The sequence below is a fragment of the Copidosoma floridanum genome, unplaced genomic scaffold (assembly GCF_036245765.1).
Source record: "Copidosoma floridanum isolate Cflo_tuat_1 unplaced genomic scaffold, Cflo_Japanese_pri ptg000024l, whole genome shotgun sequence".
Taxonomy (NCBI): Eukaryota; Metazoa; Arthropoda; class Insecta; order Hymenoptera; family Encyrtidae; genus Copidosoma; species Copidosoma floridanum.
Genome location: NW_028321901.1, coordinates 4993811 through 5214018, shown reverse-complemented (window position 1 = coordinate 5214018; position 220208 = coordinate 4993811). Strand labels below are relative to the sequence as shown.

The 220208-nt window shown below is 34.6% G+C and overlaps 7 protein-coding genes and 1 long non-coding RNA gene across 8 annotated transcripts; 2 read left to right on the top strand and 6 right to left on the bottom strand.

Annotated features, from left to right (window-relative positions):
• Positions 1-21343: 21343 nt before the first annotated feature.
• Positions 21344-21685, bottom strand: LOC149374003 (uncharacterized). The gene has a single exon (XM_089595101.1). It carries the CDS (start codon positions 21683-21685, stop codon positions 21344-21346), a length of 342 nt encoding a protein of 113 aa, XP_089451227.1.
• Positions 21686-26841: 5156 nt separating this feature from the next.
• LOC149374002 (uncharacterized) lies at positions 26842-27879 on the bottom strand. Its single transcript, XM_089595100.1, has one exon. The coding sequence runs from the start codon at positions 27877-27879 to the stop codon at positions 26842-26844; it is 1038 nt and encodes a 345-aa protein (XP_089451226.1).
• A 419-nt stretch (positions 27880-28298) lies between these two features.
• Positions 28299-31033, bottom strand: LOC111643953 (uncharacterized). The gene is made up of 3 exons (XM_089595099.1): positions 30452-31033; positions 28639-30153; positions 28299-28547 (listed from the first exon to the last, which is right to left on the bottom strand). The coding sequence occupies exons 1-3, from the start codon at positions 31031-31033 to the stop codon at positions 28299-28301; spliced, it is 2346 nt and encodes a 781-aa protein (XP_089451225.1).
• A 3653-nt stretch (positions 31034-34686) lies between these two features.
• On the bottom strand, positions 34687-35580 carry LOC149374001 (uncharacterized). Its single transcript, XM_089595098.1, has one exon. The coding sequence runs from the start codon at positions 35578-35580 to the stop codon at positions 34687-34689; it is 894 nt and encodes a 297-aa protein (XP_089451224.1).
• A 3046-nt stretch (positions 35581-38626) lies between these two features.
• ksh (transmembrane protein 167A-like protein ksh) lies at positions 38627-174454 on the top strand. The gene is made up of 3 exons (XM_014354513.2): positions 38627-38863; positions 86869-86978; positions 174217-174454. Exons 1-3 carry the CDS (start codon positions 38861-38863, stop codon positions 174320-174322), a joined length of 219 nt encoding a protein of 72 aa, XP_014209999.2. The 5' UTR covers positions 38627-38860; the 3' UTR covers positions 174323-174454.
• On the bottom strand, positions 40194-40705 carry LOC149374000 (uncharacterized). The gene is made up of 3 exons (XM_089595077.1): positions 40690-40705; positions 40374-40615; positions 40194-40253 (listed from the first exon to the last, which is right to left on the bottom strand). Exons 1-3 carry the CDS (start codon positions 40697-40699, stop codon positions 40194-40196), a joined length of 312 nt encoding a protein of 103 aa, XP_089451203.1. The 5' UTR covers positions 40700-40705.
• LOC149373999 (uncharacterized) lies at positions 40810-41695 on the bottom strand. Its single transcript, XR_016293220.1, has 4 exons — positions 41562-41695; positions 41214-41448; positions 40936-41141; positions 40810-40854 (listed from the first exon to the last, which is right to left on the bottom strand). It is a non-coding gene; the product is annotated as an uncharacterized LOC149373999 (long non-coding RNA).
• Positions 174455-184528: 10074 nt separating the features above from the next.
• LOC149373998 (uncharacterized) lies at positions 184529-194998 on the top strand. Its single transcript, XM_089595097.1, has 2 exons — positions 184529-186076; positions 194762-194998. Exons 1-2 carry the CDS (start codon positions 184529-184531, stop codon positions 194996-194998), a joined length of 1785 nt encoding a protein of 594 aa, XP_089451223.1.
• The last annotated feature ends 25210 nt before the right edge of the window (positions 194999-220208 follow it).

The following is a 220208-nucleotide window of genomic DNA, read 5'->3' as shown; positions in this document are numbered from 1 at the left end:
GAGGAATCGTTTAAGCCTTGAATGGGTGCAAAATATTAATATTTAATATTTACGGGCGCCAACTTCACAAGTCTATTATATTATCTCTATGGGCAAAACTGGAAGAAACAGGAGTCTGACTCAGCGATGGGATATAGTTCCGGCCAGATTTGGGAATTCTCTAGGACCCAACCTCTCTGACGTGGGAAATCACTAGATCAAAAAAAAAATTGGACCGAACGTGACGCGCAAGATTCAAATAAGGTCCAATAACACAAGCATCCATAACCTGATGACCCAGGGCGCTTACTGGCCACTCTTTTAAATAAACAATTATTAATAAATAACACAAGCGCCTATCACCTATTGACCCGGGGCGCCTACTGGCCACTCTTTTAAACAAATAATTATTAATAACACAAGCGCCTATCACCTAATGACCCGGGGCGCTTACTGGCCACTCTTTTAAACAAATAATTATCAATAACACAAGCGCCTATCACCTAATGACCTGGGGCGCTTACTGGCCACTCTGTTAAATAAATAATTATTAATAACACAAGCACCTATCACCTATTGACCCAGGGCGCTTACTGGCAACTCTGTTAAATAAATAATTATTAATAACACAAGCGCCTATCACCTAACAACCCGGGGCGCTTACTGGCCACTCTTTTAAATAAATAATTGTTAGTAACACAAGCGCCTATCACCTGATGACCCGAAGCGCTTACTGGCCACTCTTTTAAATAAACAATTATTACTAAATAACACAAGCGCCTATCACCTGATGACCCGGGGCGCTTACTGGCCACTCTTTTAAATAAATAATTATTAGTAAATAACACAAGCGCCTATCACCCAATGACCCGGGGCGCTTACTGGCCACTCTGTTAAATAAATAATTAATAATAACACAAGCGCTTATCACCTAATGACCCGGGGCGCTTACTGGCCACTCCGTTAAATAAATAATTATTAATAACACAAGCACCTATCACCTATTGACCCGGGGCGCTTACTGGCAACTCTGTTAAATAACTAATTATTAGTAAATAACACAAGCGCCTATCACCTGATGACCCACGGCGCTTACTGGCCACTCTTTTAAATAAATAATTATTAATAACACAAGCGCCTATCACCTAATAACCCGGGGCGCTTACTGGCAACACTGTTAAATAAATAATTATTAATAAATAACACAAGCGCCTATCACCCAATGACCCAGGGCACTTACTGGCCACTCTTTTAAATAAATAATTATTAATAACACAAGCGCCTATCACCTAATGATCTGGGGTACTTACTGGCTACTATTAAATAATAAGTTATCAAGTAATTACAAGAGCGCCAATTAAAAAGATCTTTGTTGTACTAGATAGGCAATCAAAATAAATTGTGATATGTTTAATATGTTATCGATCAACTTTTTATCATTTAATAGTGTTGCAAACAAGTGCCCGGATCATCAGGAAAAAGGTGCTTGACATACTTATGAATAATTATTTATTTACTAGATTTGCAATTAGCGCCCCAGGTAATACGGTGATAGGCGCTTGTGTTATTTATTAATAATTATTTATTTAACAGTGTTGCCAGTAAGCGCCCCGGGTCATCAGGTGATAGGCGCTTGTGTTATTTATTAATAATTATTTATTTAAAAGAGTGGCCAGTAAGCGCCGTGGGTCATCAGGTGATAGGCGCTTGTGTTATTTACTAATAATTATTTATTTAACAGAGTTGCCAGTAAGCGCCCCTGGTCAATAGGTGATAGGCGCTTGTGTTATTAATAATTATTTATTTAACAGAGTGGCCAGTAAGCGCCCCGAGTCATTAGGTGATAGGCGCTTGTGTTATTTATTAATAATTATTTTTTTAACAGAGTGGCCAGTAAGCGCCCCGGGTTATTGGGTGATAGGCGCTTGTGTTATTAATAATTATTTATTTAACAGAGTTGCCAGTAAGCGCCCTGGGTCATCAGGTTATGGATGCTTGTGTTATTGGACCTTATTTGAATCTCGCGCGTCACCTTAGGTACTATTTTTTTTTTGATCTAGTGATTTCCCACGTCAGAGAGGTTGGGTCCTAGAGAATTCCCAAATCTGGCCGGAACTATACAACTATATCCCATCGCTGGTCTGACTCTGACCGAATCCGGCAAATCCCTAAACTACGCATGCGCATTATTTTTTTGGTTTTATATAAAGATTATCGAAAAAAATGCTAACTTGAGCGAGATGTCAAATGCCTCCGTCAGGGTCCATACCATATAACTATTTTTGTATACATCGGCCTATGTTATAACATAGGCCTATGAAGCAAGAAAAAGTTATATGGTACGGCCCCAGCCAGACCCCAGTATCCCGATTCTCGATCATAGAGATATAAATAGAGAAGGCAAGTCAGCTCTCATAGCGTCCGCTCGGCAGAGAGAGAAAAAAAACCGGACAGGTCTTGTATCTCGATCTCTCGTACCTCCCTTTTGATTGGCTCTCATGCACAGTCCGCACTTACACTATTGTGTATACGGCAGCGTTGGGTCAGACGGATTCAATATCGGAACTTTTTATCTAGATCGTATATATAGCTATACGATCTCGAAAGAATGTTCCGTCGAGCAGACAGCACAGTAGTGAAAGGGCATTGCCAAAGACACACGGGAATTCAAAATTGTAATATTAATAACTCAAGTGCCTATCACCCAATGACCCGGGGCGCTAACTGGCCAATCTGTTAAATAAATAATTTTTAATAACACAAGCGCCTATCACTCAGTGACTTGAAGCGCTTACTGGGCACTCTGTTAAATAAATAATTATTAATATTACAAGCGCCTATCTCCCAATGACCCGGGGCGCTTACTGGCCTATCTACTAAATGATAAAGTATTAATTATAAACACAAGCGCCTATCACCCGATGACCTAGGGCGCTTACTGGCAACTCTGTTAAATAAATAATTATAAATAACACAAGCGCCTATCATCTCATGACCCCGGGCGCTTACTGGCAACTCTGTTAAGTAAATAATTATTAATAAATAACACAAGCGCCTATCACTCAGTGACTTGGGGCGCTTACTGGCCACTCTGTTAAATAAATAATTATTAATAACACAAGCGCCTATCACCTAATGACCTGTTATACGCATTTAAAATCAAAGAATTATAATCCAAAGAAGGGCGGCAATAGTCAGCGTGTGTATGCGTGTGTGTGTGTTGTGTGATGCGTGGCCTAGGAAAGAGAGAGGCGCGCGGGCGCTTGCAGCGCCGCGTTACTGATGTGTTCGCGTGGAGAAGCGGGATCGGGAGAGATACTTCGAGACGCGAAGGTGGCAGGACGTTCCGTGTGGCCTGCGACCTGCGAGCGAGTGTATGAGAGCGCGTGTTCGTGCGAGACGTTGTCTGTGCCCACAACTCATTGTCATCTAATATTTAATAAATATTTTAATTAAAGTACCCCTTGAGCATCTCGCTGAGTTAATCACCCTGAATCCCGTTCCTTACAATTCAGAAGTGGGATAACTGTGAATTAAGGAGTAAATGACGGTCCGTAAGCGAGAATAGTGGTGGATTTTCGTTGTTCAGCAGCTAGATAAAAGGTGTGGTGCGCGGGTGCATGAAAAGAAGTTCGTTGGGGAGCTTGACGCCACAGTTGGCCAGGAGAGGACATAAGGCACCTCGAAAGCAAGCCGAGAAAGTTCCGAGTTGTTCAAGCGAATTTTTGTGTCTCGAACGAGCAATGCCGCTGCTAAATGATGAAGCTGCGAATGCGTTGTTGCTGTTGCAACAATAGCAAGGCGATCAGGCGGCGGGAAATCAAGATCAACCGCAAAACGATATGGCGACTCTCCTACAAGCATTGACGCTTGTAGCTCAGCAAAATGCGCAGATCATCAACAACGTTCAAGCCAACCATGGACAACCGCATTATAGTGTGTTACCAGATCTATCTCAGAAAATTGCCGAATTTGATGGTCTGAGTGGGCCGTGTCATGCACGCGCGTGGCTGAAGCAGCTAGAATTGACGGCAACCCTGCATCGATGGACAGAAGCTGTGGCATTCGAGACGGCACGTAGCAACTTAAAAAAGGCGGCGAGAAACTGGTAAGGGAGACCGGGGTTGTCTGGCCACCCTAACTTTATCACGTTATTATGAACGACTACTTGATTGTAGAATAATTTAAAAAACGCAAATAAAAGGGGCCGGATGTGTAGAAATAGTATCTCATTTGTTGAGTTATTTATTTATAATAAATGTAGTTTAAATATGAAAAAGTGAATGTGTCTCAAACTGGCCATTTTACCCAGGGCCGGGGTAGAGGTGGCCATACCCCGGGGTACAGTGGCCATCGATTTAAAAGGTTGTTATTTTACATGTTGCTACTATACTAAACTTACGTCTAAAAATTGAAAATTTATGTAAATTAATAATTACTTTCATAACAGATCGATAAATAAATATGTATATCGACATAAATATTTTTCTGTCAGTATACACATAGAATAAAGAGAAATATATATTTTTCGGTACATCGTAATTGCAATTGGAATTCATTCTAGCCGTTATCCACAGTTTTTCTCTTATACTTACGCACTATGACTTATTTTTATTGCACCTTTAATACCGAATGGACTTAAAATATGACTAATTACTTAAGTACTACATAACTTTCACCTGACACTGTTTGTTTTGTTTTGGCTATAAGTACGATTAAAAAGTTTAGGTTAGGATTCGCAGATTAGCAGACTGACTCAGTATTGACGTAAACAACAAACTCGATGGCCACTGTACCCCGGAGAGATGGCCAACACACCCCAAAATAGGACTATTTTAAATTACTTATAATTATATTTCTAAGTAATGTTTGGTAAAATAAAAAAAAGCAGATTGTAGATTGAGGTTCAAACTTTCAATTTGTGTCAATTTTGAATCGATTTGATGTATTTTCCGCTTCAGGAAAGTTTAATAATGTAGCTGTTCCTCCAAATTTTTTAACTACCAAATTTAATTATTTAAAAATTTAACAAAAAGTCATTCTATGGTTTTATTTTATTGACGGCATGAAAGTAGAGATATATTTCAAAAAAAAAAATATATTACATTTTTATCTCAATTAAATGGTTGAATATATCCAGTGGCCTGTTTACCCAGGTGGTCACGATTACCCCGGTCTCCCTTATCTGGCTAACATAGACGCTATTACTGACTGGCAACAATTCAGGCAAGCATTTAAGGGTACGTTTATGGTGCAGAAGTCCATAACTGAACGGTATCAAGAAATGATGAATCGCGTGCAGGGCCTAAATGAAAACGTGGCTGAATACTTCTTCGACAAGCTACATCTATGCAAGGCATTAGACCTCACGTTTAATGAGACAAAGACGCAAATAGCGATTGGGCTAAGGTCAAAGACGACGGCGACCAACATCTTAAGTCGCACACATGCTAATGCAGATGAGCTATTGCGCAATATCCAGGAGCTTGAAGGCTTAGAAAATGCCCGAAAGCTACGCATCGGCGCAAAAACACAAGGGGCGCAGCGAACGTATGACGGACAACTACCAGCTGGCAACAAGACTTCAACGCAGCGATCCAGCGACACGGCGTAGGCAGGCGGGACATCAGCCACTGTTGCTGTCAAGGAGGAGCCTAGCGAGAAAAATTCAGGTGATGTTGCGAATAAAAAGTGTTTCCGGTGCCATGAAAATGGTCACGTCGCAAAAAGTTGTCCGATAAAACGCGAAATCGTATGTTTTAATTGCAATCAGGCTGGACACGTGTCTAGGCACTGTCAAAAACCGAAAAAAATACCGAACGCGGAAACGTTAGTTGTAATATCATCCCATGCTGCGGGCGCGGATAAATACAAAAAAATTGCCGAGTTAAATGGTAAAAATGTTGAAGTTCTAATCGACGCGGGCAGCTCAGATTGTACAATAAAAGCTTCTCTTGTGTTGTTGCATGGTTATAAATTCATTCCTGTTGTTAGCACGCTTATTGGATTCGGGAAATCAGGCAATGAGGTTATTTCTCCGGGCATCGTGAAAGCATGTGTGCGTGTAGACGAATGCGAAGCGAGCGACGTTTGCTGTCGAGTCGTCCCGGACGATGTACAGCCATATGATGTAATCATCGGTCGGAACTTTACCGAATTGCCTCATATTGTGTATGTCAAGATAGGCGAAAAGTTAATATTTAAGAATCGCGTGGAGTTTGCTTACGATTTCGACGACACGGTATTCAAAAAAGGTAAATCGGGAGATGAGGTAAGGGCGAGTGTGACCTCCGCGATTCCAAGCGCGAGCGTTAATTTTGTAGAAGTGAAGGTAAATAACGATTAATTAGTGTTGCCCTTGCAAAACACGCGAGACTCGAATCTCCTCGTAAGGAAAGGCGACGCTTTAGGTGGAATTGTTATGTCAATACTCGGTAACGCACCCGAATTATCCCCCCGTCGCGAGCCCATAGTCGAGGCCGACGTATCTGTTTCTGACACGATGAATACCGAGCAAAAGGAACGATTGTTGAATTTACTTAATAGGTATCGCGAGTGCTCAGCGATGAACGATCTGGAAATTGGCTGTTGTCATGAGCAATATATGGACATTGACGAATTGCCTGGTAGTGCACCCGTGTACTCAAAACCGTACAAAGCAAACGTGGAACAGCGCGAAATAATAAAAAAGATAGTAAGCGAATGGAAGCAAGCCGGTATTGCACGTGAAACTGATTCAGCTTACGCGAGTCCCCGTCTGTTGGTTAAGGAGCCTGACGGCTCGCACAGGTTAGTGGTCGATTATCGGTGATTTAATAAACAAACAGTTAGGATGAATTTCCCGATGCCGAGTATTGATGAAGGTTTAGAGGAATTGCATGGGGCAAAAATTTTCGCGACCCTAGATTTAGCACACGGGTATTTGCAAATGCCCCTGACCGAGCGAGCAAAGGCAAAAACCGCTTTTATTACTCCGGATGAAACAGGTGAGTTTGAAAGAGCCATGTTTGGTCTTATGAATGCTCCACTTTATTTTGTGAAATTAATAAAGAAAATTTTTGGGAAATATGGCAATAAACTTGCCTTAAAATATATAGATAATTTTCTGGTTCATGCCAAAACTTGGGATTCCTTCTTTGAGAAACTCGAACTCGTGTTGAAATTGCTCAAAAAATTGGGACTTACCTTAAACTTGAGGAAATGCAAATTCGGTCTGAGCGATATTGTGTATTTGGGTTTCGTTATTAACGGTTATGGTATAGGGCCAAATGAGCAGAAGGTCAGAGCGATTATTGATTTTCCGAGACCGCAAAATATTCATGAGATACGTAGATTTCTGGGCATGGCCAGTTACTTTCGGAGATTTGTGCCGGACTTTGCAAAAATAACCGAGCCGATTGTCGAATTATTAAAAAAGGACATGCCTTATGTATGGGAACAGCGACACGAAAATGCCTTCGTTGCGGTCAAAAATAAGCTGTGTACCAAGCCGGTGTTGGCCCATTACAATCCCAACGCGAGGAGCACGGAACTACATACCGACGCATCGAGTGACGGGCTCGTAGAGCAATACTCATGCAAAGCGACGATAAAAATTGTCTGCACCCTGTGTATGCAATCAGTCGGCGAACGTCGGATGTAGAACGTACGTATCATTCTAGTTGGTTAGAGCTCTTGGCGGTTGTCTGGGCAATGGAAAGATAAAGACCGTGGCTAATTAGCTTACATTTTATAATTGTCACCGATTGTCAAGCACTAGTTTACGTCAATTCTTAAAAAACAAAAAATCCTCAAATTGTTCGCTGGCTCGCTGCGATCGCAGAGTTTGATTACGTGATTGTTCATCGTAAAGGCGAGCGTATAAGGCATGTGGACGCGCTGTCCCGAGCACCAATAGAACCAGCGGAAGAATTGAAGCGAGCGTTCGTATACAATATTAGCGTACACGAGGGCGAGATCTTAATGTACCAGCGTTCGAACGAAACACTGTCAATAAAATTTAAAATTTTGGAAAAACCCGAACGTGAAAGGTTGCGACGAGAAAAGGACGAAGTGTCCAGGTATGTGTTGAGGGATGGAATTCTGTATAAAACGGACTCTGAAAATAGAGAGTGCTATGTCGTTCCTCTTCACATGCGGAAAGCGATCGTTATTAAAAATCATGACTTGACGAGTCATTTCGGTGTAGATCGTACATTAGCGCGGATCAAAAGGTATTATTATTTTCCCCGAATGAAAGCCTACGTCAGGCGGCATACAGCATCGTGTATTGAATGCTTACTCGCAAAGAATAAATCTGGGGAAAGAGAGGGCGAATTGCATCCGATACCGCCAGGCGAGAGACCTTTCGCGATCGTGCACTTAGACCCTTTGGGCACATTCGTAAGTTCTTGAAAGCAGAATAAATACGTTTTAGCAGCAGTTTGCAATTTGACTAAATTCGCGCTGCTCTATGCTGTAAAGGATGTTAAGGTGGCTACGACCGTAAGATGTTTGGAAAAACTTGTAAACCGTTTCGGGGCGCCGATTCGCTTCGTCACCGAACGGGGGACTGCGCCCTCCTGACAAATCTTACCTGAGATCTCATCTGATATCTCATGTGATTTCTCACCTGAGATCTCATGTCAAATTCTCATCTGAGATCTCAGGTAAGATTTTGGAAAGAAAAATAAATAAAAAAATTTTTTGCAACAATTATAATTTATACATCAATAGAATGATAACCTAAAATATCAACAGTTATAGGAAAAAAAAAAAAAAAATTCGGCTTATATCGGTCACGATCTCGAGCCTCCACTTTATCAGGCAAGCATCTTACCGCTTGGCCAGAGAGGATGAGATACCAGTACGACAATTTCCGTCTATATAAAGTGCAAGTACCACGTGTTATTGTTTTTCTTATTTACAACTGAATCATACGATTATGAATAGATATAATTTTTCCCAATCTTAATTCTGATGGTTAACCAACTAGATAATATTCAGGAACATTATTTTCTTTACAAACAATATTTTTCTCTCTTAAAGTTACTCTTGAGGGGGCTTTATATCCAAGTAAGGCATACGTTTTTAATAATTATTGTAAATGTTTATTTAAATGTAATTATTAAGAAAAACTACAATATAAAACAGGGAGACTTGATGTGTTGTGAATAAATTATTTTTAAAAAATCCAAATTACTTGCGTGTATATTATTTTTTTTTGAAAAAACACTTATAAAAGTTGGAAATCCTTAAAGCTATTCATGTTATTCCAACTTATCAAACTTATTTTACTCCTTAAAGAATTTCGTATAGAGTAATTACTGTAAATTTTATGATACAACACATGTGTAAGGAGTTAGGTACCATTGTTTATACCAAACTGTAGGTTTTCACTCTTTTTTTGCGTTTTCGGAAAACAATTACAGTTAACTTACTAAACATGAATTGTATCAACAAATTTCCAGTGATGACTTTATCTGTTATTATTTACGGAGTATAATAAGCTTTGAAAAGTTGGAATAACATGAATAGCTTTAAGGATTTCCAACCTTTATAAGTGTTTTTTTTTCAAATGAAATAATATACACGCAAGCAATTTGGATTTTTTTTAAATAATTTATTCACAACACATCAAGTCCCCCTGTTTTTTATTGTAGTTTTTCTTTATTATTACATTTAAATAAATATTTATAATTGTTATTGAAAACTTATGCCCTACTTTAATGTAAAGCTTCCTTAAGAGTAACTTTAAGAGAGAAAATTTTTTTGTGAAGAAAATAATGTTCCTGAATATTTTCTAGTTGGTTAACTATCGGAATTAGGGTTGGGAAAAATTAAATTTATTAATAATTGCATAATTCAGTTGTGAATAAGAAAAACAATAACACATGGTACTTACACTTTATATGGACGTAAATTGTCAGACTGGTAACTTATCCTCTCTGGCCAAGCGGTAAGATGCTTGCCTGTCCATTTGGGGGCTCGAAATCGTGTCCTATATAAGCCGAATTTTTATTTTTTCCTATGACTGTTGATATTTTAGGTAATCATTTTATTGATGTATAAATTATAATTGTTGCAAAAAAATGTTTTATTTATTTTTCTGTCCAAAATCTCACCTGAGATCTCAGATAAGAATTTGGCATGAGATCTCAGGTGAGAAATCACATGAGATATCAGATGAGATCTCAGGTGAGAAATCACATGAGATATGAGATGAGATCTCAGGTGAGATTTGTCAGGAGGGCGTTCACGTCCAGAAAATTTAAAGAACTATGCGATAAAAATGGCATAAGTCATACGTTAAATTCTAGTCGTCACGCTCAGGCGAACGGTCAAGTAGAGCGTCTAAATCAAACTATGATTCCCGCTCTTCAAGCTAACTTAGCTAGTGACGATCCGTCGGGGTGGGACAAACATATCGAACTACTCGAACGCGACTTAAATGTCTCGATAAGCAAAACGACTGGTCGTACTCCCTTTAAAATGTTATATGGCTATCTACCGCGTTATCGTGAAGGGCTAAGTCGTGTACTTACTGTGAACAACAAACCGTATCGTATACCCGAAGAAATAAGACGCAAGGCTGTACAAAAAATCGAGCTTGAACAAGAACAGTCTAAAGAAAGGTATGATAAAGCGAGGGTAAAGAATGTTGAATACTCCGAGGGTGATATTGTCTTAATAAAAATCAACCCCGTCGCAACGGGCGAATCGACTAAATTACAATCGCGTTACAAGGGACCATTCGTTGTCGAAAGAGTTATACCGTCGGACACGTACTGCGTTAATAACTTGCATGCAAAAGGATCAGCGAAGGGTAACACGATCTCTCATGTAAGCCAAATGAAAATCTGGCGAGGGTGTAATGAAAAAGACGAGGACTCAGAAGATGACGAGCATGCAAGCGACAGTTCTATTTGTAACAAATCGGACGGCGAAAAACTTGATATAAGCGACGATTCGAATATAGATTGTGGAACAGACAATTCCTGTGTATCTATAAATAATGATGCGAAAAACACAAAAGACAATCAGCCGTTAAATGGTAAACGAAAGCGTCGACCTCCAAAGAGACTCAAAGATTACTACCTGAAAACGCTTGGAGTCCAAGCGTCGTGTGAAATGGCCGATTGTTATACGCATTTAAAATCAAAGAATTATGATCCAAAGAAGGGCGGCAATAGTCAGCGTGTGTATGCGTGTGTGTGTGTGTGTTGTGTGATGCGTGGCCTAGGAAAGAGAAAGGCGCAGGGGCGCTTGCAGCGCCGCGTCACTGATGTGTTCACGTGGAGAAGCGGGATCGGGAGAGATACCTCGAGACGCGAAGGTGTCAAGACGTGCCGTGTGGCTTGCGAGCGAGTGTATGAGAGCACATGTACGTGCGTGACGTTAACTGTGCCCACAACTCATTGTCATCTAATATTTGATAAATATTTTAATTAAAGTACCCCTTGAGCATCTCAATGAGTTAATCACCCTGAATCCCGTTCCTTACGGACCCAAGGCGCTAACTTAACACTCTTTTAAATAAATAACTATTATTAAATAACACGAGTGCCTATCAACTCATGAACCGGGGCGCTTACTGGCTATTATATTAAATGAATAATAATTAAAATAACACAAGCGCCTATCACCACATAACCAAGGGCGCTTACTAGCAACTTTGTTAAATAAATAATTATTAATAAATAACACAAGCGCCTATCACTCAGTGACTTAAAACACTTACTGGCAACTCTGTTAAATAAATAATTATTGATAACACAAGCGCCTATCACCTCATGACCGGGGCGCTTACTGGCAACTCTGTTAAATAATTAATTATAAATAAATAACACAAGCACCTATCACTCAATGACTTGGGGCACTTACTGGCCACTCTGTTAAATAAATAGTTATTAAACGAACACAAGCGCCGATCACCCTATGACCCGAATCGCTTACTAGCAACTCAGTTAAATGAATAATTATTAATAAATAACACAAGCGGCTATCACTTAGTGCCGTGGAGCGCTTACTAGACACTCTGTTAGATGAATAATTATTAATAACGAAAGCGCATATCACCCGATGACCTGAAGCGCTTACTGGCCACTCTGTTGACTAAATAATTATTAAAATACCACAAGCACCTATCACCTCATGACCCGGGGCCCTTACTAACAACTCTGTTAAATAAATAATTATCAATAACATAAGCGCCTACCATTACCTCGTGACCCAAAACGCTTACTGGCCACTCTGTTAAACAAATAATTATAAAAATGACACAAGCGCCTATCACCTCATAACCTGTGGTGCATACTGGCCCCTCTGTTAGAAAAATAACGATAAATAACACAAGCGCTTATCACCTGATGACACAAAGGGCTTAATGGCCACTCCTCTAAATAAATAATTATCAATAAATAACACAAGCGCCTATTTACTGGCAACTCTGTTAAATAAAGAATTATTAATAACACAAGCGCCTATCACACAGTGACTTAGAACACTTACTGGCAACTTTGTTAAATAAATAATTATTCATAACACAAGCGCCTATATCCCCTCATGACCCATTGCGCTTACCAGCCACTCTGTTAAATAAATAATTATCGTAATAACACAATCGCCTATCACGTTATAACTCAAGGCAATTACTAGCAACTCAGATCAATGAATAATTATAAATAAATAACACAAGCTCCAGCTATCACTCAGCGACTTTAAGCGCATACTGGCAATTCAGTTAAATAAATAATTATTCATAAATAACACAAGCGCCTATCACCCAATGACCCCAGAGGGGCTTAATGGCCACTCTTTTGAATGAAATATTATTAACAAATAACACAAACGCCTATCACCTCATAACCTGGGGCGCATACTGGCCCATCTGTTAAATAAATAATTATTAAAATGCCTTAAGCACCTATTACCTCATGACCCGGGGCGCTAACTGGTAACTCTTTTAATTAAATAATTATAAATAACACAAGTGCTTTTTACCTTATAACCTGGGGCGCTTACTGGCGATGCTTTTAAATAAATAATTATCAATAACACAAGCACCTACTATCACCTAACGACCCAAAACGCTTACTGGCCACTCTGTTAAATAAATAATTATTAAAATAACACAAGCGCCTATCACCTCATGACCTAGCGTGCTTACTGGTAATTATGTTAAATAAATAATTATTAATAAATAACACAAGTGCCTATCACCTCATAACCTGAGGCGCATACTTGCCCCTCTGCTAGATAAATAATTATAAATAACACAAGCGCTTATCACCATATGACCCAAGGGGCTTAATGGCAACTCTGTTAAATAAACAATTATTAATAACACAAGCGCCTAGTACCTCATAACCCGGGGCGCTTACTGGCAATTCTATTCAATAAATAATTATAAATAAATAACACAAGCGCCAGCTATCACTCAGTCCTTTAGAACCCTTACTGGCCACTCTGATACATAAATAATTAATAATAACACAAGAGCCTATCACCCAATGACTTGAGTATCTCACTGGCCTTTCTATTAAAAAATAAAGTATTCGTTACAATCACAAGCGCCTATCCTCCGATGACCTAGGGCGCTTACTGGCCACTCTGTTAAATTAGTAATTATGAAAATAACACCATCACCTATGACCTTATGACCAGGACACTTTTTGGCCACTCTGTTAGAAAAATAATTATTAATAACACAAGCGCTCATTAATTTAGGACCCAAAGTTCTTAATGGCCACTCTTTTAAATAAATATTTATTAATAATTAACACAAGCCCCTATCACCTGATGTCCCAGGGCGCTCACTGGCCACTCTGTTAAATAAATAATTATTAAAAAAACCACAAGCGCCTATCACCTTATGTTCCAAAGCGCTTACTAGCAACTCAGTTAAATGAATAATCATTAATAAATAACACAAGCGGGTATCACTCAGTGGCTTGAAGCGCTTACTGGACACTCTGATGGATGAATAATTATTAATAACACAAGCGCCTATCACCCCATTGGGTGCCTATGACCCGGGTTGCCTACTGGTCTTTCTATTAAATAATAAAGTAATAATTATAAACACAAGCACCTATTACCCAATAACCTGAAGCGCTTACTAGCTACTCTGTTGAATGAATAATTATTAGAATACCACAAGCACCTATCACCTCATGACCCGGGGCACTTACTGACAACTCTGTTAAATAAATAATTATTAAAATAACACAAGCGCCTATCACCTTATTACCTAGGGTGTTTACTGGCAATTCTGTTAAATAAAAAATTATTAATAAATAATTCAAGTGCCTATCACCTCATAACCTGGGGCGCATACCTGCCCCTCTGTTAGGAAAATAATTATACATAACACAAGTGCTTTTCGTCTAATGACCCAAGGGGCTTAATAATCACTTTTCTAAATAAATAATTATTAATAAATAACACAAGTGCCTACTAACTCATGACTTGGGCACTTACAGGCAACTTTGTTCAATAAATAATTATTAATAACCCAAGCGTCTATCGCACAGTGACTTAGAACTATAACAGGCAACACTGTTAAATAAATAATTATTGATAACACAAGCGCCTATTACCTCATAACCCGGAGCGCTTACTGGCAACTCTGATTAATAAATGATTATAAATAAATAACACAAGCGCCAGCTATCACTTAGCGACTTAAAGCGGATACTGACAACTCAGTTAAATAAATAATTATTAATAAATAACACAAGCGCCTATTACTTAGTGCCTTGAAGCGCTTGCTGGCCACTCTGTTATATAAATTATTATTAATAACACAAGTGCCTATCAAGGCTCCCAAATTTTCGGGAGTTCGCCGCATGCGCAGTGCGCAATCACCCTCTCTTCATAGAGCGAGCTGGAGCGGGAGAGCCCCCCTACCCAGAACTTTAACCTAAGCCCTGCCCACTTCTCACAACTTAAATATGACACCTTGTCTAATACGAGTATAATCGACGATAGCCGAGCGGGCTAAGTCTTTTGCCCCAGACAAACTTGCCAGATTTCGAATCTCACTGATAATTTTTTTTTTTATTTATTTTTTTTTTTTTTCATCAGCACAATTTTTATACGTTAGGTTTTTGTATTAAAAAAATATTTTGTTGGTTTGTTGCCTTTTGTACTCTTGGTACATGCGACGAGTCGTCACTTTAGACAATTTCAACAAAGCAAAATGATAAATTTTTTTTTTTTTTTTTAAATATGCTTGTAGTTTTCTTTTTTTTTTTTTTTTACGTATGTTATACATCAAGTGTCATGACACGTTTATGTAATTACGTAAGCTCATGTATATCGTTTCAATACTTAGATATAATTTAAAAAAATAATATGTACAAGAGAAAGTAATTAAAATTATAAAACAAATTATTCGTCACTTATTAGGGAAATTAAAACATTAATATTAAGTGAGTTAAGCGTCGAGTAATGATGATTAAAGTATTATTTAGTATTTAAAAATTACTAAACGACACGTCTTGATCATTGTTAATGTAATTCGATATTATATTATTGTGGTCGGTAAGCAACACTGTTTAATACATTTATCTGTCCCGAATTGCACGAACTTTATTTTGATTGGAGTATTATTAATAACTTAATTTGCTACAAGTATTTGTTCTTGGAAATACGTCTCGTCAAAAAATATGGATTGCCATAAAAGCTCATGCTGCAATTTCTCAATATTTTTCTATATGTACCCTAAAAACAATCGACACAAAATAGTAAAAAAATTCATGCTGATTTCAGATAGTATAATTAATGAAATCTATGAATTTTTAGTTGTTGTCAAATAAATAAATAACTTTTTTTTCGCTCAGAGTATGATTATTACAGTACGATCTCTCTGTAGTTTCTCCGATTTTTTTTTAATTTCGAACGTGAATGTCAAGAAATTACCGCGCGCGTAATGTGGCTACAGTAAATGTGCCAGTCTCAAGCCCGGAGAAACTACAGAGAGAGCGTTCTGAAATAAACATACTCTGAGCGAAAAAAAAGTTGTTTATTTATGTAACAACAACTAAAAATTCATAGATTTTATGAATTACACTGTCTGAAATCAGCATGAATTCTTTTACTATTTTTTGGCGAGTGTTTTTAGGGTACATATAGAAAAATATTGAGAAATTGCAGCATGAGCTTTTATGGCAATCCATATTTTTCGACGAGACGTATTTCCAAAAACAAATACTTGTAGCAAAGTAAGTTATTAATGATACACCAATCAAAAAAAAGTTCGTGTAGTTCGGGATAGATTAATGTATTAAACCGTGTTGCTTACCGACCATAATAATGTAATAGTAAATTACATTAACAATGATCAAGACGTGTCGTTTAGTAATTTTTAAATACTAAATAATACTTTAATCATTATTACTTGACGGTTAACTCACTTAATATTAATGTTTTAATTTTCCTAATAAGTGACGAATAATTTGTTTTATAATTTTAATTACCTTGTCTTGTACATATTATTTTTTTTAATTATGTCTAAGTAATGAAACGTTATACATGAGCTTACATAATTACATAAAGATGTCATGACACTTGATGTATAACGTACATAAAAAAAAAAAAAAAACTACAAGGATTTTTTTAATAAAAAAAAAAAATTTGTTAATTTGCTTGTCCATAGTTACGAATCGTCACATGTACCAAGAGTACAAAAAGCAACAAACCAACAAAAAATTTTTTTTATACAAAAACCTATCGTATAAAAATTGTGCTGATGAAAAAAAAAAAAAATAAATAAAAAAAAAAATTATCAGTGAGATTCGAAATCTGGCAAGTTTGTCTGGGGCAAAAGACTGAGCCCCCTCGGCTATCGTCGATTATACTCGTACTTGACAAGGTGTCATATTTAAGTTGTAAGAAGTGGGCAGGGCTTAGGTTAAAGGTCTGGGTAGGGGGGCTCTCCCGCTCCAGCTCGCTCTATGAAGAGAGGGTGATTGCGCACTGCGCATGCAGCGAACTACCGAAAATCTGGGAGCCTTGATAGGCACTTGTGTTATTAATAATAATTTATATAACAGAGTGGCCAGCAAGCGCTTCAAGGCACTAATTAAGTAATAGGCGCTTGTGTTATTTATTAATAATTATTTATTTAACTGAGTTGTCAGTATGCGCTTTAAGTCACTAAGTGGTAGCTGGCGCTTGTGTTATTTATTTATAATCATTTATTAATCAGAGTTGCCAGTAAGCGCTCCGGGTTACGAGGTAATAGGCGCTTGTGTTATTTCAATAATTATTTATTTAACAGAGTGGCCATCAGTATGCGCCCCAAGTCACTGAGTGATCAGCGCTTGTGTTATTCATTAATAGTTATTTATGAAACAAAGTTGCCAGTAAGCGCCCCGGGTCATGGGGTGATAGGTGCTTGTGTTATTAATAATTGTTTATTTAACAGAGTTGCCATTAAGCCCCTTGGGTCATATGGTGATAAGCGCTTGTGTTATTTCAATAATTATTTATTTAACAGAGTGGCCATCAGTATGCGCCCCAAGTCACTGAGTGATCAGCGCTTGTGTTATTCATTATTAATTATTTATGAAACAAAGTTGCCAGTAAGCGCCCCGGGTCATGAGGTAATAGGCGCTTGTGTTATCAATAATTATCTATTTAACAGTGTTGCCTGTTAGTGTTCTAAGTCACTGTGTGATAGGCGCTTGGGTTATTAATAATTATTTACTTAAAAGAGTGGCCATTAAGCGCCCCGGCTCATAAGGTGATAGGCGCTTGTGTTATTTATTAATAATTATTTATCTAGAAAAGTGGTTATTAAGCCCCTTTGGTCATTAGACGATAAGCACTTGTGTTATGTATAATTATTTTTCTAACAGAGGGGCCAGTATGCGCCCCAGGTTATGAGGTGAAAGGCACTTGTGTTATTTATTAATAATTCTTTATTTAACAGAATCGCCAGTAAGAACACTAGGTCATAAGGTGGTAGGCGCTTGAGTTATTTATTAATATAATTTATTTAAAAGGGTGGCCATGGAGCGCCTTGGGGCATTAGGTGATGAGCGCTTGTGTTATCAATAATATTTTTCCAACAGAGTGGCCAGTAAGCGCCCCAAGTCACTAAGTGATAGGTGCTTAAATTATTTATAATTATTTATCAATTTAACAGAGTTGCCAGTAAGCACCCCGGGTCATAAGGTGATAGGCGCTTGTGTTATTGATTATTATTCATTAAACAGAGTGGCCAGTAAGCGTCCTTGGTCATCAGGTGATAGGCGCTCGTTTTTTTAACGAATACTTTCTTTTACAATAGAAAGGCCAGTGAGCAACTCAAAGCATTGGGTGATAGGCGCTTGTGTTACTAATAATTATTTATGAAACAGAGTGGCCAGTAAGCGCTTTAAGGCACTGAGTGATAAGCGCTCTTGTTATTTGTTAATAATTATTCATTTTACTGAGTTGCCAGTAAGCACTTTAAGTCGCTAAGTGATAGCTGGTGCTTGTGTTACTTATTTATAGTTATTTATTGATCAGAGTTGCCAGTAAGCGCCCCGGGTTATGAGGTGATAGGCCCTTGTGTTATTCATTAATAATTATTGATTTAGGAACTATCCATCAAGCCCCTTGAGTCATTGGGTGATAAGCGCTTGTGTTATTTATAATTATTTTTCTAACAGAGGGGCCAGTATGCGCCCCAGGTTATGAGGTGATAGGCGCTTGTGTTATTTATTAATAATTATTTATTCAACAGAATTGCCAGTCAGCACCCTAGGTTATTAGGTGATAGCCGCTTATGTTATTCATTAATAATTATTCATTTCACTGAGTTGCTAGTAAGTGTTTTGGGTCATAAGGCACTTGTGTTATTTTAATAATTACTTTTTCTAACAGAGTGGTCAGTAAGCGCCCCAAGTTACTGAGTGATAAGCGCTTGTGTTATTTATTAATAATTATTTATTTAAAAGAGTGGCCATTACGCGCCTTGGGTCAAGAGGTCATAAGCGCTTGTGTTATTAATAATTACTTTTTCTAACAGAGTGGCCAGTAAGTGCCCCAAGTTACTGAGTGATAGGCGCTTGTGTTATTTATTAATATTTATGAATTTAACAGTGTTTCCATCAAGCACCCCAGGTCATAAGGTAATAGGTGCTTGTGTTATTTATGATAGTTTATTCAACAGATTTGCCAGTAAAACCCCTGGTCGTAAGGTGATAGATGCTTGTGTTATTTTTATAATTATTCATTCAACATAGTGTCCAGTAAGCACCATAGGTCATCGGGTCATAGACGCTTGTATTTATAATTAATATTTTATTATTTCATAGAGAGGCCAGTAAGCACCTCGGGTCATTGGGTGATAGGCGCTTGTGTTAGTAATAATTGTTTATTTATCAGGGTGAACAGTAAGCCCTCTAAGTCACTAAGTGATTGGCGCTTGTGTTATTTCAATAATTACTTTTTCTAACAGAGTGGTCAGTAAGCGCCCCAAGTTACTGAGTGATAAGCGCTTGTGTTATTTATTAATATTTATTAATTTAACAGTGTTTCCATCAAGCACCCCGGGTCGCACGGTGATAGGTGCTTGTGTTATTTATGATAATTCATTTAACAGAGTTGCCAGTAAGTGCCCTGGTCATAAGGTTATAGGTGCTTTTGTGTTATTTTCATAATTATTCATTTAAGAGAGTGGCCAGTAAGCACCTTAGTTCATCGGGTGATAGACGCTTGTGTTTATAATTAATACTTTATTATTTAATAGAGAGGCCAGTAAGCACCTCATAGGGTCATTGGGTGATAGGCGCTTGTGTTATTTATTATTAATTATTTTGTATATTTATATATATATATGCTGGGCTTTTCTCGAGACTCGAGAAGCTTTGAAAGCCTCGAATGGAAAAACTTAGGGCAAATTCGGACTGCTGCCGAATTGAAGACAGTGAAAATTTGGTGTCTAATTTTCTGGAATAAATTTGAGCTTATGCCAGGGGTAGTAAAAGGATTTACAAAATGGTTTCACTTTAAACAATCAACAAATAAATTTACCAAAGAGACAGAGATTAACAATAATTTTTGAGATAATGGAATATCGTGATGCTATCAAAGAATACTCAAAATTTAGAGTAGATCAGCTTTACAAAGCAAGCTGTCTACGCTTCAAATTTGTCTGCCTATTCGACGAATAGTGAGTTGATCGTGCAGATAAAATTTACAACGCTTTAACAAGATCACGGCCTCGACACGACGATTAGTTGCCGTTCGTGCAGTTCTTATCTTTTTGAATGCTGCCTCTATTGCTTAGTAGTAGGCTAATAGGCCTTTAAGCGATAAAGATACTAAAAATTACAAATCCAGTGTGGAGTAGTAAATCTCTGCGGTGTTGCTGCTGCTTGGGCACATCTTTAGCCCGGAAAACGACTTTGCTGCGTTATACTGCTTGCTTGAGTATAATTGCTGTTGCGTAGGTACGTCTACTTCGCTCGAAGTCTGGACAGGGAGAGTTCCGCCAGCGTGCTGCTCGAGCCAGACCTACTCGTGGCAAGCCTCATCAAATGTTTTATACAATACGCGGGAAGGGAGAACAGACACACTCGCACAAGTGTATTAAATACGCACTTCTTGCGGGAGTGTGACCCTCTCCCTCTCGCACAGCAAAATCCGCGAGTTAAATTAAAAGAAATCTCGCAGCAACAGCGCAAAGACACTCGCCAGCGATACTTAAATTTATAAATGAACATATCGCCCGCCTTGACGCAACGAGCATAAAAAAAAAATCAAAATAAATTGAAAAAGGAAAAAAAAAAAGAAGCTTTTAATTCTAACGGGACAGGAAATCTTATGTGTGGATTAGAAGCTATCCCTATGTTACTTATCGAGATTGAGCAGCATTACAATGCATGGAGGCTAAACAAACAAAAACATTATAGTAAATAAGAAAGAAAAAAAAAAAAAAAAAAAAAATAGAGAAATAACAAAATTACAGAAGATTCAAGTAACTACACTAGCCACGAAAGCTACCTAACTTCTTTGGATTTTTTACAATCATTTTTATTTTTCTTTTTTTTTCTGTAGCCGAAGCGGATTTTGTTGGCAGTTGGTGGTAAAAGTTGACAAGCTCTGGCCCAGTAGGTTGTTTCACAAGCTTTACTACTGAACGAGTGAACGTGGATGTGGCCGTCTTGACAGTGACAACTCGCACAAGCCCGTCAGCCCCTGAATGTGCTTCGATGACCAAGCCAAGGCGCCACTGAGTTGGAGGCGAGAGCTCGTCCGTCAACAGAACGACGTCCCCCTTTTGCAAGTTTGGCTCTGGGTCCAACCATTTATTTCGACGCTGCAAAAGATGTAGGACCTCCTTTCTCCAACGTGACCAAAAGGAGTCTCTAAGGTTGCCCAGCAACCATCACCGGTCGTTGAGTGAAATGGGCTGAGTTGCTTCGTCGTACGGCTCTGGAGATGACAGCAAAGATGAGCCCGTCAAAAAATGCGCCGGAGTGAGAGCGACTGCGTTTTTGGGATCTGTGCTGAGGGGGCACAGCGGCCTAGAATTAAGGCATGCCTCGATTTTCGCAGCCAACGTCGACAGCTCCTCGAAGGTAAGCGAGTGATCTCCGATGACTCTGCGGAAATGGTGCTTGAAAATACGCACCGCCGCTTCCCAGAGTCCGCCGAAATGTGGGGAACGTGGCGGAATGAACGACCATTGGGTGCATTGGGTAGCCAAAGTTGATACCACGCTGTCCATAAAGGGTGACGTGATGTTAAGGAATGACAGTGGTAAAGGCAATAAATATATGTGTGTTGTAAAAGACTTTTATTGATAACGGCTTGGATGTTGAGAGCTACATACAGCGGTGTGCTCTGCTTGTAAGCTATACTCGGACTGACTGTCACACCCACTTTAGCAGTACAACGACAGAGAAGCAAAGTACGTTTACACTCCCACTTATAGCTCCCAAAGCACACACACACACATGGTGACATACATTATCACGCTCTCATACAACATAAAATTAATTGCCAATTATAACACGCCCCTTCAATTAATTTTTTTTTTGAATAAACTACAACATGAGGAATATATGAACATAACAGTTATAAAAACGTTCTTTCAACAACTATAAATATAAAATTTTTAACTTGAATATAAAAGTCCTTTAAAAAAAAAACTTAATGCAAAAGTTATTCGTACACTTAAATTAGTCTACTGGCACTACACTTGAATTAAATTTATTTCACTGTTGAATTTCTTGAGTCTATCACCATTCACAGGTTTAGTGAGAGGATCTGCTAACATTTGAGTTGATGGTAAGAATTCGATTGAGATCTCCTTGGAGTCCAGCTTCTCCTTCAAAAAATGATGACGGGTATTGATATGCTTTGTCCTAGGACTGAATTTAACATTTGTAGCCAAATCAATCGCCCCTTTGTTATCGCACTTGATTACTACAGGTACATTTGATTGAATACACAGCTCACCGCATAGGTTTCTTAACCATATGGCTTCTTGTGCGGCTGATGACATTGCTAGGTACTCCGCTTCGGTGCTCGATAAAGCGACAGTTTGTTGCCTGCGCGAATTCCAGCTTATTGCGCCTCCTTGCATTTTAAAGATGTAACCAGATGTGGATCTCGGGTCTGCGGGCTCAGAAGCCCAGCTTGCATCACAATATCCTACTAAAGTTAAGTCCGCATCCCTAGAAAACAGCAAGGAATAATTCAAAGTACCTCGCAGATACCTAAGCACTCTTTTGACAGCATTCCAATGGTTTTGGTCATTGGATAAATTGAATCTGCTCAAGGAACCAACAGCATAGGCCAAATCTGGTCTTGTGCCCTGAACAAGATACTATAATGATCCCATAATACTTTGATAATGACTATTACTATTTGATCCATCAGCAGCAGATTCAAGGGAACAAGAGGCATCCATGGGGCTCGTGCACAGGTTACAGTCATCCATGCCATACTGTTGTAAAACTTTCTTTGCATAATTTGATTGACTTAAAGAGAGTTGTCCATTGACTCTGTCTCGTGTAACTGCGATGCCCAAAAATCTTTGCACTGGTCCTAAATTTCTGACAGGAAACACCCCTGACATTTCAGTATCAACCATTTGCAGATACCTTGGTGTATTGCTGAAGGCAAGGATATCATCCACAAAAACAGCTAGAATGATAATTTTTCTTTCTGAAAAATGGTAATAGATGCAGCGATCATATTGCGATTGTTCTAAGTTCATCGAAAGAAGGAAGCGATTTAATCTAGAGTTCCAATTCCGACTGCCTTGCTTGAGTCCGTAAATAGCCTTTTGGAGTCTACAAACCATATCACTTTGATCCCGTGGCAGTAGTCCCTCCGGCGCTTTCATGTAAATCTCTTCATCGAGGTGTCCATGCAAAAAGGCGGTTTCGACGTCGAAATGAATAATATCTAAATCAAGTCGAGCCGCATGGGCAAACAAGAGTCGAAGACTCGTAAAACGAACTACTGGTGAGTATGTGTCGTCGTAATTTACACCACGTATCTGAGAAAAACCTTGAGCTACCAACCTGGCTTTGTATGATACAGCATTATCCGGTCCAATTTTTTTTTTATAGACCCATTTTGAACCTATAAGCTGCTTGTCGGCCGGAAGCTTGCATAAATCCCATGTGTGGTTCTTAGTAAGTGACGTGATTTCTCGCTTCATAGCATCAATCCATTGATTGCTCTCGGTTGAATGTACAGCTTCAGAGAAGTTCCGTGGTTCGTTTTTTGCAGATATGCTACTATATACTACATAGTCATCCAGCCTTTTCGGGGTCTTGCGTTGTCGTTGAGATCTTCTGGTCGTTTCTTCAACAGCTTCATCAGAACTCTCCTGATCTTCTTCACGCGACATGCTTGCTGGCAAATTTCTAGGACCTATAGGAGCTGTATGAGTCGAAGCAGTTGGATGCTGAGATGGCACATTGAATTTGCTCAGTGAATCCAGAGGTATAAAAGTATACTCCTGTGACGAGCCATGATGTTCATCAAATACAACATCTCTGACGGTGATAACTTTCTTCGAAGTCTCATCCCACACACGATAGCCCTTGGTGGTAAGACTATAGCCTAAAAATATACACGGCTTAGATTTGGGGTCTAATTTACTTCTTTGTTGCTCCGGTACTAATGCCATAGCTTTGCATCCAAAAACTCTAATATGAGACAGATCAGGCTTCTGATTTGACCAGACCTCCTCTGGTGTTTTACCATTGAGTACTATCCGAGGCGATCGATTTATGATGTATGCTGCAGTTGCAGCAGCTTCTGCCCAAAACTTCTTCGGCAGTTGAGACTCGGACAGCATACATCTAATCTTTTCAAGGAGTGAACGGTTGACACGTTCAGCTCTGCCATTCTGCTGTGGGTTGTGTGGCACAGTTGTTTGATGACAAATTCCATGTTCGTCAAATAAATCCCTCAGCTCCTTGTTGACATACTCGGTGCCATTATCTGTACGAAGGGTTTTTACAGAAATATTGAACTGATTTGACATAAATTTCAAAAAATGTTTGATGCATGACACAGTCTTGTCCTTAGATGGTAAAAAATAAATGAACAATTTACGTGAGTAGTCATCCAGTAGTGTCAAAATATATTTGCATCCTCCAATTGATACCGTATCCATTTGACAAAGATCAGAGTGTACTAATTCCAGCCTGGATGAAGCACGTTTTGTACTTGACTGAAAATGAGCTTTTATATGCTTACCAGACACACACGATGGACAGTAGTTAATAGTCTGAGAAACATCAAAATCAATTCCTGTAGCAGCACCCTTGAGCAATTGTTTAAGGTATTGGGTGTTCAAATGTCCCATACGTCTGTGCCACAGTAAAATATCTTGTGAGGACGAGGCAGCGAGAGCACCTACTGTATTTGCTGATGCCTTAGAACCATCACTAATAGAATTTAGTTCTACTTGATATATATTATTATGATTAATCGAACCTTGAAATATAACACAATTTTGTGGATTCAAAATATCACACTCTGTGTCTCTGAAATGCACTTTGTAACCGTTCTTCGTCATCAAACCAATAGACAGCAAATTACAATTAAGTTCGGGCACATATAATACACCAGACAAGTTCACATTACACTGAGTTTGTTTGTATTTACACTTGAGCGCGAGGTCTCCTTCAGCCTCTACGCTCGCTCTTCTCTTATCGGCAACTATAACATCTTTGACTTTCGAATTTCGGAGTGCCTTGAATATCGCTTTGTTGCCACTCATGTGCTTAGAAGCACCCGAGTCGAGAATCCAATTGTTGTTTTCTATTCGGCTCTCTTGTGTTGACAAACTTTGAGACAGGAACGCACACGTAGCTTCAGCGTCTTCTTTGTCTTCTAACTGCTCCGACTCAACTGTATTTACATTGGCGCGTTTTCTTTTCGCGCGACAATTCTTAGAAACGTGGCCCATTTTATTACAATTAAAGCAGCGTATTTTCTTAACTTGAAAATTTTCGTTGCCTTTATTTTGAGAATTTACTCCTGGCTTATAATTCGGCTGAGTATAAAAACCTTCCACGGCTTCTGCCGATACATCCTGTGATTTTACGTGCTGTAGTAACTTGATCTTGACTAGATCGGAAGTCACCGGCTGTCCCGAACCTTCTAGCGACAAGGTCAACGGCTCATATTGGGGCGGCAAACCAGCTAACATTAAAGCGCCGACTAATTCGGTATTTAAATTCATGCCGATGCATGCTAATTGATCCGCAGTGTCCAGTATTTGACAAACGTAATCCTCAAGAGACGCACAATTTTCCAAACGCGTAGTAGCGACTTTGCGCAATAATGTTACCTTACGCATAATGCCGGAGTCGTTGTACGCTTTATCTAAGGCCTCCCATGCTTGCTTTGCCGAACAGTTGCTAGGTAGATGAGAATACAACTTTGGGTCGATGGTGAGTATGATGCGCGCTCTTGCTTTAGCTAATTTTGATGGATCCTGCGTGATTGTTCCACTTGTCGGTGCTTCGATAGCATCCCAAAGGTCCTCGGATTGGAGCCAAGCCTGTAGCGAAATGGCCCAATGTTTATAGTTGTCTCTTCCTGTGAGTCGAGTTACTCCCATCCACGGAGATTGCTGGAGTGCGGCCATTATATACGGAGCTCGCGATTTTATACTTTTACTTGAAACGGCACACTAACGGTATTGCACTTTAACTAGGGTCTGGGCCCATAACCTGATGTTAAGGAATGACAGTGGTAAAGGCAATAAATATATGTGTGTTGTAAAAGACTTTTATTGATAACGGCTTGGATGTTGAGAGCTACATACAGCGGTGTGCTCTGCTTGTAAGCTATACTCGGACTGACTGTCACACCCACTTTAGCAGTACAACGACAGAGAAGCAAAGTACGTTTACACTCCCACTTATAGCTCCCAAAGCACACACACACACATGGTGACATACATTATCACGCTCTCATACAACATAAAATTAATTGCCAATTATAACATGACGACTTGGCGAAGAGCGCTTGCAGCTCCTTATCAGCTTTTTTAAAGGTTGTTGCGTTATCCGAATAAAGTTTCTTGCTTACCCCTCTACGAGCGCAGAACCGTGCATAGGCTGCAAGAAAAGCATCTGTGGATTAATCCGAAACAATTTCAATGTGTACAGCTCGCGTAAATAGGCAAATAAATATTGCGACGTAGCCTTTTGTAGATTTTGCCCCTCGGCCTCTGAAAAACAGCACAGGGATGGGCCCTGCGTAATCCAGTCCGGTAACGGCAAATGCACGAGACGGCGTCGTTCGGTCAGCAGGCAAGGGGCCCATCTGCTGGGCAGAGCATCTGCCATCAAATCTTGTGCAGTGGACGCATCGCCTGTAGACTCCTGCTGCTACGGCCGGGCCTCAAGTGATCCAGAGCGAGCGGTAGATATGGGACAACATAAGTTGCGTGCCACCATGAAGCGTTAACTTGTGCACTTCTTTGACGAGTCGTTTGACCAGAATGCATCCCCATGGTAGCACAACTGGATGCTTCTCGTTGTAAGGTATCGGCGAATAATGTAGTCGACCTTCCACTCGGATCAAACCCCGTTCGCAGATAAAAGAACTGAGACGAGCCAGTGGACTACGCTTGGAAAGCGGCTTATTCGCTAGCAATTGCTTTCGCTCCTCCTTATAATGTTGTTGCTGGATGGCTCTGTAACAAAAATTTTGGGCAAAAGCCCTCTCCCGTAGTGAGATGAATTTGTTACTTTCTCGTGGCTTATCATCTGGTTTCTGAAGCCAGCGCCCACAGTAGCCCAAGATGCGCAGTATTTTCTCAAAATCAGAAAACTTTTGCAGCGACGGCAAACAGCTGCAACCTGCGACCAAACTGGCTTCCTCGTCATTCCTCTCCTTGGCTGCAAGAGCATGCGTCTCCTCAATGGCTTGAGCGCTCAAAGGGACGGATGACGGCCAGGTTGCTTCTAGTAGCGGAAGCCAAGCGGGTCCGTGCCACCAGAGCCGAAATGTAGCAAGGTCTGCGGGACTAAGGCCTCGCGTTGCACAGTCCGCAGCGTTGTCAGCAGATCTCACATGCCTCCAAATAGCTGATGGAATTCGAGTGATGATCTCGCTTGTACGGTTGGCAATGAAGGTTTGCCACCTGGACGGGTGATCTTTCAACCACTCCAGTACAACTCGTGAGTCTGACCAGCAGTGGATCGCTGTCAGTGGACGATGCAACGAATTGAGGAGATACGAAGTCAGTCGAGATAGCAGTGTAGCAGCACAGAGCTCTAGCCTTGGCAGCGACTGCACCTTCGTAGGCGCGACCTTGGTTTTCGCTACAAGCAGCATAGGCGTAGACCCAGGCACCACTAAGTAAACTGCTGCAGCATAAGCCCTTTGCGAGGCATCGGCGAATCTGTGCAGCTGCCAGTCGTCATTCTCCTTCATGTTTATCCACCTTGGAATTCGGATCCTTGGTACGTCTGAAAGATTGGCTCGGAATTGCAACCATCGAGCTTGCAGAGACTGCGTTGTAGTAGCGTCCCAGTCCACCTTATCGATTCACAAATCTTGCATAATGATTTTGGCAATGACAATCATTGGTGCTAGCCATCCTATAGGGTCAAACAAACGAGCAATATCAGACAAGATTAAGCGTTTAGTTACTTCGCATGGTGAGTGCGTTTTGGTGACCGAAAACATGAATTTATCTTCTTGGGGGAGCCACTTAAGGCTAAGAGTAGATATTACCTCGTCTGCTTTTACATTCACCACACCCGTAGACGTTTAAATCAAACCTGATAGCAGCTGTGGTTCATTCACTGCCCATTTGCTAAGGGCCATACCAGCAGTCCCTAACAGAGCAATCAGTGGGCACGTCGTCGCAGCGCCTCTTCAACCGTGCCTGCTCCGGCGAAGAGATCATCAACATAGAGCGTATGTTGCAGGATTGCAGCGGCATCTGGATAGTCGGCAGCTCCATCGATGGCCAGCTGCTTCATCACGCGAAGAGCTAAAAATGGAGCAGACGCAGTGCCGCACGTCACCGTGGTGCATCTGTGGTCCTTCGACGGCTGATTGCTATCCTTGCCAGAGAATTCGCTGCCAATCCGCATCTTTGGGATGTGCCAGTATTTGCCTAAACATCTGGATAACGTCAGTAGTAAACGCATATCTTAATTGCCTCCAAAGTGTTAACACTATTGCGATATCGGTCTGCAACTTTGGGCCAGGCAAGAGCAAATCATTAAGGGCGATCCCATTGCGAGATTTTTGCGACGCGTTGAAGACTACGCGGATTTTTTCTATATTGTCGGACTTTACTACTGCATGATGAGGAATATAAAAACTGGGCCTGTTGATTTGCGATACCGAAACAGACTCCATGTGCTGCAGCTCAATATACTCGCACATGAAAGCCTTGTAGCGCTCAGCAAGTTGAGAATTGTGCTGCAGTCGCCACTCAGAGCGAGCCAGACACGCTGCAGCAATATCACGAGAGCCAAGAAAATTGGGTCTCTTAGCGAAAGGTAGACGAACTACAAAACGACCGTTTTCATTACGAGAATACGAATTTGCGAAAAGCTCCTCACACTTTTCTTCGTCAGCGGTCAACAAGGACTTACGAGGAACTTCTTCTATCTCCCAAAATCTTGAGACAAGTTGAGATAGCGAAGGTTCCGTGTGCGTGTGAAACGCGCGAATCGACGAGCTTTGCGGGTTACCAGAATCGATAGCTCCAGTTAGCAACCAACCGAATACCGATTGCTGAGCTAGTGTAGTACCTGCCAGACCCCTGACCAAACCTTCCATAATTAAAGCTGGATAAACATCAGCCCCTAAAATTACATCGATTTTTGCAGGATCAGTATAGTCTGGATCTGCTAGATCTAGGCCCTCGAGATGCGGCCAATTCCCTCGCGTGAGCTTTTGCTTTGGCAAGCACCTAGTAAGCTCATTAAGAACTAAAGCCGAAAAACCCATTGCAAAATTTTGTTTTTTGTTTGTCTTTAGAATACCGTGAGCAATAGAATAGCATCTAGAAGAAGTCTCTGCTCCGACACCGATTACCGAAAGCGAGGTTTTCTCGGAATCAAGCTTGAGAAAATTCACCGTGCCCTTTGAAATAAAGCATTTTTCTGCACAGGGATCGATTAATGCGCGAACTTCTAGAGATTTACCGGCCAAATTGGCAACTATAACGCGGGCTGTTGCCAGAAGTACCGTTGCTCCTACAGAGGCACTATGTGATGCGATTTCACCGCCCGAATCAGCAGAAGTAGCAGCAGCGCCAGTGACCTGTGTGGCATTATTATTGTTATTCGTTTTTGGAAAGCCACGATTGCTTGAATCCTGAATTTGAAAATTAGCCGGATGAAGCTTAGTATGATGCGCTGCCCGGCATGTAAAACACCGATGCTTTGAGGTGCATTTGTCAGCGAAATGCTCTTTCTTAAAACAATTAAGACAAAGTTTAGCTTTTTTGCAGAACTCTAAACGTTGAGAAGGCGTTTTAGCATTGAACTGACTACAATGATGCAGCCAGTGATTGTTTCTACAAAGATCGCATGAAGGGCCGGACTTCGAGTCTGTTGACTCAACAGTCTGGGCATTATTGGCTGTCACACGATTGGAGAAACGAAAAGCCGAATTATTCGCTTTCTTGCCACTCGATTCACAGGTCTCAGTTGTAGCGCGTGCTTGCTCTAACGTTTGAATATGCTTCTCAAAAAAACGTAATAACACGTCATAATTTGAGAAACCGTCAACCGCACTCTGCGAAACCTCCCACGCTTCTCAAGAGTTTAAATCGAGCTTTCGAATAATGCAATGCACGAACCAGTTATCATAGTGCTCAATGGGGCAAGTCAGATCACGAAGCGCTCGAACAGCTTCCTCGACTTGGTCCATATCATATACCATTCAAGTCCTGAATATTGCGAGCTTTGACTAACGGTAGCTGTATTAAGTTCTCGAGAGTATTAAAAAGGCGAATTCGCGGATTGTCATAACGCCGTACTAGCTTGTCCCACGCTACATCAAAATTCGTTTCAATCACGTCAAGACCCTTTAAACGTTCCGCCGGTTGGCCTTGAACTGCGTTAAGCAAATGTTGTAGTTTTTCTACTCGCGGGATATCGACCTTATCCTTAATTAGCGAGCAAAATCGCTGTTTTAAGCTCTCCCATTCTCCTAGGCTGCCGGAGAACGTGGGTAACGAAATGCTTGGGAGTGTTAATCGAGAAGAAGACGCGTTAGAATTTTGTACAAAATGCTGTGAAGCTGGTGGGTTCTGTTGAGGGGGTTGCGGATTTAGCTCTGCTAGCTTACCACGTGATCTAGCACGCGCGCTCGAATACTCAACTTCGACCGAAGTACAGAGATCGTCGCGAAAATACTCTCTATCTTTCAATTGATCCTCGAACTTGAGAAAATCATCGTGTCCTTCCTCAAACCTTGACCAATATCTCTCGAGCAACTCTAGACGCGTATTGAAATGATCTGCAATTTGTGCCCCTGCACCTGCCTTTTCCGTTGAATTTACAAAAAAATTCACGATATGTTTGTACCCGCTGAGCTGAGATTTTAAAATCTCTTCCATAATGACTAATTCAAGAGAATAGGACGGTACTCAATACTATGTAGTATAGCAATGTAGCGTTAGCAATCGCTGATTTGTTTTGAAAAAATCGATATATACACAGGCTTACCGTCCCTATCACCTCTCTCCCTTTACTTGGTCTCGTCCAACGCCGAAGAATACAAGCCTGCGAGAATCAAGCTTGACTTGGGGCTGTGAAGGTTGCTAAGAAGGGGAAAAGCCTGGTCACCGGAACGAAGTTCCTCACAAAGAGGAAACGGTGATAGCTTTCCTTGTGCGCTCCAAATGCCTCTCTCTCTTTCTCTCTCTCTCCGATGGTGGCGATTTGTTTTGGACGATTGCGTGCTCGATAACGTTACGGTGGCCTGTTGACGGCCGCGTCCAACGATAGATCTGTTTTCCAGAAAAACAACCACGCTCTGCTACCAAAATGTATGTTTATATATATATGTGCTGGGCTTTTCTCGAGACTCGAAAAGCTTCGAAAGCCTCGAATGGAAAAACCCAGGGCAAATTTGGACTACTGCCAAATTAATGACAGTGAAAATTTGTTGTCTAATTTTCTCGAATAAATTTGAGCTTCTGCGAGGGGTAGTGAAAGGATTTACAAAATGGTTTTACTTTAAACAATCAACAAATACACTTACCAAAGAAAAAGAGATTAACAATAATTTCTGAGATAATGGAATATCGCGACGCTATCAAAGAATACTCGAAATTCAGACTAGATTAGCTTTACAAAGCAAGCTGTCTACGCTTTAAATTTATCTGCTGATTCGACAAATAGCGAGTCGATCGTGCAGATAAAATTTACAGCGCTTCAACAAGATCACTGCCTCGACACGACGATTAGCTAGCCGTTCGTGCAGTTCTTATCTAGTTGAATGCTGCCTCTATTGCTTAGGCCTTTAAGAGATAAAGATACTAAAAATTACAAATCCAGCGTGGAGTAGTAAATCTCTGCAGTGTTGCTGCTGCTCGGGCACATCTTTAGCCCGGAAAACGACTTTGCTGCGTTATACTGCTTGCTTGAGTATAATTGCTGTTGCGTAGGTACGTCTACTTCGCTCGAAGTCTGGACAGGGAGAGTTCCGCCAGCGTGCTGCTCGAGCCAGACCTACTCGTGGCAAGCCTCATCAAATGTTTTATACAATACGCGGGAAGGGAGAACAGACACACTCGCACAAGTGTATTAAATACGCACTTCTTGCGGGAGTGTGACCCTCTCCCTCTCGCACAGCAAAATCCGCGAGTTAAATTAGAAAAAAACTCGCAGCAACAGCGCAAAGACACTCGCCAGTAATACTTAAAGTCATAAATGAACATATTCATTTGAGGTGGCTCCAGCGCCTAGTGGCGTATTAAAATGGGGAGACTAAAAACTTATCATTATTTTCTTAAAAATATGGTATAAAATTATCGTACAGACTGTTGTAAGCCATATTCTACATTTTATCTGTTACTTTGGTGAGTTAATTTAAAAAAACAAAAAAGTTTTATGGTGCCCTAATTGATGAACTGTTACGGTACGCTCCTAAGTTCAAGAGTAGTTATACCTATATATATGTACTCTGCAGAATGCAGACAGCTGTGAGCTGACCAATTGCACTCGAAACTGTATACTTAGTCTCCGAATATTTAAAGATTTTGTTCGATAACAAGACACTTTTCTCATGTCATCTAAAACTGCGTAATAATATATACAAGATAGTATGTTTTTTACACCGTACGGGTTATTTATATAAGTGCAGCCGTAGGTTGTATATCGCGTAAGCTTGCATTTCCTATCTAACCCGTCTTAAAACTACGATTTTGTAAGCATGATTTCTTACAATTTTCATCGTCAACCTTAATTTTTTTTCATACGAATAGAAAGATGGGAATTCAAAGAATATAATTCAATATTATTAACCTTGGTTGGGTTATTTATAATTTTAACATTGAGGCCACTGGAGCCACCTTAACTACTTTGCCAGTAAGCGCCCCGAGTCTTGAGGTGATAGTCGCTTGTGTTATTTGAATAATTAATTATTAGCAGAGTGGCCAGTAAGCGCTCTAGGTCATCAGGTGATAGGCGCTTGTGTTATTTATTAATAATTATTTATTTAGAAGAGTGGCCATTAACCGCCTTGGGTCATTAGGTGATGAACGCTTGTTTTATTAATAATTATTTTCTTAAGAGAGTTGCCAGTATGCGAACCAAGTCACTGAGTGATAGGCGCTTGTGTTATTAATTATTAATTATCTATTTAACAGAGTTGCCAGTAAGCACCCTGATTCATGAGGTGATAGGCGCTTGTGTTATTTATTAATAATTATTTATTAAACAGAGTTGCCCGTAAGCGCCCCAAGTCACTGAGTGAAAGGCGCTTGTAATATTTATTAATATTTATTAATTTAACAGAGTTGCCAGTAAGCGCCCCGGGTCATAAGGTGATAGGCGCTTGTGCTATTTATAATTATATATTTTACAGAGTTGTCAGTAAGCACAACAAGTCACTGAGTGATAGGCGCTTGTGTTATTTATTAATATTTATTAATTTAACAGAGTTGCCAGTAAGCGCCCCGGGTCATCAGGTGATAGGCGCTTGTGTTATTGATAAATAATTATCTATTTAGCAGAGTTGCCCGTAAGCGCCCCGGGTCATGAGGTGATAGGCGCTTGTGTTATCAATAATCATTTATTTAACAGAGTTGCCAGTAAGTGTTCTAAGTCACTGAGTGATAGGAGCTTGTTTTATTTATAATTTTTTATTTAACGTAGTTGCCAGTAAGCACCTCGGGTCATAAAGTCATAGGCGCATGGGTTATGATTAATCATTTATTTAACAGAATTGCCAGTCAGTGCCCCAGGTCATGAGGTGATAGGCCATTGTGTTATGGATAAATATTTATTCAACAGAGTGGCCAGTAAGCGCACTAGGTCATCGGGTGATAGGTGCTTGTGTTTGTAACGAATATTTGATTTTTTAAGGGAGAGGCCAGTAAGCAACTTGATATGAGTCATTGGGTGATAGGTGCTTGTGTCATTTATTGATAATTATTTATTTAACAGAGTAGCCAGTAAGCGCCCTAGCGCCCTAGGTCATCGGTTGATAGGCGCTTGTGTTTGTAACGAATATTTTATTTTTTAAGAGAGAGGCCAGTAAGCAACTCGAGTCATTGGGTGATAGGCACCGAGGCTTTTAGATTTTCGGGAGTACGCCGCATGCGCAGTGCGCAATCACCCTCTCATCATAGAGCAAGCCGGAGCGGAAGACCCTGCTTATACAGAAATCGCTCTGAAAACTGTTTGTAAAAGTATTTAATACGATAATATATAACAAGACAAGAAAAAAATTTATAAATAGAACTAGGAAGAAAAAGGTAATATTTATGAAAACTATTGAGCTTCTTGGTGAAAAAACCACGTGGTATTACAAAACCACCTGGTTGTAAAAACTATGTGGCATTTTGAGACAAAAACTACGTGGTAAACCACGTGGTAAAACTATGTGGTTTACCACGTGGTAAAACCACGTGGTTATTTTCAATAGAGTCAGCACCAGTGTCAATAAGAAAAATTTTACCTAAGTTTAAGTCCCGGATATGGTGGCGCTTAGAAGCAATTGATGAGTTACCCTCTCTCAAAGCCTCTACTTGAGGAGAGTGATTTAGTTTCCCGAGTCAGAAGGCTTGGGCCAAGAGCAGTTGCCCTTGCAGTAGTGTGCCTTATCTCCATATTTATTGTGGAGGGCACACAAACCATTAGAAGGTACTGAAGAATCACCGTATGACTTGGCATCCGGCCCAGCCGTTGTACTTTTTGAACGACCACGAGATTTACGATTAGAGTTTTTCTCTAGCTTGTCAAGTTTTGAACTCATTTGAGTTAACATTTCTTGAATTTTGCTAAGCGAAAAACTAACAGCATTGACACTGGGAGATGAAACCTCAGCACCAAGGGTTGAGATCTGGTTGACAGATCCAGCTGAATCCATGTATCTGTCTGCAGCCGCGGCCAACTCCGACAACGAATCAATATTGTGGATTGACAGTGCGGACCGACAAGGCTCGGTAAGCTGCTCAAGAAAGACAGATCTGAGGACTGCTTCCGAAGCACCCGACTGCAAGGACTTCATCCTGTCTAAAACTGTTGAAGGTTTCCCATCGAGAGAGACCTGGCCCCGAAGCAGCTGTCTGAGACGTTGCTCAGGTGAGCCACCATACCTATTGATCACTTTCCTCTTAACCTGTTCATAAAGGTCAGCCGGGCGAGGATCTTCATTCAGGAGGTCCATGACACAAGCGACAGTGTCCATGTCAAATTTCTCTGCCCCAAAGTCTGCCTTCGTAGAGGAAACTGTGATTTTGGCATTGCGAAAGGCAATTTCTGCCAAGGAAAACCACGCAAGAGGATTGGCACGATCAAAAGTAGAAATCTTGGGAGACTTATATGCAGCTATCTGTGGAGTACCCTGAGTTGCAGGCACCTGCTGCTGAACTTCAGGCAGCTGAGCCATGAGATCTTCCATCTTAACCTCCATTTCTTCCAATGATAAAGCCATGGTTACGAAAATCAGAGGAATATTTAGCCCTCAGAATGCCAGCGAGAAGAAAACACTGTGAAAGAATGCACACCGAAGGTCCAAGTTCTACTCTGGGAGTCTGAGGGATTCGCAAAAGCTAAACTACGCAACAGTTCCACATGTATAAAATTCGCGCTTGGTCTGTCCACGCAGAAGCAGCAAAAATTGTAAAAATAAAAAAATGTTGACCTGTAAAAGCTAGATAAAGGACACCTATGCGCTGTTAATAGGCTTGCCACAGGTTTTTGATCTAGCTGGAATCAGTGCTAATGTAACAAATAATTAAATGTACTCGCAGGTACCAATGTCAAAATTAATGAGCCACTGATTCGAATTTTAAGTAGTGTAGTGTGCTTGCGAGCTGTAAGGAGGCTACGGCAAACACAAAGATTACAATAAAAAGAAAATGTTACTGTGACGAAAACAATGAGCAGTAAATAATATTACTCTAATGATTATACAGGTCACAAAGCACAAACCACTACTATCTAACTAAAGTAATTGGTTACAAAAATTAGCGGCTAAGGAAAGGGGTAAGAGGACACCTGTCTCTGCACCACGTCTTAACCCACGTAAACACTTAAATCTAGTCACTTAATGTCACTACAAAAGTTATTAATTTAAAACTTATTCACTTTTATGTAAAACGTTATACTTGCTTGAACTGTCCACACACTATACCACTGTTGAAAGGGCGTGGAAGAGGACGTAGCAGGAACGGCGACGATGGCAGGGCGTGCAGAAGCACGCGGCAGCGACAGCGACGAAGAAGGCGTGTTTAACACGCAGCACCCCGGAGAACAGGCGTATAGTACGTATGAGGCTCTTTTACAGTCAAGCTTGAATCAGATGGCGCCAGGGTACGTCGCAGCTGTCATGGCCGTCTCACTCACACAACATTACTTTTTAGTATTGTATGTATACAGGAAATTAAAGTGTAGTGGTAAAGCGCAATATTTGAAATTTTTAAATGAATAAGGAAGACAAGAAAGAATATCATGGGAGCTTAAAAGTTTCAGAATTGAAAAAGCTTTTAAAAGGGAAAGGAGCAAGAGTCAGTGGAAGAAAAGCAGAACTCGTGGACAGGTAAGTTTACATTTTAGGTTATATTTACAAGGCTATTTATGTATTTGTTTACTAATGATTGGTCTCCCAATTGCTTCGAGCCACTTTTTTTTATCATACTATCAGAAGGAAATTTAAATTTCATTTTCTTATAGCAGGATATTACACTGCTCTTCATTTTTCCTACTATCTTTAAACATAAATGCAAACAAAAATTGTCTGCAAACAACAGCAATCATTTACGAAGGTTATGTCTTCTGCTTTGCTCATCACACAGATATGCTCACGGACACAATACACAACTGTAAATTTGACGGTGTGTAAGTGCGACGGCCACGACAGCCGCGACGTGCCCTGGCGCCATCTGATTCAAGCTTGACTGTAAAAGAGCCTCATACCAACACGCAACAGTTCCAGGAAAAGCTGCACCTTCTCTCCTTGCTGTGCCGATGGTTGGAGACAAAGGGAGCTTCCAAGATGGCCACCTTCTGCCAGCAAAAATCTCACCTCTCGAACGTCGGGGTCACCAATATGGGATTATGTCCGTAATGCCGAGGTAGACTCTGGGATCAGGACGGGCTCATAAGCCCAGGAGTTCAGTCGAGAAGGAGAAATCAAGGAGCCAATTCGTAACTGCTGTTACGGGGTGCAGCCGATGTGGAGTAGCGAGGCGGAACTGACAACCTCGACCGGGCCTGTGTTGCCCGGGTACCCCCGGCGACACCTCCAATAAACTTTATACGCGGGTCTCATGCACTCTCCGAGACACCGCATGGGTCAAATATCGTGGCGACCTTGTACGTCGTCGCCTCTCGCGACGACTTTACTTTAACACGACACAAAGGGGGATCGGGCACATACAGAAGGACTCACTCACGATCAAGTTTAAAACAAGAAGTATATTCAACTAAATAATATGAAAAGAAATACAAAATATTACTCGCTGGTGTGTGTGTAATTCTCGCACGTCGAGCGCGCTTGCTCGACGTGCTCGTGGCGCGAAAACGGAAACCGGGCAGACCTACGCGGGCTAATCTAGGGCCGCTGCCCTTTACAACAGACTGCCTGTTGGCAGGTACTTACGCGGGGCGGGGAGGTCACTTCTCGTAGCTGCCTTGGATAGGCCGAGCTAGGCGCAGTTAGTGTGATCTCGCAGAGGCTAGTAGGCGTTCCTACTGGCTGTGTGTGGAGATCAAGGTCGTCAGACATGTACTTGGTCTGACCTTGTCGTCGGGTTCCAGAGCCGGATCACGGCACCAACACTTTCCGTGGCGTCAACTTCACACCACAACTTCACACACCAAAAAACGAAAAGAACAACAGGAGACGGCAACACGGAAAAACTCGCTTTACGCGCGTTCGCTGGCCCAAGCTAATATGCCGCTCTCTCGGCCCTTTTTCCCGTTCCCCTACTTTTCCTTCCCACTTTCCCACTTCAGCCCTTTAATGCTCCTTCCCCCTTTCCCTGCTTCCTTACCTGCCCTAGCCTACTAATGTGGCCTAACGGTGGGGTACCGTAACACTGCAACAATAGTGAATTTATTGACTGAGTGACTCGTGAGGCGACTGCCCTGACTCGCAGTCGTTCAAAAAAGAAGGAAAACATAGTGAGCGGGTAGACCGCTACAATGAAGAAGTGCTGCAATCGCAAGCAAGGCAACAAGCGCGGAGGACGGAGTCGGTACTGCAGAGCTCTGAGTCCCTACAGGGCTCTAAACACGTCTGAAGAAGGTTGCGGTTGGCAGCAAACTTTTGACGTCGTGGCCAAGTGGCCAACGCTGAACGTAACTTGTTATTAATAATAGATATCGCAAAAATACTTCGGATCTCCACGAATCATGAAGTCATGAGTCATTTTTTCATAGAGATAATATAAAGATTATATTAAGATAATATATTAAGTACATTATATTAAAATTATTTAATGATTAATTGTATTAAGATAATGTAAAGATTATATTATCTCTATGGTTATTTCAATATTTGACAAATTGGCGACGACTTCGCAATTTACCCTCTCAGTCGACCCAAGCTCTTAGTCTAAAAGCGTTGACACACTTTGTATATAAATAATATATGCAGCTGTGCAGTTATCGTTCATCTGCATTGAATATATCAAGTTTACAGATTATCTATTGAATATATCAAATTTACAGATTATTTATTCTCATTGTTGTTATTGTAAGGCCATCGAATGGTGAGTACTAAAATATGTTCTATAAAGTTTATAAAAATTATGTTCACTCTTGCAGCTGAGTATGGTATACAAATTGATATAAACAGAGGCTGTAGTGATATCAGAATTAAAAGCGACTGTGCCATCATTTAAAGTTGAGGGGCCTTGGGGGAGTTGATACACATACTTTTTTTAGAATTAGTGACTTGTAGAAGTACAATAAATTTTTTTTTACATAAAAATAGTAGTCAGCCTGAAATTCACCTTTCTCATTTTTCGGCATGACTGCTCCACAGCAGTACCTAACATTTTTGCTAGAGCAAAAAGTATAACTGTGCCTTCATGGTTTATTTTTATTGTGAAACAAATTTCATTCACACTAGAAGAAAGATATATCTATTGCTCAAATGTAAGTTAAAGCCATAGAGACATTAGGGTTTCTAATACCTATGGTTAAAGCTAAGGCCTTGGTGTGGTCAAAAATCAATACCAGCCATCACTGGCCGAATATAATGTATCCTCAGTGTAGGATCCATTCCGGACCCAGATGTACTAGATCTGGGCTGGGTGTCTAATGGATCCAGTCTGGATCTATTTTGTGCACAGTTTCGGATCCGTAATGGATTTATTTACTTGACCTCCAGGTAATGGATCTTATACTCATCCAGTTCGGATCAGGCACACTATGATTGAGGTTAAAGTTTATGTCAATTGTTGCGTGTGCTAATTAGGTCTTCTATAATTATGTATGTTTTAAAAATAAATTTCAGTTTAAAAAACAAACGAGTCAGCAATATTTTATGAACATACACACATATAGTTTATTTAATGTGTAACTTAGAAATAAACGCTATAATTATACTGACTTATTTATAAATTGTCATTACTCAAAAATTTTTATACAAACATAATTGTTATTAGGTATTTGATTTCAATTATTAGGTATTATAAGTAGTCAAGCCCCAAACAACACATAGTCGTAATCAGTCATGTAGCAACACTTTACAATGTAATACTTGATCATTTTAAAATTATTCTTGCTCCTGGTTTTCAACCATTTCGTTAATTTCATCAAATTTTTGCTTCTTCCATCCGTCACTTCAATATCCATCATTGTTGATGAGAGAAGTTATAACTGATCTGAGGATCACGTTATCAGGAGCCTCTTTCATCACAGAAAAAATTTAATAGTCAAACATTACCAAAGTATAAATATTCACATCAGTGTGTAGGAAAATTGTGTAATGTAAAATGATAAATACCTTCAAAAACATTGTAGAACTCAGTTTCAATAAAAATGGGCTTTTTTTTTTCTTTAGTGCTGTGTGAGCCCTGAGTACTGTCTTGGTAATCAAATGTTTAAAAATTTTAGTTGTAAGTGTAAGAACATCTCTATGATGTACCACTTTGTCTGAAATTACAATACTAGCTTTGAAATGAGATGACGGTAGAGAAGTTTCTTGTTAGAAAACTATATGCAAGCACATGAAACAAATATCAGATCTTGAGAATACATTTAACGAGTACTAACCAGATCAGCTCTAAGAGCGTTATCTTCCTCAAGTCTATTGTTAAAAGCTTCAAATTCATTCAGTGGCTCCACTGGTAATCGATATCCGTGCTTTTCAGAAAAAAATGTTACTGTTACAATATCCTCGACGTGAACATTGTTTTGTTGATGTAAAGCTGTTTGAAGATTCTCAACAATTAGTATAAGATCGTTTATTTTTGTGTCAAGTGAATTAACTTTGATGCTGATTTTGTCCAATTTATCTGAAACAGGGAATTTTTATAAATGATCAATTAAAGAGTATTTAATAAAATTCAATAAACAAACGTCTTGGTACCGTTCTGCATGTTAATAGCTTTTTCTGAGATTATTGGATATCTGCTATGTTATAAAAAATAATTAATAAAGCAGTCAAACACAGATAAATATAACTTAAATTTAAAAAAAAGTTACGTACTCACTATAACTTTTATCAAATCATCAAGTTTTTGAATAATCCCATCTTATTAAAAGTTTTATTATTATTAATATTAGTATACAGTTCAAGGCAGTGATGATCTTATAATTAGAAATCAATATTTACTATAAGTTATCTTGTACATCATGGGACTGAGCAACCGGCTCTTGAGCATCGGGTTCATGCCTTATTGTTTGATCCTTTCTGGGACTGTTTATACAAGGAATCTCTTCAAACCTAGGAAATTTGAATAAGTCAGACAGAACCCTTCTGTTTTTAATTTGTAGGCCCATGGATGGCTTGGAAAGCAAGTTTTGCTTTTTCATTTGTATCTAAAATAAAACGAATCATTTGTATTTTTCCATAATTTGAATAGAAAATTTGTATAACAAAGAATTACTTACCATATTCAGCTGAGAATTCAAAACGATGATACTTCCATTGTTCTGGAGGCGAGGCCTGCATTTTTGCCAAATCATTTATAAGTTGTATATCCTCGTTTGTTAAAGGTGGATCATCAAAAGCCACAATCAATTTCGAGTTAATAATTTTACAGAATGTCGATGGAACCACACCGAACTGATTATTTAACCCTTCATTAGTACTTTTTATTTTTCCACTGAAGTACTTGGCAGTCATCTGAAATCACATTTTTATGAACATTAGTGATAACATGTGTTTATAATCTATAAATCCTTTTGTAAGCAACAATGTGTCAAAAAAATTTAGAGGCATATTACTATTGTATTTACCTTAGCAGAATTACACCAACAAAGCTGCAAAAACGTAGATTATGCCGTTGATTAGACAGGATAATAGGTGATCTATATAAGTATGTAGAACAAACAACTCTTCAATGAGTTTTTCAACAACTGGACTAGTCTGCTCAACGTCGTTTCACGTATGTAACTGCTGACTAATATCTTGTTTCAAGTGACCAAAAATCAATTTTTTTTTTAAAAAGCAAGTAGAAGAGGCATGATATATATATTTCGTTATCATCCGTAGGCAGCTCGCAAATAGAAGGCTTGACCATCTTACATCTTACATTGCTTAGTACGATTGTTTTAAATTCTGTGGATGCACTTTCGTCCAATTTATACATGTCTAGTTCTGATGAGTCTGACGGATAAGTAAAAGCACTTTCACGCACTCTTAATATTTTACCAAAAGTTTTAACATTTGACATTTTTAAATCGCATGTTGAATAAATTATTTAATCTGCAATATTTCATTTTCATGTATCAATAATGTGTTGTTTGGAGATTTATTCGAGAATGAACAACCGTTGTATTTTACACTTAAAATAAGTAATTCACTAGCGATTTTTTGGTGACATAAAACTTGAACTCTGTCTTTTCACAAAATTTTATTGTCTTAATATTGCAGTCGGCTGCACACTTGTTCAAGTGGGCGATTGCCCCTATGGACCATACTTTTTATTTCTCCCAGTAGACTTTCAAAACAGTATGCAGATATGTCATCTAATAGACAATTCATTTTTTCTACATCATCAGCCAAGTGAATGAGGCAGTGTATATTGTGAACAAGAGCGTCTGATCCATATAATTTAACAATATTTGTTAAATACCTTCGACTGTGAGCTAGCTATTTTTAAAACAATACCTTAGAATTTAAAATTCTGCAAGCAACACACAGTAACAAGATAAGTTTGAGTAAGTTAGGGGGTAAAATTCCCTTCAAAACAAAAATTCCAGCAGAGAGTGAAAAAAACCTATACTCCGTAGCCTTCTATAGACCCAGTTCACTAAGAGAGTACGGGTAGTTCTTTGAAATCCATCTGGAATTTGACTACTTAAATTAGCCAGTTTAGCAGAGATGCGTAATATATCATTTCTATTAAATTTAACGTTTTTTCCAGAGATCCAATAATTGAGCAGTTTCTTCGTGACTCCAAGGCATCCTAAGTGCATAAAATCCAAAACGAAATCTTCAATCATATATACATTTGGATTGTTTCTAAAGGTAAAACACCTAGATGATGTTCACTATTTACTTTGTGGATGAATGATTGGTGAGTTCTTCCCGGTTCGTCCAACTTTGGATAAATTGTTTGTCCATTTAGTCTCTGACTTTTTACCTTACATTGCTCACATCTGTAATATCCCCCATGGCCCTATATACGTTTTATAAAAGAACGAGCTGGGGATCACATACAAAGCACATTATTAAAACATCAAATAGCCTTTTATAAATTTCAATGCCTTTGATCAACATATTTTTCAACTTGTTTACAAATTTTTCAAGAAATTTTTGAACGCTACTTGGCTTTCCCTTGCCTACATATATAGCAATGAGAACCAGTTTGTATAAAATTGGTTCAGTATACACTCTTAATAATATAGGCCAGAATTCTGTACAACTCGAGCGAAACAAGGGCAATCCATCTACTTTGAATTGCAACCTCAAGGTTTTTTATTCATGTAAATCAAGATTTAAGAGTTGCTACAATTAATTCTCAATCCCAAGTAAGCCCAACTTTTGTACATTCTTTTTTAAAATATTTCCTATTTTGTTACTTTCATACTTTTGTTTATCAATACTTGTCATGCTGCAGTTAGAACTTTGATTCAAACATGTAACATCCAAGTAAGATTTTTCTTCATTGCTGGTAATTTCATCTTCATCCTCGGTATCAATACACTCATTCATATTGTATTTAAATTTAGCTGCATCTTCACCATCATCATCATAGTCACTACAAACTATACTATCATTTTCGACATTATCCGTACTACTATGACGTACTAAATTGGATGCACACTTTTCAAATTCCATGTTTGCTTGATCAAATTGAGATTTACGCTGAAAATCTCGGAGGCATAGAAACAGAATATTATTTACACAAACATCAGGTATTTTTTCCTGATTTTCTGTATTTTTTATTTCAGTATCAACTGCGTGATTTTTTGGAGCAGATATAACCTTTTCGTCGTTTGCGACAGAGGTTAGATTTTTATCGATTCTCTTGTTTAAGTGCCTTACTTTTCTACTATATCTCATTCGTATGGTGTTACAGCTCGTCGTTTATTTGTAGGAACCATTGTTAAATACAAAAGTAGAAATAAAAAACGTTTTCAGAACATATTTACAATCATAAACAGAGCAAAGGCTGTGGTTACTCAAGCAGACTATACACACATGTCATGACGTCACCTCGTCTGGAACGGGTCCTACACTGCGCACAGAACGGATCTGGGCCGAATTAGATTTCACACCATTGAAAAAAAAATTAATTCCTATAAGCAAATAAAAAATTGGATTAGCGAGATAAAAGTAGTAGAAATTGCTGCAACCAAAAACGAACCTCTGAATTTGTCAGCAAAGGGCTCAAAAAAAATGGTAAAAGTGCCAAAATCACCTAAATCGCAAATAAATCGAATACAGTAATAGATGGAAAAAAAAGTTAAATACAAAAAAGATGCGTCTTTCCAAGCCGCACAAAAGTAGCCTTGTTAAAATTAATTTTATTAAATAGTTTTTTTGCAAATTGCAAAAAACCGTAAATTTTGCCGTTTTTTGAAAAATTCATAACTCAGTCCCATTTGGATATGAAGAGCTGAAAATTTTATACAATGTTCCTTTCGTAGTCCTTAATATATGCTCCAAATTTCAAGATGATAAAATTAATAGTTTTTGCAAACCGTCGTGTTGAAGATAAAATGGTCCCTTCGAAAAATGGCTCTAAAAAAGTTTTGAGATCACTTACGGCCATTTTTCAAACGCGCTGCTCTTCGTCAAAAGTTAGTGTTCAACATGCTAAAATTTCATAATCCCATCTTGTTTAGAAGTACTGTTAAAATTGCATCGAAAAACAGTGATTTTCGCAGGAGGCCGTCGGCGGCGCGTGGTGAGGCGAGCCGCCGAATTAGGCCACGCCCACTTTCTCGCTGAGCGCTCGGCGCACTTTCGAGCGTGTAGGTTTAAAATGACTACGCGTTGTAAAACCAACGATATCTCCGAAACTAAGCATTAGAAATTGATGTTTTTTTTTTTTTTTTAATCTGGGGTAGCTTTCAATAATATTGAGATTACGCGTATCGACATATTAATAAAAATAATAATAGTCATGGAAAAACGCTACTTCTGAAAATTATTCTACTAGTTGTTGCAAATTTTAGTACTTTTGTAATAGATATTACATATTTTCATTTCATGACTATATGTATGTATTGCAATGCTGACAATAATTATGACATACATATAATAATTATTTTTAATAATTTTTTCTAACAACAATAATTTTTCCATCTATTACTGTTTTCGATTTATTCGCGATTTAGGTGATTTTGGCACTTTAACCATTTTTTTTAGCACTTTGCTGACAAATTCAGAGGTTCGTTTTTGGTTGTGTTAAGGATTTACTATATCTATGAATTTTATAAGGGTAACTAATATAAGTACAAGCGTAAAGTGTAATAGATAAGAGTAGGGAGAGAATGAATGCGGTACTGCGATCAGTGTATACAGTCAGTCGCTAGTTGATAACAGTAACGTGTGGTTCTGTTTTAGTAGTCCGACTCCAGCTGGCGTATGCCAGTTGTTTGTGTGAGTCAGGCAGTTAGCTGTGTGAGCGTGAATCGCTGTAAAGATACCTTACGCGTACTTACCTTATGAAGTATACTATTATAAAGTTACAAATTTAATAAATATTAAATATTAATTTAATAAAATTCTAAAACTAACGTGCAGTTCTTTATACCTTTTTTTGTCTGATTTTATTATTCTATATTATAAAAATAATTATTAAATTAAAAAGCTTAATTTAACAAATCAGAAGTGGGATCAATATATAAGATAAAACAGACAAAGACGATACACGGTGTAGATTGAAATTTAAATCAAGAGAAAAGGAACGCTGTAGATTTTAATGAGTGATATCGATGAGTTTGAGGACTTTATTGAAAATCGATTGACAGACGTTATAAAAAAAGGCGGCAAAATGAACGAGATAGAAGCAGAGTTAGCGATAGCAGAAATTGAGAGGCAGAAAAGAAAACGAGAAGAAGAAAGACAGCAACACGAAATTGACATAGGAAGACTTATGTCGAAAGTGCAAGATTTAGAAAATGCTTTGAGTTTAGTCAGTACAGCTAAAAATACAGCAGACCCAGAAGAAGCATCAGGTATAAAAACAATTTTGGTTTCGTTGGGAGAAATTATGAAAAGGCAAACTAATGTAATTGAACAAGTGCAACGAGAAAATGGTGGTAATCAACAGGGACAAGCATTGTCTTTATCAAACGCACAAGACGCCATAAGTGAATTTTTTGGAACGGAAGGGCCCGAGCAATCTAGAGCTTGGATAACCGAATTATTGAATTTAAAAATTTTGCACGGTTGGTCAGATGCTATAGCTTTTAGCATTGCAAAAGCACGCTTAAAAGATGGAGCAAGGAAATGGTTAATGGCTAAAGTTGACACTATTTTAACTTTCCAAGAATTTGAACGAAGTTTCATTTCTACCTTTACGTATGCGCGTACACATAGTGAAAAATTAAAGGACATGGTTAAACGTGTGCAAAATCCACGTGAAAATTTACAAAGTTATTTGTTGGATAAAGTCTGGCGGTGTAACGGACTAAATTTTTCAGTAAAGGAAATCGGAAAAGAAATCGCCACGGGAATTTACTCGAGGGAGTTGTCTCAATATTTACTTGGGAGAAATTATACTACTACCGACGAAATGATTCAAGATTTGATAAAGGTAGAAAAGATTTATGAAAGTCGTCGAGAACAAGCTTTTGAACGTCGTAATATAAACAAGAAAGAAAATCAAGCAGCTCTACCTTGGCATGGAAAAACACCGAATTCCGAGAAATCATCAACAGAGGCAGAAAAGTCTACTAAGGCACAGGGTGCGAAGAGGACATCGGAGCATCGAGGTGATATAACATGTTATAATTGCGGTCAAGCGGGACATCTAAAGCGTGATTGTCAACAACCGAAACGAGAGGTAATTTGTTATAAGTGTAAACAAAGCGGACACGTTGCGTCTCGTTGTTCTAAGAATAATGGTGTAAAAATCGAGGAAATCAATATGGTTTTAAATAAAGGCAATGATCAAACAGAGGAAAAATTTATTCGCGAAATACAAGTTGGCTCCCACGTGTATACCGCTTTATTAGATTCTGGGGCATCGGTCTGTACAATTAAAAATTATATCGTTGAATTGGAGCAATTTCAAGTAAATAATAATAAAATTATTTTAACCGGTTTTGGGGATTATAATGTAGAATCTCGTGGTGCTATATACGAATTTATAAAATTAAAAGATTTAAAAGAACGTAAATTGCAATTATTAATTGTACCTGATTTTGCGCAAAAATACGATATCATTTTAGGTCGACCGTTAACTGAAGCATTAGATTTAGGGTATATTCGAAGGGGTTATGACTTAACATTTTTCGAAGTTGAACCAAATGAGTATCAAGATAAGTCGCGTGGTACAAAAGTACAATCAGTAAATGATATCACCATTAATTCGGGAGAAATAAATTGTATTGAAATTAATTATAATAATCAAGAGTTGAGTATGCCTGTAATAAATGAAGGAAATAAAAATTGTATAATTAAAGCAGGTCAAAATATAGGAGAATCTATATTAGGTATTGAGACAATAGAAAATACGGAAAAACGTGAAAATCAAATTTTGTTAGATGAAATCATTGTTGACGAAAGTATAAATAATGAACAAAAAAACGAATTATTGCAAATATTAAATGATAATCGTGAATGTATAGCTAATAATATATGCGAAATTGGAAAGACAGACAAAATAACGATGAAAATTGAATTAGAAAAAGAAATAACAATAAATTCAAAACCTTACAAATTAAATGCTCGTGATCGAGATGATTTGGACAAAATAGTTAACGAATACAAAAGAGAAGGTATTGTTACTGATACTGATTCCGCATATATTAGTCCGGCATTTGTAGTGCGAAAAAAGGATGGGACGGCTCGCATGGTGGTTGACTATAGGAGATTGAATAAAGCTACCAAGCCAGTTCCTCATCCAATACCTAATTTTGATGATCTTTTAGAAGAATTAAATAACGCCAATATATTCATTACATTAGATTTAGCGTGTGGTTATCTCCAAATGCCACTGGAGAACGAGTCAAAGAAATATACGGGGTTTTCCACTGAAACACAAACAGGGCAGTTTGAACGAGCAATGTTTGGACTCGCAAACGCACCTCGTTATTTTGCAAAATTGATGCAGCGAGTTTTGGGTGATGCTCGTCGCGAAGGCATAGTGTTTCATTTCTTTGATGATATATTTATTTATGCTAACAATTGGAAAGCGCTGATGAATAATTTGATTAAAATTTTGGAATTGTTAAAGGATGCCAAATTAACATTAAATTTACCCAAATGTCGTTTCGGAATGTGTCAGATAGAGTATTTAGGGTATATTATAGGAGAAGGTAAAATTTTACCGGGAGAAAGGAAAATTGTTGCGATTGGGAATTTTCCGACACCAACAAATAAACACGAGCTGAGACGATTTATTGGATTGGGAAGCTTCTTTCGCCGGTTTATTGTGAATTTCGCAGCTATTATAAAGCCTTTGACTATTCTATTGAAGAATGGTAATGAATTTAAATGGGAAAATGCCCAAGAAAAAGCTTTCCAAGAAATAAAGTCAAAACTTGTGTCGAAACCGATTTTGAAATTGTATAACGCGAAAGCTCACCAGACTGAACTACACACAGACGCTTCTGCTATGGGGTTAGGTGTCATGTTGTTACAAGCAGATGAAAATAAAGATCTACAATTGGTTTATGCTGTTAGTAAAACAACTTCAGAAGTTGAATCAAAATATCATTCAAGTAAGTTGGAATTAATGGCAGTAGCATGGGCGTTGAAGCGTCTACGACCCTTTTTAATCGGTCTAAAATTTACAATTTATACTGATTGTCAAAGCCTAATACATTTAAATGCTTGGAAAACAAACAATGCTCAAGTGGCCAGGTGGATCAGTGAAATATCGGAATTCGATTTTGAATTAAAGCATAAAAGTGGAGAGAAAATGAAACATGTTGATGCTTTATCACGTGCTCCAGTGATCAGTAAAAATAAAGAAATTAATATTATAACAAATGAACAATTACAAGAAGACGAATTGATGATATTTCAAAGATCTGATCTAAAAATTAAACAAATCATTCAAATTTTGCAAAAAAAAGAAGGTTGTGAAAAAGAGGAGAAATCGGAGGCTAAAAATTATTTACTACGAAACGGTCTATTATACAAAAAAATAAAGCGAAATGACAAACAACTTGAACTTTATGTAGTACCCGACGCTATGAGAAAATCTTTAGTTATAAAGTATCATGATTTAAAAAGTCATTTTGGTTTAGATAAAACTGTAGAGCGAATTAATAAATATTTTTATTTTCCGGGTATGCGAAACTATGTAAGATATCATATAAACAATTGTCTTGAATGTATCTTAACGAAACATAAAACAGGCAGACAGGAAGGTGAATTACATCCAATACCTCCAGGGCGTAAGCCATTTGAATTGATTCATATTGATCATCTAGGACCTTTTCCTACCACTCCGCGTAAAAATACTTATGTACTAGGCATCATTGATACGTTAACAAAGTTTGTTATATTAAAACCTGTAAAGACTGTTCAGTCTAGTGCAACGATCAAACAGCTTGAAAATGTGATTGAAAATTTTGGAGCACCAACACGAATTGTTTCCGACAGAGGAACTTCGTTTACGTCTCACAGTTTTCAAGAATTTTGCGATAAAAATGCTATTAAACATACATTGACCTCTAGCAGACATCCACAAGCAAATGGTTTAATTGAGCGCGTTAATCAAACAATTCTACCTGCTATGAAAATTGCAGCAATAGAACAAGGAGATAATAATTGGGATAAGAATTTAATTAAACTCGAACAAGACCTAAATTCAAGTGTATGTGCTGCTACAGGAACAACGCCTTATGAAGCGCTAATGGGTTATCTACCACGTTTCGATGATGTTAATTTTCGAAAAATTACTTTAAAGAGCGAGTTATATACACCGGCGAACGAAATTCAAAAACATATACGCGAAAAGATTGAAATTGAACAGGCTAGGTATAAGGAAAGGTTTGATGTTAACAGACGTAAAAATGTAAAATATAAATTGGGAGATATCGTATTCATGAAGAAGAATTCAATAGCGACTGGATACTCAACAAAACTTCAGCCGGCATACACAGGTCCTTTAGTTATAACTGGCATTGAGCCAAGTGATGTTTATAGAGTAAAAAAATTAAATGAAATTGGCGATCGTGGGTTTAAGACGACTGCTTGCGTTAGTCAGCTGAAGATTTGGAAGGGTTCTAATTCTGATATACAAAAAAATAATTACAATTCAGAGAGCGAAAGTGAAAACTGCAATAATTTATGTAACACTAAACTCGATGAAAAAGAAAATAAAACCATTACGCTCAAGAAAAATATTATTAAAGATAGTGTACATCGAAATGAGCGACCTAAAAGAATTATACGTCCGCCCGTACGGTATGGTGATAATGTTTAAAATTTTTTTTTCTTTTCTTAACAATAATTATTTTTTATACTATGTATTCAATTGCAAAAATTTGATAGTTAAACGTTTGGGGACCAAACGTATATAGGATGGCCGAGTGTTAAGGATTTACTATATCTATGAATTTTATAAGGGTAACTAATATAAGTACAAGCGTAAAGTGTAATAGATAAGAGTAGGGAGAGAATGAATGTGGTACTGCGATCAGTGTATACAGTCAGTCGCTAGTTGATAACAGTAACGTGTGGTTCTGTTTTAGTAGTCCGACTCCAGCTGGCGTATGCCAGTTGTTTGTGTGAGTCAGGCAGTTAGCTGTGTGAGCGTGAATCGCTGTAAAGATACCTTACGCGTACTTACCTTATGAAGTATACTATTATAAAGTTACAAATTTAATAAATATTAAATATTAATTTAATATAATTCTAAAACTAACGTGCAGTTCTTTATACCTTTTTTTGTCTGATTTTATTATTCTATATTATAAAAATAATTATTAAATTAAAAAGCTTAATTTAACAGTTGCAGCAATTTCTACCACTTTTATCTCACTAATCTAATTTTTATTTGCTTATAGGAATTAATTTTTTGAAAATACTAATTCTATTAGTCTACGGATCCATTCCACGGATTCGGGCTGGATTTAATCATACCGAGTGTGTGAGGTTCTTTCTATTCGGGTGGCCACGTGGCCACTCTCACCAGACTTATGAAACTTTATGATTTATGGAGATCCGGAATATTTTTATCATATTTAATCCTGCATGGTAAAGAGTCATATGGTATTTAAAGTATTGTCTTGTGGTCGACTTTATAAACCAGTCGCAACTTAGACCAACTGATAAAAAATTAAAAGTCGCTCACTACACGTGCTATTAACGGTAAGATATGAATTTATCTTCTTTCCAAAAATCGACCTTTATAAAAATGGATTCGTTACACAAAAGCAAAACCATTTAAACCAAGCCACAACTTGGTCAGTTGGTTTTTTTACAATGATTTACATCCAGAATCAAAGTTGCGACAATCTTCGGATTTAATAGTGGGGGAAAAATGATATTTCCACGACGCTCATCCAATACTAATCTTATCTATAATTCTCATCTGAGACAATAGACAAGATAATGTACATAAGATTATAAATAAATTTAATGTACCCATATTTTTGGAGGTCGACTTTAGGGTAGAAGATAAATTCCAATCTTGACGCAAATGGCACTCGTGGTCAATAATTTTTCATTTTCTGTGCGTTCAATAAGGCTGCGGCTGGTTAATAAAATAAACCACTTGGTACTACTTCAAATACCACACAACTGTTCATCAAAATGAAATATGACAAAAATTTTGCGGATTTCCATGAATCAGGAGGTATTTCAATCCTGGATAGAGTGGTGGCTAGTTCAGATTTTCGACCACTCTCGGACCTCAGCTGTTGGTCTATTCGTTGTGTGCAAGTGTATTGGCGCTTTCTGATAGTAAAACGGTGCGTAATTTCAGGACTTTAGGGGATCCAATTCATTTTTAAACAGCAAATATTACAAGTTTGCAAATTTATTACGACAGTAAACGTGAAAGCAACAATAATTTCAACAATTCTGAACATTCTAGTTGTCTGTTATGTACAATGTTAAAGCAAAAAGTTACACCGACTTCGAATTATTGAAACAAAAATGCCACTGAAGCCAGTTACATAACCCTAAATTGTAGTATCGAGGCAAAACAAACTCATCTCGACCGTAAAGTTACGCGGTTCTGACGTAAATGACGCTAAGTGACATCTCCAATTGCTTTATTTTAATAATTACCATTTGTATTATTGAAGATTAAATTCAATATCTTTTTAATTAAAAAGCTGTGAACCATGAATTTATCATGATAATAATTATATTTACCTTCGGTGAATCGAAATATTGAAAAACTCAATAACGCGCAATTAACAATGTTGTGAGTTTTTAAAAGTCCTAAAATTTTGCACATTTCTCTCACCATGGGCTCTTAGATTGCTTTTTTTACCTCCTCTTAGGACTTGCACATAGCGAATAAGAAGACATTAGAATGGACTATAACCACAACATTGCACAGTCTGAACTCAGACTTGGTTTGTAGCTTCATTTTTCCTATACTTCTTGATAATGTGAAATTCAGCCAATGTCATAAAAGGATAACCAATTTCCAGCTACAAGATGGCTGAACTGTAATTTAAATACATGACCAGTATGGCTAAAATTTTTTTATTCATCATTATAGGTCCCTATACAGTCGTGAAAAAAATGTAGATTAAAACAAGATACAACACTAGAGCACTTATGTAAATTTAAAAACCAACTTCTTAATGTCTTAATGGGAAAGAAGCAAATATTCAACATTTAAAAAAGTTAGTTCTTTAGGCACATTTTGTAATGGTGCCTCACCGTTAGGTCATCTCAAATAGTGTCGGAGAGTTATTGTAAAGAAGTAAAGGGAATAGGCAGAAAAAAGATAAGGAAAAAGAGGAAAAGCCGAGAGCAGAGCCTTCGAATATTTTCTTTTTTACGTTGAATGTTAATAATTTCTTGGGAGTTTTAAAATGTAAAAACCATACTCATATCCTAAAAAATTATTTTTTTATTATGAAATTACGAAGTGGCCTTGCCAATGATAAGTATCAACTTACCAAAGTATTTAATGGAATTAGAATTAAAAATATATTTATTTCGATGTATGGAAAAAAAAATTGTTGTAACATTATTTATAAATGAAAATAAAACATAAATAAAAAGCAAATAAACCGAAATGATGAATCGCATAAAAAAAAAAAAAAAAATCTGCCTACAGTTGGAATCAAGCCTTAGATAGCAAAATACGAGTAGCGACATAAGCCGTAACCATCTTAGCTATCGGAAGTTCGGGTATGATAGATCTTAGAGTCGCATATTTTCATTGACAACCTCCGGAGCTTGTTCTATAGTTTATAACAATTATGATAAGGAAAAATAATAAATTAGTGGTTATAGCTGAACTGCCATTCTTAAAAAAGACGCTTAAAATTTTTTCAAAACAATACTGGATTTGAAAATACGTATGAACTTACGGCGAAAAAAAAATGTTTTGAAATCAATTTCTGTGCATGTAATTAAGAGCATTTATTTCCACGATTTAATTGTATCAGATTGATAGATAACATTGAAGTAAGAGCGAGAGAGAAAGAGTCAGTTAAATACATAAAGCATATACTCGGTTGCAGTCCAAAGAGAAATACTCGTATCGTCACTTGCTTTGGTTGTGCGCTCATCTATAAGTAAAGCTATAGTCGACATTTCCGCTTTTCTCCTCGTAGGCACACATTCGGTATACCCCTTCCACGTGTCTCCAAAATATGCGCCTATATGCTCATTTCCACGCGAATCCACTCCTCCTCTCGTAAGTGCACGATGTTCGATACGAGTCTTGCACTCTCGTAAAATGTGCGCCCGGTTCGACGGCTGGCTGCGGTGGGTCACCCCGATTAGTGCCAAAAAGTTGTCTCACCTCGTAGCATTCGCGTTAGCAATCTCTTTACTCACTTCTGCCGAGAAAGCATTAGATTAGTTTGGGCTTACGAGCACGCGTTATCTCTGCCATTGCTGTTTTGAATTGCCACGTCTTGCTGAGTAACTATATTTACCTTGGTAGTGTGTGACGACCCGAAGTGTCTTCCATCTTGATCTTGGTGGTGCTATGAGAGAAAGTGCTCCAAGATCTGGCAGCCTACTACCCTAGTATGTGAACTGGAGAGTGCGACTCCAACAATCGACTGATGAAGGTTAGTGCTGATGACGAGTGGCTTCAATCGGCTCTCAAACTTTGCCAGCAGGGACGACTGCCTCCGCTTAGCCCTAGTAGGTCTGCCCGTGTCACGTTTTTGTGTCACGCTCTCGTGGAGCTCATAGACATATAAGAAATAGACGTCTCGTTCTTATGTACAGCGCTGAAGCACAAGTAGAAAGAGACAACATCGAACATGTATATCTGTCTCTCTTGCACGTTGCCAACGGAGGGGAGGTTGCATCAGATAGACTTAGTTTACTGACCCCCACCGTTGGCAACGAACGAGTGAAACAAATATACACGTTCGATGTTGTGTCTCTTTCCACTTGTGCTTCCGCGCCGTGCATATAAGAACGAGCAGTCTATTTTTTATATGTCTATGGTCAAGCTTCCGTGCTCGACAGGTACGAACCCATACACACGCGCGCGCGCACACACTCTTACACCCTCATTAATCCTTGTGTTATTTTATTCGAAGTGTTAAGCGACTAGTAGCGCCGCCCTGAGGGTTTGATTTGGAACTATATGTTTCCCCAAAGTATGCGTTCAAATCGTCGCGGTAGTACGGATGAGTTTCCTAACAAGTCAGTGGACTTCAAACACAAACATACTAATTTTTCTTCTTTGGACGATTGTGCCTCGATAGCACCGTATAAAATGTGGTTGGTGTTGGTCACATTTTCACCTTCCACGTGTTTGCGTGAACCTTCACCCACATAATCCATTAAATCGGTTAAGGAAATGAAAAAACTTATTTTCTACGTCGTTGCTACCGCGACGATTTGAACGCACACTTTGGGGAAACATATAGTTCCAAATCTAACCCTCAGGGCGGCGCTACTAGTCGCTTAACACTTCGAACTGCATTTAATACATTTCTTTGATTTAAACTATTACTCGTGAGTACTGATTTTACATGTACCCTACCCCTACTTCCCCTCGTGCTGTAATTGTCACAAGAGGCGACAACGAAAGCGGCCAGTGATCCCTAGCCTTGGTAATGTCTCAACGGAGGAAATTCGCTCGAATAATATTACAGGGAGTGTCGGCGAGGGAATCTACAGGCAACACAAGCCTGGTCAAGCTCGAAACTTACGCCTCGTCCATCCGCTTTGCGTGCACCCCATAACAATCTTAAATAAAAAAAAAATTGCGCAATTTTGTTTCCAAGAAAAAGTTGTAGATTTTGTAAAATTATAACTGTTTTGTGTTTTTCTTTATTTTTCCAAGACCAGATTCATGCTTTAAGAAAAAAAAAAAAAAAACAGAGAAATTTCTTTAATCTCAATATTTTGAGTATACTTTAACAGCTTGCATTTTATACCTGTAAGTGGTCAAGCAAAATTTGTAATTCGCTTCGAAACAAAACTTTTTTGCATTTTAGTTTACAATAAAATTCTGATAGTTATAAAGGCAAAAATTAAAAAAAAATACCTGTAACAATTTTTTTTTCAACAATGCAAAGTTAATTTTCTGTAATAAATTATAACATAAAAGTATAGTAAATTTGAAGAAAATTTATTTGAAACAGACATTAAGAGTGATAGCAGTAATTCGAATAGTATTTTACTGGTATACTTTATGACTGTATAAGTATGCAAAAATATGTTATTTAAAAAGTTGACATAGGATTTACCTCAAATTTTGTTTAAATTTATCTCAATTTTGGTATTAAATAATAAAATGTTAATTGATAACATATGTAAACAATTCACAATTTTCATTGATTGTCTTGTACGACAAAGATCTTTTTTATTGGCGCTCTTGTAATTGATTGATAATTTATTATTTAATAGTAGCCAGTAAGTGCCCTGAATCATTGGTTGGTAGGCGCTTGTGTTATTTATTAATAATTATTTATTAAATAGAGTGGCCAGTAAGTACCCTGGGTCATTGGGTGATAGGCGCTTGTGTTATTTATTATTAATTATTTATTTATTTGAGTGGCCAGTAAGCGCCCCAGATCTTTGAGTAGTAGGCGCTTGTGTTATTAATAATTATTTATTTAACAGAGTTGCTAGTAAGCACCCTGGGTCATCGGGTGATAGGTGCTTGTGTTATTGGATCTTACTTGAACTTCGCGCCTCACGTTCGGTACGATTTTTTTTTTTCGATCTAGTGATTTCCCACGTCAGAGAGGTCGGGTCCTAGAGAATTCCCAAGTCTGGCTGGAACTAAGTATATCCCATCACTGATTCGCATGTATATCGGTTATACCCATGCACCTTACTTGCTTCGCTCGCTTAGAAAAGAAAATAAACTTATACCCTAAAAGTACCAACAGTACAGCTGCTGACCACGCATGCGTATATCCACGTAATTACGTGTATACACGTGCGAATAGACACTGCGGTTATTTTTAAATTACAATCTGAAAATCTTGGTACCCATCAGTCACACAGTCTGGTGTGCTAGGGCCAACGTAGCCATATGTTAGGCTGCGTATACATGGAATCTTGAACTTCCAGGGTTCCAGGACCATTAATTTTCGGATTAATAATAGCTGTAATGAAAAAAGTGACGTGTTAACTTTCAGATTTTTAAATTGTACTAAAAATGATTGTGAACAACATAAGTAACTCGACGAGAGGAAACAAGTACAAAAAAACTTAAATATTCAATAAACTTTTCTGATAAAATAGATTAGTTATAGTTGTGTCTGTTTTGCCATTTAGTCGTTTATTTACATTAATAAAACTAATTATTTCATTTCACTGATAGAAATTTTCTTTTTGTATTCTGCAAAAATCCTGCAAACTGTATGAAAAAATAGTCGTTAAACACACACAACTACGATTTATATATGTATAGACAAGTCACGATGCTATGGTAGGGCCACGCTATCCCCGCGTAATATCACGCCATCTAATGCAATGTATGTGTTATACGAGAACCCATGTAAGTTAGGTATATAGGATACTAATGTAGGACCGAGTTACTACCAAGTTTTGATTTCCGATCGGGTTATTGTCAGTTTTATGGTTATAGTCCAAAATTTGCAGTGTTACATATTCAAGAACTCTTGGCTTGTGATGATAGCTGGATGATTAAACTCCAGGGTTCAAAGGTAATGAACAACATTTTTTACATAGCCAATATTATACTTACTTGTCAAGTCAAGGAAGCAGTAAAAAGTTGTCACTAATGTTAGGAGTGGACTCCGCATCACCTCTGTAACATCGATCCAAATAATATAATTAATGTATATATCGACGCCTCGTAAGAAGTCTATCCTTATTTATAATTTCCAATGTTAATTCAAATGAGAAAATGTGAATAAGGCTAGACTTCGTATGAGGCGTCGATATGTATACCACTATTTTACGGTGCCTACCTTGATGCCGCTGACAGTTTTGGAAGAGACTACACTACCTTATTTAAAGACAAAGTAACGGCACTCGCGAAGTACGTAATACCTTGTGATAATTGAATGTCATAATTATTGTGATGATATTACTATTAAATAACAATAAATACTAATATTAATAAATTTTAAATAACAATACCAGTAAAAGAGACTCCAGAATTATGACAGTGTTATCAATATCAAGAAACATAAAAAGACATCTCTGGACTGCCTTATAATTATGCAAAATAATGTAAAAAAACAAGGCGTGGGGTTGCGCATCCATAATCAGGAACGCTTCTGTCGCGTATTCCATGTTTGTCTGCAAATTGTAAAAGTTTTAAAAGTACAGAGCACATTATCATCGACAAAAGATTTTTTCTTTTTTCTTTTTGTTTTTCAACCGTTTTAACTCATTCCGGTTGTTGCAGGTTACAGCGACTAAACGTACATTTTGGCAGTGTTTATATAGAAAACCAGTGATTAGGGGGTCCTTGGGTACCCAAATTCTCAAATATGAAGTACTACTTCTACAGCAGGCAATACAATGCATGAATGGAAATATACTTTGGAGCGTGTGGTGGCTTAGTCGGCTGGCTTGCTGGTTGACCCGTGGGAGACCGCGGTTCGATTCTCGGCTAGTGCAACTCTCCCGAGTGGTAAAAAGTACTCAGCATCATAGAGGCGTAACGCTACACAGTCATCAGTGGACTGTACTCCTTCACTGCCTCACAGGATGCGTCCCGTAAGTACTGGCCGTTTAATCTGAGAACTTAGATAATGTGTAGATAACTTACTAGTGTGAGAAAGATAACATGTCGTACTTTTCCCTTTGCACTTGAATGTCATCTAGGATACCGAGATACTTGAAGATTAACTGACGGAGCTTACGGAACGCACCCCATCTAGGATCCCAAGATACTTGAAGATTAACTGCTGGAGCTTACGGAACGCACCCACTGTATGTATAGCAACACTGTACCTGGCCGTGTACGTGTACACGTTTATATATTTACGTTTACGCCGTATAAGGCGTGTAAACGAGCCGCGCCGTCCCAAATTGTCCCAGACAGAGAACGATAGTTGACTATATACATATCAGTATTTCTTGTCAACATCGCCACACGTGGAAAGACTTTTTTCATTGAAAATTCCCTACCATAAGCAGTTATGAGTGTTTTGATACGTAGTAAGGATATTACTCGTACTACGACCACGAGTCAAAATTATGTCAATGCCTTATAGGTGTTTTCGCCTATCAATTTACTTGCAGCAATGCAAATTAGTGCATGCGCAAAAGAGTCTTTCAGCTCTTGTGCTACATTAGTGTATATATATATATATATATATACACTTTCTTGCTTTGTTGATACACTTTTGTAGTTTAGAACGTTATATATATATACTTTTTAGTACACCGAATTTTGTTGACTATATTCACTTATTACAATGACTTATAATTGAAATTTAGTAAATGAAGAAGAAGATTCAAGTTTGCTCATAATCAACTAGCCCTCACGCAATTAAAGAAAGGAATAACGCACGATGATATACTGTCACGTGTGTATATATGTATACTATGTATAATAGTTGGTGAGTTTGACGTACTGCTCACTCTCTGCGCATGCCACTGTTTTTTCGAAGCCACCGTACCGTTGGTGGGCGAAAAACACCTACCACAGCCACTAAATACGCATACTGAGTATGAATTTCGTCGTAACTAACGTGGGGCTAGAATTTTCCATTACTAGACTAGCGTAAAAGATTACTTGTCTAACATTATACAATCTAGTTAGTTAATTACTTGATGTTAAAAATTGTGGTAGGGAATTTTCAATGATAAAGGTCTTTCCATGCAGTTTACACAGTTGCGACACTCAAATACGTCCTGTGTCTTAAATTTCTTAGTGCGCATGTTCCATTTTGTACTACCAAGAACATGGCGGAAAGGTGCGCAGCGCAAAATCGCAGGAAGCAGAATTAGTGGTTATAAATATTTCTGTTTGCTTATATTTTCCTTGACTGATGAATGAGTGTATGCAGCTGATTTCGTTATAAACGTGTTATATACTAAATATTTAGCTTAAAAAGTACTCATAATCTCTGTTACAATTTCGTATAAAAATGTATGTTAGCATTCAAGTTTTCGTGGACTGTACTACCAGAAACATGGCGCCTCGCGGACACTTTTTAGCACGGAGTGTCGTACCTGTGTGAACTGTGATACCGCTGCATCCATTTTGAGTATTTTGGCCGCTGTCAAATGTTATTATTGTGAAGTAAACATTATTTGCGTTAATTTTGATGCTAATAGTATTCCTCTCTTGTGATAATTGCTACTTCGTGCTAACTGATGCAGTATTAGAGTGTAATATATTATTTTATTTATTTTTTCATTTATTTCATACTCCGTCCCTTTCGGGTTTGGAGGGCTCTCGTTAGAATTCTTACAACTTTGCATCTTTTATATTATTAATACCATTCAATGTTCATCTTTTCTATTTTATCTTTCTGTGAATAAAAAAAATGTTACCAAATTATAATGACATACAAAATTAAACTAAATCAAACAACTAAAATTTGTAGAGTATCATAAACTAAGAAATACATATTTTTTTTTTTTTAAGCCAGACTATATTTAATACCACTATTTATATTGTCCAGTTCAGTCATCTTTTCACCACCTTTTCCCACTTTTCTTTCATCTTGGCTTAGAACTTCTTCTATCTATTCCACTTCTGGTTTTTCCACATATCCTCAGTATGTGTCTATAGTCCTCATCTTCCACCTGACACAGTCTACACATCTTTTCTTTCTCTTCTTTTCAGTGTTCTTTTCTTTTACATTCATTTCCGCATCTAAATCTTGCCATCAGCCTCCTATCTTTCCTTGTCACATCCTTTTTAGGTACTCTGGTTCTTCCTCTGTTTTGATGTATCTGTATACCTTGTTGAATCTTGAGTTTTCTATCTTCTCCATTCTTTTTTCTTTTTCTTTCTGTTTTTTGCTGGCCATTATTTTTTCTCTTATTTCCTCCTTAAATTCTACTCCTTTCATGCATCTTGTTTTTTTTTACCTTTTCTTCTTTCAAAATTTTTTTTCTCTTCTTTGATCCTGTTCCTATATTAATTCCTACTTTGTCTTTGTCTTTTTCTCTTATACCTTCTTTCACTAATTTTATACTTGAGTCCCTGTGTTTTCTTCAAACTTTAGCGCTCTTAATGCTTTTATTTTTAGCTTTTCCATTTCACACTCTTCTTTCACTATGTAATTTGAGGTGTTACTATCTTATCCTAGTATCCACTTCAGGTATCTTCTTTGCACACTTTCTAGCTTCTTAGATTCTTCCCACCTCTATATCTCTGCTCCAAATAGTGCTACATTTTTCACAAGTGCTGTAAAAAGTTTCTTTCTCCTGTTATAATTGTTCTTAAATATTCTCTCACCTATACTCCATGCACTCTTCATAGCAATATATCCAAGATATTTTATTCCATCCACTTCTTCTAAATCTTTTTCTCCCCACTTCCATACTCTGTTTTTCTTCTTTCTTTATTCAAATACTATGATTTTTATTTTTGTATCACTCAAGATCATTTTCTTCTTTCTGATATACTTTTTAAATCTTTCTAACATATCCTTTAATTCTTCTTCCCTGTCCGCTATTAGAACAATGTCATCTGCATACGAGAGGCACCACGCTTTTTCATTTTCTATACTACATGCTCCTACTTGCCCTATTCTCAGCTTTTCCTCCAGGTCTGCCAAATATAAATTAAACAAAGTTGGGCTCAAGGGACATCCCTGCCTCACTCCTTCACTCCAAAATCCCTCTGACACTCCTTCATCAACTTGAATTACATTCCTTGTTTCTTTATAAACATTCATAATTCTATTTCTTAATCTTTCACTCACCTCCATCTCTACTAGTCTTTCTTTTAGTACATCCCTATCCACCCGATCAAAAGCTTCTTTAAGATCTATAAAGCAAGCAAAAACCTTTCCTTTTGGTTTGCTCAATCTTTTCTCTACCATATAATTTAACGTGTAAATTGCTTCTATTGCTTCTCTCCTTTCTCTAAATCCGAACTGACTTTCTGGTAACTTCTTTTCAATTTCTTTCTTTAACAATCCGATTAGCATACTAGCGTATATCTTATATGTCGTGCAAGTTAGTGTTACTCCTCTGTAATTATCCTGCTTACTCTTATCTCCTTTCTTAAATATTGGACAAATTACTCCAGTTTTTTATTGATGCGGCATTTCTCCTCTTCCCATACTTTTTTCATCACCTCCCATACGGCTGTTTCTAGCTCTTGTGGCATATATTTCCAGACCTCATTTTCCAGCTTATCTTCTCGTGGTGCTTTCCTCAGTTTCAACTTGTTGATCTGTGTTCTAAATTCTTCTTGGCTAAATTCCTCTTGCTCTTCTGTGCTTTCACTTGAAATTTCTTTTTCTTTTCTTGATTCTTCTAGTACCATTACTACTTCATTCTTACCATCCAACTTTTCTATAAAATGTGATCTACAAACCTGCATTTTTATGTTCTTATTTATTCCTTCTTTCCTTTTCCTGAATCAGTTTATATACTTCCACACTTCTCTTTTCGATGTTGCTTTCCTCAATTTTTCCTCTTTATTTCTTTTCAGCCTTATCCTTTTTGCTTCGCACCAATTTCATGTATTCTCTTTTTTTGCTTATGAAGTATGATCTTTCCACTTTCTGTTTCCTCCATAGTTTCATTGTCTTCCGTAATTTTTTTTTCTTAGCTTTTCATTTCTTGTCATACTATCTCCTTACTCCCAATTTCCATGTTTTTCTCTGTTTTTTAACCTTAAGCACTGATCTTTCCACCATTTCTTTTATTTCGCTCCATTTTTCATTTACTTTTTTTCCGTTTATCTTCCAATCCTTGCATCTTTCTTGGAACTGGTCAATCATTTCTTGAGACCATTTTCTAGGTGCATCTCTTTCCTCATCCTCTTGCTTTTCTGTCGTTTCTATTTCTTCCTCTAAATACACTTCCATCGGTAGGTGGTCTGACACCGTTCTTCGTCCGATTTTTAGTTTAATTTGATCAAAAGCCTCTTGATTTCCTATAACATAATCAATTACCGTTTAGCCTCTACTGCTAACATACGTGAAATCTCCTTCTTCCCCTTTTTTTCCCTTCACTATTCCCCATCCTTCTTCTGTAATTTTTTTAATCAAATTTTTTCCTCCCTCATTTATTGCTTTATCCTTGGATTTCCTTATTTCTACTTCTTTACTTTCCCAGTCTGTTTCGTAAATCCATCCTCTTTTTCTTTCTGTTCTCGCGTTCCAATCTCCTACTGAAAATACACTTCCAGCAACTTGCTCTCCAATATTGTCTTCTATAATTTATATTGTTTTTGTTACATTTTGACTGTACACTCTAATAATTTTCCACTCCTGTTCTCCAGTAAATTCAATAACTCGAATTTAATACTTACCCATCGATAAATTAAAGTGAATTTTAATATTTTTACATAGCACATGTGAGTAGCGTCAGACTGAAAGAATCAACGAAAAAGTATAAAGTGTAGCAATTGGAATGAGGAGTCGCTGAAACCTTGATGGCGAAATTGGTAACGCATTTTCCCGGCAAGAAAAAAGTTCCAGGTTTAAGTCCTGATCGAGGTGGCACTATTTTTCAATTGCTACGTATGACAATGTCTCTGCAAACTGTAGGTTTAACTGAAAAATTCGAGTTGCCTTGGCAATCGTGCGTTGGATGGGAATTATCGATAAATTCAATTACTCGCAATTAATACTTACTCATAGATAAATTAGAGTAAATTCTAATATTCTTACGTACCAAATCTTCTTATTTTTTACTGCCTTGCTGCACGCGTTTTCACACACTTCTGTTCTAACTTTCAATTACTAATCTCACTCCATCCATTTACTTTATTTTAATTTCTCTTCAATTTGTCACTTACACTATTCTTGTTTACTGTCTACAACTCTATGCACCTTTATTTTATTACTTAATAAATTGTGACACAGGGATCTTATGCCACCCTAATGACTGCGTCTTAGCGACGAAGCCATTTGATTCGTTACTGTGATATTAAATAGGGAAATCGAGAAGCAAATATAAAATACAAAATATAAAACGCGGAAAAGGTAACACTATTATGCGGAAGCACAGGACAAACTTCTAAATTTAAGGGCAATAATTAGATAGCTAAAATATGAAACTACTTTACTAAAATCGGTGCCACGAAAAACTTCTCAAAAAGTCAAACGAGCAAAAATTACCCAAGACAAGCTACGTACGTAATTTCTCAGAAAACAATTGGAGACCGCTCTGTCCAGAGGAAAGTATCGGACTGGACGAGGCCTACCGATTTTTTCCAGTGGCGCTACCTTTTCTCTCTCTCTCAACCCCCCCTTTCTAAAGATGTGCGTCAATTAGCGAAGGAATTATTCATCTCAAGTGTCAATCGGGCGTCGGGACGTGAACAAACAACGTTCTATCAATGATTTCTAAAGCTTTTTTCGGAATCATAGAAGCCTCGTCCCATATTATTAAATCAACTTCCCTTCATTTTTTTTTTCAGTTTCAAATTCTAAAAATACACTTTTAATATAATCTAAGTCTAGAGGTAAACGAAAAGTTCTATGACTGGTCATACCTTTTGGTAGTAATACAGATGCAATTACTGTCCAAGCCATTGACAAAATATGTTTACCTCTAGAAATAAAGTAATAAATGAGTGTCTTATATAAGTAGGTTTTTCCGGATCCACCAGGACCATCTATGAAATATACTTTTTCATCTTGTTCACAAATAGTTTTAAAAATTTTTCTTTGATCTTCATTTAAATTTGTCTACATTATATCAAACATTTTTTTACTAAAAGATATTTCCTCAATATTGCAATTATTTATATAGTTGCCAATGGTTGGTGTCGGTAAACTAACAGACTCACATGATTTACCTTCCGATACCAAAATTTGATTAATATGTAGAAGAGCACAATTATTATTATCATTATCGAAGTCTTCCGTAAAATATTTTTCATATTCATTCCATATTTTATCTCCTTGAATGTTTTCTGAAATCAAAAACCAAGCAAAAAATTATCTTAACTGGTATGGAAACATAATTGTTATGGCTTCTTTAAAAATATTGTCGATTTCAGAATCATGTTCTATTAAACCCATTGCAATTGCAGTATCCCTGAAATTTTTATATGTTATTCCATTATGTTTTTTAACGTATTCAAACGATGTAGCCCCATGTAATTTATTTAAAATAAGTTTTAAAAAAAAGCGTTCATGATCTTTTGGAGATACTATGTTTAATCTACCTATAGCAATATTTTTCAGTGTAACTTTCCTTTTTTTCCAAATTTTAAGTTTATTGTCAAAAATGTAATGTTCTGGAATGTTAACATATTTTAGCGATTTTGCAAAATCATCAACTTTATTTAATTTAAACCAAGCTGTAAGGGGTGTTTGATAATTTTTTATTACATTTTTGATATTATTTTCTTCAACTATGAGTTTTTGTTTATTTTCAAGATGAACAGCTAGATTTACAACTGTATGACTTCTACCACAAATTGGATATTCTTGAAGTCTCCAAGCTGCTTCCATTGGACTTACATATCTAGCATCTAGGTAACTACTAATTGTACTTTGTATTGATACTGCTTTGTATTGATGCACAATATTTGGAAGTTGGGGGGTTGGCGCGCAGTGCACGCCAGGGGGCGTGAGCCCCACTAGTATATATATATATATATAGTCAACTATCATTCTCTCTCTCGCACAATTGGGGACAACGCAGCTCGCTTATACGCCGTATAGAAGTGTACACGTGCACGGCCAGGCACGGTGTTGCTATACATCGTGTAAGGCAGTGAAGGGGTATACCACTGTTGACTGTGTAGCGTTACCCCCTTTATGTAGCTACGTACTTCTTACCGTGTACCTCTGTTAATTTTCACATGTGCTTTTTCACCACACAATGCTCCTCGTAAAGGCTATGGGTGACCTTCCCGCAGCAAAATGACCTACCACGTAGATCCTTCGCTCTCGAGGTGGTCTACGTGACATCATCACCGCACCCATGAATTGAAATCTGTATCCTATAATGTATTATGTATTACTATACATAGAAATATGCTCTCTATAAAACGAAATTTTAAATAACCAACTGCAATGTATCGAAAGTAGTGCAATTACCGTTTGAATAAGGATACTTGGAAAATGGATGTAGTGTCAATAATTCTTTTAATGACAAATAAATAAACAATTACAAACGATGCATTATGCAGATGAAAAAAAACTCAAAGTGTAAAAAGTGTTATAAAAGTAATACTCAAGATATCAACACAACACCCATATTTGTAAATACAATGGAATTATTTGAAAACAATACGAAAAATCGAATAATCACTATCAGCTTTCTCTAGTATACTAATAATTATTATATCTTTTATTTGATAAAAATATAATAAAATATTTGAATGCAGCACAAGAAGTATCGTATTTGTTACAATCGATCAAAAAAATATTTATTACCATGATTTGGATTTTTTAAATTCACAAATCAGAAATATGAGTCATTCTTTGACAAACCAAACGAATTTTGCTAAAAATTAATCGTCACCTTCCCGATGTGGCTAAAAAATTCTTCCAGGTTCTATATTGGAAAATAAAAGATACGTGTCCAAGGAATTTTTTTTTATCGCCTATTTTCGATTTTATAAGTTACAACAAATTTCATAATAGTGGTTGGAGACTCATTCTAAACAATGTATAGCTCCGAATCTTTAAGAGCAACAAATTTTCACCAACGGCACTTTCGTGGCTAAAGAACATAACTTTTAGGAAAAAAAATAAAAAATAAAAGTTATCTACAAATTATTATTGTTATTAATAATTTATTTGTTTTCATCGATTTTTAATAATTGCCCTCGAAATAAATCGAGTTTTTATTATTACTATCGTATTTTGCGTCATATTTACAAAAAAATCACGTTTCTAAGATATGGAGACTTTTCAATTGTTATTGTTGAAATATTAATTTACGTAGCGCGTAATGGTAAAAAAAACTGTTTTTTAAGTATAAAATGAAATCCGTACCTCGTATCAAAAAAAGTTGAACGTAAAGTTGTAAATAATTAAAAGATCTACAACTTCTGTATTTACTATTTGTCAGTATAACCTCCAAATTTTCTATTATCATGCAAAAAAGCCATAAACCGCCATTTTATCATTTATCAATCGTAATTTCTTACTTGTTAAACAGAGTTGAGCAATAATAACTAAAAAATGTATATTTTATTGAATTAATAAAAATGTGTAATAAAAAATGAAGTAAACATTATGATTGCTTAATATTTATTTATACATGAAACAAAATTATCATGTACAAGTAAAACTTTTTTTACAGTTTCGTAACAAAATTATGTCATTTGAAAACATTCACAATATTTGTTTTTCCGTGCGAAGAAAACAGCCTAATTCTTGACGAGATAGTGGAACCATGCTATGTTATTTTAGCGTTCCCTTAATCGTTGTTGCTCTCAAAAATCTCTCTGGCACTAATTTTTTTTTTTTTTCGTAATCATCATTTGTAGAACAACGACAAGTGATATTTGGCAGTGATTCTGTGACCCAATCAAAAAGTCGTGGCGTTCGAATGGGGTTGTTAACCATCTGAAGACTTGCTCTGGCAGATAGTCGTTTTACAGTCCTGCCTATTCCGACGCATGGACCCTTTCCATGTGAAGTGGGAAAGAAATGCTACTCTGCTGCTATTTTAAAGTCTTCAAAGTGATGAGAAAGATTAATGAAGTTCTTTTTATTTTCATACTGTCTACTAGCACCGTCAGACATGTATATTATTTTTTTAACACACGGTAAATTTATTTTTATAAATTCAATCAACTGTTTTTAATATAGATGTACGGCAATAGTGTCGTGTTGTAAGCATTCAGAAATGCAAACAAAACTTGGAATTTTTCATTCATCCAAGTCATTCCTATAATAAATTGATAATCGGTGTACGGTTGCCTGATCGTTGTTTCAATGTATGAATAAACCGAATTTTGAATTATGAAAGCATAATTTGCTGAGAAGTCGCGAATTACGATACACTCGTTTTCTCTCAGTTTATTTTTCATCTCATTTGAAAAAATCCCTTTGATAGTTAACCAAGAATGAATAAATCAATAGTTTTTGCATACCTTCTCCTAACTTCTGTAAAAATTCATCAACTGGAGATATTAGGGTCTGCAATGAGGTTCTTTCAACCGTAACCCATTGTTTGTAGGTAACAATTTCAATACATTTTTCTTCAAAAATTTCCTCCAGTTGCTCAATAAAATTTGTCACGCCTGGGTACTTCTTACAAGAATTTAAATAACAATCAGTCGTTTTGTTTTTGCATACCATACGATCCAATCAATCCTTATGATTGATCAAAGGTAGTTCAGAACCGGAAGTAAGTGATTTAAAATCGGCACCACTCACTAACAAACTAACATTTTCATGTATAGGACATACACAAACAGATTGAGTCCCAGAAGCACCTGCCAAAACACAATATTTCGGCCTTAAGCTAGCAAACTTCGAGAAACTACATTTTATAGTTACGTTCTAGTATGGGATACGTACTAGTACTAGTAAAAATTTAATACAATTCTTTTAAATTATTTAATACTAGTCTTTTTCGAGTAGGTACTGATTTTCCGTCCACTTTTATCAAAACGTAATCTTTTTTTTCGGGCATATATTGAGTAAAGTCGTCAGACTGGTACAAGCTAACAATTGTTTCGATAACATTATCATCGAGAGATGAATGTTGTTTTGGGTTTGGACCCCTAAATAATCCGTTATCTGGAGCAACATTTTTTGCTATGCCTATAATGTGACGAGTTGCAGAAGGAAATATGTCTTCAATTTTTTTATAAGACCACGATCGAAAAACAGTCAAAATTTAAATTTTATAAACGCAGTCGGCCGAGGTATTGAAACTTCCTTGCAAAGCACTTATTATCGAGGACTCGTCATCATCTGCTTCAAGATCATCTGGATCATCTTGGCTCAAATTAAAATTTTTTTTATTAATTACGGACGATATTTGTTTTGTTTTTTCTTCATAGTACCTTTTCGACGATAGTTTTTGTTTTTTGATGGGCGAAGATCATAAGAAGCTTAATCCTTGGTTGAAAAAATTCACTCGTTCACTTTGCCTAGATGGATTATCTCCCGAAAATCGAGATGTACCGTCACTGCTCCCAACTTATATATCACATTCTTCACTTGAAGAATTTTCCTTTTGTAGCGTCTAAAAAGAAAATTAGACTAAAACATCGACATAAAATTCTACGAGAGGTTAGGTATGTCTGAACTCAATATAATAATCAAAATATTGTAAATACCAATTCTAGTCGTTCATTTTCACTCTCTTTTGTATCTTCTTTTTTAAATTTTGATAACTTAAAGCGGCAAGTAGAACAAATTTTTTGTTGTAATGCATCTGACAGAATTTCCAAGTCAAGTTTCAAAAGTTGATTTTCATTTACTGTTCCCAAATCAGAAGTGTTTGTTGTTGGATGTTTGAGATTAAAAGGATTAAAACATATGTCTGATCGATAACTAGTATTTTGCATTTTACGTGCCTCTTTTCGTGGCATTGTTACAAAGTAGAAATTATTTAACTTTAAATTACAACGAGTGAGAATATGTCTTGGTAGTGGACCAAAATAAACGCCCAGCCAATCCAAAAGCCAACGAACTTTTAGTACGGAGAATGTACGCGAGTAGCGTGTGTAACACTTTAAATCATAGATCGTATTGTAGGGAGGGTTCCCCACGAAATTTCAAAATTCCAAAAAATCCAAGAGATGAAAAATCTATTTTTTATTTAAAAGCAGACAATTAATAAAACAATAAAAACAAAATAGCAATAAAAAAATTCGAAGAACAAAAAACTGTTTATGTGTTGATGTTACGTCGAGTATTGTTATTATTATTTTGTTGTCTAGTGGTTAATCATCTTTTTTTTTCTTTTATGAAAATTCGTTTTTCATCATTTAGGAGATTAGATTGGAAAACTAATTTCTCATGATTTAATTTCAATGAAAATTTTTACTAAATAAATAATAAAATGGTGATTTCTCGCTTTTTTGCATGATAATACAAAATTTTGAAGTTATACTGACAAATGGTAAATACAAAAGTTGTAGATCTATTAATTATTTACAACTTTAACGTATCATTTTTTTTGTTACGAGGTACAGATGTCATTTCATACTCAAAATACAGTTTTTTTTACCATAACGCGCTACATAAATGAATATTTTATCAATAACAATTGAAAAGTCTCCATATCTTAGAAACATGATTTTTTCGTAAAATTTGACACAAAATACGATAGCTATAATGAAAACTCAATTTATTTTGGGGGCAATTATTAAAAATCGATTAAAACAAACAAATTGTTAATAACAATAACAATTTGTAAATAACTTTTATTTTTCAATTTTTTTCCTTAAAGTTATGTTCCTTAGCTACAAAAGTGCCGTTGGTGAAAATTTGTTGCTCTTAAGGATTCGGAGCTATACATTGTTTAAAATGAGTCTTTAACTACTATTATGAAATTTGTTGTAACTTATAAAATCGAAAATAGGCGATAAAAAAAATTCCTTGGACACGTATCTCTTATTTTCCAATATAGAAACTGGAAGAATTTTTCAGCCAAATTGGGGAGGTGACGATTAGATTTTAGCGAAATTCGTTTGGTTTGTAAAAGAATGACTTTAATAACTTTTTTTAGCGTTTTCTTAATATTTTTATAAATGACACAATTTCATTATTACAATAATGTCGAAATTAGTAAAATGATTGGTAAATGTTAAAACCATTGTCTAACGATGTACGTGCTAAACGATTTGTAACGTCGTACTACACAATCTTATTCACATTGTATTGTAGCTATACGTGTGTACGATCCTATAGTATACCCTTTTACTTTTACTTTTTGGAGGGAAGCAGTAAAGCAGTTACCGTCGGCTACTAGTTCAGTGCAGTTCAGAATAGACGAAAAGAACAATTACGTGGAGCACATGCGTAACACATTATTTTTCTTTAGTGTGTCCAATTGTTTACAATTATATTTATCGTTGTCTGCTTCATCTAATCAAAATGAAGCGCTTCCTGTGCGGTAACAGTGCAAACATTAAACAGTTCAACAAAGACACATTTGCAAGGTGTGTTCAAATCGCACGATACAAAAGTTTCAAAGCATTTAAATACAGTAACATCATCTTGCTTGTCTAGAAATAGCTGGGTATCACTCGAAATGTAAAAACAACTTTTCCGATACCAAACAACGATACCAACAAGTATCTCTTCAGTCAAGTATAAAGGGGATTATAATATTCCAGAGCTGCTTTTCAATTTTATATCTAATCTGATTGAAGGTCCTGATACTCGTAGGAAAAATTCAACTGATGACTTCGTTAGAATAAGATCAATATGCAATGACATTTTTTTCCGTGCTTCAAAAGGTCGACTACGAACATCGAAGCATAAAATGCTAGGTCTAGTGATTAAATCATTAATTTGTAGCCAAAAAATATTAACTATATTGAATAGATGTGACCACACAATTAGTTACACATCAGTCGAAGAACTAGAAACTGAAATGACAATAACAGCTATGAAAAACAAAAACAAAAACAAAACCTCGCTAGCGCTTGTGTGCGAACTGACACGCTTGCATTAATCGCCTTCCTTGTGCACTAGTATCGTAATGTACTATTATCACTTCTGAAGTAACACCTGATTACAAAAGATCTCGCGCTCAAACCACACTCATCTTTTTGGATTCTTTAATGAACCATGTAAAAACGTCTGATGTAAAAACTACATCGCTTAAAAAAATATTATACGGTCATTAGCTGTGACACTGCTACCTGACACTCCAATGTAGACAGAGTATAACAGGAAGACAACAGCAGACAACACGCTACAACAACGACTGGAGTATTTGCCTCAAATAGATAAGTCACTAACTTTACCAGCCGTAGTGCAGAAAACGCTAATTAGATCCCAACAGATATCTGTCAGTTACAGTCAAGAATCTATTATAGTATCTTGTGATTTGGGTATTGCTAAAACTGCAATGCAGATTCAAACAAAAGAGAAATCTGCATTCGATAATGTTTTCATTATTTTGGGAGCATTTCACGTTGAGTTGGCTTACTTTAAAGCAATTGGCAAGTACATAGATGGCTGTGGTATAATTGATGTACTGTCTGAGGCGGATCACACGATGTTGTCGGCAGCCTTGCAATCACTGCACATTTAATTAATTTTTGAAAAAATTGGCGTGACGAAGGAAGACTATGTTGCTGATCTAAAAAAACTATAAACATACGAGATGTTCACCAGTAAATTGCATTTGACACTGAAACTTAGTTCTCTGTTGGATAGTTTCTTTCGTCTTCGTTAATAATGCATTACAGGGTTTATGCGGAAAAATATCGCAATTTTACATGCAATATATTTTCTTGGTTGATGATTTTCTATCTTTCTCGCGAGCTATGCAGTGCAGTGATGTCAATTCGTACATTTCTACTTTGTTTAATTTATGTAATATGTTTTCTTAGTCTAAATCAACAAAATTATGCTAGATATACGTTGCTGTATATCAGTAATTTGATTGACCTCGAAAAAAGCAATCCTAATCTATACGCAGAGTTTCAAAAAGGGTCTTTCGATATTAAAAGAACTGATGGGCCATTTTCTCGTTCTCCAACCGACTTAGGATTAGAGCAATCTATAAATTTACATTCTTCAAGCACAATGAAAGGCACGATCCACTTGACGAATTTTATATCAGCCAGACAGCGATGGGCCCTCAGTCACAGCTTGCGGACCCAAATCATTTTGACTTTGTTAAAAGAGTTAATGATAGCGAAAGATGATGATACTATCCAAGAACTGCAAGCGCACTGAGTCACGAAAGATCAAAACGCTATTGGTAGGATCAAAGAGTATTTACTAAAAAATTTAAACCCATTTGATGAACAAATAGATAAAGAATATTTATTCAATATTGATAATGTAAAAGCAGCGTCTGAGGATATGATGGTATTCTTTCTTAATGTTAGCAATATCGATCGCGAGAAAAAAATAAAATTTATTACAGATTGTAATAATGACATTAATAGATTTGAAAAATCTATAAAAAGGAACAAAATACAAAATTTTGCTAGTGAATGTTTTAAAAAGCTCGCTAAAGAAGGGAAAAAAATCGTACATATTAAAATGGAAAGAGATGTGTCCAGACGGCTTCTTGTTATTTTTTTGGGTAACAAAATTGATATGGCAGAATTTTTATCCTTTCCTATGGCCCCAGCGCCTCCAGCGTTATGTGATTTAGGGGGTGCCATGCATGAAACAGATAAATCTACCTTAACTAAAAAACTACGTGCTCTGACAGACCCGTGTATACCAACAGAAATTAATGTAGAACTTATAGACGGATATTACTTTTTGTATCACATTGGGCCTTTACCCATAACTTTTGCCGGAGTAGCACAAACGATTATAAGAAAGTTGTGTTATTCAAAAGCAGGAACACTTCACATAATTTTCGATCGTTATTTTGATGCGTCATTGAAACACAAAGAAAGAGAAAGTATATAGTATTGCTGGCCCATCGCAAAACGACCAACAGATTTTTTTTAAAGTATGTGAAATATTACATTTAAAGAGGCTTTGATTTCATTTCAAGTGCAATACATACCGAACGATGCGTTTGATCCCCTAATTGGCAGTGAATAGATTTTCATAACACATAACAAAAAGTGTTATTCTTACTTTATCGAAAATGATAAAATTGTTTAGTCTTATGAGTGCTTCCATGAAGAAGCTGACTCGAATCATTTACCATGTAAGTAAACAAGAACAAAATTGTATTGCAAATATCAAAGCATCCGATACTGATATGTTAGTTATTACTCTAGAAAATATTAATAAGTTACGATGCAAAAATATTTATTTTACTTCGATTGGTTCCAAACTACAACCAATTTATAGTATTAATTGTATAAAGTTAGCGGCAACATTTGGTGCAAATGTATGTCTTTAATAGGATTTCATGCATTTACTAGTTCTGATTATACTCCCAGCTTCTTTAGGATAGGTAAAGCCAAACCTTTTACATTGTTACAAAAGAACATCGATGTGCAAGGTGTTTCGCTGCTTTCACAAGCCCATTAGATGTAAATTATAAGCGAAAAATGGAAGACCTACAAGCGTATATTTGCGAAATGTATGGTGTTAAAAAATGTAGTGATAAAAATTTTGCACGGCTTTTACTGTTTCAGGAAGCCTATTTGGAGAACGCAAACACAGAAGAATTTTGGAATAATGTAAAATCATTCGACTCGTCATCTATTCCTCCTTGTTTTGCATCGTAGAAACAACATGTACTCAGAACAATCTATGTTAACTGTGTGTGGATGAGAAATATTTTTCAGACTCACAAAAGTATATTTGGTAATTTCATTACGTTTATTAATATGCACATTTAATATTCGGTCATACAGTGTGCAAAACTATGTTCATCAAAGTGTTCACTCACCAAAGGCCTCATGAGTAAAAATTTATCTTCAATTCTTATATACATATATATATCTCTATATTATATAGTTGTATTGACGAAAGTGAGTCTCAGCCCCCCCGCTCCCCCACGCCCCACTATGGGTCAAATGGTTTTGTTTTCGTTTAAAACCTAATAACTTGAGAAGGAAAAAAGATTAATCAAAAATTTTTTTTGGAGCTTCAAGCTGAGATAATAGAGAATAGAGAAAAACTGTAGAGAATGTCTCGTCGTTGAAACCTAACCTCAAAATTAATGAGAAAACTCGAAAAAACAGTATTTTTAGCCGAAAAATCACCCAAATCACTTTATAACAACACTGTCACTTTTATTCTTCAAACAATTCTAACTTTTATCACTAGAGTTTGAGTTTTATACTTCCAACATAACCTTAAAATTCGAGATTGCAGGTAACAGTGTCAGAAACCTGATATTATGTTAAGAATAAGGAATACTTCGAAAATTCTATTTAGAGCTTTTAAATAAAGTAATAGAGAATAGAGAAGTAGTATGAAAAAATATCATATTGTTAAATCCTAACCTCTTATTTGATTAAAATACAAAAAAAATATTCTGAGCCAAAAAATCGTAAAAATGACTCAATTTTAACTTTATAACATTACTATTTTGAATGATCGTAACTACTATCATGAGATTTTAATTTTTGTACTTTTAATATAACTTTAATATTAGAGATTACAGGCTTGTAGTGTCAGAAATCTGACGTTATGAGGAGGAAAAAGAACAATTGGAGAATTATTTTTTGAGCTCCGAGATGAGACGATAAAGAATAGAGAAGAAATATTGAGAATCTCAGATCGTTAAGTACTAACCTGAAAAAAAAATCTAAATAACGTTCTTACACGGAGAGAACTCTGACACTACGATAGTATAGAACTCTGTGTACTACGTGAGTATGCAGCAGCGCGCACTGTAGTAGACTCGTACTGTACTACTGTAGCATCTTGCCGTGCTATGTTTGCTCGGGAGTCATACCAAATTGGTATACATTGGCAATTGGTATTTTTTTTATATACAATTCCAAGGCATCAAAACTCTGTCCTTGTGTTTTGTTGATGGTCATGAAAAATGCTAATACAAAGGAATAATGTTTTCTATATAAGACGAAAGATAATGATAATAAAGTGCCAGTATTCAATGTTATTCTTGGAATTTAAACTTTGTTCCTTTTTTTTCTCCCGTTATTATTTCTGCTTCTATGTTATACTTAAACAGTTTTGTTATTGTTAATCTTGTGCCATTACAAAGACCGTCTGATATACTTAAATTTCCTATTAACATTACTATATCATTAATTTTTAATTTTAATTCGTGTGGTGGAAGAGCTTCTCTGATATTATTTAAAAATTCTATTGGAAAGTTGATATTTATGTTATCATTTGTTTTATCAACTCCTTTGTGAGTCGCGTATTCTGCTGTTGTGAACTCATTCTCAGCCTGTATTGATAATTACATAAGTAATGTTATTTTGTCCACTCAGTCTTCTTATATATACTAGAGGGGCTTCGCTCCCCTGCGCGCTCCGCGCGCCAACCCCCCACTAACAGATTGAGTAGACAAAATAACGACATTACTCGTGTATTTATTAATGCAGGCTAAAAATTAGTTCACAACAGCAGACTACGTGACTCTCAAAGGAGTTGATAAAACATATGATTAACTTAACATATTAATATTAACATAAATATTAATTTTCCAATAGTATTTTTAAATAATATTAGAAAGGGTCTTCCATTACACGAATCAAAATTAAAAATAAATGCTATAGTAGTGTTAATAAGAACTTTAAGTATATCAGACGGTCTCTGTCGAGGCACAAGATTAAAAATAAAAAAATTATTGAAGTATAATATAGAAGCAGAAATGATTATGGGAGAAAAAAAAGCAAAGTTCATATTCCTAGAATAACATTGAATACTGGCACCTTATTATCGTTACCTTTTGTCTGCTATATAAAACAGTTTTTCTTTGTATTAGCATGTTCTACATTTATCAAAAAATTAAAAAAACAGAGCTTTGATTCTTTAGGATTGTATATTAAAAAACCTTCATTCTCTTACGGACAATTATACGTGGCTTTATAAGGATGTAAGAATGCAAAAAGAATTTTTATTCAAGTTGCATCCGAGAATAAATCAGATATTAAAAATATTGTTTAGCTAGAAATTTTTCAGTAATTCAAAAATATGTAACTTTAAAGATCGTCACATTCAAACAGACGTATGTTAATTCATAAAAACCATGAAAAACAAATATATGAAAATGTGGAAAAGGTTTTAAATGAACAGATGGGTTAAAATGACACATAAAATGTCACAACATTAAGCTAACAGAATGAATTATTGTTTGAAAAGCTTAATTGTGTTTGTGTATTTAATTATACCTCTTTCTGAATTCTGTCTTTTACTTAATAAAGTCCTCAAGTAATTAAGAATTTTATGATTGGGTAAAGTAGACATGGACCAGAAAGAGATTTGAAATGTAAAAGTTCAATCAAGTTAAACAAATAATGGTACTTCAGAGATGCATAGTAAGTAAGAAGAAGCGAATAGACAGAGGGAGACCTATGATCAGTGATTTAAAAAAACCCTAAAAACGAGGTATGACTTAAGTACTAAATTGCGTATATTTTTTAACATTTATGATGGTAAAACATTAGATAAATACGTATTTTATTGGGGGGCAGGTGGTGAGGGAGCTGAGAGGGTGCGGGGGGGGGAGCTTACTCGAATAGAATTGTATTAAAAATGACGTTATAACAAGCAAATAACTACGTAAATCGAGGGGGAGCTGAGGTGGGTGGGGTGGAGCGGGGGGGGCTGAGACTCACTTTCGTCAAAACAACTATATAATATAGGGAGATTTATACATATTGATACATGTAATCATTGCTTCAGTATCAAAATGAATGAGTGTCGATGTATTCGGTCGAAAATCGGGTAGGACCAACGGCGGTAGTCGAGGTCCTCCCGGTATTGGATATAAACTTACCGTAGATGGACAGTATGACTTAGATAATAAAAGGCTGTGCAACATTGGAACACCAAAACAGCCTCAAGATGCTTTAAATTATGCTTACTTGATTGAAGTAATTGAAAGACTTGGAAAAGAAGTAGATAGCTCTTGAGTTTTTATGTATAACTTGCAAACAAAATTCCCATTTATTCAAGCTGATTAAAAAAACTTAAACCTTTTGGAAATAAAATAATAATTTTAGGTGGAGACTTTCGTCAAATTCTCCCAGTAGTAAAAAACGAAAGCAAAATTACTATTGTTCAAGAAACCATAAAATTTTCCAATTTTTGGCCTTTATTTATTATTTCTTAGTCAAAAAATAATATACGTTTAATTAATAATAAATTTTCTTCATTGCTACTGGACATAGAAGAAGACAAAATTAAAACTTTTATAATTCCTCAGACATGGAAAACAAATGATGTATGTTCTAAAATTTTTAACAATGATGATGATTCTTTTATAAGTAAAGCTACATTAACAAAATTAATTACAAAATTATTTAAGTACAACATCAAAGCTGAAATAATCACAGGTGAAAAAAAAGGAAATAATGTCTTTATTCCAAGAATAACACTACAATCAAACAATTCTTCTTCGCTACCATTTATATTGTACAGAAAACAATTTTCATTTACCTTAGCTTTATGACTATCAATAAATCTAAAGGTCAAAGTTTTGATGCCTTAGGAGTATACCTTTGAAAACCATTATTTTCTCATGGGCAATTATATGTTGCATTGTCTAGATGTAGAAACCCAAAAAAAAATTTCATCTAAATTGAATCAGAAAACTGATTTGAAATTGAAAATATTGTCTGGAATGAAATTTTAGAGTAACAAAAAAACTATTTTATAGTTCAGTACTATTTTTATACTTTCTTGCAAATTTTCTCTTTTTCAAAAAAAGCAAATTTCAGCACCGTCTAGTACTCAGATTTATGTAATCATAAACAATATGTTTTTTGTAATATGTTTTTAAATACACCATCATGGATGCAAAATTTTATCAGTGTGACAAATGTATTTCAAAATTTTCAAATCAAGAGTGTCTTTCATCGCACGAAAAAATTCACGAAAAAAAATTTTTCGTATGTGATCTGTGTAGCATTATGATATTAGACAAGAAAAACTGTTTGCCTTACACAAAGGAATGTCAAAACATTGAAAAAAATTTTAAGTGTATTAAATGGGAAAAAAGTTTCAAAAGAAATTATCACTTCCAGAGACATTTAAAAAGTCATGAAAAAAACGTTCAAAAAAATATTTGTCAAAACTGTGAAAAAAGTTATGTAAGAGCAGAGGACCTAAAAAGACATTTCAGAGTATGTAGTCAAAATAAACATCGTAAGTAAGATAATTGTAACAAAATTCTTTGTTATGGTCAAATAAATTTATACGTGAAAATCAGACCACTAGTAACAGTTAATATATAAGGCTTCACGAATATATTTACGTTATATCTGGGGATGCTAGAGGGAGCAGGGGGGGGAGCGAGGGGTAGCTAGCAAAAAAGTAGGATTACTCGAAAAATGCAAGAAAATGAAAAAATAACTACCTTATTTGGGGGAGGAGCTGGGGGGGGGAGCGGGGGGAGCAAAACTTCGCTGTAACTCTTACGACTATATAATATAGAAAGATATATATATATATATTAATCCCATAAAAATACTTTTAAACAACACAAAAAGGTTAGATGAGTTTGATGTGTTAAATTAATAGTTGAATAGTATTCTTCCTAAAAAATCTGGAGCCTTTAAATGTTCTGAAATCAAAATATGAAATTGGTCAAGTGTTTTTTTTTTTTTTTCAGGTGCAACATACAAATGTGTCACATGACACGTGTAGTATAATACTGTTTAGTACTTGTACTTTAACACAATCAAACTTAGTAGTATTGACTTTTGACTGACAATTCATGCAAACCTCACATTAAATACAGCAATGCCTTGCTATGTCAAAAGTATATGAAAATATTATAGCAAATATCAATATTGTTGAGTCTGATTTTGTTAGAGTCTCTGTTTAAGCGCGTAGCGGCTAAGACGTTATCTCTATTGTTCCGTCTTTCTGTGATAATCTCATTGACTCATACCTCCGTTAGAGGTTTTTTTACGATGATGATCCTGCTCTCCGGCCCAGGAAGGCCCCACCTAGTATTCTGGTGCTTTTACCCCCTGGAGTTTAGAGACGAAGCTTTTTGGTTCACCGCTGGCACTCTAACCTACAAAGGTAGCTGGACTTGATAACTGGTACAATTGACTGCTACTGCTTGCACCAGCTTTGGGTCTTGCTAGATGGTATTCCTGGGAGCGGACACTGCTAGGAAGGTGTAGCTGTTCAGCTGCTCTACTGATTTCACCGCCCTTAGCCAAACCCTAATCTTCAAGGTTAGCATCTTTACTATGTCGCAAGCTGGCTGTGCTCAGCAGTGACTGTTTTGTTAGCGGAAGCACGGTACATCAAGGATCAGAAAACGGAAAGCGAGGTGTTTCCTGGCTATCTAACGTGGTGAGCAGTAACTCCTTTTCTTTCACCAGCACAAGAAAAGTCATCTTCTGAAAGAGCCCCTTCTAACATAAACCGCATTAATAGCACCATCTGACGGTGTTGATGCCCACTATCAAACGCTTACCAAATCAATACCCTGATTGACTGACTGTCAATTTTCTGGCTGTTTTGCAAATCACTAATTTTGCTGCTACGAAAAATTGCCATTATGCTTATCAATACCAGATCGAAAATTAAGACTAATATAGGCGCAATAAGTGCTGGCTCCAACTCTAGCAGTAATACAGCTAACGGCACATGAAAAGAGAAGAAAATTACTGATCTCTTCTTACAGCAGAACGATAAATTAAATAAGGCATCGTCGGTAAGTGACTCATTTATGCTGATGGAAGTCCTAAGCAAAATTACCTTGCTGTCTGGAAATGTTCAACAAATAAAAAGTGAATTAATGGATGTTAAATCCTCCATAAAGACTAATGTGCAGGATGAGCTCAAAGAGAGAGGCAAATAATGGAAGTCTGACATTTCAGCACTAAATAGACAAGTGGCACAATTAGAGTGAGCCGAAACTGGTGGTTCAGTCGACTTGGACAAAAAACTGTCCCCTCAGGTAAATTTCGTTGAATTGAACAAAAAAACTAGAGTTGGACAAAAAAAACTCTCAGGAACGACTGACTTCTATGCATAAACGACTGCACGCCATACAACAAATTGAAGATGAGAAGGACAGGCAGTCAAGGAAAAAAAATATTGAAATAAACGGTTTTTCGCGCGAGACTCCTTGAACTATGGATACCATAAGCCAGTTAATTGAGCAGAAACTTAATTTGAAAGTATCACTCACATACTTGAAAGTATCACAAAGCACACGTGCGCATATCATCAAAAACAAAAACAATCCGATGGTTATTGTAGAGTTATCCACAACCGATAAAAAGTATCTCGTATTGTCAAAGAAAAGAAACTTAAGAGGGTCAAATATATACATCCACAGTGATCTCACTAGATCTTAAAGAGAGGTACAAAATAAACTACTCAAACTCACAACTGAAGAAAGGGAAAAGAGTAAAACAGCCAAGGTGGCCTACAAGAAGATTATAACTGATGGCGCCCCAAAACCTGGAGGGATAAAGACGGATTAGTCGTTCAAAAGACTCGCAACAGTCGCTTCCCTTCTACCTATCGTGTCAGCCCTCAGTAATCAAGACGTGACAGATCTAGCATCTGAAGGCCTAGCTATTGACCAGATCAACACCTATGGCGATACTGGAACCTTAACTTTGCCACCATAATTCAACCACGCTACTGTTTTTTACATCTACTGGAACATCAAGGGCTCCACCAATTTAATGGACTTACCACTGGAGGAATCGACTGCTTTTTTCAGAATTGTTCTATTCTAGGTATCTCAGATACTTGGCTTACTGGAAAACTGACAAAACTGCCTCCCTTTTTCTCTGATTTTGTTATCTTTGATAGCCCAGCCATTAAATTCAGCTTTAAGGGAAGAGCAAGTGATGGTATAGCTCTTTTATACAACGAGAAACTGTTTAGTTCTCCACGGCGTATCATGGATAATAAACTCTTCATCGCAATAGCTGGTATAATCGATCAAACTGAATTTATTATTGTCATTGTCTACATTAAACCTAACAAACCGGATAACTTTTAAGAGGATCTTGAAACCTTATTAACATTCTTAAAAAGCAAACTTGACAACTTTGGAGGGGTTATATTCGTGGATGAGAACTTTAACGCACGTATCGGAGCCAGCAATCAACTGCCTAAAGAACTAACTAAAACTTTTGAAACCTCCTTCAGAGACCTTCGCGATACCCAAGATACTGTATTAAACAAACAAGATGAAATATTACTACAGGGGATGAGCACTCTGGGTCTAGTTGTTTTAAACGGAAGAAGTCAATCTAATCCGCAGAAAGACTTTACTTTTCTTAGTGGAACAGGTTCAAGCACCGTGGATTAAATATGGGTAAATTGGAATGGCTTACATATACTTGAGGATTTTGCAGTTTTGAATATTCGTTCCTCTGATCACTTCCCTATAAGAGCCACAATGAATGCAAACCAGGTTACTCTAACGCTCTTTTCGACGTTAAATGCCGACCGAATTTGTACTGAGATAATACTCAAATGGAACCAAGCTATGTTAGAGAAATATAGAGATGTCCTTATGAATCACAATCTATCTCCACTGGGGCAGGTAAATGACATGAATAATTTTCTTGTAAGAGCCATTAATTACGCTGCAAATAGCTCATGTATGGTGCAACTAAAAGAGTGAAGCACTCCGTTCAAGGGGCCAAACGCAAAAAACAAACCATGGTATGATAAGCACTGTAGAGAGGCCAAAAAATACAAAAAAAAAATTTATTATCGGTGGATACGCTCTAGAAAACCAGATCTGCTGACAGAATTCTTAACAGCTATGAAAAACTACATAGATCTATATAAAGAGAAAAAGAAAGCTCACATTAGCCAACAACAGGCGGAATCGGCTGCTGCACGTTACCCTCAGGTATTTTGGGGAGTTGTAAAGAGACTCAGGCCTCGTAAAACTCTCTCCTGCCCAATTCCTAAACAGGAAATCGAATACTTTTACAAAAAGTTGTTTTCTCCTCATGAAAGTCCAACCGCTATTCTTCTATTGGAATGTAGACACCCTACTCTAGATACTGAAACCACTCTGGACGAAGTGCATAGAGCAATTTCAAGTATGAACAACGGCAAATCGCTTTATTAAACATAATATTAAAAATATTTACAACCGTGGTAGCAAATCGCCTCAGTAGCTGGTTCGAGGATAATACAATTATTCCCGAGTGTGAAGCTGGATTTAGACAAGGCGAATCATGTGAAGACAACGTCTTCTCATTGCAAGCTTGCATAGCCGTGGAGCTTTCCAAGCCCAAAGAAAGGCTGTTTGCCTCGTTTGTAGATTTTGAACGTGCTTTTGACTCAGTCAATTACAACGTTGTATGGCACTAACTCTTCAATGCAGGAGTCAGCACCAATTTTATAAAGATACTCCAAAACTTATACGACTGAGCCCACATGAGAGTTCGCCTACCTGATGGTAAATTCACGAAATATATTCAGATAACCCAAGGTGTCTTCCAAGGAGACTTATTGAGCCCACTTCTCTTTTCCATTCTGCTACATGATATTGATAAGTTTTTTTATCAGCGAAAGGCATATCAATATCTCAAATTGCGTAGATATACTCCTCTTTGTAGATTACCTCACTCTTCTGGCCAACAACCCAGTAGATCTCCAATCAAAACTTAACACACTGTCTAAATACACCCAAGTTAAGAAATCAGTAGTAAACACTAAAAAAACAGCAATCATGGACTTAAAAAAAAGTTTCAAAACAAAACTAACACTGGCCGTAAAATTCAGCAACGCTCACCTTCTAAAAGTGAAAGAGTATACATATCTCGGTGTACTATTTTCCTCCTCAGGCACCTTCAAACTTAACCTTAACAGTATGCTATCCAAAAAAAAAACTGCACTTTGACGTGAGGTAGGGTCGGAATGGAAAAGTTCGGAATGAAATTTTCAAAGTTTGTAGTGCTTGTGCGACTCATAGACGTATTACAGTGACTTGTCCACTCATAATTTATTTACTATACTCAAATGCAATAAGAAACTGTAGTTTGCGTACCTGCACACGCACACCGAGTAGTTATTCCATGGGGGTCGGAACGGAATCAAATGTTTGTATGCAAAAAAACAGCTTCGCTATTCGAGAGGTAACAACTTCAGGTACTGCTATCGTAAGAATTTATTCATTTTAGTCCTATACTTTGAAAAGTGACCATGGGTTAGCATTTCCAATCCAAAAAGTTACTATTTTGAACTGATTTTTGTTAAAACAGCTATTATGGTGCAAATATGCGGTCAAAATGTATGCAGTGAAAACTCACTCGTCTTTGTCGATTTTGATGGGACTAAGGTACAAATCTTATCACCAATAGCTAGAGTACATAATGCTTACACGCCCAAGTAGCATATAAGCCTTATTGTTTACCGGTGAAAGCTTTCATGAGTGAAATTGAGTTAAGTACATAGGTCGGAATGGTAAATTTGACTCTAAATGATCGATTAACTCAATGAAGGGACCAATATATGAGTATAAGATAATATGTCAAGTAAAGTCGATAACATTTAACACAATTGGACGTTTTTAAAGTTTTGGATCTCATTCCAGCGCGTGAATATGAGTATTGGACACGATCTGAGCAAGTTACAGCAGAATCACCCATACATCTTACATTCGTATAGTTACATTTGCCGCACTCCTGCTTTGAAATTAAATTCAGTGACGGGTCAAGCCTTGACTTAGCTGTGCTGAAGCCAACATTGGCCCTAGCTGAGCTCTGAAACGGAGCGCTGGTCAAGGTACGACTTGGCTCTGGCGTAGCCGGAATTGGCTTGATTAGTGCCAAGCCACAGACGGATTACGTCTGCACTATACTCAGTTAACGAATTATATATGTTATCGTACAAGTAAACAATTAGTGAAACTTACGATAATTTTTTTAACTGTTGATTTATATTCCATTTATTTTTCTTAAAATGTTATTTAGTTAATAATCATACAATTTAAAGTAATAAAATAGTGAAATTTATGTAATTGCAGTTGAAAACTTTTTGTACGTAATGTAAACAAACCAATTGAACTTAATTACTCTTAACGAAAAGCTATAAATATTTTTACGCGTGATAATACCTAATAGAATTATCTTTATCAAGTTGTATGAATCAACATTTAAGAATTCCACACAAAAATATAATAACACTAATCACACATCTATGTGTATTGTATTCAATATATTACATACATACATAGTAGTACTAGTAAGTTTTTATTGGTTTAGAGAGAACATACAGCTATTAAAGAATATACGTAGTTGTGGGGGTTTATTGCCACACCTTTTTCCAACCCTTTTTACTGATATCTTACCTGATTCCAACCCATTAACCATCTGTGTATGGCAGTGTATTGCCGCACTCATTTACCAATCTCTTAACCGATATCGTACTTATTATACCATGGGCACAGTGTGAGTATCACCTGTGGAACACCTTCCCAGTTAAGCCGACACTCTCTGCACTATTGGTGCATCAGGTACACTCGCCACTGTGTAGGCTTTCCCCAGAGAGAACTCCATATTTCAGGACGCCAACTCCTCGCCGATCAAGTCGGTGCTCTCTGCCGAAGCATTGGATCCAGGCTAATTAGCATCCCCGGAGAAGCCCCATGTTTCAGGGACCATTCCTCGCCGGTAAGGCCGGCGATCCCTCCCCGACGCCTGGCATCGGATCCGCTAATCCCTACCTATAGCCCTAACACTGTTTTGCATCCACCTAGGCCCGAAGACCTGTGGGGCAAGGAATAAACCCTGGAATTACTTTGAAAGAACATTCCACGAAAAAATCCGCCCCGAAACAGCCGAGGTTACATAGGAACTTTTCTCGATGAAAACAGTTTTTGAAAAAATCTGCATTCACCGGGAATTGAACCCACGACCCCTAGAACCACGTTGTATCAGTAACGAGCACGCTCACCACTGAGCCAACGCCGCTCCCACTTATTTCTTATTGACATTGAATTCAAGACATTTGTCTTAGTAACTATTATCACAAAATGTTTTATTTTCTTTCCACTAAAAATTGTATTGACATCGTTAAATTGTTATCTGTAAAAATAGATCATATTATCTTGTAAAATTACATTTACTAATTATTTATTGTATCGCTATAGTATGGAAATAGTTTTGTTTAAACGTCATGACTAGAATACATTATATTATTGTTGTTATTATTATTAATATTTTTTTTTTCCAAAGTATGTGTACCATAATCCATAAATATTTACATTATACATATATACGTAAATATACGCATACATATAATGTATGTTTACTAAATATCACTTTATTTCAATGTTAGTTTTAATGTATAAAATAAAAAAAATAGTATTGACAAAAAGGTGACTCTTTGGTCTTTGAATAAATCACATTGCCAGAATATGGGGTTAACAGTTTTTGGACTTTGTTCTCATTCTCATTCTTCGCTTGCAACTATGTTGTGTCTAAACAGACCCACTTTTAGATTGGAATTTTATGATTGGACATTATTCTGTTTATACTGACCAACGTTTTTCTTGGGATGCTGGAATTAAGACCAGCGAACCAGGGTTTGTTAGTTTTTTGAAAGAACGTTTAGAAACATTTAGATTCCTTGCCCTTGACTTTATATTCTTGTAGAGTTATAGACTCGTTTTTCTTTTTAATTTCTTATTTAAATGAGATGTCAGCGTTGGAGTAAGGGTAGGTAAAATAAGAGTGCGTCCGCTCTCAGCTGCTCCTCTGGCCTTTTTATCATCTTCCTCGTAGCTTTGAATTTCCACATGGAATGGGACCCAAATAAGTTGAATGTTTTTTCTTTCTAGGGAACATTTTATTTATAGATTTTTGGTATCTAAGATGAGAGCTGAGAAGCTACATTGGAGGGCCGAAAGAACGCCCAATGAATTAGAGAAAATTGTGAAGTCTGACTTGGCATTTTGTCTAATACGACTAAGGGTCTAATAAATGGCTGTGCATTCTGCTGTAAATATGGATGCCATGTTAGGTAACTAATATGAAAAGTTAAAGTGTTTATCTAGGCTATAACTAGCAAAGCCAACTTATTTTGGTTGCCTACTTTAATTATTGAACCATCTGTGAATATGTCTGTGTAGTAATGCGTATTATTTTTGTTGAACGAGTCTTTAAAAGCCACATTAGATGGAGAACTAAGCAGTTTGTGGCCTGTAGCACTTAGCACTTGGCAGGCTAGAGAGAGAACGACGATCCTCTCCTGCTGTCTTATTCAGCCAATCACAAGCAGCTATACGCATGTATATATGTTCTAAACCGTTTGTTTACATGCAAGAAATTTTGCCTGATTTTGGCTAGAGGGGGCGCAACCTCTGTATCGGCTCGGAGCGAATACCTCAATTATTATATAAATATTTTTCTTCGTCGAAATTTTTATGGAAATAACAACAATTAAAATAGTCAAATGTATTTTTTGTAATTTTAGTCATACGATTTTATTTTATTTACAGTTTGCCTTATTCAACTTTCATAGTTTATTAGTTATCTTATTACTTGTAATATGTACAAGTGTTTACGTACGTCTAATGATACCAAACTTACTGGATAAGAATAAAAAAGGGTAAGATTAAACAATATAAATAGTTCTCTAGTTATAACTATTTTACAAATGTTATTAGTTTTGTCAATTCAGCGTATTTTTTTATGTGTAAGATAGTTTTGTTAAGTGTAATACATTATCAGTATGGTTCTTGCTCAGAATTTGAAAAAAAAGATTATGCTGTGCCTTATTTGTGTAACAGTTACCATTATTAAGTTATGTTGAAGTTTTTAGCATGTTTTATTTCTCATTTTTACATAATGAGTTTTTTATGCTGGTAGTTTTATTGTTTACATACATAAAAGAACTTTTATCTAAGATTAAAAAGTCTTATTTCTACCTAAACAAGTAAAATGAAAACTCATCAGATGTTAAGTACAGTATATCAAAAAGTATCAACAAAAATTATAAATATTTATTTATCTATTCCAGCCATAATAGTCCAGGAGTGAACTTTGCTTTCAGTAAGGTATTTGACCCAGTAGCCGCTAGCGTAAGAGAAAATTTGTTTAAAACCATGTCGTATGGATAAAAATCAATATTTCTTAATTCTTTGAAAAAAGACAAGAAAATAAAAAATGTGGGGCCCAGTAGCCGCTTGTAGCATCACAGTTTGTGATAAGAGATAGACCCAGTAGTCGCTAGATGTAAAAGAGAGCTTAAAAAAGTGCTTTAAATTATAAGTATACTTACATGTGTCTTAAAGGCATTTAAGTACTTATTTTGTTGACTTTTCTCATTATTTTTATTAATACGATCGATCAGTATTTATATTACATACCTCTTTAATAGGGCAAAATAAAAATTATTTGGATACTTTCATACTTCAAACTTTATTAAGAAAATATGATAAATTTTTATATTATATGAATAGCGTAATAAAATTAGGAATTATAAATTATTAGCTTGAAACTTATGACATCCCTATACTCTTGAACGTGAGGTGTTGTAAAGAACTATGTATTTTTTACGAGCTGTTAGAACAGGGCAACCCTTTTTTACAGTGTCAACAGCATTTTGTACATCTATTTTGAAAAAGCTTGGTTTGACTAGATGAAATATTTTACCTATAATATTCTAATGTCTATTGATCTGGCACTTTAAATATTACTTTATTTCATGATTACATTATACCACAATACTTCACATTTGTAATTTAACATTAAAAAACGAATAATGCTTTTACACATTTTTTTAAGATTAGCGACTATACTGCTTCTCAACTAAATAATTGGACCTAGTACCTCATAGTGGTATTAAACTAAATGTACGTAATTATTTACTATCTTACGTATATCACCCCCATTTGAGAAATTATCACGAGAATAATAATGATTAAGAATCAAAGTAATAAGGCAACTCTTTGACTTCACTTTGAAACGAAAGGCTACTGCTCAGCAGTATTGCTAACAAAAATCAGATTAATGCGCTGTACTCACAGACCTCTACTTATTACTATTTCTTTCAGAACATTTCACGGCTACAAACGTTATTCTACAAAATTGTTGGTGCTAAATAAAATCTCTTGTAAAAAAAATTTTTTTCTTTAGTAAATTTTTATTATGTCCCCTGGTTTGTTTCTTTTAATTCGTCTTTTTTTTTCATTTCTTGTTTTAATTTTTTTTTTTCTATTTCTTGTTTTATTTTTTTTTATATTTCATTTCATTTCTTTTTTTTCATTTTTTGTAGTTGTTTTATTTCATTTCTTTTTTTATTTTTCTATTTCATCTTTTTTTTTTATTCCCTTTTTTATTTCATTTTTTTCGGTTGGCGACTCTGATGAGAGACTTGGCATCCTTATAGACCTTAACAACCATGCCTAAAGGCCATTTACCAGGTGGAGAAGACTCGTTTTTTATGAGCACGAGATAACCAGGCTTAACCGAGCGTTAAGGATTCAACCACTTGCAACGACTTTGTAAAGTGGAAAGGTATATAAGTGACCACCTTTTCCAGAAGACTTGGAGAGATTGTGTCATTAGCTTCCAGCGTTTAAGTGGCGCTACCTTTTCAGAAGAAATATCGGGCTCTGGCACAAGAAATGAAGACCTCATGATCAAGAAATAAGCAGGAGTAAGAGGATCAAGCTCAGAGGAATCATCATTAAGGCGAGCCAAGGGCCGATAGTTAAGGCATGCTTCTATCCTACACAATAAAGTAGAAAATTCAACTACTGTCAAAATCTGATCGCCAACTACACGCTTCAAACGATGTTTAGCGGATCTGACTGCTGATTCCCATAAACCCCCAAAATGTGTAGCAGAAGCAGGAATAAAGTGCCACTGTGTACCTGATTTACCTAATTCATAGGCAAAATTAGGGTCACGACTACGTTCTATCAACATTCTTTTCAACTCAGTATCAGCACCGATGAAATTCGTGCCATGATCACTGAATAAATCTGTGCAGTGGCGACGTCTAGGAATAAATCTGTGAAAGGCAGCTATAAAGGCCTCCTTTGTATGATCCTCCACAACTTCAAGATGTACTGCACGAGTTGACATGCAGATGAAAACTGCAATGTAACCCTTGAAAGTTCCTTTACCCTTGTGTTTTGACAAGCGCATTGGATAGGGGCCAGCATAATCGATTCCTGATTTTTGAAAAGGAGGACTCAGAGTAACACGAGAACAAGGCAAGTCTCCCATTAACTGAGTTGGTGATTTAGACTTATATCTTTTACAAGTGATGCAACGAGTAAGCTCAGCTCTTACAGTCCGTCTACCACTTACAATCCAGTACGTTTGACAGAGTGTAACAATCGTCAACTGCACTCCACTGTGTAAAGTTAATCTGTGATAATAGTCAATGAGCATAAATGTCAACTGATCTCTATCTGCTAGTATCAAGGGATGTTTGGCATCATCATCAAGTAAGGCTCTACTCAATCTACCCCCAACTCTTATCAATCCGCAGTTTATAAACGGCGTAAGATTAAGCAAACGGCTAGATCGAAGTAGTGGTAAGCTATCTTCGAAACTAAGATCTTGATTTTGAGTTAGTACCTTAAACTCAGCAAAAAAGTGACATTGTTGATGCTGATAAACTAGACACAGTCTAGCACAATCAATTTCTGATGTTGAAAGGTGAATCGAGCCAACTTTAATAAAAGAATACAAGTCAATAAACTGCAAACTAGCCTGTAAAGGGGGCTTAAGATTTCCAGCTATGGGTAAATATGAATTCTTTTGTTTAACTTTATGTAAACAACGGTATGTAAAACGAAGGCAATATGCTGTTACTCTTAGCAACCGTTCCCACTTGGAACAACGAGTTAATAGAGTCATATAAAAAGACTCAGAATTATTTACAAGACTATTTACAGAAGGCATTGAACTATTTACATTTATAGAGGTTGGGGCAATCATTTCTACTCCAAACTCTGGATAGTTAGGGTGCAATTCATGAAGAATCTTAGGGCCCTGAAACCATAATATTTGATTCAGCAATTGGCCCGAAAGAACACCTCTAGAAGCTACATCAGCTGGATTTTGCTTTGACGTGATATAATGCCACTTAGCATATGGAGTCAAATCATGAATTTTTGAACACCTATTAGCTATGAAAACTAGCCATTTGGAAGGAAGTCCGTTAAGCCAATATAGTACATTCCTAGAATCGGACCACATGTGAACTGGTACTTCTTTCAATAAATTAACATCAACGAAATGACTAACTACTGTGGATAACAATTCTGCAGCACATAGCTCTAGTCTTGGAATACTTAGCGTTTTAATCGGAGCTACTTTGGTTTTTGCTAATTGAAGATGTACAAAAATTTCACTCTCTTGTACAACGCCTAAATGAACAGCCGCTGCATAGGCGTTTTTAGAAGCGTCGGCAAAACCATGAAGTTCGAGAGATTCACAATCTAGTGAAAAATGATTCAATCTAGGTATTCGAACTTCGTTCAACAAAGCTGTTTCATTTAACCAATGAGTCCAGGTTTTAACTAAATCAGGTGACAGAGAATCATCCCAAGACACTTGCAACAACCAAAGAGATTGAAATAGTATTTTAGCAAAAATTATCGTTGGAGCCAACCATCCTAAAGGGTTAAAAAATTTCGACAACTACGCTAATAAAGTACGTTTGGTCCAGTGAACGGGTGTGTCAACGTTTACTGTAACGCAAAATTAAAACTCGTCACTACTGGGATTCCAAGGTAAGCCTAAAACAGAAACAATTGGTTCATTATCGCTAAGGATCTTTGGCTTACTAGATAAGTGGCTTACTGGTAACTCAGCTATTAACTCAGACGAATTGGCTGACCATTTTCTCAGTGGAAATTGACCTAACTCACACAATTCAATTAGTTGCCGACATTCAATCTTAGCATCTTCTAACGTATGGCCACCAGACAAACAATCATCTACATAGAAGTCTTCACAAAAAACTTAAGCAGCTATAGAATGAGATTCAGTGTAATCCTTAGCAAGTTGCCTTAAAACACGTGTGGCCAAGTAAGGTGAACTTGTAAAACCATATGTAACAGTGTTTAAGACGTAAGATCGAATAGGTACAGATGCAATAGGTCTCCATAAAATGGCCTGATACTCATGATCTTCAGGAGCTACCAAAACTTGTCGGAACTTTTTCTCAATGTCAGTAGTAAAGACGAATTGGTAAAATCTCCATCTAATAATAATATCAAATAATCTAAGCAGCAAATTCTCTCGAGAGTGTAAAATGGAATTTAGCGAGAAACTAGAATTACAAGAAGCTGATCCATTAAAAACTACTCGCAACTTGGTGTTTTTAAAAACTTCTTGATGAGGTAGATAACAAGCTGCTAATTTGTCAACCGGTAATTTCTTCATATGGCTTAAACATATATAATCGGACATGAATGCTGAATAAGCATCATGTAGAGACTTATCTCTCACAAACCTCCGTTCTAAATGGTGAAAAACTGCCAACGCTGATTGGTACAATTGTCTCTGTAGTTAAGGAAGAGTTTTAGGATTAACCTTGAAAGGAAGCCGTACAACATACCTGCCGGTTGAATCTCGAGAGTGTGAATTAATGAAAATCTCATCACAGGCTATCTCGTCTTCACTCAAAATTTTTCGAGGCTTGAGAGGTTCCTCAATAATTCAAAACCGCTGAACTAACTCATTAAGCTGAGTTTCCTCCACATTAACCATAACTAGTGATTTTTGTGACAAGTTGGATCTTGAACCAAAGGGCATCTGACCCGATAACAACCAACCAATTTGCGAAGCAGAGGCAATTGGGTAGTCAGGGGCTAATTTGCGAACTTCCTGATCGATAATAATTGCATGGACAGATGCATCTAACAAAATATCAATTTTATCTAAACTGTAAAATTCTGGATCTGCTAGAATTACATCCTTCCCATAATCTAAATTTGCCAAACGACTACCTAGAGGTGGTTCGTAGGAAGAAATTTTTGGCACGACTAACGCATCAACAAAGTGCTCAGAACCAGACTCAAAATGAGGCACAAATTTGAAAGCAACTGATTTACTAGCGTCCATGGAAATCAGTCCACCCACTCCTGACAAAGTCGTACTAACTGATCTCGGTTTTAAATGCAGCATATCACAGAGAGATTAGTGATAAGACAACTCTGTGAGCACTGATCAATGAGAGCTCGTACCAATATGCAAGATCCATCAGTGGCATACACGAAAACACGAGCAGTAGCTAGAAGCACTTTGGGTGAGACGATTTTATTACTACTACATGACTGTACATTCTCACTAGACTCTGAAGAAATCTGAGTTTGGTTTTGTACAGTAAAAGAGTTCGTCAAGTTATTTACAGATTTTGTTTGCTTATTATTAGTAGAGACAGATGTAGAACTGGACTTATCTCCTCTCTGCATAATGGTGTGATGCTTTTGGTTGCGGTCTGAACACTTGTTATTAACAGAGCACTTCTGACTAAGGTGAGGACCAAAACAATTAACACAGAGACGATGGGACTTCAGAAATTTCCATTTATCGCTCCAATCCTGTGATTTAAATGAATCACAAGAGACAAGATGGTGTTTTTGATTACAGAATTGGCAAACAATGGAATCTGAAACAACTGTCTGATGTGCAGTAACACCAGATATAGGCTTACCACTATAGAAGATCCCATATTTTTGAAAGGAGTAGTTGCGCAAATATTTACAATCTTATTTATAGGTTTACAAGGAAACGATTCCATTCCATTGTAATGTGATCTACCTATTTTTTAGGCAATATCATGTGATTATCTGCTTGATCATTTACTTGGATTTTCCAGCCTATTTTATTAAGGGCTCTTATGAGACACTCAACTAATATACACTAATTATTTGAACTTCTCTTGTTATGCTATTTGACAATAGCATACTTCCATATATTTCTACTAGAAATATAAGAAAACAGTCTTGATTTGAGTTCTTTACTAGTAAAATTCTCTGTTGCTTTGCACATAGCATTGACGTCCGACCACTACCAAAACGTAATCAATTTTTCGAAATTGTTACGTCTAGTGATGTTGACCCACAGTCGGTAACAAATACCATATGGTGTTTGTCACCTAGTAGCTACACCCACAAATCGATACCAGCACGCTCGGTCGGGCAAGTGCTCACCAGCCATTCCTGCTCCCTAAACTCCACCTGTGCCAAATTCAACATCTGGCCTACGCCTGCAGCTGCACCTTTTTTCCAAGAATATGTTAATCAAATTTACCTCCACTCCTTGACTCACCACTGGTCCTACTCCCGATTACTGATCCAATTTGGGGTTTGAATAGAACCGCGCCCTGCGAGCTCGTTCTCTTTCCGGGAGAAACTGCTGACCAACAAGCAAGTAGCCGGTATTAATTAAAACGAGTTGTATTGTTGAACGTCCGTCTGATTGTTTAAATTATCGTTATGATTTTTGTAAACCAATAAAGCAAGTTTTACTAATTATTCTATTGAGCTTTTCATTTCTTATAATATATTACTGGCTTAACACGCAATATACTTCATGGGCTAACCTAAGAGAGCTATCAGCTTCTAATCGTCCATTACTCGTGAAGGTACTGGTAAATTACTTTAAATATTTTAATAACATTGCGAACACTGCTGAATACAAACGCATTTGCTGTCCGCGCGCTGCACACTGCATTCAAATACTTGCGCGCTAAAGTAACGTTGAAGAGCCAGGACGTAACAAGTAGGGGCTCGTCTTCAAAAAAAAAATACCACTACCTTTTACATATTTACAATGGACAACCGCAACGCTGACGAACTCAAAATTCTACTAACTCACATTAGCAGAGTTGAACCTACTTTTACAGCAAAAAGACAACCGACTTTATTAGATTGTTTGTCTTACTTAAAAATGAGACAAAAAGACTAACCTGACACTATAAATCTCGCAAGAAATTAGTCACATCCTTATCGGGCATAATAGACACGGAAATCGTCGCAAGTGTTTGTCAAGACGAATGAATGATTGAAATCTTAAAAGATTTCTTTACTTGAAGCATTAATCCCTTGGAAATACTAACCACCATTCAGCAAAAAAAAGCCATCGCCGAGTTCAATAAAGAAATTAGTAAACTTCTAAAAAATGACATAGAAATAACTGAAGATTTTTCAAAATGAGATCTCAACACCCTACTTAATCCATACATAAAAACATCGAAGTTTACCAACCCTAGTAGAACGAATTACGAATCTTGATTTTCACTAGGCAATAACACAACCAAATTGCCTAAAAATAAAATCACTAACACTTTCAGCACCGGCAAACTTCCCAAAATTATCGAATCACCTAAAGATCATAACTCCTACAATTTTACTTATAATAATCACTTGAGTTTTTTTAATAAGCCCACATCCAGCACCCCCTTCTAAACTCTTAATAGCTTGTATAACATAAATAATTTAACTCTAGCACCCATTTGCAATCTTTCTACAAAAGACGCAATCAAAATGATACTTAAATATAATGGATCAAACATCCCACTCTTAACCTATTTAGATAGCTGCATGCCACGTAGTTCCAAAAATAAACAAACCCGATTAAGCAAAATTAATTGAAATGCGACTTTCGGAAGAACCGTTACTCTCCACTAAAATAAAGTTTTTGACACCATTAAAAAACCAACAATATTTTATATCGACATTTTCCGATCCGCAAAAACATGGCTTCAAATAATGGGTGAACTAGCGGCGTTATAAAAAAAAAAAAAAAAAAGAGAGCGTTATCTCCTTTTCTAACAGAGTAAAAGGCACCACCCAAGAATTAATTAAAGCGACTCTCTGTGACGGTCGAATTCATCAGGAATTCTATACACAGCTAGAACAGAATAAAGTTGAATATTTCATGAGAGGGCTACACTGGGTAATAATAGCACGTATGGGCCACGGAAAAATCCTCGAAACTACCACAACTCAAACTATATAAATCAAAAGAAACTTCGCGTGTTATGAACCCAAACATCTATAAGAAACAGTCAAAATCAAAACTAATAGACAAGGTCAAGATGCACGAATAAACTTAATCCAAACTCCAGAAAAATGCCTAATTTGTAAAAGACGAGAGCACACAGCAGGCAATTGCTGATATCACTATAGTACTAGCAAAGCCGACACATACTAAGCCACATCCATGTACAACGGTGTAGCATCCAACACCGAACGTCATCCTAGCCACTTTTCTATACCGTTATACACTCAGTCCCAAAAAAAGGCGTGTCATAAAGTCTACAATCACATAATAATCTTGCACCTATATATCAATTTAACAGTTATCTACAAAACAAATACACCCAGCAACAAACTTCAAACTCAATTAATAATGATCTGAACTATCGAAAAACGTGCAATTACTGCAAAAAATTAGGTCACTAGAAAAGTGAATGTAAAAAAAAGGCCTACAACGATTAAATTAAACAAGAGGCATCAGGATTTTCCGGCGACTCAGGTTTCTTCCAGAGGGGAAGCTCGGGAGAAACCAGCAATGTAACACTAACGTCTTCCCAAAATAGACAATAATCAACAAAAACATTTTACTAAATATCTTAACCCAAATACCTTTGATGAAAATTAAATTCAGTAAAATCAATCGACCCTTTAGTAGGATAGAATTAGCTTTTTGAAAAATTAAATTGCTATTAGTGCAGAAAAAATCATAGTGGTAGTTATTTGGTTTCTAAATAAATATAAATAGTTTTAGACTTCTAATTGTGTCAGCTAATGGCCGAAAAAAATAGTAAATGTGGTCAAAAATGGTTTTTCGCGTCTAGAAAAAAACTGGATTATTAGACAAAAAAGTTATTGTTAAAAAAATTGCGCAATTTCAAAACGAAGGAATTGAGCTTCAGGGAAACAAAATTGGCCCAGCCGTTTTTCTACAATTAGCCAAAAAGTGCTCTTTTGGGCCGTTGTTAAAAAAATCTATAACTCACGTTCATTTGAATATTAAAACTTGAAAGTTAAATACAAGGTAGATCTTGTGCCCCTTAACATCTGCACTAATTTTCAAGAAGATCGGTTGTAAAATTTTTGCGAACCGCTGGAAGAAGCAAAAAATAGTCCCTCCGCAAGCAAGTTATATGCGAACCGCCGTGGTAGGCCTTACACCCTCTAGTCATCATAGCTCCGGAGTTTGTAAGTGGCTGTCCGCCCCGCTGCATAGTTGGATAAACTGATATTTTTCGTTTCAAAACTATGTAAACTTCCTTAGAAGATATATTTTTTCATAAAAGTTTTTGGATCTTATAGGTATGATGACAGGGAATAACAGAAAATTAAGGAGAAATGTAAAAAATAAAATCCTAACCTACAATTTTTTGATTATTTAAAAAATTTTTCAATTAAAATTTTTTTTTTTCTGTTAAAAAATAAATTTTTAAGAGCTGGTATTATACCTTTATATTTATTTTACATATATTCTTCATTTTTTAAAATAAGGTATCAAAATTGCGTATAAAAAGTGACTTTTTTGTCAAAATCAAGCATATCATCTAGTTCGAGTCCAATTCCTTCGATAATACTTGTGCCAGCTTTCACTTCAATCTTCAGAGAAAATGTGCTAAAGGTAAAGGAAACTTTTTCGCGATCTCACAACTATGAGCAAGCAATTTGTGAAATGTGGGGCTCATTTTCGTCCACGGATAACATTCGTAATACGTTAAATAAGTTTCAATACACAGTGTACTCATTTTGCTTAAAACTAGTGCGTGCTTGCTTTTAAATAATGATATTACGAGAAAAATATTTTTCACCAGCATAACATCTAGTTCAAGAACTTGAGCAAATTTTTCTGGTTCTGCGAAGCATTTTCGAGCAACGTTACCGTTTGTAGTGGTACCATGCCCTTGAAAGACTTGGTCAACTCAAACCTTGAACTTTTCGTTAATTCTATTTCGTACTATTTAAGGTCGCTCATCTGTCTTTTCTAAAATAATATGAATATGACTATGCAAACTAATATAGTTAGGTTACTAATTTGACACTTCATTTTCCTTGACAATTAAAAACATAAACTTTTTTGCAAGACGTAATAGCTATATTTGACAAAAGCCAACTTCGTTCATGATCAATAATATTCATATTTAAGAATACTTTAGATATACAATTATATTTCTAAAGAAACATTGTAAATTTGAGTTTTCAAACACAGTTATTCATTAAAATATCCAATAGCAATAAATTTCGGACTTCGTGTGGTAAACCCAATTGTAGGTGCATGCTTACTCAATTACTTAAAACGATGGTATGTGTGTTTTTAAATGTATATCTACGAGTAAATGATAGTTATTTACATGTAAACGATTGGTCAAACTTGGAAGGTACAACCTTAAGGACACATTAAATGCAAATCAGTGACAAACTCGTCCAATTGTTTTGATTTTTATTTGAAATTAAAAATTGTATTGCGTCCCTTAAAAAAAGTAATAAACTCTGCTGTGTAAGGTCTGAAAAAAGTTTAATTTTTTTTTTTAATTTCCAGTGCGATAACGTGGCCTAATTATAACAATTACGTCTTAGAATTTTTATTAGAAAGTAATATCTCGTATCCTTTATTTAGTTACACACAAAAGATGCACATTAACTACAGTCACTGCATGTGCTACGGACTAGCGAAAAGAAGAGTTTTTCAATTTATAATACACCTTTAATATTAGCATTAATCGTCTATGTTTGCAAAGAAACTCTGTATGATATGTGAGTAAGATTTTCAAAAGCTTTTATTTCAGCATGTAAAAGACCAAGGCCAAGCTCCATAAATGATTCATCAATGGAATGAAAATCGGTTAATACATCTTTATCGAATTAAGAATTAGTACAAAAGCAAATATTGCATCTACATGTAGCTTTGTTTCCTACGATTGCGTTTACACATTTTCCGTCTAGTAATGAAACAAAAACTTTGAATGACACTTCTGCTTCTTGTCCATTATTTAACTGAAGTGCATATGATGTAAGTGTGGATATTTCACGGGATACTTTGTAAGTATAGACTCCAGCGTTTCCTTCTCTAATACAATTCGTACTGGTCTACAGAATCTATCACTCTGTGGGCTCGGATTCTTCCATGTGCAATGAGCTGTAACAAAATAATTTAGTATTTATATTACCAAAATAATCTCTACGATGATTCCTAAATTTTGTGCTGGGACAGCGGTTTTTATTGACCAAGCATCATAATGTATTAAGGAGGCCCGATGATTAGACGTTGCCCTCACTTAGAATAGTATAAAATATATACTCGAAGAGATCAAATGACAAAGTGATAAGGTAGATCTTAAGGTACGAGTATAGTTTTAAAGACCCAAGAAATTTTTCTCGTATAAAATTTTTTGCATTGTTCACGCAGATATTATCGATTACATAAAATTTACTACTTGTGTAGAAATATTTATATTCCCAACTAAAATTACTCTAAATAAGATCTTCTTTAAATCATGAAATTTTTTATGACACATTTTTCACTGTGCAAACGATACAAACGATAAGCAGTCAATATGCTTACCATTTGATCTACTTTGTAGATGAACAATGAGCATACTAAAAACAAACAAAGATTGCAGAGGATCTTGATTAACTATATTTGAATCGGTATAGCCGTGCTGTGGGTTACAATGACCAGCAGAGCTATCAAACCCAAGTGTCACAGTTAGCTGCAAGTGTTGTAAGTCGTGTTTGCTCCAAGAAGTTGCTACTGCAGGATATAGTTGTTGCGCTGTTTGATTTAAAATATTCTGGAGAGAAACGCCAATTTTAACTTCTGTATGTACATCATAGGGTTATACGAGGCATTCTTGATCTTTCTTTCTACTATAGAGTAAGAAGGGTAAATATTACATTATCTGATACGCAAATCTCCGACTAGAGCTACATACGACTTCTTACTAAAATTATGTTCGCACTAAAACGCAAGAGCCTATTTAAGAGAATTCCTGTATTCAGCAATTCTAGTACTCGGCTGTACAGTATGATCTTCAACTTCCATCTCTTCTATATAGTGATCTGTTCTACTCATTTCTTCATGAGTATCATTTTTAGCAAGATGAATTTGGCATAACTTCACTGCTAATTTCAACAATTCGATATTATATTTGACATAATCTAACACTTCGTAGGCTCGCCTATATTAGGTGCTCGAACTGGCCTTTTTTGTTTCGTCCTCCTTTACCAGTACCCTTCTTCGCTGTAGAGGGATGTCCTTTTAAAACTTTTTTCTGTCTACTTTTTGGGTTATTTGGGTAACTTGGCATTCTATTTGTAAGATAAATTTGAAAGTTACTATACAATTATTGACGTCTACGAAATCAAAGACAGTGATTTCGTACAGGTAAAAAAAACAGCAAATGTGAACGCCCATTCAGTATATCATATAAAGTTAATAAACCAACTAAATAACAGACTATTTCACTTCGGTATATTTTAATTAATAATCAATTTTCATGTTATTTACGTTTATAACAATATTACTTAAATGCAAGTTAAGAGAACACAGTTATAACTAAAAATCTTGATCGTAATATTATCTAATTTTTACATTTATTTTTCCCTTACTATACGCATGTCATCGAAATCAAGTTGTGCTTGCTTAGTTTTTCTAATTACCAGCTTTGTTTATAAACTCATTTCATCAGGTGAAAATAGCTGTTCGATAAATCATTGGAACGAATTAGTCGGTGGATTAAAAAATGTTTATGGTATACTGAATTTTCTCAAACTATTTATGAACATTTAAGTTTTATTTCATAGGCACCAGATGTTTCCTTCCGTTAAATAATTAAAAGTGATTGCAATAAATTTTGTCCTAATTCATGTTATTTCTAAAAGCATTTTTATTGAGCGTTTGCAAATTTTTTTGTTAAAACACATATCAAACTGTTGAATAATAGAATTATTTATTGATCATTTAAGTTTTAAAAAAATACAATTTTTCTACAAGGGCTTAACATCGATATAAGGAGTCTTAAGGTATTTCGATGAGATGCAGCTTTGACTTAAATCAACAAAAGTAAAAATTTCTTACGTACAAATAGTACATACTGCAGCTAATATCAACGTAAGCTCAAACATTTTTAGTGCGAAGTCACACAAAGTACAAATCGTAATTACTGAAATAAAAATCTATTAACACATTCAATCGCGATTCTCTTTAGCTCATATTTTTTCTTATTCACAAAATATCGATGAGTAAGCAATACAAATGGAATCGAATATGATATCGTAATTTAGTCGTTAAACTGCAAATATTTAAAGTATACTTATATTTATTTAAGTTATATACGTTTCCGTAAGCCCAAATGTGCACAAGTAAGGTTATGACGAGACTAATTGTCATTACAATTAATTTTTTATCAGGATAACGTCACGGTAACGGTTCTTTTTTACTTGTTATTGTAGCTCTATAACTTTTGGCATTAGGAAAAGCAAAGAATAAATGTACTTATTTGAATTTAATAGACTGATAAAAACGTTCATTCTCTATGCAATAAATGTTAATTGTCAAGTTTCCTACGATATTTTTAATAATCGTTGAACCTATCGGCAGCAACTGTATGATACGAGCACCAAGAAAATACACATTACTTACTTGCCGATATTCACTAATCACTTACATCCACGATAAAAACTTTTCTACTTAGCACACACATTACATGACTGCCCTACGGGATTACTTCTTTCTTCTTCCATTTAATGAAACAAAACCTTTTAAGAGTTCTCAAAATCTATATAGCACGTATCCTAAAATTCTGCCATAAGTATGTGTAAAACAGACAGTAGACTAGAGTTCACAACGGTAAGTCCCGAACACGTAAGTTATGAGAATCAATAGAATAAGTTTGTTTGGAATGCGTGGACCAGATAAAGCAAGGATGGTAATGCACTTTGCTTGAGTTTAATACACTCACCTATTTTGGCTCCCGGTGTAATACGCAAATAAGTGTACCTCCGTGTCAAGGCTCAGTAACTTAAGCTATGAGCCATGTTACTGTGCCCTGTTTCATTTATCGCTGCATATAACAATAATATTAAAACAAAAAGAGAAAAGAATTTTCAAAACATGAAAATAACTTCCAAATACCACATGAGTATATAGGTTAATTTTTTTTTTATATCATTGAGTAGTTATTTATCACTTCCAGCCACAACACTTACACTTTTGAAAACTTTCTACAGAAGATAATTTTTTTTGCTTTGGAATTATGCTTGATTTCAACAGAAAAGTCACTTTTAGACGCAATTTTAATACCTTATTTAAAAAAATGAAGAATATATGTCAAATAAATATGGAGGTATAATACCACCTCTTTAAAACTCATTTTCCAACAGAAAAAAAAAAAAAAATTAATTTGAAAAATGTATAAAACAATCAAAAATTTGTAGGTTAGGACTTTATTTTTTACATTTCTCCTTAACTTTCTGTTATTACTTGTCATCATACCCATAAGATCCAAAAATTTTCATGAAAAAATATTTCTTTTAAGGAAGTTTACATACTTTTGAAACGAAAAATATTAGTTTATCCTACTGGGCCGCGCATATACGCACCTGGAACCACCTAATATAACTGTGATGTGCTGTGCGCATGTGCGTATGTATAATACTTTCCAATTTTTCGTGCGTGCACTACGCCAGGAACTTCTACATACACACACATACACACACATACACTAACACATGTACCCTATGTAGAGTTGCAATAACATAAAAGATAAGAAGTGCCTTGTGTTTGAAACGAATTCACTGTAAGTATTCATTGTCAATATTTCATGTCAAAGTTTTGTTTGTTTTTTTAGGATCCAGTACTACAACGGAAGATGAAATAACAAGATAAAAACTGTTTAATATAATAAATAAAGAAATTAAAAAAGACATATAAATATATATACATATATAATAAGAAAGCGCGCGGTGGCTCGGTCGGCTAGGTCGTGGAATGGCACTCGGGAAACCGTGGTTCGATTCCCGGCCAATGCGACTTTCGGGCAAGTACCTCTGTGATTCTCACATGTGCTTTTTCACCACGCAATGCTCCTCGAGGAGGGTTTAGGCGACCTCCTCGCAGCAAAATTGCCTAATTTCCCCCTACCCCTCTCCCAGTAATGTGAGGCCTCCTATCCCTCTTCCCTTCCTTCTCCCAAGTGCTAAGTGCCCATAGTAGTGCCCTTATTAAAAGAAGCCGGACGTAGAGCACTATAATATAAAAAAAAAAAATATATGTATATAATAGAAAATTTCATGTCCAAAACGCATAAATGTCAGTACATATTGTCAAATGACGAGCAAATGAAGTCAGCATAATTGATATCCGAGATGAAAAAGAGGTGGAACGATAGTAATTGAACAGAAGAAAATTTTCAAAGGAAAAATCAAGATTGGCTATTAAAACGAGTAGACTTACACAAACCAGAGAAAGAAAAATCTGTTACAAAGCAATCTACCCCAAGTCGTCCAGGAGTGAGTTTTTCAGAGTCTTCTAACCGTATTAAACGAAGAAAAACTGAAAATTTACGAGCAACAGTATCGACAGACAAACTTTTGTATTCTGCAAAAAGTAAATTGCAGGCTGAAGGTAAAACAGATTTTGCTATGGTAGTATATGATATTACAAGAAGTAGTCCTATGAAAGCTTAAAAAATATCGAAAAAGTTTGGAATTAGTGGGTAATACAAATATTCCTTCTACAAGTGACAAAGCTTTATCTCTATTTATTGAGCTTGGGTTATCACAAAGTAAATACCAACAGTTGCGTAACGCTCATTTGGAAAATAAATCAAACATGATACCTTCATACAAAAAGCTACAAAAGTCGAAATTGCAATGCTACCCAACTTCGGGACTCTCTTTTACTGTAGATAAAGCTGAAGTAAAATTACAACCTAAAATTACCTTTAAAACCACTCAAATCTTTATTTAAAGATTGTAGTAATTTGCTAGCACCTCCAAATGTGAATAATAGAATAGAAGATAAACAATCTTATGACAGTTCTTCCACTTCTGAAATAGACATGGATGAAAATGACTGTGACCGATATGAGATAGGCAATGAAAATTTTTTCATGTAGTATTTAATTAATTATACAGAGAGCGCGCGGTGGCTCGGTCGGCTGGTTTGTGGAACGGCACGCGGGAGACTGCGGGTTCGTTTCCCGGCCAGTTCGACTCTCCCGAGCAAGTAGTTCTGTGAATTTTCACATGTGCTTTTTCACCACGCAATGCTCCTCGTGAAGGGTTTGGGCGACCTTCTCGCAGCAAAAATTGCCTACCACATAGATCCTTCGCCCTCGAGGTGGTCTATGTGACATCATCAACGTGCCAACGAAATACAACTGTATCAATGCCTACCACATACATAGATCCTTCGCTCTCGAGGTGGTCTATGTGACATCATCACCGAACCTCATAATCAGCGACCCCTAAAACCTATTAATTGATATGCATCTTGATTATGTTGAATAATATACCCTATTTCACGCGAGGGGGTAGTCAATAGGGGAGGAAGGGGGTGGCTTTTCAAATGTTTAATACCAAATTCGTAATCAACGACCCCGGAAACCACCGAGTAAGAAATTGCCTGCAAGTACTATAAACATAAAATAAAAGAACAAAATAAATTATCAGTAAAATTAAGTAACAAAAGGATAGAAAAGAGTTAAGAAATAATAGCATTAAAAAATGCAGATCACTAAGTAATTCTAAAAAAATTGATGGAAAGGAATTGGTTTAAAGTAAGGGTTAGTCGTTTAGGTGGAAAAAATGATTGAACAAAGGTTTTCTTTAAATCGATGAATGCTATTTGTAATTGGTACGTGTTGAACTATGGAGTTAAAAAGCCATCTCAGCTGTGGTATAGATGAGTGATATAGATAATTGCTAGTGCGTGGAAATTTGGTCATAATTTGGGGATTTTTCAGGCTGTAATGTAGATGTCTAGGTAAGAAAAGGGCATAGATTTTTGTATTATTAACGAGATTATGTATTATTTTACAGATTAACAGGCAATCTTAATATTTGTGTACGTTTTCCATAGGTTGTAGTAAAAATTTTCTTAAAAGGGGTTTGTAGTCATGATCAAAGTATGATATGTTGTCTGTTTTATAAGACGCTAGGAGCAAAGCTCTACAGAGGACTCTATTAAGTTGCAGAATGCTGGTTTGTGTGTGGGTACACTAAATAAAAGATCTATATGCCAGTTGGGACATAACAAGGGACTTACACAAATGTGTAATAATTACCAAATTAAGGTTTGGTAAGCTCAAGGATTAATTTTTTAATTAATCTGAAAGTTTTAAGCGATATGAGTGTTGAAGTTTCAGGATAAGTCGTGTTCATGTTCCGAGAGTGACACCCAGATTAGACAGTGTTTCAACTCTTTGAATGGGTATACCGAAGATATTGTAATGAAACAGTGTAATAGATCTAGATTTAGTAATCAAAAGAATTTTTCACTTTTTATCATGGATGGTAGAACCACTATCAAAGCACCAAGTAACCCTGAAATCAAGTTCAGATTGTAAAATAGAGGAGTCTGCTGTGTTAACTTTACGGTAAAGCTTAATTTAATCGCCATAAAGTAAAAATGGGTATCTCAAGATTGCTGTTGGGAGACAATTCATGGCAAGTGAAAATAATAACGGATCAATGTGTGATCCTTGTGATACAGTGGAAGAGTCAATAAACCCCTTAGAAATTGATCCAGAGAGTGCGACCGTTGATGTTTTGTCAGCTAGTAAAGAGGCTAATCATCGGAGAGTGGTGCAGTCGACCAAGTTCATAGTCCCTAGTTATTGTGTCATGAGTGACGATGTTAAATGCTTTAGCGTGGTCTAAAAATGTGACATCGACTTGCGACCCTTCCTCCAAAGTAAAAATGACGAAATGACAATTGCAAAACAAAATTCTGGTGATAGATAAATAGGAAAACTATTTCAGACAGTTGTTGATGTACTAGATATTTAAATATCTTATTTATGGTTCTAGGTCAAACAATTGGTCTATAGTTAGTTGTAAGAGTTGGATTACCTGATGTATGAATTGAGTGGACATAGAAAGATTTCCAGAAATTAGGAAAAGTGCCATTATTAAACGACTTGGAAAAAGGAAATGGGAAGAGCTAAGATACGTGAAAACTGCAGGTTATGATGAAACATGCTAGGATGAGATCAGGACCAAGAAGTTTAAAAGATTTAAGACATGAAACAGTGAAGGGGATTAGATAAGAAAAGAAGCAAACGGTAGTACATGATATATTATGTGATCGAATTGTAAGCGAAGTGGGTGAGCTTTTTAAGAAGAAAAGTGTTGAGCGAATAATTGACACTTCTCTTGTGGGGCCGAAGGATAATTTGAGTCGGGTCTGTGTGGACACTAAGCTCTGACTTATTGATAAATTTACGGTGTGATGTCCTGGACAACCTCATACATTCTGCTCAGAATCTTTTAAAGGCAATGTAGTTCGATAATAAATTTGTTGATTTCCAAAAGAGGTGGGCTTCAGGCTGTTTTTTATAAATGGACATGTTTAAGCAATTCATGAGAGAATCGTATAGGAGATTTAAAGCTTGAAACATGACCTACTGGTATAAATCTATTCATGATTTCGTACATAGCATCATAGAAACAATGAACACACTCATGAATAGTTTTGTCACAGAAGAAATTAGGCCAGTAAATGTTTTCTAGAGCACGAGATTTTGAGGTAATTTGCCTTTTTAAAGTCTCTGTAACACGAGGCTGTATTGATATAAGGAGATGTATTGAAGTCTAATATAAAGAAAGCCCCATGTGTGTGGTACAACCCGGAGGAAGAATTTCATCTGGTGTATGAACAATATTTATTGACTGAGTGGGGGCGAAGAGAAGGTTCAATGTGTAAGTATATCCCAGCGTACAGCTGCTGAAAATCAAGAGTATTGCTGCTATGAAGAAAACGAGTAACATAAGACAATGATCTGGTTTAATAACGTCTACAATTTAAAATTATAATGGGTAATTTATCCAGGAGACGTGAGCTAGATTGAAGTCACCACAAATAATAAATTTGCAAGAAGAATGTATGATATAGATTTCCTCAATCGGATTACAGAAGGCAACGTAGACTGAAAACAAGGACGTCGGTGATATATAGGCAGTTACCAGGATATAATTAAAAGAGGCTTTCATTATCTTTAAAATGATACATTCAACTTTAACGTTGATGGCTAACCCGTTTGATGTAATGCGATTACTGACAACAACAATAACACCACCACCACGGCCACGCCTGTCAGACGATTCCGCTTCTTGTCTATCTTGCCTGTAAATAAAGTAATTATTAAGTGAAAGTTGAGAGGCAAGGGTATGTGATTTTAGCCAGATTTCAGTGAATATAATTATATCTTTAACTATTGTTAGAGAAGGTAACGTAATTTCAAGTAAAGAAAGTTTATTGTAGAGGGATCACATATTCTGGAAGTAAATATGGGTTTTACCAGAGTTTACTTTGCTATGAACGAGAAGGCTGAGGCAATTGGTTATTAGTTATGATAGAGACACCATTAACACATTTGATCCGTTTTTTCTGTGATGGGTTTACAGGATTATGTCTCTTTATTTGGTCGGCCAGTAATTATAGGTGTACACGTTGCTTCTTAGTTTTAACAGTAGAGACTAGAACACCAGGTGGTAATCTAGCTATTTGTTAAATAAAGTACCTTAATTCATGTTTACTACCCAAGGAGACTAAAGGAGTTTTAGGTTTACCTGGGGTCACAATCTTGTCTAGAAATAAGATGTTGTTGACTGTAGTGATGCTCAAATTATCAAAAAAAAGCTTGACAGAGGCAGCATCCGGTTCCATGCCTGGTGAAGCTTCAACATTAAATAAAATGGCATTGGATGATCCTCGGATTTTATCCTAAATTTAATGAGTTAGAGCATCAGTGGAAGAATCAGAAGAGAAAGATTTTTCTAAACTAGTAAGCTTATTGTGGAGCTTATAAAAGCATTGAGCTGTGGGCAGAGATTTTTTTAAAATCACACGTCTACTGTCTATGACCTGTACCTACACGTTACACGTCTGTGCTTCATTGCAGTCGACAATCTTATTTTTTAGTGTCGCAATCTTCGAGGATATGGAGGTAGTAATATCTTCAACAAGCTTTCTTAGATTATCTAGTGTAGTAGATTCAGTCATTGCAAAAGAACGTTCTATACAAAAAAGTATTGCGTGACCTTGTTCAGGTTAAGCGTGTGACAACAACTTGCAACCAGCAACAGATGGTTCGCTCAAGCACACTTTTTTGTAGAATTACTGGCAGAAGGCGAAAATTGATCTAGTAAGTAGTAACGGTAAATGCCAAAGGTTGTAACTCTGCATGCTGCACAAGAGCTGTGATAAGCTTGACCGCATTCACTGCAATGCATACTAGTAGACACAGCCTTTTTTAATGACATATACACTGAAAATAAAATAGTGTACCTGCTCAACTAGAGGTAGGGCAGTTGTTACCTCGCTCACACTAAAGCAGAAGCGGCCCAAGACTTGTGCTGTTGCTGCGCGAGACTTGGGCAGCAGCTGCACAAGTCGTATGGTGTACGTGTTGAGCAAACTGCATGGGGCAGCAGCAACGCTAGTCATGGGGTATTTCAAGAAAGCTACATAACAATATAAGGTAAAGTACCCTCTATTCGGACACATAGTATTAGGTAATCCACTATTTCTAAATTCACAAAGAAATTAGCTGTTTTTGCGAAAAAGACGGTTGACATATAGATAATAAAGTAATTTTTCTGTCACTTGAAAAAAAAAAGTTCTGTGTGACCGTGTGATCATTGTTTAAAATAGTTGAATTTAAAATAAAGATTCAGTCTCAAAACCCATATATTCAGACAATGCATTTCTAAATAGTCCAAATATAGGTCCCGTTACGACGTAGGGACCATAACCCGGACAGTCGTGAACATTGAGAAAATGAGGTTATGGCAGATCTTTATATACAGTTATATTTTACTTTAATGGCTTTTATTTGTTAAAAAACTGCAAAAAACAAATTATTATTGTATTATACTACATTGTATACCAGTTCTTTGCACTTGTAAGTTAGTGAATTGCTGGATTATGTGTGTCCGAATATGGGGTACAGTTTGAACCGTAGTATCTAATTTTCGGACAGCAGCCAAACACAAAAAACCTCGATTTGCAAGAAAAAACATTTCTTTTAATGAGTTATCAAATTAATTCGACATATGTTGTAACTATCTTAAATCAATTCGATGCTGTAGATTACAAATAAATTTTTTCATTCAGAAATTGTAAAAAAATTATGTAATTATCGCTGCTGTCCGGATATAGGTCCGAACAACACTTTTGTCCGAATATAGGGTACTTTACCTTACGCATTAAGAAAAATCGGTATAAATTCATAACACGCTTACGCATAAAAGTATAGTGCGTGGTGTAACGCACAATTTAACAGATAATTGATTGGTCAGCCTAGAAAAATAACAAGGTTTACGCTCTGATTGCACTGCACACAAGAGATAAGAAGCATCTGATGCATAGAAGGCATGAGTAGCAGACACCTTAAGATGCGAGTGCAACTGACGTACAAATCTGGAATATGAGCTCCCCTGACTTGTACGACTGCTGCACAAGTGACTGAGATAAAAAGTATTAGGGTATTTTGTGTGATTTTTGCACGTGCTGTGGCGGAGGATGCACAATTTTATTTTCAGTGTACATAAGCCACAAAAAAGCGGAGCAAAATGTGATGGCAAGCAGAAACAGAGGTCAGAAGCAAAATCACCATACACATTAGCAAAAGAAGCACTGCTGGCACAAATTAATAAACTAGGAGGCACAAAGCACAAAAACAAATCTTTAAAGCAACTCGAGTACTTCAAACAATTTATTCACGTTAACAACTTTAAAAATAAGTATAATAACTTTTTGTACGAACGAAAGCATGTGCTGCATCCAGCGCGCCACCTACTGCATATAAAACAATCACATACTCTTAGGCAAAGGCTTAGTCATTCATTTATGTTGTAAAATAAATTAAATGTCTTAAGATACAATAATATTTGATCTTTTACGTTTGAACTGATACAAACATGTCTCTTCTTTAGAAGACTTATACGAAGTTGCCATATTAAGCACAGGCACTATTTGGGATAATCACTAATTTATAATTAATAATATGTATAAAAATACATATACTGTGAGCGCATACAATAAGCAACATAAAGCAACGAGAAAAAATTCAGTCTTTTGTTTTTTTCACTTATATTATTTTTTATCAAGCCACCTCACCGCACTTCACCGATTTCATACATACTAAAATATTTACTTTTAGTGGTCATTTTCGTACCTGGTGGCACATATCACCAGAGGAAGCACCAGGCTTGAGGGACTCCTTATGCTAGCCATGGTCGGATGCACACCAGATACGAACTCTATTTTTCCTACTGAGGGTGCAGTAAAGTTTCAAATGTTAAAAAAAACGCCTAAATTAGGACAATACTTCTTTTGATCTATTATTTTACACTACCTAGAAGGCAACATCGATGAACTTTATACATACGAACAATTTATAGTTATTGCATTGACATAACTAAGAGTAAGATCGTAAATCGATGTCAATTACTTTTACTTCAATTCATACTTAGGTATAAATGTCTAAAGTTCTTAGTGCGCTGAGCTTTTATTAATGCTCCAAGTTAATAGGAGTGATAAAATATGAGAAAAAAATTGAAAATTTTTGTGTCTTTGTATGACATAAGACAAATTCGTACAACAATTTAAATAACACTTAGTTATGCAATATCACTAACTGGAAAAGTATCACCCTATAGAAACGGCACATGATTATAAGTCAACTTACAGAACCAATAAAGTAATTTAGGAAATATTTATTGATCTGTGTCATGCATATATATTACAGAAATTTTTTTTAACTATTCGTATTTCAAGCAGAGTATAATGCAATTTAAATAAGTTTGTCTTTTGTAGGTTAAAAAATTGAAAAATTTATACAAAGCAGTATATTTATTTTGAATCTGTGCTTTAATTCTTACGAAGAAGAAATATCACTGAAGGGGAAAAAAGATCTTTATACGGGGTATATTATTAAATGGAGGAGAATGTCTTATAGTAATGCATAAATTAATATGATATTATATTTACAAATAAATGTAATTGAAGAAATATCAGGATCTGGAAAAATTATAAAAATAGAGTGTACCTGCAAACAGTTTTTTCTCATTCAACATTTTTGAAGCGAGGACGTTCTCATATTCCACAAATACGTTTTTCATGCAAATATATTTTTTATTGCCCGAAAAAGCATGGAATAACAAATAATTGTGGGGGTAAACACACAAAGCGTGAAGTGGGTGGAGCTTCACTGGTGTATAAATAAACTAAAAAAAATTACTATTTCCAAGTAATATTACTAGATTCAAAAAAATTTTATGCTAGAATAATTCTAAGAAAATATTTTCTAGAATCGAAAATAAATAATTACTTGTAATACACAAATAATGTTTGAATGATGATAAATATTTATTTGAAATGAAAATACGTTTACTAGATTTAAAAACAAATGTGATTTTTTCAAGGTTTTGTTTCCTTGTTACAAAAAAAATACCAATACTAAGTAAACATTATATCAAATGTAACCAGTGCACGTTACATTTAAGACTATATTATCGGTCAACTCGAAATTATTTACTAATTATAACCAAATTTACGAATGAATACAAAATTTGTTTTCTTGTTTTACAAAATATTTGGTAATGGTTAGTAAATAGTTTTCAAAATCTAAAGAATGTTTTATATTAACAACACTGCATTTTTTTGAATTAAAAGAACATTTACTTGTTATTAGAAATGTATGAATTAATAAAGAACGTCTTTTTTTACTCTAAAAAAATATTTTTTTATTTCAAGTTAAGATTTTTTAAAGTTTAAAAGTCATGTACATGATTAAAAAAAATTTTTTATTTTCTCCTAGAATATATATTTACTAGAAGACAGACAGTGTTACAATGAATCCCAAATTTATTGTTGCCCTGTTAATAAATTTTAAGTAGTATCTGTTTTATAAGAGACAAAATTCCTCAAATGGACCACATAAAAATATTTGGTAAAAAATGTACAAAACAAGTTTTACTTTCCGATAGTACTTTAAAAAAAAAATGCATTTGTTCGTTTTTCTAAATTTTGATTATTTTATGAATTAATAATAATAATTTTTTTTAATAGTTTTTTACAAAATATATAATTACTCTTGATTGGCTTAACGAATCTTTATAAAAATTGATAAGTTGACTTAGGACTAGTAGTATTTTTGAAATAAATTTTAGAAATTTTCCAGTGCATAATTCGTTAAAAAAAATTAACCATTTTTATAAACAAATAAAAATTACTGATACTTGTTAATCATTTTGAGACACTAACTTTGCGGATTTTAATTCTTCAAGCTTGTGTTTGACGCGTGCCGGCGAGTTGACTCGCATCCGGCGCGTCCAAACTTGCACGGCACCAGCACCAAGCTCTAGCACAAAACACGATAATTTTTAGTACATTAAAAAGTGATCATTTCTCCATAAGGCCTATAATAAATTAGTGGTTAAAGATGCCCAGAGCGAGTTCTTGCCGTAACCCATGAAACAAAAAAAACCATAATTGTGTTTATAAAAACGTCAGTACAATTAATAAGACGTGGAATTACGAATTCAAAAATTTACTTGGATTTTTTATTTGTCAATCTTGTAAAGTACAAGTACTCAAGCAGCAAAATATCATTACATTTCCACAAGTGTCAAAAAACAGTGTTACGAAGGAGAGTTCTTCAATTCGTGACATCGACAGTTTTAGTAATAGAGATGACTCCAATGACATTAGTCAACATCGTGAGGCTGATGACAAGGTACTTATAATATTTTGCAGTTAATATTTTCTCCTTTGCTATTATTTTATTAACTAATTGGAAACAGTTAGTTTTTAATTTTCATCACTTATGAAAATAAGTTAATATTGTTACAATTTAGTTAAAATAATTCAGTAAATTATATGTACTTCATTCATTAGGCTGAAATTCATGTTTTTAAATTCAATGATAAAATTATGACTGTTACAGGATTTTAAAGTATCAACTCCAAAAAAGTCGCGACACGAGACACCAGCAAACAAACACTAATCTACTAGGAATATTTCTATAGATGAAAATTGGGTCAGTGATTTAAGTAGTGCAATATCAAATGAAAAAACTCGAGCAGGTAAAATAAGCCTAATAAGTACAGTACCTTTGACTTGGAGCATTCGTCAAATGAAAAAAGTATTTAATGTATCTCGTCAAATGGATTGACGAGTAAAAAAATTACACACATCTACTAGATATGGAGCTCGACCTTAACAGAAAAGTGGTAAGTGCTTAGATGATTCGATGGTCGAAAAAGTCTCCAAAAAGTCAAAGCGTATTTCGTGAGGGACAAAGTTAGTAGGATTATGCAGGGTGCCAAAGATTATAAATCAGTTGTGTAAAATGGTCACCGGAAACACAGGCACAAAGATTACTCTTAAACAATCTTGATATTTTGCACGAACAATTTTTAGAAAAACATTAAGAAATAAAAATTCCACTGTCTATATTTTAAAAATTAAGACCAGAAGAATGTATTTTAACTCGACAAAAAGGAACACACAATGTCTACATGCGTGAAATACATCAAAATATTAAACTAAAATTTGAAGGTGTAAAAAAATAACTCGTGCAAAAAGGAAAAGATTTTAGTTGTACGCATCAAGATGCACTAAAAGATACGCTCTGCGAAAATTCAATGCCAGATTGCTATTTTAACAAATGCGAGAAATGCCCAGGTACAAATGTCATCATAGAAACGTTAAAAGTTTTACTTGAACAATCGGAAATTTCATCAGTAATGTTTAATCAGCGGACAAGCACACATAGATGCGAACTTTTATCAAAATCGGAACCAATAGAAGAATTTTCAAATAATATGAAAAAAGAGATTCGTGATTTGGAAAGGCACGATTTTTTATCAAAATCTCTAGCAAGTTTCTTTCGAAAAATGAAAACTTCATTAAAAAAAAAAGGAAGTAGTTGTTACTTTCGACTTTGCTGAAAATTATACTTTTCAAGTACAAAATGCCGTACAATCACAGCACTGAGCCAACGTTCAAGCGACTCTGCATCTATAATTAAAATATTTTAAGAAATACAATGTTGTTTAACATGAAAATTTCGTCATCGTTTCAGAACATCTTCAGCACGACACCAATTCAGTATTTTTGTTCAACTCAAAATTAATAGCTCATTTAAAAAAAAATTGCGGTCTTAATAACATTAAAAGAATTTTTTACTTTTCCGACGGTTCTAATAAAAGAATAAATTCAATTTGATTAATTTAATTAATCACAAAAAATATTTCTGTATAGAGGCAGAATGGAATTTTTTGGCCACTTCTCATAGCAAAAGAGCTTGTGATGGAATCGGATGTACAGTAAAAAGACATGCATACCAATCGAGTTTGCAATGTGTTAATGACAGACACATTACATCGACAAAACTTCTTTACATATGGGCAAAACGAATACTAGTTTATTAGTTTTGAGAATTTTTTTTCATAAATAAACAATGACTTGATCGTAGTATTTTTTACTTTTTCTTAGTATAACTTAATATCTCTTCAAGACTAGTAAAATTTTCTTGAATCAAGAAATTAATTATTGTTTGTTTTTTTTTTAAATGAAATTCAAGTAAACGGATTTTTTTGTATCTAGTAGTTTTTTTTTTATCATATATATATATATATATATATATATATATATGAAATCAGGAAATATTGAACAATATAATATTTGTAATAACTTTTTTCGGGAAAATATGGGTCGACTCCGGTGCATCGGTATTCTTAGAAGAAAAATTCATCTATATATATTTATATTGTTGAAAGGAAAACAAATTCATGTACATATCTTTTCATAATCGCATCTGTACTTATCTATGCGTAAGTGCCTACTTTTCTCCTTTATTTATTAATGAAGGTATTACGTACAACGTATTACTATCACGTTGGTTAACAAATCAATTCCTTATTCATTAAAAATGAGTTATTACACCCAACTTGTATACTACAATAATCATTTGTTAATAAACAGATATTTGTAGAGACGAAATTTGTTCCTGTTAATAAATAATATGTATTTCTTAAAATATTCATTTATGGTATTATTAGATTATAAACGGCCTTCATTCTATTCATATGTTATACTCGGTTTACCCTTCCTTTTAAACCCCATGTCTCATGCGTTGTAAAACAAAAGACAATCCGCCATTTTGTGTCAGCCACCATATTGTATCTTGAATACTATTTAGTAACCTTACATTTATTGTCTTTCGATACTAAACACTTACTTAGAAGTTCAGCCTACCGGGATATCTGAAACTAGTTTAAAATTTGATCCGAACGTCGAAATTTCACAAATTACTGAAATTTTCCCTGTACATACGCATGTATTTCTTAACATTACTTCTCCAAGGGAATGGAATCATTGTAGGTTTCGATGTAAGAAGTAACGTAAGCCAAAAAAACCTTAATCCAGAAGTATTTTCTGGCAATTTTTCTGAAGTTTAGTACACCATCTTGGATCCACCATCTTCGAATATGAAAATGTGACTTCAGATTCGTAATCAGAAAACTCCAAAATATTTACATCTCAAAATTAGCAGAAGACGGGTAATTTTCATAAATTTGTCTGCCACCTTGGGTCCACCATCTTGAAATTGTAAATTCTGACCTTCGATTTGTAATCAGTGACCCCAAAAACCCCCATGTACCAATTGTTGTACAAATCGGTTAACTTTAACAACGCATTATTTATCCAAAGTATTTTGATTATCGAAAATTGCTGTACATGTACCTGAAATACACACACATAAAAAATAGTTAAAAGTCCGAGGGACTCGGATCCTTGTATTTTAAGTTCTAAGGAACAAAATAAGCCTAAAAACGTTAAATTTGAGTAAAAATTCATTGGAAGCACGAATTTTAAGAATTTTTCGGGCTTCCTGGACCACCTTTGTAAAGTGTTTTCGTCAAAGATGTGTAAGAGTGAAAGTTGCTGTGCAAGTCTTGGTTTTCCTGTTATTCTTGCTGCTACTTGAATAAGTACCGTTGAGCGTTCGGAAAAAAACATGACGTAAATTTTTAATTTTTCTATGTCGTTGTGAGAATTAACAACGTTATTTGCTAAGTCGAGGAGACTGGAGTACTTTGAAGTTTGTTTGGTGTCTGGCCTTAGTAACTGTGGAATATCTTGGGTTGTAACTTGCGGAACATATTGTACCATCGTAATCCAAAATTAAACATTACGGGGAGTACTGTATCGCATCTTATTTTTGTACCGTAGTCTTTTAGTACGTGAGTGCGTGGTGCCAAAAAAAAGGTATTTCGTTCCAGAAAACTAGTAGTTCTTGATAGCATGCGTCAGTTTCTCTTATGCGTAATTCTACTTGTACACACTTAATAATATAGGCTACCTCCCTGGGCAAAAAGGTGGTGTAACCTGGTCCAGACGTAAGTTGATAAGCTAAATTATCTGGTGAAATGGCGGCAATATTGAGTGCGTTTCCGATTAATTTTTTCTCTAATTAGCATTGTTTCAACAGTACGTCTCTGTAATGTCGGTCAGTCAGTCTGTTTTACTAAGTGAGAAAGAGCATGTGTTTACAGTGCTTATGTATTTGAATGCGTACGACACATGGTCTGATTCAAGTACATACAAAGGTTTAAACTTATTTCCTCTTTGGAGTACCCTGTTTTCGTATCTTGTAAAAAGATTTGTGTGGCGATTACGGTCGCATGAGTTAATTGGGATTACATTCCAAAATGTGTATCCATAAACGCTGCCAATGCAGTGATCGTTCGCAAAGGTACATGATGTTTCAGATTTAAGTATTATTTTATTATTGTTTAAATCTATGGCATTGTAACGTTCTTCTAAAGTGATAGTGGCGCAACCCTGTACGAGTACCTTTTCATACTCTCCGAATGCGTCTATATATGATCCTGCATTTTCACAGAAGCCATTAGAGCCTAGGAAACCTGCTAATTTTACGGAAAAGGTCTTCGTATTGTTGATAGAGGTGTCTTGTATTGTGTTGTTATACAGAGTTAAACTTAAATACTGAATTATGCGACTACATGCCACAATGTTGTATTGTTCTCTTGAGCTTAATTTTGCAGTAAATGACACATGTAAAAGCGTAGTCGTTTAATTGGATGAGCGACACGTGTACTCTAGTTGAATTTATGATCGGTTCTGAAATTGCGCATTCTCCTATACTAACTAGAGAGAATATTGTAAGATTAGCAAAAGATTAGCCGCAGTCTTTTAGGCCGCAAAAAAAAGGGTATACTTATCTACAGCTGACGCATGCGTGTGCAAGTGTGTGCATGTTGTTGTTGTTGTTGTTTTTTTTTCTTCATTATGTATATGTTTATTTATTTAAGGGTTGTGAAAAATGTATAAGTGGCGTAAGTGGTTGCTGTGTACTGTTTTGCTGTGTGTTTCTCTCAATTGATCTTAATTACCACGTTTCCGTTTTTCCATGTGTCGAGTACCAGGGTCCTGAATACTGATCGTTAAGTTTATGACTTTTGGGGCCCTGTACAAGCCATACATTGTCTCCTATTCTAATTAATTTTGAATCTGATTTTTTATCGTACTTTTTTTTGCTCTGTTTTTAACCATAATTAATTTTTCTTGAGCAATCTCCTGTAGGATGTTTAGTTGAGTGTCATGTATTGTAAGTATGTGGCTAATGAATCATCTTCTTCTAGGGATTCGCTACTAGGTAGCCGTGTTATTTTCCCTAAAACTAATTCGAAAGGTGTGTGCTGTGTGCTTTCGTGTTTGTTAGTATTGAAATTAAATGTCGACAACTCTACCCATTCATCCCACTCTTGTTCTCTTGTAATAAATATTTTAAGGTATTTAGCAAGAGTGCGATGTTATCTTTCAAGGGAACCGTTTGATTTGGGGTGAAACGCTGTTGTTTCAAATTGCTTGGTTTTGAATTAACTAGCTACTCTTTTAATTAATTTACTTAGAAAGTTAGCGCCTTGATCCATCAGTATAGCTGTTGGAGCTTCGTAAATACAAATTAATTTCTTAACAAAAGTGTCTGCCATTGATATAGCAATTTAATCTTTTAATGGTACTGCTATAGCGAATTTTGAGAATAAGCACTAAATTGTCAAAATATACTTATTATTTTGTTGAGTTGCTGGTAACAAATCCACTATGTCTAGCGCGAGTTTGGCAAAAGGTTTGGTAGGTGTGTCAGTGATAATTAATTTTTGTTTAGTTTTTACGCGCACTAATCTTTTTAGTTGGCATTGGAGGAATTTTTGTATGTATTAGTGGATGTCTTCTGATATTTCCAAAAATATTTGAGTTTTAGTTGATTGTAAGTTTTATTTACACCTTCATGTCCTTCTAAAGCAGAGTTATGCATTTCCTTAATAATGTTATATCTTATCTGTGTCAGTGGATGTTATAATATTCCCAAACAAATTATTACTTTGGTTTGTGTAATATGTTTCTGTCACATCTGTAATATTTTTTTAAAACTCGACATTTTCTAATTTGACGGCTTTCGCAATGCTGATAATTAATATACTTTTTTTTAGAACGACGTTCTTTATGTCGCGTGCTTGGGGAGCCGGAATTTCAAAAACGACAGATTTTCATGAAACGGAAGTCACTTACTGGAAGTCTCTTCCTCCTAAAAAAAAAAAAAAAAAAAGCGACCGGGATTTGAACACACGACCTTTTGATTGATAGCCCAGCATTTAAACCGCAGGGCTATCGAGATGCAACGACTACTGTAATTTTTATAGTCTACATAAAGTATGCTACTAAAAACACAGTTTTGAATTATTAAATTGTTTGATCAACCTTACAAATAATAAATATATTTTCTAAATAATAAATTAAAAAAAAAATTAATTAACATAAATAACGCGCGTTATAAGGCATTAAATATTAGTGTTTTATGCATTTGATGCATAAAATACCGACCGAGTTTTTTTTAACCTAAACTTTTTTTGCAACAAAATAATGCTAATAATTACTGTTATAGATAAATAACATTATAAATGAATAAATTATTAAAATAAACATATACTTACAAAAGAGTTGCAGAACGTATCAATAGTTTTTAAGGGCGCTCATATCAAATGGGTAAATAAACAAATGATTTTGAAATGTCTCATAATTATATAAATGTTATCATTTATCAAATTAATAATAAATAAACTACGTAAGATGATTATACATGTACATATCGAGTTACATATCGTTTTAATGGTTTTTAAGGGCGCTTATTTTCAATTTGATAAGCAAATTATGTCGAAATGTTAAATAATTATATAAGTAATTTAACAAATTTATCAATAAATTACATAGGATCATTTCATATGTACATATCGAGTTACAAATGATTTTAATGGTTTTTTGAGGGTGCTTATTTCGAATTTGATAAGCAAATTATGGCAAAATGTCATTAAATACTTATATAAACAATTTCTTTATGTGTGTATATATATATATAATGTTTTATATTTATAACAATAGATACGAGAAAAATAAACTAATATTTGTTACTCTGAAAAAAGTAGAGTTTATTTAATAATTATTATACAATATTTACAATATTTACAGCGTAATTTTACCTGAAAAAAGTAGAGGAACGAAAATATAAGTCTATTATCTCTATTGTATTTTATATTTTACACTGAAGACTGTAATTTTATATTTCACTTGCTTCTTGATCCTTATTTGTTCGCACTACCTTTCTCTCTGAGTTTATATCTGTTACTACTCCTTTTCCTCTCTCTTCTCTATTGTTTCACTTCTTACCTTCAATATCCTTACCCCCTCTATCAATCACCTATCAAAGGACACGCTTTATTTGTATTTAAAGAGAGTATACTTTCTTTACATCTCCCCCCCTCCGTATTAGCCGAAAATTGGAACATCTCATTGCATTTTGTTTTATTTACATTTCTTTCTCACTAAAATCGTCGTCATTTAGTTCCATATTCATTGGAACCAATTTTGTTATGTGAAATAAATCTGGTTTTCTATTTTTTTCTGTTTTTATTTGATATATAGACTCTGAAATTTTATTTATTATTTCATAAGGTCCAATTCGTAATCTATCCATTTTTCTCCTATTTAGTCTGTTTCCATTTTCTATATATACTAGATCTCCAATTTCAAATATATGATTTTTTCTGTTTTTATCAAATATTTTCTTGTTATAATTGTGCGATTTAATGGTATTTTCTATTGCTGTTTGTCTATTCTTTAGCCAGATGTCTTTGTTATCTATTGTTATTAATTCTTGAGGTGTTATGCTTACATCAGTCCCATCTAGTAAATATTGCGGTGTGAATCCTGTAACAAAATGTTCTGTCTCATTATACTTTTTTATACATTCATGAGCTATTGATGTCCAAGCTTTTTTATTTTGGTTTTCGTTTAATTTGCACCTAATTTTATTAACTATTGTTTGATTGAGTCTTTTATTTAATCCGTTAGAAAATGGCGCATTAACAGCTGTAAAAACTATTTTGATATTATTGTGTTCCAAAAAATCTTTGAAATCTTTTGAGTTTATTCCTGGGTACTGATCTGACAAAATCATTTCTATTTGTTCAGTATCTATTATTTTTCTTACTAGTTTAATAAAGTCACTTGCCGTTTGTGTCTTAGATGTTATTATATAAGCATACCTGGTAAAGTGATCTACTAGGAGGTGTAAATATTTTTTTGTTGATCTATTTCCTCCAAATCCACCAATGGTATCTATTGAGACAATTTTAAAAGGTTTTTTTGCTGGGCCTAAATGTGACATTTGGCCGTATTTAAGTTGACCTCTTGATTTATTTTCTATACATATTTTACATTCTCTACATGTTTTGATTATATTTTTTGTTAAATTCTTCGCTGTGTAGTTTGTGCTTATTCTAGCCATCATTTGTTTTATTCCAATATGAAACCATTCTTTGTGTATTTTTTTAATCAATTTTTTACTAAACTCTTCTGATAGTATTATTTTTTCTTTTTTTCTACTCTTTTTATAAAAAATTTCATTTCTTTTTATTAACATTTTATTTGATTTTTGTATTTCTTTGTTTTTTTCTTGATCTATTTTGATTTCATCTATTTCTATTAAATTTATTATTCTTAAAAATTCTTCGTTATTTATTTCTGGTTCTAATACCGGATTTCGGCTAAGACAGTCTGCTTCTATATTTTCTTTTCCTGGGATATATTTTATTGTAAAATCATATTGCGATAAATAGTAAGTTAAATCACCTAGTTCTTCGTCTGTTCTTACCTTAATATTTAGATTTTCTAATGGTTTATGGTCTGAATATACTATAAATTTTTTTCCAATAAGCCACTGCTGCCAATATTTTATTGCTTCTTTTATAGCCAAACATTCCAAATATATTGCTTTTTTTTTCTTTTGTGTTTCTGTTAGTTTTTTTGAAAAATATGCTATCGGTTTATCTTTTCCATCAAATTGTGTTTGTTTAAACACTGCTGCTATTCCTTCTATTGATGCATCTGTGTACAGTTTTATTTCTAAGTTTGGGTCAAATATCTCTATAATTGGTTTTGAGCACAGTAACTTTTTTGTTTGTTGAAATGATTTTTCACATTCCTCTGTCCATATAAATTTTTCATTTTTCCTAAGTAATTTGTGGAGTGGGTCTAATAATATCGCACTTTTCGGAATATATTCATGATAAAAGTTTATTTTGCCTAAAAATTGTCTAATATTTTTTTGGGTTCTTGGTTGTGGAAAGTTTTCTATTGCTATTAAATTATCTTTTATTGGACGAACGGTATTATTTTCTATTATGTGTCCGAGATACTTTGCAGAATTTGAACCAAATGTACATTTTTTAAATTTTAATCGAAATCCTTCTTTTAATATTGCGTTTAAAACTTGTTTGATGTGTTCTATATGTTTTTCAAAAGTTGGTGAAAATATAAGTATATCATCTATGTAATTTTCTGCAAAATTTTTTAAATTATTTTTTTTTAAAATGTTGGTTAGTATTCTTTGGAATATTGCTGGTGCTGTTTTTAAGCCAAACGGAAGGCAAGTCCATTGGTAGTGTCCATCTTGTGTAATAAAACCAGTTTTATTTCTATCTTCAATTCTAAGAGGTATTGACCAAAAAGCCGAATTTATATCTAGGGTGGTGAAAAATTTACAGTTTCTTGTTTTTGTTATTAAATCTTCGATTAGTGGGAAAGGTTGTGCTTGCGGTACAATTAATTTATTTAGGTCTCTAAAGTCTATGCATAGTCTTGATTTCTTATTTTCTTCTTTTTTAAATGCTAGAGTAATAGGTGCTGCAAAAGGGCTGTACGATTTTTCTATTAATTTTTTTTCAAGTAATTTTGCTACTTGTTGTTCTATCTCTTTTTTATCTTCTATTGTACATCTATATGGTCTTTTGCTACAGTATTTTTCTTCTATTAAATCTATTCTTGCTTCATAATCTTTAACTGTCCCTATGTCATATTTGTTTTTTGCAAAGACTGAATTGTATTTCTTAATTATATTTTTTATCTCTTTCTTTTTACTATTTTCTAAATGTTCTAATCGTAAATCGCTTTCCTCTTCTGTCACATGCTCATTAAAGTTTATTTTTACTTCCGTAACCTTTTCTGTTGAATTCTGTTTTATATGTTGATCTTTTTCTTTGATTATTTTTTTCTTTTGGGAAATATTTAAATTCTCATCTTGTATGAGTCTAAATTTTTTTATCATATCTAAACCTATTATAATATCCTCAAAGTCTTCTCTTTCCACTATATCTAAGTCTATTTCTTCTTCTATTTCGAATATTTTTACTTTCACTTTTATTAAGCCTTTTGTTTCGCTGACACCATTGACTGACTTCAAATATATTTTGTTTACATTTTTTTCTTCTTCTTGTATTTTAACTATTCTTTTATTTATTAATGATATCTGAGCCCCGGAATCATATGTTCCTATAACCCTCAATTTATTATTTAACAATATTGGTATTTTAATCAATGGTGTCTCTATTCGTTTTTTTCTTCTGTATATAAATCTGCATTTATTCTTTCATTTGCCCCAACTACTCTTGTTTTATCTTTATTCTTAAACCAACATTTTTCTTCAGGATGGAATCTGTTGGATTTTCCTATTTTCTCACATATTTGACACGGTTTTTTTTCTTCATTTTTATGTTTATAATTGTATCTATTATCATTTTTCTTGCTTATAATTTTTTTGTTCAAACTTTCATGTTTTCTTATTTCATTTATTAATATTGTTGAATCTACACATTCTTCTTTATCTAATTTATTTCTTATCCATTCTGGCAGACCCATTACTATCAACGCTATTATTGTCTTTTTTCCCATGTTTGGGTCCACATTTATTAATAATCTTTCTTTTTTTATCGCATATTCTGTTAATGAACCTTCATAATATTTATAGGACAATGCATATATAGATGAATTCCAACTTCTATCTGCAAAAGTTTTTAGAAATTTTTCTTTCCATTCTTGCCAGTTATTATTTATTTTTAATTCTGTTTGTGCTGTATAATGCCAGTCCATGCAGGCTTTATCTAAAAATAATCTTAAAATTTCAATTTTTGTATTATCTTCAATAATTTCAAATCTTTCACATTCTTTTTCAAATGTATTCATCTATTGAGTTATATTCGTCTGTTTTTCATTAAATTTTTCTAAAATAAATTTTTCTGATATATTTTTTAAGTTAAGCTTGCTATTATCTTTTTGTTTGTTTGTTAATAATTGTTTTATCAAGTTGTTTATATCTACAGGATTTTCTATTATTTTTTTTTCTTTTTCAATTTCGTTTAAATATACATTCTTAAATTGAAAATTTCCTATTTCATCTATATATACTTTTGCTAACTCATCATCTAATCCTATCCATAACTTCTGTTGTGTACCCCTTTTAGCGTTACTTTTAAATTTAATAAATACCTCTGTTTTCTTGACTTCTGTGTGATTGTCTATATTTTGATATTGCCGTGGTATAGCATACTGTATTCCTTTTTCCGTTTCGATGAAGGTTATATTTGTTATGTTTGTTTTGCTATCACTCAGTGAGGAAACAACTTCAAAATTAAATCTTAATTTTGGCATTTTTGTTATCTTGAGACAATATTTTCGTTCTATAATGTTTTATATTTATAACAATAGATACGAGAAAAATAAACTAATATTTGTTACTCTGAAAAAAGTAGAGTTTATTTAATAATTATTATACAATATTTACAATATTTACAGCGTAATTTTACCTGAAAAAAGTAGAGGAACGAAAATATAAGTCTATTATCTCTATTGTATTTTATATTTTACACTGAAGACTGTAATTTTATATTTCACTTGCTTCTTGATCCTTATTTGTTCGCACTACCTTTCTCTCTGAGTTTATATCTGTTACTACTCCTTTTCCTCTCTCTTCTCTATTGTTTTACTTCTTACCTTCAATATCCTTACCCCCTCTATCAATCACCTATCAAAGGACACGCTTTATTTGTATTTAAAGAGAGTATACTTTCTTTACATATATATTTAAAATTGTATGTGAAATATATTACAAATACTTTTTGAATGCCCACTTACAGTTTTTTTTGGCTCTCACATGGTGGCGGTGGCTGTCATAAATTTGTAGGGACTCAGAGCTCTGCAGTACCGACTCCGTCCTCCACGCTTGCTTGCAATTGCAGCGCTTCTTCATTGTAGCGGTCTACCGGCTCACTATGTTTTCCTTCTTCTTTGTACGACTGCGAGTCAGGGCAGTCGCCTAACGAGTCACTCAGTCAATAAATTCACTATTGTTGCAGTTACGAATTAGCTCCTTAATTTCTCTTTCTCGACTAAACTCCTGGGCTTATGAGAGCCCGTCCTGATCCCAGAGTCTACCTCGGCATTACGGACATAATCCCATATTGGTGACCCCGACGTTCGACAGGTGAGATTTTTGCTGTACGGTGGCCATCTTGGAAGCTCCCTTTGTCTCCAACCATCGGCACAGCAACGAGAGACGGTGCAGCTTTTCCTGGAACTGTTGCGTGTTGGTATACGCACTATACGCCTGATCTCCGGGGTGCTGCGTGTTAAACACGCCTTCTCCGTCGCTGTCGCTGCCGCGTGCTTTTGCACGCTTTGCCATCGTCGCTGTCGCTGCCACGTGCTTTTGCACGCTTTGCCAACGTTGCCGTTCCTGCTGCGTGCTTTTGCACGCCCTGCCATCGTCGCCGTTCTTGCTGCGTCCTCTTCCACGCCCTTTCAACAGAGGTATAGTGTGTGGACAGTGCAAGCAAGTATAACGTTTTACATAAAAGTGAATATGTTTTAAATTAAAAACTTTTGTAGTGACATTAAGTGAATAGGTTTAAGTGCTTACGTAGGTTAAGACGTGATGGAGGGACAGGTGTCCTCTTACCCATTTCCTTAGCCGCTAATTTTTGTAACCAATTACTTTAGTTAGATAGTAGTGGTTTGTGCTTTGTGACCTGTATAATCATTAGAGTAATATTATTTACTGCTCATTGTTTTCGTCGCAGTAACATTTTCTTTTTATTGTAATCTTTGTGTTTGCCGTAGCCTCCTTACAGCTCGCAAGCACACTACACTACTCAAAATTCGAATCAGTGGCTCATTAATTTTGAGATTTGTACCTGCGAGTACATTTAATTATTTGTTACATTCGCACTGATTCCAGCTAGGTCAAAAACCTGTGGCCAGCCTATTTACAGTGCACAGGTGTCCTTTATCTAGCTTTTACAGGTTAACATTTTTGTATTTTTACAATTTTTGCTGCTCCTGCGTGGACAGACCAGGCGCGAATTTTATACATGTAGAACTGTTGCGTAGTTTAGCTTTTGCGAATCCCTCAGACACCCAGAGTAGAACTTGGACCTTCAGTGTGCATTCTTTCACAGTGTTTTCTTCTCGCTGGCATTCTGAGGGCTGAATATTCCTCTGATTTTCGTAACCATGGCTTTATCATTGGAAGAAATGAAGGTTGGGATGGAAGATCTCAGGGCTCAGCTGGCTGAAGTTCAGCAGCAGGTGCCTGCAATTCAGGGTACTTCACAGGTAGCTGCATATAAGTCTCTCAAGCTTTCTACTTTTGATCTTGCCAATCCTCTTGCGTGGTTTTCCTTGGCAGAAATTGCCTTTCCCAATGCTAAAATCACAGTTTCCTCTACGAAGGCAGACTTTGTGGCAGAGAAATTCGACATGGACACTGTCGCTTGTGTCATGGACCTTCTGAATGAAGATCTTTGCCCGGCTGACCTTTATGAACAGGTTAAGAGGAAAGTGATCAATAGGTATGGTGGCTCACCTGAGCAACGTCTCAGACAGCTGCTTCGGGGCCAGGTCTCTCTCGATGGGAAACCTTCAACAGTTTTAGACAGGATGAAGTCCTTGCAGTCGGGTGCTTCGGAAGCAGTCCTCAGATCTGTCTTTCTTGAGCAGCTTACCGAGCCTTTTCGGTCCGCACTGTCAATCTAGAACATTGATTCGTTGTCGGAGTTGGCCGCGGCTGCAGACAGATACATGGATTCAGCTGGATCTTTTAACCAGATCTCAACCCTTGGTGCTGAGGTTTCATCTCCCAGTGTCAATGCTGTTAGTCCTTCGCTTAGCAAAATTCAAGAAATGTTAACTCAAATGAGTTCAAGACTTGACAAGCTAGAGAAAAACTGTAATCGTAAATCTCGTGGTCGCTCAAAAAGTACAGGGAAGTCTGGGCAGGATGCCAAGTCTTCCGGTGATTCTTAAGTACCTTCTAATGGTTTGTGTGCCCTCCACAATAAATATGGAGATAAGGCACACTACTGCAAGGGCAACTGCTTTTGGCCCAAGCCTTCTGACTCGGGAAACTAAATCACTCTTCTCAAGTGGAGGCTTTGAGAGAGGGTAACTCATCAATTGCTTCTAAACACCTCCATATCCAGGACTTAAACTCGGGTAAACTTTTTCTTATTGACACTGGTGCTGACGTTTCAGTAGTCCTAAAGGCTGACTCAGACACTAGTCCCTCTGCTTTTAAACTCCACGCAGCAAACAATACTTTTATCAACACCTATGGTAAAATCAAGCTGACTCTTAGCCTCAGACTTAAGCGCCAAGTTTCCTGGAACTTTATAGTTGCTGATGTACCCTACCCTATCATAGGAGCTGACCTCTTGCACTACTATGGCTTGATTGTGGATGTTCGCAGGCGTAGAATTATAGACCCGTTCTCTAACACTTTTGTTGTTGGGGGAATTACCAGTTGCTCCTACTCCAAAGTCAGTCTTCTTGATCCATCTTCTTCTTGGTCGAAAATTCTCTCTGATTTTCCAGAGATTACGGGTAGCAAGCCTGCCGAACCTATATTGGCTAAAGATATTTTTTACTACATTGAAACGACTGGTCCTCTGGTTCACGAGCGTTTACAACGCTTGGACCCAGTTAAGTTTAAAGCAGCTCAGGTTGAACTCGAGACCTTGGTCAAGCAAGGTGTTTGCAGAGTTTCAAAGAGCCCCTGGGCTAGCCCTATACACATGGTCAAAAAAAAGGATGGGACTTGGCGCATTTGTGGCGATTATCGCCGTTTAAACGCCCAAACGGTCCCCGACAGATTTCCCATTCCTTACATGCTTGACTATTCGCTTCGTCTGTCTGGAAAAAGTATCTTCTCTAAGTTAGACTTATTTAAAGCTTATTATGAAATACCAGTTGCACCAATGGACGTGATTAAGACAGCTGTTACCACTCCGTTCAGACTGTACGAATATGTTTTCATGCCTTTTGGGCTCCGTAATGCATCTCAGTCCTTTCAGAGATACATTTTCCAGGCTTTAGGCGATCTTAACGTCGCTTTTGTTTACCTTGATGACGTGCTCATCTTCTCTTCTTCCATCAAAGAGCATGAAGAGCACCTTCGCACAATCTTTGGAAGATTAAAACAGTTCGGCCTCAGACTGAATGTTCCTAAATTTGAGTTTGGTAAAACTGAGCTTATTTTCCTTGGTCATCTGGTCTCTTCCAAGGGTCCTCAGCCCTGCTCAGAGAAGGTAGATGCCATCCTCGACTTTCCTTTGCCGGTCACAGTTGCAGATCTTCGCAGATTTCTAGGGCTGGTCAATTTTTATCGTCGTTTGCTTCCTCAGGCAGCCTCCGCACAGGCCCCTCTTTTTGATTACACGGCTGATTTAAAGAAAAACGATCAGAGAGTCATTGACTGGTCTCCAGAAGCCAAGCAAGCCTTTGAAACCACCAAGAGTCACTGGGCTAAGGCTACCCTCCTGGTCCATCCATCTCCTGACGCAGAAACACGTCTCGTTACAGACGCTTCTGATTTTGCCATAGGTGCTACCCTTGAGCAACTCTTTGAGGGAGACTGGAAGCTCCTGGCATTTTTTTCCAGAAAATTTAGCCAAGCTCAACGAAACTACAGTGCGTACGATCGTGAGCTCACGGGGATTTATGAAGCTATTAAATATTTTAAGCACTTCTTAGAGGGTCGTAATTTCAAGGTCGTTTCTGACCACAAGCCCCTAATCTACGCGTTTATTCAAAAGTCTGACAAGGCCTCTCCTCGCCAGTGGAGACAGCTCTGCTTTATTTCACAGTTTACTACTGCCATTGAATACTTGCCAAGTTTGTCAAATGTGGTGGCTGATGCACTCTCTAGAGTAGAAGTCATTCGTCTTCCTCTTGAGTTAGAGCTCCTGGAATTGGCCAAGGAGCTACAACAGGACTCTGAGCTCTCAGAGCTGCTGAAATCTCCTGCCCATTCTCTCAATCTAAAACCCATTGAATTGGGTCACAGCCACACTAGTCTTTATTGCAATCTCACCGGTAAGATAATTCGTCCTTTTATTCCTCAATCTCTTTGTAAAAGAATCTTTGATTTAACTCACTCCGCATCTCACCCGGATACTAAAGTTACTGATCAGCTCATTAGACAAAAGTACGTGTGGCCGAATATGCATAGAGACATTGCCACTTGGTGTAAAGGTTGTCTCGATTGCCAGCAATCAAAAATCTCCAGACATGTCAAAAACGAGCCTTTACAATTCATCGCTCCAGATGATCGGTTTCGCCATGTCCACATGGACTTGGTTGGCCCTCTTAACACTTCCCAAGGCTACTCTTACATTCTCACAATGATTGACAGATTCTCTAGGTGGGTGGAGGCAGTGCCTCTCAAAGACATATCCACTGCGTCAGTTCTTCGAGCGTTTCAGGAATCCTGGGTTGCTTGCTTTGGGGCACCCAGATTTTTGACCACCGACCAGGGATCACAGTTCGAATCACAGCTCTTTCAAGCCTATCTTTCTTTTCTCGGTTGTCAGAAAATAAGAACGGTGGCCTATCATCCTGCTGCTAATGGCATGATTGAGCGGTGGCATCGTAGCTTTAAGGTGGCCGTGATGTGTCACAATAATGCAAATTGGGTCAAACTTTTGCCTACAGTGCTTCTTGGTCTGCGTACAGCAGTAAGAAATGACACAGGTGCTTCCCCTGCGGATTTTCTCTATGGTACAAACATTAGGGTACCTGGTGAATTTTTTCTTCCCAGTGATTTCACTGCTGATCCTCAGATCTTCATCGAGGACTACAGAGAGCATATGAAAAAACTCAGACCTGTACCCGTCACACACAGATATAAACCTCGCGCTTTCTTTTTTAAAGATTTATACACCTGTTCACATGTTTTTCTGCGAACAGCCGCTGTCAGGAAACCTCTGGAAAGGCCTTACACTGGTCCTTACAAGGTTTTGGAGAGGATCTTAGATCAAGATTACAAAATTGATTATAGGGTCACCCCTCGGGTTGTGTCGACCGAGCTTTTAAAGCCAGCACATTTTGTCCCTGATGACTTGGTTACTCCGGCGCTTACTAAGAGCCCTCAGAAGGTTCAAGTTTCGACTCCTCCTATCCCTATCCTTAAAACCTATAGTAATAAGAAAAAAGTGATCTTCGACACTTCTGTTAAGTAGATTAAGCGCAAAATTTTGTAATTAGTATTAAGCCTCTTTTATACACCTTTGTACTTGTCATACGGTATTAAATTCAGTACGTATACATTTTTTCTCGTATCCATTCTTGGCTGTAAATACCGTTTAAAAATTTTTTTTTGTTTTGTTTAATTAAATAGATAGTTAAAATAAGACTATAAATCTAGTCTTCCGACAATCGGTATAATTACAGTCGTTATACTATTGTCTAGTGAAAGATTGTATTTTTTTATTTTGTATTAAAATACGCAAACATTTATGTAAGACTAAAATTCTAGTCTATCGACCACCAGTCGACTCTAATTATAATTGCGTAACCTTTTGTGTATGATAGCATTATTGCTTCTATTGATTTTGTACTAGGAGGGGAGTATGTAGGGACTCAGAGCTCTGCAGTACCGACTCCGTCCTCCACGCTTGCTTGCGATTGCAGCGCTTCTTCATTGCAGCGGTCTACCCACTCACTATGTTTTCCTTCTTCTTTGTACGACTGTGAGTCAGGGTAGTCGCCTCACGAGTCACTCAGTCAATAAATTCACTATTGTTGCAGTTACGAATTGGCTCCTTGATTTCTCCTTCTCGACTGAACTCCTGGGCTCATGGGAGCCCGTCCTAATCCCAGAGTCTACCTCGGCATTACGGAAATAATCCCATAAATTATGAACTACGGCCGCAACAGGCTTCTTAAGATATTCCTCCCTTATCTGACAGTCGTCTTTGTGAGGAGAAGAGGTTTGAGTGCTACGTAGAAAGCCCGTGTATTTTATTTTCATGTTAATTTTCCTCGTGTTGCAACGTCTCGATGACTTGAGTGTTAATATTTTGTGATAGTGATTTTCTGTAGGTGCAAAAAGCGTTTTAATGTTTAGTTTGCACGTGTAAGCAATAACTACATCAATAGCTTAAGAATCTGTTTGTTCCTTCAATTCTGTTAAAATAGGTTTAAGTCCTCCAAAATCAAAATCGCAAAAGTGAAAGGAACTGACGAAACAGGATGAAAAATAACTAAAAAATGTAATCAAAAAAAGGGAATGAAATCAGAAAAGACTTAAAAAAATGTAATGAAATGAAAAAAAATGAAAAAGGAAATAAAATAAAAATAAAGTAAATGAAATTTTTAAGAAATGAAAAAAATTAAAAAAAAAAAATTAAAAAATGTAATGAATTTTTAAAAAAATTAAAGAAAATGAAATAATAAAATAAAAAATGGAAAAAAAGGGAAATAAAATAAAAGAAATTAAAAAAATAATTAAAAGAAATAAACCAGGCGGCACAAACGGATCATGGGATCCACGGTAATAACGAAGTTCTTTAAACATCAGATGAGTGCCGAATAATAATTAAACACTAGATGTCTGTCAAAAAACATTATGAAATAAAGAAACATAGTTCCTTAAGTAACAAGAGAGTCCCATGACCGATTGATATCCCTTGGTTTGTTTCTTTTAATTTTTTTTATTTTTTTTAGTTTTTTTATTTTATTTCTTTCTTTACTTTTTTATTTAATCTTCTTTTTTTTTTTTTATATCATTTTATTTTTCATTCCATTGTATTTTTTCATGTCTTTTCTTATTTCATTTCATTTTTTTATTGATACTTTGTTTAAGTTAATAAGTGACTTATTTAGCACTGTTGTTGTCTTTATTATGCTTTCTTCGTCTTAACCTCTTATGAGTAGAACTATGTGAAAATTGGTGTTGTGTTTAATTAATTTAGGTGTGCCGATTGTTAATTTTTCCAAGCGGGGTAATTTGTTTATCGTACGGATATCTTGTACTTCGTCATCTAATGGTTGACCGATGATGTCGGTGAAGTTAACATAATTGTCTTATCTCATATAGATCTTTTCTCTTGAAAAAATTATTTTATTTTTGTGCGTTATTTGGGTGGGTGAGCTATTATTATTATTATTATTATTATTATTATTATTATTATTATTATTATTATTGTTATTATTATTGTTATTATTATTATTATTATTGTTATTATTATTATTATTACTATTCTATGGATTGATTTCTTCGTGTTCTCCAAAAATGGATGCTCTGCATAAGGGTAGAGTATGGACAAAATTGTCTTCGCCGTTCTGAGCGTCTCGCTGCTGACTTTTATTAGTTTTGTGATGGGTTCTTGGCAAGTTTTTTTCGTTTTGCCTTACTTCTATGGAAGAGACCCCCTGCTCTTGCTCAAAAATAGCTGGGATGGGTGCATCGTCTTCATTGTTATTGTTGTTAAGTTCTCATTTTTTGGGATATTGTGCTGATAGGGCTTCTTTGTAGCGGAAGCTGGCTTTCAGCCCTTTTCTACTAACTATGTGACCAAGATAACTTATTTCTTGTCTTAAAAATTCGCACTTTTATAGCTGCAAGACTACATTTGCTTCTTTGAGCTCTAAAAATTAAATCATAATTTCAGATTTTTTATCGAATTTTTGGGTGTAAATGCATGTATGGTCAAAAAAAGAAAACTGCTCCTTGAATATTTTTTCCTTATATTTGTAATTTGAGGTTTTTGATGCAAATGTTAGCGCGTTCTTTTACTTGTATGATTTTCTGAGGATATTCATTTTTTTTAAATATGTTTCTCTCTGTTTTTGCAATATTTGGAGCCCTTCTAGATACTTAGTGTTGAAATATTTTTGAGATAGGTTAAAAGATATAATGAAGTCGTGGTCTTCATTTTCGAATATAAATGATTTTACTAAGCTTTTGAGGCTTTTGAGGAGTTCGTTTTCCATGTCACTTTCATTCGTATCACGATGCTGTGCGTATAGATTGTCGTTATAATTTTCAACTTCGGTGCTTTTGCAATTATCGTCAGTTTCGCAATATTTTTTTACGGGGTTTAAACTTTTTTGATTTTTCAATATGGATACCTGATTATTATAGTTGAGTTTAAAGTTTTGGATTTTTGTGTCATGGTTTTTTGTGTTCTGATTTTTCGATTTCGGAGTTTTTTACAGAAGTCTTTTGTATCTTGATTTTTGATTCCGGCGTTTGTAGAATAATTTTTTACTTCTTGATTTTGGCTTTCGGCGTTTGTAATGTTAGCTTTTAATTCATGATCTCGGATTTTGGCTTTTGGAGTATCGTTTTTTATATCATAATTAAGATTTCGGCTTTTGGAATATTACTTTTTATTTTATGATTTTGGATCTCAGAGATTTTTTATAACTTGGCATGTCTTGTTTGTTGATTACTAGTGGGTTTGGATTGTGCAGTTTTCGGAGGTTCTAAATGAAAGTGCTATGTTTTTTTAACGCGTAAGAAATTGTATAGAACGCTTGTGCATGCGATGGATCTTTCACGCTATTTATGAAAATGCTTTGTGTTGTTTATTCTGGTTTCGATAGGTAATACGTAATTTCGTATTTTTAAGTAATTTTCATAGTAATTAATTTGTACTTGTTAAGTACAAAATATCTCGTTTTTTATGAGGCCGTATGTTTCTATGAAATAATTATCCGTTATGATGTGAAATTCGAAGAAGAATTCGTGAGAGCTTGAAATGATGTACCCTTAGATTTGAATTTCACTGTTCGTTATGCTTTTTAGGTGCAGAATGGTATTTTGAAAAATTATGATGTTATGTAGGATGACGAATTCTTTAATGAGTAATGCCTCCGCATCAGTGTCGAGAATGAAGGCTATAGTAGGATGCAATAAGCAGTAAATCATGGTTAATTTTGAAAAATTGCGATTAGCGCGAAAAAAATCACGGTGGTAGTTATTCGATTTCTCAACAAATCTCAATAGTTTCAGACTGCAAATTGTGTCAGCTAATGGCCCAAAAAATAGTAAGTGTAGTCAAAAATGGTTTTTCGCGTCTAGAAAAAACTGGAGAGTCGGACAAAAAAGTTGCTTTGTTGAAAAAGATGCGCAATTTTAAGATGAAGAAAATGAGCTCCAGGGAAATAAAATTGGCCCAAACGTTTTCCGCAATTTGCCATAAAGTGCTCTTTTGGAACGTTGACTTTAAAATCTACATCTCACATTTATTTAAATATAAGACTCAAAAGATAAATACAAGGTAGATCTTGTGCATCTTAATATTCACACTAAATTTCAAAAAGATCGGTTGTAAACTTTTTGCAAACCGCTGCAAGAAGCAAAAATGGTCCCCCCGCAAGCAAGTTAGACGTAGCGTGGCTGGTTTTTCAACATATTGCCATTTTTTAAATGGCATTGTACTCGTCGCGAGTAATTCTATAACCTACTAAAACATCGTTTCGTTCAACATTCCAGAAGTACGCGAAAAATCAATGTCAAAAACCAGCTATTTTTCATAAATACGGCGCACCGTGAGATAAACTGATATTTTTCGTTTCAAAACTATGTAAACTTCCTTAGAAGAAATATTTTTTCATGAAAATTTTTGGATCTTATGGGTATGATGACAAGTAATAAAAGAAAGTTAAGGAGAAATGTAAAAAATGAAATCATAACCTACAAATTTTTGATTGTTTTATACATTTTTCAATTTAATTTTTTTTCTTTTTCTGTTGGAAAATGAGTTTTAAAGAGGTGGTATTATACCTCCATATTTATTTGACATATATTCTTCATTTTTTTAAATAAGGTATTAAAATTGCGTCTAAAAGTGACTTTTCTGTTGAAATCAAGCATAATTCCAAAGAAAAAAAAATTATCTTCTTCAGAAAGTTTTCAAAAGTGTAAGTGTTGTGGCTGGAAGTGATAAATAACTACTCAATGATATAAAAAAAAATTAACCTATATACTCATGTGGTATTTGGAAGTTATTTTCATGTTTTGAAAATTCTTTTCTCTTCTTGTTTTAATATTATTGTTATATGCAGCGATAAATAAAACAGGGCACAGTAACATGGCTCATAGCTTAAGTTACTGAGCCTTGACACGGAGGTACACTTATTTGCGTATTACACCGGGAGCCAAAATAGGTGAGTGTATTAAACTCAAGCAAAGTGCATTACCATCCTTGCTTTATCTGGTCCACGCATTCCAAACAAACTTATTCTATTGATTCTCATAACTTACGTGTTCGGGACTTACCGTTGTGAACTCTAGTCTACTGTCTGTTTTACACATACTTATGGCAGAATTTTAGAATACGTGCTATATAGATTTTGAGAACTCTTAAAAGGTTTTGTTTCATTAAATGGAAGAAGAAAGAAGTAATCCCGTAGGGCAGTCATGTAATGTGTGTGCTAAGTAGAAAAGTTTTTATCGTGGATGTAAGTGATTAGTGAATATCGGCAAGTAAGTAATGTGTATTTTCTTGGTGCTCGTATCATACAGTTGCTGCCGATAGGTTCAACGATTATTAAAAATATCGTAGGAAACTTGACAATTAACATTTATTGCATAGAGAATGAACGTTTTTATCAGTCTATTAAATTCAAATAAGTACATTTATTCTTTGCTTTTCCTAATGCCAAAAGTTATAGAGCTACAATAACAAGTAAAAAAGAACCGTTACCGTGACGTTATCCTGATAAAAAATTAATTGTAATGACAATTAGTCTCGTCATAACCTTACTTGTGCACATTTGGGCTTACGGAAACGTATATAACTTAAATAAATATAAGTATACTTTAAATATTTGCAGTTTAACGACTAAATTACGATATCATATTCGATTCCATTTGTATTGCTTACTCATCGATATTTTGTGAATAAGAAAAAATATGAGCTAAAGAGAATCGCGATTGAATGTGTTAATAGATTTTTATTTCAGTAATTACGATTTGTACTTTGTGTGACTTCGCACTGAAAATGTTTGAGCTTACGTTGATATTAGCTGCAGTATGTACTATTTGTACGTAAGAAATTTTTACTTTTGTTGATTTAAGTCAAAGCTGCATCTCATCGAAATACCTTAAGACTCCTTATATCGATGTTAAGCCCTTGTAGAAAAATTGTATTTTTTTAAAACTTAAATGATCAATAAATAATTCTATTATTCAACAGTTTGATATGTGTTTTAACAAAAAAATTTGCAAACGCTCAATAAAAATGCTTTTAGAAATAACATGAATTAGGACAAAATTTATTGCAATCACTTTTAATTATTTAACGGAAGGAAACATCTGGTGCCTATGAAATAAAACTTAAATGTTCATAAATAGTTTGAGAAAATTCAGTATACCATAAACATTTTTTAATCCACCGACTAATTCGTTCCAATGATTTATCGAACAGCTATTTTCACCTGATGAAATGAGTTTATAAACAAAGCTGGTAATTAGAAAAACTAAGCAAGCACAACTTGATTTCGATGACATGCGTATAGTAAGGGAAAAATAAATGTAAAAATTAGATAATATTACGATCAAGATTTTTAGTTATAACTGTGTTCTCTTAACTTGCATTTAAGTAATATTGTTATAAACGTAAATAACATGAAAATTGATTATTAATTAAAATATACCGAAGTGAAATAGTCTGTTATTTAGTTGGTTTATTAACTTTATATGATATACTGAATGGGCGTTCACATTTGCTGTTTTTTTTACCTGTACGAAATCACTGTCTTTGATTTCGTAGACGTCAATAATTGTATAGTAACTTTCAAATTTATCTTACAAATAGAATGCCAAGTTACCCAAATAACCCAAAAAGTAGACAGAAAAAAGTTTTAAAAGGACATCCCTCTACAGCGAAGAAGGGTACTGGTAAAGGAGGACGAAACAAAAAAGGCCAGTTCGAGCACCTAATATAGGCGAGCCTACGAAGTGTTAGATTATGTCAAATATAATATCGAATTGTTGAAATTAGCAGTGAAGTTATGCCAAATTCATCTTGCTAAAAATGATACTCATGAAGAAATGAGTAGAACAGATCACTATATAGAAGAGATGGAAGTTGAAGATCATACTGTACAGCCGAGTACTAGAATTGCTGAATACAGGAATTCTCTTAAATAGGCTCTTGCGTTTTAGTGCGAACATAATTTTAGTAAGAAGTCGTATGTAGCTCTAGTCGGAGATTTGCGTATCAGATAATGTAATATTTACCCTTCTTACTCTATAGTAGAAAGAAAGATCAAGAATGCCTCGTATAACCCTATGATGTACATACAGAAGTTAAAATTGGCGTTTCTCTCCAGAATATTTTAAATCAAACAGCGCAACAACTATATCCTGCAGTAGCAACTTCTTGGAGCAAACACGACTTACAACACTTGCAGCTAACTGTGACACTTGGGTTTGATAGCTCTGCTGGTCATTGTAACCCACAGCACGGCTATACCGATTCAAATATAGTTAATCAAGATCCTCTGCAATCTTTGTTTGTTTTTAGTATGCTCATTGTTCATCTACAAAGTAGATCAAATGGTAAGCATATTGACTGCTTATCGTTTGTATCGTTTGCACAGTGAAAAATGTGTCATAAAAAATTTCATGATTTAAAGAAGATCTTATTTAGAGTAATTTTAGTTGGGAATATAAATATTTCTACACAAGTAGTAAATTTTATGTAATCGATAATATCTGCGTGAACAATGCAAAAAATTTTATACGAGAAAAATTTCTTGGGTCTTTAAAACTATACTCGTACCTTAAGATCTACCTTATCACTTTGTCATTTGATCTCTTCGAGTATATATTTTATACTATTCTAAGTGAGGGCAACGTCTAATCATCGGGCCTCCTTAATACATTATGATGCTTGGTCAATAAAAACCGCTGTCCCAGCACAAAATTTAGGAATCATCGTAGAGATTATTTTGGTAATATAAATACTAAATTATTTTGTTACAGCTCATTGCACATGGAAGAATCCGAGCCCACAGAGTGATAGATTCTGTAGACCAGTACGAATTGTATTAGAGAAGGAAACGCTGGAGTCTATACTTACAAAGTATCCCGTGAAATATCCACACTTACATCATATGCACTTCAGTTAAATAATGGACAAGAAGCAGAAGTGTCATTCAAAGTTTTTGTTTCATTACTAGACGGAAAATGTGTAAACGCAATCGTAGGAAACAAAGCTACATGTAGATGCAATATTTGCTTTTGTACTAATTCTTAATTCGATAAAGATGTATTAACCGATTTTCATTCCATTGATGAATCATTTATGGAGCTTGGCCTTGGTCTTTTACATGCTGAAATAAAAGCTTTTGAAAATCTTACTCACATATCATACAGAGTTTCTTTGCAAACATAGACGATTAATGCTAATATTAAAGGTGTATTATAAATTGAAAAACTCTTCTTTTCGCTAGTCCGTAGCACATGCAGTGACTGTAGTTAATGTGCATCTTTTGTGTGTAACTAAATAAAGGATACGAGATATTACTTTCTAATAAAAATTCTAAGACGTAATTGTTATAATTAGGCCACGTTATCGCACTGGAAATTAAAAAAAAAAATTAAACTTTTTTCAGACCTTACACAGCAGAGTTTATTACTTTTTTTAAGGGACGCAATACAATTTTTAATTTCAAATAAAAATCAAAACAATTGGACGAGTTTGTCACTGATTTGCATTTAATGTGTCCTTAAGGTTGTACCTTCCAAGTTTGACCAATCGTTTACATGTAAATAACTATCATTTACTCGTAGATATACATTTAAAAACACACATACCATCGTTTTAAGTAATTGAGTAAGCATGCACCTACAATTGGGTTTACCACACGAAGTCCGAAATTTATTGCTATTGGATATTTTAATGAATAACTGTGTTTGAAAACTCAAATTTACAATGTTTCTTTAGAAATATAATTGTATATCTAAAGTATTCTTAAATATGAATATTATTGATCATGAACGAAGTTGGCTTTTGTCAAATATAGCTATTACGTCTTGCAAAAAAGTTTATGTTTTTAATTGTCAAGGAAAATGAAGTGTCAAATTAGTAACCTAACTATATTAGTTTGCAAAGTCATATTCATATTATTTTAGAAAAGACAGATGAGCGACCTTAAATAGTACGAAATAGAATTAACGAAAAGTTTAAGGTTTGAGTTGACCAAGTCTTTCAAGGGCATGGTACCACTACAAACGGTAACGTTGCTCGAAAATGCTTCGCAGAACCAGAAAAATTTGCTCAAGTTCTTGAACTAGATGTAGTGCTGGTGAAAAATATTTTTCTCGTAATATTATTATTTAAAAGCAAGCACGCACTAGTTTTAAGCAAAATGAGTACACTGTGTATTGAAACTTATTTAACGTATTACGAATGTTATCCGTGGACGAAAATGAGCCCCACATTTCACAAATTGCTTGCTCATAGTTGTGAGATCGCGAAAAAGTTTCCTTTACCTTTAGCATATTTTTTCTGAAGATTGAAGTGAAAGTTGGCACAAGTATTATCACAGAAATTGGACTGCACACGCACGACAAATAAGCAGGAAGCTTAGAATTCTGGACGTTTTTAATAGGGCAGCTTACATGACAGACCTTATCATTTTATTAGAGTACATTGAACAAAGACAACGGCTTAAGGTGAATCATAAAAAAGTTTAAGTTTTAAGTGGATTCACGCGATTACAGTAAGTGAAAGCACTTAAATAGTCTCTACATAGTTTTTTTTAAACTTGTGAATTTCAGTGTAATATTAAATAAAATTAGAGACTGTGACATTGTATTTTTTACCCCGGGACACGTAAAGCGTCCCGGCCAGGGTGTTCCCGAACAACGTCTAAAGACATGAAAATTTTTCCCTGATTCAGCACTGGAACTCACACAACTGGCACGGGATCTGAAACGCCAAAACACTGCTGCTCTACGACGCGGACGCTCCCGGCTCGGCCACCTTAGCTCGGCTTCCGAAGACTTTCACCTAGAGGAAGTCCTGCCGGGGGTAGCCCGTTGGGGAGCGAGCTACTCTTCTTGGGAGAAGCGATTCCCACGCCCTAAAAGAAAACGCTTTCCGGCACTGGCTTACAAAATAAGGACACGAAATGCGGGTTTCTTGAGTTGTCCACTTCACTTTATTTTGTTATTTACACTTACGCGGGCGTCTAGGCCCGGAAAATTTCGTCGCGATCCGTCGCAAGGTCGTGACACGAATTCCGCAATCACGCTCTTTCTCACCCACGCTGCTCGACGATCCCTGTCTCAGGGGCCGGCTCTCGTTGCTTGCCCTGGCTACACGCGGCCAATACACGCACACACACTTGATTTCACGCACTACTTCTCGCAACGGCACTACGCTACTTTACCTCGGGGTTCACTATCGCACTCTTCTTCCGCGGCTACTCCGCTGGTGACCTTAACTTCGCCGGCGCTCTAGTTCGCTTGATGGCTACTGCAAGAGTGTTGCGTCAGGCCCACCAATTAGTGCAGCCTCGCGCACTACCGCACTATATCTACATACATACTTCTGAATCTTACCGCCAGGACATCATTCACACACACTCGAACGTGACTCAATTTATAGTACATACACTTAATACAAATACATAGGTATACATACACTCTTTTTGTCGATGAAGCAACACTGGATTAGCACAATGTCGCGGTAATTACAAATATTTTATAATACGCAATCACACAGGTAGGCCCTTATATACTAGAACTACACATTCTTGGGCTTTTCTTCGGCGCTATGTCTTCTCTTCTCTCCTTGACGCTACTTCTTGTATCCGATTACTCTCACGTAGAACATAAAACACACAGACCTGGACCTTTATTAGCTTCTTGTAAATAAAAATAGATTCCACCTTGATGATGCGTTTCGGCGCTTAATGCTATAGGGTCAGAGAAAAATGACTCTGTCATAAGACAGTCAACAAGTAATAGATTTTAAAAATCAATACAGGCATAATATTATATATTACTATTGTTAAAAGATCACAATATCCTATTTCTCCATGTAAATGTAAAAATCACATCGGAAACTCTAATTATAGTTGTATTATACGCTGGGGGAAAAAAAGATTGCATAATGAATTTGTCATTTTATGTGCAGTATCTTAAACTTGTTATATTCATTAAGCAAATCAATTATTTTATTCTTTAATCAAAAGTTGGATCTAATTGTTATAATTATTGAATTTAAACTAAACAATTTTATCTTGTTTTAAACTGAGAATACAGTTGCAATTCATTTACCGGCTTCTTAAAAATACTTTTAAACATTTGTGTACATCATCACGAAACTTAAATGATATCTTACATTTGATTAAAATTACGTCTTGAATTGTAGAGTAGTAAATTATATGATACTTTCTTGATCACTTTAATTACAAAAGCGATGAATACTTTTTAATAAAATTTTGCCACTTAGTATATCTTCTATGGCTATTATTTTGAATACCTAATGTAAAGTAAAAAATGGACTGTTTTGTCTCTTTACTATGGTATTAAAGCAATATTTTAGAATTTAGTATAACTCTGTTTAATGAATTTCAATACTCGTAATGGTGAGATAGACTGATTATTATGCGAATATAATAAAAATAAATAAAAAAATTAATTTTTGCTAGGTCATTCAAGAATGAAATTATGTTAGAAATAAACGAAAATAGTCATGAAAAGTATCTTTATGTAAAAGTATTATTCATGATAATTAGCAATCAATGTCAATCATGAAATTATAAACATTTACAGGAAGAACGACGATGATATAAGTGACACGGAAACGGAAACCGATCAAGAGTGAAACAAGCACGTAATAATTTAAAAGCATCCATGACATCATCGCAATTCATCGTTTTTCTATTATTATATGATTATAGTTATCAAAGGTCAATTTGATCTAGCTATTTTATATTCCTAAGAAATCTAGTATTAGGAGAACAAATAAAGAGAACAATAAAGAATTTTTAAAACACGAAAAAAATTTCCAAATACCACATGAGTATATAGGTTAATTTTTTTTACATCATTGAGTAGTTATTTATTACTCCCAGCCACAACACTTACACTTCTGAAAACTTTCTGAAGAAAATAATTTTTTTTTGGAATTATGCTTGATTTTGACAAAAAAGTGACTTTTCAGACGCAATTTGATACCTTATTTCAAGAAATGAAGAATATATGTAAAATAAATATTAAGGTATAATACCAGCTCTTTAAAACTTATTTTCCAACAGAAAAAAAAAAATTGAATTGAAAAATTTCTGAAATAATCCAAAATTTGTAGGTTAGGATTTCATTTTCTTTATTTCTCCTTAATTTTTTGTTATTCCTTGTCATCATACCTATTAAATCCAAAAACTTTCATGAAAAAATATTTCTTCTAAGGAAGTTTACATAGTTTTGAAATGAGAAATATCAGTTTATCCCACTGTGCGCCGTTTCACTTGCTCATTCTTGTAAATAAATATACAAAAAAACTCAACGGGCAGCTACGGGCAGCTTATTTTTTTTTTTTTTGTACTTAATTATATTATTAACAACTTTTAATATTTTAGAGAGCAGGATCTATCAAGATAAAAAAGTTTTTATTCGACTAAGTAGATATTAAAAAAAATAATAATAATAAAACACAGTCTGGGCATATCTCTTTTTAACAATTCACTACTTAGTATTTTATAAGCAGAAATTTGTTTAAGTATTTTACCAACCCTCAGACGTAGAATCCATTTTTTTGTTTACGGTTTACTTGGCTGTAAAAACTTTCACACGTGTTTAATGCAAGCGTTTATTAATCTATTTTCCCTATGCGTGGCTATACGTGCCGTAATGGCCACATTCAGACTAAGATTATGGAAGGAATTCGAGGCAAGGGACCTCACTCCGAACATTTTTTGTTTCTTATGGGACTCCTTTAGCTAACTTGATGACAAAAAAACCCTAACCAAAAACTTTTATTTTGGAGTTTTGGCCGCAGAAAGCGGCTTTCGGCCGCACTGTGGTTACGCTCTAGCGACCATAATTATATATAGTCTATACAGCGTTGCACCCACTGGTTTATTTACCTTTTTCTTGTTTACTATTGTAATTGGGTCATTAGGCACGTTCGACTTATAAATAAACAAATGAATTAAAAAGATCAATTTTTTGCAAATGATTTTATTTATTTATTTATGACTTTTATATTATGTTCATTCGTACAACATCCGTATACTTCCACCATATTATTAAGAAATATGCCACAAGTGAGTTATGTCCACTTATCCACATACATATATGTGTTAATTTATAATTAACGTTTGTACGTAAGTTGATTGAAATAAATTTTATTGGAAATAACAATAAAAAAGTTCTGTCTCACTGTAGTCTAATAATAAAATAAACTTAAAAATAAAATAAAATGTTACATGTGTGTATGTCTGTGTGTGTGTAGTTTATTAAGGTTAGTAGGATCTTGATGAGATTTCCAGCGTTGGCCGCGATAATAAAAAGTTGGATGCCTGTTGCTAACTTGAGTGCGAATTTGGGTGGATGTACTATATAGTGATACCTGTTGTAACATTAGTTTACGCCTTGATCGTTGCTTGCTCTAAAATCAGAAGCTTTATCATTATGCTCACTGAAGTTTGCAAGTCTTTTATCGCTTAGCCCATCTCACTACGCTCGTCAACCCCCCTGAGTGCAATCATACATAAGTTCTTATTAGACCCTTAATAATGCCTTTTTAAGGATTTATGAAGTACGTTTCACAGACTTCACATGCCTTTATACTATTATATAAAATCTACGTAACAGCATTTGTTTTTTGCAAATTTTTCTTTAAAGTATCCTTTTGTATTTAGTATGGTTGGTTTCGGTGGGCTCGCGTTTGCATTTTTTAAATTTTAATGAAAAGTACAGGAGAGTGCAAGAAGATTCATTTAGTTATTAGCAAGAATTGGAAATTTTTGAAACTGGAGGGGGTAAAAAAGTGGCGCGAGAGGGGGTACATATGAAAACATATAAAATTATTTTGTCCCGTCACTGCTACGTAAAAAATAGGCATAGTAACATAGAAATTAATATAATAATAAGGGTTGCTTTGTACGAACAATGTAGCAATTGTTTCTAGCAAAATTTTTGCTAAATTTTGTTATGTATTTGGTACGGTTGGTTATCGATTGTTGGCGTTTGAATTTGTTAAATTTTAATAAAAAGTTTTAGTAGTTTCGTTTTAAGAGTATTACACCAGAAAAGAGGAGTAAACTTTTTTGAAAAAATTACGAAAGTTTTAAAAGGATGTTTTAAATTACGTAAGATCATTCAAAACTATTTGCAAAAGATCGGTTGGACGTGAGTGATGAATCGCTGATTGAGAGGATTCGGGATTATTTACTAAAAGTCGGTTGGATGCGAATTAAAAATGGATTCAGGTGTTGACCGCAAGATAATATGAAAAAGACACTATAATGTAAAAAGAAAGATATCAGAATAAATGTTTACTGTGAAAAATATGTTTTATCTTTAAACTACTTTAATTCTTATTTTCTTCTTTGAATTATAGTTTGATAATAATTAGTATAAAATATTTCTCAGTAAGGGCCTCATATGGGTGCAATAAAGCATTCATACAATCTTCATAAAGGGTTCATAATAACATTATAAAGAATTCATGACTATATTATAAGAGCACGTTGAGAGTTTGCCAAGACTTTGAAACATCCTTTATGAGGCCTTGAAAAGATATTATTGAAGTTCTAATAAAAACCAACTTGGGGTTGCACACAGGAGAGTTGGCAAGTTTATCGAATAGTGGGACGAAGCCTTCCTAGTATACATACAAATGTACGTATGCACACTTATTTTTGTGTACGTACATGTACACATACAAATTTACGGATGTTTAAATTAAATCAAATACGTTTACACAAACAAATATGTACACATAACTGTATACTTACATATATACATACATGACTATTTTCATACATACATGAGTTTATATATACGTACATACGAGTATGTGCATTCCTACACACACGCGTGCGTACACACACACGTACGTAAGTAAGTACAATAAACAGATTTACATGCATAATTACCTCTACAAATAAATACGTTAATGCAAACATACACATATTTATACGTATAAATGTATTCATATAGACTCATACATATACTAACGTACATCCGTACGATGTTGCTTTAAAAAATAGCAGTATATGTGGTTGTGTGGTTGAAAGCTTCTGTATAACAGTGTTATAGAGTTAAAGGAGTTTTAATATAAAGACTTTACTGCACATCCACACATTGTACGTTTGTATATCATACATTGTGATGTGTCGTGCCTTGCTCACCTTGCAGTCAGCAGCAAGACACGGCACATAGTTATGTTTTTCTTTATATAAGGCTAAATGGATGGAATGGGTAGTTGGCATGTAAACACGTATGTATGGAAGACACCTTTATTTTCTACATATAAATATTGCTTTTATTTAGCATCGGTCTCTGCATTCAATACACAAAAAAAACCATACTGCCAAACTATCTGACATGACCTAACTAACACCAATTCAGCCCTGTGGGTGCAGGTTCGGCAGTTGCTTCTCAGCACAGTGCTCCTCGCGATAGGGATAGGATGTACAGGAATAGACGTACCACGTTGTTATAGAGGTCGAACGTCAGCTGGTATACTAGGCGTGGGCACGGGGAGATCCGTTTAGCAGGCGACGGCTCTTGGACAACACAACCCTTGAAAACGTGCGTGTAAAGGTGGATGTGATAGTTCAGGTTGGCAACCGGCAGCCGTGGCAGCGCCTCCCGCTGTCGCCCGATTCGTTATTTCACAAAGCACTTGACACTCATGGGACTCCGCTCTCGGCGGGCGAGTCGGGTAGACATGTGAGCTTGCTCGGCGGAGCAGTGCTCTGTCTCCCCCACCTTGACTGGACGGCTACAGACCAGAATTCATTTGTTAATTTTTGCAAGAGTGAAAATCGATGATTTGAAACATTTGTTTTGTGTAAAGGTGATTCTGCGATTCATCATATGAAACGACAGTTTGAGTGTACAGTGTAGTTTTGTACTTCGAGTAATATGGAAGGGAGGAATTTAGGTAATCTAGTTGGACATTTTCAATAGCCAAATGGCTACGTATGACAAGGACGTTTTATAGACTGCTGCTGATTGAAAATCGATGGTTTGAGACATTTGTTTCGTGTAAAAGTGATTCTTCGACTTATCATGTGAAACGACAGTTCGAGTTTACACCAAATGGCTACGTAGGACAAAAACTTTTTATAGTCTGCAGCTGAAAGATATCAGTTTTGAATGGAAGGTTTAGATCTGATACCGAGAAAAGCTTGTGTATTGAATTTGAATAAGCATACCAATGGGCCTGCAGTGACTTTAGGGGCGACTGTCGTAGTTTTGTTTTGGGCTTGACATCGATGACCTCTTGTGTTTATACTCTGCCTGCCGTTGTGATGGTGGCTCGAGGGACACCGCAAGGTCTAACTATTGAGGTGGGGGCACGAGGGGGGGTTGACTGTTTTGATCTGGGGGATTCAACGGATGTCGTTCCTAGGTTGCCGGTTCGGTTGATAGATGCCTGAGAAGAATATGGATGTACGTCGTGATGAGGATACGGGAATTCAAAGATCTAAATGACCCCGTGCCTTTGGCGCTTAGTTATAACTACACTCGCCAGACTGCGCTACACTGCGGAGAAAATTTTGACCAGCGTTGGCAGCAGTATTTAGTACCAGACTTGACGGCCGTACCACTATGCAACTATCTTACCTATAACCGTCTGAATAAGGAGAGAGATAATTATTGGAGAATATAACACGGAGCCTGCAAGATTGGGAATTGGCCAAACTCAGCTGTATAGCTGGGATAGTCATCACCTTGAAAAAAAAAAAAAAAAAACGGACACTCGCACACACGACCGACGCCAAGTTCTGGACTCAGAGTCAACGAAAACGCTCGTCTCAACGACAAGCAAACAGGAGCGAGAGTGTCTCTCCTGCTGGCCGGCCGATTCGCGCTGCTCTCGTGTCCCAACAACCTGCATGTGTGCGTACACACACACACACACACACACACCAACCGCTGTGCACAGTCAAGAGCCAGCCTTGCTGCCCACAGTAAGGATAGGTGTATGTTCACGGGCCTTAGATCAGGTAGGGATCGCACGCACTGTACCGCCTCTCCTCCTGTCTGCTGTCGCTACACGTCTGCTTTTACTGTGACGTCGACTTGCCACGTCACAACATATATGTATACGTTCATAAGTACATTTTTACATACGTAGATGTGTCCATGTATACATACATGTACATACGTAAATATTGATTTTTATCTTAAGTCCTGTTCATACATTCTTGAGCAAGTTGTGAAGCTCTTTCAGCTGAATCATTTACCACACAAAGATTTTTTCTTATCTCTAAACCATTCAAGTAATCATTATTATAAGACCAAATCTTACAATCAAAGCAAAAAAGTTTTTGTTCATAAATCTGTCAAGAAACGAGTGATATAGGTCTTATTAAATTATCTTATCCTACAACTTTGAAATTCTGCAAATCGGTATTATTATTAATTATAATTATTTTGAGATTCGAGTGATAGCTAAAAATAAATGTCGAAAGTAATGCCTCGAGTGGTAGTGCTGTTGAGCATTTATTGAAATAAATAACTTTCGACATTTTGGTCCATACAATTATAAGGATAACAAGGCCCTCATAACGTATAAATTTTCTATAAACACAAAAAAACATAAACCGCAACGTAATAAATTTTTGAAGAACAAAAAATTACATTTAAAATTTGTGCTGTAAGTAATACTTACAATCATCATATAGGTGACTATGTGTAGCACGCAAGATGATGAGGTGGTGAATATAACACTTAAATATTTTGCAAATACTTATATAGGTGCCACTCATACATGTATGCTACGTCTATGTACGCGTCGGTTAACACTTGAGTAAAAATAATAACAATACCACAACTCGCCTTTAAATTTAAAACTTATAATATAAAATCACACAATAAAAATCCAAACATCTTAAGCAATTTAGTTGATTAGGTCTTAATGACAAATTTTAAAATTATTCTTATTTAGCATTCTGTTGATGTTGTTAAAGTTAGCATGGATATGTAACATTTCAGAGAAAAGTCGTTTAAATCTATTACTTTCTGTATCTAATATTTTTACTCTATCAAAATTGGATGAGTGGTTGGTTATTTTAGTATGATCTGCTCATACTGATATTTCTCTCAGATATTTACAATAACTTTTATGTTCGCTAATTTGAGTTTTCAGATGTCTGGAAGTTTGTGCCGTGTAACAAATCCTACAATCATTACATTTTATTTGGTACATAATATTGCATTTGTCATTATTGACTACTCAATCTATTCCCAGCTTAACAAACGCAGAGAATTTGTCCATACATTTAAAAGCTATCTCAAAATTACTTTTGTACGCAATTCTTTTAACAACATGACAAATCTTTTGAAGTACAGCAAAACGATCAAATTATGATTCATAGTTACTTGACTTGAGGCTTGGTTATTGTTAATTTTATGTAGTCTCTTATTAATGTATTACTAATAAAGTTTGATGGATAGTTATTATCTAATAAAAATTTTTTTGTGGCTTCTAACTTTTCATAATGAAATTTATTGTGAGATAGTTTAATACTGTAATTTTCTAAGATGTATATTATGGCTTTTTTTTGACGTAAAAGGTGGTGTGAATTGAAATTAAAATACCTTGCAGAATGGGTGGATTTTCTGAACCAGCTAGTTATCATGGAACTGTTATGTTAAATCATGAGTCTCTAATCAAGAAAACTAATTTGTTTGTTATTTGGTTTTTCAATCCTAAATTTCAAACTTTTGTCATAACTATTGAAAATTCTCATGTATATCGCACACATAAAGGAATGTTAAACATTAGTTTTGAAGGCAAGACTCTTATAAAAGTCTCATGAGTTACACAAAACAGGGCTTACAGGACTACCCATTGGTAAATTGAAAGTTTGTTTAAAAAATTGTTCATTAAATTGAAAAAAGTGGAATCAAGTACAATTTTTATGCCGTTGCAAAACTCATTACAAGACAAATTAATTTTATTACATAAGTATTTCCAGTTGTTCTCTATGGACTTGACAATTAACTCTTCACTCGTATTTGTAAACAAACTAACTGCATCTAAGCTTATTAAGGTGAAACCGGATGGTATAATAAATAAATCGATTTTTTCTTTTAAATGAAAACTATTCTTAACAAATGATTTTTGTTAAAAAATTTTTTGATTAGGAATGATTTTTTGTTAAAAATTTAAAAAAATTATATGGTGGAGAATTTACAGCGGAAACTTTAATTCGTAACGGGTGTCCTTCCTTTTGTGTTTTAACCAAGCCGTAACATCGTGTTAGGTTCGTTCTGCCCACGTCCGAAGGTTTGAAATTGAGTTTACAATCGTCGAAAATTCTCAAATCATACTTACGCTTTAAAAATGTTTTAATAATTTTAATCAGTTCTTTTGGCGGATTTTTTTTATGAGTATGTAATATTTATCATTATTTAGTTGTTTTTCACCACTGTCAATGTATTCTGATTTGTTGATGATGATTGTGGCATTGCCTTTGTCTGCTTTTGTCACTACTACATTTCTATTCTGTTTAAGAAATTAAGTAGTTAGTACGATCTTGTTTGTCCTTTTTAAGTTATCAAACTTTTGTTTGAAAGTAGACTTGAACATTTTTTTAAACGTTTTGAACATGCTATTTTTGATTTCATCAGCGTTGGAACCAAAAAAATAAAAGCCTAGTGCTAGTAGTTTAAGAACTTAAACTTTGATTTGGTTTCAATGTTACTTGTAACATTAAACAGTTCGCCTAGTTCTGAGGTATCGATGACTGGTTCTGGAATATTTACACTAGTAAGATTATAGAGCCACTTTGTATTTAAGCCGTTATGTACGGTGGGAGTAGGCGATAATATAATATTAAACTTTTGGTGCGTTGACCTGTCAGCTGATCACTAATTAGTGCCTTATTGTATATGATGGATTTATTGTTATCAACGCTGTAGTTATATTTCCGATGAAGTGAGTTGTTGAATTTTCTTCTCGATTTAAGATCGACAGTGGTCAAACCTATTGTTATTTTAGAAAAAATGTAATTTTCAAACACAGTAATTGTGTTGTTATCAACATAATTTTCAATAAGTAAATTTTTTGTTTTTGGGATTGTATTAATTAAATAACGTACATGGGCATTTACATCAGCGATTTCATTATCAAGAATGGCTTTCATGGTAATAAGTTTGATTTTGGAATTTTTGGTTATTGTTGATTTGCTTTTGAATTGTCAATTATTTATAAATTTTAATCCGTGCTCAATACATTTTGGGAATATGTTGTAATTGCTTCATTTAACGAGAAACTTACACTGTGATCTGGTTTCTTTAAGCTTAAGTTTACGTTGTACGTAAGTCAATGTAAAGCTTTTACTTTGTATTTTAGATCCCAATCTTCTAAGGCCTCGAAAATCGTATTAGCTTGCGTGATACCTTTTCCATCAGAACTTTCAGATGTATTAAAAATGTTTCTACTTCACCTTCGCTAACGAGAATAGATTATGGATTAACTTTGTTCAAAAGTCCCCAACATCTGGTTTTTATATGCTAATGGATAATAGTTGCTATTAAATTTGAATCAAATGTATCTTTAAAATTTTCAAATATCCTTACCCAAAGTATGATCGATGATACCAATTAATAGTACAGAATTTTTGAACTAAATCTTAAAAGAATCTCAAATTGCCACTATATCTTCTGTAATGATATTTATGTTGCCTTTGGTTGGTAATAACAACCTTATAAGCTAAATTATGATACAGAGTTTACATCATTTAATTTAATGACTCTTAAAGTTAGTTTTCATGTATCGTTAATATTGTTGATACTGTAATTAATTACCAAATATCAACAGATACTAGTGAAACTGTCAATATTATGAATTGAAGAAAAATTTGTCTATTTATTTTAAGCAGTTATCTCATTTTTTATTATAAAACGGCTTATGAGTTCAGATTTCAATTAATATACTTTTAGAAACCGAAATATTACAAAATTATAATACTGAGAAAAAGTTATCAAAGAATACTTTACCACGTTTATAAACCATCTCATAAAAAATCAACCTTTCTAGCACTATCTAAGAATTTACCGTAAGGACTTCTAAACCTAAAGGTATTCTACCTGAAGAAATTTTAGTGTTTGTTTCATTTACAAAGTCATTTACTTTAAAATGAAATTTCTGTTGCAAATCTTTATTAAATTTATTTCAAAATTTAACTATACCTTAAGTTTAAATTTAGATTTAGATTTCTTTATTTGAATCCTATAGACTCAAGGTCCAAAGTAGCCATAGCAAAGTAGATTGTACATTATACTTAAATAGAAATGTACATTAATAATCAGAGTGGAGTGTGATCGCATTAATAATACAGTTACAAAGGGAAAAACTGCTTAATAAAAGTAGTTAAAAACCTTGGCTTAAAAAAAATAATACAATAATATGACTACATGAATCCATTGTTCACTGCGAAATAAAAAGAAAGAGACTATAACATCAAAAATATTTTGAAATATATCTATTCCAGAGTTTCAATGCTCCAACTTTAAAACTAGCGATGAGAAAATCAATTCTTGCTGGAAGAATTTCTTAGTCAAGGTGATTCTTTCTAATGGCTAGTCTAGTAGTTTTTACAAATAGTAAAAAATTTTCTTAAGTATTGAGGCATCCTTAATTTGAAAACTAATGCTAAAAAGCATAATGTGAGGGATTTTACTCGCACTTTGAATACCATGAGCCCATATTTACGATGTATTGAGGATATGTATTTGGACTTATTCATGCCTTCAACAAGTCTAAGTCCAGCATTCATGAACCTGTACAGTTACGCTTTTGCGTAGACATGCGAGACCTATAAAGCACTTGTTTGTCATCTCAGTGGTTTGCTGTCAAAAAGTCAGATTTGAGTTGAGTATCACTCTGAACATCTTTAAAGATTTACAAGGTGTTAGCGCTTTATTTTTGAGCACAATGTTAAGTAAATCAAGTTTTTTAAATTTTGCCTGGAAGCCTCGAGTACCAAACCATATGGCCCTGATTTTACTGTCATTAATTAATAGCCGACTTGCAATAGCCCATTCGTAGATTTTGCAAAAATAGGCATTTGCTTTACCAATTATATCAGGAGCCTTTTTGATTAATCCATGCATACAGAAGCAATAATCAAGTGCATGTAACTGGTGGGACCGTTTACTGTTATCAGATAAATTATTGATAAATAATAAGAAGAGCAGTGGATTTAGTTCGGATACCTGAGGTACTCTACTTGTTCTTTTTACTGGATCAGAAGAAATATTACCATCAACTACGATCTGCAATCTATCAGTCCAATACGATCTAACCCAAGAGCAGGCAGAATCAGATAAGCCAGAAGTTGGTACCTCCTCACAAAGAAGATTAAGATGGATGTTGATAACATCGACTGCTCGAAACATGTCCGTTTGGATTAAAAGAGTAATTTTTTTTGTGCCAGCTTAAGTACGAATGTCATCAAAAATACTAAGAAGAGCAGACAAGGTACTATGTCCAGTTTTAAAACCAGGCTGGAAAGGAGATAAAAGATTTTGATCATTAATAAAATCTATTAGTTGTTTATAAGCTTAGCTGTCTTCCACGAATTAGAAAATTTTTAAGACTGAAAAGAAGTATCGTAGGTATCCAGTAGGACAGGCATTAAAATGTGGATGTGATCCATTAAGTAGTTTAGGGGTATTTTATCACAGCCATGGGCATTGGAGCGTGCACCAGTACAGCCCAAAATACATCTGTTGGTGTAACATGCCTGCAATAAAATTAATCATCAAAACTAATTCTAACAGTTTATTCTTCAGGCCCATACCTTAAAGAGTATTAAACGTAATTTTATACACAAAATCTGCCACATAGAATTTTGGTTCTATCGATCTTTAGTCTATAGAAAAATCTTTTTAATTATCAGTTATATTAAAAATATCACAATGTGCCACATCAAATGAATGCTTAATTGAGCAGTAAAAATTTTTTAAAGTTAAACTTTTCGAGGCGCGTTCTGCCCTACAGAGTAAATCAACGATTTTGAGATTGGTGACCTTGAGGAAAAGTGTAACGGAAGTGGATTTTGCTTGATTCTCTCCTTTCGCCCCGCCCCTTTTGACGTACTTTCGGTTCCCTTACACCACCCAAAATCATCACTCCACATCACACAACAACGTCATCTCAACACACTACGCCTCACAACATTATCGCACCACACACTTTGAAATTTACTTATTTTTTCGTTTTACCAATTTAAAAAAAAAAAAAAACGGTTTTCAATAAGACTTGAACTCCCGACCTCTTGCATACTGGCCGAGACTCTCGCCTATTCTACTACGAGCGAGCCCGGTATGAGAAATTTAATTTCTTTTATCTTATCGTACAATTCATTGCTTATTTTTAATGTCAATTGTTATTTACTGTGTATTAATTCATTCAGTTTGATTATGAATTGAATGAATAGATATTTTATTCTATAAAATAAATTTTTTAAGTACATGTTTCGATTTACTACTACTACTTCGATTTAATACTACTTTCGAAATTTTCGAAATTAGTAGAGCAACTTTTATATTATGTAATCATTAATATTTCTTTACTTATCATTTGCTACTTTTAAAATAAATAAGTAATTGGTTGTATAATTTTTTCACAGCTTTTCAAAATTTTTATAATTAAAAAAATATTTTGTACTGCATTAATACAGTAATTGATTTGTATTGCGTTTTCTTCTTTCACAATTTTTCCTTTGTCATTAAGATAATTTTTTTACTTAAGGACGTTTATCACATAGTTAATAAGGGGAACAGTTTAACTCAAAATTCAAAGAGGTAGGAGGAGCGAAAATTTATGCTGCAACGGTGGAAATCATTTTTCTCAAATAGATGTACTTACATACACACTTTGACGCGTACTTAACCCCTTTTTTTTGTGTTATTAAGAAAAAAGAAAAATCATACATCTATTTGAAAATGAAACAGGTTTATTTAATAGTAATCTTTCATACAAACAAAAATTGGGAGGTTCATACAGATCTTTTAAATGCAATTTTAAGTGATTTTTCTGTAAGGTTACACGTTACATTGCAAATTTTTTAAATTAAACGTACGAAAAAAGGTACAGTTTAACGATCTGCCATTTTTTAAGGGTATTTCTTATTTTCTGAGGTAGTTGTTTTGAAACCATCGGAAGATTCTATGAAAGTGCACTGTCTTATACTGGCCAGCCTCCATATTGTTTATATTGTATTGTGCCATAATATATTGTTTATAATGATTCAGTGATTGAATATTATGATATTTATTGAAACCATACCCAACTAACGTACGTACACTCATTCCAAGGATGATTGCACCACCTTTGTACACAATATCGTTTCATGGGGGGTATATTTATATTTATAATTATATTACCTACCATATAATTTAACAGAAGTAAAACTTTTTACTTAGGTACCCAAGCACCCACTGTCCACTGGTTTATGATTCAGATGACTGGGTACACCCATATTGTTTCTTATCCTTCTGTACTCTGCATGTAAATTGGCTAACTTTTTACATCTGTCAAACTTCTGAGTGGGTATATTGGCGTTTTCTAAGAATATAAAAGCTTCTTCGATCACTAATACTGGAGGTCTGATCGGGGCATTCGATATCTCGCAAAAGTAAGCATTTTTGTCGATGATCCCTAAACTGCGCATGCGCATTATCGTTATTTTTGGTTATTTTATAGGGATTATGATTATCCCTATAAAATAACCAAAAATGACGATAATGCGCATCCGTAGTTTCGGAATTATCGCCGATAATCGACAAAAATGCTTACTTTTGCGAGATATCGAATGCCCCGATCAGACCCCTGTAGTATCTTAACAGTTAAATTTATGTTCCTGGAATTAAAAAAAATTACTTTCAGAAACTGTTTGTTGATGTAATTATCCGTAATATCCTTTAAATACAATTTTCTTACGTTTCTACATAAATAAATAAATAAATAAATACTTATCACTATTACCACTTTACACCTGTAGTATACTAGTCTTTTAAAACATAATTAAATTACAATTAAGTATTTATTATTTAACTAAATGAATGAACAATCATAAACTGTTAAATAATTTTGACTACATTTCACTGAATTTTAATTTAAACTTTAGCACCCAATAATTGCACCTTATAGTACTTTAGATTAGAAAATTTATCAAAAAACTATTGAGTAAACATTAAAAGATAAGTAGACGTAATATAAAGTTTGAAAAAAAGTAAGCCAAACGTTACAGTGAGATTGTTTGACTTAAGGTGTGATCATGAAAAGAAAACAAACGACAGTCATTCACAAGGAGCAGAAATATGAGGGAGAAGCAGAAGATTTTCATTACGATGCACGCAGTGTGTCTTGTTATTTAATTTTTTTTTTAGTCATAGCTCCACAAAGAAAAAAAGATATACAGTTAAAACTTTGCTGGCAGCTATAATTTAATTTAAAAAAATTTGTGCTCACATACAATTGATAAGTTTGTACTAAAATGTATGAGTTTATACTCATAACAGTCCTACGACTTTAATTAAAGTTTATTTAGGCAAACACAACCCCTATAAAAAGAAATTCTAGTAATTTTTGTGTTATTTTTAGCAAACTTCCATAAAAATTACTTGATTCTCGTTTGTTTAGCTGTCTGTTGATAAAAAATTATATACATCTCCCAATACTATGTAGTTATTTGATTATTATTTAACATTTGAAATCGTAATTCAATGATTATAAGTTTGTTTTAATGCATTATTAGTACCAAATTTTCGGAACGTTTAACTTTTTTTTGTTACTATATTTGTGTTACTATTATTAAATAACAACGCAATATTCATTCTTTATCAATTACACATACACACACACACACAAACGTTACATAATTATTGAATAATATTAACCGCAAAGGTATCGCCTAATTTAAAAAGGTTCAGTAAAGAACCAGTAAAGAACCTTATAAATCAACCTATACATAACAACAAAGAGAGAAAATTAAAAAAATTGTAATTATCTTATTCTGAAAAATTCAAGATCGAATTTTTTTAACCAAGAAATATAGTACAAGTAATTATGTACTAATTTTTTTCTAAACTATATTTTTTTGTTTCTGTGTTTTTTCATTTTCTTTTTAAATAAATAAATTACTTTTATTTTTGCATCTTGATAAAGCCACGTATGATTATCCATGAGATAATAAAGGCTTTTTCAAATAGAAACCTTTATTATCGAAACTTTGAACTTAGAATTTGTTTATTGTCAGAGCAAATTCCACAACGATTGAAAATTACTTACGAAACAAAATAAAAGGTGATGTTAAAATTTTTCCTGTGTATGTAGTTATTTTCGAAATGAGTACTCTATTTTCAGTTCTTTCTCCAGTTATTATTTCTCCTTATAAATTGTACTTCAATAATTTCGTGATTCTTCTACACAGTCGTGTTCTACTACACAGTCCACCTGATGTACTGAAATTTCTGAGTAACATTACTATTGTACCAATTTTTAGGTTTAGATGATGAGGTGGTAATGCTTCACTAATATTGTACAATATTTCCACTATAAAATTAATATAAATATTATCGACCGATGTGTCAACTCCTTTACAAATAACGTTATCCGTACTATATTAAATTTTAGTATCATCAGCTAATTTTTTAAGAATCTTATGATTTAAATAACAAGCGTACTCGTTATACGATGTTAGTATAACATCATTCATCGAACATTTATAAATATCAGAAAATGATTAAGAACATACATGATTTTATATCTAATTTTGAGGAATCTAAAGAGTTTCTACATCTCCTTCCTCAATTTTAAATAATAATTTTGGAAATCTTTTATTGATAGAATGAATATTAATTTTTAATTTTAAAATTTTGAATAAGTTCCATAAAAAGGAAGATTTAGTGATTTATTTCATCATTCTCCTGTTACTATTTTTTATCACTGGGAGAATATGACAAAAATCACCTCCTAAAACAATTAATTTCTTTCAAATATACTTTTAAGTATTATACAAATCTTTGTATGTTCTGTCTATTATTTCCAATGCCTATTTTGAATGAGTTAAAGCCTCATTCTCAGTAATTAAATCAACTTCTCTTAATTTTTTTTATCTGACTTGAATTTTAGAAAGGCACTCTCTACATAATTAAAATCCAAAGGAAGTCTAAAAGTTCTATGTCTTGTTATTCACTTTGGAAGCAAAATTAATTTTATGCAATTCTATGCCATTGACAGAATTTTTCTATTTCAAGAAATAAATGTATAAGTGTATAGTGTATATTCAATAGTACCAATTACCCATGCACTGACAAAGATTTGGTGCTGCAGTTTTCCCTCCCCCTACAGCAGCTATACTAAATCACGATTAGTCTGATGTCTCTGACTACTGGGATAACAGGTATTCCAGTCGAAACAGCGTACGTATAAGCCCAAGTATAGTAGCGTTACCTATAGTGTGGTTCGACGTATGTACCATAGGTTAGGTGCACCGCATATACAGGTCTTGTGGAGCTCTCATCTCAACTAGTATCGCTGACGCACTAAACTTCCGAACTAGCACTATACTACCGGTGGTACTCTGATGGCGCCAAATCTTTCTCAGTGTGCAAGCTCAGCTGCGTAGTTGCACACGTACGCGGTGATTTGTGGTATAGGTATATACGTGACTAGTATATCACTAGTAGTGACCAAGCTTCTATAAGCTGTATTACTGTACACATACGCACACACACATATATATATATTTTTGCAATTAACTGTCATCACGTCGAAACTTTTCGTTATTCATCAAATTATGCTTTATAATATCTTACATCATACTAAAATTATTTTAACTTACAAAGATATAATTTAATATTTAGTTGCAAGTTTAATTATCTTACTCTCTTCCCTAAACAAATTTATTAGTAGTGATTAACAGTTATTCTACAAATTGTTTCATAGCCTTCTCAGAAAACTTAATTATTAAAAAAAAAAAAAAATTGAAATAATACTTTTTTTACGTTAGTATTTAGGGTTCCTGCTAGAAAATCAATTCGATTATTTACAAATTAGTATGGTAGAATTAGTTTTTCGGTTCAGAAAATTCTGACTATCTCAAAAAAAATAGGATAGTAGTTTCAATGTATTACAACAATTTTAAACAGAATTTAACAAGTAAAAATCTCAGCAAAAGCCCTCCAAAAAATGGCAAAACTAGCCGAAACATGTTTTTCGCGTCTAGAACAAAACTGACGTATCGTAAATAAAAAAATGTTTTGAAAAAAAGGTGTGCAATTTTAAGACGAATAAAATGAGCCGTACTGGGTTCAGATCGGTTCAGCCATTTTTTTCACAAATCGCAAAAAACTGCCGTTTGGATCCATTTTTTCGAAATTCAATCACACGCATTCTATACAATATTTAGAGCTGAAATTTTAACACAAGACGAAAACCATAGCCCTTATCATACGCACTAAATTTCAGCTTAATTGGTTATGAACTTTCCGCGAACCGCAACAAAAACCAAAAAAAGGTCCTTCCTAAAACTTGACATGAAAAATTTGTTAGTCAACATAGGTTCATTTTTCAAACGCCTTTCGCTTTGTCTATATTTACTCAACAACTACTTTAAACGCCATTCAATTAAATTAATTAAAAGTATCGTAAAAATTGATTTAAAAAAATGGCTTTTTGCTCTCCGGTCAGTGGAATCGGTTGCTCGATGAGCCGCCGCTGGAGGTCTCGCTCACTTTCCGCATGCATGTTTTCCTCAAGCGCGTTTAAAACGAAATGTGCTTTTTGCAATCAATTTTTAAGATACTTCTTATTAGTAAAAATCAATGTCATTTTAGGCATTTGTAGAGTAAAACATGGACAAAGCGAAAGACGTTTGAAAAATGTACCTATGTTGACTAACAACTTTTTATGGCCATTTTTTGGAACGACCTTTCTTGGTTTTTGCTGCGGTTCACGAAAAGTTTAAGACCCATTAAGCTAAAATTTAGTGTGTATGGTCAGGGCTATAGTATTTGTCTTGTGTTATAATTTCAGCTCTAAATATTGTATAGAGTGCAAGTTATTGAATTTCGAAAAAATGGCTCAAAATGGCAGTTTTTTGCGATGTGAAAAAAAAGGGCTGTACCGATCTGAACCCAACAAGGCTTATTTTGTTCATCTTAAAATTTCACATCTTTTTTTGAGACACTTTTTTATTTACGATTCGTTGGTTTTGTTCTAGACGCGAAAAACATATTTTGGCCATTTTTGCCATTTTTTGGGGGGCTCTTGCTGACATTTCTACTTCTTAAATTGTGTTTCAATTTGTTGACTTTAATTTGTTGAACTATTACCCTTTTTTTTCGAGATGGTCAGACTTTTGGGGATATCGTTATGATTTTTAGCTAATTCTACCATACTAAATTGCAAATCGAGGACTCCAAATAAATTTACTAAGAAATGATAACAAACCTACATCGGACGTAAATTGTCTAAGTTCTTTAATGAATTTTTTTTCATTCCTCAGCATCTGTTGTAGTATAATTTAAAACGAACATTTTCATGACAAATCGCATAATTTTTAGAATTTCCAGCTTAAGGAATACCTGTATTACCGTGTAATAAACTTTAAATTTCATTTTTCAAAGTATGTATAATGAAGAGATATGCATGTTATTATATGCATTATCACGACCCACATAGTTATATAAATGCCATAATTTTAGATTACTTATTTCAAAAACATTAAATAATTTGGATAGCTACTAATGTATTCCAGAACTTAGGTAAAAATATAATTCATAGTTTTAAGTTTTGACTTCTGTCGGCAGTTCCATGACTGATCACTGGTTTTATTCTGCCTGTCATCAACTACTTATTTTTTATGATATATTTCGCGTCGAAAATATTTTAGTGATGAAAATACGTTTATTATTATATTTGAGTTACAAAAAATCCGTCATTTCGCTTGCTTTTTGTGTGTTTATTTTATTGCGATAGTAACGATATAAGTATTTATGACTGATCAGTCTTTCATGATTGTTGTTGAGGATGCGCTAGTCAAGGTCTACTGTGTTCAGTAAAATTTATTATCATTATTACTATTATTATTATTATTATTATTATTATTATTATTATTATTATTATTATTATTATCATTATGACTATTATGGTTATGATTAATACATAATTATGCTACTTTGAGTATAATTTTATTATTATTATAGCTATCTCCCCTTTTTTTATTATTTCTATTGATATTCTAATTTAACCCATTAGCCGCAGAGCGATGTTGTTCTCCGATATTGTCTCTGTTACCGTTCATTGTCTGTTGTGCTGGTTGTTACCTGTAAAACAATTAATAACACATTAGTCTAAGGGGCCCTCCCATTTTTAAAAACCCGAACTATCCTGCAGCAGCTCCTAATAATATTTCCGCCGCCATATACGCGTAATCCTTCCAGTCTGACAGCTCTCCTTTTATTTGCGCTACCTCGTATTTGTATGTTTGGTGATACGTGCCACCGTGATGATTTATCATTTCGTATATCCTACTTTATTCCTACGGGTATATATTTGTTTTTAAAATATTTTAAGAACTGCAATAGATAGAGTGAGGGGCGATAAAAGAAAGCGGTTGGCCGTCTGGCTTAGCGTTGTTTTCGTTTACGTTTTATCTACGTTTCTTTTTTTTATATCCACGCTCATGCACATATATGTACGTGGAAGGTAGTGTACTCAAATGTGATGCGACCCAATGAATTGTACCCTTCAAGAACCGTGTCTTTATTTTCAGCTGCGAGTGTGGCACTCTCTTTTCAGATGTCTATTTCCTATCTTACGTTGCGGCATATGCTATGCGATATACATTTATTTACTCCTCTTTATCCTACTATGACTACGCTTGCTTGTTACCGCATGCGTATTATTTTCTTACTTTGTCGTTATTGTTTTTTTTTAATTTATTGTTTATTTTTCTCATGTGCTTATTTTATTTGTTTATTTTATATTTTCTCATTCTCTTTAGTAATTGAATAAGTACGCTTTTCTCAAAATATTTGATTATTATTACGTTCCAGCAGAGGTGAGTCTGGAAAGATGATCAATCTTGTGCTAGAGGCTCAGTTGGCTTATAATGGTCTAGTCCAATTTTCTGTTCGTAAAATTCTCCCGCTCCCTTCCTGTTGTTCTTGTGTGTCATGCATGGAAAGGAAATTATGATGGAGCCTTATTGATTTTGATCATCTGACGGCGCTGGCGTCCTTTTACTGCTATTATTGTTTTCCACTTTCTTCTCTTCCCTTTGCTAGCTTGTATTTCGGTTTTTTTTGCTGCATTATCATCGTGGTTTGCCGCCACCGTGATTTCCCTGAGTCCGAGGGCCGCGAACTAAAGAAAAATAAAAATCCTATATATTTATACACGAATGTTTTTTTGTATCCTGTGTTCCTATACAGTACTATGTTAGTATACTAGCTTTATTATTCTTATATTCTGCATTACTACTGTTATTATTATTATTAACATTATTATTAATAACATTCATATTATTATTATTATTATTATTATTATAATTATCGCTATTATCGTATTGTCGTCACTTAATTGCTTGCAGTCACCTTACAGGTCTGGTGGTGGTGGTTTAGGTGGGGGCCTTATGTGCTTTTCGTTAGCCTTATTACTCTCTTGCTCTCTCTCAATCTTTTTTTCGCCTTCTATATTTTGTATGAGGTCTTATGTGAAATTTCTCTCCTTTATAAGCGATGTGTTCGTTGTTTCCACCTCTTTCTCCATATTTTTTTCTCTGCGCATGTACTCTAGTTTACTATCCATTGGTCCTTGTGACGAAATTTCCTCTTCATCGTTTACTGCTGTAAGGGTATCTTTTTCCGTCTTATCTTTCAGATTTTCGTTACCCCCCATTTTGGTCATGTATCTTTATCACTGAAGCTGCTGGTACTTGATATGTGTTCGCTTGCTCTGAGTTTTCTGCGTTTCTTTTTAATCACTTTTTTGTCTGACTCGTCTGAGTCAGATGTTTCTACTTTGTCTTTCTTATTCTTTTGTATTGAATTCCTCTGTCTCCTTGTACGCATCTTATGCACGGGTGCTGGTGGCGTGTTTACGTCTTCGTGATTATCCCTTTCCTGTTTTTCAGCAAGCTCATACAGCTCCCAGTGTTGTAGTTCTGGATTTTCCTCCCCTTTTTTAGAACTGGATTACGAGAAAGAGTATCCGATGATTTATTTTTTTGTACAGGTCTGTAAACAACATCCAACTTACATCCCCGGATTTCTGCTTTCAGTTTTGTAAATTTTAAGTCCGGTTTCTTTGATGTGTGAAAGTACATAAACGGTTCGTGGTCCGTTACGACTGTAAATTTACGACCGAACAAATATGGTCTAAATTGCTCTTTGGCGTACACTATCGCCAACAATTCCTTATCGAAAGTTGGATATCGTGATTCAGTGCTTTTCAAACATTTGGACGTGTCTTCATAGGGGTAATGTTTACCTATGTCTCCTTGGCTTAGAGTTTCTACAATGGCGTAGTCAGATGCGTCGGTTATTACAATGAAGGTTTCGTTTATATCCGAAGCTTTAAGGACTGTTTCGCTGCACAGAGCGTCTTTTAGTTCCATAAGCGCATGTTCTTATTTTTCTTCCCATTGATGTTCAGCTGTTTTTCTTGTTAGTTTTGAGAGTGGTTTGACTATTTTTACATAATCTTTAATAAAGCATCGATAGTATCCCGCTAACCCGAGGAATCGTTTCATTTTCTTTGCACTTCTTACTGCTTCTATTTTTTCTGGATTTGTTTTGATATGGCCCATACCTATAAAATGCCCGAGAACTTTTGCTTCCTTTCTAAGAAATTAGTATTTTCTTGGTTCTATTGTGAGGTTTGTGTCGGCTAACTGTTTTAAGAGCCTTTTGGACCTTATCCCATGTTGCTCTAAATTTTCTGCAAATATCATGATCTCGTCTATCTATACTTCTCACGTCCTTGTAGGCCTGCTAGTGACAATGTTATCACTCGCATAAATGTGCTTGGGAAGTCTATGCATCCCATCGGCACTCGCTTATATTGGTAATGTCCATTTGGTCCTGAGGATGCTGTTGTATAAGCATCCCCCTCTTGAACTTCCATTGAGAAAAATCCGCTCTTCGAATCTTCCACGGTGATATATTTTGCACCTACCAAGTTTTCCGAAATTTCATTCTGGAATAGCAACGGATAGCACGTACCGACTGTTATCTCGTTTAATAGCAGGAAGTCTGTTACGACCCTCCAGCGTTTTTTCTCGTTTGGTCCCACATTTTTTGGGACAAACCACTTATTTGAGTTGTCGATGGTTTTATTGTTTGTTGCTGTAATAGCTTGTCTATTTCTACCCACATCTGTTCCCTTACTTTTATTGGATACCGTACTTTTTTTGCAACAATTGGTTTCTCTGTATTCTATGCTTCAGTAATTTTGTAGCCTTTAGTGGCTCGCCGTCGAGGCCAACTACGGAAAAATTGTATTCTATGAGATCTCCGATGTGGTCTAATTCTTTCATGTTGCAGCCCGATGTATCGATGATTTCCATTATTTTTTTTGCTCGTGCTACAATATTCGATTTCTTATTATCTCCGGAATTTTTAACGTTGTTATTAAAATTTTTCCTATCTTAACTGCTTATTACCCTTTTTCATCTTGTATCTTTATTATCTTTTATACTTTTGTCCGAATTTTTAATATTGAACAGCCCAATCATGGCTTAGCTTAAACCTTTACGCATCGTCCCCAGCGACGCCAAGTGGTTCCGCGCTTTGTCTGATTTCGCATTCAAAAACATTTACCTCTGGTATTGGTACCTCAATTTGTTCATCTGTTATATTTATTATCTCCGCAAATATTTTAGAGTCTTCATTTTCTCCTATAAAATTACCGAATGAGATTCCCTCTTTTATGTTTTGGAGAGGGACCCAACCGACTTGTACGTGGCTGTTTTTATCTTTTATGCGCGTGAATATTATTTTGAGCCTCGATTCGTGCTGGCATTAATTCGCGTAGGCTTAGATCGCTTGTCATTTTCGAAGCGGTTACAATGGCCTCCCTCAATATTTTTGGATTAAGGCATGTTACCTTGTAGTTATTAGGCATTGTATCCCGTATGCATATTATTTTATGGCTTTTTTTCAGCGCTCTCTTTCAACGCCTGTCGTTGACCAGGAAGTAATGTTATGTCCGAGTCATGTAAGGTTATTATTCTATCTTACATTTTCTGCACGCGGCTGCTGTAATCTTCTACTAGTTTGCTTCTGTATTGTTGAATTACTTTTAATTTCGCCAATAATGTATCGACGCTACCGATGCTGCTGTATCTATTTTTCAGTTCTATTGAAAATTCGTCTATAGAAGAAGAACTGTGCGTGGCGTGGTATGAATTCGACTGCCTTGTCTTTAAATTTATTTGCTAGCGAACCTATAAAAAATTTTTCATATAAAGGGCCTACGGTTCATGACATCATTTTTACCATCTGTTCGAATAGAGATAACTTAACAGGATCGTCGTCAAATATTGGCACTTTTATTGCTAAGTGACTAAGTGACGATAACGTGTTCTAAATTGGGCGTTCGTAATAAAAATTTGCTGTGTAATGTGGGGGTTCTGGAAATTGGTCTTGGGCATTTAAGTAATTTTTATTTGCTCAACCTGACTCGAACTCTTTTGCAGAATGAGGTTGTGCCGTAGTCTTTTGTTTATAATTATTATTGTCGTGACTTGCATTGCGAATAACGCTATCGTTCCCGATTACTTGTTCACCTTAAACTACGAGGATTCGCGTTTGTGTTCGACGCAGTGTAGCCCCTCCGTAAATTTTTCGTAATGGTGGATGTCTCAATTGTGTGAATGTAGGTGTTGTTTGATTTGTATAGTGTTGTTCCGCCTATGTAGCTGCTTCTTTCATGATATCGTGTAGGTCTGCGTAATGTTTTACTTGCGCTTTGTCGCTAGGTTTATTAGTGAATGGTTGGTTCCTGTTAGTCGTAGTATTTTCGTGCTCGGTGTGGAGAGTTGACTTTTTAAATAAGGGGGTCTATGTATTTATGTATGGGGGAGCGCATCAGCTTTGTTGTTGCTTACGTCTTGCCTATGGGATAACTGTCCGCGTCTTATGTTTGGAGTTAATTTTCTTAGCATTTTCATCATAAAAAGTTTCTGTTTTTTGCTGGCTTCCTGCCACTCTGCCCATGATTCTGGGTCATTTTCTAGATTTATTTGTATTCCTTCGTCATCTGTGTTAATCGGTCCCGTTTCATGTACACCCGTGCACCTCTCGACTTCCTGTACTCCTTCTCCCAGTGTATCGTTTATTTCTACGTCACTCATAGTGTTGACCTTTAATTTTTTTCTTCTTCTGTAGTTTGTCGTGTGCGTTCGTATATTTTTTTGTTTAATCGTAAGATGCTTTCGTTATTGTGTATTTTGGGTTAGCTTGATAAATATGCGCACTCTTAATTTGTGTTAGTCACTAGCCTTTTTCCCGTTTTTTCTTTCGACCAACTACTCCTTTTATTTATTAATTAATTTAAAAAAATTTTGTATCCGGTATTTGTCGCTTATATATCAGGTATATGTTTGTGCATGCAGTTATGTGTTACAACCAATATCCTTAAATTTTCCAATTTAGTAATAATATCGATACATAGAAATTATCTCTCTGGGCGCGTATTTCCCTCGGGGGTTATGAGTATAGTATATAAGAAAAATGAAATTTTACTTACCAGATTTCTATCAAAATGGTCAGTATAATGATTATCCTGTGGATATCCATTAGTTGGCCTTTGATCCTGCTATAATTTGACCTGCCTTCGCTTTTCCTTGTTGTTTCCTTCTTTTAAGTGATGTATCCCGTGTCCCGTCTGTGGTTGCTGTCTAGGCTCGGCGTACTTTATTCGCTTTTTGTCCGTATTTCCCTGGTTTCAGTAATTAGTAGTTGCCTCTAGTATTCTGGTAATTTAGTCCGCTGGCTTGATATGCAATTTCTTCTCTTATTGCTGTACTGGTCTGGTAGCAGTGTTGATAAATTTTTTCTATTATTTCTCCCTCTTTTCCTCCGCTTTCTCTAGATTCCTTCTGTTGTGACAGTTGGACCACTGAATTAAGAGTCTGGCACTTTTGCCTTTTTTTTCACTTTGCATTGAGCGATATTTTCTCTTTTTTTTGTAATGTTCATTGATAGAAAAAAAATTTTTTGTTTCGCGAGGCTAAGTGATTTCCGCGCACGAGACAGGCCGTCAAAAAAAATTTGTCTGTATCCCACTTCTGACACCAGATGTTACGTGGGTTTCTCGGTGCGAGAATAAATAAAAGCGTGACTTGTGGTTAGCTTATACTTTATTAGAACTCTTTGTATTTGAGGGAACTTGCGCATGTATCCTCGTCCTGCGGGCCTGGACCTTTCGCTCTAGCGTCTCCAGCTCATCTCCGCTTACTCTCTTGCTTCACTCTTCCTTTCCTATCACTTCTCTTTTCTATTACCCTACCTTTTAGGCCCAGGTCAGCAGGGGCGCACGCATGTATGGCTACATGCTATCGTACGTACCATAACTTATACAAAACAATGTTATCTGTACATTAATAAAATATTAATGATCCAATGAGCTGACCAAGGTGGTAAATGTTATACACGAAATAAAAAAATTAACATTAGTTTTGGATGTACCTTATAAGGATGTAAATTCTTTCCCGTGTCTAAAAGCCACTCTGGAAAAGTGGGTAATACACTTGACTAGGGATCGTCTGGACGAGGTTTAAATTACCTTACTGAAGGTAAGGGATTTTTTTTTGTTTTGTGCAGAAGACTTTGTATGCAGAAAAATTTTTTAATGTAAAGGATCAAAAGTTATACGTATTTATTTTTCAGTTGACAAAAATTTTGCCTGACATCTTGCAGGATGTCTTGCACGATGTGGAACAGAAATTTTGTCACGGGATTTCAAGCGTTGCTGTATATTTGTGCTTCTCTCACCTCTGTATACATTCACCCTGCCAGCTGTAATTAACGTCCTTAAATAAAACAGTTATGTTGTTCCTGAATGAAAGATTGTGTTAAAAGAAAACAAAATGAAAATCAATTAATATGTTTATAAAATCTTGTAGAAATAAACCATTATTAGAAAAAAAGCTACAAAAAATTGTTAACTGCTTAAAATTTTTTTTAAATCATCAAAGAAATGAAGCAACTGTATGTACAACCATTTATTTGTTTGTTACAAAAGTAACAAATGAATAAAAATTAAGAAAATATTCATTATCGTACAGAAAAGCAGCTTCTAAAAAAATATGAATTTCTAAGTTTTTAAGAGAATCATTGATTTATACAGAGAAAAAAATTTTTATTTGAATGAATAATTTTTAATTATTATAATGTATAATCGAACCTCATTCATCAATAAACAGTAAATGGATCTCAAAATTGGGGATAAATTGCGAACCACACTATAGCAAGGAAAAACAAGTTAATCTATTATAGGAACCGCTTGTGTCAGAGTGAATAAGGTACTCAAGCAGTGTGCTTCTTTCTTTGCATGTGCGCTTTGGTGGTGTGGTGTAGCGTGGCCTTAAGTATTCTATTTAAAAATATTTATATCAAAATTAATTTTGTTTCTTTTAAACGCACACAACTTTATACCATGCGAATAAAATACAAAATTTCAAAGTATATGATTAAAACACATTAACGCGCGTGGTGTCCGTTCCAGTGTGTGATTGTTTGTAAAAAAAAACAAATTCAATACCATATAAGGGATATTTAACTTTAAAATATAGAGTTTTCATATTTTCTGAACAGTATTTTAAGTGGTTACGAATCATTGCAACTTTTTTCAATCTCTTTTTTCAATAAGCGTTATTTTATTTACTTGTTAAAAAATTGTGCGCGTTTGAAAATAACAAGAAAAATTGGTTTGTGCTCTGTCGAACTAAATTTTTTAGGCACCCAGGTATAGAGCTACCATGCAGATAGTAACGTCTAATTTTCTTGAATTATTAATTAAATGTACTGAAGGTCGAAACACAATACATTCTATATGAAAATTTTTGTTTAACAAATTAGGTCTAGCCAATTGATATCTGTGCAGTAAGTGTTCATAAATAGTATTTCATCAATCGTAATACCAAGCATGGTTGTAGCCAAGCTTGGTGTATCAAAAGTGCACATAAATGTGAGAGATGAGATGAGACATCAAGATGAAGATTAAGTTCATTTAGATGTCGGGGATAACCTAGGAAACCAAATCAAATAGTCATTATATTGGTCCCATTCATTATCGAACCATTTTCAGTTAACTATGATATTATGTCACTGAAAGCAATAGGTATTCGTTAAGAACTTTAATGAGCTTCTTAAATAGGTCCTGAAGCATAAATAAAAAAATTATTAACATACTAATGCGTGCTTACGTTGAAATAGGTAACAGACAGGTCTGAAGAGCTGAATGCTTGTAAAGTCAAACACCTTTAAAAATTAATTAATACAAGTAAAGTTACTTTCGTTTGTCTATACCTAGTATTCTGTCATTAGCTATACTATTCTGGTAAGTGTAGTAACGGTTACATGCAGCTTCCTTTACTTAAAGTAACTTTTATGATATACACAGTCATCTGCCTACCTGCCAAAGAGAATACTGATTAGTCTAAAACATTCTGCAGTAATTGCTGGGTACTGTTGGGTATTGAAATTACCGTTACCCTTCCCCATGGGAAGACCCCAGCCACCAAATAAATATTTCGATGAGTATTGGGTAAATGACAGGTAAGCATTGTTCGATTGCTCAATTAACTGCAAGGCTAACATCATTTGAGTAGGCAGATCCAATCATCTTCAGAATTTCTTGTGTGTCAATTAGTGTAGAAAATACCATATATGAAATAAACTACGCAGTATACAACTCATATCATGCAGTGGTACACTGCCATCTTTTCTCAGAAAGTATTTATTGATCAATGCTGAATATTCTGGTAACTGTTGTATACCTTTGTTTCCTCCCCCCCCCTCCAATAGACAAAGACTATTTACGCCCACATCACCGTGCTCATCGCGCTTTGATAGCTTCGTTTCAAGACTGCAAAATTTTCATCCCGGTACTTGCGTCTCTAACGGCAGCAAATCGATTTAAACGACAAGAGCATCGTTTTTTTCTTTCTCCTCAAGTATTGCTTTTGTTTCTTCGCCTTAGTTACTTTCCCGCTCAACCGACGCCATGTTTGTACTTGTTTTGACAGAGGCGCGACTTTTTTTTTTGGTGACGTCATTGATTTAGTTTCATCTTTATCAAGAAAACTCCCACTATTGGACGTAGATTTTGGAATCTTATTTGTTTCATCGTTGTTGTCGTCCTCAATCAGCAATTTTCATATTTCGGCGTTTCCGATATCCTCTTGTGAGATGTTTGTTATATGAACCGCCATTGCAAACTGATCACACCCCACTGGTGGGCATTTTATCCTGTTCTTCAAGGCATTTGTCACTAGATTGACTGTAGTATGCAAACGCTACGTATAATAACGTAGACTCAGTTATAATAAGCGCTTACATGCCTAAGAATATAACAATTAATTATTTTTTACTAAATAATAATTAACCTTTTAATCAGACACACTTATTTTCCGAAAAAATAATTAAGCTATTATTAGTAAATCGTTTAGAGTTGAACTAGTCTTTCATGGTGCTTGCTGGCCTAAGCTTTAATTTATCTATTACTTTTAATAAAAAAAAGTTTATTTTCTCATTACCAGCTCTGACTGGCCTAAAAATAAATTTAATTAATATTTATAACTAAAAACAGTTAGGCTTCCAACGCCTGCTCTTTTTTCCCAAACAATTATTTTGCAATCATTTATTACCAAGAGATAGTTTGGTTCTTCGTCTGGGGTTGTTAATCACCCAAGCATAAATTAATTTATTATTCAGGATAAAAAAAAAATTTATGTACAAGTGGTGCAAGTGCAAACTTGCCTAAAAATTAAATTAAATATCAGTTACACGTGAAAAACTGTTAAGTTTCTTATCGCCTACGCATGTTTTACAAAAATAAAATGTATTTATTATTTATCACCAAATTAGAGTTGAGTTCTTCGTCTAGGGCACTAAGTCGCTTCAGCATACATTTATTCATAATTTTAAATAAAAAGAAGTTGATGTGTAACTAGTGCAAGTGCCTGCATGCCTAATAATTTAATTCTCATTTATACCTAAGAAACAGTTAAGATTCTTATTACCTGCGTTGGTTCTCTGAAAAATTAATTTAATTTATGTTTACAACTAAACGAGAGTTAAGTTTCTTATCTACGGCACTTGCTTGCCCTAGCATTAGTTAATTTATTATTTGTAATGAAAACGAAATTTATACAGTAGTCCAAACGCTTACTTGCCTAGAAATTAAATTAATTATCATTTCCAGCTAAAAAACAGTAAAGCTTCTTATTGCGTGTGCTTATTTTTTAAAAAAGTAATTGAGCTTAAATTTATAGCTAAAAGTTATTTATTTATTATTTATAATAAAAAAGTATTATCTAGCTATGCCAAGTACTGACATCCCTTAACTGATTATTAGTTAAAAATAATAATTAATGTAAATTTAAGTTTCTAGTTGCATGTGCTTGTTCTCTGAAAAATAATTTATCTATTATTTATTACAAATAAAATAGTTTATTCAGTCACCACCAGCCCTCACTTGCCTAAAAATTAATAAAATTATCATTTGCAACTGAAAAAAAGTTAAGCCTCTTGTCCCCTGTTTTTTTCTGAAAAATTATTTTAGTTTATATTTATAACTAAAAAAGAATTGAGCTCCTCATCTACGGAACTAGCTAGCTTAAGCATTTAATAATTCATTATTTATCATATAAAAAGGTTTTTTCATTCATGACAAGTACTTGCATGCCTTGAAGTTAAATGAAGTATTTTTTTTAAATGAAAAATAGTTAAGTTCTTAATCGCTTGCTTCCAAAAAAATTAATTTAGTTATTATTTGTAACTTAAACCTAATCTACGGTGCATTTGCTTGCCAAAGCATCAATTTTTTAATTGTTAAACTCACTCTTACTGTCACACACAATTGTTTATGCTTATAAAGTGTCAGTGCCGTAAGGATTTGAATTGAAGGAATTAGTCATGGTATTTGAGAACGACCGATCGATCATTGCTTTCGATGATCTGCTGTGTCTTCGATCAGAGTTGACCATGCCGGCATATATTGCACAGCAAATAGTGATTTAGAGCTTGAGTCCTAAAAATAACTACAAACTAAGGTTAAGTAAAGTGAGTGATACATACTTGACGTGCACATGATGCGTGTGGTCTACTCAAACGTTCGAGTAAGACTAGCTAAAACATCTAGTTAATTTATAGAGAGTTAGTAATAAAGTAAGTACAACACTATTCATAAACAAAAATTAACTTATAAAACTTTCATATGTATCCTTTTTTTCACCTATAATCGGATAATGACCTGTCAACATAGGCATATTACACGTATTTTTGTGAGTATGAGTACTATTTGTTGAAGACAGAACATAATTGTTTTTAAAAAATAATGTATCTTTGCTAGTTTGCGACGAATAAGACTTTTTATTAACTCGATTACTTAATTTAACATTAGTAAACAATTAAAAAATAGCAGCTAAGAGAAATCATAATGCTCTATTTATATTATCGTACAGACAATGGTTAACTAAACTTATACTACTATCATACTACAATAGAACCTCTAACCTTTTTTAAGTGGAACTTCTTTAGTTTAGTCGTGCCTTACATGGGGAGTTCACCCGTTAAACCAGCGAGTGAGTGAGCGAGCGAGCTAACGCTGCCGTATACATACCTATATATAAATATATTATCTACTCGTGTCAGCCAGCGCTGGTAGTAGCGCAGAGGATCTGTTTGTCTGTCTCTCTTTCTCTCCCTCTCGCATGCGCACAATTGTGCGCTACAGTTACTCAATCTTATTATATAGTATAGCCTCTCTCTACAGTACTCTATACTTACTGCTGCATGGTGAAAATCGTAACGTGGCTTTAATACGGGCTAAGCTGAGTCTGTGTTACAGCTAAGGTACTATAAAGTAAATAATGTCTAACACGAACACCGCTTTATCTCTTCGAAGTCTTAAAAAAATTGTAGAATTCATTTCTATATTTATCCTTTTATATGTATATATGTGTATGTAGAAAAACGTGCATGAAGTATTACATATGTATCATATGACCACCTAACTTTAAAAAACAAAAAAAAATGCCGTAACTCAAAAGGGAAGCAGGGTGGGCTAAAAATAACAATTTTTTCGGGGTTCTACAAGGGGAACTACGATATCGAGGCGCAAAAATGTAGAGAGGTTGGAGTGTGCCCTAACATAACCTCAGTTATCTCTTATTTAAACTGTATCTTTAAAAAAACGAGTAAAAGGAAATTTTTCTTTCGTACGCCATGATTTTAGATATGATAGAATTAATATGGGTAATAAGATTTAATATGGATATTTACAATATCTTCGAAAAATTTTTGTCAACATATTCTCTCAAAATTCTAAGAACAGTCATATCTCGAAAAGGAAGCTAGATAAACCCAAAATAACCATTTTTGTGGATTCACTAAAAGAGAACTGCAAGATCGACGTAAAAAAACAGAGAATGGTTGGACTATGCACAAACATAACTCCAATTTTCTCGTTTTTCGACTGTATGTTGAAAAGAACAAGTTAGAAAAAATTTGTATTTAGTATAGCGTGCTTGAAAAATCAATACGGACGTTTACCTAACGATTTTTTTTGTAAAATAACGTCTCAAAGTTAGACAAACAGTCGTATTTAAAAAGAAAAGTTAGATAGGCGAAAAATAATTCCACGTATAGAAATTAAGTATTAAGATGGAAAAATATGCATTACATGGATTCATACAAACAATCGTAATATTTCTACACTGAGAGGGAATTGGTGAGGATGCTCCTCGATACAGAAGTGACGCCCCACCATAGCTCTAATGGCGCCTCTCTCCTACCTAGTAGAGCTGCTTTCCCAATCTAGGCGAGCAGCTACTCGAAAGTGTCAAGGGACAGCTCTCCTAACCTATTAAAAGGAAGTAGCCTCCTCTGTGGTGGCTCTGTTGCTTGGGCCAGTGGCTCAGCGCTCCTGACTGGGGGAAAATAGCTTCCAGTCCAGCAGGAAGGCAGTCCTGTTGCAATGAGAGCAGAGCTACCGCTTATAGTGACGAGTCATCTCCAGTCAGTAAAGAGGCTCCCCCAGTTCCCTCTCAGTGTAAAAATAATATAAATTAGATCTCAAAGAGAAAGTTACATTCTACCTATCCTATCTATAAATTGATTTGTTTTTTATTCTCTATCATATGTTATAAGAATAATTCTTAAGTTACCGAAACCTATATTCTCATTAACAATTTTAAGATAAGTAGAAACTAGTAAAGCACGGGTAAAGTTCAAAATTAAATTATAAGTAATTATGTGAAACTAATAAAATGAAAAATTACAACTAATTATGTGAAACTAATTAAATGAAAAATTACAACTTCACATTGAAAAATAGCTATGTCTATTACTTTCCTCAATATCAATCAGATAAAGTAAAAGTAAGTGTATTCTTGTTTTCTTAGTTTCTATTATACTGAGTTTAATAACTTATGAGTTGGAAGTTTTACTTCTAACAGAGGTTCCGAGACCCACACCTTTTTTTATTTACCGGGTCATGGGCATGGGGACAGCCTATTGGCCTAGTCACTGGGGCCACCCATTAACCATCCATGTATGGCAGTGTATTGCCGCACTCATTTACCAATCTCTTAACCGATACCGTACCTATTATACCATGGGCAAAGTGGTAATATCTCTCGTGAAACACATTTTCATTTAACCTGGCATTTTTTGCACCAATGGTGCATTGGACCCACTTATCACTGTCTAGCCTTTCCCCGAAAAAAACTCCATATTTCAGGCTATCCACTTCTCGCCGGTTAAGCCGGCGCTCTCTATCGTAACATCAGATCCAGATTACTAAGTATCCCTGAAGAAGCTTTATTTTTCAGGGACCACTCCTCGCTGGTAAGATGCCGGCAATCCCTGCCTGGTGCGTAACATCAGATCCTCTTATCCCTACCTATAGCCTTGACACTGTTTCAAATTCAACCAGGCCTAAAGAATCGTGTCTTCTTAAATTAAATTTTCAGGAGTTTTTAGAAGTATTTGTTATGACAGGATCACTACATACCAAATAATGATTAATGATTTTTCCAGAGCAATTGAATCAGAAAATAAGATAAATTTTTGTTGTTTTACTGTTTTTTGTGTCATCTGGTTACGCTATGATCGTCAATTTAATTACAGTGATTAAAATTAAGGAGCAGAAACGATTATGTATTATCTTTTTATCACTGAGCATACAACGCACTGTCAGAATCACGTCTTCATATAGTAGAAGTTTTGACTAAGTCATCATCCAGCGCATAAATAATAAATTTATTGAATCGCATTGTATAATTTTTTACATGTTCTTAAGTATCTTAGTTCTTCTAAAAATTTTTATTAATCACTAAGTATGGATCAACTAGATTTTTTAGTAACAGCTTAACATTAAGTTTTATATCTCTAACCTAGTAATTTGTTTTCTTGATACTCAATTGTACATTCATTAAAACATTTATTTTGTTTTCAGGATTTTAGGAATGTTTTGGAAATTTTCTAGAATCGGTGAGAGAAAAAGTCCTTACGTAGCTGCATGTTGTCTACTAATGTCCCTCAGCATCCTATTATGGACATAAAATAGTATACATCTGACTATTAGAAGCAAAAATACGTTGGAGTTTTTGGAAACATAGACATAATTATTTTTGATTAAAATACACTTGTTTTTGTGAATGAACAAAAACAATTTTATGAAAGACAATCTTGTTAACAATGTATTTATTTAACTAATAATATTTTTGCAATATAATCATTATCAATTTCTGTTGTTTAAATTTATATGCGGTCATTCAGATTTGTTTGTCTGCATTCGCAAAAAGCTGAAGTACAATCTCGTAATGAAAAGTTTCATCTATTAATAAATGTTTCTCAAAACTTAGTATAAAGTTTCTTAGACGGTAGATTAGCACGTTTTCATGTATATAAAGCTTTGTAGAAGAACACCGATAATTGACAGCCACACCTGCTATTGGTGAATTGGCAGTCATTATTATTGGAGGCACTAGAGAGTACTATACCTAATAGTACTATACTTAAGTCAGTAACTTAGGTATAGCGCATAAGTGGCAAAAATGTATACCTTTCCATTTTATAGTATTGTATTGTACAATACACACATTAACACAATACAAATTGTACACTTAATACGTATTATACACAATAAACAAATAATTAAAATAATTATGACAGTCATATTATTATTGTATCAATCTGTTAGTGTAGAACATGCAAGTCAGTTAAAGCAATAAATAACACAGATACACACAGGTTCATTAATAAATAGTGTTTATATAGTCAAATAATTTGACTAATTAGAATGTGAACATAAATGAGTAATTAAAATAGTAATGATGAATACAGAATTAGTGTTTACAGTATAATCGATATACTACAGAACTCTATTTTACAAGTAATATTTGTAAGCTCCATATCCTAATTATACAAACTAAAAAGCATGACATAAAAAAAAAAAGTTCTAACGTCAATTCAAAAAGTTTACGGTATTCCAAACATCAGGTTCAATTTTAGATAGTCATAGAATAGTTCAGAAGTAGTAGTAGCATTAAAATTCCATGTATATCCAATGCAGAGTTTTTACGTTTTCTATGTCCCTATTCTCTATCTTCCGTGTTCATTATTTCATAATTAACTTTTTTTCCCAAGTATGCGAGTCTTTCATACCCGCCCCTTGCAAAGTACCCCTCAAATGACTCGGCCATCCATTCTACCGGATATTATTTGCAGGGCGCAGTGATTGTCTCAAGCACATCCCAACTATTATCAAGTTTAATCGGAGGATATTTTCCAATAAACTATCTAAACTCGCTGTACCGACCTTTTTACGGAGGTTCCTCAGCTGTATAGAAAGTTAGAAGAGAGTTAGACTAATTAATACCTAAAGCACTCCTGTAGCAGTAGCTTTTATACTCGTAGCAACGTTGCCTACTGATTATAAGTATATAGAATACATACATACCATACTCAATATATCCATTTGTGCAGTCTGCTTATCAACAAATGCCTTTTTTCTTAACGGAAAAATGTCCAACAAAGCATCAGGAAAAAAATTCTTTTAGGAAGAAAAGTGTGGATTTGAAAAAATTTAAGAAATGTTTAAATATGGTTGTAGGACCAGCAGAAAATCAGAGCAGTCTAGCCTAAAGCCTGAAAAGAGTGACACCGAACGAAAGTACTACGTCGAACGACAAAAAGTTGTTCACATCAAAACCCTGGGAAAGCAACTGATTTGCAAGAAATGTAATTACATAGCGTCTGTACAGAATATTGTTGATGAAGTGTGATTTAAGTTTGCGTCTGTATTTGAAGTTGAATGTGAGGATTATCAGACTACAACGAAGATTGCTACCGACATAAGTCGGTAAGTGAACACCTCAGTAGTAGTAGTTAAATTATAATTGTTTTTACTCATACATATAGATACGTTTACAACCTATTTCACATGTTGAGTGCCCTTAGTTACTGCCATTATATCCGAATATATTAACTGCTGTCTAAAATAGTTAGTTTCAGGGACATTAACACTGGCTTGGGCTGTAATCATCTGAATAAAGTGCTGGCTTTAGTGGATGTACCAATTTTACATTGTAATGCATACAAGTTACATGAGAAAGAATTAGATACAGCAGCAGAAAAAATGGCTCGAGATAGATGTATGCAAGCAACTCTTCTAAAACGAGAACGGACAATTAAAAATGTTCAAGAAATACAAAAACTTCTGTAAGTGTATCAAGTAATACGTTAAATTTTTACTAACTATTACGCCATTCAACGAAAAATCATGTACTTAAAATTAGTATTTACTAACTTTAATCAATGTTTTACTAGCAAAAGTAACACATGTTTTGATACATCGTCATACATTTATTTTTATTTTTACAGAGACAATTTTCTCATATTCTATGAATTTAATAAGATGAACTTTTTGAAATAACTTTTGAATTATTTTGACTATATAACTTTATTTTTATTTAAAAACCGTTAATTACGTTACGTTATTTACAAAATGATTCTTATTCAACTAGATTTTACCTTGAATATGAAATATATTTATGTACGTACGTTTGTTGACTTTCAAATGTAGGCTAAAACACTTTTGTATTGAATATGCATGAATAAAACTATTTAGTCAACAAAATAAACTACTTTATTGAATTTTTACAATTACAATATCCTATAATTACGATATCCTATTTCCTATCTTATAGGCCTGACTATTTGAAGATTGATTTTATATTCCCAAATATACATGACCAAAACCATTCAAATCCCTTTCAAAATTTCTGCACAATATGGTACAAGAAATTCTACAAGTTGTCTTCCATGAAATCTTACAGGATTTGCGGCAACTAAAAAATAAACACATATAACTTTTAACACTTTGAATTTCAAAATTTTTTCTGCATAAAAGGAGTGAGAATAGTTGAAATAAATAGTAAAAAAAAAAAAGCACCCCATTTATCCACTAAGAGAATTGTAACCTGGTCTAGGAGATCCCTAATCGAGTGTCTTACCCACTTGGCCAGAGCGGATTTGACTAGGGAAAGAATTTACGTTCTTATGAGGTAAGTATATGCATATATATTTTACAACTAATTTTCGTTTAGGAATTTTACTTAAACTTCAGATATACTTTTAATCCTGAGGGGAAAAAAATTTATTTTTAAAAGTTTCATAAATTTATTGTGTTTGCTACAACAAAGTAAGGGATTACCTTTTCCTCTTTAATACTTTAATGTGAGTATCAAGTACCAGCAGGCAACGCAATTTCTCACTTATTTATGCACAGTACTCAAAAATATTGAATAAATTCTCAAAACATAAGTTTATACACATACTCAAGTTTTTTTTAAACTATTTGATTTGAATAAAAAGTAGGAAAACTCTTCTTGACTAGCATTTCAAGCTGTAAAAAGATTTAACGTAAGGACATAATAACATAATTAAATGTTGTGTTATATAGTTTTATTTAGGTAATTGTTTGGTTATAATTTACAAAACAATTTTTTTTGCATCGTTTAATTGAAGAAACAAATTGTTAAGTATTGTAAAGAAGTATCGTATCGGTGTTTACTTTACTTTCAAAATGAAAATACCGTCAAGGAGTAAAGCTTCTCAATCATTTGTATCATTGAAATTATGTGAGATGTCTTACGCGTGAATCTAAAATGTAATAGTATTGAGGTGTTTATTACTACTATACAAAGTAAATGTATCTACATGATCATTTAACAATTTTAAAAATACTTTTTATGCAGATACAAGAATCATGACAGGGATAGTAATTATTTTCAAGAAGCATCAGAGACTCTAGAATGAATTAAAGTTTGAACATCACTAGTGTGCCCTAAACATGTTATCAATACTGCTTGTAATGATAATAAAAATCAATATTATATTACATATATATTCTCTTACTCTTACAGATAATGAAATTCCTGTCTAATTTTACAAAAATCTTATATTTAATTTTTTTGTTTTAATCAGTAAAATAATATTTTGATCTTGAGTATACTTTTTTAAGCCATCATACATTACACAAAAAGTTTTCAGTGTATTTTGAATGTGTATAATGTTTTAAGAAATGGGAATTAACAATTAAATAATTTAGTTGACTAGAAAAAAAATGATTGTTAGAATATCCTGACATTTCTAGGTCTAAAACCAATGATCTAGCTGACGTTATTAGTGCAAGACTTTTTTAATCTTAGCGTTAGCGTAAAAAGTACGTTCCGGGTACTCTTTATGATTATTAACTATTTTATGCTAATTATTCAACTTTTTTTATCAAAAGTATCATATTATAGGTAAAATTAACGCTTTTATTTGACAAACATTATTTTAACGCATTAAAATTTAATCTCTACTGCTTAAGCTGTGAATCGTTTGCTCTTTGCACTGCTACAAAACATAATGGTTTCTTAGTTATATTGATTTTTTCTATTCATTCAAACTTGTAGAAAAAGAGAATTTTTTTTTTTTTTCATCAACAAGTTGAATGTACTTTTGTAAGAAAAAATACAGAATTTCGGATAATACCGAAATTTCTAAGTTTCAGATGGTATGAGAACCCAGGATGCCGAAACACCACTAGGCTGGTTATTCAAAACTACGTCCACACGAAAGACTCGTAAAACGTGCGGTTGGGGCTAAAAAAATTTATAGCAAAAAAGGTAACTTATGTGGCAAAAGCCGAAAGAGAGTCCTAGATATCATAATATCAATACCAATACTAATATTTGCTCTGAGATAATTGTCTATGATTATTTTATTCTTATCATTAGAAAAGACCATACAAAAATTTTATCAGTCAAAGAAAAAATGTTTTATAAGTTTCACCCCTTTAATGTTTGTGAATCAACATCCTCGTTGTGTTCATACTTAATAAGCATTAAACTGGAGTTGCATTATTGTATAGATATTTCGATGATCCAAAATTTTATCAAGCCGCATAAATGTTAAAGATTTGAATTGACAAACTCGTGATTAATTCGAATTTACGGGAGATAAGTAAAAATTTTCTCTTTTTTAATCGCTTGTAGTACTGCAGAATTATAACAAACGGTGAAACAAATAAGTTTTTGATAGCCGTGAATAAAAACACATGTATCAAGTATTACAAAATACATTCATAAAGCTCCTTCTAAATGACGGAAATTCCAAAAGTTATTTTTAAAAGGAAAATTATGAAAAAACTGCAATTGATTAATTTTTGAAATGACTCTGATGCTTAGTCAATTTAAAATTGATTAAGTTTATCCCTGCCTTATAAATTTCATTCATCGTTTATTTAAGCTTTGTTAATTTCCGGTAATTTTCACTGTGAAGGAACACTACTAGACTCTTAAAATTTTAGTGGAATATTTACATTATTACACTCAACTTACAACAGAATATTTGTCAAAAAACATTCGTTCAAAAAACAAAAGTTGTTGAGAAATTCTGTCCAATTGTCAATACACATATGTTGTTTACCAAGAAACTTACCTAATAACGTCATCAAAACTGGTACAAATGGTGATTTTTTTCCAGACACCAAAATCACGAATTTGTTGAGGACAACGTGGTTATCGATATATTTGACCGATAAAACAACGTTATTATAAGTATACATATAATTACATTTAAAAAATTACTCTCTACTTCTTTAAATCTGACCTTACCCCACTGGACGCACTTAGAATACTGACAAATGCAAAAATTCTTTTACTTTTGCCAATAATTTTCGATTAAGTGCTGATAAAAATACCAAAAAAAAATTTATTTTTGAACCTTGTACACAAGTATGAAGATAACACAAGTACAAGCACCCGCAAGCTTAATGAGTATCCTAAGTTTAGAATGCTGATATGCCCTGATTTTCTTTTAACTTTTTTTTTACAAAAGTATGTATTAGAGTTCCTTGCAAATTGAAAAAATAGTTATTTACCCCCCTTTTTTGGGCTTAGATGTCAAAAATCTACTTTTTTTTTTTTTACGTTCTAATATGCATATTTCCTCGAAAAAATTCATGAGCAAACTGTAAGTGATAACCATTCAGAGAAATTTTTAAAGCATCCGTTTAAGCTAAATGTAACCTCACAAAAAATTTTAATTTTCCAAATATTGTTTTAAATACATTTTTTAAGAGATGCGAAATACCCTATTTTTGTATTTCATACAACAGAAAAAAACCATACCTTATTTCTTGAAATTTTTTTGGTATGTGCAACTTAACCAAAAAATTATTCATGCTTTATATAAAGAGAATCACACCGATTGCCGATTAGAAGTTGGAATGACGGTATATGTGCTCAAAGAACCCGGAAAAGGAAAATAAGATAGATTTTATAACGGATCTCTCAAAATTAAGGGAATACATAGTAATAATAACGTTATATATTAGCCAATGGAAGAATAGTTAACAAACATTTTGCCAGAGTAAAACGCTGCTATCTATAAAAAAAAAAAACAATTAAAAAAAAAAGAAAAAAAGATTTTTGTTAATGCAAATTGATCTGATCAATATGTTGACTAAAACCATTGCCTTTCTGCTTCTACTGATAATGAAGCCTAACATTACAAAAAGCGAGAAAGAGAGACCTGAAAAATCTTACAACAACATACTTTTAGTAAATAATCCAGGTATATATTATGAATAAACTAACGAAGTCAGATTAATTCGTACCGAATGTTACGTTACTATTACGTTAGATTTTTGTAGTATTGAAGACCAAACTAAACTGTACCATAAACAGCTAGATACTGTATTCGATTAATGTACTAGAGTAGTTGAAAATCAAGAATGCAAAAATTTAATACCTAGACATACGTTAAATAATACGATTCGTTCAAAAAAATCAACATACGAAGATTTTAAACTATTTTTGCATCTGAAATACAAATACAAAGTAAAGAAACAAACTCCAACAATATAGTAAAATTTATCCCTAGCCATATGATAAAGAGACGAGCACCACCAGGATTCGCGGGGTCGATTTCGAAAAAATTATTTTGATCTATGGATGCGGACGATCGAGATAAAATAAATATGGATATAAATAATCTTTAGAACTCCAAACAAACAATATCAAATTAAGAAGCAGAACAGACTTATATTGTACGATCAAATCTCGAAAAAATACATATTGAATTAGAAAAAATAAAAGACATAATGAAAAAGTTTTTTTTTTAAATGGAAAGTTCAACTGAAGAAGCATGCTGATGAGATAATGATAATTAAAAAATAGAGCAGAAAAAAAGAAGTCTTAGAATGGACTAACTCTTTCGAAAAATCCCTATTTTTCATACTAAATTCTCACAAAAAGCTTATCAGCGCAGTGAAAAGCGTCAAAAGAACACTTACATCCTTTAATGATACAAAACCATTAACTATCAAAAATTTTTAATGAAATTAATTCATACAAAAAAGAGCATACGCTACCATGAGACAATTCCACTGTAATACTTGAACGCCTGCATGCACTGTCCAAAACAAATGTAGTGATAATAGAAAGTAGATTAGCAGTTAAACTTATTTTTCTGTTAAAAGACAAAGAACAATTCAGTAAATATGCCATGCACTCGATTCCAGTTCCGAAAAAGTTATACTCAGATTTGAAAGGATATGTCAGCATTGAGCCCCAACGTAGTAATCTGATCATCAGAAATAATCTTCAAAATTATTTTCTTACCGAAGAAAATTTTCTAAATAATAACGTTAAAGATAAAAAGATTTTATATTGCTGACCAGATATGCCTATTTTTGAAGATAATATAAATAATCCTTTCGAATTCTCTTTACTTATAATCCAATCAACAGAAGCATTAAAAAACTTATTAAATAGCATTATATAAGTCAACAGAAATACAATGGATAAGACTAAAACCTACTGAACAATGGATACACTTTGCCCAAAATACTAACACTGTACAAGCATTGAGTGTGTTCGGGTTTTCTTACCGACCAAGCGGGGACCCGCGCCCTGCCATGCAACGTCGGTCGCTGCGCTCTCTCCCGGCCTCCCACCTCGTGCGTCACCGCGCTCGGCAGGTGGCACTCACTCGTGTACGAGGGCTCAGCGAGGACAGTCGCACGCCACGCTAGAGAAGGAGAGAAGAAGAAGACGACGATTACACGCCGAGGCAACTATCCTTTGTGCCTTTCTTTTATTTAAAGCGTTGAAAGCATTTTGTAATCCCCTGCGAAATAAATAAAGCAGTAAAAACATTTATTTGGTCCTTCGAGCCGGATTCCGAGGAGAAGAGCAGCCAACGCCGCAGCTAGGGTGGTCACAGTCTGCGATTCGACTTACACAGCGTAATGTAAGTACAGTTTAAAGAAATGTTGTGTAAGGGAGGTCGTCGTGGTCGACATAGTTCCCACGATTCGACACAGGTGTTGGCCGCGACGAAGTCGTGCCGCCATCAACGCTTGCCTTGCTGGCACTCGCGTTATCAACAGCATGCACACGGTGGCTGCCGCGGTCGCCACAGAGCCCGCGGTCCAGCAGCTGTGCTCAGCCACGGCAGAGATAAGGCCGTACGGTTGTCGATGCGACGCTTTGTTCGACGCCATTCGAACGTCGGAAAGCGAGGCTTTCGCGGCCGCCATTGTTAGCCGCGATCAAGCGCTCGCGGTGTCCTCATCGGCCGCGGCCGCCATGTTGGCCTCGTGTCGCGCGCGTCCGCCTCGCGCGGCGGAGCTGTTGCGCTTCGCTGGCGCGGGGGGTCGACGCCGAGGGGCAGGCTTCGAAGCTTGTGTAGCTTGCGTGCGCGTTGGCACGCGCGTAGTCTACGCACGTCCCTTCTGGCATCCTCGCCCTTTCGTGTTCTCTCTCACACTCTTTCTCTTTCACTCTCCTTCTATCTGTTTGGTCTGCCGTCGATGTGCTGCGCGTCGACAGCTGTGTCGAGTCTGGCGATGACATGGCCCCGCCGCTCGTGGCCCGGAGGCAAGACATGCTTCGTGCAAACGTCAAGCTAGTGATCGTTTTTTCAGGTCGAACGACGACTGGACGAGCTTGCTCGGCTCCCAGAGCGCCCTCGCCGGCGTCATCAGCTGGTTCGTACGGGACGTCGAGAAGATCGACCCCCCGAACTGGAGCCTGGGTCTAGTGGAAGTAAGGCTCAAGCTGCTGGACGGCTACTGGAACACTTTCCAGGCCAATCACGTGAGTCTCCTGGAGTCACCGCCGCCCGAGAAGCTGGAGTCTCTTGACCAGATGTACTCGACGGCAGAGTCGGACTATATCGCCTCTCGATCACGCCTCTACAACGCAAGAAACACCCTCACGCCTCTCTCTGGCCCGGGCGGCGCCGACCTGGACCGTCATAACTCGAGACACGGAGCCCGCTTGCCCAAGATCAGCATCCCTTCCTTCTCGGGGAAGCGAGAGGATTGGGAAAGTTTCCGAGACCTCTTCCGCGCGCTTGTCCACGACGATAAACAGCTCACCGACGTGGAGAGGCTTGTTCGATCCGTGCCCCGATCGTTTTGAACGCCAAGCTTTTACTGCAAGACCTGTGGCGCGCGCGCTTGGACTGGGACAAGAACGTACCGTCGTCCATGACTCGCCGCTGGACCGCTTTCACCGCCGAGCTGCAGGCCATTTCCGGGTTTTCTCTTCCTCGTTGGATTGGTATGTCTCCGTCGTCGAATGTCCAGCTGCACGTGTTTTCTGACGCCAGTCGCCGTGCTATGGCCGCTGTTGTATATTCGCGGCTGCAGTCCTCAGATGGGCCCGCTCTCTGCCACATACTTCTCGCTCGTACTGAGCTTGCTCCCATCCGCGCGCTCAAGCCGATGACCGAGCCCGCCGCTCGCATGACCATCCCACGTCTAGAATTGCGAGCGGCCCTCATCGCCGCCAAGCTTCTCCGCTCAGCAGCCAGCGAGTTGGGAGTTGCGATTGAGCACTGCCACGCTTGGTGCGACTATCAAATTGTGCTCCACTGGATACGCTCCGATCAGCCGGCCAACAACGTGCTCGTCGACGACTACGTCGCTCAGATCCAGGAGGTCGAATCCGGCCGACCTAGCCACCAGAAGTGCCGACATGAGTGGCCTCCGACAGCAGCCCCTGTGATGGAGAGGCCCCACGTGGCTGGCCCAGGACGACAAGTCTTGGCCCCAGGAGACACTGCCTCCGCCCACGCCCACGCTCTCACTCTGCTGCGCCTTCCGCGCGCCTGAATCGGACCTGTTGCAGCTCTTCTCGAGCTTGCGTGCTGTATTGGGCCTCCTCGTGCGCGTTCGTCGATGGGTGCGACACCGCTTGCAGCGCATGCCCACCCGTTCTGTGCTTTCGCCGTTGACGCCGTCTGAGATTCAGGACGCTTTTCTGGCCTGCGTTCGGTTGAGTCAATTGATGACGTTTGGGGATGAGTTGGCACTCCTGCGGAAGCGTGAACGTCTTCCGAAACGGAGTCCTTTGACCTCTCTTGCCGCCTTCCTCGATGCCGACGGAGTTCTGCGTGTTGGCGGGCGGCTTGATCACTCATCGCTGTCTTACGAAGAGAAGCACCCTCCCATCCTCAGCGGAACATCGCCGCTCGCTCGACTCGTGGTCTCTTGGGCTCACGCACGCGCCCTCCACGGTGGATATCGCGTTACCAGCGCATACGTCTCCAGGCGTGCCTGGATTCTCAGCGGGCCACGCAGAATCAAGGCTCACATTAGAGGGTGCGTCATCTGTGCCTGGTTACAGGCGCGCTCTTCAAGCCAGTTGATGGCTCCGCTGCCCGCGTCTCGCGTCACGCCGTCTCGCGCTTTTGGTCGCACCGGAGTCGATTACGCCGGGCCCTTTTCCGTGCTTACATCGAAGGGACGGGGGATCCGGACCACAAAGGGCTACATCGCTGTCTTCGTGTGCATGACCACCAAAGCCGTGCATCTGGAGCTTGTCGGCGACCTCTCCGCGGCCACCTTCTTGGGTGCTCTCACCCGTTTCACCGGTCGTCGAGGCCGACCATCCGAGCTTTGGAGCGACAACGCCACCTGCTTCCGTCGAGCTGATTTGGAGCTCCGCGAGGCGTTGCAGGGCGCAGAATTTGACTGGGACCTAGTCGCCGGGACTCTTGCCTCCCAGGGGGTTTCCTGGCAGTTCATTCCTCCTGGTGCGCCACATTTTGGAGGACTCTGGGAGGCCGCGGTCAAGTCGACCAAGAGCCATCTACGCCGTGTGCTCGGCTCTCGTCATCTAACGTATGAAGAGTTCTCTACGGTTCTCGTTGGAATTGAGGCCGTGTTGAATAGCCGCCCGTTGACGCCCTTGTCTGGCGATCCCTCTGACCTCGAAGTGCTCACGCCTGGACATTTCCTCATCGGGGCTCCCGTCGATTCCATCATCGAAGCTACCCCCGCTGCAGAGAATTTGGACCCGCTCACGCACTGGGAGCTCGTCAAGGCCGTTCGCGCCCAATTCTGGACGCGCTGGGGCCGTGAGTATCTAAATACTCTCCAACAGAGGCCGAAATGGAGCGCTGTCCGTCGGAACTTCGCGGTGGGGGACCTGGTGGTTCTTCTTGACCCTACGCTGCTACAGTCCAGCGGATGCTGGCCTCTGGGCCGTATCACCCGCATACACCCTGGATCCGATGGACTAGTCCGTGCTGCTGCCGTCAAGACGGCCACCGGCGAATACGTGTGGCCCATTGTCAAGCTTGCGCGTCTCCCTGTGGCACCTGCGGACTCTAGCCTTCCTGCGACGGACGATCGAGGGACTCCCCCCGCTTCGGCGGGCGGTGACCAGGGTTTCGCTCTTGGATCGAGGCGGGCGGGATGTTCGGGGTTTCTTACCGTTCAAGCGGGGACCCGCGCCCTGCCATGCAACGTCGGTCGCTGCGCTCTCTCCCGGCCTCCCACCTCGTGCGTCACCGCGCTCGGCAGGTGGCACTCACTCGTGTACGAGGGCTCAGCGAGGACAGTCGCACGCCACGCTAGAGAAGGAGAGAAGAAGAAGACGACGATTACACGCCGAAGCAACTATCCTTTGTGCCTTTCTTCTATTTAAAGCGTTGAAAGCATTTTGTAATCCCCTGCGAAATAAATAAAGCAGTAAAAACATTCAGAGTAGAAGTAATCCTTAAACCACACAATCAACTGAAATTAAATTACTAGGTACGGGAATACTAACGATCAACAGTGATTGTATTGCTCATGCTTCTGGCTACATCCTGTATGAAGTAACAACACTAGAATTGACAGACTTACTACTATAGATCAGAGTTTCACTACAGTTTAACGAATTTATCAAACCTTCCTGATATCGAAACAATCAAAATCGGCAATAATAACTTTACTCTTGATCTACAAGACTCACTGAAACGATTAAATTGTTGGATTCAGTATGTGCACTATTGATTACTTGTCAATATCCAAAAAGTAACATTACCGATGCCGTAGAGATCTGGCTCTTACTTAAAGCATCGAGAAAATTTGATGAATCTCTCCTCAATTTGCGGATAAAAAAAGCTATTTGGCTATTGGTTAAGCAGCTAACGCACATCATCCGAAGCATTAGGGACGATATTTAGGAAAGGAGGAGGAGAAAATAGCGTTTGACTTTTTTGTGGATAATTTAGATCGTGATACATAGTACGACTTGGGTGAATTTCTACATAATCGACAAGATGTTGTCCAAACATTAATTTGTTTTTTAACATCACCGTACAAAATATAGTTGTAGTCTAGGCAAGTTTGATAGTTTATAACTTATCTCCGAAAAAACTTAGTTTCAAAAAATACCGAAGACAAGGATCTTGAAATATGTAACGGATGAGGAAGATAAGTTTTATTTATTGGTTTCTCATAATAAACGAAAATGCTATAACATAATTGAAAATTATTTGCCATAATACACGTACGATTATATAAAGCATCGGTTCTAACAAAACAGTTGACTAATTCTAATCTGCCACATTAAATACTAGGTGAAAAATTGCTGAAAATATGTTGAAAAAGCATTTTTTTTGTATTTGTTAAGAGTTAATTTACAATTGGAAGGGGTGCAAACTTATTGTACTAACGAACGTTATACATTAGTTGTAACGCATTTTAGTAATTGAAACTATAACATCAGAATTCTTATTTTTAATTTTTAACATTGTAGTATGATCAAATGTTTGTTTGATGAAATAAATAACAATAATTATGATATCAGAATGACTATACACAAAAATTATTTCAATATCATGTTGCCAAGTTTTACTTGATTTACCATCTGTTGGGCATAAGAGTGTTGAACAAATTGAGAATATTTCGTAATTTATTAAGTTTCCGTAAGGTTATGAAGAATCACTACTATACACACAATTTTTTTTAGAATAAATAATTAGATTTTGACAACAGGTTAGACCTAATGGTACATTACTACTTGCTGAAGGAGTGTGCAAAACAATTAAAAAATAAAAGTTATTAATGGATATTATAACGTAAACAGAATTTTAATGTTAAAATGTAGGACATAATATGCAGTCATATACAAGTTAAAAGAAGTAAAAGATCAGTCCTCTCTTCCTCAGACCTCCATCAACAAGTATTGAATTTTAATGGCGAATCTTTAGTATATTTGTATCAAGAAAGGGCATGCATAGATGTTTTCAAGAGTTTTTATATAAAAGTTTTAAAAAAACCCAAAGCCTTTCCACAACATTTTTCTTGTCCCCTAATAACTTTTTCTATTAAGTATAAATTTCTGCTATTAACAATCAATATTAATTTTACCATTCAAGATTATTTTTTTGAATAATTATTTTCATCTATTTTTCAACACCACCAAGGAGGCAAATAGATGGACTTTATACATATAGATGAAACATAAAGTCCATGTTTAATTATGTAATAATGTTATTAAATAATTTATTAATAATCGTAGTATAATAATTATCAATTTGTTGAAATTCATCAATAACTATAAAGTTTTCGGTGCGTTCAACTTTTTTGTTGTTACTATTATTTTAATACAATGTAACACTCATTATTTCTTATTTGTACATATAAGACATGATAAAACTACAAATACAAATTAAAATGTTACATAATTATTAAATAATAATAACCGTGAAAGTATCGCCTAATTTGAAAGGGTTAAGTGAATAACCTATTAAATTTAGCTTTATCATATCCACGAAGAGACAGAACACCCCGCACCCAATCGTAAATTCGGATAAAGTTTATAATGATACACATGTATACTTGTTTTATGTATGTTATAAATTTATACAAGTTTTAAAGGTATCAATATTTTATATGTATTTTTATATATATAATCTTAATTTAAAGAACCCGACTATCTCTTACCTATTGCTTAAACGTATACATGTAACATAATTACACAGGCCCACAAAAAAAAATGTCAGTACTTTTGACGAGACATACTTTTTCTGCGTATTTTTGGACGCTGAATCCGAATCTGCAATATAAAAAATAGCCTGCCGCAAGATATTTTGAGGTTTATGAGAGAAAAACCTCATTTTTTAAGGTTTTGTGAGGGTGTTCCGAAATTTCAGGATAAAGAGAGTAAAAATAAAATCATTTTGACTTAAAAATTGAACTCTTCAAAAAAAAATACATCGAAAATCATGTTACGGTTTGGTTTTTCATCGAATTTCAATCAACTATCCGACGTCGAAACGACTAAAAAACCGCAAAAAGTTACAATTTGCTTCAAATTTGATTAAAATGACATTAAAATTCGATCAAAAATTCGAAAAAAATTTGATCAAAAAAGTCTCGATAATTTAATTAGAAACATTGGTTTATCCAAAAAACAGTCAGAATTACTAGCATCAGAATTAAAGAGAAGAAATATGTTGACAAAGGGTACAAAAGTAAGCCATACCGTAATCGAAAGAAAAACTTCCGTAAATATTTTAAGGAAGATTCAAATTTAGTATACTGCACTGATGTAAAAGGACTTATAGATAAATTTAAACCAAACGTTTACAAATCTGAGAATTGGCGAATATTCATTAATTCATCAAAGCGCAGCCTTAAAGCTGCTCTTCTTCACATCACAAAAAAGTATGCTCCTATACCGTTAGTACATTCAACTGTACTGAAAGAGGAATGTTGTAATCTTGAATTGCTCTTGACGAAAATAAGATACGAGGACCGCAACTGGAAATTACGTGGGGACTTGAAAATTATATCTATGATACTTGGACAACAATCTGGATTCACAAAGTACCCCTGATATTTGTGTATGTTTGATAGTAGAGATAGAACAAATCACTATAGAAAAAAATGTGGCCACCAAGAGAATCATTTAAACCCAGAAAACAGAATATTCTTAAAGAACCTCTCGTGGATCCGTCCAAAATTTTGATATCTCCTCTCCATGTAAAATAAATTATTTTTATCTTTGCATCTTGATAAAGATTTACGATTTTTTCTCTGGTTATTATTTCTCCTTCTATATTATACTGTGATAATTTTGTGATTCGTAAACGTGTTCCATTATAGAGTCCGTCTGATGTACCTAAATTTCTCAGTAACAACACTATTGTACCAATTTTTCGATTTGGTTCATGAGGTGGTAATCCTTCACGAATATTGTTCAACATTCCCATCTGAAAATTTAAATAAATATTATCGTCCAATTTATCAACCCATTTAAAGGTTGCGTTATCTATACTATAGTAAGTTTTAATTTCTTCAGTTAGTTTATTATTTAAATAAGAGGGGTACTCGTTATGCGATGTAAGTATAACACTATTCATCAAACAATTGTAGGTATTAGAAAATATTTGAGAACATACAAAATTTGAGATCCAATTTTTAGGAATGTTAAATGTTTTTATTTCCCCTTCCCCAATTTCTAATAATAATTGTGAAAATTCTTTATCGTTAGAACAAATATTGATTTCTAATTTTAAAATTTGGAATACGTTCCATAAAAATAAAAATTTAGTAGTTTGTTCAATTATAATTTTACTGTTACCGTTTTTCATTACTAGGAAAATTTGTCGAGAATTACCTCCTAAATTAATTAATTTTATTTCCAAAATACTTTTTAGTATTACATAAGTCTCTGAAAGTTCTGTCTACTATTTCCAATGCTTTTTTTTAAATCATTGAAGCCTCATCCCAAATAATTAAATCAACTTCTCTTAATTTTTCTTTATTTGACTCGAATTCTAAAAATGCACTCTTTATATTATTAAGATCTAAAAGAACTTTAAAAGCAAAATTGATGATATGCCAGTCCATGCCATTGACCTGATTTTTTTATTTTGAAAAATAAAAAAATAAATTAACGTTTTAAATAAATAAGTTTTTACCGACCTTTTGAGACCACCTGTAAAGAAAATATATTTTTTTGTTCGCAAATAATATGAAGTATATTTGTCTGGTCATCTTTCAAACTTTTATACATCGAGTTCAACATTTCTTTACTAAAACGTATTTCATCATCTATATAATTTTTTTTACTCTTTTATTTTTTTTGGTGTAGGTAAATAAAATTATTTACATGATTTATCTTCTGACTCTAAAATTTGGTTGATATGTAAAAGAGCTAAATTATCTTTATTATTAGGCAAACCCTCCGTGAAAAAATTCTTTGCATTTATTCCATATTTTATCACCTTGAACGTTTTCTGAAATTAAAACCAAGCAAAAATTGTCTTAATTGATATGCAAACATAACAGCAATTGCTTCTTTAAAAATATCATCAATTTTTTCATCATTGTCTATTAAACCCATTGCGATTGCAGTATCTTTAAAAGTTTCATAAGTTATTCCTTTATATGTTCTGATATCTTTGAACGATGTCGAACCAGTTACTTTATTAAATACAAGTTTTAAAAAAAAGTGTTTCATGATCTTTTGGCGTAAATACAACATGGCAGGTTAAATACAATATTTAATCTACCTGTTGCAATATTTTTTATTACATTTGTTCTTTTTTGCAAAATTTTTAATTTATTATTTAAAAAGGAGTATTCTCGAATGTTCACATACTTTATGGATCTTGCAGTCATCATGTTTATTTTATTAGAACCAAGCTGTTAACTGTGTTTACCAGTTTTTGTTTGTTTTCAAGGTGAACAGCTAAATTTACAACTGTAAAACTTCTACCGCAAATTGGAAATTTTTGTAACCACCAAGCTGCTTCCATTGGACCTACATATCTAGCATCAACGTAATTATTAATTTTATCAAATATTTCTTTATCTTGGTCTTTTAATTTTTGAATTTTGATGTATGCTCTGTCACTACCTTTATGTGTATAGCCATTAATATATTTTATGCTTTGAATAGATGCACAGAATTCAACGTTAATATGACATTTATATTTTATCAACAAAAATTTATTATACGGTACGACCATTGAATTATCTACTAAAGTTTCATCTTTTCTCCAAATTTTGTAAACGTGTTGTTCGGAAGTATTATTTCTTCTTCTATATTCAGAATAACCATTCGTTTAAAATGAAGTTACGTTTGTAAGAGATTTGGGGAAATTTTTTGTACATTTTTCATCAATCATACAAGGACTTTGTTCTGTATCAGGTCCATGAAGCATGTGTTTAATCACTAAAATTGGTAAGCTTTGTATTACTAGACGGACTTTCAGCTGAAATAATTGAATAAATTTGTTCAGGTGTAACAATTGTTTTATCAGGGTGCAAAGTTATTAAAATATGTGCATGAGGTAGACCGCGTTTTTGAAATTCAATGGTATAGACGTATGCTAATACTTTACCGAATATAACGTTTTTAATGATGTTATCCAAAACTGATATTAATTTCAAGTGAAATAGTCTAACAGTTAAGTTTGAAATATCATTTGGTGTTGTATTTTTAGGAAATTTGGATAAAATTAACTTTAATTCTTCCCATTTAGGATTGCATGTTCCTGTTTTAAATAAATCTGGTCTACTACGTGTCCTCATTATAGACATTGCATCTTCATAATGTTTCTGCATATATCTTGTACTTCCAATGTATGTAGATGGTAGTATAAAAAGATTTCCAATTTTTTCCTTTGTCTCAAAATTTTTAGAAATGTTGAATGCACTATTAACAATTGTGTCTAATAAACCTTTATAACAATCTTTTCTTAATTTTTTTGATTATACCTTAAATAATTTAAACGGTTATATTCAATCATAATGTGAGAATGAGTAAAAAATTGTTGTGTCAGTCGTCCCCCGAATAATAATGGATTAAAATTTATTTTATTTGGTCTGTAAGACAGTCTGTAGGAATAATGTAGTAATATAGTTAGTTTTTCGCTCTTATTTAAGTAATTTTTAAAATAACCAGTACTTCATCCTAAATCTCCTAAGGGAAAAAATAATGGAAATACCATGGGATCGATAAAATGAGACAGTTTATTTAAAAATGTTTCTTTAGGATAATTATCGGGTAATTCTTTCGGGTATACACAAAGATTGAAACTTTCTGGTAGTCCAGAGTCTGAAGCTATAACAGCACCGCATTCTGCTCTCAATGGTTTATTGTATGTATGTTTTTGCTAGCCGGCTTATCTTAAAAAAATCATTTTATAATTTGGTAGTTTTTCTAGATTTGTGATTTGATGTAAATATTTGTATTTCTTTGCAATTGGATTTTCTTTCATAATTTTTTTCAAAGTTTTGATATGTTTTTAAGAATTTTACTATTATTTATGGATTTCAACCTTAGATCAATAACAATTTCATCATCATCATATACATGTAGGCTGACTATTTTTTGGTTTTTCATTAAGATCAGAATTCAATGTGTCTTGCGCAACATAAAAAATTTGTCCTTATACATAAAAGTTTTAAAAACTCATGAAACAAAGCATACGATTTAAAATTTTGAATGTGATATTTGTTATATAATTATAAAATCAATAAACCATTTTACAAGACATACAACAGAACATAACTTTGGAAAATGAAAAAATGTCGTATTTGTCAGAAAGAATTTAAAAGAGATACACATTTAAGAAGACACATAAAAACACATAATCCTTATAATGGAATTATTTGCATTGAATGCGGGAAAAAATTATCCAGGAAGGATTCATTAAAGACATATTGAGACATATCATAAGAAAGTAAGTAAAATTTTAACGTTAAAATTTGATTAAATATTACCATATTAATAAATATGGTGATATATAATTATATTATTTATTTCAGAATTTTGACGCAAGCGTTTTTTTTAAAAAAATTAAACCACGAGCAGATTTTATAATATTTTTTGAAATTTATAAATAATCATGTAATATGTGCATAAAAATTTTTAATACTTATTACTGTACATGGTAAGAAATACTGAAACAAATGGATTTTTACATTTGCAGTTTTTCAATATTCTTAAAAAAATTACTTAAAATTAATGCAGATGTATTAAATGTATTATTACTTTTTTTATGTTCAGTTTTCTTTTTTTTTTTTTTTTTTTTTTTTTTTTTCACTCAATAAATGTAAGAACAGTATTTTGATAACAGAAAACTTGAATGTATCTGAATCCACACTACCTGAGAAATGAATGTTCAATTTCAAATCATTTGAACAATCACCAAAATATAACACGTTCATAGAATTCTGAATAACAATTGTAATGTGTAGATTTATTATATCCACAAAACTTTGTATTTCAATTGACGTACCATAAGTCCCTGAGTTATTCATTATCTTAAAATAATTTTTTGAATTCTTTACATCTTTGAAATATTCATTTTTAACAACAAAATTATCAATATTAACTGGCATAGTACATTAACTGCACGAAAAATATTGAACGATTCCTTCACAACTTTGAATTTCTTTACTATCCCTTATCATCCAACATATTGTACAAACACCTCTGCAAATACCATAGACTACTTTTGTATTAGTGATAAGGCTTTAGTTCATACTAGTAGGCAATTCAATGCCCCACAGATCTATAGACGTAGTACTTTATTAATAGAAATCGATTGTCAGCCACATTTAGTTGCTTTACAGAAAATCATATATCACTCATTCAGGCATTTAAATTGCGAAATTTTTAACAATAATTTGTGTTTGGTTGATTGGCATTGTGTATCGCAACTGGCTGATGTCGATGACAAGGTCAACCTGTTTACTTCTATCTTGCAATATATATTTTATAAATATACTCCCACACATTCATTTGCTTCTCGGCATAGATATTGACCCTAGATTACACCTGAAATTAAGTTACTCATCAAAGAAAGTAATATTAAATGTCGGGCTTCTTGTAAATAGGAACGTAAGATCGATTCCAATTCTTTTAAACTACAGCTTCACAGGGTTAAAACACTTTTGAGAAACGCATTACATGATTATAATAAACGTAGATTCATGTCTTGTACGACTGGAGCAAATATGTGGAAATGGATTCGTAATATTGATGCTGCTCCATCCTTCAATGTGGCTGCACCTAATTCATTTGATACTAACTTACTCAATCCGCATTTCGTTAGAGTTTCACTTCAATCTGCCCTTGCCTAACCACCAATATCCCCTGTTCTTTTACCCATCGATGAGATGTTTTTTTTAACATGTGTAGGCTGATAATGTTTTGGAGGCCATCTCTAACAGCAAGTCTAATGCATGTGGGATGGATGGTATTACTATCGACATGCTGAGGCTTGCTGTTGCCAGGATTGAACCTGATTTGTTGAATATTTTCGACTGTTCATTACGATCGGGTCAGTTTCCATCGGAATGGAAAATGGCCTTGGTCTTCCATCTTCCAAAACAGACACTACCAACTGATCTTAGTCATTTCCACCCGATTAACTGAATTTGTGTTCCGTCAAAGCTTCTCAAAGCCGTGGCTCTCAAAACGATTTTGGCTTACGTAGAGTCATCTTCTATATTGTGCCTACAGCAATCTGATTTTCGTTAAAATCACAGCACTCACGTGGCTTTAATATACATTGTAGATAACATACGGATGGTACTAGATTCAGGTTCAGTTACACTGTTAGTTGCTGTTGACTTTAAATGAGCATTTGACGTTGTCAATTTCAAAAATATATTATTTAAACTACGCTCTACGGGCTTTTCTAATTCAGTTTGCTGCTAGATTAAGTCATTTCTGTCAGATAGATCTCAAGTGGTTAAATCGTTGGATGGGTCTTTGTTGGATTGGTTTGATCATGGCTGGTGTCCCTCAGGGCAATCTCTGTGGGCCTATCCTGTTTTCGATCTTTATAAACGACTTCCCTTAGTTTTATCGCACTGCAAGTGTCATTTACATGCTTATGATTTTGTACTGATGTATTCTGGTTCTGTATCTGATGCCCCGAATATAGTTTCGATTGTAAACTCTGATCTTGGTAACATCTTTCATTAGTCATGCAATAAATTTTTTGCTATTAATATTCCTAAAACTAATGCTATGCGATTTGCTTCTCCCGCTCATATAGTTAGTGTCTATATCATAGTTAACAATGCATCCTCTCTTAATGGTAAGCTTATACAATTATGTTCATCAATTAAACTTCTAAGAGTCATTCTTAATAACACACTCTCTTGGATGCCTTTTGTAGTCAAAACTATCAGAAAAATTTATAAATCGCTGACACAGCTTCAAAAATTTAAAGACTGTCTACGTTGTTCATTGAGATTAACATTAGTTAAGTCTCTAGTCTTCGCATATTTTGAATACTGTGCTGGTTTCACCCTCAATCTGTCAGGTATTTTGAGTACCAAGTTATCGCAAGTTATCGCGTTGCAAAAATACTGCTTTAAGATTTCTTTTCAGGAGTTAAAAAATCAGATCATACTACGCTAACTTACATATCACTATTCATTTTACCTTTTCGTGAGCGTCGCACATACCTTGATTTATGTTTATTGGCTTTCATTTGAATATCTAAAAAATCTTTAAACCTGGTAGAAAAATTGCAGCTTATGCCTCCCAATCATAGTGGTAATTAAGGTCGATCCGATAGTTACTTATAAACTGTTAATACACGCACTAATTTTTACGATAATGCATTTCATGTTGCTATTCCACGTATATAAAACAGTTGACCTGCCGAATTAAGATCTTTGTTCAATCGACCTATTTTTAAATTTTATCTCCATAAATATCCATTGAAATCTACTTTTAATTTATAGCTGTTTTAAATTAACATATTATTATTATTATTATTAGTATTATTATTATTGTCATTATGATTACTACTATTTTTATTTTCATTATTATTACTATTATTATTAATATTATTATTATTGTTATGTTTATTATTATTATTGTCATTATGATTACTAATATTTTTATTTTCATTATTATTATTATTGTTATGATTACTACGATTTTAATTATTATTATTATTTTTTTTGTATTTATAATAACAACTGTCATGCAAACTCGTTAAATCATAGAGGTTGTTGCTTGCGCGTAAGCCCAACCATTATTTTGTTTCTATGTATTTGCCAAGGCAATGTGTACTACAAGGCCTTGAACCTTTTGTCTTAATAATAAATTTTAATTCAAAATTAAAAAAAAAAAATTTTAATTTGAATATTGCTATTATGCAAATTTTAAATATTGCTATTAATCCTAAATATGCCTATTAGAGCCGTATTAAATTCCTAACTCATCTACAAGCATAAGAGTCATATACCTACTAAAATCAAGCTTGAGGTAAAAATACAGCTAAAAAAACTAAGAATTGGAACTTATCTAAACCTACGGTACGAGTGAATGTACGGCTCCTTGGTAGCTGAAATAGTGGAGTAACTGTCTAGTAAATAGAAGGTTTTATGCTTGATCCACACTCGTGGAGGATATTTTTCTCATTCTTAATTTTTTCTTAAGAAATTTTCTTGAAATAGAAAATATGTGAATGTTGATAACAAATCAATAATATATTTACTATCGAAAAAGGGCATGCATTGATGCTTTTAAGAGTGCTTGTAGAAAAGTGATACCATTTGTATGCATTCGCCAACTGATATGATGATAAATGTATCAATATTGAATGTATACCTATTAGATTCATATTAAATTTCTAACAGTATCTAGTTGTTCATGGTACAGTTCTGTTTGGTCTTCAATACTACGAAAATCGTAAGTAATAGTAACGAGCTATTTGGTACGAATCAGTCTAACTGCATCAGTATATCCTTAATACATACCTGGATCATTTATCAGAAGTATATTATCGTAACGTTTTGCAGGTATGTCTTCTTTAATGTCTATAATGGAAGGCTCTAGCGTCAACAGAAGCAGAAAGGCAATGTTTCTAGTCAAAATATTAATTGAATGAATCTGCAACGAACACATTTTTGTTTTTAGTTAGCAGCGTTTGACTTTATTGATATGGTTGTAACTTATTCATTTGTTTTCTGATTCTAATTTGATGTTATTACTGCTATACATTTCTCTAATTTCTCTAATTTTGAAAATTCCATTATAAAACAATTTGACTTTTATTTCCAGAGTTTTTTTAGTACTTAGACCATCATTCCAACTTCAAAATTTTGTGACTTGGATTTATTGCCGTAACGTTATTTTATATTTCGTTTTGATATTTCAAGTTTATCTCGAGCTATTTGTTGGATTGTAAGTAAAAAGCGGGCAAAGTCACTAGCATATGAGCTGTAGGTTTCTAGTTAAAATACATCTGGAAGTAGATTTGGAAAACGTGTCCGTCTCCCAAAGACAAATTTAAAAGGTGTAAAACCTGTTGCTGAATAAATTGAAATGTTGCACTTATGCACTGCAAAGAGCATCATTTTATCCCAATAATTTTTATTTTTAGCGTTACTCCTCTCCAACAAACCATTTGGTTGTGGGTGGTGTGCGCTAGTGAGAGTCAATTAAATCCAAAAATTTGTGACACTCCTGTTAATACTTAATTAATACAACTGTTTGACTTGTCAGTTAGAATAATCCTAGGAATGTCGAAAGTTAAGATAAAATATCTTAACAAAACATTGGCAACGGTTATTGCATGTATATTAGGAACATGTAGTGCAATAAAAAATTATGCAAGTGAACATTCCATTGTTAAAAGGTGCTCATGTCCAAATGTACTTCAAAAGAGAGGGCCCTACAGTATATACGCGAATTTGTGAAATACTTCTAATGGTGTGTCTGTCATTACCATAGGTTCTCTTGTCCTTGTCTGGACTAATGTTTGTTCTAGACAAATTCAATATTGTTGTATGCGTTCAGCAATGTCGTTATGCATTCCTTTTCCAATAATATTTTTCTCTTATCCGTCTATAAGTTCTTACTATCTCTCTATGATCTCCGAATGAACTAGCATTCAATCAGTGTTTTTCTGTCTTCTAGGGCTAAATAAAACCATGCACCAATACAAATTTTCACCGTAGGAGAAAGATGACAATTCTTCGTATAAAATTGACGGCTTAATTTCGTTATTAAAATTTTTGTTTATGACTAGTCAAAATATGTAGCGCTTATGGTTTTCCGTAGTGACAACATCTCCTAATTTTGGTTGTACATACAATAATTCTTTTTTTGGAATAACTCCTATATCTGACAATAATTTATTGATTAGTCATTAAAAATTTTCAGTTTTTATAATAAAAAGATGTAATTATCCTTAATATAAATTAAATTTTTCTGGCTACTTAAGTATGTTAATTTAATTGCTTTTTAATTAACATAAGATTAATTTGCAGAAGGAATTATTTCCTTTGTTACCTTTTCACTACGAGCTGAGTTTCAATTTTGCTATATTGGTTTTAATGCTGCTGTATAGCTCGTTTGTAGTAAAATGTTTTGATTAGAACTTTTCTCGGAATAGCGATAAGTTTTATTTACTATGTATTCCAAATGAGATTAGTTCTCGTCTCTATCGTCACTACTATTTTGTTAAATAGGTGATAAATTTTTTCTGTACAGTTTATCGTTGAAGTTTTATAATTTATTTTTGGTAGGGCAATTTTTGTTTGATATGATGGGGGATTTTGCTCTTATGGGATTTTCGTTTGCAATAAATTTATTCATCGTTTTATCGATCCATTTATGTACTATAGTAGGAGAGATTGAATTTTGAGGAGGTGATGAAAGTGAATTGATTTTTTTTTATTGAAATAAGTGCTGTAATGATGATCGGTAGGGGATGCAGGCAAAGATTGTATTTCTACAAGATTAACATTTTTTTTATCTTAACTATCTCAGTATAATGAGTTTTAATTTTATTCATTAATAAATCTTTTTCTGTCACAACCTTTATTACTACAAGTATTTCTTTTTATATAGGGTAACTGTTTCTTATTTTTATTTGTATGGATAAGTTTCTTTATCAAAAGTAATGGAAACTTTGACTAGAATTTTAGTCTGTATTTCTGTGATCATCTGTTATAAGTACGTCAAAAGTATTTTATGTATTATAATAGAAGTGCTAGGAGCTAGGTCACCTGAAATGTAAAATATGTAAGCATAGTTTTCTACAATTCTCTTCTTTCTAATATACTAGCTTTTAAGTGATGAGGTCTTTTTAGCTGATGAATTTTAAATTCAATGTGATGTTTAATGTTATTAAGATCATTTTCTACGAAATCAGTGCCAAAAAAATCTTTAGTTTCCATAACATCGAAAGAATCAAGTTCTTGTAAAAATATTTATATTCTTGTTGGCTCGTCTTTTGTATTAAAACTATCGTATAACAGTGGCCTGCCTTGCGATTCACTATTACCTCGCTTATATATACTCCGGGTTTGGCAAGACTTCTGTGAAAATAAGCAAGTCCGGTGATCTTGATTAGGTAATGTGATAGCTACTCACTTTCTGGCTAGTTAATTGTAACGTCTGTTTTCATTTACATACTATTTTTTTAAACAATATTGAGTTGTTTTACGTGAGGATGTGGGTATTTTATCTTCGTTATAAAAATGGAAAAATAAATTTTTTAAAAGACGATTCAAAAATTTGTTTAGTTTTTAAACATCAAGGTCTTCTTGTTTTTTTTAAAGATTTTATAAAGCTAACTTTTTTCTTTTGGCATGGATAATGTGTAAGTTCAATTAATCTCCTTTCTACTTTTAATGCATTAAAGCAGTAATCGATTCTAGCGTTTCCTTGAATCATATACAGATGACCTAAAATACATACATTTGTTATTGGTGATTCGAGACGTAATACGTGAAATTCGTGATCTGTATCAAACAAGTTAATCGTAACAATACCTAGAGTACATTTTCTGTGGAGCTATCCTTTCTAATGTAATTGTTTTATCAAAATGTATATCTGTGCCGTTATTTAATGCACTATAGTTAATCATTTCCACTACCTTAACTGCTAGTAAATTTCCAATTGTTTTTGCTCAAAGGGCTTTGTAGATTTCATTGTCATTATTGATTTCAAACGCATGAACTAGACAATTAGGGAGGGTCTTGGCATCGTTTTTGATTGTTATTTTAATATGGCTTTTGGTTGTAGTATTAAAATAAGGCTTTTCGATGATAAGGATAGCGTTAAGTTGGGTGGGGCGGATGAGGATAATAGGTTTGTGGGTACTAAGTTGGACGAAGACGTGGTGGTGGGAAATATAAAAATGCTTGAAAATTTTAAGGGTAGTAATAGTGACTAGGTAAATTACTCCAAGGTTATGAAGAAGTACTTAATCGGTGTTAAGGTGCGTAGCTAAGTGCAGGATACACAATTTTTCGACCATACTCATGGAATTTTGGTGGAGTCATCTTGACATCATTTTTATCGTAAGTATGCAGGAAAGAATTTGTAGATTTGAATTGTGGATTAGTAGGTCATGAAAGCTGACATGTTTTTTTTTACTAGGAAGACTGAGTAGGGACAGAAACAGAGATTTTTATAACATTCAGTATCGAAGATTAAAGAGTTTTAGAAGTAGAGGTATGGCTTTGTAAACGTAATTGGCCTGATGATACGTTGGTGGGCAAGTGCATTGAGTTTGTAATTCAGCTTAATAAGATCTGTATGTGATCTTTAGATTAGAAAGTTCTACACTCAATTTCCACATATCGGGTAAACTATTCCTAAGTGTTGATAGTGCTAATTTTTTACGCTGTGGTTTTTGTGCCATCTTGAGTTTGTTGTCATTCAATTCAGTCAATAAGGTGGTTAAAGTAGTTTATGTGAGAAAAATTATTCTATGATGAAAATTTTAAACTGTTTTGTTTTGTTCCATTGTAGTATTTGAAAATTTTGCTATGTTCTTATGATACAATTTGGTTGGAAAAAATTCTTGTTTTGGATACTTTTTTAACTGATCAATTAAGACAAAGATAAGATCTATTAGACTCTTCCGAGGATTATCTTCAAGTCTAGATAGAACTGTACGAAGGTACATAGGTTGTTAAGCAGTTGTTATTGAAATTCGTCCATTTAGTACGTTTTGTAAAAAGTCTTTTGAAGGAGTCGAGTATTTGTCAAAAAAAAAGCAGCTGTTATAATGCTCGGTTTTTGCAGATAAATGAGTTAGTGGCATTAAATACTTGTTAAACATCTAAAAACTCTCGTAAAATAGAATCGTTCACTAACGAGTGTTCTTTAATATTTTTAGGCGTTATTATTTATTTATATATTTATTATCTAATTATTACTCTTTTTTCTAAACAAAACTAGGATTTAAAGAACATAAAGAGAATACCAATTTGTTATAACTAGACTTGTTCAGAGTATGATCCAAAATGATCTCAACCGTTAATTTTATAATTTCATTTGTGGATCTCTCACTATTAAGCTCACGAGCTTTATTTCTTCTTTGTAATAAGACAAAAGATTTTGATTTAAATGATGTGGGTAAAATTTACTTATCGTATTTTTTTTTACTAAACCAAACAATAATAATTTATTCTTTTAATCACAATTTATTGGGTTACACTAACAATGTTTGGTATAAATGATATGACTGATAGCTAACTTACATTCATCACTGATGATTAATACTGCTGCTTTGGAGTTATGCAGTATTTCTTAGTGCTTCTTACATTACATGAATAAAGTCATGGCTGAAAAAAAAGTTTTTGCAGTTTCTGCTCTCTCTCCTGTCACCAGAACCACTTTCAGCGAGTTTTTTTAATGTAACTCACACCTTAGCGTAGTCCAAGACTATTGGTGTCCTTGGATAACACCTGACTTGCTGTAGCCAACACGTTATATTTTATAGGTATGATGTACTTGTGGGATGTGAGAGTCAAGAGTTGACTAAAACTTTAGAGGACAGGTAGCAGTCGTAAAAAGAGCAATTTCTTTTCTTGACATAGCTTTTCTATAGCATAAAATCATATGCAGAGAGAAATACAGACGTGTAAATAATATTACATAACTCGATATCTCAGATTTTAACGAAATCAATAACTATGGAATCGCCAAAGAAAACCAAAAAGGTTTGGAGCTCATGACGAATTAGTGTCATGTAAAGGTTATGCTCAAGTTTATCGAACTCGGGAGCAAGATATACAGTCACCTTGTACAAAACAGTAAGCCTGTATAGAAAGCATAAGGTGTAAACAGCTCCGTTTGTAAGACAACTGTCTCCTTCAAAGACTACGTCAACTGTCTCCACGAAGGTACAGTGCATTTGAGACAGTAAAAAAAACATTCCCTCTCGTTATTATAAGCCTTACACTGAGAAGCAGACAAAAGTTGCTCTTTGTGTCCATAATGACAAGCGCTGCCTTCTGTCCAATATCACCAACACCTTGCCATAGGAGAATTGTATCATAAAAGAGACGAAGAAGGTGATCAGAGAAGAGGTAATAAAAGTAAAAGGATAGGAAATATTAGCAACCGATGGTGGGAGCAAACGCAAGGGGAAACGAGCAAGGCAAAATAGCTCATTCTTCCAGTTCAGTGGTATTTTCCAAGAAAACAAGGGGATTAAAGCTTAGTATTATCACTTTATGATAGAATGGGTCATAATGTATATTTTATAACTAATTACATCATGAGACATACGTTAGATAGGTGAACAAATAAAAATCTTTTTGTTACAGATGGATTTTAGCGAACTAAATAGGATTGTTCGTGGTGGATTTCCATACACCAAAAAAAATAGTAAAGAAAGTAAAGGTCAAGCCTATATAACATAGTGATTAAAATGCGCAAGTCTCCAACAAATACGATCTTAAAGTGTCATCGAGATTAATGATGAGTTTTAAGCGTTCCTTTCTACTAGATTAACAGAAACTTTAAATAGTGATGAAATTTTTTAAAACTCATTATTAGATACAATTTACAAAATAAAATTGTTTTTGAAGTTTTTGAAAAACACCTTCACTGGTATAACAAACAATATTTGTGATACATATGTATCATCAAATACATAGGAACATATAGATGGAGATACTTTTCACAGCACTCTCAGTCCATGTATATCTATTTACGATGACAAACAACTTTTCAATTAAATTTTGAAGTAGTAAAAATTACAAATTCAAAGAAATTTCCAACTTTTCACAAAAATGAAAAAAAATTACATCTATCATAGTTAGTATATGCCTAAAACTATGGATGACTTAGCATAAACCTTCGTTTCTACGAGCATAGGGTATGATATCTAACCAATCAACCTACCATCTTTTGCCCAAATCTTAGATATCATGCCTTCGTCCTGGAGAGTAAAAATAAGTTGGTTTGTAAAACTATTACACAACAACTTTCTTTCTACGATCTATCCTCATTGACGGCTGCTGGACGAATAATACTCAAAAAAATGGAAGTAAACATAGTCAAAGATATGTTATCTAATATTACTCCAGAAAATAATAAGGATCTCATTTCCACTCATTAACCACCTTATTGACTGAATTGAATGACGACAAACTCAAGATGGCACAAAAACCACAGTGTAAGAAATTAGCACTATCAACACTAAGAAACAGTTTATCCGATATGTGGAAATTAAGTGTAGAACTTTCTCATCTAAAGATCACGCAAAGATCTTATTAAGCTGAATTACAAACTAAACGCACTTGCCCACCAACGTATCATCAGGCCAATTACGTTTACAAAGCCATACCCATGACCTCTACTTCTAAAACTCTTCAATCTTCAATACTGAATGGAAATTTATCACCTATTTAACAAAATAGTAGTGACGATAGAGACGAGAACTAATCTCATTTGGAATACATAGTAAATAAAACTTATCGCTATTCCGAGAAAAGTTCTAATCAAAACATTTTACTACAAACGAGCTATACAGCAGCATTAAAACCAATATAGCAAAATTGAAACTCAGCTCGTAGTGAAAAGGTAACAAAGGAAATAATTCCTTCTGCAAATTAATCTTATGTTAATTAAAAAGCAATTAAATTAACATACTTAAGTAGCCAGAAAAATTTAATTTATATTAAGGATAATTACATCTTTTTATTATAAAAACTGAAAATTTTTAATGACTAATCAATAAATTATTGTCAGATATAGGAGTTATTCCAAAAAAAGAATTATTGTATGTACAACCAAAATTAGGAGATGTTGTCACTACGGAAAACCATAAGCGCTACATATTTTGACTAGTCATAAACAAAAATTTTAATAACGAAATTAAGCCGTCAATTTTATACGAAGAATTGTCATCTTTCTCCTACGGTGAAAATTTGTATTGGTGCATGGTTTTATTTAGCCCTAGAAGACAGAAAAACACTGATTGAATGCTAGTTCATTCGGAGATCATAGAGAGATAGTAAGAACTTATAGACGGATAAGAGAAAAATATTATTGGAAAAGGAATGCATAACGACATTGCTGAACGCATACAACAATATTGAATTTGTCTAGAACAAACATTAGTCCAGACAAGGACAAGAGAACCTATGGTAATGACAGACACACCATTAGAAGTATTTCACAAATTCGCGTATATACTGTAGGGCCCTCTCTTTTGAAGTACATTTGGACATGAGCACCTTTTAACAATGGAATGTTCACTTGCATAATTTTTTATTGCACTACATGTTCCTAATATACATGCAATAACCGTTGCCAATGTTTTGTTAAGATATTTTATCTTAACTTTCGACATTCCTAGGATTATTCTAACTGACAAGTCAAACAGTTGTATTAATTAAGTATTAACAGGAGTGTCACAAATTTTTGGATTTAATTGACTCTCACTAGCGCACACCACCCACAACCAAATGGTTTGTTGGAGAGGAGTAACGCTAAAAATAAAAATTATTGGGATAAAATGATGCTCTTTGCAGTGCATAAGTGCAACATTTCAATTTATTCAGCAACAGGTTTTACACCTTTTAAATTTGTCTTTGGGAGACGGACACGTTTTCCAAATCTACTTCCAGATGTATTTTAACTAGAAACCTACAGCTCATATGCTAGTGACTTTGCCCGCTTTTTACTTACAATCCAACAAATAGCTCGAGATAAACTTGAAATATCAAAACGAAATATAAAATAACGTTACGGCAATAAATCCAAGTCACAAAATTTTGAAGTTGGAATGATGGTCTAAGTACTAAAAAAACTCTGGAAATAAAAGTCAAATTGTTTTATAATGGAATTTTCAAAATTAGAGAAATTAGAGAAATGTATAGCAGTAATAACATCAAATTAGAATCAGAAAACAAATGAATAAGTTACAACCATATCAATAAAGTCAAACGCTGCTAACTAAAAACAAAAATGTGTTCGTTGCAGATTCATTCAATTAATATTTTGACTAGAAACATTGCCTTTCTGCTTCTGTTGACGCTAGAGCCTTCCATTATAGACATTAAAGAAGACATACCTGCAAAACGTTACGATAATATACTTCTGATAAATGATCCAGGTATGTATTAAGGATATACTGATGCAGTTAGACTGATTCGTACCAAATAGCTCGTTACTATTACTTACGATTTTCGTAGTATTGAAGACCAAACAGAACTGTACCATGAACAACTAGATACTGTTAGAAATTTAATATGAATCTAATAGGTATACATTCAATATTGATACATTTATCATCATATCAGTTGGCGAATGCATACAAATGGTATCACTTTTCTACAAGCACTCTTAAAAGCATCAATGCATGCCCTTTTTCGATAGTAAATATATTATTGATTTGTTATCAACATTCACATATTTTCTATTTCAAGAAAATTTCTTAAGAAAAAATTAAGAATGAGAAAAATATCCTCCACGAGTGTGGATCAAGCATAAAACCTTCTATTTACTAGACAGTTACTCCACTATTTCAGCTACCAAGGAGCCGTACATTCACTCGTACCGTAGGTTTAGATAAGTTCCAATTCTTAGTTTTTTTAGCTGTATTTTTACCTCAAGCTTGATTTTAGTAGGTATATGACTCTTATGCTTGTAGATGAGTTAGGAATTTAATACGGCTCTAATAGGCATATTTAGGATTAATAGCAATATTTAAAATTTGCATAATAGCAATATTCAAATTAAAATTTTTTTTTTTTAATTTTGAATTAAAATTTATTATTAAGACAAAAGGTTCAAGGCCTTGTAGTACACATTGCCTTGGCAAATACATAGAAACAAAATAATGGTTGGGCTTACGCGCAAGCAACAACCTCTATGATTTAACGAGTTTGCATGACAGTTGTTATTATAAATACAAAAAAAATAATAATAATAATTAAAATCGTAGTAATCATAACAATAATAATAATAATGAAAATAAAAATATTAGTAATCATAATGACAATAATAATAATAAACATAACAATAATAATAATATTAATAATAATAGTAATAATAATGAAAATAAAAATAGTAGTAATCATAATGACAATAATAATAATACTAATAATAATAATAATAATATGTTAATTTAAAACAGCTATAAATTAAAAGTAGATTTCAATGGATATTTATGGAGATAAAATTTAAAAATAGGTCGATTGAACAAAGATCTTAATTCGGCAGGTCAACTGTTTTATATACGTGGAATAGCAACATGAAATGCATTATCGTAAAAATTAGTGCGTGTATTAACAGTTTATAAGTAACTATCGGATCGACCTTAATTACCACTATGATTGGGAGGCATAAGCTGCAATTTTTCTACCAGGTTTAAAGATTTTTTAGATATTCAAATGAAAGCCAATAAACATAAATCAAGGTATGTGCGACGCTCACGAAAAGGTAAAATGAATAGTGATATGTAAGTTAGCGTAGTATGATCTGATTTTTTAACTCCTGAAAAGAAATCTTAAAGCAGTATTTTTGCAACGCGATAACTTGCGATAACTTGGTACTCAAAATACCTGACAGATTGAGGGTGAAACCAGCACAGTATTCAAAATATGCGAAGACTAGAGACTTAACTAATGTTAATCTCAATGAACAACGTAGACAGTCTTTAAATTTTTGAAGCTGTGTCAGCGATTTATAAATTTTTCTGATAGTTTTGACTACAAAAGGCATCCAAGAGAGTGTGTTATTAAGAATGACTCTTAGAAGTTTAATTGATGAACATAATTGTATAAGCTTACCATTAAGAGAGGATGCATTGTTAACTATGATATAGACACTAACTATATGAGCGGGAGAAGCAAATCGCATAGCATTAGTTTTAGGAATATTAATAGCAAAAAATTTATTGCATGACTAATGAAAGATGTTACCAAGATCAGAGTTTACAATCGAAACTATATTCGGGGCATCAGATACAGAACCAGAATACATCAGTACAAAATCATAAGCATGTAAATGACACTTGCAGTGCGATAAAACTAAGGGAAGTCGTTTATAAAGATCGAAAACAGGATAGGCCCACAGAGATTGCCCTGAGGGACACCAGCCATGATCAAACCAATCCAACAAAGACCCATCCAACGATTTAACCACTTGAGATCTATCTGACAGAAATGACTTAATCTAGCAGCAAACTGAATTAGAAAAGCCCGTAGAGCGTAGTTTAAATAATATATTTTTGAAATTGACAACGTCAAATGCTCATTTAAAGTCAACAGCAACTAACAGTGTAACTGAACCTGAATCTAGTACCATCCGTATGTTATCTACAATGTATATTAAAGCCACGTGAGTGCTGTGATTTTAACGAAAATCAGATTGCTGTAGGCACAATATAGAAGATGACTCTACGTAAGCCAAAATCGTTTTGAGAGCCACGGCTTTGAGAAGCTTTGACGGAACACAAATTCAGTTAATCGGGTGGAAATGACTAAGATCAGTTGGTAGTGTCTGTTTTGGAAGATGGAAGACCAAGGCCATTTTCCATTCCGATGGAAACTGACCCGATCGTAATGAACAGTCGAAAATATTCAACAAATCAGGTTCAATCCTGGCAACAGCAAGCCTCAGCATGTCGATAGTAATACCATCCATCCCACATGCATTAGACTTGCTGTTAGAGATGGCCTCCAAAACATTATCAGCCTACACATGTTAAAAAAAACATCTCATCGATGGGTAAAAGAACAGGGGATATTGGTGGTTAGGCAAGGGCAGATTGAAGTGAAACTCTAACGAAATGCGGATTGAGTAAGTTAGTATCAAATGAATTAGGTGCAGCCACATTGAAGGATGGAGCAGCATCAATATTACGAATCCATTTCCACATATTTGCTCCAGTCGTACAAGACATGAATCTACGTTTATTATAATCATGTAATGCGTTTCTCAAAAGTGTTTTAACCCTGTGAAGCTGTAGTTTAAAAGAATTGGAATCGATCTTACGTTCCTATTTACAAGAAGCCCGACATTTAATATTACTTTCTTTGATGAGTAACTTAATTTCAGGTGTAATCTAGGGTCAATATCTATGCCGAGAAGCAAATGAATGTGTGGGAGTATATTTATAAAATATATATTGCAAGATAGAAGTAAACAGGTTGACCTTGTCATCGACATCAGCCAGTTGCGATACACAATGCCAATCAACCAAACACAAATTATTGTTAAAAATTTCGCAATTTAAATGCCTGAATGAGTGATATATGATTTTCTGTAAAGCAACTAAATGTGGCTGACAATCGATTTCTATTAATAAAGTACTACGTCTATAGATCTGTGGGGCATTGAATTGCCTACTAGTATGAACTAAAGCCTTATCACTAATACAAAAGTAGTCTATGGTATTTGCAGAGGTGTTTGTACAATATGTTGGATGATAAGGGATAGTAAAGAAATTCAAAGTTGTGAAGGAATCGTTCAATATTTTTCGTGCAGTTAATGTACTATGCCAGTTAATATTGATAATTTTGTTGTTAAAAATGAATATTTCAAAGATGTAAAGAATTCAAAAAATTATTTTAAGATAATGAATAACTCAGGGACTTATGGTACGTCAATTGAAATACAAAGTTTTGTGGATATAATAAATCTACACATTACAATTGTTATTCAGAATTCTATGAACGTGTTATATTTTGGTGATTGTTCAAATGATTTGAAATTGAACATTCATTTCTCAGGTAGTGTGGATTCAGATACATTCAAGTTTTCTGTTATCAAAATACTGTTCTTACATTTATTGAGTGAAAAAAAAAAAAAAAAAAAAAAAAAAAAAGAAAACTGAACATAAAAAAAGTAATAATACATTTAATACATCTGCATTAATTTTAAGTAATTTTTTTAAGAATATTGAAAAACTGCAAATGTAAAAATCCATTTGTTTCAGTATTTCTTACCATGTACAGTAATAAGTATTAAAAATTTTTATGCACATATTACATGATTATTTATAAATTTCAAAAAATATTATAAAATCTGCTCGTGGTTTAATTTTTTTAAAAAAAACGCTTGCGTCAAAATTCTGAAATAAATAATATAATTATATATCACCATATTTATTAATATGGTAATATTTAATCAAATTTTAACGTTAAAATTTTACTTACTTTCTTATGATATGTCTCAATATGTCTTTAATGAATCCTTCCTGGATAATTTTTTCCCGCATTCAATGCAAATAATTCCATTATAAGGATTATGTGTTTTTATGTGTCTTCTTAAATGTGTATCTCTTTTAAATTCTTTCTGACAAATACGACATTTTTTTCATTTTCCAAAGTTATGTTCTGTTGTATGTCTTGTAAAATGGTTTATTGATTTTATAATTATATAACAAATATCACATTTAAAATTTTAAATCGTATGCTTTGTTTCATGAGTTTTTAAAACTTTTATGTATAAGGACAAATTTTTTATGTTGCGCAAGACACATTGAATTCTGATCTTAATGAAAAACCAAAAAATAGTCAGCCTACATGTATATGATGATGATGAAATTGTTATTGATCTAAGGTTGAAATCCATAAATAATAGTAAAATTCTTAAAAACATATCAAAACTTTGAAAAAAATTATGAAAGAAAATCCAATTGCAAAGAAATACAAATATTTACATCAAATCACAAATCTAGAAAAACTACCAAATTATAAAATGATTTTTTTAAGATAAGCCGGCTAGCAAAAACATACATACAATAAACCATTGAGAGCAGAATGCGGTGCTGTTATAGCTTCAGACTCTGGACTACCAGAAAGTTTCAATCTTTGTGTATACCCGAAAGAATTACCCGATAATTATCCTAAAGAAACATTTTTAAATAAACTGTCTCATTATATCGATCCCATGGTATTTCCATTATTTTTTCCCTTAGGAGATTTAGGATGAAGTACTGGTTATTTTAAAAATTACTTAAATAAGAGCGAAAAACTAACTATATTACTACATTATTCCTACAGACTGTCTTACAGACCAAATAAAATAAATTTTAATCCATTATTATTCGGGGGACGACTGACACAACAATTTTTTACTCATTCTCACATTATGATTGAATATAACCGTTTAAATTATTTAAGGTATAATCAAAAAAATTAAGAAAAGATTGTTATAAAGGTTTATTAGACACAATTGTTAATAGTGCATTCAACATTTCTAAAAATTTTGAGACAAAGGAAAAAATTGGAAATCTTTTTATACTACCATCTACATACATTGGAAGTACAAGATATATGCAGAAACATTATGAAGATGCAATGTCTATAATGAGGACACGTAGTAGACCAGATTTATTTAAAACAGGAACATGCAATCCTAAATGGGAAGAATTAAAGTTAATTTTATCCAAATTTCCTAAAAATACAACACCAAATGATATTTCAAACTTAACTGTTAGACTATTTCACTTGAAATTAATATCAGTTTTGGATAACATCATTAAAAACGTTATATTCGGTAAAGTATTAGCATACGTCTATACCATTGAATTTCAAAAACGCGGTCTACCTCATGCACATATTTTAATAACTTTGCACCCTGATAAAACAATTGTTACACCTGAACAAATTTATTCAATTATTTCAGCTGAAAGTCCGTCTAGTAATACAAAGCTTACCAATTTTAGTGATTAAACACATGCTTCATGGACCTGATACAGAACAAAGTCCTTGTATGATTGATGAAAAATGTACAAAAAATTTCCCCAAATCTCTTACAAACGTAACTTCATTTTAAACGAATGGTTATTCTGAATATAGAAGAAGAAATAATACTTCCGAACAACACGTTTACAAAATTTGGAGAAAAGATGAAACTTTAGTAGATAATTCAATGGTCGTACCGTATAATAAATTTTTGTTGATAAAATATAAATGTCATATTAACGTTGAATTCTGTGCATCTATTCAAAGCATAAAATATATTAATGGCTATACACATAAAGGTAGTGACAGAGCATACATCAAAATTCAAAAATTAAAAGACCAAGATAAAGAAATATTTGATAAAATTAATAATTACGTTGATGCTAGATATGTAGGTCCAATGGAAGCAGCTTGGTGGTTACAAAAATTTCCAATTTGCGGTAGAAGTTTTACAGTTGTAAATTTAGCTGTTCACCTTGAAAACAAACAAAAACTGGTAAACACAGTTAACAGCTTGGTTCTAATAAAATAAACATGATGACTGCAAGATCCATAAAGTATGTGAACATTCGAGAATACTCCTTTTTAAATAATAAATTAAAAATTTTGCAAAAAAGAACAAATGTAATAAAAAATATTGCAACAGGTAGATTAAATATTGTATTTAACCTGCCATGTTGTATTTACGCCAAAAGATCATGAAACACTTTTTTTTAAAACTTGTATTTAATAAAGTAACTGGTTCGACATCGTTCAAAGATATCAGAACATATAAAGGAATAACTTATGAAACTTTTAAAGATACTGCAATCGCAATGGGTTTAATAGACAATGATGAAAAAATTGATGATATTTTTAAAGAAGCAATTGCTGTTATGTTTGCATATCAATTAAGACAATTTTTGCTTGGTTTTAATTTCAGAAAACGTTCAAGGTGATAAAATATGGAATAAATGCAAAGAATTTTTTCACGGAGGGTTTGCCTAATAATAAAGATAATTTAGCTCTTTTACATATCAACCAAATTTTAGATTCAGAAGATAAATCATGTAAATAATTTTATTTACCTACACCAAAAAAAATAAAAGAGTAAAAAAAATTATATAGATGATGAAATACGTTTTAGTAAAGAAATGTTGAACTCGATGTATAAAAGTTTGAAAGATGACCAGACAAATATACTTCATATTATTTGCGAACAAAAAAATATATTTTCTTTACAGGTGGTCTCAAAAGGTCGGTAAAAACTTATTTATTTAAAACGTTAATTTATTTTTTTATTTTTCAAAATAAAAAAATCAGGTCAATGGCATGGACTGGCATATCATCAATTTTGCTTTTAAAGTTCTTTTAGATCTTAATAATATAAAGAGTGCATTTTTAGAATTCGAGTCAAATAAAGAAAAATTAAGAGAAGTTGATTTAATTATTTGGGATGAGGCTTCAATGATTTAAAAAAAAGCATTGGAAATAGTAGACAGAACTTTCAGAGACTTATGTAATACTAAAAAGTATTTTGGAAATAAAATTAATTAATTTAGGAGGTAATTCTCGACAAATTTTCCTAGTAATGAAAAACGGTAACAGTAAAATTATAATTGAACAAACTACTAAATTTTTATTTTTATGGAACGTATTCCAAATTTTAAAATTAGAAATCAATATTTGTTCTAACGATAAAGAATTTTCACAATTATTATTAGAAATTGGGGAAGGGGAAATAAAAACATTTAACATTCCTAAAAATTGGATCTCAAATTTTGTATGTTCTCAAATATTTTCTAATACCTACAATTGTTTGATGAATAGTGTTATACTTACATCGCATAACGAGTACCCCTCTTATTTAAATAATAAACTAACTGAAGAAATTAAAACTTACTATAGTATAGATAACGCAACCTTTAAATGGGTTGATAAATTGGACGATAATATTTATTTAAATTTTCAGATGGGAATGTTGAACAATATTCGTGAAGGATTACCACCTCATGAACCAAATCGAAAAATTGGTACAATAGTGTTGTTACTGAGAAATTTAGGTACATCAGACGGACTCTATAATGGAACACGTTTACGAATCACAAAATTATCACAGTATAATATAGAAGGAGAAATAATAACCAGAGAAAAAATCGTAAATCTTTATCAAGATGCAAAGATAAAAATAATTTATTTTACATGGAGAGGAGATATCAAAATTTTGGACGGATCCACGAGAGGTTCTTTAAGAATATTCTGTTTTCTGGGTTTAAATGATTCTCTTGGTGGCCACATTTTTTTCTATAGTGATTTGTTCTATCTCTACTATCAAACATACACAAATATCAGGGGTACTTTGTGAATCCAGATTGTTGTCCAAGTATCATAGATATAATTTTCAAGTCCCCACGTAATTTCCAGTTGCGGTCCTCGTATCTTATTTTCGTCAAGAGCAATTCAAGATTACAACATTCCTCTTTCAGTACAGTTGAATGTACTAACGGTATAGGAGCATACTTTTTTGTGATGTGAAGAAGAGCAGCTTTAAGGCTGCGCTTTGATGAATTAATGAATATTCGCCAATTCTCAGATTTGTAAACGTTTGGTTTAAATTTATCTATAAGTCCTTTTACATCAGTGCAGTATACTAAATTTGAATCTTCCTTAAAATATTTACGGAAGTTTTTCTTTCGATTACGGTATGGCTTACTTTTGTACCCTTTGTCAACATATTTCTTCTCTTTAATTCTGATGCTAGTAATTCTGACTGTTTTTTGGATAAACCAATGTTTCTAATTAAATTATCGAGACTTTTTTGATCAAATTTTTTTCGAATTTTTGATCGAATTTTAATGTCATTTTAATCAAATTTGAAGCAAATTGTAACTTTTTGCGGTTTTTTAGTCGTTTCGACGTCGGATAGTTGATTGAAATTCGATGAAAAACCAAACCGTAACATGATTTTCGATGTATTTTTTTTTGAAGAGTTCAATTTTTAAGTCAAAATGATTTTATTTTTACTCTCTTTATCCTGAAATTTCGGAACACCCTCACAAAACCTTAAAAAATTAGGTTTTTCTCTCATAAACCTCAAAATATCTTGCGGCAGGCTATTTTTTATATTGCAGATTCGGATTCAGCGTCCAAAAATACGCAGAAAAAGTATGTCTCGTCAAAAGTACTGACATTTTTTTTTTGTGGGCCTGTGTAATTATTTTACATGTATACGTTTAAGCAATAGGTAAGAGATAGTCGGGTTCTTTAAATTAAGATTATATATATAAAAATACATATAAAATATTGATACCTTTAAAACATGTATAAATTTATAACATACATAAAACAAGTATACATGTGTATCATTATAAAAATTATCCGAATTTACGATTGGGTGCGGGGTGTTCTGTCTCTTCGTGGATATGATAAAGCTAAATTACTAGGTTATTCACTTAACCCTTTCAAATTAGGCGATACTTTCACGTTTATTATTATTTAATAATTATGTAACATTTTAATTTGTTTTTGTAGTTTTATCATGTCTTATATGTACAAATAAGAAATAATGAGTGTTACATTGTATTAAAATAATAGTAACAACAAAAAAGTTGAACGCACCGAAAACTTTATAGTTATTAATGAATTTCAACAAATTAATAATTATTATATTACGATTATTAATAAATTATTTAATAACATTATTACATAATTAAACATGGATTTTATGTTTCATCTATATGTATAAAGTCCATCTATTTGCCTCCTTGGTGGTGTTGAAAAATAGATGAAAATAATTATTCAAAAAAATAATCTTGAATGGTAAAATTAATATTGATTGTTAATAGCGGGAATTCATACTTAGTAGAAAAAGTTATTAGGGGATAAGAAAAATGGTGTGGAAAGGCTTTGGGTTTTTTGTAACTTTTATATAAAAACTCTTAAAAACATCTATGCATGCCCTTTTTCGATAACAAATATACTAAAGATTCGCCATCAAAATTCACATATTTTCAATTTTAAGAAAATTTTTTAGAAAATAAGTAAGAAATGAGAAAAACACTTTCCCTGGGTGTGAATCAAATACACAACCTCCTGTTTACTAGACAGTTGATTTAGCACTTGAGCTACCGAGGAGTCATACATTCACTTACATAGGAGGTTTGGATAAGTTTCTATTCTTAATTTTCAAGCTTTCTTTATCTCAAACTTGTAGATAAGTTAGAATTTTATTATGGCTGCAATAGGTATGCAAGCAATATTGGTACATTTATCATCATATCAATTAGCGCATATATACAACTAGATACTGTGGTCGAACACTGTACTAGAGGACTTGAAAATCGAGACAGCAAAAGTTTAATACTAGATACACGTTAAACAACAAAGTTTGTTTCACAAAATTAACTTATAAAGATTTAAAACTGTTTTTGGCAACTGAAATACTAGTTTATAGTGAAAAAATAAATTTCAACAATAAAGTTAAAGTTATTTCTAGATACATGATAATGAGATGGATACCACTTAAATTTAAGGAATTGATTTTGAAAAAATTGTTTGGATCCATGGATGAAGATGATTGAGATAAAATAAACAATGATGTGAATAATCTTAAGAGCTTTACATAAACGACATTATATTGAGAGGTAAAATATTCAAATATTGTTCGCTCAAATTAAAAAAAAAAAAAATTACACAGAACTAGCATACAAATCATACACGTAGAAATCACTTCATAAGAAAAAAACATACACTAACTTGGGATGATTCAACCATAATACTCGAACGTCTGCACGTACTGTCTAAAACAAACGCAGTAGTAATAGACAGTGGACTTGCAGTTCAATCAAGTTCCCCCCAAATAGTTAAAGAAAAATTTAATAATAATACCATGCACACGATGCCAGACTCAAGAAATTCGCATTCAGATTTGAAAGGATATGTCAGCATAGAATTCCAGTTTAGTAACCTGATCGTAAGCAATACTCTTCTTGCTAATGATAAATTTATAAATCATTGTATAAAAGACAAAAGGATTTTATATTGCCGACTAGATACACTTTCTTTTCAAGAAAGCATAAGTAATCCTTGCGAATTTTCAGTGTTAATAAACCCATCAACGAAAGCATGAAACACTTGCAAGTAGCATTATATACATCAACAGAAATTTATTGAATAAGGTTAGAAAATACTGCCCAATGGTTTTATTTGGCACGAAATACTAGAACAGTACAAGTATTGCGCAGCAGTAATCCTTTAAATACGCAACTGACTTCAATGAAATTATGAGGTACTGGAATACTAACGATCATCTGTAACAATATTTTCCACGCTCCTAGCTACTCCCTATATGGAGTTACGACACTCGAATTGACAGAAACTTACAACTACAGATCAGGAGAAGAGTTTGTATTTAGCTACTTTAAGAAACTATTGAACACATGTACACTGCTGTTTAGTTGCTACTGCACTTATCATGCCAACTAAGCATTTAAGCTAATACTTCTGATCAGGTAGCAACAAATTTTTTCAGAACAGTTAAAAGTCGATCAAAATAAAAATTTACAAATTTTTTTTGAAGATATACTCCTATAGGCACGTTCAGCACTACAGAGTAACCGAAAAATTTTAGATTGTTGACCTTAAGAAAATGTGTAACGGAAATGAATTTCTCATTTTATCTTCCCCTCACCTCGTCCCACCTGGTGAGTCCCCTGTACGCCATCTCGTCTCATCATGCTGCAGTGCTACACCAGCAGTGTATTTCCCTCTAAACCTCCTCGCACCACATCCTGCCACGCTTCTCCACGCTATTTCCATCTCTTCCAAACCACACTATACATTTTGAATTTTTTTTTCTTATTTCTTATTTAATTTTTCTTAAAAAAAAAAAAAAAAAAAAAAAAAAATACACTTTCCTCAAGATTTAAATCCCCGATCTTCTGTACACGAGCAGAGTACCTTACCCATTTCGCCATGAGCGGTCCCAATTTGGGAAATTCAATTATTTCTAACTGTGTGGTTCATAACTTATTTTTAGAGTAAATTTTTATTTATTGATTATAAATTAATTGCTCGATTATATATGACAGTAATACATACATAATTAATTTAATGAACTAATTTTCTTCGTTAAACATTTTTTTTTAAACTTAGAAATTAGTATATTATAGCAGCGTAGCCTTCTTATGTATTAACAAACATTTATTAATTTATCATCAATTTCTTTCTTTTGGAATAAATAAATACTTGTTTGTACAATTTTTCACATTTTTCCAAAATTTTCAGAAATAAGAAAAAAAATTTTTAGTACCGTATAAATACAATAATCGATTATTGTTCCGTTTTCTCCTTTCATAAGTTTTTCTTTGGGATTGACATAATTTTTAGACTTAAGGATTTTTCTCATTTGGATATAATTACATACATGCATTTACGCATACTTGATCCCTTTTTTGTCTTATTACAAAAAAAAATTACAGATCTGTTTAAAAATGAAACAGTTGTATCTAAAAGTACTCTTCCTTATAAACAAAAGTTAGGAGAATAATACAGATCTTATAAATGCAAGTTTTAGTGATTTTTTCATGAGCTTACATGTTAAATTGCAATTTTTTAAAATTTAACATGCGAAAAAAAGTACAGTTAAACGATCTGAAATTTTTTTTGGGTATTTCTTATGCTATTTTGAGCATTCTCTGTCATATTATACTATACTATTGAAAAAAGCGGAACTTCAGGGAAGTGTATTTTAATTTTTAAGATACGATTACATTGAAGGTATTAAGTATTAAGAAAAATGTGTAACTATATGTAACAGATGTGATTATAACGTTAGAGATGTAATCAGTGTAGGCGGTGGGAAATTGTTTTTAAATCATCGGAAGAATTATGAAACTGCATAGTCTTATACTGGCCAGCCTATACATTGTTTATATCGTATCTTGCCATAATAAATTTGTTTACAACTGTTCAATTATTAAATATTAGAATATTTATTGAAACCACTCCCAACTAAGGTAGGTGTACTAATTTCATCGATAATTGCACTACTATTGTATACAATATCGTTTCATAGAACGTATATTTATACATGTAATTAAATTATTTGCCATATAATTTTATAGAAGTCTAACTTCATATTTGGCTACCCAAGCACTTACTGTCTACTGTTTTTGTTTTATTACACATCAAGATTAAATTTTTATTTACAGAATTATATACATATACTGATAATTTCTCTCTCTTTTCCAAATCAATATGGATAGTAGGACGAGTTGACAAGCTGATAAAAAAAGTACTCAACAAATATTATAAATAAAACACATCCTTATTTCTGCGATAAATACTTCGTAACACATGCCAAAATATATCGCAATACGATTCTTCACGCTTTTCGAAGTTAAAAAAAATTTGCTCAGTAGACTGTTCAAATACACCTTAGCCCAGCCGTTAGAAAACCCAGCCACGACAATATCAGAGATCCATAGAAAAATTACAAGTTACTTATAACAACAATAATAACAAAAATAATAACATCGACTCTAAGCATAAACTATTACCACTGTATTCAACAAAAACTATTACCACTGTATTCATGGCATAATACTGAAAGTAGGATTTTAACAATACCATGGGTTAAAATTTAAATACCAAACTAACAAAAAAAATTATAAGTTAATAAATGAAGAGAGAAAAAACATGTAGCAGAATTGATACCTAACACACGCATTAAAATTAAGTAGTCTTATATCTATGCATTATTCCTCAACTATACTGTGTTACGATAAAAGCATAAGTGTAAAATAATTTATAAATACTTTTTTTTAAGTCAAGAAAAAAGAGTTTTATCAGCTTAATAAATCCCATCCTTAATAATCTCACATATGATGATCATGATGATGACGATGATAATGATGATGACGATAATGATGGTGACAGTAACAATTACGATGAAAAAAGTAAAGATAATAATTATGATGATGTTAATTACGATGACGACGACGACGACGATGACGATGATGATAAACATTATCATGATTATACAGACGTCAACTGACGAAAAATACAACGCATTTAAAGTAATTTATTTAGATTTAATCGAAAGTATAATTGTACTGTATAAATGTATGGTGTAGTCATTCTTCTTAATTTCATGATGGGACGTTAGAAGTATTTTATAATAGTCACTGGGGTTCAGTAAAAATCTAATCTCTATTGAGATTGCGTGTGCTGTTGCCTAATATGAAGTGCTTTTACCATACTTCGCAAGGAATTGTGTAAATCATTTACGACTAGCTCCTTATTATCTGTCTCTTTACGGAGCAGCTGAGAATGCTGTAAAGCTTTTTTAAAATAAATTTAAGCTTCTGACACTAATAAATATACTGTGCTATGGAGCATTTAACAAATATTTTTTTTTGGCTGGATTACTGCGACAGTTTACTGACTTAGTCATTGGAGTTACCCACTTATTTTCCACGTATGGGCGTTCACTGCTACACTTATTTACCAATCTCTGCCTTTAGACCTACCACTGCTTTGCATTCACTTAGACCTGAAGATCTTCGGAGCAAGGATGAAACTATGGAATTACTCTCAAGAACAATGACACCTTAAATTATGCCCCGAAAGAGCTGCAGTTGTACAGAAATTTTTCTCTATGAAATGAGTTTTTGAAAAAGTCTGCATTC

Excerpts from the sequence above, each read along its gene's own strand:
- LOC149374003 (XM_089595101.1), bottom strand. The coding sequence starts at position 21,685 with ATGGACAGCGTGGTATCAACTTTGGCTACCCAATGCACCCAATGGTCG.
- LOC149374002 (XM_089595100.1), bottom strand. The coding sequence starts at position 27,879 with ATGAAGGAGAATGACGACTGGCAGCTGCACAGATTCGCCGATGCCTCG.
- LOC111643953 (XM_089595099.1), bottom strand. The coding sequence starts at position 31,033 with ATGGAAGAGATTTTAAAATCTCAGCTCAGCGGGTACAAACATATCGTG. Across the intron at positions 30,154-30,451 it reads ATGTAGCGTGGGACAAGCTA|CATATTCAAACGTTAGAGCA; the intron begins GTACGGCGTTAT and ends TTTTTTGAGAAG. Across the intron at positions 28,548-28,638 it reads CAAAGTTGCAGACCGATATC|ATGCGGATTGGCAGCGAATT; the intron begins GCAATAGTGTTA and ends CACATCCCAAAG.
- LOC149374001 (XM_089595098.1), bottom strand. The coding sequence starts at position 35,580 with ATGGCTTTATCATTGGAAGAAATGGAGGTTAAGATGGAAGATCTCATG.
- ksh (XM_014354513.2), top strand. Across the intron at positions 86,979-174,216 it reads CTGGATAAGAATAAAAAAGG|GATTTTAGGAATGTTTTGGA; the intron begins GTAAGATTAAAC and ends TTTTGTTTTCAG.
- LOC149374000 (XM_089595077.1), bottom strand. Across the intron at positions 40,254-40,373 it reads ACGCTCTTAGAGCTGATCTG|ACAAAGTGGTACATCATAGA; the intron begins GTTAGTACTCGT and ends TTGTAATTTCAG.
- LOC149373998 (XM_089595097.1), top strand. The coding sequence starts at position 184,529 with ATGCCCACCCGTTCTGTGCTTTCGCCGTTGACGCCGTCTGAGATTCAG. Across the intron at positions 186,077-194,761 it reads CCCGCGCCCTGCCATGCAAC|GCTGATAATGTTTTGGAGGC; the intron begins GTCGGTCGCTGC and ends TAACATGTGTAG.